This window comes from Hibiscus syriacus, unplaced genomic scaffold, assembly GCF_006381635.1.
Source record: "Hibiscus syriacus cultivar Baekdansim isolate YM2019G1 unplaced genomic scaffold, ASM638163v2 tig00111493_pilon, whole genome shotgun sequence".
Classification (NCBI taxonomy): domain Eukaryota; kingdom Viridiplantae; phylum Streptophyta; class Magnoliopsida; order Malvales; family Malvaceae; genus Hibiscus; species Hibiscus syriacus.
In genome coordinates this window covers 561,021-810,839 of record NW_024063102.1, presented here as the reverse complement: position 1 = coordinate 810,839, position 249,819 = coordinate 561,021, and the positions used below count along the sequence as shown (strand labels likewise).

Genomic DNA, 249,819 nt, shown 5'->3' with positions numbered 1-249,819 from the left:
TGCCAACAAATATAAGAAAATATGTTATAAAGTTATATGAAAACGAGCCACATATATAGGCTTTTTAAAAAAATAAAGATACAATATAAAAAAGAAAAAGAAAAAAATATCGACGATCGACAACTGACATTAAAATTAATGTCGTTACCGATTAATAAAGAAGACGAAAAAATAAACAGTACACCAATAAGAAAAACACTTTTAAGTTTTTTTCCCTGTGTTGGTCTCCTTCAAAACATTATATTACGAATTGATTTTAATGATAATGATTGCATCCCCTTCAATGATTACATTATCCCATTCATTCTCAATTGCGGTTTGATCGAATAACGCCTGTTTGTACAATTTCATATTCTCTTCTTCCTTCAAACAAAGTTACTTTAAATCCCACTCTAAATCATTTTCTTTTACAATCCAGTTAGTTTAATTAATGTCATTATATCAATCTGAATCTCTAATTTTTTACTCATATAGGATTGTGAGAAAAATAATTTTTTCATATATAAAATTCATCATATTATTTTTTAAACTAGGATTTTTATTCGTCTGAAGACGTCATGTACTTCTGAAGTCTTTTTTATTTGCCTGAAGACGTCATAAACTCTTAGGGTCTTCTCCATTTGCCTGAAGACGTTATGCACTCCTAAGATCTTCTCCATTTGCCTGAAGTCGCCATGCAGTCGTGGGTTCTTCTCTATTTGCCTATGCAGTCGTAGGGTCTTCTCTATTTGTCTGAAGACGTTATGCAGTCGTTGAGTTTCATATTTGATTTGAAAACACATGAAACACTTGATGTCTTTATGTTAATACTGTACAATCCATTTTAAATAGAGAAATAATCCCCCGATTAAATTATATTATGAATTTTTATCTCACGTCATTTATTCAACCATTCTGCCCTCTAACAACAGATATGACGAAAGCTAGTTACATTTTCAAGTTTTAGATGTTGTAAGGATTCAATTAATGTAAAAGTTAAAACTTTAAAAACAATATAATTTTTAACATGATTAAATAAAATAAAAAAAAGGGCATTATATACTATTAACATAGTGCTAATGGGCAACAGGGTATAGTCCATTTCATAAATGGCTCCAAAAACAGATAGAGATATGGGGTCCACATGATGATAGAATCAGTCACGCGAGCCTCTTTCTTTTTTTTAAAATATACCATGGACCACATAATTATTCACTCATTTTATTTTTACTATATATCTTTTAATTTTATCAATCAGATCACTTAATTATTTAATTATAGTCAATCAAGCCATTAACCGTTGACGGAAATACTAACGTGGTAGTTACAAATTTTGGTATAACTATACACTGGGTCCTTGTTGTTTACATATTATTTTAATTTAATATTATTTTTAATAAATTAAAATAAATTTAATCATCTAATTAAATAGTTTTATGTATCATCAGATTGATATATTTATTTTTCACCAATCATAGAGTGAAGTGTGTCACCCTATAGTTGTAAGAAAAAAAAACCAATCAAAATGGGATTAATAAAATTTGATTAAGGGTGAAGGAGAGATCAAACAAATTCCTAACCGCTGAACCAAGTTCAATTCTTAAATTAAAGTAGACAATACTATGTATATATTTTATATCTTAGTGTATAAATACTTAAATTAATAATGCTTTATATATCTTTAAAAGTATATTTTATTTTTACCTTAACTTATTAACATATTTTATTTATAACTTAATTTAAGAATACTTTATTAATATTTTAATTTAAAAATATATATTTTATTCTTATATTATTTTTTCTTATTTTAAATTTTAAAAATATATTTTATTCTTATTTTAAATTTTAAAAGTATATATTGTTTTTATTTTATTAAGGGGCAAGATCCAATTATACTATGTAAAACTCTGTCAATTTTATACATTTTTAAGACTATTGGATGAGAGAAATAAGATTGAGACTAATAGTAGAAAATGAGAAGATATTCAATGGAAAAAAAAGAAGTTAATCTTAGCCTTTGATTTTTTTCGATCCAATGGTCCTAAAAAAGTGTAAAAATAAAGCAGTTTTACACAATGTAAGTGGACTCTAACCCTTTTTAAATATATATTTAAAAATATTTTAGTCTTAGTTTAAAATTGTTTTAAAAATATTTTATTCTTATTTTGTATTAATATATATATATATATATATTATTTTATACTATTAAATATACATTTAAGAATATTATATTCTTAATTTAAAAATATTTTTAAAATTTAAAATAATAATAATAAAATATATATTTTAAATTAAAATAATAATAAATTATTTTGAAATTAAGCTAATAATAAAATATATTTAATAAGAAAATAAAAATAAAATATATTGTTAAAGATATATAAAATATTATTAAATTAAGTAATTATACTCTATGATACAAAATACATACAAAGTGGTGTCTACTTTAAACCAAGAATCATACTTAGTTTAGCGATTGGGTATGTGCATGATATCCTTTCACCACTCGATTGATCCCACTAACCCAATTTTTTTTTCTTACAATCAGAGGGTGACACATGTAACCCTTTGATCGGTGGAAAATAAACATATTAAATTAAAATAAAATAAAAAATAATACTAAATTGAAAGAATATATAAACAATAGGAACTATATGTGTAATTATATAAAAATATTTAATTTTCACGTCAACACTTTCATCAACTGTTAACAGTTAGTGACTTGATTAATTATAATTAAATAGTTTGATAGTTTGATTGAGAAAATTGAAAGATCAATAGTAAAAGTAAAATGACTAAATAGTTAAGTGGTCAATGATATAATTTATCATTTTTTATCAACTACGAGCAAACGATATTTGTCGCACAAACCAAACAATCTCAATAGTTAACTGATTTATTGTTACCCCTTAAAATTTTGAGTTTGAATACTATCAAGTCCGTTTTTTAGATTTTAGTGGCCTAAAGCGAATATAGAAATTAAGTTTTTAATAATAAATATTGAAAAAAATAGATTATAAAAACAACAAAATAAATAAATAAATTTGTTTACCAACTGTTTTCTTTATTATGTTTAATAAGTTATTTAATAAATGCATTAAACTTTAAAAAGAAAACATCAAGAAATTTTATCAAACACTCAATTAATCACACAACATGATCCTCTTTTAAAATGGTTCAAGTTCGATTCTAACTTTCTTCATATTATCAAAAAAATAATAAAAGAATAATGAAGTGGAAAGTGGAAAAAAATAATTTAAAATATCATATCACCATCAGCGTTAATTTTTAATGTGAATATACGAATGATCAAAATACCCAAACTCGACAAGTCCCGACCCGACCCTATAGGGGCATTTTTTTAATTTTGAGGCTCGGGATGGGGCGGGTTATAGAGTATATAACTTTGGGATGGGACGGGGTCGAGTTTAAGGTGAAAAACCACTTACCCAATTCGATCTGGTTAATTTTACTTTATATATATATATATTATATTTAATATTTGAAGAATTTTTATTTTTATATTATTTAACTATTAAATATTCAAAAATTATTATAAAATATTTTAATTTAATCATTTAAAATATAATAAATAATTATAATTATATTATTATAAAATATATTATTTTAATTATTTTGAAATATTAATATATTTGAATAAAGTCGGGTCAAGGTCAGGGTTTAGTCCAAAAATCGGGGTGGGTTCGGGCAAAAAAACCTAAAATTAATTGGGACGAGGCAGGATCATGTTTTAGATATATATTTTCGGATCGAAGTCTGAACGATTAAATAATCAGTCGCCATGCCCCGTACCCATCCTTAGGTGTATAACCAAAAAAGAAAGAAAATATAACATTAAGTACGACTTTAAAAAATAATAATTAAAACATAAATAAAATAACATATAAGTAATTAAATAGATAATTTATCCTTTTTTTAATTATATGTTGAGTTTATAATTTTGAGCTCTAGGCATGTGTCTCTCCTACCCGAGCTCAGTTATGGGTATGTAACATATATTAGGATATGAATGTTCATTGTCAAAAAATTAAAGTATTTTAAATATAAATTATTTTATATTTACCTTATACTTATCAATAAATTTTTTTCTCTTTCATTATTTCTACCATATTTTTTATTAATTATTACCATCATTTTAAATAATGTTTTATCTATATAATTAATTACCGCAATAAATATTGTCATATAAAAAATTGATAATTTTAATAGAGTAGCCCTTTTTATTAATTTATTAGGAAAATGACCACATCCAAACTTATTTGAGAAAATAACCTCCAAATCGCTCACATAGAAATACTCACATTCTACAAAATGTGTTGAAGGACCTCACGTTTTGCAGGGCGTGATATCACTCCGACATAGAAGCACTTTTCAGTTAACCTAATTTAATATTTGAATAAAGGACCCCGCATTCTACACATAGTAAGATCCCATAGAAAATTAAACAGACTCAAGAATTTTTGGCAAGATTGAAAAGTCACGTCTGTTCAAAGGACCTCACGTTCTGTATACGAGGACCTAAATTTTAAAAGAATTAATAAATGGAAATTAAAAAATGATATTTTTCAAATATCCTAATTATTAGATTTTACATGTATAAATAAAACTCAAAAATATAATATTCAAATAAATAAAACAGGAAAAAAAATTAAACCTCGCGTTATGCGAATAGAGGTCCTTCTACCACGTTTGAATTGCTTCATATTAAAGTCACATCTTTTCAACATACCTTCTGTTTTGCAGAGCGTGAGGTTCATTGATTTAACACTTCAGAAGGGATGCGAAGACACCTAAAACATGCTCCTTATTATTTTTCTCACACCTCTCTCTCAATTCTCTTTTTTTCCACTTGTCTGTTATATTTTATTTGTTCAAAAGTTTGAATATTTGTCATATTATGATAGAATTACTAAGACTGGATCATAAACATTTTCAACTTTTGGCAGACAAACCAGGAGGAAAAATCTTTTTTTTATTTAGTGAATTAATTTTTATTAATAGTTATTTATTTTAATTTTAATTTTAATTTTAAGGGATATAAATATTCATTGAATTGTTATCTCACGTCAACACTATAGTTGACTGTACCAAGTTGTACCCTCAATTAATAAACACCTTACTATAAAGGTGAAGGCCTTAGACATATACATTTCAACTTCCGAGAGTTACTATTATCCTGTAAGATGTTGCATTTCTTCTTGGTTCGTTGGTTGACAGAAAAATTATAATTGATGTTGTCGATGCAAACTGGTACAACTAATGTGAGGAATTGCTTGAAATTCCTTTAGAATTTTCAGATGATGATAAAATAAAGATCATTTTTTTGGACTTAAATTTTACGGAGCTACCCTCGAATGCTCCTGCAGAAACTAAGTATGTTAATAATATTTTTAGGCTTAATACCAAAATAAGTGCCTACACTATTTTTTGACTCGTCCATGTGTTTGACGTTACAAACGTGACCCATTTAGGTACCCATGTCGTCAACGATGTTGCCCATTCGGATTATGATTATTATTGGTTAATTCAAACTATGATGTGAGGTGTGAGTTTTTGCACTTTAGAAAAACACTAAACTTAATAGTTTACACTCTTCCGGTTTCTCTTTTAGATTCTCGAGTTTAGTTGAACTAGTACTTTTAGATTTATGATATTTTTTAGATATTATTATTATTAATAGTATGAAAATTTTTACTGAGACCTACTCTTTCGGGTTTTGTTAGTACTTTTATTTGGGTATTGTTTATTCATTTATATTTATTTTTGGACATTGGACTTTAACTTTATTTTGAACATCGAACTCTGAACTTCGATTTGATATGTTTTTTATTTAATTTATTAATTGAATTAATTCACTTTATTAAAGCTTTTAAAATCAATAATGGATGGATAAATTCAATGTTTTCTTAAATCACATCTAGGTTAATTTTGGAGAAATAAATTAATGTGAACTCTCTAGATCCGACCTATTTCTTCTTGGTCAGGTTAAAGGGGTTACATCTTATCTGATTGTTTGAGTTTCTTTTACATTGTTATGAGCTTTTAGCCTCACTTCGTTAGCTTTGTGCTTCTTACCTCAAAAGTTTCAGCCTTGTGCTTCTTAAATTTGGTCGTTATCTGACATGTGTCATGCATATAAAATTTTAAAAGAAATATTTAAAAAATATTTAATATTATAATTTGAGAAAAACAAAAAACCTAAAAATTTCATCGTTGATCGGCCACCGTCGATTTATGGTCTTCACAGTTGACACCATCAAAATTATCTCGCCGTCACGATCGAAACTTGATCCCCTATCCATCGTAAAATTGTGTCGATCATAGTGAAAATCATCAAAAAGAGTTGTCAATTTTCTAAGTTTTCCTTCATTGTTTTTCGACTATTTTGACGGCTATAGCTAAATATATGTTATATGATCGCCACCATTGAGTTCCTTGTGTAACATCCTCAATATCAGTTTAGTGACTAAATTGAAAAAAAATCAGAATTTGTTGGTCAAAGTAGATTAATTGAAAAGTTCAGGGACTCATATTGTAAATTTTGTAGAGAATTAAATATCAAAGAAGGAGAAATAGAAGGGCAAAATAATCATTTGACCTAGAAATGAATTAAAAAATGAATAAAGGGGTTATATAAGTTACACGTGGGAGATGAAGGGGAAAATGAAGCTTTCTAGAGTTCTCTCCTTCTTCTTCTTTCTCTTCACCGTGGAACCAAAGGTAAAAGGTGAGTTTCCATGTTTGTTGGTTATTTTTTGAGTTCAAACTTCGTTTATGATCCTTAGGTGATAAGTAAGCTTAAGGAAAGCTTAAATTGTCTTAAAACCATAAGATGAAGGAATTTGGAGAGTTTGAAGATAATGAGTTTTTAAATGAAATTTGGAAGAAGAGTTGATAAGTTAAATTAGAGGCTAAATTTGACTTGTCAAGGGTTAAATTAAGAGATATGAAGTGATCGAATTAAATTTAGAACAAGTTAAAAATTTAGTATGGTTCTTGAATTCCATGTAGAGGATTGTATTTTGAAGTTAGAAAAGTATTGAATGAGTATTAATTGGTTTAAGTAGGTATATGTAAGTTAAAGATATGAAAGAGGTTGAAATATGGCACAATTGAGCTAAAATGAAGTGATTTTCATGCTCAAAATATAATTATGGGCTAGAGTGTATCGATACCCATTCAACAGGTACCAATACATCAAGGGTAAATTTCTAGAAAATATTCAGTGTACTGATACACAGGAAGTGTACCGATACACCTCTTAAAATGAAAACATCGAATGTAATTTGTGTACCGATACATAGGTGGTGTATCGATACACACGTTAAGGGATGTATCGATACCCTGTAGAGTGTACCGATACCTACCTTAAATAAGAGATGAAAATAGCATTTCCTTTAGTTTAAGAAATGAAAGATTAGAGTATATAAAGTGGTATATTGATATGTACCAATGTATAATTATGTAGTTATTGAACGTGACTTTGTCCTATAGCAACAAAGAATTAGAATCAATTGAATTCACACAAGGCTAAGGTGAGTGCGTATTAGTGATGTATGATGAATAGAAATAAGACTCGCGATGAGTCTATTTTCTATAGTAGTATACATGAATCATAAATATGAGCATGTAATTATATATATTTTACATGTTTGTATGAACATAGGTGAATGTATGGAATCTATGTGACATGATACACAATAATAGAGATATAGAGAATTGCATAAATAGAATTATAATCTAAAATATGTAGGATTTTTATATGATATAGAGTAAGATAAGATAAATGACTTAGCTTCAAATTATATCATGAATCAGTGATATAAGAATAAGATATAAATGGTGTCATAAGAACTATGTGTTATATGATAAGAGATAATATATATATATATATATATATATATATATATATATATATATATATATATATATATATATATATATAAGACTTGATATAAGATATTATATGACTAAGTGAATATGAATATGGATTATATGAAAATACTCTATATGGAAATAAACCATGTGTCTCTATGAGTATGGGGAAGTAAGTGATGTGCTTACATGATTTCAAGATATAAAATATGACATAAGATATATGAAGAGAAAGTATATGTGATGTATATGTGAACAAGATATGACATAAGTGGTTACATGAACATATGTGAAATGATAAAAATTATGAGACATGATCTACGTGATTTCCTGTATATGTGATACATGTTATATGATATGAGATAGATGTTTACACATACATATGGTATGTGATAGAAGAGAAGTAACATGTGATTATAAGAGAATGCCCATGTTATATGATATGAGAGCTATAGGTATAGTTGGCATGCCAAGAGTCGAGGGTTACCTATGTCTTTCGAGACATATGGATAGTTTACCTATATCATTCGGGACATATGGACAGGATACCTATGTCCTTAGGGACATATGGACAGTTACATATGTTCTTCGGAACATATGGATAGGTCCTTCGGGACACAGATTTCATATGCCACTTAGTGGATTTTATACGAGCTGTGGTGACAACATATGTGTACACAACCTCATAGTACTCGTATACCTTGAGTTCTCAATAGTGTGCATGGGCTTATAAAAGATCTAAAGAGTGTGTACATGTTGCATGTTAAAATGTTATTATTGTTTATACTGATTCCTATATGACAATGTGGATTTATAATGTAATATGTATAATTGTTATTAGATATTTGATTAGATGTTTATAATTATAGAAATCCTTTATTATATGTTTATGCCTCACTAAGTCTATGACTTAGCGTGTAAGTATTTTACATGTAGCGTGTAAGTGTTTTACACGTAGCGTGTAAGTGTTTTACACATAGCGTGTAAGTGTTTTACACGTAGCGTGTAAGTGTTTTACACGTAGCGTGTAAGTGTTTTACACGTAGGTACTAAGAAGCTCGAGGACCATATTTGAGACCGACAGAACAACATACCTTCATAAGAGATCAGATCAGAAGTAAATCACATAGTAGGTATTTTGTTGTATTAAAAGTGTTGGCATGTAAGCAAACGTAGATTTATGTATGCTCTGATCAACTCTATAATGTTTTGAACTCAATGATCTAAATATGAATTTTGTGTTAATAAAAGTTCAAAATTTCATATAGTTTTTATGAATGTACATGTTTTAAAAAGTCAATGTGACACCTCGGACTCGTATCCGGGTCAGGTACGGGTTGGGGTGTTACACCTTGCCCTTCTCCTTTAACCACCATTTATTTATTGTTTATATAATTATTTTATAAAAATTAAAAAATGTAGCAATCAGGGTTATTAATACCCCAACCAACCAACTTGTACAACCTCACCCCTGCTTTCCCTGAAAAAACTTAAAAAAAATTAAATGTGAGTTTGGCTTCACTTTATGCTTTCTTTCTTTCTTCTTGCTTTAAAAAGCATGATGCATGAGGGGGAGTTTTATGTTCGAAAAATAAGAGGAAAGAGAGGAGAATGGTTTACTTGAGTTGGGTCGGCCTTCACCGGTGAGAGGGTCGTCGTCGGTGGTCATTCGGCCATGTGTTGGGGGTAAAATGTTTATGGGTTTCGGTTTAAGCTTTTAAAAAGAGGGAGGTGGGTTCGGTTTTAATTGTTTTTTAGAGCCATTGGTCACCATAAATGGTGGCCGAAAGGAGTAGCCACCCATGGGTGGCGTCGAGCGGTGGCTGGCAAGGAGTTTGGAAGCTTTGAGAGCTTATTGGCTGGGCTGTGTGTGAAAGGGGAATATGTTTTTTGTTTTAAAAAATGGGTAAATCACGCTAAGGTCCTTGGACGTTTACCATGATTTTACGTTTTGGTCGCCTATTTCGCGGGTTAGTAGCCCTCAGGTCCTCCACTTATGTCGTGTATTTGCATTTTGTCACTAATCATCTGTTGTTGTATTTATTGTGATTCTGACCCCCTATTTTGCTTTATTTTAATTTGGTCACTATTCTACTATGTTATTTATTTCAAGTTAAATACTAACTTGCATTTATTGCATATTAACCACTAACTTTTATTTTATTACACTTTAACCACTGTTATTTATTTATTTATTGTTTCTAATATTAGATACGACCTTGTGGTAACCCGATCTGGGGTACGATCCACATTATTATAGTTCGGACTCTGCTTATGGTTCGGACTCTGCTAATATTTCTAACACTAACCGCTAATTACTAACATCTAACCACTAACCACTAATTTTTATTTATGTATGTATTTTATTTTATGTTCGAATTATCTTATGACCTTGCAACAACCTGCCCCGGGGTACTACTCGCATTATTTACGGTTCGAGTTAAATATTAGAATTAACAATAACATTTTATTTTTATTGTTCTTTTATTTTTATTATTTAATTTTATGCACATTTAATTTTTTTCTCTTTTCTTTTTATTTATTTAATTTTAGTCCTTAAGTTTCATTGTTTTAATTTTCTATTTATTTTTTCGGTCTTTGTTTTTGTCTTGCCATACCATTTTATGTAGGGATGACGAAAAAACCCGAACCCGACGGGGAAAATGGAAAACCGAATTAAACGGGGACGGAGAAAAATCGTTTATGCTAAACGGGGACGGGTTTGGTAATCCCCGCCCTGATTACCCGATTACCCAGCCCGATACCCAGCCCCGATAAATATTAAAAATAATTATTATATATATATAATATTAATAAATTTAATTTAAATTAAAAAATATATATAATATTTATATATTTAATTTAAATATATATACCCAGCCCGATACCCGTTTAAATAACCGTTTATGCTAAATGGGGATACCCGTTTTCTCGCGGTTTTCTCTGATTTCTCGATAGGGATCCCCGTTTAAATCCCCACGGTTTTTTAAGCGGGGACGAGTGCGAATTTTATAAACGGGGACGGGGACCAATACCCGGCCTGAACCCGGCCCGTTGCCATCCCTAATTTTATGCTGTTTTGATTTTAGGAACTTTAATTTCTTTTATTTACATGTGAATACTTTTCATTTATTGCAATTTACTTACAACCCTTTATTATTTAAGTTTTACTATTTTCGCATTTTAATTTTTGTCATGATCATTTTAGTATCTATTTTTCTTTGTTTGTTTATTTAACTTGATATTTATACTTTAAAGTATGCACTTGTTAATTTAGTCAAATTTTATTTCCAGCGTTGAAAAACATTTAATTTTCATATTTGCTTTAATTTCCATTTATTTGTTCCTAATTGGTATTTTTAATTTTTTAGTTTTTTCCATGTAAATTTGTTTGTGCATATAGATCTAGACATTTCGAATATATATGAAAGACTCATAAGCATAACTCAACTGATTTCATAATTGGATTAAAGGTAATATTTATTTTAAAATATTAAGAAATGACTGTCTTAAAGTAACTAAATGTCATATTTTGATATTTTAAAATAAATAAATACCCTAGAATAACCTAAAAAAGCGAGTATGCTTAAATTAATCAAGATTAAAAGGAAAAGGAAATGTTCTTTTATTTTAACTTGTCGAGATAATTCATCTAATTTTTATTATGGATTAAATTAATCAAGATTAAAAGGAAAAGGAAATGTTCTTTTATTTAAACTTGTCGAGATAATTCGTCTAATTTTTATTATGGATTTGGTCTTGATATTTTTTAAATAATTGAGCATTCATTATCTTTTCTAATTAAATATGTAATTTGGATTAATTGGATTCTTTTTTATTTGGTCGAATCAAATTATTTTAATATCAAGTTCTTGGGAAAAATATTATATTATTTTCATTTCAGTTGGAAAGAAAAATATTCATCTTAAAGTATTTTAGGGATTATTTTCTCTTCGATTGGAAATATTGGAATATTTTCTATTTTTTTTAGAATTTTTCGTTAAATAAAAATTGTATGGTCGAATTTAGAATAATAGGATCGTAACTTAAATTTATATTTGAATTCTTAGATTTCCACTATTAAAGACAATTTATAATCGACATGGTACCAATTTTGTGGGGATGCTTATCATTCCCCACATGTAATCGACCCCTGAACCTATTTTTATTACAAAAAATAATGAATTTTTGGTTACACGTAGATTGGTGAATTTTTTAAAAAGATGTTTTCTTAAAAAATCTTTTAAAAGGCAAATTTTAGGTATTCGACTTACCAAACCTAAAAGGTCGATGGCGACTTCAAAACATTTTTTCACAATATATATTTTTTCGCAAATAAGTCGAGACACGTCCGTACAAGTTTTTCCCCGCCCGGGCAAAAATCGGTTACGACAGCTCCGAATAAAATCCAACTAGTGGTGACCCTTTGTCGTTGTCGGAGGAGGGGGATGAGAGAGAGATGGACCACGCGAGGGGAGGGTTTGATTTTTTTTTAATATCTTTTAAAAAATAATATTTTTATTATTGGAAAAAATATAGTGATGGACAACCAAAAGTGTAACGAATAAAACGTTAGATACTTATTTTTAACGAAAAATTATTTGGGCACTAAAAATCAAATTGATGTATAGTTTAGGCATCTAAAAGTGTATTTTATTAAAAAAAATTGAAATTTTATATGTGTGACACATGTCATATAACAATTAAATTTAATGGTCATTACGGTTCTGACACCTAAAAATGTAAAGTTAGAAACATTAAGCATCTATTTTTAGCAAAAAAAATTAGACACCAAAAATCAATTTTAAGTATAGTTAGGCACCTAAAAGTATGTTAAACCTTATACTTATAATACAAGTCATGTTAATATATTCAATAATGATAACATAGCAACTCATCAGGTGACCGTTGTTACTAAATAAAGAGTTGTTCTCTCTACAAGTTAAGGTTACTTGTATGTACATTATAAACAATTAAAAATTCTGAATAAATATTATTTTATAATCATCTTAAGGTTGATAAAAAAATTTACAACATGAACTAAATGTTATAAATTAATATTAAATAAAATTTAAAACAATTTAAGAATTTAAATTTATTAAAATCTTGATCATCTAGTTCAAACATAAAATATGAATTAAGAATTTTTTTTGTATTTTTTATAAGTATTGATATATTAATTAATTAATTAATTTAAATGATATATTATAGAAGTTCAATATGTAACTCTCTTAAGTTAACTTATTTTATTCATAAAAGTGTGATTCAAAACCTCTACTATATTAGTACAAATTAGGTAAGCTCACTGGTTAAAGAGAAAATTGTTATCTTAAGAAATCATAGTTCGAGCATAAGCGATTGCAAGGTATTTAAACTTTTATTGTTAAATGGTTAAGAATGTTTAGAGCATATGATATCACTTATAGTTACCCTATATTTATATATAAAAAATGTTTAATACATTTTTTAGTGCTTAATTTATACCTCAAAATATGATTTAGTGCTTAATTTATACCTCAAAATATAATTTAGTGCTTAATTTTTTTTTTGCTAACAATAGGTGCCTAACGTATTTTCCTTTATATTTATAGTTTTCTTTGTTATACTTTTAAGTGTCTACCGTTATATTTTTAATTTTTTAATAATAAAATCTTATTTTTAAAAAATAAAAAAATAAAAAAAAATCAACCCTTGCGTTATCCCTCTCCCACCCATCCCTCACCACCGACGACTAGAGATGTAAATAAGATAAGACAGATCGCGAGCTACTTGAGATCGACTCGAGCTCGACTCGAGTTCTTAATGAGCCGAAACGAGCTACTTGATATTCGACTCGAAAAGTTCGTGAGCAGCTCGAAAATATAATATATTAAGATTTAAAAAAATTATTAATAATATTAATATTTATGTATTGATTTTTTTAAAAATATAGTAAGATTTTCATATATTTAAGGTTTAGGTTTGAGTTCGAGTTTGAGGCTTCAATCGAGTTAAGTTTAAGATTTTTTTTTTATTTCGAGCCTTTTCGAGCTGCTCACTAGCTTCAGTTAAGGATTTCAAGTTCGATTCGAGTTTGAAAATTTTAAGCTCACGAGTTTTCAAGTCAAGCACCATTTTAGAGTTTTTTAGTCAAGTCGAGCTCAGTAATACTCGAGCTCGTCTCAGCTCGTTTACACCCCTACCGACGACGAAGGGTCACCACCGGTCGAATTTTGTTTGGAGCAGAATGATGAACTCAATGATAATGACCGTATAACATACGGATGATTGTAGCCGTAAAAATTATTAAAAAACAACAACGGAAAAACTAGAAATTCGACTATCATTCGCAGCGTTTTTTTCAAGACGATTGACACAATTTCACAGTGAGTGAGGGATTTGTTTTTTGTCGCGGTGACGAGAAGGTTTTGATGGTGTCAACACTGATGATCATGGACTGACGGTGACTGATCGACAACAAAAGATGTCAAATTTGGGAGGTTTTTTAAATTTTTTAATTTATAATATTAATTTTTTAAATAAAATAATTTTTTAAATTTTATATACATGTAAGATAATGACCAAATTTAATTATCGTTATAATTTAGAAACCTAAAAGTGTAACATTAAAATATTATGTACCTATTGTTAATAAAAAATTAGGCACTAAATCACATTTATGAGATATAATTTACACATTTTTAGTGTATTAAGTAAAAATAAAATAAAAGCTACTCTACCATTGTTGGAAATAAATTTATAGTTGATTTAAAAGGACAAAAATAGGAAGTGGGAGCCAGCAACCATGTGCCGTCCCTCCTGTCTCCACCAGCTGCCGCTCAATGATTAGCACTCTGCTCCCTCCTCCGATTCCATCTCTTTCACTTCCCCTCTAATATCCTCTCTGTAAATACTATCAATTTCCCAATAAATAAAGTTTGCTTCTCTTTTAACATCAATCTTACAACTCCAAGAACCGGACACAATCTTTTCAGCTTCCAGCCAACACTCTAGCAGAGAAAATACTATACAGTTGTCGCATGTCAAATTCAGAGCCTGCTACTACAAACGGAGCAATAATGGAGCCCCAGAGACAACAGGCGCCCACCAACGGTTCCCTCGCCGTCAAGAAGCCTCCTTCAAAAGATCGCCACAGCAAAGTCGACGGTCGTGGCCGAAGAATCAGGATGCCCATCATTTGCGCCGCTCGTGTTTTCCAGTTGACTCGCGAGTTGGGTCACAAGTCCGACGGTCAGACCATTGAGTGGCTGTTGCGCCAAGCTGAACCTTCCATAATTGCCGCCACGGGCACGGGGACGATTCCGGCCAGCCTCTCCACCGTGTCAATTCCCGTCCGCGGAGGGGGTAATTCTACTTCTCTTTCGTCGACGACTTCTTCTTCGTCCTTGGATCATAAACCTTTGCTGGGTCCCACTCCTTTTCTACTCGGGAAACGAGTCAGGTCTGACGATGATAACACTGGGAAGGACGAGCCCGGAGGTGCCACGGTGGGACCGGGCTTCGGGTCTATCGTGGGGTCCGCAGGGGCACACACGGGTGCGTTCTGGGCTGTTCCAGCGAGGCCTGACTTTGGTCAATTATGGACCTTTGCGCCTCAGCATCATCCAGAGATGGTGGTACAGACGGCGGCTCAGCAACCAGCTGCGTTTTTTGTTCAGAAACAGCAAACGATGGGTGAAGCGTCGGCGGCTAGGGTTGGCAATTATCTTCCCGGCCATCTGAATTTGTTAGCCTCCTTCTCCGGTGCACCGGGAGGTTCTGGTCAAAGAGACGTTGATCCTCGTTGAATTTGGGTGAACCATTTTACTCTTGTTGCTGGGAGTAAATACATATTTATATGAATGCATAGATTCTATAAATATCTGTATATCTTGTTGTTTTCATGTGTGCGGATTTGGAAGAGTATTTTTAGTTGGAGTTTTAGGGTTAGGGAATTAGGATTTTGAGTTGACAATTTGGGTGTTTGAAGCGTGGCTGATGAATGGTTCAAATTAGGGTTTTTTCTTAGCACTTCTATTTGATGATTAATTAGGGTTTTAGAGCGTTCACAAATTGTTTAGGATTTTGAAGCTTTATGTTTGAAGAGAAGAGGGAATCAGGAATTGGAGCTTTTATGAGGAGATATTTGGGGGATTTCTTCTGCTATTAATCAGATTTGCTTATTGCCCTTTGACTTTGGACAAGTATTTGCTGATTTTTTCTGCAATGAAGAGATTTCAAGCCTGGATTCGGAGAATTCATACTTTTCCACATTGGCAAGAACTTCCGTAGTTTTGATGTATGAATGATGAAAGAGCAAACCGAATCTTAGCTGTGGATTTTACTTGATTTAGAGATTATTGGGGTATTATTTGGTTAACCTAAATCGGTCGACTCAATGCTGAAAACCCAAGATTTGCTAGGATGATACTATGCTTGGCTTGATGCTGTGGATATATGGTCTCCCTAAATTTGCAGAAGTCCCCTTACTATTAGTTTCTTTGCTGCTACCTGGCGTTTCTTAGCATCCAAAATTATGGTTCTGAAGTGCATAGCTCATGACATTAGCTCGTAATATGCCACGAACGTGGGTTGATCTGGCCCTCTCTCTTCTGCTTTCAGTGTGTGTGTTTGATTGTATGATCTCAAAGGAGACTGCCGTGTGAAAGATTTGGTTCATTTCTGTAGGAATGTTATTTTGGAAAAACTTTTAGATGTATTCTTAGCCATTTCTAAGATTTATCTGTGTGCAAATAATGTGTTCCTCATGTATTGTCTGGGTACATGTGTGAATAAAAAACCCATTATGTTTTTCTCAAATTTAGTTTCTTCTGAACATTATTGTTATTACTACTGTCTTACTTCTCTATGTAAGAATGATCTTTGTTTTGCTACTTATTATTAGTACGATTCAGTGTCTGGTTTGTGTTTTTTTTATAGGAATAGGAAGCCTCGTTAAAAACCTCCCTCATAGTTAACCATTTCCTAACAGAAAGGATCAAGTAGTGGAGGGAGGAAAAGAGTGCCTCATTTTATTACCAAACCGGAATTACATAAGACTTAACAATACAGCAGATGATTTTACATAAGACTTAATAACTTCAGCTACTTCAAAAACCTACAGTCACACAAAAATAAACTATAACTAAAACATACAATCAACCGATCCCCTGCTTTGTTAAACTATCTGCCTCCCCATTACAAGACCTTGGAAATAACCTAATTAAAACCACCTTTTCAGAAAGGATCAACAAAATTTCTTTAACAAGAGGCAACATGAAAACTGGTGCCAAAGACGGGGAATGAATCCACTCCACTGCTGACTTACAATCACTCTCAACAATCAATCTATTGGCAGCAGACCAACTTAAAGCTAAAAAAATTTCGATGCCTCTTTTAATATCTTTTAACTCTGTAACTGGTGGGGGACCTTGACTAATATTCTCTGAAAAAGTCAAAAGAGTGCAACAATTTCAGTCCCTTAAAATGCCTCCAATACCTCCAATTGAGTCATTTAACCTCACAGCTCCATCAACATTCATCTTTAAGAAATCAACAGGTGAAGGTAAAATAAATTGTCATTACAAACTTTGTGAACATTAGAAGCTAGCATTAGTTTCTTTCATTTTGATGATAGCAAGTTTAGAACTTTAAAATTAGCCATGATTCTTGGTTTAGTCCTTGGAAATTAGTTGTTGCTACGTGCAACATAATCGTATTTCTCCGACCTTTGAGCATTTGCATATGCTTGAATGACACATTCATGACTCTTAGTAATCTTCGACATGTGGTAAAACACGCATGCAGTCGTCATCGCAGCTGACCCTCCCAGGCGGAAAAATGTAGTTATTGCAGAAGTTTCATGGTTATGAGAAAATTGTAAAGGCAACGCCTTGGTAGGCAATTGAACTGTTGTGGATCTTTGAACTTGTACTTACATGTCAATTGACTTGTTTATAATTGTCGTAACCGGTTTTCGTCCGGGCACGAATTTTTTTATTTGGCGGGAAAAGTGATGTGAATAAATGGTTTTGAAAATAATTTGGGAGTCGCCATCGGCCTTTTGGGTCAGGTAGGTCGAATACCTAAAAATTATCTTTTAACAGAGTTTTTAAGAAAACATTAGTTAAAAGATGAACTGATCTGTGTTTATAACCAAAAATTCTTTCTTTTTAATAATAAAAAGGGATTCGTGGTCGGTTACGTTTAGGGAAGGATTAGCACCCTTACAACGCCCAAAATTGGTACTTTTTAATTATAAATTGTCTCTATTATTAGAAATTTAAAAATTCAAAATATATTTAATTTATAATCTTATTATTTCGAAATTATAATTATAAAAAAAAATTAATTTATATTTATAAATAAAATATTTATTTATTTAGAAATATCAGAAAAGGACTTCTAGGTGCCTTAAGACAGCTCTTTTTCTTTGATATTAATAAATATTAACAATATAATAATTTAAATTAAATTATAATTTTTATAATATTTAATTTTAAAATATCAGAATATGACATCCAGTTGTATTAAGACTGTCATTTTCTTTAATATTGAAAAATAAATAAATATTAAAATATGATAAAAATAATTTATGTAAAATATAAATTATTATTTATTGTATATATATTTATATGACTATATAATAAAAATAATATTTAAAAATTTAAACAAGTAAAATTAAAACATAAATAAAAAATACAATTAGAACTATATATTTAAAAGCAATAAAACTTTATAATAAATGAAAATATTTAAAAATAGTGACTAAATTATAATCTAATAAAATTAAATACCTAATTCATAATTAATTATTTAAAATTATAGGGATTAAACATATTATTTTCCTTATTTATTAATTTGGTGACTAAAATAAACTTATATAAAATTCGAATATCAAATTAAAATAAATTAAAAATATAAACTCGGGATTAAAATATTAATTATTAAAATTAAAGGACTAAATATGATATTTATCCTAAATATATTATTTTAATATAAAGGACTAAAATAAATAAAACTAAAATTAAAGAACCGAATTAAAAGAATTATAAATTGATTTAGTGACTAAAATGTAAAGTTTACAAATTAGGATGACTGCGGAAAGGATTTAACTTTTATTTAATTACATAAATAGCCCTCCCTGAAACGGCGTCGTTCGGGAAGGGTTATTTAAGCCAAAACCGGCTGGCCCGAAGGGCCAGCATTCATTTCTTTTTTTTGTCATTCTCTCTCTAACTGAGAGAGAATGGAAATGCTCTCCCCTCTCTCTAGCTTCCCTTATCGGAGGGAAGTCGGTCACCGGGCGGCAGCCGTCTGCCGCCGTAGTTCTCACCACCGGCCACCGCATCCGGTGGCCGAAAAATTTTATTTTTACACCACTATGTAGATCGGACCGTCCTAATGACGGTTCCGGTGTTCCTTTCTTTTAAAAAGCTCCCAATCGGAGCAAATCTAAGAAAGTACCTTCGATTTTCGAAGGTTTTGGTGACGTTTGAAGAGGTCCGGTGGTCGTGACTTCCTCGGTAAGCTTCTCTCCTTTCTTTTCTTTTGTTTTTGGTTGCTGGTTGTTGTGAGTTGGTCTCTATTTTTGTATCTTTGCTCTCGGTTTTGTCTCTCTGTGGCCTGTTGGGGTTTTTTTTTCTTTGCAGATTGGGTGATGGCTTTATAGCCATCACCGGTGTGGCCATCGGACCGGGTAAAAGAGTACCATTCGGTGAGTCATCGAACCCATAGTGGCGACTCACCCTAGGGCCATAACGTGGACGGCTGGCGTTGGAACTTCTGGAGCCTTCGTTTGGGGCGTGGCAGCGGCTGGAGCGACGTGGAGCGGCGGCAACTGGCGTAGTCCCTAGGGTATCATAACCCTAGGGTTTCATCTGGCGTATCTGTGGACCGTTGGATCTCATCAGATCCAACGGTGGATGGTTGAGGCGGCTAGGGTTAGATCAAACCCTAATTTGTTAGGGTTTAGTTGGGCCATTTGTAATTGGGCCAGATAATATGGGCCTGTTTGTAATTATTTTTTTAATAATAATATATATATATAATAATTATAATAATAATAATTATAATAATAATTATAATAATAATAAAATGGGTAAAAAAATTAGTATCTTCAGCTGCCCCTCTTTGCTCATTCTTGTATTAACAAGAATAGGGCAAAGACGAAAAGAAATTTTTTTTTATCCATTTGGCTTCACTTGATTATGATGGAGATGTTGAATAAATTCTTCTCTTTCTTCAGATGAGTTCTTCTCATTATGAACTTTTCGCTGGGGATGATGTTGACATATTTCCTTCTGTGATAGAGTCATTCAAAAGGTTGAATAAGCTCTTCTCATTATGAACTTCTTCTTTCTCCTTCAGATGAGTTCTTCTCATTATGAACTTTCTCTGGAAAGGTTGATGCTAATCTATCTGCTTCTGTGATAGAATTATGCAAAAGGTTGAATAAGCTCTTATCATTGTGAACTTTTTCTTCTTCAGATGAGTTCTTCTCATTATGAACTTCTCTGGAAAAACTGATCCATCAAGTGATGGATTTGAGCAAAAAGTTGAACAAATTCTTCTCATTATGAACTTCTTCTTCCTTCTTCAGATGAGTTCTTCTCATTATGAACTTTTTCTGGAAAAGCTGATCCATCAAATGATGGATTTGAGCAAAAGGTTGAACAAATTCTTCTCATTATGAATTTCTTCTTCCTTCTTCAGATGATGAGTTCTTCTCATTATGAACTCTACCTGGCAATGTTAATCCATCAAATGATGAATTTAAACAAAAGGTTGAACAAATTCTTCTCATTATGAACTTCTTCTTCCTTCTTCAGATGAGTTCTTCTCATTATGAACTTTTTCTGGAAAAGTTGATCTTCAAATGATGGATTTGAGTGAAAGGTTGAATAAATTCTTCTCATTATGAATTTCTTCTTCCTTCTTCAGATGATGAGTTCTTCTCATTATGAACTCTACCTTCAATGTTAATCCATCAAATGATGAATTTAAACAAAAGGTTGAACAAATTCTTCTCATTATGAACTTCTTCTTCCTTCTTCAGATGAATTCTTCTCATTATGAACTTTTTCTTGAAAAGCTGATCCATCAAATGATGGATTTGAATCTTTGCTAAAATCTTTGAAATTCCTGTCAAATTTCAACATGGATGAGAATGAATGAAAATGCACCTATTTTTGCAAATGCCTAAATATGATGCATGATTGTTAAGTTATTTGATTTCAGATTGGTGAACTGAGTATTTCTTCAGTTGTAGAAACCCAATAAATCTTTCTTCTTCAAATCAGAGAATCTATCATCTTTGACAAATGTAGATGTAGATATAATGTCACAAAACCTCTTGAGAATAAAACTCAATAGTATAGGCTCTTGAAAAGCTTGCATTCATGCAACATGTTGATTCTGATAACAACTCATCTGATTATGAAGTGATCTTTCAAGATGATTTCGCAGATATCGATAGTTCTTTTAATACCGAGAAAATATTGAATTCTAATTCTGATTAATTCTGATGAGGAGAGTAAACTGTTATACTTGAAAAGAAATGGGATTTTCAGAGGCTGAGGTTTCAATAGCCATAAAGAGATGTGGTTCAGATTCATCAATTACAAAATTGACAGATTTTATATGTGCTGCTCAAATGGCTAAGGCTGCTGATGCACTTCTTCCGGTAAAAGGTAGGAAGCCATTATGCAATGATCCCAATTACAAGAAAAGGCGAAACTTGGGCTATGATTTTTGGGAAAGGAATAAGCGGAAGAAGCTTGAAAAGAAGCTTCTTAATGAAGACGATCGTGCAGTTCATCTTTTAATTCCAATGATTGGTTCTGTGGTTCCTACCGAACCAGATCAGATAACTCAAAGAACACTTCCAGAAGATGCTATTGGGTCTTCTTATTTCTACTATGAGCACATTCATCTTTCAAATTCAATGATTGGTTCTGTGGTTCATACCAAACCAGATCAGATAACTCAAAGAACACTTCTAGAAGATGCTATGAGCATATTCATCTTCCAAATTCAATGATTGGTTCTGTGGTTCATACCAAACCAGATCAGATAACTCAAAGAACACTTCCAGAAGATGCTATGAGCACATTCATCTTCCAAATTCAATGATTGGTTCTGTGGTTCATACCAAACCAGATCAGATAACTCAAAGAACACTTCCAGAAGATGCTATGAGCACATTCATCTTCCAAATTCAATGATTGGTTCTGTGGTTCATACCAAACCAGATCAGATAACTCAAAGAACACTTCCAGAAGATGCTATGATCACATTGCACTTGTTCCAGTTAATGTTTGGACTGGGATATTACAGTACTTATTCGATGTAGAGCCAGAATTTGTAGATTCAAAGCATTTTTATGTTGTTACACTGAGAATAGGCTATATTCATAAACTGCCAATTGAGAACAGATTTCCTCTTATCTTGTTTTCTTCACGCACTATACATGATATTTTTCCATTGACAAATAAATGATGGCCTTCCTGGGATCCAAGAACAAAGTTGAATTGTTTACAAACATGTACAGGAAGTGCCAAATTGACAGAAAGGATATGTAAGGCTCTTGAAGATTATGACGATGAGCCACCTTCGAGTGTCCAGAAGTATGTTCTTGATGAGTGCTGAAAATGGAATCTGGTATGGGTTGGAAGGAATAAAATTACTTCACTTGAACCTGATGAGGTGGAAATGCTTCTATGTTTCCCTAAAAAAAACCACATACAAGGATGTTTATAGAGACATGTTCCATGGTGGTATCAATGTCCTGTCTCTTTTCTCTGGGATCAATGATGCAGAAGTTGCCTTTTACTGTCTTGGCATACTTTTGAAAACAGATGTGCAAGAAATGAATGATGATCGGTTGGAGAAATTGATGAGTAGTTTTAACGGACTCGGCCTTGTTATCAGTGGCATCCAGCGTAACAACCTTACTGGAAGAAATAAACATAATTCATGGGCTTGAAGATTTTTGTTGGTGCATTTACTTGCAATGATTGCTACAACAAACTGCCTCTTCTGCTGCTCCAATATATCCCACTCTTTTCGATTCATGGAACGGTTTAGTTAACAGTAAAACTTGTCATCTTTAACTTTTGGAATACTGTAACCAATGTTCCCTATATAACCAGAGTGTAGATAATGACTTGTTCATGGCTTTATGATGGTGATGATTTGCTTACTTTGTATTTCATGCTTTTAAAAGTATTAACATAAAGTGATATTCAGAAATCTTTAACTTATTTCAAAATTATGTTAATTCATAGAAGAATAAATTGAATTTTTGAAAATAAATTGAATCTCAAATAAATTGAACTTGGAATTTGTTAATAAATAGATAGAATTGTATTCAAAGTTATGGCAAGCATAAGAATGATAAAAATTCAAATGACTCAACAAATTATTAGCATAAGTATTTCTAAATTAATCAAATTGACACAATTTAGAGTACTGATGTAAGCTTTTGTCTGGAAGATCTCAAATGTTGTCAGAATGCTTGTAGATGTGAAGTTTCTCCCAAACTGTCAAAATCTTAAGAGGGTTCAATTTCCAGATGCCTAATATCAATATGCATTTGAGCCGCCCATTCAGGTTTTCAACTCAAATCCTTCCTTTGGTTACAAGATGCCCTTTGCGGGTTTCCATCTTGACCCCCTTTTTCTTTTTTCTTTTTTTTTCTCTCTTTTTTTCTCCCTTTTTTTCTTTTTTTTCTTTTTTTTTCTTCAAGCATAATATTTCTTGACAGAATCCGAGTTTATTGGATTTCTCAGAATTTTTCCATCCATTTCTGCCAAGATCAATGCTCCTCCAGAAAAGGCCTTTTTCACAACGTATGGCCCTTCCCAATTAGGCATCCATTTCCCACGGAAATCTTTATGTATAGGCAAGATTTTTTTTAGTACTATATTACCCTCTTGGAATTCTCTTGGATGTACTTTCTTGTCATGAGACTTCATCATCCGTTTCTGATACATCTGTCCATGGCAAATAGCTTTCAATCTTTTCTCCTCAATAAGGTTCAATTGATCAAAACTAACTTGGATCAATTCGGATTCATCCAATTTTGTTTCTCTCAATATTTGAAGCGATGGAATCTCAACTTCAATTGGTAAGACTGCTTCCATCCCGTAGACTAAAGAAAAATGTGTTGCCCCAGTAGATGTTCGAACAGTAGTTCGGTATGCATATAAAGCAAAAGATAACTTCTCGTGCCAATCTTTGTAAGTTTCAGTGGTCTTTGTAATAATTCTTTTGATGTTCTTATTTGCTGCTTCAACTGCCCCATTCATCTTTGGACGATATGCCACTGAGTTTGCATGTTTGATTTTAAACTGTGCACAAAGTTCAATCATCATTTTGTTGTTCAGGTTCAGAGCATTATCTGTAATGATCCTTTCTGGTAGGCCATACCGGCAAACTATCTATTTCTTTATGAATTTGCAGACTGTGGACCTCTTAATATAGGCATATGAAGCAGCTTCAACCCATTTGGTAAAATAATCAATTGCCACAAGGATGAAGCAATGTCCATTCGATGCTTTTGGTGTGATTGCACCGATGACATCTATTCCCCACATAGAAAATGGCCAGGGTGCTGTCATTACATGTAAAGGAGATGGGGGTACATGAATCTTGTCTGCATATATCTGGCATTTATGACATTTCCTTGCATAATCAATGCAATATGTGTGCATGGTAGCCCAATAGTATCCACATCTCATTATTTTTCTGGCCATGGAAAGACCATTTGCATGTGTTCCACATATTCCACTGTGTACTTCTTCAATGATGCTTCTGGCTTCGCTGGTATTTAAACATCTCAATAGCATTTGATCATTGCTTCTTCTATACATAATCTCGCCATCAAGAAAATATCCAGCAGCCATTCTTCTCAAGGTTCTTTTATCAATTTCAGATGCATTTTGTGGATAACTTTGATTTTTGATATATTGCAGGATATCATGATACCATGGTTTACCATCTACCTCTTCTTCCACACTATAACAATGTGCAGGAATTTTATATACTTGCATTTTGATTGGCATCATATCAACTTTCTTAGTTGCCTGAAACATAGCAGCTAATGTAGCCAAAGCATCTGCCATTTGATTTTCTTCTCGAGGGAGATAATTGAAGGTGACTTTCTCAAATTCTTTCACTAATTTGAGGGTAAAATTTCGGTATTCCAACAATTTGGGATCTTTTGTTTCCCATTCTCCTCGTAATTGATACACCACTAACGATGAATCTCCATATATCTTTAGACATTTGATTTTTCTTTCTATAGCTGCTTTCAATCCCATGACACAAGCTTCGTATTCCGCCATGTTATTGGTGCAAAAGAACTCAAGTCTACTTGTAAAGGGATAATAAATATTTTCTGGAGAAATTAACACTGCCCCGATTCCTCGTCCCAAGGCGTTGGATGCTCCGTCAAAGTAAATCTTCCAAGATGCAGATGCATCATTTGTTCTGACTTCTTCATTAATGGATATGCACAACAAATCTTCATCGGGAAAATTGAAACTCAAAGGCTGATAATCATTTGATACACGACTGGCCAGAAAATCAACTATGACACTTCCTTTTATCGCTTTTTGGTTGACATATACAATATCAAACTCAGATAATAACATTTGTCATCTAGCCATTCTGCCTGTCAAAGCTGGTGATTCATTAAGAATTTCAAAGGATCAAGTTTGGATACCAGCCAAGTAGTATGATATAACATATATTGTCTGAGTCTTCGAGTAGCCCACACCAAAGCACAACATAATTTTTGTATTGGTGGATATCGAATTTCAGAATCAGTAAATTTCTTGCTCAGATAATAAATAGCTTTTTCTTTTCTTCCAGATTCATCATGCTGTCCTAGTACACATCCCATCGAATTTTCAAAGACCGTCAAATAAAGAATTAACGGTTTATCAGGTATTGGTGATACTAAAATGGGGGCATTGGATAAATATTTCTTAATAATATCCAAAGTTTCTTGACATTCATCATTCCAGACTTCAGGATTGTTCTTTCGAAGTAATTTGAACACTGGATCACATTTGTCAGTTAATTGAGAAATGAACCGAGATATATAATTTAATCTTCCCAAAAAGCCTCGAACTTGTTTTTTTGTATTGGGTGGTGGAAGATCTTGAATTGCTTTTACTTTATCTGGATCAATCTCGATTCCTTTTTTGCTGACCACAAATCCCAAAAGTTTCCCAAAAGTTACCCCAAAAGTGCATTTAGCGGGGTTGAGCTTTAATTGATACTTCTTCAATCTCTGGAAAAGCTTTCTCAAATTTTGAATATGTTCTTCTTCGGTTCGGGATTTGGCAATCATGTCATCTACATATACTTCAATCTCTTTGTGCATCATGTCATGAAACAAAGTTACCATGGCTCTTTGATATGTTGCCCCTGCATTTTTCAATCCAAATGGCATCACTTTATAGCAAAATGTGCCCCACATGGTTACAAATGTTGTTTTTTCCATGTCTTCAGGATTCATTTTTATCTGATTATATCCTGAAAAGCCATCCATAAATGAAAACCATGTGTGTCCTGCAGTATTGTCCACCAAGGTGTCTATGTGGGGTAATGGAAAGCTATCTTTCAGACTAGCTTTGTTGAGATCTCTGTAATCCACACACATTCAAACTTTCCCATTTTTCTTTGGTACGGTAACAATGTTGGCTACCCATTCTGGGTATTTGGCTGCCTGTAGGAAACCTGCATTAATCTGTTTCATTACTTCCTCTTTGATTTGCAACAACATTTCTGGCCTTATTCGCCTGAGCTTTTGTTGGACCGGTTTATATTCTGGATTGATTGGAAGCTTGTGCATCACTATATCTGTACTCAAACCAGGCATATCTTGATAAGACCAGGCGAAGATATCTTTGAACTCTTGAAGAAGATTTATCAATTCTTGTTTTATCTGGATTGTCAGAGTAGTACCAATTTTCACCTCTTTCATTTCTTCATCTGTTCCCAGATTCACAGTCTCAATCTCTTCTTTGTGAGGTAGAATTTGTTTATCTTCTTTTTCTACCAGTCTTAATAATTCAGTAGGAACATCACATTCCAGTTCATCCTTACACCCATTGATTTCATCCAGACATATGGGTTGCTCTAAATTTATCTCTTGATTAAATTTAGGAATAAACATGCTATTAACATGGTGACACCTGCAAATTTAAGTCGGACATATTTCCGAAAGAATATAGTAAATTTATGAAATAAATAAATGTAAAAATGTAAGAAAATGTAAAGAATGATTGCCATCTGAAAATTTTAAAGAAAATTTCTTATATTTAATATTAGGTTAACATAATTTCCTTTACAAGATAACAAAAAGTTTTCATACTTTTGAGCTAAATATAAAGATTAGTTCTGAATATTACTCTGTGTTAATATTAAAAACTATAGAAAGGTCTTCAGTGGTCCAATTGTTGAGTGTTTCTCCAGGAAAACATGGGCGAATCTTATCCAAGTATTTGCCAGTTTTGTTGTCATTCATGATCATGTTGATAAATAATCCATTCATAACTTCTTCAACTATGCTTTGATCTTTCGTCAACTTTTCTTCTTTAAAGGCCTCAACAAGTTGTTGTTCTACATTAATTGTTCCCCCTGACCTGAATGTGGTCTTCAATTGTGGGAAAGATATGTGTTCTCAAAGGATTTCTTTCCCTTTCAACCTTGCCTTTCTGTCTTCACATATTCTTTTCATCTCTTTGTTCTTTTGCTGAAAATTGGGCTTAAATCCAAGCCCAAAACGATCTTTCTTCATCTTTATACTTACAGGAACTGAAATCCCTTGAAGATTCTTTCCTAAACTTTTCCCAGCTTTAGCTCCGATGCCTAAAATTTGTCGTACCGTCATCTTGGTGCAATCAGATAATCTGGGATATGGAATTTTGCTTCCTTCTGCAATAAAGGTTGCATTGAAAAAATCAAGAGCTCGGAAAGAGCATCATCATTGGTTTCAATATATGGAACATCACTTGTTATAGACGCAATGATTTCTTCTTCAGCTCCGACGCATATTAGTTGTCCATCAACAACAAATTTCAATTTCTGATGTAATGAAGAAGGAACGGCTCATGCTGAATGAATCCATGGCCTCCCTAATAAACAATTATATGTAGGGTGGATGTCCATCACCACAAAGTCAATATTGTACACGACTGGTCCAATTAACAACGGTATTTCCATTTTCCCAAGCACCTCTTTTTGAGTACCATCAAAGGCTCGTACTACATTCTGATAACTCTTCATGTGTGATTTATCCACAGGCATTCTTTGAAGTGTGACTAGAGGCATCAAGTTGAGAGTGGATCCATTGTCAATCAATACTCCTGGCAAAACATGACCATGACAATGTGTAGTGATATTCAAAGCTTTTACTGACCCCATTCCGCCTTCAGGTATTTCATCATCCGTGAACGTTATGTAATTGTCAGCGGCTATATGTCCCACAATTCTGTCAAGTTTATTGAGGGATATATCTTCAGGGATAAATGTTTGATTAAGCATTCTCATCAAAGCATTTCTATGTGCTTCTGAATTCATCAATAGATCAAGAATAGAAATTCTCGCTTGTTGTTTGTGTAGTTGTTCAACCACACTATACTCACTATGTTTCAGGAATTTCAAAAATTCTTGCGCTTGTTTTTCTGTTACAGGCTCATTGAATGCTGGAGGGGATTCATCATCAAATACCTTTTGGGGTATTACCATGGTTTTTCCTTTTGTTTTCACTTGTTCCGAGGCATTGGATGTTTCGGGAGAGTAACATCTCCCACTTCTTGTAAAGAATCCGACTTCACTCACTGCTTCAGACGTCGAACCCAAACTCTGTATTTTATCTTCCGTTTTTTCTAGAGAAACAGATCCTCCTACCATTGAAACATTGGTAGTATAATTCCAAGGTACCCTACGGGTATCTTTGTATGGAAATGGTAGAGGAGTGGTGATAACTACTTTCGGCTTTATTGGTGCAGGAATCACCGTAGATGATTTCACATTAATGATCACAGGATCATTTTTTCTTTGACTAGGTTTAGAATCCTCTGATGAGCAAACATCATCTTCTTTTTTCTCTGGTTTTTCTTCAAAGAATTCTATCTCTCTGCTATTCATCAATTTTTGTACCAAATCCCTAAACTCAGGACATAGTTGAATTTCATGCCCCTTCTCTTGATGATATTCACAATAATTCTTGCCTTCATTATGCTTTGGCCTGAATTGTTGTGGAATTATACCGGCTAAAGAGAGTTGTTGGAATACCCAAACAAAAGGAGATTTAATTTCAGAAATGTCAGTTTTTGCTTTCTTTCTGTTCTCTTCCTGAATTACATTCACGTTTTTATCTCCATGATTTGGCAATGGATGATTTGATGTAGATGGTGAATTGAATTCCAACTTTCCAGTGTTGATCAAATTTTGAACCACCCTTTTGAATGCCAAACAGTTTTCAATAGAATGACCCGTAACTCCTTCATGGTAAACATAGTGTGCCTTTACATCATACCATGGAGGGAATGGTGGTTGCATGGGAACCAAAGGATAGGGCCGTATGACATCTGCTTTTAACAGTGAATCATAGATCTCAGCATATGGTACTGGTAAAGGTGTAAAAGACAACCTTTCATTTTCCTTCCGAGATCCTCTGGACTCTGCTCGATTAGTGTTTGTTTCCTCTTTCTTAACCCTTGGCTGGGTTATTGTAACACTTTTCGATGAATCCTTGTTGTAAGAGTTTGCATTGTTGACTTCATTCTCTTTTTTCCGGTACATAGGTCTTTTGGAACTAGACCCCTCATTTGATTTAATTTTGCCACTTTTCAAGACATTTTCAATGAGTTCTCCAGAAATGACCAAATCTGCAAAATTTCTGGTTGCATTCCCCATTAGATGATTTAAATAAGGAGCTTTCAATGTATGGACAAATATTATTGTGGCCTCTTTTTCTGACAAAGGTGGTTGAACTTGGGCTGCTGTGTCACGCCATCTCTGAGCATACTGTCTGAACATTTCGTTATTCTTTTTCTCCAAATTTTGGAGAGTCCATCTATCAGGGACCATGTCTGTTACATGGCGATACTGCTCTAAGAATGCTTTAGCCAGATCTTTCCAGGATCTAATGTTGGCTTTGGTCAATTGAGTATACCATTTTAAAGCTGGTCCTGTCAAACTATCTTGAAAGCAGTGAATTAATAATTTCTCGTCTTTCACATATCCTGCCATTCTGCGACAAAACATAGTAATGTGGGATAAAGGGCATGTGGTACCGTCATATCTATCAAATTCGGGAGCTTTGAATTTGATGGGGAGAATTAAGTCTGGAACCAAACTTAACTCACTAGCGTCAAACCCATAGAATGATTCAGTTATTTCCACGGATTTCATTCGTTCTTCTAAGCTCTTGATCTGTCTGGTCAATTCTTCATTTACTTTTTCTTTTTCATTCAGCTCATTCAAATCTGGGATTAAATGCTCAGTATTAAAATCCACTATTTTCACATATGATATAAGTGGATTTTTGCTTGAAGATGTAGGTTCCACTTGTCGATTTTCATGTGGTTTGGCTTCTTGAAATGCTGATGTGCGAGCATTGATTTGTATAGGTATAGTACCAGAGTGATAAATTGGTTCTGGTGGAAAACCTAGAGGATACATAGGTTCTTGGTCGAAAGATACAGGATTTTCATGCATTTTTCCAATGATAGCCTGCCTTTTAAACATGTCTTCTATTTTCTGTATCATGCTGTCTTGTGAATTTGCAATACTTGCTTCAATTTTCTCCAGCTTCATTCTCATTTCTGATTGTTCTTTATTATGCTGTTCCTCAATACGTTGTATTTTATCCTCCATAATTCTCTTAGTAGCTTGTCTAGTACCGTAGTGATGTTGTATTTCTCTTTTGGCCAGAATAACTGCGATTGAAAAATCTTTTGATATTATTTTTTCCAAATTTTAATTAATGAATTTTATCTTAATAATAAAAAAAATTATCCATAAAGAAAATCATGAAATGAATAATGAATGTATGCAAAATGCATGTATGCAAAAAGGTATTGATCCCAAAAAGTTAACTGTCATAGAACAACTTTCATCGGCATACAAAAGTTTCTTTATAATAGTTCATAACTACAGATAAGGCGTAGCTTTCCTATTAAGCTCTATAATTTCTTTCATTAACCATGACACCTTCTTTCCGAACTTAGAAACTGGATCAACGTGATGCTCAATTATTTTAGCTTCAACAGCTAGTTCCCCAACATATCTAGAAACTTCGCTCATTTGTACCATGGCCTCGAACACCATATTACTTCTTTCTTCACTTCTTTCAACATAGAAATCAGTTGACTTTTGCCATTGTTCATTAGTTCCTTCAAGAGTTTGTTCTAACTCAGTGATTCTGACTTGACAATTGTACAGAGTTTTTTCAAGATCTCTAATGCGTCTTCGCAGTGAAGCACTTTCCTCATTACTTTCTTTGAGATCATTAGGTCCTAGACGAACCTTTTCTTGAAATAATAACTCTTCAAGTTGCAAAATGTAAGCATTAAACTCTGAGTTTTTGTTTCTAGACTGATCCAGATCTTCTTCAAGTTTTGTTCGTACTTCTTGCGTTCTTTGATTAAGCTTCTGTATTTGAAGATTCTTGTTTCTGCATCTTTGCATCCAATTGCTAGCCATTTCTTGCTCTACCTCAAGTTTGGTGTTGAAATTCTTTCTTTCCAGCTCCCATTTTTCTTTTTCAATATTGGATTCTTCAATCTTTTGGCCTCTGACTTCAAGTTCGGCAATCAGCTGGTTCATTTCAGATTCAAATCCCTTGAACATGATATTTTTCTCACCTTCAAATTTATAAAAGATGGCATTCTTCATCTCTTCTAAATTTTTGGCTCGGTCCTTTTCTCTTTGCATTTCATTCATGATCTCACGGTGTTCAGCTTTGTGTTTTATAATTCGCTCTCTTCTGTCAACCTCAAAATCTTCCATTTTTTGCTTTCCTTTCTCAAGGCTTTTGAGTAGACGGCTATTCTTTCCTTTCAGATCTTCAACTCGTCTTTTCTCGATGTTCAATTCTCTGGTCATCTGTACTGTTGATTGACTTGGTCCTGATGCTTTCCGGGATTTATATAACTTCTGGTAATTTTTCTTTAATGCTCTGAATTCATCATCAACTTTTTCTTTATCTTCTCTCAACATTGCACATTGTGATGAATGAAAGTCAATGTCAACACCCAACATAGCTTTATAATGTCTCATTTGCTCTAATTCTTTCGACCAGCCTTCTCTTTCTGCTTCAAACTCAGCTCTCAGGATTTCAATCTCTGATGGAACCACCTTAATGAGATATTCCATAGAGATATCCTCATTTTGATCCGGTAGAGGAATATTTTCATTTTTCCTGACATATCTCCATTCCTCATAATCAGGAGTTAGCATTTCTTTTGCTGCTTTAGCTCGGATACAAAAAGTTGTTTTCCAAGCTGTAAAGGCTTCCATGATATTTCTTTTATAATTTTTGCTGTGGAATGCGAACTCAGATGAATGTAATCCAGCGGTGACAGGTACAAATTGACGACCTTCATACTGTCTTATGACCAGAAGTGGTGCATATCCAATTCCTCCCCACAATCCGAGCAGCATTATCCAGTTGTAATCACCACATTTGTAAAAGAATTCTCTTTGGATTTTCCATGGGGCTCGCCAAACAATGTTATTGCTTTGCAGATTTCGAAAGGCATTAATCCACATATCTTTATTAATTTCTTTCGACCATTCTTGCTCCAGAAATTCTTTTAATGGTGAGTAATCCGTATTAAAGCGTCGGTATGAAACCTTTTATGTCCTCCAGAAATGGCTACGGATCCAAACATATAACAACTGGGTACACCCTGAGAATCGTCCACCTCCTAGCTTTCTACAAGCATTTAACGATCTGAAAGTCTCTGCTAGAATTGCAGAAGCAGGATTAATCTTTTTTGGTAGCTGTTCAAACAAATCTACTATTGTAGCTTCAATATATCCCAATACTTTTGGGAAGATGACCATACCATACATACCCAGAGCAAATAGATCGAATCGTACTTTAGTGTCTGGATGACTCTGAATAAGTTCTTTAATGTTGGTCCAAGCAATGCCTTCGCTTTCGCCTTTTTGTTTTGTACGGGATGCCACCCATTCTTCTCGTACTCCGGCAATCTTTGCTAACTTAACTCGAAAGGGTTGAGTTTTAATTGACTTTGAATAAATTCGATTCTCTAAAGCCCCTTCTATATGTAGCAAAGTTGTGTATTCTTCAATAGTAGGGACCAAGTCCTCCTTATTGAGAGTGAAGCAATTGTACCCTGGATTCCAGAATTGAATTAGGGCTCGAAGTAAGTCATCATCAACTTCGACATAGAGCAAATATGGGATGTCTCCATAAGTCTGATAAATTTGCAACTTTTTGTTTGAGTCCCAACTTTCCCAAATGCTTCGCAAATCTTGCATATCATTTCTTTTTAGCGAAACTGGAGCATAACTGGCCAAGTCAGATACATAGTCATCCTGCAGACTGTCTCCTCCTTGTCTTTGTAAGTCCTCAGCCCACTGTCTTACCTCTGAGTTTAGAATTATTTGATTTGAACACTTTTTATCCATGGATTAAGGCTTTCCAATGAGACAATTAACACGAGGATCAATGCCTTTTATCCTGTATGATGCTATGCAAACAAAAGAAATAAAGAACATACAAAAAGAAATGAATTAGTTTATATAATAAAGAAATTTAATAATAATATCTACCTAAATATCTTTATTTGAACATGTTTTTTTATAATTTAAATAATTTAAATTTACATGTAATTTTAATCAGTAAGAAAATAAATAAATAAATTAAAAAGAAAGTTAGAATTCATTTCTCCTGTGTGTACACCTATTTTGGACAAAATTTCGGCATGGCTTCAGATCGGAAGAGTTTCTAAGGTTTATTATATGCAAGGTTTCAGATCTAAGAATAAAAGTTCCCGAATTGTCCTTGTTAGTGCCCCCTTGGGTTGCTAACCCTCAATCCTAGTCCATCACAGACTAAAGTGGATCGAGTTCAATTCAAGGGGATACATTTCTCTATGCCTGACACGAAGAATAAATTCTCACGAAGACATAGAGCATATGAACCCCGAAAGTTACTTGCTAGGTCTGACACGGAGAATATATTCTCACGAATACGTCGCTTTCACTCCCACTTAAAAGGGACAAACTCAATTATAGAGCTTTATGTTATGCAATGCAAGTGTTGTGTATGAGGAGAAATGTTCAAACCTCTGATAGAAAAAAATAAATAATGAAATAAAATACTTGCAAATAAAATGAAATATTAATAAAAAAATATATAAATGATATGAAAATAATAAGTATATAAAAAATTTGAAAAGAAAGAATTATAAATCAAATATATTAATTTTTAATTTATAATTAAATAGAGACAATTTATAATTGATTTTAAAAGTTTGACTTAGTCCCCAGTGGAGTCGCCAAGCTGTCGTAACCGGTTTTTGTCCGGGCACGAATTTTTTTATTTGGCGGGAAAAGTGATGTGAATAAATGGTTTTGAAAATAATTTGGGAGTCGCCATCGACCTTTTGGGTCAGGTAGGTCGAATACCTAAAAATTATCTTTTAACAGAGTTTTTAAGAAAACATTAGTTAAAAGATGAACTGATCTGCGTTTATAACCAAAAATTCTTTCTTTTTAATAATAAAAAGGGATTCGTGGTCGGTTACGTTTAGGGAAGGATTAGCACCCCTACAACGCCCAAAATTAGTACTTTTTAATTATAAATTGTCTCGTTTATTAGAAATTTAAAAATTAAAAATATATTTAATTTATAATCTTATTATTTCGAAATTATAATTATAAAAAAAATATTAATTTATATTTATAAATAAAATATTTATTTATTTAGAAATATCAGAAAAGGACTTCTAGGTGCCTTAAGACAGCTCTTTTTCTTTGATATTAATAAATATTAACAATATAATAATTTAAATTAAATTATAATTTTTATAATATTTAATTTTAAAATACCAGAATAGGACATCCAGTTGTATTAAGACTGCCCTTTTCTTTAATATTGAAAAATAAATAAATATTAAAATATGATAAAAATAATTTATGTAAAATATAAATTATTATTTATTGTATATATATTTATATGACTATATAATAAAAATAATATTTAAAAATGTAAACAAGTAAAATTAAAACTTAAATAAAAAATACAATTAGAACTATATATTTAAAAGCAATAAAACTTTATAATAAATGAAAATATTTAAAAATAGTGACTAAATTATAATCTAATAAAATTAAATACCTAATTCATAATTAATTATTTAAAATTATAGGGATTAAACATATTATTTTCCTTATTTATTAATTTGGTGACTAAAATAAACTTATATAAAATTCGAATATCAAATTAAAATAAATTAAAAATATAAACTCGGGATTAAAATATTAATTATTAAAATTAATGGACTAAATATGATATTTATCCTAAATATATTATTTTAATATAAAGGACTAAAATAAATAAAACTAAAATTAAAGACCCGAATTAAAAGAATTATAAATTGATTTAGTGACTAAAATGTAAAGTTTACAAATTAGGATGACTGCGGAAATGATTTAACTTTTATTTAATTACACAAATAGCCCTCCCCGAAACGGCGTCGTTCGGGAAGGGTTATTTAAGCCGAAACCGGCTGGCCCGAAGGGCCAGCATTCATTTTTTTTTGTCATTCTCTCTCAAACTGAGAGAGAATGGAAATGCTCTCCCCTCTCTCTAGCTTCCCTCATCGGAGGGAAGCCGGTCACCGGGCGGCAGCCGTCTGCCGCCGTAGTTCTCACCGCCGGCCATCGCATCCGGTGGCCGGGAAATTTTATTTTTACACCACTATGTAGATCGGACCGTCCTAATGACGGTTCCGGTGTTCCTTTCTTTTAAAAAGCTCCCAATCGGAGCAAATCTAAGAAAGTACCTTCGATTTTCGAAGGTTTTGGTGACGTTTGAAGAGGTTTGGTGGTCGTGGCTTCCTCGGTAAGCTTCTCTCCTTTCTTTTCTTTTGTTTTTGGTTGCTGGTTGTTGTGAGTTGGTCTCTATTTTTGTATCTTTGCTCTCGGTTTTATCTCTCTGTGGCCTGTTGGGGTTTTTTTTCTTTGCAGATTGGGTGATGGCTTTATAGCCATCACCGGTGTGGCCATCGAACCGGGTAAAAGAGTACCCTTCGGTGAGTCATCGAACCCATAGTGGGGACTCACCCTAGGGCCATAACGTGGACGGCTGGCGTTGGAACTTCTGGAGCCTTCGTTAGGGGCGTGGCAGCGGCTGGAGCGACGTGGAGCGGCGGCAACTGGCGTAGTCCCTAGGGTATCATAACCCTAGGGTTTCATCTGGCGCATCTGTGGACCGTTGGATCTCATCAGATCCAACGGTGGATGGTTGAGGCGGCTAGGGTTAGATCAAACCCTAATCTGTTAGGGTTTAGTTGGGCCATTTGTAATTGGGCCAGATAATATGGGCCTGTTTGTAATTATTTTTTTAATAATAATAATATATATATAATAATTATAATAATAATAATTATAATAATAATTATAATAATAATAAAATGGGTAAAAAAAATTAGTATCTTCAATAATAATATACCAAGAGGAATAAGAATAAGCATAAACTGCTGCAATAGTTGCAGCATTTTCATGGGGTCGATTACCAAGTCATCATATGATTTGAAATTGATTGCTTGCGAAAAAGAGCTAGTAAGATGGTGACTGCATTGTTTGTGAAGGAATTTGCAGTTTCTTTCCAGGAAAAGAAAATGGGGACATGAAGATTGATAGTATAAATTGTTGAATAGGAAGGAAAAAACAATTAGAGAGGGCAGCAATGAACAAAGTAAATATCAGTGAAGAGATAATGAGTACAAAAATATTAATAATTGTACCTTTGTTTCTATATATTAAATAATTGCAGGCAGGTCACAATAATTGATTTTTTTTATTGGGGGGGGGGGGGTTCCCTTCCCATTGGGGATTAAATGTCTAGTTGAAAAAATTGGGGATTGTGTTAAGATGTCATATGACCATCTCAAATCCCTATCCCAATCCCCAGAAACTTAATTAGCCATTTAGATCTTAGACAGGAAATTGGGGCCACCATATCCTTTCATTCAAGGGGTTGGGCCATGGTGGCCTTTGTCTATTGAAGGAATGCACATGCCAATGCCTTTGCAAATCATGGGGGCCCTCAGATGTCAGATTTTGGTGATTATTCCAAATATTTTTCGTATGGTGCTTTTTGCTCCTTTTAGGGGATCATTTTACCCATGTATAATGTAGGAGATGGGAGGTTAGTCTTTATTCTTTATGGTCCCTTCTCAGTTTATTGCCCATAAAATACTTTCTTTTAGTAAGCAAAGGTTAGGTTTCTATGGAGGATTTGTTACCTTTTTGTATAACTAAAAGACCATGTACTTTTAATTTTAACTGTATACAGATTTTCTTAAACCTCTTTCGGTTGAACTGATTTTCTAATAGTACAAATGTTGACATAATGAACGTAGGAGATGAAGGTGAGTTATGGGGACATCAAAGTTTATGTTTCGGGACAATTTTCGACAATTAGGCTAAAATCTTTGCAGTAATATGGGTACAAACTGCTTAAATTCATTCAGGGTGCTGATATTGACATTCGAGTAATGTGCGTCCGGCGTGTCCCTGCCCGTAATGTCTGGAGCAACTTCAAACAGGTTAATTTGTAACATAACTGGTAATTCCTTTTTCCTTAAATCTACCTGCAATGACTCTGCATGAGATTATTTGCTCATTTTCCCTGCATCTTCTTTAATGCGGATTGCCGATGCCGGTTGGTTTGTTGAAGGCGGATAACAATCTTACTCGTCGTCCCGGATTAAAGGAAGTAATTTCTTGTAAACATTGCTTCATGTTGAGTATAACAATATGTTAGTGCATTCTTTACTGCTATTTGCATTTGATTTGTTCCACCTCTATGTTTGTTTATCACAGTTCCTCTGAATATTGTTTTGGTTGAAGAAAATTAAAAAAACACATAATATGTAGCCTGATACATATGTTCAGTTTGCTATGTCATCATAATGAGTCCTTGATGTAATCAAGTTTGAAAGTAACCTTTGTGGTCCATTTACTGTAATCTATTCTGAATGCTAGATGTTCAAGTATTCTCTCTGGCTTTTACATAGCTGTTTGATGAATAATTTGTGATCCTCCATATGAAGTTCGGGCTGGTGACGGAAACCGGTGGTCGAAAATTGCTCAAGGGGATTTTTGGCTCTTACGCTGACCTTGATGACGAAAGGGCGGAGACCATATACTACCAACTGCACCTTATAGCTTAGCCAAGTGTGTGCACGACTTGCTTGACCTTGCTGCTAGGATGCTTGTGATGTGGTGCAGGCTATTGTTTTATCCGGCATTGAGAGAAGACGATTCGGAATATCATTTCCCGGAGCATCCATGTTTTTAGTCCAGCGGAGGTTGTTGTTGAATCAGTTGATTCAAAAGCGAGTAAAGAATCAAAGGCCAAATACAGAGGGAAATATGTGTCCAGCTGCTGTTTTGACTTGTATTGTAGACATTCATGTTTTTATTTGCTACTTAATGCTATATTTCTTGTATTACCACTCTAAAATTAAAATTCAGATTTTTCTCTCAGTATTTTTGTGTTCCTTCCTCTTCTCCTTTGATTTTTGTTTAACTGACGGCAACATCAATTTTAATATTAATTGTCGATTGAATGTGATTATTATTTTTCTTATTCTAAATCACTATATCCTTTGTTTTTCTTTTTTTCTTTTGAGTTTTTTTTTCAATTTAAAAAAAAATCTTTGTCCTTGTGATACATTTTTCTCTATTCTTGTTATACATTTTTTAGGTTCTTGTTATACGCTTTTTTTCTACTCTTGTGGCATGTTCCTTACGATTTTTGGTATTTTTTTGCATATCTCTGCGGTCGTGTTGGTGCTTGCACAAAGATCCTCATTACATTTGTTTTCTAATTGATTTTGTCGATGGTTATGTATTGTTAGATCTTCTCTTTGGTAAAAGGTTATTTTCCGATATAATCATAATTGTATAACGAAGCAGTCTGTCAAATTATCTGGGTCACTCACAACTCCTTTATCACTTCGTAAAGCATCTTGTTTAATAGACAATTTTTTTTAAGGTTATTGAATTCTTTTTATGTTCTCAATGGATAATTTCATTTTTCTATGTAATTTTAGTTTAATATATTTGTTTTATGTATAATTTTTTTTTACTATTATCTTCAATTTTCTCTTTAAATGTGTTGTAATTTAATTTATTATATTATTTTTATTAATGAAATTAAGTTGTTATTATTAAAATAAATAAATTTGATTAATCAATTGATTTATAAAAATTCAAAAATCCAAATTCACTTAACTTGAATTTAAAAATATTTGATTTTAAGATGATTTAAATTCAAATTTAATTTGTATGGTAAATTGTTTTCAAGTTCATTTGAAGTGAATATAAAACAAACTTATATACTTTATATTTGTGGTCAAACTCACATCTCAAAGATAACAATAAAACTACACGTGAGATCAATAAATTATGATAAAAAATAATTTGGTCACTGAAGTTTCAATTGAATCAATCAGACCGCCCAATTATTGAAACATTTCAGTCAAATTATCGGCCATTAATTTTTAACGGAGGTGATGACATGTCCGTTAATAAAATTGACATAATTTTATATTTGGTTCTTAATATTTACATATTCTATCAATTTAGTCACTATTTTAATTCAATTAAATAAATTTAACTATCAAATTAAAATATGACACGTGTTAATACACTAATACCTTAAAAAAAATTCATTCGGGTAATGTATGCGACCATAGTTTAGTGATTTAGTTTACCCTAATTTTAACCACTAAAATTGATTCATTCGTCTCTGTACCATTTATGCTGCAATCCAGTCCAGAAGAACAAAGGTTTACTCATATTTATTAAATATTTCCTGATATTATTATCCAAACAAAGCCACGCATTGAGCGAGAGCGAGAGACAAAGGAAAGAAATGGCTTGTCATCTCCTGGGGACCGACTTCACTCTCCCTCTCAAAAGCTCCAAGTTTTCTCACTTGGTTCGCCGCTTCCCATTTCAAATACCCCTTTTTGTTCTTAACATAAATATATGTTTCGAAAGATTCAATTTGCACTCGATTTCAATATTCTGTTATATCTGTATTTTTCGGTACTTTCGGTAAGTAAATTCTTACTCTTTCTTCCCCATGTTTTATGTACTGTTTCGTTTATGTATTCGGCGGCAGCAGCGAAAAGGAAACTCTAACGGGTTACAGAAAGTTCCTGCAACTGTTGCTTGCTATGGACTAAAGAATCCTCCTTATAACCTTGTCAGTGAGCCCTTTTCCCCCTTTTTAGTTACTTTTTGTTGTTAATTTTTCATATTGTAAACCACTTGGGATGTATAGGAGCGTAAATGAACATAGTATTAGATGAATTTAATGTTCATTTAATAAAATGGCAATAACAAGGTGCCTTAGCTTCGTTAATGTTGACGATCAATCTCGTTTAAAAGTTTATTTATTGGCTCGTTTATCGACATATTTATAAGTTCGTGAACTGTAGAATTCAAATTGTGAATTACAAGGAACTTAAGGACTATAAGTGTAATTTCACCATTTTTCCTAAACATATAAACAAACAAGTTCGCAAATGTTACACGGACATTAAACTAAGTGAACACGAACACCTTAAAAAAAATAAACAAACGAACACAAACAGAGCCTTTTTCGCTCAAGCCCGGTTCATTTACACCCTTAGACTTATGTAGCAATTTGTGGCTCTTTGAATGGTCGCTTCCTAGACTTATCTGCATTCATTACCTTCTTGCAGGATGGTTTAGAACCATGTATGAGTAAGAGGGCATTAGAGGTGCATTGGGGTGTGCATCATCGTGGCTTTGTGGATGACCTGAATAAACAGCTTGGCAAAAGTGATATACTGTATGGCTACACTATGGAAGAACTTGTCAAAGCAACATACAACAATGGGAACCCCATACCTGAATTCAACAACGCAGACAAGGTATAACAATGTCAACCGTTCATCTTTGAATTGTTCGGTTGTATTCGATGTGTCGTTCTCATTCAAATATTATTCGGTTGAAACAAAATCTTGGGTCTCTGCATCCACTGATGATCAAGTTTTAGGAACCCAGCATTTTATCCCTAAAAGTGAATTTACATGGTTTTTGAATTCGTATGGTTCTAACATCCAATGTGTCTTGAATCTTTATCCGTATTTTATCGCTTTGAAGTAAAACTTCTAACCATGTAGTGTTGAAATGCAACTTGTTTTCAACATGTTGAAGTAATATACTTTTGTCCATTGAAGTCGGAAAAGCATCTAATGTAGGATCAACACTTGAGCTTACAATTGCAAGTGTGGAGCCATTACTTGTTTTGGGAGTCTATGCAACCTGGAGGTGGGGGCATGCCCAAACTTGGTTTACTTGAACAGATTGAAAAAGATTTTGGGTCGTTCACAAACTTCAGAGAGAAGTTTATGGAAACAGCTCTCTCACTATTTGGCTCGGGTTGGGTTTGGGTTGTTTGTAAGTCCTTTCTTGAGTTAATTTCTGTTTGATTATCGATGAACTATTCCTCTGCTCGGTGCCTAGTTCTCATTTCCATAGCTTGCATTCTCCCTATATTAGCCCTTGCATATTCTTGGTAGTCGGAGACTCGGAGGCCCATGTGTTCGAGTGATAACTTAATACACATGTTTTCCCTTGTGATTCTTATTCTCTCATTGCTTCTCTTTCATTATTTTGCTTCCTTTTTTTTAATTCGGTATGATTCAATAATGGTTCAATTGCTTCTACTTGACAAAGATATCATATAGTTGGAACATGATTGGTCTCTTAACAAGTTGACTCTGCAATTAATTCTTTCATTTGATTGTTTCAGTGAAGAGGCAGAAAAACGTCTTGCATTGGTGTAATCGTCGAATTTAATCAATCCAATTGTGTGGGATGACTTTGTATGTCAAGTGTCAACCTACACATTTATGTCTATTTATTTCTGTCCATCTTTTATACCTTAAAGTTTAACCATCATCTTCTGGTGCAGCCCATCTTGAATTTGGATATGTGGGAGGTAACCTCTTTTTTTCTCTCGTTCTCTTAACTTACTCTCCCCAACATGCTACTAGGGGGCTGACAGTTTGTTTGTTTGTCTGTATTGTCTCTTAACTTACTCTCCCCAATATACGATTCCAATACGAGTATATTTTCTTGAAATCGTCATTGCCTCTTCTAAGCAGAACGACAAAGCGAAATACGTGAGCACATTTATGAACCACCTTGTGTCTTGGAATGCTGCAATGGTTCGCATGGCACGTGCATAGGCATTTGTGAATTTAGAGCATAAAATCTCCATCGCTTGAAATGCCGAACCTTGAAGCTCAAAGCTCGGGACTAAAATGCAATCGACAACTTTTCCCCTTCGATTGCAGGATTTACTCAAAGCATGCAAATTAACCGCAGACCATGTCTGCTGAACTCCTCAGAGTTTCAAACCGGATATCTGCTTCGTCAGTACATGACTCGAATCCACCCTAGGAAAGCATGTAATTTCCCTTTTGGGGGGGGGGGGGTACAATTCTCCAAATGTTCATGCCAAAACCTTAGGTTAGGATGGGAAGTGAGTGAGTTAGGGATGTTTGGTTTTGTTTTGATAACAGTGTTAGGGTGGAACCCTACCCATAAAAATAAGTTGGAACTCAGCTTAGCTGCCCCATTACCTTTAATTGAACCAACTTTTTAAAGGAAGATGGGGAGAGGGGCAATGAGCATTACCATTAACTGAACCAACTTTTTTTAATGTGGAACGGGGACCCTTCAAGTACGCTTTTGCCTTTGGATGATGGCCAATATCTCCGTAGTTTCTATTCCAAATTAAAAATTTGCATGAAAGGCAGTTTGGCATGTCTTGTTGCATACCAAATGCTCTTCCGGTCAAGATATACTTAAGATCTAATTGAGATTTACATAGAATTTATAAACCTAATTGGGATTTACATAAGAATTTTAGATTGTTCACCAGAAATGACGGTAATGTGATTCGAACTTAGTCTTACGAACTTAAATTTTTAAATCTTAATCACTTATGTCAATACTCGTTAGGTAATTAATATAGATTTTGATTATTTATATCCAATTATTGATATGCACATCCACTATAAACCCGTTATGGACAGTGATTATAGTATTTGGATTTGTAACATTTAAATTTATAAAATAAAATATCAAATATCTAAATTCGTGTTGTGTATTATTATTCCTAATTGTATATAATTATACTATTTTTTATTCAAATTAAGTAAATTCAATATTTTTATACAAATATTATCATATAAACACAATCAATTCAAGGGGTGCGGGTATTTGTCGATGATGCGATTGGCTGATGCATGATCTTGAACCGTTCGTATACAATCCAATGTTTCAGTTGAAACGTCGTCAATGCCCTAAATATGGATCTCTCGACCTGAAAACTTGGTTTTTTCACTCGAAAAATTTTGACTCGAATTAATTGAGTTGTAATTTTATAAATTTGACTTGACTTAAATTTTTTTAAAATTTAAACCAAGTTATAAATAGATTTCGAATACTCAAAACTTTTAATAATTAGTATATTAGTTTTTTGGTTGAATAGAGTCCCCGACTTAGTATAATGTATGTATATTACATATGAAAAGTTATGAAGAAAAATATGTATTGTATATAATTATAAAAAATCGTTTAAATTGAAATCATATAGTATTTTAATATTATAAATATTTACAATTAAATTTAAATATAAACTCGAATAACTTAATTGATCCGACACAATTTTATAAATTCAACTCAATTTTAAAAAAAAACTAAATTGAGGCACTAGGTCCCTTAACAACTAGTTGGTCTAGTAGAATGAGCCACAAGATCCTTGGTTCGAATCCTGGTGTTTTCAAATAGAGCAAACTGGATTGGGAGGGTTGCCCTCGCCTCTGCAGTATCCGATCTGGATTAATCTGTCAATAGATTGATCAGTGATTAATTAAAAAAATAAATTATAAAATAATAATTATCAACTTAAATAATTTAAAATTTATTGACTTTACTCTACTTCTTGATAAAACCTTACTCGTAGCCTAGGATTCCCTCCACGGTTTGTGTGCAGAATTTGTCTGTTCCAACCAATTTGTCTCAAAACGTCTCTATTGACTAACTTGCCCCTTCATTTAACATTTTAACTTTTAATAATATTTTAAAGGCTTAAGCTTAATAAAAAAATAAGTGATTAAATTTTGTTTCGAAAAACGTTTTAGTGTCAAAATAATTTTTTATTAAAAAAAATATCTAATGTTTCTAACGTTATATTTTTAGGTGTCAACCGTTAAAAATATCGTTAAGTGACACGTGTTATATTTTGATAATTTTGAGAATTTATTTAAAAATAAAAATATATTTTTTGTAAAAAAATTAGCAAAAACCCCAACTGTTAGGTATGACTCATAAATATACAGGTAAATAGGACAGAAGATGGAGTGGAGTGAGAGAAGCGAACATCAACTGTCCTTACAAAGAAAGTCTCGTAGTGGGGGTTACATTTATGTAGGTTGGGGGTGCGGGGGCGTAACCCTGCAGTACGGTACAAGATTATATTTGTAAATATGTACAAGAGTTTATTTATTATAAATAGAGATGTAACATAAACCTATGAGACATTGAATAAAACTTATAGCGCCGCCTAGGCACCGAGGATGTAAGCACATTTCTGAACCTCGTTAAATTCTTGTGTTCTTTCGTTTTACTTTACCCGATTCTTCAACACCAACCTTCCCCCTCCCCTACCTTCTCCCCTCTCCCACTTCCCCCTTCTATGCCGAGTCAGCCGGTCGACGGTGATCATCACCGCCACCATCATCGGCACCGATGTCGACCCTCGATAAAACTCTCGTTGACCTTTCGTCGTAACATGCCACCGTTTTCTATGGAGAACCATTCGAAGGTTTGTCGGATTTTAAGCCACCATCGCTGTTTTTCGTCGATTCCGATTGATCCCGACGTCCATAAGTCACGCCTTCACCACCATTCAAACCACCGTATAGTTCCACTCAAAACTCATCCTTGTCGGTGCTCCTCCGGCGTTCCACAATTGGTAACGAGTTGAAATGAGAGATTTTAATTTTTTTTAGAATTTCATTAAATTTTGGGGTTTTTTTGTAAATAAATTATTATTTTTAATTTATTTATTTTTTATTAAAAAAATATTTTTATTATTAAAAATTTAAAAAATATAACGGGCACCTAAAAGTGTAACTGAAAAAACGTTAAACACCATTTTTAGTGAAAAATCCTTTAGATACCAAATCGTTTTTTGAGGTAAAGTTTAAACACTTATTTTTATATTAAGCCTATTTTAAAATTAGACCGTTGTTTGATACTGAACAATCTTAATCTACCTATATATATATATATCATTTATTTAAATAATAACTAACAATATATGAATGTTATATATCTTATTTATTTATTTATTAAATAATAATTAAAAGTATATGAATGTAATCAACGAGGGTTGATTCAAGTGGTAAGCAAATTAATACCGCTTAATCAGATCTCGAGTTTGAATTATTGTACATGTAGAAAATCTCCGCTAAAATATTCATCCACCAACATTAGGTGTGCGAGTGCGACATAGGTCTATCCAAATTAATTAAGATAAAACCCTAAACTGAGAGAACAACAATAAAAAATAGGGTAAAGTATAGTAATGGTCACTGAACATTTCTGAAGCTTGCATTTAGGTCCCCCAACATTTAAAACTTGCAATACAGTCCCCCAACATTTATTCCGTTTGCAATATGGTCCCCTAACTTAAACCACAGTTAGAAAATTAGGATAAATTATATAAATGGTCATTGAACTTTTCAGTCACTTGAATTTAGGTCCCCCAACTTTTAAAACTTGCAAAACAGTCATCAATTTCATTCTAAACCCCAATTTCCAAGTAATTCAATTTTATTCTAAACCCTAAATTCCAAAAATACTTAAATTAAATTCAATTATGTCAAATTTATTATTATTTAATTTCATCTTATTTCATGTGATACGTATTTTTTATATAAATATAATAGTATAATTCTTATCTGTTGAAGAAATTTTTTAATTAAAAAAAGTAGTTAGGATATAGAAGAGGTTGAAAATAATTCGAATTTTAAATTTATAAAATGTTATTTTGACGTATAAATAAAAGTGTAAACTACTCGGTTGACAACTTAACTATCTAGCCCTTTTTACTTTTGTCATCGATCTTTTAAATTTATCAATCATACCACATAATTATTTAACAGTTTCAACTAAGCCACTAGTCGTTACCAATTGATAAAAATGATGATGTGGCAGTTAAAAGGAATTGGTATTATTATACATTCAGTCTTTATTATTTATATAATCAATTTGGTCCTAAATTAAATAAAATTTAATAAATTAATCATTTAATTAGGATCTGACATGTGTTAGCACATGATCATGACACGTGTCATTGGTGACACATGTTACCACCTAATTATTTATATATGCTATCAATTTGGTCCTAAATTAAATAAAATTTAATAAATTAATCATTTAATCAGGATCTGACATGTGTTAACACATGATCATGATATGTGTTATTGGTGACACATGTCACCTCCTAATTAGAAGAAAATTAAGTTACAAAGAAGTAAAATTTGGGTCTTGGGCAAACTCAAACCTGAGTCACGCAAATGAAAGATACAGGGTGGAGCCACTAAGCTAACACCATCGTTTGTGTTAAGAGATATACAATAATACATATACTAATAGTATGATCAATGCCAGAAAAAAAGAATATAATGTAAAATGGAAATAATGAGATTTGAACTTCGGCAAAAAATTTGAAAGCAATAAATGATGGGAAAATATTATATTTTTACAATAAAAAAATATTATATTTGATAAATTGTTTGATAGATTTAATATATTTTTTAAATATTAGTTGATACAATATTTTAAAAGAATAAATTTAAGATTTATATATTTTTAAACTAAATTTAATAATTATATTTTTCATATATATAATTCATGATTATATATATAATCTTAAGTTGAGTATTTCTAATATAATTAATAATTTTAATTTCTTATTAAAAATAAAATATTCAAAAAATATAAATGATTCATACATTAATATATGAATATATTTTTTATTTATACATCTAAATATAAATATACATTTATATAAATATATTTTTATTCGTTGTGTCTGTGCCTTGAACTCTTTCTTCAAGCCTATATTACCTTAAATTGAAGTATTTTAGAATTTAATTGAAGTATTTTAGAATTTAGGGTTTAGAATAAAATTGAATTACTTTGGAAATTGGGGTTTAGAATGAAATTGATGACTGTTTTGCAAGTTTTAAAAGTTGGGGGACATAAATTCAAGTGACTGAAAAGTTTAATGACCGTTTATATAATTTATCCTAATTTTCTAACTGTGGTTTAAGTTGGGGGACCATATTGCAAACGGAATAAATGTTGGGGGACTGTATTGCAAGTTTTAAATGTTGGGGGACCTAAATGCAAGCTTTAGAAATGTTCAGTGACCATTACTATACTTTACCCTAAAAAATATATGTGCAGGTAGTAGATTATCACGTGTGTAAGATAAAAAAAATATATTGCAAGATTAGGGATATGTATGGGTCGACCGGTTGGGTAAGGTTGAGTTTTTAGTTTGCTTAAATCTAATATAAGTAGTATATCTTTCACCCGTTTTCTGATTTAATTTAAGTTTATGAAAGTTTAATTTGTCGTAAAATCTAACTCGTCCTTAGATAAATACTCACATCTAACTCCTTTAATATATATATATATATATATATATATATATATATATATATCTTTTTTATTTAGTAAGAGAAAGTTGTCGAGATACGATCTTCCTTATTATAGAAATGTTTTCTCTAATTCTTTGATCTAAACTCTAAACCTTCTTATAGTAAAAAATAAGTTACAATTTTAAAAAAAATATAGTTATAGAAAATGACAAATTTAATGACTAAAATTATAACTTATGATAGTGCAAGAATTTGGCAATTTTGATCTAGTATATGTATCATAATTTTTTTTATTTCAAAATACATAAGATTTTTAAAAATAGGTAAAATGACTTTTATGGTCTTTTTAGTTTTAAAATTACACAAATTGATCATTAAAAGATTGAAACAAATTAATTGACATTGATTTCGAAAGTCAATAATTAAGAATAGCTAATTATAATTTTAATATTTTTATTAATTGATATAATAATAAATATAGCCCTCACCTTAATTATTTAATTTAATCTTTATTTATATTATATTTGAGGAAATTTATTGCAATGTCATAAAGGAAAAACACATAAATTAAGGTAAAGTATACAAATGATTTCTTGGTGCTTTGTCGAGTACTCCGTTATTAAAAGTTACAAAAAGATCTATTGATTATAGAATATTACTTTGTTAAGTCTCTCATCTATTAAAAATTATAAAATGGTCACCCTAACTATTCATATATTCTAAAATCATCATTGTTTTGTTAAAAATTATTGTAGTTTAAGTTTGACGTTAAATTGTTGATTTTGATATGATAAAATTTGATATCAGAACCTTAAAAGAATATCATATCCTAAACAACAAGTTAACGTTCAACTCATACGACTGTCAATCTTTTAACAGAAAAAGACGAGTTGAAAACATATGAATAGTTGAATGATCATTTTATAACTTTTAATAGTCGATGAACTAAATATAACAATGTCCTATAATTAAAGGACCACTTTATAACTTTTAACTCAACAAATTAATACCCTAAGGTGACGTTTGGTTGGATGAAATCCCTTGGAATTGGGAAGAATTGAAATCCAATTCCACAACTTTCTCATGTTTGGTTCAAGTTTTTCAAGGAAATTGGAATCTCTCATGGCTTCAACTTTCCATCAAATGAGGGAAAGGGAATTCCATCCAAGAATGGATGGAATTCAATTCCCTTGTTAGAGGGAATTGAAATTTGACCATACTACCCTCATCAATCTTTTGGTAACTTATTCATATATTGAATAAAAATATTTTTTTATTATTTCAGGTCTGGTCGATTTCTAATTCATATATTCGGGTTGCGTTGGGTGAAACTTTATTTTGGTCGGGTCGGTTTTTTTAAGTGTGATATTCGACTCGGATCGAGTTCGGGTTTAGGGTGAAAAATACCCGACCTGAATATATATATAATTTTACCTTATATATTTAGGAATAATTACAATAATACCCCTCTATATTTTTTTTTCTAATTAAGTCACTGTTTTTATTGAATAGAAATAAATTTTTATTATTTTAGGTCGGGTCGAGTCGGATTTCTAATTCATATATTTGGGTCGGGTCGGGTGAAACTTTATTTTGTTCGGGTTGGGTCGGGTTTTTTAAGTATGATATTCGGGTCGAGTCGGGTCGACTTTTTTAAATGTGATATTCGGATCGGGTTTTTTTAAGTGTGATATTCGGGTCGGGTTCGGGTTTAGGGTGAAAAAAACCGGACCGACTCGAAAAAAATATATAATTTTACCTTATATATTTAGAAATAATTACAATAATACCCCTCTATATATAATTTTTTTCAATTAAGTCAATGTTTTTATTGAATAAAAATAATTTTTTTATTATTTTGTGTCATGTCGGGTTTCTAATTCATATATTGAATAAAAATAATTTTTGGTATATTTTTTGGTAACTAATTAACATACTTCGATTGGAATGTATCGAAATATTACTCTATTTTTTAGTAACTTATTAACATATTTTGATTGCGATGATTTTAACTTATGATGTTTATTAGCATGATTTTTATAATTTATTGAAATGAATAATTAATCAATAAAATGAAAATTTAATATTTTTTAATTTTTATAATATATTACTACATGTAAGTTATAAAACAAATTAAAATAAAGTAAAAAAATAAGAATGTCAATTCTGTTATTTTATATTACTGAAATCAAATTCATCTAACATGTCTGCGAACCAAACAGAATATGGAATTGGATTCCAATTCCTGACAGATTCCAATTCCTTCACAGATTCCAATTCCTCATAAACATTTCAGCAAATCAAAAGCCATCTAAAACTTAATAATTACAGTTAAAATGATCATAACTGGTAAAAATTTCCCAAAGGTCGGGACCATCCTTATTTCCTTTCCCAAATATTTTTCAAATTAGCATAAATATCAACAAGAGCCCCGCTGGCAATATTTTGAAAATAAGTGGCAAAATAGTCTTTTTCACATTAAATTCGTAAAACGTTAAAATCTCCATGTAATTAAAAAAAAATTCCACATATTTTAAAACAAAAAAAAAATTTAAGAAAAGAAGAGATTTTGCCATTAAGGTCTTAACTGTTAAGCAGAGAGGCAGAAGCAGAGTTGTTTTCTGCCTTCCAATCTTCTATTTTTTTTAATAAAATTTTCTCTTCATTTTCTCAGAAGCCAGACATACCTGTAGACTGTCCTTCTACTCTACTGAAAGAGTATAGACACTGAACTTCCTTTTAAGGCTTTAATTTGAAAGCATAAAACTTGGCTTTTACCGGCATTTTAGCTTGCTTCTTCTTTAGTAATTTTAATTACTTGGAATGTGGAACATTTTCTAGGGTTTTTGAGATCGAAGCTTTGAAGTGCTCACCTGGATTTGAAGTGAACATTTTCACTTCTCTTTTAAGGTAAGTGAAGAAAACTTTGATATTTTTGCTTTTTGATATTTTCGCGCTTGTTTGGATCGCGTTAGATTTGGCATGTCGTTTGGTATTTTTTAAGGCTTAGAACTTGTCTGTTTCTTGAGAAAAATAGACAAATGAAGGGATGTTTCTAATTCTGACAATTGTTTAATACGGCTTTGAAATGATCATTAATTATCTATTTCCTTACTAATTATATTATCAAAATTATTTTTTTATATTTTAAGCAACCGGATGATAGGACCGTTTATGAAACGGAATGGTGAAATTACATGATGCTTGAAGATTTGAAGGAATTTTATGTTGATATTAGATAGGATTTAACTTTGCTGAAGGCTTTTATGAAGTTGCGATGTTTCCAACTGTTTAATTACAGTAAATTCTAGCTGTGATAGTTGATGCTTTAACCGTCCTATAAGCTTTGAGCTTGTTAATGGTGACCGAGGATTGAAGAGCACTAGGGTCTGTATCTTAAACAATGGTCCCCACCATTTGCATTGCCTGGATATGTCTTCAAGTGGGTCTTGTGTTAAAACTAGATAGAACTTTTCCTGGAAACTGAAAAAAAGTTTACCTTTTTAATATCAAGCCCTTTTATTCCTCTTAAAGCTCAACCTTCTGAATTATGCACCACTTAGGAGAAGATGTCTCAGAAAACTGGTGTTCCTCCTTCCCACCGGTTTACTAAATCTTTGCCTGTTGATTTTAGGTTCATGGGTTCTCCGACTTCTGATCGCATTGGATACACTGATATAAATTTGGGAAACAATGGTGTAACCAAGTTGAATTCCCCTGAAAAAAATAGTGATTCAGGGGTCAAGGTTGTTGAGAGAGTTGAAAATGGTGTTGCTGATACTGAACAGGGAAATGATGATTCACCATATAGTGGGAATGTTAAACTGGTTGAAAACATGCCATTTGTAGGCAATGGGGACTTGGACTCCGCAACAGCACCATTGCCTTCAGTATCAGAATCTAACATTGGACACAGGTGGAGTGATATAAATTCTTATGCTGCAAAAAAGGTAACTTATGACTATTAGTTTTATATTAGGTTAGCCCTATTGGCTTCGAAAAGATCTGCACTCTGCTATGCTTATGTTAAAATTCATGCCGAACTGCTGAATTACTTAATCTTGCTGTTTCAGAAGGTTCAGTCTTGGTTTCAACTTCCAAATGGGAATTGGAAGCTGGGCAGAATAATGTCAACTTCAGGAACGGAGTCTGTTATTTCACTTCCTGCTGGGAAAGTAAGCATATATTAAGAAAGCATGGAGTATAAATTCCTACATTAAGTAGATATGAATTTACGTGTATTCCAATTATAGGTTTTAAAGGTGAACTCTGATAGTTTGATACCTGCAAATCCTGACATCCTTGATGGCGTGGATGATCTCATGCAACTTATTTACTTAAATGAGCCATCAGTGTTGTTCAATCTCCAATATAGATACAATCAAGATATGATATATGTAAGAGCTCAAACTTGTTTTATATCAATTTTTAACCTGCACCTAAAGATTAGTGTTCCTCTAACACTGATATTATTATAATCATACTTGATCTAGACAAAAGAAGGACCAGTTTTGGTTGCCATCAATCCTTCTAAGAAAGTTTCGTTATATGGCAATGATTACATTGAAGCATACAAGAATAAATCTATCGAGAGTCCACATCTCTATGCAATTGCAGACACAATCATCCGGGAAATGACTCGGGGTACTTTCCCTTTTTTTTTAAGTTGCTAGATTTGATTTTTTATTTTTATCAACTTTGTTATTATCAGGAGTTTATGTTTTTAATATGGTTCTTTGTTTTTTGGCAGATGAAGTAAATCAATCTATCATTGTAAGGTTGGTATTCTTTCTCCTATTTTCCCCTTCTTTGTTAAAATGTTTTACATGGATCCCACCTGTTTTATTTTATGCGCATCCTTTACATATGCCTTATTTTTTTTTTTTTTTTTGATAATGGAAAACTAGTAACACATTCTGTAGACAATTGTTTAGTAAATATACAAAAGTGTGCCTATAGAAGTAATAAGTTCCTCCTTTGGATTTAAAGATACTTTGTCATTTATCTCTGCTTTCTTCGGTGATAAGGATCAAATACTTGCTCCTCAGATATTGGGACTTTAGGACCTGTTGAAACATGCATGCAATTCTTTTGGTATCAAATACTTTTACTGAGTTATGATACAATCAAGATAAAAATGGAGCATAGTTATTGAAGAATTACCTCTATTGTTGCCACCTATTAAAGTTGATGCTCTGAGTTTTGAGTGATGTGGCACATGCCACGTTAGCAATTGATCACATGTGGAAATATCACGTCAGCAACATGTGTTGACCGTTAGTCAACTAATGGTTTTCATCCGACAGGGTTTGTTTTGACAAAAATTAAAACGTTGTGGGTAAAATGCTCCAAAAAAAAAGAATAAGGGGTAAAGTGACCATTTGTGCAAATGTTGGGGGTAATTGTGTCATTATGCCTTCTATATTTAGCATGCCTAAGTTTGTGAGTGAATTTGTAAAGTCCCTTTTGTACAGTTGCACTTAACCATGGTGGGTAATTTCTGAACTTTCCTCGTTTCCCCCCTTTTGCAAGTTTCAAGGAGATTCTCATTATTTTTCTACTTTAGATTAGTCTAAATTATCTCTGCATAGACTATTTTTTTGTCCGTGCGTGTAATATTTTGTTCTTTGATTTGCATCCCTTTACTCTTTTTTTTTGATAAGATTTGAAGGTCTCTTTAAAAACCTCCTTCTTGATTAATGGAGCTTGTAAAGAAGCTTCTTAATCATCGGAAGGAGGAAAAGAGTGCCTTATAATTTCATTGAAGAAAATAAGAATTACAACCTTGGAAAGAAAAATCCAAGTAGAACCCTTACAACAATTCTTGAGCCTTAAAACCGAACTATAGAAGTCAACAACATAATAATCAAACTATACCAGCCTTTGCTAGAGCATCGGCATCCATATTAGCTGTCCTTGCAATCCATCTAACAATCCCCCGACAGTTTTAAGACACTCAACAATATCTCTAACAATGAAACCATAAACAGCTGGACATGAGACAACCTTATTGATCCAGTCTACTGCAACTCTGCTATCACTCTCTATGATCAACCTATCTTTAACCCTCCCTAGGACAGAGGTAAAGAAAGAGATACCCCTTTGGATAGCTTTAAGTTCCTTCAATGTTGGAGGTCCAGAACCATCCGGTTCCTGAAAAGAACCAAGGATTGCACCAGAATGATCCCTCATAAGACCACCCAGACCTGATTTTTCCCAATCACAACTAATTGCTGCATCCACATTCAACTTGATGAAACCCGTAGGGGGAGGTAACCAAGGGGTTATGGAAGACTTCAAGAAATTGTAGGACGAGTAAGAATCCCCTATAGAAGGATCAGAAATTAAGGAGTCCTTAGGAATAGAAACATCCTTATTCTTTGCTAAATACCAAGAGGCCAGCCTAACTCTTGTTAAGAAGAATAATTCAGTCTGGAATCTGTGCTACTTTAATTCAGTTTGGAAGATACATTATGTGGAATGTAAATTGTAAAGCCTTAAATTTCATAAGATTAAATTACATTTTTAATAATTTGTACTATGAAATATCTGATCATAACCACAGAGCACATTTCAGGATTTTTTTTATAGCTTTTGTTTGTTTTTTTATCACATGTGTACATGCATATAATGGTTATGTTGCTATTTACTTGTAGCGGTAAGAGTGGATCAGGAAAAACTGAGACAGCAAAGATAGCAATGCAATATTTGGCAGTTCTTGGTGGTGGGAGTGGAATAGAGTATGAAATATTGAAGACCAATCCTATCCTAGAAGCATTTGGGAATGCAAAAACATTAAGAAATGACAACTCAAGCCGCTTTGTATGTTCCATTTTCTTTCATGGCTATCAAAGTTTACCTTGGCTTACCAATTTGCATGGCATTCAAATTTCCTGAAATTTGGTTAGATTTCAGCTACTAATAATTTTGGTTAATATTTGTCAGGGAAAGTTGATTGAAATCCATTTTAGTGAAACTAGAAAAATATCTGGAGCCAAGATTCAAACCTGTAAGTACATTTACTACTAGATCCTGAAATGACATTCATTTATTTGACCAAATTTATTTCTCCTTCCTGAAATGAGTGACTAACATCAAATTTGAATTTGTTCTTCACATGGCAGTTCTACTAGAGAAGGTAAATTTTACACCACCTTGTTCCTATGTGCCACTGGATCTATTATTTTTCTGATATATGTGTTTCTGGTTTAATCTATTATATAAACAGTCTACAGTGGTTCAATGTGCAGAGGGAGAAAGGTCTTACCATATATTTTATCAGCTTTGTGCTGGTGCTCCTCGAGCTCTCCGAGGCAAGTTTGTTGATATCTTTATCTTTCTTCAATGTAATGTGCTTCCTCCTGGAAACAATTAGGGACTCAAGTTTGTTGCTTGGTTGCTTATGATTATATTCATCTTTGAGCTTGTCTTCTTAGGTATGCTTTTTTATGTCCAGTAGTAAATTAGTAGTAAACAAGTGCAACTGGGGTGTAAACAAGCCATCGAAGCTTGTCTTCTTAGGGTATGCCTTTTTATGTCCAGTCGTAAATTAGAAGTTTCGACTGTGAAGGCCTGAAAAATGTATATGTTATGGTTTTGACTCTCCTAAATGTGGCATTTGAAAAGTATCCATGAGATAATAACTAGTTTAGTTGTTGTATTCCTTAGTTGAAGAATAACGTTCTATCTTAATATTAAATTATGTTCTTTTCCTTTGTTGATTCAATTATGGCCTGTAGAGAAGCTAAATTTGAAGGATGTGGATGAGCATAAATATTTGAAGCAGAGTAATTGCTATTCTATTACTGGGGTTGATGATGCTGGATAATTTCACATAGTTAAGGTACTTGCTTATTTATCGTGAATATCATCTCTTTGATCCATTTATGTTTTTCATGATTCATACTTTAAAATTGAGAAAGTAATTGGCATATACTATTGTGTATTATTTTAGGAAGCTTTGGATGTTGTCCATGTTAGCAAAGAAGACCAAGAGAGTGTATTCGCAATGCTTGCTGCAGTACTGTGGCTGGGAAATGTGTCATTCACCATGATTGATAATGAAAACCATGTTGAAGCTGTGGAAGATGAGAGTAAGAAATTTCCATAAACCTCAATAAAGGACTGTTACTGCCTGGATTGGTTTCATGTTTCTAAATTCTTCTTTTTTGTTATTATACCTCATGACCCTTCAGCCATATAGCCTTTACCCTATCCTCCTCCCTCAATCTCCTCATCTTTTTGACAATCGACTTTACTTGGAGATGAAAAAATGAAAAGTGGCATTGGAGAAATCCAAACTAAAGTTTAGCCTTCGCTTGGCCTTATATTTAAGTTTTTATTGCCAATTAGTTTTAGGTTGGATGCTTAAAAAATAGTTTGAGTCCAATTTGTTTATTAAACCTAGCGATGTAATTGAGCAGAGGCAAGCTCAAGCTATAAGATGCTTGAGCTTGAGTGTGACTCAAAGAAATTTGAGGCTAAAAATTGAATGCAATCAAGTTTAATTCAGTGTCATATTGAAAGCTTGATTCGTACTTGACTTCTAACTTGATTATTTATGTTTGACCCCAAGTCCGAGTTTGAATTGAGATTTCATAATACTAATAAATATAAGAAAGCTTGATTGGGGTCGTCAGCTACTCAAGTCAATTATTAAAATATTCAAATTTGGTTTGTTTAATTTTTCAAGCTGCTCAAGCTCAAGCCTGACTCTTCAATGAATTAGCCGAACCAAATACCTTCCGAAGATAGATGGCTTGTTTACACCCCATTTGCACTTGTTTGCTGTTTTAGTGATGTTAGATATTTTATTTTTATGGCAATATTTTGTGCCAGGGTCAAGTTTAATGTCCTGTATACTAGATTTCTTTATTTGTTTCTATTTGTATTAGGCAGTTGTGTTTGCCTCTCATCTATTTCCTTTTTAATGCTGCTGATATGCCTTCTTTCATTTCCCATGTATTATCTCACCTGTTTCCGCTTATAATTGGTCTGCATTATTTTATTCATATTGCTTTTGATTGGTCTTCATCTATTCTCTGAATATATTATTAATTTTCAGGTTTAATCAATGTTGGCAAGTTGATTGGATGTGACATTGCAGACCTTAGCCTGGCTTTATCCACTCGTAAAATGCGAGTTGGTAATGATAATATTGTCCAAAAACTAACACAATCACAGGTAATAAACTAAGAATCCTTCTCTATACAAATACTATGCTATAATTTGTCTAATAGGTAATAGAAAGTGTAAGTATTCTATAGAGCATGTAAAAGACGGTTTCTTCAGATCTAGAATTTCTCCATGTTTAAATTTTCAATAACATTTCTGCGTCCTTTCTTTTTCCATCATGGCCTGTTTGTTGGCTGGATGGAAGAAGATTTGAATTGCATTGGTGCCACTGCCAAGTATTGTTCTCTTTCTATTCTACCTTATATCTACATCTCTCTTCATATGAAGGAAATCTCTGAATTGATGCCATGATTATTGAAATTAATTTGGATATGACTGCTCTGTCATGTTTTGAAGTATCAAATTAGAGAACCGAATATGGCTGAACTTGAATGATCAGATTTGCACTAGTTCTGTATATGCTTTGCCTAAATTAGCTTGACATCTATAATTTCAAGATTTTACTCTGTTTCATTCTACTGGCCACGTTAAACGATCTTGTTATTTTGTTTAGGTTTGTGCTTCAGCATGACACTGTAGCTTCAAAAAGTTTCTAAATCCTTGTTTCTGTTTCTTAATTAGGTATCAAAAGTTAAAGATGTTCACTACTATGTCCTCCATTGTTTATGGACCTCTGTGATTGATGATTAACCCAGAATCTAACCTTTTATAGTTGAAGCGATTTTATCTGTATTCTCATAGTAAGACTTGTTGCGATTCATAATAAAATTATTCTTTCATTTTCAGGCAATTGAGACAAGAGATGCCTTGGCTAAATCAATATATTCTTGTTTGTAACCAAACTCTCTTTTCATAATTTTTTTGAATTTCAAACCTAGTGAGAGAAGCTCCCGCTTCTCTCTTGGTTGAAGGTGATTTTATTTTCATCCATCATTTCATCTTTACCATCGCCGTCCGCCAACGTTAATCATCACCGTCCGTCGACCGCCGTCCGCCGCCACACCGTCATCCGTTCGCCGCCGTTTTGCCTCAGGATGTTCGTTTCCTCACTCTGATTCCATTTTCGAGGTTAGTTTTTAGAGAAAGTCAGTCTATCGGCGTAGATCTAAACGCCGGTTTTCACCGATTTTCGCCGCCGTCCGTCGCCAGTTCTCCGGTTTACCATTGGGCTCGCCGTACACGTGAATAAATCCCTTCTATACGAACGTCCAGACCCGTTGCCAATCTCTGTGAATCAGTCTTCGATCGTGTTGTCAAAACAGAACAAGTCATGGGTCTGTCAAGTTGTTCTCCCGATCTAATTCATTTCTGAGGGTTTGGTTGAAAGACAACTACGTAGTTTCATCTTTCCTCAGACCTAAGTTTTTCCGGAAGTTCAAGGACTGTCCCATTCAAAAATTGAAACATTCGAAATTCCAGTTGCCTAAGAGATTTTCCAGAAGGTGCAGAAAAAACAGTTTATATTCTCATGTCGGGTGCTGAACTTTTTCTCCAGCAGAGTCCTTCGGTCCAAGCTCTTCCGCCCTCTGCAGCTGCACCTTCTTCGTCATCTCACCCTCCTCATCATGACGTGGTTCGTACGATCTTCATTATGGGTCTGCCTGAAGATGTCAAAGAGAGAGAGAGCTACAGAATCTATTGAGATGGCTTCCAGGTTTTGAAGCTTCGCAAGTGAGCTACAAGGGAGAAAAGCTTAAGGGTTTCGCTTTATTCTCAAATGCAGAATTTGCAGTTGCTGCCAAGGATGCCCTTCAGAAAATGGTTTTTGATGCTAAGTTGAAGTCTTTTCTGCACATTGAAATGGCAAGGAAGAATCTTGTTGTTAAAAGTGGATTAGTTACAGCTTCTGATGGTTTAGACAAGTATGGATGTGATCTTGTTCCTCCATTACTGTCAATGCCAAATTTAGCTTCTGTAGCATCTCCTAGTTTTCATGTGTCTGGTAAAAATGGGTGTTGCAATGGAAAATCTGCAGTAGATGGTGTCCTCGAGGGAACCAAGGAGTCCATCACAAAGGGCTTCAGTAATGACAAGTATGGATGCTACACGTTATTTGTTGAAAATTTACCAGAAAAGATCCATTGGAAGAGGTTTGGATCTTTATTTTGCTCTCACGGTCGGGTACTTGATGCTTTTATTCCAAATAAAAGAAATTCAAAAGGAGTTCGCTTTGGTTTCATTCGCTTTGCTTCTATCGAAGAAGCAAGGAGAGCGACCTAAAAAATGAATGGCTCTTACATCGACGGTAGCAAAATTGGTTTTTTTTGGCTAAATTCAAACCTCGTCATTCCTATTGGAGAAAGTCTTCGACAGGGGTTCTCCGCAAGTCCGAGATAGAAGATGATTCGAGTAAGAATCATTATAAAGTTGAAGGCGTTATAGATGAAGAAAAACTTCAGGTGTTGAGCAATTGTCTAGTGGGGTGGTGCAAAGACTTTATCAAAATCGGTCATCTCGCTAGACAAATGCATGCGAAGGGCCTCACTGGCTTCTCCTTAATTAGAGCTGCTGGAAATGCGGTATTAATGATTTTCGAAGACTCTGATTCATTGAGAAGTGTGAAGAACGATAAATCAGAGACTCTCGCAGAGTGGTTCTCCATAGTAGAAGCTTGGTCAGAGAGTTTGGTTTTGGAGTGTCGCCGAGTATGGTTAGTCTGCGAGGGTGTTCCGTTTCACGCATGGAATTGGGATACTTTCAAGAACATTGCTGATAGTTGGGGTCAGTTGCTAGTAATCGATGAAAGCTGTCAGTCACCATTATCCTTTGATCGGGCAAAAATTCAAGTCCTCGCAAAGGCTGGAGTGAGAATTGATGCGACGTTGGAATTGAAGGTTGGTGACAACTCCTTCAAGATCATGGTGCATGAGATAGAGCCTTCGTTCAAGCCAAACTCTTGGGCTCCTGAAGAAGACGAATCCCAATAGATCTCGTCTCTCCAATTGTGGTTTGATTTAGTTTATATGGTTGTAGGTGTTGCTTCTCTTTTTATTATGTTCTCTTGCGCTGTTTTAATCCTATTGATGGAGGTGTAATTAGAAATAGGTGATTCAACTGTGATTTTGGAAGAGGTTATATGAGGTTAAGGTGTTTTGTTGTAATGGTGTATATCACCATAGGAGGATAATCCGGTGTTATCTTTTGTATTGGGTATTATTATTAATAAACTTCGAGGTACTCTTTTCTTCCTTCCAATGTTCGTTAACATACTTCTTAGTATGTGAACGAATACGAAGGGAGTTTTTAATGAGACCTCCAACTTCTATCAAAAAAAAAAATATTCTTGTTTGTTTGAGTGGCTGGTAGAGCAAATTAACAAATCACTTGCTGTTGGCAAGAGGCTAACTGGCAGATCTATCAGCATTCTTGATATTTATGGCTTTGAATCATTTGATGTATGTTTTAATAATTCCTTTATTCTTTCTTTATGTCTCCTGGCTCCTTGTACATCCAAATTGAAAAATTCTTTTGTTATTCAACCAACTTTTTTTTTCTCCTCACAGAGAAATAATTTTGAGCAGTTCTGCATTAATTATGCAAATGAAAGATTGCAGCAGCATTTTAATCGCCATTTATTCAAGTTGGAGCAGGAGGTAGATTTTATTTTATGTTTCAGCCGATTGGATTAAGAGTTTAGTTGATTGATCTGACTTGGTATGGCATTTAGAACCTGACTGAAGCTTAATAGATTTCCTCAATGCACTGCTAAATAACGTGGAACAGTGGACAAATATTACAGTTTTGTGTGCACATTCATTGTCAGGGAGGAGTTAGTGTAGTGAACTAGAAATGAAATGTTGAATCTTCAGTGATGATGGTTGAAACTATCTTTTTTCATAATTAATGATGACTGAAGTATGCAGTCAAAGTAAGGGCATGATAAACTTTCTCCACCATGAACTAATGCAGAGAAGAATGCTGAAATATCATCTTGCTTTAGAAACACTCTTGAATTAATCTTTTTATAGAAGATAATACTACATTGCTTTGTTCTTGCACCAGTCAGTTTTATTAGGGTATTAATGAGATTTAAACCAAACAAAACTTGTTAATTTCACAATTACTGATCCTTTTTCCCTTTTAGGAATATATTCAAGTGGAATTGATTGGGCAAAAGTTGATTTTGATGACAACAAAGATTGTCTTCATCTTTTTGAAAAGGTAAGGTGTTCATTTTAATGCTTCAACTTCATGACATGCTTTTCTTGTATGGGCATGGTTTAGGAAATAATGAAGTACTTTTGTACAAATGCCTTACCTTAAGGTCTTGTGGAGGCTGTCTTTCTTTTATTGTCTAATCTTGTTGTTTGTCATCATGTCTGAAATATTGATGCTTGCTTCTAGTACTGATATCTTTTATTCTTTAATGCATCAATTTATAAAATGTGCTTCAAATCTTATGTTTTAAATCTTATGTTTTAAATTTGATGCAGAAACCTTTGAGATTATTGTCTTTGTTAAATGAGGAGTCCACTTTTCCTAATGGCACAGACTACACATTTGCCAACAATCTCAGGCAGCATCTGAATTGGAATCCTTGTTTTAGGGGAGAGCAAGAAAAATCTTTCACTGTCTCTCATTTTGCCGGAGAGGTACTGTTTTTGTCGGTTGTCAATTTCATTATTCCTCTTTTGTGTTTCAAAGGTGTTTACGCGTCTCCTAGTTATTCATTGTTCAACATGTTGGTGGTGGAAGAAAGATGCGTCACTTTTAGTTTTTACTAGATTTTATTTTCCTCTATGTGTTTTAACATAGTGATTATCATAATTATGATAATTAAAATGGTAAAAATGGCCAAATTTGACAATTCATCTTGGTTCCATCGCAGGTTACATATGACACAATTGGATTTTTAGAGAAGAACAGAGACTTACTGCACCTGGATTCAATTCAACTACTGTCCTCGAGTTCGTGCCACCTTCCTCAAGCATTTGCATCAAATATGCTTAACCAATCTGAAAAGCCTGTAGTTGGTACTTTACATAAGGCTGGTGGTGCAGATTCTCAAAAATTGAGTGCTGCAACTAAATTTAAGGTGAAGTTCTTTCCAAATTTCAAGTGCTCACCTCTATCAGTATGATCAATCTTCATGATGTAATAAACAAGAATATGTGAAAGAAGCTTATATTGAATTAGAAGCACAAGTACATATGTGTCAATGATTTGTATTTTTTTCCCATTTATTTGATGTAATGGCAGCAGATAGTTCTGATCTCCTTACCCTTGTGTATACCAATTAATTACTTGACCATCTTATGACATTTTGTTGCTTTTGCGAAAGTTTTTCATTCTTGCTATAGGGTTCATGCACATCTTAAGCCAAAATTGGCCATTGTTGATCTTATCTCGAAGTTTCTTTTGTCCTCTTTTATTTCATGTGTCAACTTTCTTGGCCACATAAAATGAAATCTTGATCAATTTGGGATGGGTTACCATTGTCTCAAATGTGATTCTTGCATCTGTTTTGTTGGTCTAGATTTAAATCTCAAGAACCACCTTTTATTGTGTTGCCTTTAAAACCTTTTCAATTAACACATAAATCTCTTAATTCTCATTTTCTGTCATAGAAAGACTAATTTCATTGCTTATTGGCATATGTACTTTTTCTTCTGCCTATGGTGATTCTTTAATATTAGTAAGAAGTCCACCTGTGCTCAGTGGAGGAATGTCATGAATTGTTTTAGTAGTTATTTCTCTACTAGTAGTTGGATTTGATTTTTTTAACCTTATGTTCCTTAAGAGAGAAAATATCTAGCATCCATGTACAAAAGGGCATGACAATCCCAGTGATTCATGAGGTGTATAAGATTAATAGTTGTGGTGGTTGTGTCATCCATGTTAGATTACCATTTCTCGTATTATTTTCCTGTAAACTTACTTCATTGCCCGATGAAATATTGATGTAGCATGTTTACATGTTTGGGGTATAAATGGTTTCAATCTCTTTGTTTACATTGTCTTTGAGAAGCCAGATATTTTTCCTTCGAAAAGTTTTGTAGTGTATATAGTATTTTAAGTATATTGCTGTTTGAATATTACGGTTAATGGTTAATTTATCCTCTGTTCCTTTTCTCATGCTACTTTCTATAGTACAGGGTCAACTCTTCCAACTAATGCAACGCCTAGAGAGCACTACTCCACATTTCATACGTTGTATAAAGCCCAACAACTTTCAATCTCCTGGATCGTATGAGCAAGGACTTGTTCTGCAGCAATTGAGATGTTGTGGGGTCCTGGAGTTTGTTCGTATATCACGGTCTGGCTTTCCCACCAGGATGTCCCACCAGAAGTTTGCCAGAAGGTATAGAAGAGGAAATCATTTTCTCTTTTTTCAAAGGCAGAAGCATTTACTTTTATTTGTTTCCCTATTTTAGACAGGCTTAAGAGTTAGTACGTAGTTGTTCAGCATCTGGTTCTTTTCCATTTTTTTTCTTATGGGTTTTGGCTGTTTTTGATTGGAGGTGCTGGTTTGTTTTGCACATTTCCTCAGGTATGGTTTTCTTCTAGTGGAAAATGCTGCCTCGCAAGATCCATTTAGTGTTTCAGTTGCAATTCTTCATCAATTTAACATTTTGCCTGAGATGTATCAAGTTGGCTACACAAAATTGTTTTTCCGAACTGGGTAGGTACACAAAATTTTGCCTGGAAACATTGTTATCAATGTTGTATATCTTGATAGTAAAAACATTAAAAATATTTGCAAAATTTATCTTCTTATCTTGATAAATTGATATAACATAATTTATGCAGATTGGGATTCTTGAGGATACAAGAAATAATACTCTTCTTGGCATTTTACGTGTTCAAAGCTGCTTTAGAGGGTACCGAGCTCGCTGCCACTTTAAGGAGCTTCAAAGAGGAATTACCACCCTACAGTCATGTATTCCCATTTTCCATTCTATTGCTTTAAATCATATATGCAAAATAAGAAATTTTCAAAACTTGATTTTCTTAAATCTCTTACTACAGTTGTCAGAGGAGAGAAAACCAGGAAAGAATATGCAGTCTTACTGCAGAGACATAAAGCTGCTGTTATTATACAAAAGCAGATAAAAGGAAAAAAATGCTAAGAGAACATTCAAGAACGTCAGTGATGCATCGATTGTGATTCAATCAGGTATGCATTTTCGTTTTCTTTCTCCACTTGAATATTAAGTGTAAACATGCAAAGCAATATACTGCTTTGTGTTTTCTTCAAACTGGACTTCAGAACTGGAAATAGCCCAGGCTTCTGGTTGCCATGGTAGGATCAATTTGAGGATGAGATGTTTTTGTATTTCAACTACTAGTTTGTTTATGTTAAGTATATATACATCAAAGTGCCCTTCTTCTATAATTCATGAGAAGGTTAAAAAAGAATTGCTGGAAGACATTTAAAGTTGTATGTAATTGAATGGTCCCATAAGTGAATATGATAAATTTGGTTTTGGTTGTTAAAGTTAGAAAGACATGGTAGTAATATACAAAGCATATTTAGGTTAGACATATTTTCTTCTGTACGGCCGGTGTTTAAAAATCATGCCACTGAAATTGAACGTATAATTTAACAATTATATGTCCTCTATACTGCAGCTATTCGTGGCTGCTTGGTCAGAAGATGTTCTGGAGATAATGGATTCAAGTTTGGGGTCTCTAAGGTACATTGACCGTCTTATTGTGCTTTATTCATAAATTTTACTTATGGTCCAATATTTATGTAATTACTTATTACTATTTATCAAATTACCCCGACTTGCATCTTAGATCGTATACTGGTGCTTGGAAATATTAAATGCCAACACTTCCAGAAATTGTCATTGAATCTCAAGCCCCTCCAGTCTTTTTGTTCCCTGCCATTTTTTTTTCAAAATTTTCGTAGTTCATTATGCAGTTCAGTCACTCTGCTCAAGAAAATATTGGCCAATCTAGCAAAAGAACATCATAAATAATGTTCTTCTAAATAGTTCACAGACCAATCTGTCAATATGTTCTACGATCCTATTTTTTTCGTTGATTATTTCTTTTAACTGTTAATACGATCCTATTTTTTTCGTTGATTCTTTCCTTTAACCGTTTCGGCGTCGTTTTGACTTTTGGTTGTTATTCTAATCTGGACCCTACATGTTAGAATTGATTGCTTTTAGTTAATTTCGACTTTTTTTTGAAGACATGTACTTTCATCATTATATTATTTGCATTGGAGAGTTTGAGACACTAATTTTTGACACAGATGAATGAATCAGATGAAGTGCTGGTCAAGTCATCATTTCTTGCTGAACTACAGCTCATAGTTCTTAAATCTGAGGCTGTTCTGAGGTAGAAAGAAGAGGAAAACGACATCCTCCACCAGCGACTCCTACAATATGAGAACCGTTGGTCTGAATATGAGCTAAAAATGAAGTCCATGGAAGAAGTGTGGAAGAAACAAATGAGGTCACTACAATCAAGTCTCTCCATTGCAAAAAATAGCCTAGCAGTTGACGAGTCAGAGAGAAGTTCAGATGCATCAGTTAACACAAGTGACGATAGAGAATACCGCTGGGATGCAGGAAGCAACCTTAAGGTCTCTGAGAGCAACGGATTGAGATCAATGAGTGCAGGTTTGAATGTTATAAGCCGTTTGGCAGAGGAATTTGAGCAGAAGAGTCAAATTTTCGGCGATGATGCAAAGTTCTTGGTGGAAGTAAAATCAGGGCAGGTAGACGCAAGCCTAAACCAGGATCGAGAACTTCAAAGGTTGAAGCAGATGTTCGAAACATGGAAGAAAGATTGTGCTTCGAGATTACGAGAAACAAAGGTGGTATTAAATAAACTTGGAAGTGAAGAAGGTGCACTTGACAAGGTGAAAAAGAAGTTATAGGGCAGGAGGAACAACACCAGGTACAATTAAGCCAACTTATTATAACTACTAGTAGTTGGTCTATACTTGCTGTGTTGCTGTTAGCTGCATATTTCTATCGGTAACCAGGAACGATATCATAGAGAGATTGCGAGAGGTTTGTTTGTTATAGTGAATTATAACATAAAATTCAAATTTGTTGAAAAAGAGAGAGAGAAAGTATGAGTGAGTGAGAGAGAAAATTTGAAAGGAAAAAGGTCCTATAGTGAGGAATGGACAACTTTTGTGGATAATTTTAGGAAGAGAGTCTCTAGGTTTTCCATCATCAAGGTAAGGTTCTGAGGGTTTACATTCCAAATGTGTCCAACAAACCCAAGTACAGGATCCATACATTTGCGTTTGTTTTGTTTAAGAAGGAGGAAGGTTTAAGGAAGGCGATTATGAATATCAATGGAACGTGGATAGATGGCAAGAGAGCTTTTGTTGGGGTTGTAAAATATCAGAATCATCGGTCTAGGTTAGATATTACTTCCAAGTCCAAAAAGGAAGAAAAAAAGGTAAACAAGGGTGAGACCAAAAGAAGAAATGAGGGAACAGAACTTTTGGGCAGTTTGAGGGATGAAAGATCATATAAGGATGTTTTGGTTTATAATGGAAGATCGAGGGATGATCAGGTGCTAAAGGACAATAATGTGGGTCGCGAGGGAAGGGTCTTAGGGATAAGAAATGTATGGGAGATGCATATTCCTTCGGTTGAATTAGATTGGGTTAAAAGGTCTTTAACAGGGATAATTAAACCTCTTTTCGATCTGGAACTGGTTCAAAAGGGGTTGGCAAGCGATGGGATCAACGTTAAGATAGCCAGCTGGGGTTATGCTTGGAATTCCTGCATTGTCACCTTTAGTTTGATAGAAGAACTAGCAGAGATGTGGTCAAAGAAAAAGGAGGAACTGTTATTTTGGTTTAAATGGTTAGAACCTTTGTTGAATGAGGAAGGTATCCCTATGGCAGTCTGTTCGGTTGAAATGATTGGAGTTCTTTTATTATGCTGGAATGTTTCATTCTTGGAAAAGATTACTGGCCGGTGGGGCTGAAGAGCATTCAGGAATCGACGGTAAAAAAAATGGACATGTCAGTAGCAAGGGCACTGTTGAGGGTGGCGAGCCCTTTTGATGTACCAGAAACGATCACGTTGGGATCTTATGGAAGATCATTCAAGGTTAAAATTGAACTGAGATCGGTTTATAGAAGAGAGGAGGTTATGTCGGAAATGTCATCAGAAGCTGCTACAGAGGGTGAGAATAGTGAGACTGCTGCTGTAGACAGTGAGAATAGTGAGACTGCAGCGACAGAGGAGGAGGAAGAAGAAGAAGGTGCAGCAGAGGAAGTTGGTAGACCTGACCTGGCTGTACATCATACTAGGTTAAGGGTGGACACGTGGATGGAAGGGGTGGAGTTTTTGAATTTTCAGGCGGCAGTGGGGACTAGCAATTAATGTGGCAGAAGAGAGAAGGAAAACAAAGCATAGCTGAAGTGTCAGATTCTATTGACTTTGGGAAAAATATTCTGGGGAGTTTCACGGAATATGTTTAAGGAGAAAAAGTCAATTTGGATGGCAGTTGTCAATCCCAATCAGAACACAATTGTGAGACCATTTCCACAGATTTCAGATTGGTTCCGGCTGGGCCTATGTTGAACATAACAAATATGGGCTATAGAGGTATAAATGAGATTCAGGTTGAGAGTCCAGAAGTGGTGAAGAAGTCTGTCCTGATGGGAGGTGATAGAGGGAAATACTCAACTAAAGAGGATGTTTGTCGGGTTGTGACAGGAAATTCTGCAATAAGGAGTCCGTCATCCCCACCTTTGAATCTGAGAAGATCAAGTAGTGCTGGCACTATTTTCTGTGACAGAGTATATAGTCGATCGAATAGGGAAAAAATCGCAGAAGAATCAGGGATGGAATTTTTTGCAATGGATGTTTCGACAGAAAATGAGGAATTAAGGTATACTTGGCAGGTGAGCAGAATGTTAGGTGTCACTTTTCAGGGTGGAAAGAAGTCGTTTGCTCAGAAGTATTTGGATTTGAACCCGGGTGTGGAGAATGAGATTTAATCTCATTTCTTTGTTTTTAGGTGCATAAGCTTTTGACATTATGATTGAATTTTCTTGTGTTACATGGAATATTAGGGGTCTAGGGAGGAAAGAAAAGGTGAGAGTAGCAAGAAGAATGATTGTTAACAGAAAACCACTGGTGTTATTCTTGCAAGAGACGAAAGTTGAAGTGGTGAAACCAGCTTTGTTGAGGAGTTTAGGGGAGAAGACGCTTCGTGGGATCGCAGTTTCTCCTACAGAAGGAACTTCTGGTGGTCTGATGAGCCTTTGGGATGATTTTTTATTTTATTTTCGGGTGTTAGAAATCTCGAAAAAGTTTGTAGTAATAAAAGGGAAATTCAAGGATACACAAGAGAACATTTGTTTTGTTAACGTGTACGGACCAATTATTGAATCAAAGAAGGAGATCTTTTTTAAGGAATTGCTTAGTTTCTTGGCAGAGGTGGACTGTCCATTATGTGTGGGAGGTGATTTTAATTCTTATTTTTCTCAGGAGGAGAAAATTGGAAAATCGCAGAATTTGCATTCGATGAGAGTGTTTCGGGAATTTGTATTTCGGGTAAAATTAGTGGATTTATCGTTGACGGGTGGTTGTTTCACGTGGAGTAATAAATGGATGAACCTTCGTTTGTTAGATTGGATAGGTTTCTAGCGAATACATATTTTTTCCATGTTTTCAGATATTGCTCAAATCCTACTTCCGATGTCTTTATCAGACCATAATGCAGTGGTGTGGGAGAGGAAGGAGGTCAATTGGGGTTCGAAGCCATTTAAATTATTCAATTATCTTATGAATGAAGATGGTTTCCAACAGATGATGGAGTTAAAGATTAAAGAGGTGAAGAAGGTAAAAAATAGAGGAATTGAATATGTTAAAAGAATTGAGGAATTCAATTAAATGTTGGTCCTCTAATAAGCATCTGGAATTGCTGAATTTGATTGTGAAAATGGAAAAATCTATTTCTGAAATGGAGGCAGCAGCGCAATAGGGGTCTTCTCAGGTATCGATGGAGGATATTGTGAAAGCAAAGAAGGAGTTGTGGTATTTGTAAAAATAAGAGGAACAAATTTGGTTTTAGAAATCTCGAGCGAAGTGGATTCAAGACGGTGATCGAAATTCTCGATATTTCCATCAGTGCGCTTCAAATAGGGGAAGAGTTAATGGCCTGAATATTTTGAAAGTGAATGGAATGGTCATTTCGAATCCGGCTGAGATAAAAAAAGTGTTTGTGGATTTTTTAAGAAGAATTATAATTTAAAGCCAACTTTGGAGGTGGTGAAGTTTGATTTGCCATTCAATGTTTTAACCGATGATCAATGCTCATTGTTGGAACGAAAGTTTTCAGATGAGGAAGTTTTGGAGGCTATTAATTCGACATATAGCTTTAAGGTGTCGGGTCCGGATGGTTTGAACATGGGGTTTTTAAAAAAATTCTAGCCAGCACTAAAGGAAGATATTTTGAAGTTCTTTGAGGATTTTTACTTGGGAAAGAAGCTGCGAAACGGTGTGAATCATACGTTTATCACGCTGATTCCGAAGAAGCCAAATCCAGTTGAAATTGAAGACTATAGGGCAATTAGTTTGGTAGGAGGAATGTACAAGATTTTATCGAAAGTGCTATCTATGAGACTAAGGATGTGTTTAGATTCAATAATTGGCCATTCACAGTTCGCATTTATCCCGGGGAGGCAAATCTACGATTGCTCTTTTATTGCGAATGAAGGCATCGACTACTGAAGGAAAAAAGGTAGAAGAGGTATTGCTTTTAAAGTGGATTTCAAGAAAGCTTATGATTTAGTTGATTGGATTGTTTTGATGAAGATTATGAAGTACATGGGTTTTGGCCAAAAATGGTGTTCTTGGATCTTTGAGTGCATTTCATCGACTATTTCCGTTCTAGTTAATGGGTCTCCGACAGAAAGCTTTAAGATTCAAGGGGTTTACGCCAAGGATGCAGTCTATCGCCTATGTTGTTCAATTTAGTAGGTGAGTTGCTTAACCTGATGTTGTCAAAGGCGGTTGAGTTGGGATTGTTTAATGGTTTTAAGATTGGTGGAGAAAGGAATTCGTTTTTGTAATCTCATTTGCAATTCGTTGATGATTTAATTATTTTTTGTGGCGCGTCTGAAGGACAATTGAAGAATGTTAAGATAATTCTGATTATTTTTGAGATGTGCACAAGGCTAAAGTTGAATCTGTCGAAAAGCAAAATTTTTTGTGTAAATTTGGACGACTCGATTGTTAATGATTGAGTTGAATCTATTGGATGTAGGGCTGATGTGTTTCCGACAGAGTATCTCGGGCTCCCTCTTGGATACAAGCGAAATTCGAAAGTCTTATGGGAGTCGATTATCCACAGATTTTATCAGAGATTAGCTGGATGGAAATCTTCAACACTTTCCCTTGCTGGTAGGCTTGTGCTTGTGAAATCGATCCTTTCTACGCTTCCTATATACTATGTCTCTATTTAAAACGCCTCTTCAATTTTATAGATTGTTGAATTCAGTTAATGCAAATTTTTTATGGGGAAGCAATTCACAGAGAACCAGAGTTCATTGGGTAAATTGGTCGCATGTATGCAAACAAAGACAGTATAGGGGACTGGGGGTCAATGATTTAAAGCTTATGAATAAAGCATTATTGGGTAAGTGGGTTTGGAAATTTGGGAGCGAAAAAGAATCTTGGTAGAAAAGGATGGTGTGTTCCAAGTATGATTTTGATAGAAGAGATATAAGGTTGAGTTCTACTATGTCCGCCCAGTCTTGGCTTTGGAAGGGAGTTTACAATAATTTCTGGTCAGATGACATTTTTAGCAAAGAGCTTCGCAATCATTTGTTGCTGCAAGTAGGGAAAGGGAATTCGATACGATTTTGGCAGGATGAATGGATCGATATCCTTCCCCTGAGGTTGAGATTTCCTAGGCTCTTTGCTCTATCTGTTAACAAAGATGGGTTTATAACAGAATTTGTGTCAGTTAATTACGGAAGATGGGTGTGTGATATTCAGATGAGAATAAATCTGTTTGATTGGGAGGTAGATCATTGGATGGAATTAATTTCGTTATTAGACACTGTCAGTATGAGTGCAGGTGATGATGATTGTTGTGTTTGGAGAGGAAATGGGTAATGAGTTTATTTGGTTCAATCGAGTATAAAAGTAGCTTCAAGCTCCTTGGTTTCGGATTTTAGTTGGTCAAAGTTTGTTTGGGTTGGTTTAGCTCCTAAAGTTGAAACATTTCTTTGGCAGATTTTTCACCAAAAGTTGGCAGTTAAGTATGCCTTGATTAGGCGAGGTGTTAGCTGAATTGATGATCCTCTCTGCCCGTTATGTGGGTCGGATGTAGAGTCGGTTTGTCATTTATTCTTCTCTTGTAGATTAGTTTGGGGTGTGTGAGTGCGGTTCTTGAGGATGTGGAATGTATGTACTGTATTGCCAAATAGTCCCATTGAATTCTTTTCTGTGTGGTTTGAATTTTTTCCGTATTATGAGATTTGGAAATTTATTATAGTAGCAGTCATGTGGTCTGTTTGGTTATGTAGAAATAAATTGGTTTTTGAAAATGGAAGGTTGGATTTTACCTACTTGAGTTTTCTGGTTAGATTTAGGGTGACTACTTGGTTCTTGGCAAAAAATTCAAGGTTTCCAGTTGTTTTTTGATCTTCTTGTAGGTGACCTTATGTGGCTGATTTGCACAAGAGTTCATTGAAGGAATTTCTTCTTTTGATAGGTTGGTGTCCTCCCACTTCGGGCTGGTTTAAAGTTAATGTGGATGTTGCAGTGGGTTATGATTGGAGGAGCAGTGGGATTGGTGGGCTGGTTAGGGACTCAGAAGGTAATCACCAGGGGTCTTTCTCAGTCGCGGCTGGACCTGTTCCGCTGGTCCTGGCCAAACTCAAAGCTATTAAAGCTGGACTGAATATGTTTTTGGATTCAAAGTGGAAAGACAAGGGGCATCTCATTTTGGAGAGTGATTCTTTAGTTGCTGTGAATTGGATTAAAAATCCAGAGTGTTGTCTTGCTGTGTTTAGTATTCTAGTAATTAGCTACGACTGTGTTGGTTTCCAATGTGCTACTTAGGTTTGTAAAGAGAAGTAATAATTGTGAAGCATATAGTTTAGCTAAGGCGAGAATTGGGTAATGTTTGATGTGTTTTGTATTCTATTTTTTGGTTTTTGTTGGGAATGTAATTATCCTGTCATGGGATAGGTGTGTTTATGAGTAAGGTTGTAATCTAGGGAGTGTTTACCTAGGTTGTACTCTTTGTTGATGTTAATAAATTTCAGGCACTCTTTTCCTCCTTTCAATGCCCGTTAAGATACTTTTTAGCATAACGGTTAAGAAATGGGTTTTTAACGAAGGCCTATTTCCTTTAAAAAAAGTGAATTCTCAAATTTTAAATGGGAAGATAACTTATGTCCAGAATGTTTGAGCATTTTCTGTCGTTGAAATGCTGAATGTCTATTATGATAAAACCTCAGATTAATTATCGCCGCCTATTTGGTATTAACTATTACGGTTTGTTTCCAATTTCTTCTTTTCATTATTGTTCATGTCTTTTCGTCACAACCTAGAATTTGGCAACCAACAAACAATTATGTTGCCAACCACCGGTCATCAGTCCTCTTTTAGTTTCATGATTTAAGAACAATTGGTTTGGGAAGAAAGGGTCTTGAAAGGGCAGAAAGTCAGGTCATTAAATGGAAGTTGAGAATGGTAGCCATTGTAGTATATTTAAGCTATATCTGTTATACTCTTTTCGCGTATGTATAAGCTAAAGTTGACTGACAATAGGCAACTATGTATTGCACAAATGGATTTCTTCATTAAATGCAGTTATTCAGTGTAGTCATTAATCTTCCTTCATCTAAAGTTTAATTGGAAAAACAAATCGTTTTACAATTGTAAGATACTGTTCTTTGCATTTCATGAACAAGAACAATTTGATGAGACATTTGTAAGCCACCTAGAAAGAGACTTGTAGCAGTGCATCATGTAGTAGTGTTTGGGAGATTGCTTGTTGAAGGTATTTGAAAGCTTTCTGATAATTCAAAAACCCCATAAACCAGAAATCAAAATCGTCTACCATCACGATTTCCATGTACTTTTTGATGGTTTCTTCATGTTTTCACTCTCATTAACTCCCTTTATTTTCTCAAGTGGAATCATAACCTGAATATCAAAATTAACATACAAAAACATGAGGATTGAAGGGTACAAAATTATGCAGTCTGAGAGGGAAACCAAAACAGATGAAATATACAAACCTTGTAATGGACTCTGAGGAATTCACCATCAGGAGCTGGGATTTTGGTTGATCTGTCACTGCAAAAGGCAACCTTTTGAGTTGAGATGAAAAGTAAACCAGTTATGGGGCCTGCTGTTGCTGATAAATGGCAATGGCATGCCTTCATCAGCTTCTTTCCTTCTCTAACGCTAAACAATTGTTTGAATATCTTATTCACACCTCTTACTTGAAGAATTCTTACCCCAAACTCAACTATCCCTTCATTGTTTCACTGACCTTTGGCCCTAGCCTCGCATATTCAAAGATGATCTCAGTTTTCATATACATACATTCATGCATACATGCTTATATATATGTTTAGACTTTAGAGTGTATCTTATCATGTTCACGGATTCCATGTGCGAAAGTATCAACTTTCTTCCGAAGTCTGTTCAACCTTTAAAGTATGAAATTCCCTTTGCCTGAAATTTCAGAACTTTCTAATTGGTATTATAAAACATATTCATCATGAATTTCTTAACCCATCACAGATTAAAAGGGAGCACCTACTTGTTCTAGACGTGTTGGACCCTTTAGCAGATGATGGAATCCGATACTGGCCGACGATCTCCAGTAATTATCGTCTTGGCCTTCTCTCAACTTGACACATCGTCGATTTGATTGTAACTCCGATGACATGATCTAGTATCTGGTTCTTCATTTTGATGAACAAAATAGAAATCTTGTTATCTATCAGCTTCTAAGATAAAGGAAGAGATGTTTTATTTTGCGGTGATTGATGAATCATTGGATTCGAGTAGTGGTATTTAAAGGGATATATGTATGGTGGTTGAATCTAGCTTTTGTGTTTGCATGAGTCATCTATTGCTCATCAAAAAAGAAATGAGATAATATTTAAATAAAAAGATTTTGTGGAAAGATCCTAACAGACATCATGGGTTGTAAGAGAATGTGGATTAGAAGCTTTCTGAATTGGCATTGTAGCTTCCGCTGCTTTAATATTATATATAAATATATAAGAAAGGAAGACAATTGTCAAGTTTCACCATTTGATCACCATTTTTCTATCAGTCAAAGGATGGTGAAGAACTGATAAGCAAACTAAATATGACCAAGCGGGTCCATTTATGATCAGAAGAAACCTCTTTTGAAATGGCAAAGAGGCACAACTTATCTGATGTGGAAATGAGCATGCAGAGCCTCAACTTGTTCTCCAATGCCCCAAATCCAGTCATTGAACTATGGATAATAAAACTTTTACTTAACATAAAAGGAACACATGGCTTATTTTTGTCATACATAAAGGAATATACCAATGGATAAGTTTGGTAGTTCAATATTTGTAGCAAGACCAACAATTGCCGCACGTGATATGATGGCATTAAGTGTCCAAATCCTTAATCTTTCAACAAATTTTAGGTTAATAGGGTGGCGAAAAAAATTGGTAATATGACACGTTTTATTATCATCCTTTGAACTTTTCAAAGTTCACTTCTACAACATTTCAGTCTGTTGGGAAATAACCAAGTAATTTCTCTATAACCAGATTAGTGAGAATGCGAAATAAAAGCGGAAAAATAATACCCGAAATTGATAACGAAGTTGTAACACCCCCAGACCCGTACCCGACCCGACCCGAATACGAGTCTGAGGTGTCACATTGACTTTTCTAACTTTGACTCTTGACAAAATTCAAAGAAAATTTAAAACTTTCATTAAAGTAAAAGCGATTTATTTATATAAATTGACCACAGTAACCAAAATCGATCAGAGCATATTTAACTCAATCAATTAGTGCATGCCAACTATATTCAAAATAACCAAACACATTTAAATCATCTATTTTCTGATCTGAAATTTTGTAAGGGAGATGCTGACCTGTCTTGCTCTTCTTCGCTTCTCTTCTCGCTTCTGTAACCTACGTGCACACACTAAGTCTATGACTTAGTGAGGCATAAACAAACTAACTATAGCATATCATAACTAATTCCTATTATGCACATTTCATGTAATCATTATAAACCATAAAATGCATCCAAACATAAATATATATATATATATATACCATTTCCTTCTTACCTATTATTATTATTACTCTTGTTTAATATATATTATTCTTATTACATTTTGTATATCATATATGTACATATTGTTTCACAAAGAAAATACCCATATCATCATATAATTCTGGTAACATATTTCCTAACACAAAACATATAAAGCGTATGTAATAAATTTCCCATTATCTCTTTAATAGTCTTATTTTCGTTCTTTATCTTTTAGTCATATGTTCTTGTACCTATTCTTCTTAACCAAGCTATATACAGATCACCATCATATCACATATATCATTTCACCATAAAGATTACAAACAAAGCACATAATATCATACAAGGTTCTTTTATATCATCTTCTTTATTAGCCCATGTACACATGTGAGAACTATAGATATGTGAGTATATAGAGGTTGTGTACTAATGTTGTCACCACAGCTCTTATAAATGCACCGAAGTGCCACGTATAATTACACCTAAGTGCCGCGTAGAAATGCACCGAAGTGCCATATAAGATGTGTAACATCCTCAATACCTGGTTAGTGATCAAATTGTAAAGTTTCAGAATTTGGTGACTAGAGTAGAAAAATGAATTAGTTCAATGATTTATTTGGAAATAAATCATAAAGTTGTTAGTAATTATTAAATGAAGTAAAGGCTAAAATGGTCATTTGACAAGGAAGATTTTTATTTTCCCTTATAAGATAAGGAAACCACGTGGGAAGAGAGAAAAAGTTCCAGAGTTCTCTTATCTTCTATTCTTCCTTTTTCATACGTGAAGGCTTGAACAAAAGGTGAGTCTTCTATTTAGATAATTTTTGGATAAATTTAAGGTTGGGTTATGATCATTAGATGATAACTAAGCTTAAGGAAAGCTTAAGTTATCTTAAAATCAAAAGATAAAGGAGTTAAGGAAGATTAAAAATTTACAGTTCTTGAGTGAAATATTGAAATAGAGTTTATAATAAGAATTGGAAGTTGAATTTAACTTGTCATCAATAAGAATAAGAAATTTATGAAGTTAGAAAAGATTAATAACAAAGTTGAAAGTTTAGTAAGATTCTTAAATTTTAAGAATCATAATGATATATGGAAGATAAAGATGGTTTATATGGATATAAGTTGGTTTAAGTAATGGTAGTTGAGTTTAATGACATGATAGGGGCTTAAAATAAAAGAATTGAGTGAAAAGTTGATAGTTTTCGGGGTTAAAATGCAAATTCTGGGCAAGGTGTATCGATGCACATTCAATGTGTATCGATGCACTCTTTAAAGAAGAAACATCGAATGCAATTAGTGCATCGATGCACCCCCTTAAAATGAAAACATCGAAGGTGATTGGTTTATTGATGCATGGTAGTGCATCGATGCACATGTTAAAGGATGCATCGATACACTGTAGAATGTATCGATGCACTTCAATGAGAAATGGAATAAATCTTTCTTTCATTCTAAGAAATGATAGATTAAAGTATATTAATTGGATAATGATAAGTATCAGTACATGATTATGTAGATATCGAGCACGAACAAGTTCTGGAACGATTATCAAGTTAAGATTCGATCGAAAGAAAGGAAATCATAAATGTGGATTGGAACTTAGTGTGGCCCAGGTGAGTGCATATTAGTTAGTCTATGGTGCTAAATGGAAACAAGACTTGCGACAAGTCTATTTCCTATATTAGAATGCATGAATATATGATTATACGTATATGAATGACATGAATTGTATGTATGCATGATTATATGTGTTAACATGCTTTTGAATGTAATGATATGAGAAGTATGTGCTATGTGACTGCATGAGAAAGATATGAGCCATATGACATGATATATGTGAACATGAGAAAACAAGGAATAAGATATGAGCCATATGACATGATATATGTGAACATGAGAAAACAAGGTATAAGATATGAGCTATGTGATTCTATGAGAATATAAAAAGAAGCTATGAGCTTATATGACATGTAATATGAAAGCGTATATGTGAAATGATATAAGTGAAAATGGGCATGTTATATGATACGAGAGCTATAGGTATAGTTGGCATGCCAAGAGTCGAGGGTCTATGCGGTCATTCGGGACATACAACGATCCTTCGGGATATTTCATAGTTGTCATTCGGGACAAATTTCATTGCCCCTAGTGGGACCCCATACAAGCTGTGGTGACAGCATAGTGCACAACCTCAATAGGCTCACATATCTACAATTTTCACAGATGTACATAGGCTAATAAAGAGATAATAGAAATAAATTTGATATGATTGTTATGTAATTGTGTGTTTGAAAATGAGTGTAATGGTTGTATGTATTGCATATGTTATTATCTATGTTAAAAATTATATTAGTTTGATATGTTGGAATATATGAGATTATAATGAACTTATATGATATGTTTCAAGTAATTACATGAGAAATGTTACGAATTCCATAAGTATATGTAATAAAATGATGGATTATAGGATTATATGAATAGAATAGTTATGATTGTATAGTGGGAATACACTTTGTAGATGAACTAGTATAATAAAATTATACTTGGAAATGAGAATTTAGATAAATTAATGGAGATAAATAAATAGTACATCAAATAGGGAATATATATATATAGAATATGTAGCAAGAGTCTATGAGTATATGATAAATAAAAGTAAATGGAAATAAGAAATAAGATAGATCACTATAGTATAGATATTATATGACTAAGAATTATGAAAAAGGGAATGAGTTAAATGATAACAAGTGAATTTGTTATAAGCTGAGTAAGGCAAAATAAATGATTATATGAACATAAAACAGTACACAATACTATATGATACGATGATATAATTGTATGTACATATTTGTTACATGAATGTGTTTATGAGATTTTATGATTTGATTGTATAAATTATGCATTAATTGTTAAGAGTTATAGGTACCTTATACGTTTTATATGCCTCACTAAGTCATCGACTTAACGTGTGAGTGTTTCACACGTAGGTTTCTGGAAGCAAATAGAGAAGCGAAGCAGCGATAATCAAGGCAAGACAGGTCAGCCTCTCATTTCCTATGATCAGATTAGAAAAGAGTTTAGAATTATATACGCTCTGATCAGGTTTGAAGATATTTTTACTTTAATGATATGAATTATGAACTTATATTGAATAAAAGTAGAATTTTTTATATTGGTATATAAATATAAGTTTTGAAAAGTCAATGTGACACCTCGGACTCAGATCCGAGTCGGATACGATTTGGGGGTGTTACATTTAATGCTATCAGAGCTAAGGTTTAGCCGATTATAGGCTTAAACTGAAGTCAAATGAGGTTTACAAATGTGTACATGCCAACTAAAAGTGAAAATTTCTGATCTGATAGTGTAAGGAGTATGATGTCTTGCTAATAGAATAAGATTTGTATGATATAGTATGAATTGATTATAGAAATTGTCAAAGTAAAGTAAATCGATAGTTGACAAATCTGATGGTGATAGCAATTCACCTGCCCTGGCCAGGCAGGATGAAGAGCGGAAACCTCAGAAAGTGTCTTATAAGATTAAAGGTTGATTTCAGAAAGTTGAAATCATATTAGAATAGTGATAGAAGATCTTTATTGTTTTGAATCGGAAAAGCGATATGAATTAGTTTTGTTAGTATGTGGACAAGATAGAATATGGTGAACAAGTGTCACCATAAGAACGTTAAAAAAATCAAATGACGTGGTGAGTACTTATAGAAGAGCTTAAGAATAAGTGCATTAGTGACAAGCGTATAAGATATAGAAAGCCAGAGTTTATGAGTGGAAACAAAGAATAGTGTTGTACATAAGCAAAAGTGTGGATATGAAAAGAGATTGCATTTTAGAAGGAAAAAGTTAGCGTTGGCTAACAAGAATATGTGATGGGAATGTACTGGAAGTATAAGATTATAAGATATTGTCAGGATATGATAACCAAATATGAAATGGATCTGGATACAGTTGTATATTTGGATCATGGTAATGTGGTATAGTAAAGGAAATAAGGATTTGAATATTTGAGTAAAGCTGAGGATTGATGAGAAGAGTTTGAGAATGTGTATAACGATGATCAGTTTATAAGACAAATGAAGTCATAATGTTGAGTTTGAACACCGGAATTTATAGGATGTATGAGAATAGAGGTGAAATTGATAAGTTAAGTAAATTAATTTTGAGATAATTTCGATTGGAAATGATATATATGATTGGTTGACTAGGGCTTGTGCCCTAGATTGAACAGATGTTATTGACTAGCTATCAGAGTAAAAGTGATAGAGTTATGAGATTGGAGGAAAAAAATAAAGTGAAGTTAATCAAGTATGATATGAATCTGGATGTTGTTATGTATTTTGATTATACAGATATGATGTAGGCAAGGAGATAAGTATTAGTATGTTTTAAAAAGGGGGCTTTAAAGAAGGAAATACAAGTATAAGAGATGGTAAAGAATGAAGTTTTGTATAAGTAAATTGGGTTATCAAAGCTACGAAGATGTAATGAAGATTAGTAAACATAAATGAGTATAGGTGATAGGACAAGAGTATATGAATATGAAAGGAAAGATATGATTTATGTATAAGGAGATTTCAATTTGGAATGAATAAAGGAATAATGGAATAAAGAGATAAAAAGGATCGAGTTTAAAGGATCAGATACAATAAAGGTTATATGGAAGTGTAGATGATAATTTTGATATAGAAGTAAGAAAAGTGTGCAAGGTGATGTGAAAAGATTCTTTAAAGTGTATGTTGAATCATATTTAAAGAAGATTTAAGGTCGTGTTCTTGGTTAAATGATGATGGAAAAAGAGTTTGGTTATGGTTATAAGGTAATTAGAGATGGATGTTACTGTTTACGTGATGAGTGACATTATATGGAATTTTAGAAAGGTCAAAGGAAAATACAGAATCGAAAGAGAGAAAATAAATAAATGGATTGAGGTTATGGGTTACTGTGTATATGATAAGTGACATCAGATAAATGTATAAAAATCATAGTTGAAGAAATAAAGGAAGGAAAGATCGAGTAAAAGAGGTAGCATGAGAACATTAGAAGATATGTTCTTATTGATATGTTCAGTGAAAATTCGAGGACGAATTTTCTTTAAAGGAGGGGAGATTTGTAACATCCTCAATACTGGGTTAGTGATCAAATTGTAAAGTTTCAGAATTTGGTGACTAGAGTAGAACAATGGATTAGTTTAATGATTTATTTGGAAATAAATCATAAAGTTATTAGTAATTATTAAATGAAGTAAAGGGTAAAATGGTCATTTGACAAGAAAGATTTTTATTTTCCCTTATAAGATAAGGAAACCACGTGAGAAGAGAGAAAAGGTTCCAGAGTTCTCTTATCTTCTTCATTTTCTCTTCTCTTCTTCCTTCTTCATACGTGAAGGCTTGAACAAAAGGTGAGTCTTCTAATTAGATAATTTTTGGTTAAATTTAAGGTTGGGTTATGATCATTAGATGATAACTAAGCTTAAGGAAAGCTTAAGATATCTTAAAATCAAAAGATAAAGGAGTTAAGGAAGATTAAAGATTTGGAGTTCTTGAGTGAAATATTGAAATATAGTTTATAATAAGAATTGAAAGTTTAATTTGACTTGTCATCAATAAGAATAATAGATTTATGAATTTAGAAAGGATTAATAACAAAGTTGAAATTTTAGTAAGATTCTTAAATTTTAAGAATCATGATGAGATATGGAAGATAAAAATGGTTTATATGGATATAAGTTGGTTTAAGTATTGGTAGTTGAGTTTGATGACATTATAGGGGCTTAAAATAGAAGAATTGAGTGAAAAGTTGATGGTTTTCGGGCTTAAAATGCAAATTATGGGCAAGGTGTATCGATGCACATTCAATGTGTATCGATGCACTCTTTAAAGAAAAAACATCGAATGCAATTAGTGCATCGATGCATAAGGAGTGCATCGATGCACCCCCTTAAAATGAAAACATCGAAGGTGATTGGTGTATCGATGCATGGGTAGTGCATAGATGCACATGTTAAAGGATGCATCGATACACTATAGAATGTATCGATGCACTTCAATGGGAAATGGAATAAATATTTCTTTCATTCTAAGAAATGATAGATTAAAGTATATCAATTGGATAATGATAAGTATCAGTACATGATTATGTAGATATCGAGCACGAACAAGTTTCGGAACGATTATCAAGTTAAGATTCGATCGAAAGAAAGGAAATCATAAAAGTGGATTGGAACTTAGTGAGGCCCAGGTGAGTGCATATTAGTTAGTCTATGGTGCTAAATGGAAACAAGACTTGCGACAAGTCTATTTCCTATATTAGAATGCATGAATATATGATTATACGTATATGAATGACATGAATTGTATGTATGCATGATTATATGTGTTAACATGCTTTTGAATGTAATGATATGAGAAGTATGTACTATGTGACTGTATGAGAAAGATATGAGCCATATGACATGATATATGTGAACATGAGAAAACAAGGTATAAGATATGAGTCATATGACATGATATATGTGAACATGAGAAAACAAGGTATAAGATATGAGTTATGTGATGCTATGAGAATATGAAAAGAAGCTATGAGCTTATATGACATGTAATATGAAAGCGTATATGTGAAATGATATAAGTGAAAATGCCCATGTTATATGATACGAGATCTATAGGTATAGTTGGCATGCCAAGAGCCGAGGGTCTACGCGGTCCTTCGGGACATACAGTGATCCTTCGGGATATTTCATAATAATCATTCGGGACAAATTTTATAGCCTCTAGTGGGACCCCATATGAGTTGTGGTGATAGCACAGTGCACAACCTCAATAGACTCACATATCTACAGTTCTCACAGATATACATGGGCTAATAAAGAGATAATAGAAATAAATTTGATATGATTGTTATGTAATTGTGTGTTTGAAAATGAATGTAATGATTGTATGTATTGGATATATTATTATCTATGTTAAAAATTATGTTAGTTTGATATGTTGGAATATATGAGATTATAATGAACTTATATGATATGTTTCAAGTAATTACATGAGAAATGTTACGAATTCCATAAGTATAGGTATATGTAATAAAATGATGGATTATAGGATTATATGAATAGAATAGTTATGATTGTATAGTGGGAATACACTTTGCAGATGAACTAGTATAATAAAATTATATTTGGAAATGAGAATTTAGATAAATTAATGGAGAAAAATAAATAGTACATCAAATAGGGAATATATATATATAGAATATGTAGCAAGAGTCTATGAGTATATGATAAATAAAAGTAAATGGAAATAAGAAATAAGATAGATGACTATAGTATATATATTATATGACTAAGAATTATGAAAAAGGGAATGAGTTAAATGATAACAAGTGAATGTGTTATAAGCTGAGTAAGGCAAAATAAATGATTATATGAACATGAAACAGTACACAATATTATATGATATGATGATATAATTGTATGTACATATTTGTTACACGAATGTGTATATGAGATTTTATGATTTGATTGTATAAATTATGCATTACTTGTTAAGAGTTATAGTTACCTTATACGTTTTATATGCCTCACTAAGTCATCAACTTAACGTGTGAGTGTTTCACACGTAGGTTTCTTGAAGCAAATAGAGAAGGGAAGCAGCGATAGTCAAGGCAAGACATGTCAGCCTCTCATTTCCTATGATCAGATCAGAAAAGAGTTTAGAATTATTTGTATTTGGTTATTGGAAATAATTGGCATGTAATTAATGTTTTGAATTATATACGCTCTGATCAGTTTTGAAGATATTTTTACTTTAATGATATGAATTATGAACTTATATTGAATAAAAGTGGAATTTTTTTATATTGGTATACAAATATAAGTTTTGAAAAGTCAATGTGACACCTCGGACTCGGATCCGGGTCGGATACGAGTTGGGGTGTTACAAGATGTCCCTAAGGACCACGTAGAAAATTCCTTTAGATCCATATACATATTCCAAGGAACAAGTATGTGTCTTAAAAGACCTCATAGATGTTCCAAAGGATACATATATGTCCCAAATGACCGCGTAGACCCTCGACTCTTGGCATGCCAACTATACCACTAGTTCTCATGACACATATCATGGGTATTATCTTTTATATCCTTTTTCATATTCATGTAAACATATCACATATTCATATAAACTTTTAGCTTCATTCACATATACATTTAATCACGTAGTTCTTGTAAATTCTCATATCATTTCGTATTCATGTATCACATGGCATATAACACTTCTCATGTGTTCCTATAAACATGTCATATCCTATGACTTATATCTTTTCGTATAATTTATGCTTTAATCTCTTATATTCACCTGATTCAATATCATTTAACTTGTTTCACTTTCTCATATCACATATACTTTCTCTTTCATATATCTAATGTCCTGTATAATATCTTGTAATCGTGTAAGCATGTCTCTTTAATGTAATTTACATAGTAATGCCCTATATTTATATCATATAACGATTTAACTTAAGTCGTCCTTTATAAAGTTTATAATACATGTTCAAATAGTCTTATTCTATCCTATAAATAATTTCTACTTATCTTATCTCATTTCCCCTTTCACTTATATAATTCATCTATATATACTAATTTAATCTATTTAATTAGTTCAATTTCCCATTACTTCATACATATACTCTTTCATAAAGCTTTGCAACTTTTCACTTTATAATTCATAAACAATAGTTTCCTTTAACTATATAAATCTTCCCTATATAACTTATGTATCCTTATTTATGCATATGCCCTCGAATTTATACTATCCTCATAGAGTCTTCTAACCTTTCTCGTGTAATCACCTATACCATATAATATGACTTATACTTGATTATCTTATGCTCACTCGTTCATTTCATTTCTTATGTCTCTATCATATAATTTATTTCATGTTCTTCCATGATTACATTTTAGTGTTTTATACAAATCCTATAGCATATACAAAGCACATCAATATCTTTAGTTATGCATGCATACAATTAATGTAAAATATATAATGACGTATAACACATATAATAATAACAACCACATAATCTTATTCATGACTTCATGCATATTATTCTAGGAAATAGACTCATCGCAAGTTCTATTTTCATTAAACAATACATGTCACTATTATGCACTCACCTGTCCTCACTAGTCAATTCAATCTCTTATCTGTCCCCTTGATCGATCTTACTTGTCAATGATTCTGGAACTTGTTTAGGCTTTGAATCTACATAATTATACATTTTAAGGCAATTATCAGATATATACACCTTGTAATCTGATACTAACAACTTAAACGAACTTAATAAACTAATATTCATTTTTTCCTTTAGGGGTGTACCGATGCATAGTGCATCGGTACCCAAAATAGCTTCGAAATATTGATGCATCGATGCACCCCTTACTGCATTGATGCACCTTCAAAATTTGTCTTGGTGCATCGGTGCACACTCATAGTGCATCATTACATTCCTGGCATTCGATATTTATTCTTTAAAGAGTGCATCAGTACACTTTGAATGTGTACTGATACACCTTGCCCAGAAATTACTCTTTAGGCACGATAATTCACTCTTTCATCTTCAAAACTTCATGGTTCATCCTCTTTTATAATCCTAACTTACATATACATGCATAGATTCATTTTTATTCATTTATCTTGTCTTTAACCTTAATATCCTCTCCTCTTGATTAACTTCAAGAATCATACCAAATTTTCAACATGTTTTAAAATTCATTCTATCACTTCACATCTCTTAATTCAACCCTTGACAAGTCAAATTCAACTTCAAAATCTATTAACTCATTCTATTTAAAAAATTCACTTAAAAACTCATTTTTCTTAATTTCTCATAACTTGTTAATCTTTGAGTTTTAAGCCACCTAAAGCTTTTCTTAATCTTTCTTAATATCCCAAGAATCAAAACAAGCTTTAAAACGAAAGAATTAACCAATTGAAGACCCACTTACCTTATACCAGGCTTTACGGTGGAGAGGAGGAAGAAGAAGACTGAAGAATGCTCTGGAGAAATTATCTCCTTCCCACGTGCTTATTAGCTTTTATAAAGGGAAATAAAAATCTTTCCTAAAAAATGACCATAATACCCTTATTACTTTCAAACTTTGTTATTAAATCCAACATCAATACTTTTCATTTAAATCTCTAAACTTTCAATCTTTTCTTAGATTGGTCACTAAATTACCAAAAATTCTATTTTGGTCATTGACCCGACTTTTGGGATGTTACAGGAGTTCAGCCAATTATGCCTACGTCTTCGGACTGCTGCAGATCTTTTACTAAAGAGAGAAAATTTACATGTATTTACAAAACACTCTCAACTCACAAGAAAGCTCTCTAGTATTGGGAGAAAGAAATGATTTGGGATGATTTTGAAGCTAAATGAGTTAGGGTATTTATAGTTGAAGCTTAAGGACCAATCTTTTAAATAGCCTAAAATGTGTAGGGACTAAAATGCAATTATCCCATTACTATTTTCAACAAAAAATCTGTTCGATGCCAACCTTTGAATCATGCACCACCATTATTGACTGAATTTTAACAATCTCCCATTTGAAGACTGATTTTAATATGTCTTCACACCTCGATCAATGCAGCAACATTTCTGGTCTCGTTACTCTAGCATGCCAACTGAAGCTGAACACAACTTCAGTTTGTTCGTAGTCATCGTCTTTGTTGACATATGTGAGTCCATCTCATCTTTCATTGAAGACTCACACTTGACTGAATCCTCCACCTGCACTGCTTCATCATAGCACTCTGGTTCACCATTATCAGTCAGCAACAAGTAGTACAAAGAAGGCAAATAACGCCGGGTTGGTTTAGGAATTCTAGAGGAGCGTCTTAGTTCCGAAGTGCCTGGTTCTTCTTGAACTGTTTCAGGACTAATCTGAACATCATTTCTAGAAATCTCCTCGAACTTAACAAATTCCTTTGTTCCAGCTTTGGTATTGGAGCTACTTGATTCTATGGTTGACCTATCTTTATACATCACATTCTCATTGAAAATGACATCTCTGCTTCTGATGATCTTTCGATTTTCATAGTCCCAAAACCGGTAACCGAACTCATCACTACCATAACCAAAAAAGACAGATTTGTTGGACTTGGCATCAATTTTACTTCTTTCAGCAGAATTTATGTGTACATAAGAAATACAACCAAACACTGTTAAGTGTGAAAGGTTTATTTCTTTCTTGCTCCAAACTTCCTCTGGTATTTCGGCATCCAAGGGAACTGAGAGCCCACGGTTTATCAGGTAAGCTGCAGTGTTGATAACTTCAGCCCATAGCAATTTGGGCAATCCGGCATGTATCCTTATGCTTCTGCCATGTTCATTCAGAGTTCTGTTCATATGCTCTGCTACGCCATTCTGTTACGGTGTCATGAGAACTGTTATCTCCATCTTGATCCCATTGTTTGCGCAGAAATCTATGAATCTACTATTTCTTTACTCTCCTCCATTATTAGACCTTAACCACTTGACTTTCAGATCAGTCTCATTTTCCACCATGGCATTTCATTTTCTGAAGGTATCAAAGACTTCTGATTTCTTTTTCAGAAAATAAACTCACACATTCCTTGTAGAATCATCGATGAAGGTGACATAATATAGTGAGCATGCAAGAGATGGAACTGGAGATGGTCCCCATACATCAGTATGAACCAACTCTAACTTTTCAGCCTTGGGTATCTTGTCAATATTTATAAAACTGACTTTCTTTTGTTTGCTAAAGATGCAATCATCACATAGTCCGACATCTATATTCTTTAGATCCGGAAGCTTCCCTTTTGACAAAAGTGTCTTCATCATTTTCTCGCTTATATGACCAAGCCTTTGGTGCCATAGATTTGATTTTCCATTAGCATATGCTACTGCAATGATATTCTCTAAGTTTGAGGTTACATAGAGAGTACCAGTCTTCTTACCACGAGCAATTACGAGTGCTCCTTTGGTAATCTTCCATTCACAACCTGAAAAGGATGTACAATATCCTTCTCCATCAAGCTGTCCAACAGAAATCAAATTTCTTTTGAGGCCAAGAATATGTCTCACTCCTTTCAGCTTCCAAGTGGTCTGGTTTGACAACTTTAATCGGGTGTCTTCTTTTCCGACGATCTTCAAGGTTTCATCATCAGTTAGATGAACCTTCCCAAAATCTCCACTAACATAATTCTCCATGATTTCTTGGCATGGGGTGGAGTGGAAAGATGCCCTTGAATCCAAGATCAATGATTCAATCGGACTGTTAACGCATAGAATCATGGCATCACCTGTCTTCTCTATCATGTTGGAAAATTCCTGTGTGCCGATATCTTTCTTCGGTGCTCAACAATCTTTTTTAAAGTGACACTTCTTGCCACAATTATAACAGTTAAAATCTTTCTTCCCATTCTTGATTTTCCCATTCTGGATTTCGATCTGCCACGATTTGGATTTCTTTATGAAGTTCTCCCTCTAGACTCCGTGTGTAAGGCTGAGAGCTTGATGCTTCACCCGATTCTCTCTGTCGAATTTCTTCACTTAATACTAGATCCCGAACATCGTCAAATTTTAATTTATTGTTTTTCGACGAGCTGCTGACTACTGTAACAGTAGCATTCCAACTGTCTGGTAGAGATGATAAGAGAATTAAAGCTTGAACTTCATCATCAAATTTAATTTCCACGAAACTCAATTGAGTTGTGATTGTGTTGAGTTCATTTAGGTGTTGAGCCACTGATGCCCCTTCCGCCATCCGCAAATTGAATAATCGCCTCAGCAAGTGAACTTTGTTTGAGGCCGATGACTTCTCATACATACTGGAGTGAGCCGCCATAAAACTTGACGTGATATTTTCCTTTGCTATATTGAAAGCAACATTGCGGGATAACGTCAATCGGATAACTACGAGGGCTTGTCTATCGAGAAGAGCCCAATCTTTATCCTTCAAGCCCTCTGGTTGCTTTCCTGAGAGAGGTTGATATAGATTTTTCTGGGACATAAAATCTTCAATATGCATCTTCTAAAGCCAAAGTCCGCACTGTCGAAGTTCTCAATTTTCACATTCCCTTCGTATGCAGCCATCGTTCCCACTCGAATCTGGCTTTGTTTGGATCGTTTTTGATAATTTATGCGAACCACCATTCATTAGAACACCACCGTCGACAAACTCGTATCGCCGACCAAATTTCACTGTTCATGAAATTCATTATTCATGTGAATAGTAACATCGTAAAAAAATTGACAAAATTCACAACTAAAAGCTCTGATGTCAGTTGTTGGGAAATAAACGAGTAATTTCCCTATAACCAGATTAGTGAAAATGCGAAATAAAAATAGAAAAATAATACCCGAAATTGATAACGGAGTTCAGCCAATTATGCCTACGTCTCCGGACTGCTACAAATCTTTTACTAAAGAGAGAAAATTTATAGGTGTTTACAAAACACTCTCAACTCACAAGAAAACTCTCTAGTATTGGGAGAAAGAAATGATTTGGGATGACTTTGAAGCTAAATGAGTTAGGGTATTTATAGTTGAAGCTTAAGGACTAATCTTATAAATATCATAAAATCTGCAGGGACTAAAATAAAATTATCCCATTACCATTTTCAACAAAAAAATCTTTTCGGTGCCAACCATTGAATTATGCACCACCATTATTGAAATCATGCACCGCCATTATTGACTGACTTTTAACACAGTCTCCAACAATCATTTATACAAAACAACTTGAATGTGATTATACTCTTATTCTATACACAATGCATAATCATTTCTTTTAAAACCGACTAACTTTTAATATATTTGTATATTAGGCATTAAACCTTTAAAATGCTTTAATTTTAGGCATTGGAATTTTGTCTACAGATCTATCTGATTATTACAGTAAGATCGGTTTCAAAACGTTTGCATTTCATTTTTCCAGTACTGAATTTGATTTTCCACAGACGACGAAAATTTATCAAAAGAAAAATGAGAGGAACAAATAAAGATTATTCTTATAAAAAAAGGAATTTCGAGGGTGAGGTAAAAAAACCAATGCCAATGTGAGAGATTTCCAGACCTTGACCACTTCCAACTGGGATTTTATTATCGCCTTTGCGGTCTTTGGCAATATTCAAGGCACCAAATTTGGGAGAAAGAAATGATTTGGGATGACTTTGAAGCTAAATGAGTTAGGGTATTTATAGTTGAAGCTTAAGGACTAATCTTATAAATATCATAAAATCTGCAGGGACTAAAATAAAATTATCCCATTACCATTTTCAAAAAAAAAATCTTTTCGGTGCCAACCTTTGAATCATGCACCACCATTATTGAAATCATGCACCGCCATTATTGACTGACTTTTAACACAGCCTCCAACAATCATTTATACAAAACAACTTGAATGTGATTATACTCTTATTCTATACACAATGCATAATCATTTCTTTTAAAACTGACTGACTTTTAATATATTTGTATATTAGGCATTAAACCTTTAAAATGCTTTAATTTTAGGCATTGGAATTTTGTCTACAGATCTATCTGATTATTACAGTAAGATCGGTTTCAAAACGTTTGCATTTCATTTTTCCAGTACTGAATTTGATTTTCCACAGATGACGAAAATTTATCAAAAGAAAAATGAGAGGAACAAATAAAGATTATTCTTATAAAAAAAGGAATTTCGAGGGTGAGGTAAAAAAACCAATGCCAATGTGAGAGATTTCCAGACCTTGACCACTTCCAACTGGGATTTTATTATCGCCTTTGCGGTCTTTGGCAATATTCAAGGCTGCCAAATTTGGAGTAATATGAGAATTGGTTCCCGCACTAAAATAATCTTCTTGGCAAGTTGAAGAGCGTTGTCGAGGCATTTTCACCATAACAGTGTCGGTTTGGCTCATAACTAGGACGATATTGATTTGCAGTATGAATATTGAACTTGCAAATTTGAAAATGTCCTCGACTGTGAGGCTTAGAGTGATAAAAACTATTTGTAGATTGATAGTGTAAATGGATCTGACTGTCATATAGTATATTTAGCCAACATAATATGGATTTATCAGTGGTTCCTTTCTATTGTATTATATTATATTAAATATTATTTTATATAGTATATATTATATGATATGATATTATATATATTATAGTATTTATACAATATATAGTATTATATATTATTATATATTATTATATTATTTATATAATTATATAGTATATTATATATTATATTTTATAGTATATATATATTTACTATTATATTATTATTATTATATTATTTAATTTTATTTCAGGTCTAAATTAAATCCAAGTCCAGCAAGGGTCCAACAAGGTCCAAATTTAGGTCCAACAAAGGAGCCCCATCCAGGTATCTTGACCCAACAAGCCCGGTGGAGGCCCAACTAAGCTTATTTGCCTGACCCAGCAGAATTAGAGTTATACACACTTAGCAAAGGCTTCACACGGGAAGTAGCAAATGACGCGTGAGGCCGAGAATCCCGGGCCAGTTTCTGGTGACCAACCGACCGGAATCCTCGGAATGAAACGAAGGTAAAATAGGGAAAACTTCCCCCCGATTTTCTCAGCAAACATGGCAACAAAGTCCAACCGAAATATAAATAAAGAATCCCACAAGAATCGAGGTTGCACCATCATCGATTTAGGGGAAACAACCTCGGCGAGGGATTATATATATACATGCAAATACATCGGAAGGGACACATGAAAAAAACCGAGAGCATAAGCAGAGATACAATCACGAAAACCACAAAAAACAATCAATATTTGGCAAAATGGGAAAAATGAAAGCAACCAAACCGTAAACCAAAATCAAAAAGGAAAGCTTTGCTTCATCAAAGGTCGGCGGGAACACGTGGGAGCCTCGTCGGAGAAGAAGAAGTCGTCAGAAGTTAGAAAGCTTGTCGGGAAAGGTAAAATTCGAGAAACTAAAACCTAGATCTACGTTGATTTGAGGGGATTTTGGGAGTTTGGGCTTTGGTTTTGGGTTCACGGGGTTGAGGGCTTTCAAAAGTGGTAAGTCTTTAGGTTTTAGTGGTCGGCGCGACGGCTGGCGACGATGGGGCTCCACCGGTGGGTGGCTAACCATTAGGTCGGTTGGTTTAGTTGGGAGGATTTTGGGAAGACGGGGATAGTGTTTTGTGAAATATAGGTTAAAATAATTTTTTAAGGGAATTTTGGGCTATTTATAGGGTGGAATGGTTTGTAAATACCAAATAATTTAATTATTTTCGTAGTCCCTCTAATTCTGAAGTATAATTCATGTTGATCACCTATTGTAAATTTGCCCTTGAATATTGAATTTATTCAATTTAATCCCTCTTTATATTTTTTATATTTTGTGAATTGACCCCCTAACCTTTTATTTTCTCCTTGCAACTTTTAATTAACATCAATTAGACCTTTAATTTCTAATATTTTCCAATTTAATCCCTATTTAATTTTTATTTTTTTATTTTGTTTTATTTTTTATTATTTAACATTATTCTGGCTTTTTTAGGACAATTTTAATTTATCAAAATTAAGTATATTGGATCGAATTTTAAATTTTAATGTCAATTATAATTTTCGCAATTAAGACAACCGAGAAATTAAATTAGTACCGAAAGGGCAGTACAAGGGTCTAATCCTTCCTTGACTGTAATTGACTCCCGAATCCGATTAATTTCTGGTAAATCACAAATCAGTTAAATGATGAGTTAAGGTGTCCGGTCAACCTTATTTTAAATGATTGGTGGTGGCTCTAACACATCAAAATCAAGTTGAAACCCGATTCCAGGCTCACCTGAAAGAAGGTTACGACAGCTTGGTGACATTACTGGGGACCGGTAAGTCATTTAGGCCAAAATTAATTTTTGGTTGTCTTCTTAAGTGAAAATTGTAAGTTTAAATTATAATTTATCATTTCGATCCTTGTTATTTACCTTTATTTTTTTTTCAAATAAATAGTTGTACTAACTTTTTTTATGATTTCAGCTTTTTCAAAAATTCATTCAATCTCAGGCTTTATTCTTGAACCCCAAACCTTATTTTTAAGTGGAGGTAAAAGTGACACCTTCGTGGAAATTTATTTTTCGTATAGGCCTAGCAAGTAACTTTCGAGATTCATATACCTTATGTCTCCATGTGAATTTATTCTCTGTACATACATAAGGGAATGTATCCTCTCAAGTTTAACTTGGTCCACATGAGCTTGTAATGGGCTTATGACTGAGAGTCTGGTAGGCCCAAGGGGGAACTAGCAAGGAGAACTCGGGTACTTTTTTTAAAACCCAAACTAGGATACTACAAGGAATTAGAGCCCACCCCAAAAACTTCATTTCAAAACCTAGGATGCTTGATTTATTTCCTGCTTTATTTTATGTTCATAGCATGCAAATTAGAAATTTATGCGGTTAGGATTTGTTCGAGAAAATAGCATGCGAGATAGAGATCATGCCCGGGTAGAAATAAAAACATGAGGGTAAATGTCAAGTGGGATAGGAATTTTTATTTTATTTTACTAACTTATTTCCTTTCATCTTTGTTTTCTTTCCATCTTTTATCATTTGCAACATTTAAAGAGGTGCTGACTACAAAATTGTTTGTTTAAACCTGAATAGATGACATTAATGGAAAAATGAATTATAATGCAAGAGGTCAAGAATGCAGAAATACAACTATGATCAGAAAGGACTCAGAAGGAAAAAAAGGACAGTCTACAAGACAACCATGTGTCAGATCTGGCTGACTACACTTAACATAAAAGGAACCCATGTCTTATTTTGGTAAATACCAATGGATGAGTTTTGGTTTGTAGCAAGACCAACAACTACCATTCCCCACGTGGTATGATGGCTTTAAGTGCCCAAATCCCTAATCTTCAAATGAATTCAATAAACTTTAGGTTAATAGGGTGGCGAAAAAAATTGGTAATACGACCCGTTTTATTATTATTCTCAGAACTCTTAAAGTTCACTTCTACAGTAGTTCAGTCTCCTGCAATTATTTATACAAAACAATTTGATTATACTCCTATTCCGTACACATTGCATAAGCATTTATCACGCCGCTCCAATGTATATTTTCCTCTACGACTCTTGTTCTGTACGATTTCTTTTAAAACCCACGGACCTTTAATACATTTATATGGATTATTAGGCATTGAACTTAATTTTAGTTATTGAACTTCAGTTTGCGTATCGATTTGGGTATTGCAGAAAATCAACAAGTCCTCCAACCGTCGTTATCGATTGTCATTCATAGTAAGATTAGTTTTAAAATGTTCACATTCCAATTTTCCTCATACTGAATTTGGTTTTCCACAAATGACGAACATTTATCTAAAGAAAAATGAGAGGAACATGTAAAAGATTATTCAATCAAAAAGGAACTTCGATGGTGAGGTAAAAGGCCAATACCAATGTGAGAAAATTTCAAACCATGACCACTTCCAACTCGGATTTTATAATCACTTTTGCGGTCATCAGCAATACTCAAGGCTGCCAAGTTTGGAGTAACATTATAATTGGTTCCCGAGTGAAGTAGCCAACCACCAAACTGATCTTGCTGGCATGCAGAAGGGCGTTGTTGAGGCATTTGCACCTAATTTTCTTGAGCATCATAGTTGTCTTGTTGGCATGCAGATTCAACAATGTCCTCGACTGCATCTAAGCTAGCAATTCTGTGTTGAAATCGAGTTGCTTATTGATCGCGTGTAAATATGTGTTGTGGCCCGCAAATATGTGCAAGTAATATAATAGTAAGTGAGTTATTGTCTCTACAGGGATTGATGGAAATTTTTTATGTTTTCTACAAGTAAAAATAAGTGTAACTAATTAGTCCTAAGATTCTTATCCAAAAGGAAAAGCAAACAATAACAAATGATATGAACATATGAAAAAGTATTGTCGAGGCGAGAAAAATTATAAAGTGAAGTGAACAGATAAGTTTGGTTGAGGCAATAAAAATATGCAAAGGTAAACTATAAAAGTTGTCAAGGCAAATAAAAATGTTGAGATTAATATATTCTAAAAAACCTCACACAATCAGACTTCTAACGGAGTACTTAGGTTGGCTTTGCTATGGCAAGAAATTATTCTATGTCTAGGATGATTTAGTATGTTATGCCTATGTTGTCTGACAGGATTTACTAGACTGTTCCTAGAACTTTTGCTACGACAGTACTACTCAGCGTGAACTACAACCCTTGGTTTGTCAAACTTTTGTTGCGGTAATACCCTCAGCGTAAACTGTAGCTTTTAGCCTATCTTACTCAAACATTCACCCTTTTTAGCCGAATGAAACCCTCTCCTTATCTCTAAGGCAGATTAGAACCTCACCATCCCGAATTTGTTCCCTTGTTCATATAGATCAAACCTAACTCTCTTGATATTAGGTATCGACTCTTAGAAAAAAATGCAATCTCTCAAAAGCTCTTACAAAGACTAGGAATGTTTTGCCTTGGCACAAGACAGTCTCTCAAAAGCTCTTACAGTGTCGAGATAAAAGTTTAAAACAGTGAACAAAACAACACTTAGCATAAACAAACTTCATCATTTATTAACAATCAAATAAAGTATCATCCAACACCAAATAAATATTTATGGTGTGGTAAATATCATCCCAAAAATTAATATTTAAGTACAAGCCCGTAAATGATGTGAAAACGAAGAACAAAAGGAAGAAACACTCTCAAAATAGAGCTTTGCCGTGACATCCAGACCACCACCATGACTGCTCCATCGACCAGCCTCTCTCGATGGTCTGGCCGCCGGTCCGGAAAAGCCCGGCTATGAAGAGCACCAAGGACGGTCGAGTGGCAATAGTAGAAAAAGTGATATGCGGCAACCGGTTATTCCAAGCCTCCTTTTTTAGGTCTCCTCCCTCTTTTATGAAGAGATATAATGGGGGTATTTATAGTGGGAATTTTTAGGGTTTAGTGCCCTTGAAAATTTCCTAAATACCATCGGTTTCAAACTCATTGTGTGAATAAAATAACAGCTGACAGTGGTATCAAATTCCTTGATGAGGGCATGATTGAACGTGAGGTAGATTGGACAGCTGGCCAAGTGATGTTAGCAATTTTGTCTTGTGCTGTTTCAGACTTGCAAGATAAAACTCACCTTGGCAAGAAAATTTGTTCCTCATTGTCGTCTTCTTATGTTCCACAGGCCCTAGCAAATTAATTTGTCTCAGAAAATAAATTCTTCCTTAGTCATTTACTGCATCATCACAACCAACAAACAACCTTTCTCCTTAACAACATCAGATTATTCAAATAAAATTTGCCTTGGCAAAATTTATCCACAACATGAAAATATGTCCTAAATGCAGCTAAAATGTTAAATCAATGTCTTTTAGACACTCAATAACTTAAGTAAAAATACACAAAACACAGTCTCTTTACGGAGTTATCACCTATTGTGTGAAATAAACCAAAAACTATGCGTTAAAGAAGTTCCTATGAAGATGCCATGCCAAAGAGACATGGATAAACTTGCTCGGATAGGAAACAAAAAAGCCAGCAAAGGAGCATGCGATTTTCACAAATAATTTTGGGTTGCAATGGTTTGGATGGTATTGAGAAGTGGCTAGAATTGTGTTTTACATTCTACAAGGTTATTCTTTGCGAACATAATTGAAAACTGTTGATGGAAAAATGTGGTTGTTTTGGATATGTTGCTTCGTTCTTTTTAATTTCGACGGAGAGTCGTATGATTATTTTATGGAAGAGAAAGAGAGAATAGAAAGACTGAGGGAGATGATGAACAGTAGTCTATAAGATAGATTGAGAGAGTCTCATTCTCCAACGATTTATATACAGATCCTTAGCGTTGAAGTTAAATTTAGGGTGATGATAACTATTAGGTTGACAATGCAAATAGATCCGAATGTCAGATAATAGATTTAACTAATAGATTATGGGGACCTATCAATGATAGCCCATAAACTGTAGTTGGCCGGAGGATATTTGAAAGAGGTATAACAAAAACGTATGATGAACCTTTGGGTGGCTCGTGATATGTAGACATTAATGAGAGATATTTCACATATTTGATGTGGCCATTAGCCAATAATATATACAGAGAAAATACAAAGAGCTAGCAGCTATAGATATAGTTAATCTTAATTAAATGTAATCCTAACAAACTATAACAATACTACACAATTTAAACAAAGAATTGTTTATCCTCTACTCTCCGTAAGCCATATGTACCCGGAGTATAGATTGCCCTATCGTTGGTTTACCTTCAACTATCCATTGCTGGCACGAAGCTAGATTACCTCCCTCCTATCTTTGTTTGTGCACTTCACTTCAATGAAACTGATGATTTTCTCCATATTTCATCAACTAAAACAATCTGATGAAACAAAGGATAACACATTTGTATGTCACCTAGAAAGTGATTGTAGCTGTACATCATGTAGTAGTCTTTGGGAGATTACTTGCTGAATGTATTTGAAAGCTTTCTGGTGATTCAAGAACCCCATAAACCAGAACTCAAAATCGTCTACCGTCACGATTTCCATGTACTTTTGTGACAGTTTCTTCATGTTTTCACTCTCATTAACTCCCTTTATTTTCTCAACTGGAATCATAACCTGCATCAAATTAACACACAACATGAGGATTGAATGGTGCAAAATTATACAGTATGAGAGGGAAAACAAAGCAAATAAATATACAAACCTTGTAATGGACTCTGAGGAATTCTCCATTGGGAGATGGGATTTTGATTGACCTGTCACTGCAAAAGGCCACCTTTTTTGATGAGATGAAAAGTAAACCAGCTATGGGACCTGCTGTTGTTGATAAATAGCATTGCCATGCCTTCATCAGCTTCTCTCCTTCCCCAACACTAAACAATTGTTTGAATATCTTATCCACTCCTACTTGAAGAATTCTTACCCCCAAACTCAACTTTCTCTGTACTGTCTCACTGATCTTTGGCCCTAGCCTCGCTGCATATTCAAAGATAACCTCAATTTTCATATACATACATTCATGCATACATATATATGTTTAGACTGTATCATACCATGTTCACGGACTCCATGTGCAAAAGTATCAACCTTCTTTCCAAGCTTGCTCATCCTCTTAAGAACAAAATTTCCTTTGGCTGCAATTCAGAAACTTTCTCATTAGTACTAAAGAAACATCATCATTATGAATTTCTAAACCCTCTACAGATTAAAAGAGATCGTCCATACTTTTTCTCATTGCGTTATCCCCTTCCACAGATGGAATGTAATACTGGCCGGCAGTGTTCGGTAAATATCGTCTCTGTGTAAGCTCGACTCCATATATTGTTGATTTCATGGGAACTCCAATAACTTGTTCAAGTATCTGGTTCTTCATTTTTTTTGGGATGAATGAAATGAATTTTTTCTCTCTTTCAGCTTCTATGATCAAGGAAGAGATGGTTTTTGGGTGATGATTGATGAATCTTTGGATTAGGGAACTGGTATTTAAAGGGGTATAGATATGGTTGTGGAATCTAACTATTTAGTTTTCATGACTCACCTCTTGCTCATAAAAGAAGATTAAAGGTAGAGAGCATAGGCTTGTGAAAGATAATTTTTAAAGAAAGGATGATTACTAGATTTCAAGCTTTTCTGAGTTGGAGTTGTACCTTGTTGATGTCTGCCACTGCTTTAGTGCTAATAAAAGAAAGATGAGATTTGGTAAGCAAATTGCAGTGACAATGTTCATTTTCTTTACTTTGTTATGCCTTTCCCCCCTCTTGTATCAGTCAAAAGATCATGAAGAAACTGATAAGCAGACTTCAGAACTTGTAAAAATGAGCAAGAAAAGGCAATGAAGTATAGGTTATCTGAGATGGAAATGAAGGGGTAGTTGGGCATGCAAGTAAAAGATTGCCCCAAAATCAGGCACTAAACTATATGGATAATAAATCTTTTACTATGCATAAAAGGAATCCATGGATTGTTTTTGTCAAAGCTTAAAGAAATATATACCAATGGGATGAATTTGATGTTTGTTGTAAAACCAGCAACTGCCGCATCATTACCACGTCAGTACCATTCCCCCACATGGCATCCTGCTCCTCAATCTTTAATGAATTCTACCAAGTTTTTGGCTCATAGGGTGGCAGCAAAAAAGCTGATAACTTGACATTTTTGGGTCAAGTAGCATGAATAGTTATTTTATGCTTTACACATAGGAGTGTTCAAACGGTCGTTTAGGCCATCAAACCGACCAAATTCCCCAAAACCAAACTTAAATATATTATGATCTAAGTCATTAAGCCTATGAAACCTTAAGTATCAATACGTAACTTGGCATGAAAGTAAACTTAAATATGATATCAAGTTTCCCTTGGACAATATGTAGAGCGTCGTGTGACATGTCATACAGTCCATTTGAGTTTAGGTATGGGATTATGTATGACTTCAATCATTTTGACGATGTTAGAGATATGTGTGTAATTGCTCTTTGGTGATGTTGAGAATATAATAATTTATATTTTGATTTGACGTTGTTACAGGGATTCGTGTATTTGTAGTCATTTATATTCTATTGGGTTAAATGTTAATATGAATTTATAATTTCAATTGCTTGCAAGACAAGAAAGATTATATGTTCCATTGAGCTAAATGTTAATATGAGATTTCCAAACGTTTACTTCCAACTCAGATTTTATCATCACCTTTGCCGTCGTTGGCAATACTCAAGGCTGCCAAATTTGTAGTAACATTATAATTGGTTCCCAAATCAACTAGCCAAGCACCAAACTAATCTTGCTGGCATGCAAAAGGGCGTTGTTGAGGCATTTGCACCAAAGCTACGACCATATTGATTTGCAGTATGGTTTTTAAAATTGCAAATTTGACATGATAACTCGTACAAATGATATAGTTCAAAGGCATTTAAGCCTTAAAGAAAAGATGGTGGCATGATAAGGATCATAACTGTGCAAGTTATTAGAAACTGTTAAACTACCTTAAAGATTAAATTAAAAGCAAAAAAGGGTTACCTTTTAAAATGAGAGTTACTTTTTTTTTTCTATTGTTGGGAGTGTAAGAGGATGTGGGTTTGAAGCTTTCTGAGTTGGCATTGTAGCTTTCTAATGTCTGTCACTGCTTTTATGCTAATACTTGAAGAAAGAAAAGGAAAACCTCAACAGCCAAACAAATTGCATGGTGAAAAGATATGATAACGCAGTGAGTGAAGTTGGAACATTTTGAGGAATGTCAACCATTTGAAATCTACTGTCATATGCACTATCATCTTTCTTTCTCTAAAAAGAGAGGTAATAGGAAGCTCCAGTTGTAGTTCTCTCCAATGTTCTAGGGAATTATTTCCTAGTTTGATTCAATCTAAAGGAGTAAATCTTGGAGTTCCAAATCATTTTACGGTTAAAGGTTTAAAAAAAACAAAAGAAATTGCAGTTTGGAGATAAAGAAAGGAATGCAAATTCTAAGCTTCAAATTCTGGACCTGTAAGTGCATTTTAAGACTGCTTGTATGAACAGAATGGACCTGTAATAGTTCTGTAATTTGATTGTAAACAGATAAAAATGGTTTAAAGCTTCTAAATTCATTAGGTACTCAAAATTCCCTGATTTTATCCATTTAATCTCTTTGCCTTCTCCTTTCCTTTTTACCAAAAGTCAAGAATTGCAGTGATTATCTTTTCTTTACCTTTTTTGTGTCCCTTTTTCCTCCTTCCATCAGTCAAAAGAAGCCTCCTTTATGACTAAGAGGGTCCGTTATGACTGTAAGAAGCCTCCTTTGAAAAGGCAATGAACCATATCTGAGGTGGAAATGACCATGCAGATTAAAGATTGCCTCAACTTGCTTTCAACTTCCCCAAAATCAGTCATTAAACTATGGATAATAAAGCTTTACTTAACAAAAAAGGAATCCATGATTTGCTTTTGGTCAAAGCTTAATGGACTATACCAATGGGATGAGTTTGGTACTTCAATGCTTGTTGCAAAAACCAGCAACAGTCATGGCCACATCATTACAATTCCCCGCGTGGCATGATAGCATTAAGTGCCCAGATCCTGAATCTTCTAATGAATTCAACAAAGTTTTGGTTCATAGAAAAAGTTGGTAAGGTAACCTTTATATAGATTATTATTTCTCTCATCCGTAACAGTTATAATAAATTTGTATTTATAAGTGTTTCATGTATTATCACGTTCTTAGATGTGCTGCTCATGACAGTAAAATATGCTAGTTTTATTTTTTTATTTACACTTCCCATAAATCTTCCATATTTAACATTTCATCAACAAAAACAATCTGATGAAACAAAGGACAAGGCAATAGCAAAGCCACCTAGAAAATGACTAGTACATCATGCAGTAGTCTTTGGGAGATTGCTTGCTGAAGGTATTTGAAAGTTTTCTGGTAATTGAAGAACCCCATAAACCAGGACTCAAAATCGTCTACGGTCACGATTTCCATGTACTTTTGTGATGGCTTCTTCATGTTTTCACTCTCATTAACACCCTTTATTTTCTCAAGAGGGATCAAAACCTGCATCAAAATTGACATACAACATGAGAATTGAAGTGTAAAAAATTACAGTCAGAGAAGGAGAAAAACTGATATAATACACGCGAACATTGTAATGGACTCTGAGGAATTCACCATTTGGAGATGGGATTTTGATTGATCTGTCGCTGCAAAATGAAACCTTTTGAGATGAGATGAAAAGCAATCTCGCTAAGGGACCTGCTGTTGTTGATAAATAACATTGGCATGCCTTCAACAGCTTCTCCCCTTCTCCGACACAAAACAATTGTTTGAATATCATATCCACACCTCCTACTTGAAGAATTCTTGCCCTCCAAACTCAACTTTCCATTCACTGTTTCACTGATCTTTGGTCCCAGCCTCACTGCATTTTCAAAGGTAACTTTAGTTTTCGTATATATACATACATAAATGATATGTTTAGACTTTAGAGTATATCATACCATGTTCTCGGATTCCATGTGCGAAAGTATCAGCCTTCTTCCCAAGCTTGTTCATCCTTTTAACCACAAAATTTCCTTTGCCTGAAATTCCAAAACTTTCTCATTAGCACTACAAAACATCTTCATTATGAGTTTCAAAACCCTTCACGGATTAAATGAGAGAACCTACTTTTTCTAAATGTGTTAGACCGTTCAGCAGGTGATGGAATTTGATACTGGCCTGCAGAATCCGGTAAGTAGCATCTCGATGCTCCCTCAATTCGGTATGTTGACGATTTTATCAGAACTCCAATGACCTGATCAGGCATCTGGATCATTATTTTTCTGATGGATGAAATGGAAAAGGAAGAGTTGTTTTATTTTGTGATGATTGATGAAACTTTGGATTTGGGTAATGGTATTTAAAGGGATGGCTGAACATAACTTTTTTTGTTTGCATGAGTCACCTGTTGCTCATCAAAAAGGATAAAGATAATATTTAAAAGCAAAAAATGAAAAGGTTGGTTAGTTGAGACAACCTTTTAAAATCAGAAAAGATCCTAACAGACATCATGGATTCGAAGCTTTTATGAGTTGGAATTGCAGCTTTCTGATGTCTGCCTCTGCTTTAATACTGATATAAGAAAGAAAAGAAGGGGAACAAAGGTAGAGATTTGAGGAACAAATTGCATGGTTAAAAGATACGATGATGCAGTGAGTGAAGGTGGAACATTTTTGAGATATGTCATGCCAGCCATGTATGTGAGATCAGCTGTCATATCCAGGAATTTAAATTATGAGTATGGTTGTGTTTTCAGTCGCGTTGTATTTATCACGGTTACGGACATAATAAATGGTTCATGACATTACCCGGTCTAAACAAGCTGTATGTGAGATCAGCTGTCATTACCCAGTCGCTTTTTGAATCCCCGGTCATATCCACCAGCATCTTCAAATGATAGTGATGGCATTATGTTTCCAGGTCCTGAATCTTCGAATGAATTCAACAAAGTTTTGGTTCATAGGGTGGCAAGAAAGTTGGTAACACGACACTTTTCTGTTCAAATTGTATAAATGGTTCATATACTTTAAGCAGGTTGTGGAATTGGTCCTCTAATACGATTAATTTATGTTCTCTACTTTTTGGGTTGGGAAATCTCAATCCAAGAATCTTACCAAATGAACCAATAGAATAGTAAGTAAAAAAAATTAAAAAAATGGATAACGCCAAAATAATGGAAAATGCAAATAGCAGATAATAGTAGGATTGGAAATTTAGAATTTCTGAACTTGTTAAGTAGAGGGATCAAAATAATGAAATTAAAGTACAAGAACTAATTCAGCAATCTGCATAAAGTACAGGTACTGTTCATAAAGTTTGACTTATTTTTTAGTAACTTTCAGGACTTTAAAGTTCTCCACTCTCCAACAAATACTTGGGCGAAAAATATCATTTGCTGAAAACCTTCTTTACATTTGTAAAACTGAAGGGTATCTTTTTTCTCCATCTCTGGAATTGGTGATATCGTGGATGCTAGATCGGCTCCTATATTTGTGTCGGAACGGTCGATGCGGGTAACCTTATTCGATCTGGAGTGTCACATTAAGGTCATCGAAGCGACTCACCGTATAAATTACAGGAAAAATTAAATTTTTTTATTAAAACATGTAAAATCATAAAAACAATTTATAAATACAAAAGTAAAATTTACCAATATTAGGAAATAAAAAGATTTCAGACTCATATACAAAATAAAATACAATCTACATGCCCCTAATCACATGCACCATACTACGCAAGCAATGCCGGTGGAACTCCTTTACTGATGTCAATAGTTGCACTGGTTTGATCCTTTTAACCTAAAATGGAAGTAAAAAATTAACTTTGGGAAGCTCAGTATTACAGAACTACCAGATGATGCTGAAGAACATACAGATAAATGGAAAGCCATAAAATTTTCTTATTGACTTAGACGTATACAGTTTTTCAGAATGAGTTGCGGTTCCACTGGTAGTTCATCGAGTAAAAGTCATGAAGATCTCAGTTCATACGAAACATTAAGAGAACCATGTTTCCAAGAGATTGGAATATGATGTCTAGTGTGTTCGAACCAAAACCAATGAAAAGATATAGATCTTTTTAAAACAGTAACTTTTTAAAACATGTTTTCAAAACCATAGTGGAACCCTCCAACCGAACACCGTTATGCAGTTCTCCAGAATTGCATCCATAAGGTCTTACCCTAAGCACACATCAAAGTGAGTCACCCTAAAGGAATGCCTTGGGGGCCGAGAGCCTACCTAAAAAAGTTACTCGGGGCCACGGGGCCTACCCAAGAAGGATCTCGGGGCCGCAAGGCCTACCCAAGAAAGATCTCGGGGCCTCAGAGCCTACCCAAGGATCGTCTTAGGTCCGTAAGGATTTCCCAACTTGATCAGAGCTGAACGTCTACTCTCCAGCCTTCCCAAAGAAAATGTTTCATTAAAACAGTTCTCATAATGAACAGTAACTTCCATAATTCGTATTCTGCAAACTTATATTTTCTAGTGAAAACAAATATTCCAATATCATGTATCATTCAATCGTAGTCCATAAACCATCAACCAGTAAACCAATAAATCAATAAAATAATAAATCATGAATTTCGATGAACCTCTTTTCAAAACAAATAAAACAATCATGTAGGACATAAGGAACACACTAGAGGATCCAAGTATTTTTCAAAGACACTTGGTAATTTTCAGGAATGGAAAACATGAAACTTATGTAATTTGATCGAGTTCCAGGATCAAGGTCATACTAAAAGGGATCAATTACTAAAGGATCTATCAGACATATAAAGTTGATACTTTAGGACCCCTTTATGGTTCACGTGCATTAGGATAGTGTTCAGGAACCTTTACATCAGAATAATTCAAGATTCAAATTCACTGAGAGTGATTATATTATTCAGGCCAACAAGGCATTTTAGACATTATGATTTCTAGTGGATTCTTAGTAACTTAATCTAATAAGGATGAATCGATGATTCATGGTATTCAAGATTCATGGTATTCAAGATTCATGTAAATTTATTAGGATATCGGGTCAACTCTAATTGATTAAATCCCAACACTGCAATATTGGTCAATCATTTAGATTGTGATACTTCATTGTTATTCACTTCTTATTACAAATTGCACCAGTTGATCTGATCAATATTAAAATCATCCTTGATCAGTTCTTGAGGAGACGAAAAGGTATTCCAGTGGTATTTATTTCTTTTATGTATTGCAACGATATTAATAAATGTCAATGTACTTGATTCGGGGATTAAAACCCTTGAGGGCAATACAACCTATAAGTTCATCAACGTTTCCAGACTTGTTTGATTCATTCACTTAATTATATGTCTTTGAAGGTACATAGGTCATTTAGTAGATAAGTCTATCCCGATCACTTCATAGATTCGATAGTAATTCAATCATTTCCAAAATTCAGATACATACATTTCTTCCATTCCGTTCGACTTGGTCATATAATTTAGTCATTTCATGAAATTCAGTCGTGTAAAGTACCTTCGATAATTCAGTCTCTGGTGTTATCTCGGAAAATAGAAATTCTAGGTCATTTGGTATTCGATGTTCATTTATTCATTTCAGAGCTGGAGGGTATTTAGTTATTACAGTGCTTAGACGTTCTTTGGGTCATTTTACACTTCATGAGCATTCCAATATAGGTCTGGAATTTAAATCGATGATTCCAAGGTTCAAGATATGAATTCTCAGGTCGTCTCTATTATCATAGTCATTCATTGTGCTTTTTACACTTTAAGCGTATCATCGTCATTTCATTCAAATCTGTCAGTGACATTACTTCTAATATATTAGGCTTCAAGTATTCTAGTTTCTTTGATCAATGGAGGTTATTATAATTATTACGAAGTTCGAGGACATTTCAGTAATTCATTTCAATTCAATCATATGTAGTATTTCTGATAATTGGTCAATTATGTCTTTTATGGGTTATCTTTCACCATCCGGGGAAGTCTTGGTCTTTTACAGTACAAAGGCATTTTCGTAATTTTACCCTATAGGGTTATTTTTGGAAATTTCTTAACCAAATAATCACAGTGTTTAACCTTTAAAGAGATTTATTAAAATTTACGGATCTTGAAACCAATTCATTTATTATTGAATCACTGAACTTATAATTATTTCCAATTTATCTTCCAAATTCTCTTTTTCGAGCCGTTTGAGTCTTATTTAATGTTATGTCTTTATTCCAATTTATGTCTGAGTATAGTTAAATACATCTAATGGACCAATAATTTCCATTCACACATTTACCATCTGTCTATGAGTTCTGAAAGCATACAAAAGGTAGTAGAGTATTATCTCGTTTTTTGTGTCATATCAATCGACCATTTAAACTCCATTCGATCGCCCTCGAACTTTAATTCAATGTCCAATAATTCCTCGGATACATAACAAACAATTTTACGTTGGAAATTGAACTTACTTGAGAAACCATATAGAATCCGAAGGTAAATCACTGAAAAATAGCTTACTGGGTGCGAATTTGGCAAAACGGACTTCGAATTCAGACTCAGGACGTTGAAAAACATAAAATAGGACATTTTCGAAAAAGTTAACTTTTTGGTCAAAGTCAACGGGTTAACTCGGAGAGTTGACTCAGACAAGTTGACTCAGTCTGTGTAACATCCCAAAATACGAGTTAGTGACTAAATTGTAAAACTTCAGAATTTGGTGATTAAAGTAGAATAATTGGATAATTCAATGATTTATCTGAAAGGATTGTTAGTAATTATTAAAAGAATTAAAGGGCAAAATGGTCATTTAACCATTAAATGATTAAATTGTATTATGTTGAGGATATATAAGGAGGAAAGGGATAAGAAGAATATATCTTCTTCTCCTCTTTGTTCTTCCATACGAGAGAAAGCCACAGCAAAGGTGAGTTTTCTATTTTCTTGGTTATTTGTTGTTTTAAAAGTTGGGTTATGATCACTAGATGATAATTAAGCTTAAGGAAAGCTTAATTTGTTCTAAAACAAAAAGATGAAAAAGTTATAAGAGATTTAAGAAAATGAGTTTTTATATGAAATAATGGAACAGAGTTGATAAGTTGAATTTGAAGTTAAATTTGACTTGTCATTATGCTAATTAAGGAATATGAAGTGTTAGAATGGTATTTAGAACATATTGAAATTTGAGTATGATTCTTGAATTACATATGAAGGATAGGATTTTCAAGTTATAGATGATTTTCATGGACATAAGTTGGTTTAAGTAATGGTAGTTAAGTTTAATGACATGATAGGGGTTTAAAATAGAAGAATTAAGTGAAGAATTGATGATTTTCGGGGTTAAAATACAATTTATGGGTAGAGGGAACCGATACCCTATGAAGGGAATCGATTCCCCCTCTTGGACGAAAATTCCAGTATGTGCAGGGGGAACAGATTCCCCCCTGGGGGGTATCAATTCCCCCCTAAATGAAAAAATGGAATTTGATTCATTAAACCGGTTTAAGTTATTAACATCAAGTTTAAAGTTTAGGCTTCTGATAGTTGTTTTGAAATGATATATTTATGTAGATATTGAGCCTAAACAAGTTCCGGAATAATCAATGGATTATAATCGAATCAAAACAAAGCTAAGGTGAGTGCAATTTTAATTGTACTTATATTATTGAAAGAACATTGGCTTGCGATGAGCCAATGATGGAGTTACTATGGTAAGAAGTGACTCCTAAAATGTTATTTGATATGTGATTCTTATATGTACATGAATACATGATATGCATAAACATAAGAGTATGAAACATAAGATATATGATATGATATACATGATTATATACATATGTGATATATGTTATGAGATATGACCAATGTGAAATGAAATAAGCTATGTGAATATATGAAATGACATATGAATATGCAATATGTGATATGATATGAAATATATGGTTACCCATACATGTGGTATGTCATAGAAGAGAAAGAACAAGTGATGATAAATATATTCATAATAAATACCCATAGTATATGATACGAGAGCTATAGGTATAGTTGGCATGCCAAGAGTCGAGGGTATTGTAGTCCTTCGGGATGTAGTGGTCCTACGGGACATATATAGCAGTCCTTCGGGATGAATACTGAACAAATGTTCGGTGCCCAATGAGGAAATTTATACGAGCTGCAGTGACAGCATTGGTGCACAACCTCAATGTACTCACATACCTCTATTCTCAATAATATACATGGGTAACAACAACAACAATTGAAATATAAATTAAAGTGAAAGTGATGCAAAAAGGTAAGTTTCATGTGTGCATGACTTGATTATATAGGTCATAGGAAATATATCCATGCATATTGAAATATCATGATCAAATGGTAAGAATGCATTTTCATGAATCTATTGTTACATGTTTATTTATTGCCTCACTAAGTCTATGACTTAGCGTGTAAGTGATTTACACGTAGGTACCAAGAAACGTGAAGAGCAAGAATAGAAGTGGCAATGACAGTATTATTACTAGAAGATCAGATCAGAAGTAATCGACAAAGTATGTATTTTGTTGTGTATAGAGTGTTGGCATGTAATAAGTCGTTAATTATGAGTACTCTGATCAAGTTTGTATTTTGTGGTCTCTTTTATGTAAATTAAAGTATTTTGTTTTAAACAAGTTTTAAATTCCCCGAGGTTTTTCTTTAAGTGTCAAGGTTTGAAAAGTCAATGTGACACCTCAGACTCGTATTCGGGTCGGGTACGGGTTGGAGTGTTACAGTTTGGTTGACTCAGTCGGGTCAAACAGACCCGGTTCGGACCAGGTTGGATCGATTCTAGAATATTTCCAAGGCAGGGAGGCGCGTGGCGGTGGCGACAACCTCGGGGTGGTCTGCCGATTCTTCCTGGAGCATCAACACAACATATCAAGCCAATATAATCTCAAAATTAGCCACAATCCATCTAAAATAAAATAAAATAACTGAAATGCCTACCCACATCAGTGGTCATCAAAAACGGAGACGACAACCTCACCCACGAAAAATCGAACGACGAGGTGGGGTTTTCGATGAGGATTTGAGATTCAATTCACGGCGAATGGAGGCGTTTCACGGCATGATAATGTTCGGGCTTTGGTCGCTGGCTGATAGGGAGTCGAAAGGGGGTAGCGGCACAGGATGTGGCGGTCAGACGGTGGGGAATCGGGTCGGTGAAGGGGTTTTTCAAATGGGGAAATTTTAGGTTTTAGGGATTTCATCGGGGAAGGGGGTTTATTTTTCATTAACTAACAAAAATGGGTAAATTCAGGACTGGGACCCTGAATTTCCAATACTTTCTAAATCTATCTTTAAGTTTCGAAAACTTATAATTTGACCCCTAAATTGGGGTGTGACACAATCTAATTTTAAAAGACTAAGTGAAATTTGAGTTTGGAAAAACAAATAAATTTATAGTCGCAATCGACTTTTGAGATAGATTGAATACCTAAAGACGTCCTTTAAACGAATTTTAAGGAAAAATAATTTTAAAAGACAAAATAACCTACGTTTAACAAGAAATTCATTTTGAAAAAAAGGTTAATTAAGCGCAGAAAATGATTAACACCCCACAACGCCCGAAATCAATACTTAAGCGATCATACGCCATCTAAATATTGAAACTTGGAAATTTGAATATATATATTTAAATTATGATTCTTTTAATTTAAATAATTAACATAGATAGCTATTATGTTATTCAAAACGCTATCTTATCAATTCCTCCAATTGTAACAACATTGCCTTGAGATTTACTAAATTAAAAAAAATGATGACAAATTAAATAAATGTTATGAATGCATCATGAATGCATATAATACTTTTACCACTCATATCACAAAGTGAAATCATTTAAAAAAATAAAAAGCCATTCTTTCGAATGAACAATCCTCTAAAACAAATTCTTGTTAGTTAAGAGGTGTTTTAATAGATTTCTCTTAAAAAAGAACATTGTCTTGATTTTAAAAAAATAAAATATATTTAATATATTTCTCTTACAAATTATGTAGGTTTAATATATTAAAAATATTTTATTATATATTTATAAGAAAATATCATTTTGTACTGACAATCTTCGAAAATGCAGTTCTTATAAGTTAAGAGGCATTCCTATAGACCCCTTTAAAAAATATTATTTTAATTCTTTAATAAGTATATATCTTAAAGTTAATATTTATTGGGTAAATTGGTCGCAAGTGTGCAAACAAAGACAATATAGGGGAATGGGGATCAATGATTTAAAGCTTATGAATAAAGTTATATTGGGTAAATGGGTTTGGAAATTTGGGAGCGAAAAAGAATCTTGGTAGAAAAGGATGGTGTGTTCCAAGTATGATTTTGATAGAAGAGATATAAGGTTGAGTTCTACTCTGTCCGCCCAGTCTTCTTGGCTTTGGAAGGGAGTTTACAATAATTTCTGGTCAGATGACATTTTTAGCAAAGAGCTTCGCAATCATTTGTTGCTGCAAGTAGGGAAAGGGAATTCGATACGATTTTGGCAGGATGAATGGATTGATATCCTTCCCCTGAGGTTGAGATTTCCTAGGCTCTTTGCTCTATCTGTTAACAAAGATGTTTATAACAAAATTTGGGCCATTTAATTATGGAAGATGGGTGTGTGATATTCAGATGAGAAGAAATTTGTTTGATTGGGAGGTGGATCGTTGGATGGAATTGATTTCGTTATTAGACACTATCAGTATGGGTGCAGGTGATGATGGCTGTTGTGTTTGGAGAGGAAATGGGGAATGAGTTTATTTGGTTCAATCGGGTATAAAAGTAGCTTCAAGTTCCTTGGTTTCGGATTTTAGTTGGTCAAAGTTTGTTTAGGCTGGTTTAGCTCCTAAAGTTGAAACATTTATTTGGCAGATTTTTCACCAAAAGTTGGCAGTTAAGTCTGCCTTGATTAGGCGAGGTATTAGTTGAATTGATGATCCTCTCTGCCCGTTATGTGGGTCGGGTGTGGAGTCGGTTTGTCATTTATTCTTCTCTTGCAGATTAGTTTGGGGTGTGTGGGTGCGGTTCTTGAGGATGTGGAATGTATGTACTGTATTTCCAAATAGTCCCGTTGAATTCTTTTCTGTGTGGTTTGAATTTTTTTCGTATTATGAGATTTGGAAATTTATTCTAGGAGCAGTCATGTGGTATGTTTGGTTATGTAGGAATAAATTGGTTTTTGAAAATGGAAGGTTGGATCTTACCTACTTGATTTTTCTGGTTAGATTTAGGGTGGCTACTTGGTTCTTGGCAAAAAATTCAAGGTTTCCAGTTGTTTTTTGATCTTCTTGTAGGTGACCTTACGTTGGCTGATTTGCACAAGAGTTCATTGAAGGAATTTATTCTTTTGACAGGTTGGTGTCCTCCCCCTTCGGGATGGTTTAAAGTTAATGTGGATGGTGCAGTGGGTTGTGATTGGAGGAGCAGTGGGATTGGTGGGATGGTTAGGGACTCAGAAGGTAAGCACCAGGGTCTTTCTCAGTCGCGGCTGGACGTGTTCCGCCGGTCCTGGCTGAACTCAAAGCTATTAAAGCTGGACTGAATATGTTTTTGGATTCGAAGTGGAAAGACAAAGGGCATCTCATTTTGGAGAGTGATTCTTTAGTTACTGTGGATTGGATTAAAAATCCAGAGTGTTGTCCTGTTGTGTTTAGTATTCTGGTAAAAGAATTAGCTACGACTGTGTTGGTTTCCAATGTGCTACTTAGGTTTGTAAAGAGAAGTAATAATTGTGAAGCTAATAGTTTAGCTAAGGCAAGAATTGGGTAATGTTTGATGTGTTTTGTATTATGTTTTTTGGTTTTTGTTGGGAATGTAATTATCCTGTCATGGGATAGGTGTGTTTATGAGTAAGGTTGTAATCTAGGGAGTGTTTACTTAGGTTGCACTCTTTGTTGATGTTAATAAATTTCGGGCACTCTTTTCCTCCTTCTAATGCCCGTTAAGATACTTTGTAGCTTAACGGTTAAGAAGGAGGTTGTTAACGAGGCCTATTTCCTATAAAAAAAATGAATTCTCAAATTTTAAATGGGAAGATAACTTATGTCCACAATGTTTGAGCATTTTCTGTCGTTGAAATGCTGAATGTCTATTATGATAAAACCTCATATTAATTATCGCCGCCTATTTGGTATTAACTATTATGATTTGTTTGCAATTTCTTTTTTTCATTATTGTTCATGTCTTTTCGTCACAGCCTAGAATTTGGCAACCAACAAACAATTATGTTGCCAACCACCGGTCATCAGTCCTCTTTTAGTTTCAAGATTTAAGAACAATTGGTTTGGAATAAAGGGTCTTGAAAGGGCAAAAAGTCAGGTCATTAAATGGAAGTTGAGAATGGTAGCCATTGTAGTTTATTTAAGCTATATTTGTTATACTCTTTTCGCGTATGTATAAGCTAAAGTTGATTGACAATAGGCAACTATGTATTGCACAATTGGATTTCTTCATTAAATGCAGTTATTGAGTGTAGTCATTAATCTTCCTTCATCTAAAGTTTAATTGGAAAAAAAATCTTTTTACAATTGTAAGATCGACTGTTCTTTGAATTTCATGAACAAGAACAATTTCATGAGACATTTGTAAGCCACCTAGAAAGTGATTTGTAGCAGTGCATCATGTAGTAGTCTTTAGAAGATTGCTTGCTGAAGGAATTTGAAAGCTTTCTGATGATTCAAGAACCCCATAAACCAGAAATTAAAATCGTCTACCGTCATGATTTCCATGTACTTTTGTGATGCTTTCTTCATGTTTTCACTCTCATTAACTCCCTTTATTTTCTCAAGTGGAATCATAACCTGAATATCAAAATTAACATACAAAAACATGAGGATTGAAGGGTACAAAATTATGCAATCTGAGAGGGAAATCAAAACAGATGAAATATACAAACCTTGTAATGGATTCTGAGGAATTCACCATCAGGAGATGGGATTTTGATTGATTTGTCATTGCAAACGGCAACCTTTTGAGTTGAGGTGAAAAGTAAACCAGCTATGGGGCTTGTTGTTGTTGACAAATAGCAATGGCATGCCTTCATCAGCTTCTTTCCTTCTCTAACACTAAACAATTGTTTGAATATCTTATTCACACCTCCTACTTGAAGAATTCTTACCCCCAAACTCAGCTTTCCCTTCACTATTTCACTGACCTTTGGTCCTAGCCTCGCAGCATATTCAATGATGATCTCAGTTTTCATATACATACATTCATGCATACATGCTATATATATATATATATGTTTAGACTTTAGAGTGTATCTTACCATGTTCACGGATTCCATGTGCGAAAATATCAGCTTTCTTCCGAAGTCTATTCAACCTTTTAAGTATGAAATTCCCTTTGCCTGAAATTTCAGAACTTTCTAATTGGTATTATAAAACATATTCATCATGAATTTCTTAACCCATCACAGATTAAAAGGGAGCACCTACTTGTTCTAGACGTGTTGGACCCTTTAGCAGATGATGGAATCCGATATTGGCCGATGATCTCCAGTAAGTATCGTCTTGGCCTTCTCTCAACTTGACACATCGTCGATTTGATTGTAACTCCGATTACCTGATTTAGTATCTGGTTCTTCATTCTGATGAACGAAATAGAAATCTTGTTATCTATCAGCTTCTAAGATCAAGGAAGAGATGTTTTATTTTGCGGTGATTGATGAATCATTGGATTCGAGTAGTGGTATTTAAAGGGATATAGGTATGGTGGTTGAATCTAGCTTTTGTGTTTGCATGAGTCATCTATTGCTCATCAAAAAAGAAATGAGATAATATTTAAATAAAAAGATGTTAGGTATGGCTCATAAATATACCAGTAAAGAGGACTGGGATATAGGTACAGGGTTAATTTTGTAATTATGTACCAGGGTTTTCTATTATAAATAGAGATGTAACCTAGACCTAAAATATCATTGAATAAAAACTTCTAGCGCCGCCTAGGCACCGAGGACGTAAGCACATTGCCGAAACTCGTAAAATTCTCGTGTTCTTTTGTTTTCTTTACCCGTTTTCGTCAACAAAAGATTTTGTGGAAAGATCCTAACAGACATCATGGGTTGTAAGAGAATGTAGATTAGAAGCTTTCTGAATTAGCATTGTAGCTTTTACTGCTTTGATATTATATATAAATATATAAGAAAGGAAGACAAATGTCAAGTTTCACCATTTGATCACCATTTTTCTATTAGTCAAAGGATGGTGAAGAACTGATAAGCAAACTAAATATGACCAAGCGGGTCCATTTATGATCAGAAGAAACCTCTTTTGAAATGGAAAAGAGGCACAACTTATCTGATGTGGAAATGAGCATGCAGAGCCTCAACTTGTTCTCCAATTCCCCAAATCCAGTCATTGAACTATGGATAATAAAACTTTTACTTAACATAAAAGGAACACATGGCTTATTTTTGTCATACATAAAGGAATATACCAATGGATAAGTTTGGTAGTTCAATATTTGTAGCAAGACCAACAATTGCCCCACGTGATATGATGGCATTAAGGGTCCAAATCCTTAATCTTTCAACAAATTTTAGGTTAATAGGGTGGCAGAAAAAATTGGTAATATGACACGTTTTATTATCATCCTTGGAACTTTTCAAAGTTCACTTATACAGCATTTCAGTCTGTTAGGAAATAACCGAGTAATTTCTCTATAACCAGATTAGTGAGAATTCGAAATAAAAGCGGAAAAATAATACCCGAAATTGATAACGGAGTTTAGCCAATTATGCCTACGTCTCCGGACTGCCGCATATCTTTTACTAAAGAAAGAAAATTTACAAGTGTTTACAAAACACTCTCAACTCACAAGAAAGCTCTCTAGTATTGGGAGAAAGAAATGATTTGGGATGATTTTAAAGCTAAATGGGTTAGGGTATTTATAGTTGAAGCTTAAGGACTAATCTTGTAAATACCTTAAAATGTGTAGGGACTAAAATGCAATTATCCCATTACCATTTTCAACAAAAAATCTGTTCGGTGCCAACCTTTGAATCAAGCACCGCCATTATTGAAATCATGCACTGCCATTATTGACTGACTTTTAACAATCTCCCACTTGAAGACTGATTTTAATCGTTCTTTACACCTCGATCAATGCAGTAGCATTTCTGGTCTCGTTACTCTAGCATGCCAATTGAAGCTGAACACAACTTCAGTTTATCCATAGTCACCGCCTTTGTTGACATAAGTGAGTCCATGTCATCTTTCATTGAAGACTCCCACTTGACTGAATCCTCCACATGCACTGCTTCATCATAGCACTCTGGTTCACCATTATCAGTCAGCAACAAGTAGTACAAAAAAGGCGAATAATGTTGGGTTGGTTTAGGAATTCTGGAGGAGCGTCTTAGTTCCGGAGTGCCTAGTTCTTATTGAACTTTTTCAGGACTGATCTGAACATCATTTCCAGAAATCTCAACTCAATAAATTCCTTTGTTTCAGCTTCATTATTTGAGCTACTTGATTCTATGGTTGACCTATCTGTATACATCACATTCTCATTGAAAATGACATCTCTACTTCTGATGATCTTTCGATTTTCATAGTCCCAAAACCGGTAACCGAACTCATCACTACCATAACCAACAAAGACACATTTGTTTGACTTGGCATCAAGTTTACTTCTTTCAGCAGAATTTATGTGTACACAAGAAATACAACCAAACACTCTTAAGTGTGAAAGGTTTATTTCTTTCTTGCTCCAAACTTCCTCTGGTATTTCGACATCTAAGGGAACTGAGGGCCCACAGTTTATCAGGTAAGCTGCAGTGTTGATAACTTCAGCCCATAGCAATTTGGGCAATCCAACATGTATCTTCATGCTTCTGGCATGTTCATTCAAAGTTCTATTCATGCGCTCTGCTACGCCATTCTGTTGCGGTGTCATGATAACTGTTGTATCCATCTTGATCCCATTGTTTGCGCAGAAATCTCTGAATCTACTATTTCTGTACTCTCTTCCATTATCAGACCTCAACAACTTGACTTTCAAACCAGTCTCATTTTCCACCATGGCCTTCCATTTTTTGAAGGTATCAAAGACTTCTGATTTCTTCTTCAGAAAATAAACCCACACCTTCCTTGTAGAATCATTGATGAAGGTGACATAATATAGTGAACATACAAGAGATGGAACTGGAGATGGTCCCCATACATCAGTATGAACCAACTCTAACTTTTCAGCCTTGTGTATCTTGTCAATCTTTGCAAAACTGACTTTCTTTTGTTTGCTAAAGATACAATCGTCACATAGTTTGACATCTATATTCTTTATATTCGAAAGCTTCCCTTTTGACAAAAGTGTCTTCATCATTTTCTCGCTTATATGACCAAGCCTTTGGTGCCATAGATTTGATTTTCCATCAACATCTGCTACTGCAATGATATTCTCCAAGTTTGAGGTTACATAGAGAGTACCAGTCTTCTTACCACGAGCAATGGTGAGTGCTCCTTTGGTAATCTTCAATTCACAGCCTGAAAAGGATGTACAATATCTTTCTCCATCAAGCTGTCTAACAGAAATCAAATTTCTTTTGAGGCCAGGAATATATCTCACTCCTTTCAGCTTCCAGGTGGTCTGGTTTGGCAACTTTAATCGGATGTCTTCTTTTCCGACAATCTTCAAGGTTTCATCATTAGCTACATGAACCTTCCCAAAATCACCATTGATATAGTTCTCCATGATTTCTTGGCATGGGGTGGAGTGGAAAGATGCCCCTGAATCGAAGATCAATGATTCAATCGGACTGTTAACGCTTCGAATCATGGCATCACATGTCTCATCTATCATGTTGGCAGATTCCTATGCACCGATATATTTCTTCGGTGCTCGGCAATCTTTTTGAAAGTGGATCTTCTTGCCACAATTATAACAGTTAAAATCTTTCTTTCCAGTTCTTGATTTTTCCCTTCTGGATTTCGATCTGCCACGATTTGGATTTCTTTCTGAAGTTCTCCCTCTAGACTCCGTGTGCAAGGTTGAGGAGCTTGATACTTCACCCGATTCTCTCCGTCGAATTTCTTCACTCAATACTAGATCTCGAACATCGTCGAATTTTAATTTGTTGTTTTCCGAGGAGTTGCTGACTACTATAACAATAGCATTCCAACTATCTGGTAGAGATGATAAGAGAATTAAAGTTCGAACTTCATCATCGAATTCAATTTCCACGGAACTCAACTGGGTTGTGATTGTGTTGAGTTCATTTAGGTGTTGAGCCATTGATGCCCCTTCCGCCATCCGCAAATTGAATAATCGTCTCATCAAGTGAATTTTGTTTGAGGCCGATGACTTCTCATACATACTGGAGAGAGCCCTCATAAGACCCACTGTGATATTTTCTTTTGCTATGTTGAAAGCAACATTGCGGGATAACGTCAATCGGATAACTCCGAGGGCTTTTCTGTCAAGAAGAGCACAGTCTTCATCCTTCATGCCCTCTGGTTGCTTTCCTGAGAGAGGTTGATATAGATTTTTCTGGTACATAAAATCTTAAATCTGCATCTTCTAAAAGCCAAAGTCCACACCATCGAAGTTCTCAATTTTCATATTCTCTTCGTCCACAATCATCACTCCCACTCGAATCTGGCTTTGTTTGGATCTTTTCTGACAATTGTCAATTTCTGACAATCACTCCCACACCAGCTGTTGGAAAATAAACGAGTAATTTCCCTATAACCAGATTAGTGAGAATGCGAAATAAAAAAGGAAAAATAATACCCGAAATTGATAACGGAGTTCAGCCAATTATGTCTACCTCTCTGGACTGCTACAGATCTTTTACTAAAGAGGGAAAATTTACAGGTATTTACAAAATACTCTCAACTCACAAGAAAACTCTCTAGTATTGGGAGAAAGAAATGATTTGGGATGATTTTGAAGCTAAATGGGTTAGGATATTTATAGTTAAAAAAGGACTAATCTTGTAAATATCCTAAAATATATAGGGACTAAAATGCAATTATCACAATACCATTTTCAACAAAAAAACTGTTCGGTGCCAACCTTTGAATCATGCACCGCCATTATTGAAATCATGCACCGCCATTATTGACTGACTTTTAACACAGTCTCCAACAATTATTTATACAAAACAACGTGAATGTGATTATACTCTTATTCTATACACAATGCATAATCATTTCTTTTAAAACTGACTGACTTTTAATATATTTGTATATTAGGCATTAAACCTTTAAAATGCTTTAATTTTAGGCATTGGAATTTAGTCTACAGATCTATCTGATTATTATAGTAAGATCGGTTTCAAAACGTTTGCATTTCATTTTTCCAGTACTGAATTTGATTTTCCACAGTTGAAAAAAATTTATCAAAAGAAAAATGAGAGGAAGAAATAAAGATTATTCTTATAAAAAAAAGAATTTTGAGGGTCAGGTAAAAAACCAATACCAATGTGAGAGATTTCCAGACATTGACCACTTCCAACTGGGATTTTATTATCACCTTTGCGGTCCTTGGCAATACTCAAGGCTGCTAAATTTGGAGTAATATGAGAATTGGTTCCCGCACCAAAATAATCTTCTTGGCAGGCAGAAGAGCGTTATCGAGGCATTTGCACCATAATAGTGTCGGTTTGCCTCATAACTAGGACGATATTGATTTGCAATATGAATATTGAACTTGCAAATTTGAAAATGTCCTCGACTGTGAGGCTTAGAGTGATCAAAACTATTTGTAGATTGATAGTGTAAATGGATCTGACTGTCAGATAGTAGATTTAGCCAACATAATATGGATTTATTAGTGGTTCCTTTTTATTGTATCATATCATATTATATGTTATTTATATAGTATATTATATGATATGATATTATATATATTATAGTATTTATACAATATATAATATTATATATTATATATTATTTATATAATTATATAGTATATTATATATTATATATTATAGTATATATATTTACTATTATATTATTATTATTATAATATTTATTTATTATTTAATTGTTATTTCAAGTCTAAATTAAATCCAAGTCCAGAAAGAGTCCAACAAGGTCCAAATTTAGGTCTAACAAGGGAGCCCCAACCAAGTATCTTGACCCAACAAGCTCGGTGGAGGCCCAACTAAGCCCATCTGCCTGACCCAATAGAATTAGAGTTATACACACTTAGCAAAGCCGGTGCACGGGAAGTAGCAAAGGACGTGTGAGGCCGAGAATCCCGAGCCAGTTTCTGGTAACCAATCGGCCGGAATCCTCGAAATGAAACGAACGTAAAATAGGGGAAAACTTCCCCCCGATTTTCTCAGCAAACATGGCAACATAGCCCAACCAAAATATAAATAAAGAATCCCATAAGAATTGAGGTTGTATCATCATCGATTTAGGGGAAAACAACCTCGGCGAGGGATTATATATATATGCAAATCCATCAGAAAGGAAACAGGAAAAAACCGAGAGCACAAGCAGAGATACAATCACGAAAACCATAAAAAACAATCAATATTTGGCAAAAAGGGAAAATGAAAGAAACCAAACAACAAACCAAGCCAAAAACATAAAAAAAAAACCAAGGCCACAAGCGTTTCAAACCAAAATCGAAAAGCAAATCTTTGCTTCATCAAAGGTCGGCGGGAACACGTGGGAGCCTCGTCAGAGAAGAAGAAGCCGTCGGAAGTTAGAAAGCTTGCCGGGAAAGGTAAAATTTGAGAAACTAAAACCTAGATCTACGTCGAATTTGAGGGGATTTTGGGAGTTTGGGCTTTGGTTTCGGGTTCACGGGGTTGAGGGCTTTCAAAAGTGGTAAGTCTTTAGGTTTCCAGCGGCTGGCGACGGTGGAGATCGGTAAGTCAGTCAGGCCAAAATTAATTTTTGGTTGTCTTCTTAAGTGAAAATTGTAAGTTTAAATTATAATTTATCATTTCGATCCTTGTTATTTACCTTTAATTTTTTTTCAAATAAATAGTTGTACTAACGTTTTTTTTATGATTTCAACTTTTTTTAAAAATTCATTCAATCTCAGGCTATATTCTCAAACCCCAAACCTTATTTTTAAGTAGAGGTAAAAGCGACACCTTCATGAGAATTTATTTTCCGTATAGGCCTAGCAAGTAACTTTCGGGATTCATATACCTTATGTCTTCATGTGAATTTATTCTCTGTACATATATAAGAGAATGTATCCTCTCAAGTTTAACTTGGTCCACATGAGCTTGTAATGGCTTATGACTGAGGGTCTGACAGGCCCAAGGGGGCACCAGCAAGGAGAACTTGGGTACCTTTTTTAAAACCCAAACCAGGATACTACAAGGAATTAGAGCCCACCCCAAAAACTTCATTTCAAAACCTAGGATGCTTGATTTATTTCCTGCTTTATTTTATGTTCAAAGCATGCAAATTAGAAATTTATGCGGTTAGGATTTGTTCGAGAAAATAGCATGCGACATAGAGATCGAGCTCGGGTAGAAATAAAAAACATGTGGGTAAATGTCAAGTGGGATAGGAATTTTTATTTTATTTTCATTATTATTTTGATTTTTATTTCTATTCTACTAACTTATTTCATTTCATCTTTGTTTTCTTTCCATCTTTTATCATTTGCAACATTTAAAGAGGTGCTGACTACAAAATTGTTTGTTTAAACCTGAATAGATGAAATTAATGGGAAAATGAATTATAATGCAAGAGGTCAAGAATGCAGAAATACAACTATGATCAGAAAGGACTCAGAAGGAAAAAAAGGGACAGTCTACAAGACAACCATGTGTCAGATATGGCTGACTACACTTAACATAAAAGGAACACATGTCTTATTTTGGTCAATACCAATGGATGAGTTTTGGTTTGTAGCAAGACCAACAACTACCATTCCCCACGTGGTATGATGGCTTTAAGTGCCTAAATCCCTAATCTTCAAATGAATTCAATAAACTTTAGGTTAATAGGGTGGCGGAAAAAATTGGTAATACGACCCATTTTATTATCATTCTCAAAACTCTTAAAGTTCACTTCTACAGTAGTTCAGTCTCCTGCAATTATTTATACAAAACAATTTGATTATACTCCTATTCCGTAAACATTGCATAAGCATTTATCACGCCGCTCCAATGTATATTTTCCTCTACGACTCTTGTTCTGTACGATTTCTTTTAAAACCCACGGACCTTTAATACATTTATATGTATTATTAGGCATTAAACTTAATTTTAGTTATTGAACTTCAGTTTGCGTATCGATTTGGGTATTACAGAAAATCAACAAGTCCTCCAACCGTCGTTATCGATTGTCATTCATAGTAAGATTAGTTTTAAAATGTTCACATTTCAATTTTCCTCATACTGAATTTGGTTTTCCACAAATGACGAACATTTATCTAAAGAAAAAATGAGAGGAACATGTAAAAGATTATTCAATCAAAAAGGAACTTCGATGGTGAGGTAAAAGGCCAATACCAATGTGAGAAAATTTCAAACCATGACCACTTCCAACTCGGATTTTATAATCACTTTTGCGGTCATCGGCAATACTCAAGGCTGCCAAGTTTGGAGTAACATTATAATTGTTTCCCGAGTGAAGTAGCCAACCACCAAACTAATCTTGCTGGCATGCAGAAGGGCATTGTTGAGGCATATGCACCTAGTTGTCTTGAGCACCATAGTTGTCTTGTTGGCATGCAGATTCGACAATGTCCTCGACTGCGTCTAAGCGAGCAGTTCTTTGTTGAAATCGAGTTGCCTATTGATCGCGTGTAAATGTGTGTGTTGTGGCTAGTAAATCTGTGCAAATATACACAATCGATGCAAATAATATAATAGTGAGTGATTTATTGTCTAGGATGTTTGCTACAACCAGAACTAAGTGTCACTAATTAGTCCTAAGATTCTTGTCCAAAAGGAAAAGCAAACAATAACAATTGATATAAACATATGGAAAGGTATTGTCGAGGCGACAAAAATTATAAAGTGAAGTGAGCAGATAAGTTTGGTTGAGGCAATAAAAATATGCAAAGGTAAACTAATAAAAGTTGTCAAGGAAAATAAAAATGTTGAGTTTAATATATTCTGAAAAACCTCACACAATCAGACTTCTAACGGAGCACTTGGGTTGACTTTGCTATGGCGAGAAATTATTCTATGTTTAGGATGATTTAGTATGTTATGCCTATGCTGCCCGACAGGATTTATTAGAGTGTTCCTAGAAATTTTGCTACGATAATACTACTTAGCGTGAACTACAACCCTTGGTTTGTAAAACTGTTGCTGCGACAATACCCCTCAGCTTAAACTGTAGCTTTTTAGCCTATCTTACTCAAGCATTCACCCTTTTTAGCCGAATGAAACCCTCTCCTTATCTCTAAGGCAGATTAGAACCTCAACATCCAGTATTAGTTCAATTATTCACATAGACTAGGAATGTTTTGCCGTTGCACAAGACAATATCTCAAAAGCTCTTACAGTGTCAAGGTAATAGTTTAAAACAGTGAACAAAACAACACTTAACATAAACAAACTTCATCATTCATTAACAATCAAGTACAATATCATCCAACACCAAATAAATAGTTTATGGTGTCGTAAAATATCATCTCAAAAATTAATCTTTAAGTACAAGCTCTTAAATAATGTGAAAATGAATAACAAAAGGAAGAAAAACTCCCAAAATAGAGCTCTTCCGTGACATTAAGACCACCACCATGACTGCTCCAATGACAAGCCTCTCTCAAGGGCCTGGCCGCCGCTCCGACGAAGCCCGGCTATAGAGGGTACCAAGGACGATCGAGTGGAACGATAGAAAAAGTGAACTGTGGGAGATAATGAACAATAGTCTATAAGATAGATTAAGAGAGATTCTCATTCTCCAACGATTTATATACAGATCCTTAGTGTTGAAGTTAAATTTAGGGTGATGATGATGTCACGGGGTTAAAATTTCAAGATGCTTTCTCGTGTTGAAGTGGCACCTAAGTCAGCCTTAACCACATATAAGTGAGAAATCAACTCACTAAGCGATGATCAAACCCACCAAGGGTTAACAAAGATGCAGAAGCTAACACACTTGAGGCTCTTCAAAGCTAACAAGATTAAACAACTCTTGTGGAAAGTAAACACCATCGGGGCTATCTAGCCACAGAGAGAGGCAATAAAGCAAAAAGGCTTTACGGACAAAAGAGAAACACTGCTTGAAAAAGCTAAGTGTCGGAAACAAAGCTAATAAAGCTAAGTCTCTCGGAAGTAAGCTAAGAAGCTTTGGAAATAAAGGAAACAAAGTGACTAAGTCATAAGAAACAAAACAACAAGAGAGATACTTAGAGTAAATGCATGAGTTGTATTACTCTGAAGAGAATGAATGAATTGAATGTGATTACAAATGAGGAGGGGATATTCTTATTTATAGTTGAGCTCCCTCAGATCTAATAGTCTAGATTGAATTACATCAACGACCCAGATTGAAATGAAATCCTATCAGAATCTTATCTAAAGATTCAAATTCAGTTCAAACATTATCTCTCTCAATTTAAGTATTTATCTCCTTAAATGATGAGATAATTATTCCTTCTGGAAGCTTCCAAGGAATGGGCCAGTTCTGATGGTCTTGAGCAGGCCCAATACTTGGAACGACTCTTTTACTAATATCCGCGTACACATGTCTCGGTTTGAACTCCACGAGCCTCGAAAATTTCCCCCATCGAACCTTGTAACGTCCTCGTCACTTTTGTATCGGACGCTCTCGGACTTAATCCTTCACGGAACTAGCATTCTTCAAGAATTGGGTCAAATTAGATTGCCCTGTCAAGCACAAGTCTACGCAAAGAACCTCTTCTGCGGGCTTATGCGCACAAGTCACGGACCCAAATTCGTGGACCGTGACAATAACTATTAGGTTGACAATACAAATAGATCCGAATGTCAGATAATAGATTTAACTAATAGATTATGGGGACCTATCAATGATAGCCATAAACTGTAGTTGGCCGGAGGATATTCGAAAGAGGTATAACAAAAACGTATGATGAAGCTTTGGGTGGTTCATGATATGTAGAAATTAATGAGAGATATTTCACATATTTGATGTGGCCATTAGCCAATAATATATACAGAGAAAATACAAAGAGCTATAGATAGAGCTAATCTTAATTAAATGTAATCCTAACAAACTATAACAATACTACACAATTTAAACGAAGAATTGTTTATCCTCTACTCTCCGTAAGCCATATGTACCCGGAGTATAGATTGCCCTATCGTTGGTTCACCTTCAACTATCCATTGCTGGCACGAAGCTAGATTGCCTCCCTCCTATCTTTGTTTATGCAGTTCACTCAAATGAAAAGGGTTTTCTCCATATTTCATCAACTAAAACAATCTGATGAAACGAAGGATAACACATTTGTAAGTCACCTAGAAAGTGACTTGTAGCTGTACATGATGTAGTAGTCTTTGGGAGATTACTTGCTGAAGGTATTTGAAAACTTTCTGGTGATTCAAGAACCCCATAAACCAGAACTCAAAATCGTCTACCGTCACGATTTCCATGTACTTTTGTGATGGTTTCTTCATGCTTTCACTCTCATTAACTCCCTTTATTTTCTCAACTGGAATCATAACCTGCATCAAATTAACACACAACATGAGGATTGAGTGGTGCAAAATTATACAGTGAGAGGGAAAACAAAGCAAATAAATATACAAACCTTGTAATGGACTCCGAGGAATTCTCCATTAGGAGATGGGATTTTGATTGACCTGTCACTGCAAAAGGCCACCTTTTTTGATGAGATGAAAAGTAAACCAGCTATGGGACCTGCTGTTGTTGACAAATAGCATTGCCATGCCTTCATCAGCTTCTCTCCTTCCCCAACACAAAACAATTGTTTGAATATTTTATCCACTCCTCCTACTTGAAGAATTCTTACCGCCAAACTCAACTTTTTCTGTACTGTCTCACTGATCTTTGGCCCTAGCCTCGCTGCATATTCAAAGATAACCTCAATTTTCATATACATACATTCATGCTTACATATATATGTTTAGGCTGTATCATACCATGTTCACGGACTCCATGTGCAAAAGTATCAGCCTTCTTCCCAAGCTTTTTCATCCTCTTAAGAACAAAATTTCCTTTGGCTGCAATTCAGAAACTTTCTCATTAGTACTAAAGAAACATCATCATTATGAATTTCTAAACCCTCCACAGATTAAAAGAGATCGTACATACTTTTTATCAATGCGTTAGCCCCTTCCACAGATGGAATGTAATACTGGCCGGCAGTGTTCGGTAAATATCGTTTCTGTGTAAGCTCGACTCCATATATTGTTGATTTCATGGGAACTCCAATAACTTGTTCAAGTATCTGATTCTTCATTTTTTTTGGGATGAATGAAATGGATTTTTTTTCTCTTTCAGCTTCTATGATCAAGGAAGAGATGGTTTTTGGGTGATGATTGATGAATATTTGGATTAGGGAACTGGTATTTAAAGGGGTACAGATATTGTTGTGGAATCTAACTTTTTTGTTTTCATGACTCACCTCTTGCTCATAAAAGAAGATTAAAGGTAGAGAGCATAGGCTTTTGAAAGATAATTTTTAAAGAAAGGATGATGACTAGATTTCAAGCTTTTCTGAGTTGTACCTTGTTGATGTCTGCCACTGCTTTAGTGCTAATAAAAGAAAGAAAATAAAAAGAAAGATGAGATTTGGTAAGCAAATTGCAGTGACGATGTTCATTTTCTTTACTTTGTTATGCCTTTCCCCCCTCTTGTATCAGTCAAAAGATCATGAAGAAACTGATAAGCTTGTAAAAATGAGCAAGAAAAGGCAATGAAGTATAGGTTATCTGAGATGGAAATGAAGGGGCAGTTGGCAATACTCAAGGCTGCCAAAAAGGGCGTTGTTGGCAATACTCAAGGCTTGTAAAAACCTTTGCCGTCGTTGGCAATACTCAAGGCTGCCAAATTTGGAGTAACATTATAATTGTTTCCCAAGTCAACTAGCCAAGCACCAAACTAATCTTGTTGGCATGCAAAAAGGGCGTTGTTGAGGCATTTGCACTAAAGTTTCTTGAGCACCATATTGCCGTCGTTGGCAATACTCAAGGCTGCCAAATTTGGAGTAACATTATAATTGGTTCCCAAGTCAACTAGCCAAGAACCAAACTAATCTTGTTGGCATGCAAAAGGGCGTTGTTGAGGCATTTGCACTTAAGTTTCTTGAGCACCATATTTATCTGGGTTTATCTAATAGCTACGATCATATTGATTTGCAGTATGGTTTTTAAAATTGCAAATTTGACAATGTCCTCGACTGCATCTAGTGAGCAGATCTATGTTGAATTCGACTTGCCTATTGAGAGAATTAAGGCCAAAACTATTGGTTAAAGCAGTTCATATGAAGATGCCATGCCAACGAGGCAGGGATAAACCTCCTCGGATAGGGAAAAAAAACCAGCAAAGGACCATGTGATAACTCGGTACAAATGATATAGTTCAAAGGCATTTAAGCCTTAAAGAAAAGATGGTGGCCTGATAAGGATCATAACTGTGCAAGTTATTAGAAACTGTTAAACTACCTTAAAGATTAAATTAAAAGAAAAAAAGGGTTACCTTTTTAGATGAGAGAAGATCCTAACAAGCATAGTGGGTTACTTTTTTTTTCTATTGTTGGGAGTGTAAGAGGATGTGGATTTGAATCTTTTTGAGTTGGCATTGTAGCTTTCTAATGTCTCTCACTGCTTTTATGCTAATACTTTAAGAAAGAAAAGGAAAACCTCAATAGCCAAACAAATTGCATGGTGAAAAGATATGTTAACGCAGTGAGTGAAGTTGGAACATTTTGAGGAATGTCAACCATGTGAAATCTACTGTCATATGCACTGGCATCTTTCTTTCTCTAAAAAGAGAGGTAATAGGAAGCTCCAGTTGTAGTTCTCTCCAATGTTCTAGGGAATTATTTCCTAGTTTGATTCAATCTAAAGGAGTAAATCTTGGAGTTCCAAATCATTTTACGGTTAAAGGTTTAAAAAAAACAAAAGAAATTGCAGTTTGGAGATAAAGAAAGGAATGCAAATTCTAAGCTTCAAATTCTGGACCTGTAAGTGCATTTTAAGACTGCTTGTATGAACAGAATGGACCTGTAATAGTTCTGTAATTTGATTGTAAACAGATAAAAATGGTTTAAAGCTTCTAAATTCATTAGGTACTCAAAATTCCCTGATTTTATCCATTTAATCTCTTTGCCTTCTCCTTTCCTTTTTACCAAAAGTCAAGAATTGCAGTGATTATCTTTTCTTTACCTTTTTTGTGTCCCTTTTTCCTCCTTCCATCAGTCAAAAGAAGCCTCCTTTATGACTAAGAGGGTCCGTTATGACTGTAAGAAGCCTCCTTTGAAAAGGCAATGAACCATATCTGAGGTGGAAATGACCATGCAGATTAAAGATTGCCTCAACTTGCTTTCAACTTCCCCAAAATCAGTCATTAAACTATGGATAATAAAGCTTTACTTAACAAAAAAGGAATCCATGATTTGCTTTTGGTCAAAGCTTAATGGACTATACCAATGGGATGAGTTTGGTACTTCAATGCTTGTTGCAAAAACCAGCAACAGTCATGGCCACATCATTACAATTCCCCGCGTGGCATGATAGCATTAAGTGCCCAGATCCTGAATCTTCTAATGAATTCAACAAAGTTTTGGTTCATAGAAAAAGTTGGTAAGGTAACCTTTATATAGATTATTATTTCTCTCATCCGTAACAGTTATAATAAATTTGTATTTATAAGTGTTTCATGTATTATCACGTTCTTAGATGTGCTGCTCATGACAGTAAAATATGCTAGTTTTATTTTTTTATTTACACTTCCCATAAATCTTCCATATTTAACATTTCATCAACAAAAACAATCTGATGAAACAAAGGACAAGGCAATAGCAAAGCCACCTAGAAAATGACTAGTACATCATGCAGTAGTCTTTGGGAGATTGCTTGCTGAAGGTATTTGAAAGTTTTCTGGTAATTGAAGAACCCCATAAACCAGAACTCAAAATCGTCTACGGTCACGATTTCCATGTACTTTTGTGATGGCTTCTTCATGTTTTCACTCTCATTAACACCCTTTATTTTCTCAAGAGGGATCAAAACCTGCATCAAAATTGACATACAACATGAGAATTGAAGTGTAAAAAATTACAGTCAGAGAAGGAGAAAAACTGATATAATACACGCGAACATTGTAATGGACTCTGAGGAATTCACCATTTGGAGATGGGATTTTGATTGATCTGTCGCTGCAAAATGAAACCTTTTGAGATGAGATGAAAAGCAATCTCGCTAAGGGACCTGCTGTTGTTGATAAATAACATTGGCATGCCTTCAACAGCTTCTCCCCTTCTCCGACACAAAACAATTGTTTGAATATCATATCCACACCTCCTACTTGAAGAATTCTTGCCCTCCAAACTCAACTTTCCATTCACTGTTTCACTGATCTTTGGTCCCAGCCTCACTGCATTTTCAAAGGTAACTTTAGTTTTCGTATATATACATACATAAATGATATGTTTAGACTTTAGAGTATCATACCATGTTCTCGGATTCCATGTGCGAAAGTATCAGCCTTCTTCCCAAGCTTGTTCATCCTTTTAACCACAAAATTTCCTTTGCCTGAAATTCCAAAACTTTCTCATTAGCACTACAAAACATCTTCATTATGAGTTTCAAAACCCTTCACGGATTAAATGAGAGAACCTACCTTTTCTAAATGTGTTAGACCCTTCAGCAGGTGATGGAATTTGATACTGGCCAGCAGAATCCGGTAAGTAGCATCTCGATGCTCCCTCAATTCGGTATGTTGACGATTTTATCGGAACTCCAATGACCTGATCAGGCATCTGGATCATTATTTTTCTGATGGATGAAATGGAAAAGGAAGAGTTGTTTTATTTTGTGATGATTGATGAAACTTTGGATTTGGGTAATGGTAATTAAAGGGATGGCTGAACATAACTTTTTTTGTTTGCATGAGTCACCTGTTGCTCATCAAAAAGGATAAAGATAATATTTAAAAGCAAAAAATGAAAAGGTTGGTTAGTTGAGACAACCTTTTAAAATCAGAAAAGATCCTAACAGACATCATGGATTCGAAGCTTTTATGAGTTGGAATTGCAGCTTTCTGATGTCTGCCTCTGCTTTAATACTGATATAAGAAAGAAAAGAAGGGGAACAAAGGTAGAGATTTGAGGAACAAATTGCATGGTTAAAAGATACGATGATGCAGTGAGTGAAGGTGGAACATTTTTGAGATATGTCATGCCAGCCATGTATGTGAGATCAGCTGTCATATCCAGGAATTTAAATTATGATTATGGTTGTGTTTTCAGTCGCGTTGTATTTATCACGGTTACGGACATAATAAATGGTTCATGACATTACCCGGTCTAAACAAGCTGTATGTGAGATCAGCTGTCATTACCCAGTCGCTTTTTGAATCCCCGGTCATATCCACCAGCATCTTCAAATGATAGTGATGGCATTATGTTTCCAGGTCCTGAATCTTCGAATGAATTCAACAAAGTTTTGGTTCATAGGGTGGCAAGAAAGTTGGTAACACGACACTTTTCTGTTCAAATTGTATAAATGGTTCATATACTTTAAGCAGGTTGTGGAATTGGTCCTCTAATACGATTAATTTATGTTCTCTACTTTTGGGTTGGGAAATCTCAATCCAAGAATCTTACCAAATGAACCAATAGAATAGTAAGTAAAAAAAATTAAAAAAATGGATAACGCCAAAATAATGGAAAATGCAAATAGCAGATAATAGTAGGATTGGAAATTTAGAATTTCTGAACTTGTTAAGTAGAGGGATCAAAATAATGAAATTAAAGTACAAGAACTAATTCAGCAATCTGCATAAAGTACAGGTACTGTTCATAAAGTTTGACTTATTTTTTAGTAACTTTCAGGACTTTAAAGTTCTCCACTCTCCAACAAATACTTGGGCGAAAAATATCATTTGCTGAAAACCTTCTTTACATTTGTAAAACTGAAGGGTATCTTTTTCTCCATCTCTGGAATTGGTGATATCGTGGATGCTAGATCGGCTCCTATATTTGTGTCGGAACGGTCGATGCGGGTAACCTTATTCGATCTGGAGTGTCACATTAAGGTCATCGAAGCGACTCACCGTATAAATTACAGGAAAAATTAAATTTTTTTATTAAAACATGTAAAATCATAAAAACAATTTATAAATACAAAAGTAAAATTTACCAATATTAGGAAATAAAAAGATTTCAGACTCATATACAAATAAAATACAATCTACATGCCCCTAATCACATGCACCATACTACGCAAGCAATGCCGGTGGAACTCCTTTACTGATGTCAATAGTTGCACTGGTTTGATCCTTTTAACCTAAAATGGAAGTAAAAAATTAACTTTGGGAAGCTCAGTATTACAGAACTACCAGATGATGCTGAAGAACATACAGATAAATGGAAAGCCATAAAATTTTCTTATTGACTTAGACGTATACAGTTTTTCAGAATGAGTTGCGGTTCCACTGGTAGTTCATCGAGTAAAAGTCATGAAGATCTCAGTTCATACGAAACATTAAGAGAACCATGTTTCCAAGAGATTGGAATATGATGTCTAGTGTGTTCGAACCAAAACCAATGAAAAGATATAGATCTTTTTAAAACAGTAACTTTTTAAAACATGTTTTCAAAACCATAGTGGAACCCTCCAACCGAACACCGTTATGCAGTTCTCCAGAATTGCATCCATAAGGTCTTACCCTAAGCACACATCAAAGTGAGTCACCCTAAAGGAATGCCTTGGGGGCCGAGAGCCTACCTAAAAAAGTTACTCGGGGCCACGGGGCCTACCCAAGAAGGATCTCGGGGCCGCAAGGCCTACCCAAGAAAGATCTCGGGGCCTCAGAGCCTACCCAAGGATCGTCTTAGGTCCGTAAGGATTTCCCAACTTGATCAGAGCTGAACGTCTACTCTCCAGCCTTCCCAAAGAAAATGTTTCATTAAAACAGTTCTCATAATGAACAGTAACTTCCATAATTCGTATTCTGCAAACTTATATTTTCTAGTGAAAACAAATATTCCAATATCATGTATCATTCAATCGTAGTCCATAAACCATCAACCAGTAAACCAATAAATCAATAAAATAATAAATCATGAATTTCGATGAACCTCTTTTCAAAACAAATAAAACAATCATGTAGGACATAAGGAACACACTAGAGGATCCAAGTATTTTTCAAAGACACTTGGTAATTTTCAGGAATGGAAAACATGAAACTTATGTAATTTGATCGAGTTCCAGGATCAAGGTCATACTAAAAGGGATCAATTACTAAAGGATCTATCAGACATATAAAGTTGATACTTTAGGACCCCTTTATGGTTCACGTGCATTAGGATAGTGTTCAGGAACCTTTACATCAGAATAATTCAAGATTCAAATTCACTGAGAGTGATTATATTATTCAGGCCAACAAGGCATTTTAGACATTATGATTTCTAGTGGATTCTTAGTAACTTAATCTAATAAGGATGAATCGATGATTCATGGTATTCAAGATTCATGGTATTCAAGATTCATGTAAATTTATTAGGATATCGGGTCAACTCTAATTGATTAAATCCCAACACTGCAATATTGGTCAATCATTTAGATTGTGATACTTCATTGTTATTCACTTCTTATTACAAATTGCACCAGTTGATCTGATCAATATTAAAATCATCCTTGATCAGTTCTTGAGGAGACGAAAAGGTATTCCAGTGGTATTTATTTCTTTTATGTATTGCAACGATATTAATAAATGTCAATGTACTTGATTCGGGGATTAAAACCCTTGAGGGCAATACAACCTATAAGTTCATCAACGTTTCCAGACTTGTTTGATTCATTCACTTAATTATATGTCTTTGAAGGTACATAGGTCATTTAGTAGATAAGTCTATCCCGATCACTTCATAGATTCGATAGTAATTCAATCATTTCCAAAATTCAGATACATACATTTCTTCCATTCCGTTCGACTTGGTCATATAATTTAGTCATTTCATGAAATTCAGTCGTGTAAAGTACCTTCGATAATTCAGTCTCTGGTGTTATCTCGGAAAATAGAAATTCTAGGTCATTTGGTATTCGATGTTCATTTATTCATTTCAGAGCTGGAGGGTATTTAGTTATTACAGTGCTTAGACGTTCTTTGGGTCATTTTACACTTCATGAGCATTCCAATATAGGTCTGGAATTTAAATCGATGATTCCAAGGTTCAAGATATGAATTCTCAGGTCGTCTCTATTATCATAGTCATTCATTGTGCTTTTTACACTTTAAGCGTATCATCGTCATTTCATTCAAATCTGTCAGTGACATTACTTCTAATATATTAGGCTTCAAGTATTCTAGTTTCTTTGATCAATGGAGGTTATTATAATTATTACGAAGTTCGAGGACATTTCAGTAATTCATTTCAATTCAATCATATGTAGTATTTCTGATAATTGGTCAATTATGTCTTTTATGGGTTATCTTTCACCATCCGGGGAAGTCTTGGTCTTTTACAGTACAAAGGCATTTTCGTAATTTTACCCTATAGGGTTATTTTTGGAAATTTCTTAACCAAATAATCACAGTGTTTAACCTTTAAAGAGATTTATTAAAATTTACGGATCTTGAAACCAATTCATTTATTATTGAATCACTGAACTTATAATTATTTCCAATTTATCTTCCAAATTCTCTTTTTCGAGCCGTTTGAGTCTTATTTAATGTTATGTCTTTATTCCAATTTATGTCTGAGTATAGTTAAATACATCTAATGGACCAATAATTTCCATTCACACATTTACCATCTGTCTATGAGTTCTGAAAGCATACAAAAGGTAGTAGAGTATTATCTCGTTTTTGTGTCATATCAATCGACCATTTAAACTCCATTCGATCGCCCTCGAACTTTAATTCAATGTCCAATAATTCCTCGGATACATAACAAACAATTTTACGTTGGAAATTGAACTTACTTGAGAAACCATATAGAATCCGAAGGTAAATCACTGAAAAATAGCTTACTGGGTGCGAATTTGGCAAAACGGACTTCGAATTCAGACTCAGGACGTCGAAAAACATAAAATAGGACATTTTCGAAAAAGTTAACTTTTTGGTCAAAGTCAACGGGTTAACTCGGAGAGTTGACTCAGACAAGTTGACTCAGTCTGTGTAACATCCCAAAATACGAGTTAGTGACTAAATTGTAAAACTTCAGAATTTGGTGATTAAAGTAGAATAATTGGATAATTCAATGATTTATCTGAAAGGATTGTTAGTAATTATTAAAAGAATTAAAGGGCAAAATGGTCATTTAACCATTAAATGATTAAATTGTATTATGTTGAGGATATATAAGGAGGAAAGGGATAAGAAGAATATATCTTCTTCTCCTCTTTGTTCTTCCATACGAGAGAAAGCCACAGCAAAGGTGAGTTTTCTATTTTCTTGGTTATTTGTTGTTTTAAAAGTTGGGTTATGATCACTAGATGATAATTAAGCTTAAGGAAAGCTTAATTTGTTCTAAAACAAAAAGATGAAGAAGTTATAAGAGATTTAAGAAAATGAGTTTTTATATGAAATAATGGAACAGAGTTGATAAGTTGAATTTGAAGTTAAATTTGACTTGTCATTATGCTAATTAAGGAATATGAAGTGTTAGAATGGTATTTAGAACATATTGAAATTTGAGTATGATTCTTGAATTACATATGAAGGATAGGATTTTCAAGTTATAGATGATTTTCATGGACATAAGTTGGTTTAAGTAATGGTAGTTGAGTTTAATGACATGATAGGGGTTTAAAATAGAAGAATTAAGTGAAGAATTGATGATTTTCGGGGTTAAAATACAATTTATGGGTAGAGGGAACCGATACCCTATGAAGGGAATCGATTCCCCCTCTTGGACGAAAATTCCAGTATGTGCAGGGGGAACAGATTCCCCCCTGGGGGGTATCAATTCCCCCCTAAATGAAAAAATGGAATTTGATTCATTAAACCGGTTTAAGTTATTAACATCAAGTTTAAAGTTTAGGCTTCTGATAGTTGTTTTGAAATGATATATTTATGTAGATATTGAGCCTAAACAAGTTCCGGAATAATCAATGGATTATAATCGAATCAAAACAAAGCTAAGGTGAGTGCAATTTTAATTGTACTTATATTATTGAAAGAACATTGGCTTGCGATGAGCCAATGATGGAGTTACTATGGTAAGAAGTGACTCCTAAAATGTTATTTGATATGTGATTCTTATATGTACATGAATACATGATATGCATAAACATAAGAGCATGAAACATAAGATATATGATATGATATACATGATTATATACATATGTGATATATGTTATGAGATATGACCAATGTGAAATGAAATAAGCTATGTGAATATATGAAATGACATATGAATATGCAATATGTGATATGATATGAAATATATGGTTACCCATACATGTGGTATGTCATAGAAGAGAAAGAACAAGTGATGATAAATATATTCATAATAAATACCCATAGTATATGATACGAGAGCTATAGGTATAGTTGGCATGCCAAGAGTCGAGGGTATTGTAGTCCTTCGGGATGTAGTGGTCCTACGGGACATATATAGCAGTCCTTCGGGACGAATACTGAACAAATGTTCGGTGCCCAATGAGGAAATTTATACGAGCTGCAGTGACAGCATTGGTGCACAACCTCAATGTACTCACATACCTCTATTCTCAATAATATACATGGGTAACAACAACAACAATTGAAATATAAATTAAAGTGAAAGTGATGCAAAAAGGTAAGTTTCATGTGTGCATGACTTGATTATATAGGTCATAGGAAATATATCCATGCATATTGAAATATCATGATCAAATGGTAAGAATGCATTTTCATGAATCTATTGTTACATGTTTATTTATTGCATCACTAAGTCTATGACTTAGCGTGTAAGTGATTTACACGTAGGTACCAAGAAACGTGAAGAGCAAGAATAGAAGTGGCAATGACAGTATTATTACTAGAAGATCAGATCAGAAGTAATCGACAAAGTATGTATTTTGTTGTGTATAGAGTGTTGGCATGTAATAAGTCGTTAATTATGAGTACTCTGATCAAGTTTGTATTTTGTGGTCTCTTTTATGTAAATTAAAGTATTTTGTTTTAAACAAGTTTTAAATTCCCCGAGGTTTTTCTTTAAGTGTCAAGGTTTGAAAAGTCAATGTGACACCTCAGACTCGTATTCGGGTTGGGTACGGGTTGGAGTGTTACAGTTTGGTTGACTCAGTCGGGTCAAACAGACCCGGTTCGGACCAGGTTGGATCGATTCTAGAATATTTCCAAGGCAGGGAGGCGCGTGGCGGTGGCGACAACCTCGGGGTGGTCTGCCGATTCTTCCTGGAGCATCAACACAACATATCAAGCCAATATAATCTCAAAATTAGCCACAATCCATCTAAAATAAAATAAAATAACTGAAATGCCTACCCACATCAGTGGTCATCAAAAACGGAGACGACAACCTCACCCACGAAAAATCGAACGACGAGGTGGGGTTTTCGATGAGGATTTGAGATTCAATTCACGGCGAATGGAGGCGTTTCACGGCATGATAATGTTCGGGCTTTGGTCGCTGGCTGATAGGGAGTCGAAAGGGGGTAGCGGCTCAGGATGTGGCGGTCAGACGGTGGGGAATCGGGTCGGTGAAGGGGTTTCTCAAATGGGGAAATTTTAGGTTTTAGGGATTTCATCGGGGAAGGGGGTTTATTTTTCATTAACTAACAAAAATGGGTAAATTCAGGATTGGGACCCTGAATTTCCAATACTTTCTAAATCTATCTTTAAGTTTCAAAAACTTATAATTTGACCCCTAAATTGGGGTGTGACACAATCTAATTTTAAAAGACTAAGTGAAATTTGAGTTTGGAAAAACAAATAAATTTATAGTCGCAATCGACTTTTGAGATAGATTGAATACCTAAAGACGTCCTTTAAACGAATTTTAAGGAAAAATAATTTTAAAAGACAAAATAACCTACGTTTAACAAGAAATTCATTTTGAAAAAAAGGTTAATTAAGCGCAGAAAATGATTAACACCCCACAACGCCCGAAATCAATACTTAAGCGATCATACGCCATCTAAATATTGAAACTTGGAAATTTGAATATATATATTTAAATTATGATTCTTTTAATTTAAATAATTAACATAGATAGCTATTATGTTATTCAAAACGCTATCTTATCAATTCCTCCAATTGTAACAACATTGCCTTGAGATTTACTAAATTAAAAAAAATGATGACAAATTAAATAAATGTTATGAATGCATCATGAATGCATATAATACTTTTACCACTCATATCACAAAGTGAAATCATTTAAAAAAATAAAAAGCCATTCTTTCGAACGAACAATCCTCTAAAACAAATTCTTGTTAGTTAAGAGGTGTTTTAATAGATTTCTCTTAAAAAAGAACATTGTCTTGATTTTAAAAAAATAAAATATATTTAATATATTTCTCTTACAAATTATGTAGGTTTAATATATTAAAAATATTTTATTATATATTTATAAGAAAATATCATTTTGTACTGACAATCTTCGAAAATGCAGTTCTTATAAGTTAAGAGGCATTCCTATAGACCCCTTTAAAAAATATTATTTTAATTCTTTAATAAGTATATATCTTAAAGTTAATATTTATTGGGTAAATTGGTCGCAAGTGTGCAAACAAAGACAATATAGGGGAATGGGGATCAATGATTTAAAGCTTATGAATAAAGTTATATTGGGTAAATGGGTTTGGAAATTTGGGAGCGAAAAAGAATCTTGGTAGAAAAGGATGGTGTGTTCCAAGTATGATTTTGATAGAAGAGATATAAGGTTGAGTTCTACTCTGTCCGCCCAGTCTTCTTGGCTTTGGAAGGGAGTTTACAATAATTTCTGGTCAGATGACATTTTTAGCAAAGAGCTTCGCAATCATTTGTTGCTGCAAGTAGGGAAAGGGAATTCGATATGATTTTGGCAGGATGAATGGATTGATATCCTTCCCCTGAGGTTGAGATTTCCTAGGCTCTTTGCTCTATCTGTTAACAAAGATGTTTATAACAAAATTTGGGCCATTTAATTATGGAAGATGGGTGTGTGATATTCAGATGAGAAGAAATTTGTTTGATTGGGAGGTGGATCGTTGGATGGAATTGATTTCGTTATTAGACACTATCAGTATGGGTGCAGGTGATGATGGCTGTTGTGTTTGGAGAGGAAATGGGGAATGAGTTTATTTGGTTCAATCGGGTATAAAAGTAGCTTCAAGTTCCTTGGTTTCGGATTTTAGTTGGTCAAAGTTTGTTTAGGCTGGTTTAGCTCCTAAAGTTGAAACATTTATTTGGCAGATTTTTCACCAAAAGTTGGCAGTTAAGTCTGCCTTGATTAGGCGAGGTATTAGTTGAATTGATGATCCTCTATGCCCGTTATGTGGGTCGGGTGTGGAGTCGGTTTGTCATTTATTCTTCTCTTGCAGATTAGTTTGGGGTGTGTGGGTGCGGTTCTTGAGGATGTGGAATGTATGTACTGTATTTCCAAATAGTCCCGTTGAATTCTTTTCTGTGTGGTTTGAATTTTTTTCGTATTATGAGATTTGGAAATTTATTCTAGGAGCAGTCATGTGGTATGTTTGGTTATGTAGGAATAAATTGGTTTTTGAAAATGGAAGGTTGGATCTTACCTACTTGATTTTTCTGGTTAGATTTAGGGTGGCTACTTGGTTCTTGGCAAAAAATTCAAGGTTTCCAGTTGTTTTTTGATCTTCTTGTAGGTGACCTTACGTTGGCTGATTTGCACAAGAGTTCATTGAAGGAATTTATTCTTTTGACAGGTTGGTGTCCTCCCCCTTCGGGATGGTTTAAAGTTAATGTGGATGGTGCAGTGGGTTGTGATTGGAGGAGCAGTGGGATTGGTGGGATGGTTAGGGACTCAGAAGGTAAGCACCAGGGTCTTTCTCAGTCGCGGCTGGACGTGTTCCGCCGGTCCTGGCTGAACTCAAAGCTATTAAAGCTGGACTGAATATGTTTTTGGATTCGAAGTGGAAAAACAAAGGGCATCTCATTTTGGAGAGTGATTCTTTAGTTACTGTGGATTGGATTAAAAATCCAGAGTGTTGTCCTGTTGTGTTTAGTATTCTGGTAAAAGAATTAGCTACGACTGTGTTGGTTTCCAATGTGCTACTTAGGTTTGTAAAGAGAAGTAATAATTGTGAAGCTGATAGTTTAGCTAAGGCAAGAATTGGGTAATGTTTGATGTGTTTTGTATTATGTTTTTTGGTTTTTGTTGGGAATGTAATTATCCTGTCATGGGATAGGTGTGTTTATGAGTAAGGTTGTAATCTAGGGAGTGTTTACTTAGGTTGCACTCTTTGTTGATGTTAATAAATTTCGGGCACTCTTTTCCTCCTTCTAATGCCCGTTAAGATACTTTGTAGCTTAACGGTTAAGAAGGAGGTTGTTAACGAGGCCTATTTCCTATAAAAAAATGAATTCTCAAATTTTAAATGGGAAGATAACTTATGTCCACAATGTTTGAGCATTTTCTGTCGTTGAAATGCTGAATGTCTATTATGATAAAACCTCATATTAATTATCGCCGCCTATTTGTTATTAACTATTATGATTTGTTTGCAATTTCTTTTTTTCATTATTGTTCATGTCTTTTCGTCACAGCCTAGAATTTGGCAACCAACAAACAATTATGTTGCCAACCACCGGTCATCAGTCCTCTTTTAGTTTCAAGATTTAAGAACAATTGGTTTGGAATAAAGGGTCTTGAAAGGGCAAAAAGTCAGGTCATTAAATGGAAGTTGAGAATGGTAGCCATTGTAGTTTATTTAAGCTATATTTGTTATACTCTTTTCGCGTATGTATAAGCTAAAGTTGATTGACAATAGGCAACTATGTATTGCACAATTGGATTTCTTCATTAAATGCAGTTATTGAGTGTAGTCATTAATCTTCCTTCATCTAAAGTTTAATTGGAAAAAAAAATCTTTTTACAATTGTAAGATCGACTGTTCTTTGAATTTCATGAACAAGAACAATTTCATGAGACATTTGTAAGCCACCTAGAAAGTGATTTGTAGCAGTGCATCATGTAGTAGTCTTTAGAAGATTGCTTGCTGAAGGAATTTGAAAGCTTTCTGATGATTCAAGAACCCCATAAACCAGAAATTAAAATCGTCTACCGTCATGATTTCCATGTACTTTTGTGATGCTTTCTTCATGTTTTCACTCTCATTAACTCCCTTTATTTTCTCAAGTGGAATCATAACCTGAATATCAAAATTAACATACAAAAACATGAGGATTGAAGGGTACAAAATTATGCAATCTGAGAGGGAAATCAAAACAGATGAAATATACAAACCTTGTAATGGATTCTGAGGAATTCACCATCAGGAGATGGGATTTTGATTGATTTGTCATTGCAAACGGCAACCTTTTGAGTTGAGGTGAAAAGTAAACCAGCTATGGGGCTTGTTGTTGTTGACAAATAGCAATGGCATGCCTTCATCAGCTTCTTTCCTTCTCTAACACTAAACAATTGTTTGAATATCTTATTCACACCTCCTACTTGAAGAATTCTTACCCCCAAACTCAGCTTTCCCTTCACTATTTCACTGACCTTTGGTCCTAGCCTCGCAGCATATTCAATGATGATCTCAGTTTTCATATACATACATTCATGCATACATGCTTATATATATATATATATATGTTTAGACTTTAGAGTGTATCTTACCATGTTCACGGATTCCATGTGCGAAAATATCAGCTTTCTTCCGAAGTCTATTCAACCTTTTAAGTATGAAATTCCCTTTGCCTGAAATTTCAGAACTTTCTAATTGGTATTATAAAACATATTCATCATGAATTTCTTAACCCATCACAGATTAAAAGGGAGCACCTACTTGTTCTAGACGTGTTGGACCCTTTAGCAGATGATGGAATCCGATATTGGCCGATGATCTCCAGTAAGTATCGTCTTGGCCTTCTCTCAACTTGACACATCGTCGATTTGATTGTAACTCCGATTACCTGATTTAGTATCTGGTTCTTCATTCTGATGAACGAAATAGAAATCTTGTTATCTATCAGCTTCTAAGATCAAGGAAGAGATGTTTTATTTTGCGGTGATTGATGAATCATTGGATTCGAGTAGTGGTATTTAAAGGGATATAGGTATGGTGGTTGAATCTAGCTTTTGTGTTTGCATGAGTCATCTATTGCTCATCAAAAAAGAAATGAGATAATATTTAAATAAAAAGATGTTAGGTATGGCTCATAAATATACCAGTAAAGAGGACTGGGATATAGGTACAGGGTTAATTTTGTAATTATGTACCAGGGTTTTCTATTATAAATAGAGATGTAACCTAGACCTAAAATATCATTGAATAAAAACTTCTAGCGCCGCCTAGGCACCGAGGACGTAAGCACATTGCCGAAACTCGTAAAATTCTCGTGTTCTTTTGTTTTCTTTACCCGTTTTCGTCAACAAAAGATTTTGTGGAAAGATCCTAACAGACATCATGGGTTGTAAGAGAATGTAGATTAGAAGCTTTCTGAATTAGCATTGTAGCTTTTACTGCTTTGATATTATATATAATATATAAGAAAGGAAGACAAATGTCAAGTTTCACCATTTGATCACCATTTTTCTATTAGTCAAAGGATGGTGAAGAACTGATAAGCAAACTAAATATGACCAAGCGGGTCCATTTATGATCAGAAGAAACCTCTTTTGAAATGGAAAAGAGGCACAACTTATCTGATGTGGAAATGAGCATGCAGAGCCTCAACTTGTTCTCCAATTCCCCAAATCCAGTCATTGAACTATGGATAATAAAACTTTTACTTAACATAAAAGGAACACATGGCTTATTTTTGTCATACATAAAGGAATATACCAATGGATAAGTTTGGTAGTTCAATATTTGTAGCAAGACCAACAATTGCCCCACGTGATATGATGGCATTAAGGGTCCAAATCCTTAATCTTTCAACAAATTTTAGGTTAATAGGGTGGCAGAAAAAATTGGTAATATGACACGTTTTATTATCATCCTTGGAACTTTTCAAAGTTCACTTATACAGCATTTCAGTCTGTTAGGAAATAACCGAGTAATTTCTCTATAACCAGATTAGTGAGAATTCGAAATAAAAGCGGAAAAATAATACCCGAAATTGATAACGGAGTTTAGCCAATTATGCCTACGTCTCCGGACTGCCGCATATCTTTTACTAAAGAAAGAAAATTTACAAGTGTTTACAAAACACTCTCAACTCACAAGAAAGCTCTCTAGTATTGGGAGAAAGAAATGATTTGGGATGATTTTAAAGCTAAATGGGTTAGGGTATTTATAGTTGAAGCTTAAGGACTAATCTTGTAAATACCTTAAAATGTGTAGGGACTAAAATGCAATTATCCCATTACCATTTTCAACAAAAAATCTGTTCGGTGCCAACCTTTGAATCAAGCACCGCCATTATTGAAATCATGCACTGCCATTATTGACTGACTTTTAACAATCTCCCACTTGAAGACTGATTTTAATCGTTCTTTACACCTCGATCAATGCAGTAGCATTTCTGGTCTCGTTACTCTAGCATGCCAATTGAAGCTGAACACAACTTCAGTTTATCCATAGTCACCGCCTTTGTTGACATAAGTGAGTCCATGTCATCTTTCATTGAAGACTCCCACTTGACTGAATCCTCCACATGCACTGCTTCATCATAGCACTCTGGTTCACCATTATCAGTCAGCAACAAGTAGTACAAAAAAGGCGAATAATGTTGGGTTGGTTTAGGAATTCTGGAGGAGCGTCTTAGTTCCGGAGTGCCTAGTTCTTATTGAACTTTTTCAGGACTGATCTGAACATCATTTCCAGAAATCTCAACTCAATAAATTCCTTTGTTTCAGCTTCAGTATTTGAGCTACTTGATTCTATGGTTGACCTATCTTTATACATCACATTCTCATTGAAAATGACATCTCTACTTCTGATGATCTTTCGATTTTCATAGTCCCAAAACCGGTAACCGAACTCATCACTACCATAACCAACAAAGACACATTTGTTTGACTTGGCATCAAGTTTACTTCTTTCAGCAGAATTTATGTGTACACAAGAAATACAACCAAACACTCTTAAGTGTGAAAGGTTTATTTCTTTCTTGCTCCAAACTTCCTCTGGTATTTCGACATCTAAGGGAACTGAGGGCCCACAGTTTATCAGGTAAGCTGCAGTGTTGATAACTTCAGCCCATAGCAATTTGGGCAATCCAACATGTATCTTCATGCTTCTGGCATGTTCATTCAAAGTTCTATTCATGCGCTCTGCTACGCCATTCTGTTGCGGTGTCATGATAACTGTTGTATCCATCTTGATCCCATTGTTTGCGCAGAAATCTCTGAATCTACTATTTCTGTACTCTCTTCCATTATCAGACCTCAACCACTTGACTTTCAAACCAGTCTCATTTTCCACCATGGCCTTCCATTTTTTGAAGGTATCAAAGACTTCTGATTTCTTCTTCAGAAAATAAACCCACACCTTCCTTGTAGAATCATTGATGAAGGTGACATAATATAGTGAACATACAAGAGATGGAACTGGAGATGGTCCCCATACATCAGTATGAACCAACTCTAACTTTTCAGCCTTGTGTATCTTGTCAATCTTTGCAAAACTGACTTTCTTTTGTTTGCTAAAGATACAATCGTCACATAGTTTGACATCTATATTCTTTATATTCGAAAGCTTCCCTTTTGACAAAAGTGTCTTCATCATTTTCTCGCTTATATGACCAAGCCTTTGGTGCCATAGATTTGATTTTCCATCAACATCTGCTACTGCAATGATATTCTCCAAGTTTGAGGTTACATAGAGAGTACCAGTCTTCTTACCACGAGCAATGGTGAGTGCTCCTTTGGTAATCTTCAATTCACAGCCTGAAAAGGATGTACAATATCTTTCTCCATCAAGCTGTCTAACAGAAATCAAATTTCTTTTGAGGCCAGGAATATATCTCACTCCTTTCAGCTTCCAGGTGGTCTGGTTTGGCAACTTTAATCGGATGTCTTCTTTTCCGACAATCTTCAAGGTTTTTATCATTAGCTACATGAACCTTCCCAAAATCACCATTGATATAGTTCTCCATGATTTCTTGGCATGGGGTGGAGTGGAAAGATGCCCCTGAATCGAAGATCAATGATTCAATCGGACTGTTAACGCTTCGAATCATGGCATCACATGTCTTATCTATCATGTTGGCAGATTCCTATGCACCGATATATTTCTTCGGTGCTCGGCAATCTTTTTGAAAGTGGATCTTCTTGCCACAATTATAACAGTTAAAATCTTTCTTTCCAGTTCTTGATTTTCCCCCTTCTGGATTTCGATCTGCCACGATTTGGATTTCTTTCTGAAGTTCTCCCTCTAGACTCCGTGTGCAAGGTTGAGGAGCTTGATACTTCACCCGATTCTCTCCGTCGAATTTCTTCACTCAATACTAGATCTCGAACATCGTCGAATTTTAATTTGTTGTTTTCCGAGGAGTTGCTGACTACTATAACAATAGCATTCCAACTATCTGGTAGAGATGATAAGAGAATTAAAGTTCGAACTTCATCATCGAATTCAATTTCCACGGAACTCAACTGGGTTGTGATTGTGTTGAGTTCATTTAGGTGTTGAGCCATTGATGCCCCTTCCGCCATCCGCAAATTGAATAATCGTCTCATCAAGTGAATTTTGTTTGAGGCCGATGACTTCTCATACATACTGGAGAGAGCCCTCATAAGACCCACTGTGATATTTTCTTTTGCTATGTTGAAAGCAACATTGCGGGATAACGTCAATCGGATAACTCCGAGGGCTTGTCTGTCAAGAAGAGCACAGTCTTCATCCTTCATGCCCTCTGGTTGCTTTCCTGAGAGAGGTTGATATAGATTTTTATGGTACATAAAATCTTAAATCTGCATCTTCTAAAAGCCAAAGTCCACACCATCGAAGTTCTCAATTTTCATATTCTCTTCGTCCACAATAATCACTCCCACTCGAATCTGGCTTTGTTTGGATCTTTTCTGAAAATTGTCAATTTCTGACAATCACTCCCACACCAGCTGTTGGAAAATAAACGAGTAATTTCCCTATAACCAGATTAGTGAGAATGCGAAATAAAAAAGGAAAAATAATACCCGAAATTGATAACGGAGTTCAGCCAATTATGTCTACCTCTCTGGACTGCTACAGATCTTTTACTAAAGAGGGAAAATTTACAGGTATTTACAAAATACTCTCAACTCACAAGAAAACTCTCTAGTATTGGGAGAAAGAAATGATTTGGGATGATTTTGAAGCTAAATGGGTTAGGATATTTATAGTTAAAAAAGGAATAATCTTGTAAATATCCTAAAATATATAGGGACTAAAATGCAATTATCACAATACCATTTTCAACAAAAAAACTGTTCGGTGCCAACCTTTGAATCATGCACCGCCATTATTGAAATCATGCACCGCCATTATTGACTGACTTTTAACACAGTCTCCAACAATTATTTATACAAAACAACGTGAATGTGATTATACTCTTATTCTATACACAATGCATAATCATTTCTTTTAAAACTGACTGACTTTTAATATATTTGTATATTAGGCATTAAACCTTTAAAATGCTTTAATTTTAGGCATTGGAATTTAGTCTACAGATCTATCTGATTATTATAGTAAGATCGGTTTCAAAACGTTTGCATTTCATTTTTCCAGTACTGAATTTGATTTTCCACAGTTGAAAAAAATTTATCAAAAGAAAAATGAGAGGAAGAAATAAAGATTATTCTTATAAAAAAAAGAATTTTGAGGGTCAGGTAAAAAACCAATACCAATGTGAGAGATTTCCAGACATTGACCACTTCCAACTGGGATTTTATTATCACCTTTGCGGTCCTTGGCAATACTCAAGGCTGCTAAATTTGGAGTAATATGAGAATTGGTTCCCGCACCAAAATAATCTTCTTGGCAGGCAGAAGAGCGTTATCGAGGCATTTGCACCATAATAGTGTCGGTTTGCCTCATAACTAGGACGATATTGATTTGCAATATGAATATTGAACTTGCAAATTTGAAAATGTCCTCGACTGTGAGGCTTAGAGTGATCAAAACTATTTGTAGATTGATAGTGTAAATGGATCTGACTGTCAGATAGTAGATTTAGCCAACATAATATGGATTTATTAGTGGTTCCTTTTTATTGTATCATATCATATTATATGTTATTTTATATAGTATATATTATATGATATGATATTATATATATTATAGTATTTATACAATATATAATATTATATATTATATATTATTTATATAATTATATAGTATATTATATATTATATATTATAGTATATATATTTACTATTATATTATTATTATTATTATAATATTTATTTATTATTTAATTGTTATTTCAAGTCTAAATTAAATCCAAGTCCAGAAAGAGTCCAACAAGGTCCAAATTTAGGTCTAACAAGGGAGCCCCAACCAAGTATCTTGACCCAACAAGCTCGGTGGAGGCCCAACTAAGCCCATCTGCCTGACCCAATAGAATTAGAGTTATACACACTTAGCAAAGCCGTTGCACGGGAAGTAGCAAAGGACGTGTGAGGCCGAGAATCCCGAGCCAGTTTCTGGTAACCAATCGGCCGGAATCCTCGAAATGAAACGAACGTAAAATAGGGGAAAACTTCCCCCCGATTTTCTCAGCAAACATGGCAACATAGCCCAACCAAAATATAAATAAAGAATCCCATAAGAATTGAGGTTGTATCATCATCGATTTAGGGGAAAACAACCTCGGCGAGGGATTATATATATATGCAAATCCATCAGAAAGGAAACAGGAAAAACCGAGAGCACAAGCAGAGATACAATCACGAAAACCATAAAAAACAATCAATATTTGGCAAAAAGGGAAAATGAAAGAAACCAAACAACAAACCAAGCCAAAAACATAAAAAAAAACCAAGGCCACAAGCGTTTCAAACCAAAATCGAAAAGCAAATCTTTGCTTCATCAAAGGTCGGCGGGAACACGTGGGAGCCTCGTCAGAGAAGAAGAAGCCGTCGGAAGTTAGAAAGCTTGCCGGGAAAGGTAAAATTTGAGAAACTAAAACCTAGATCTACGTCGAATTTGAGGGGATTTTGGGAGTTTGGGCTTTGGTTTCGGGTTCACGGGGTTGAGGGCTTTCAAAAGTGGTAAGTCTTTAGGTTTCCAGCGGCTGGCGACGGTGGGGCCCCATCGGTGGGTGGCCGACCATTAGGTCGATTGGTTTAGTTGGGAGGATTTTGGGAAGAAGGGGATAGTGTTTTGTGAAATATAGGTTAAAATGATTTTTTAAGGGAATTTTGGGCTATTTATAGGGTGGAATGGTTTGTAAATACCAAATAATTTAATTATTTTCGTAAGTGTAATTCATGTTGATCACCTATTGTAAATTTTCCCTTGAATATTGAATTTATTCAATTTAATTCATCTTTATATTTTTTATATTTTGTTAATTGACCCCCTAACTTTTTATTTTCTCCTTGCAACTTTTAATTAACATTAATTAGACCTTTAATTTCTAACATTTTCCAATTTAATCCCTCTTTAATTTTAATTTTTTATTATTTCACATTAATTTGGCTTTTTTAGGAAAATTTTAATTTGTCAAAGTTAAGTATATTGGATCGAATTTTAAATTTTAATGTCAATTATAATTTTCGCAATTAAGACAACCGAAAAATTAAATTGGTACCGAAAGGGCAGTACAAGGATCTAATCCTTCATTGACTGTAATTGACTCTCGAATCTGATTAATTTCTGGTAAATCACATATCAGTTAAATGATAAGTTAAGGTGTCCGGTCAACCTTATTTTAAATGATCGGTGGTGGCTCTAACACATCAAAATCAAGTCGAAGCTCGATTTCAGGCCCACCCGAAAGAAGGTTATGACAACTTGGCGACTCCACTGGAGATCGGTAAGTCAGTCAGGCCAAAATTAATTTTTGGTTGTCTTCTTAAGTGAAAATTGTAAGTTTAAATTATAATTTATCATTTCGATCCTTGTTATTTACCTTTAATTTTTTTTCAAATAAATAGTTGTACTAACGTTTTTTTTATGATTTCAACTTTTTTAAAAATTCATTCAATCTCAAGCTATATTCTCAAACCCCAAACCTTATTTTTAAGTAGAGGTAAAAGCGACACCTTCATGAGAATTTATTTTCCGTATAGGCCTAGCAAGTAACTTTCGGGATTCATATACCTTATGTCTTCATGTGAATTTATTCTCTGTACATATATAAGAGAATGTATCCTCTCAAGTTTAACTTGGTCCACATGAGCTTGTAATGGCTTATGACTGAGGGTCTGACAGGCCCAAGGGGGCACCAGCAAGGAGAACTTGGGTACCTTTTTTAAAACCCAAACCAGGATACTACAAGGAATTAGAGCCCACCCCAAAAACTTCATTTCAAAACCTAGGATGCTTGATTTATTTCCTGCTTTATTTTATGTTCAAAGCATGCAAATTAGAAATTTATGCGGTTAGGATTTGTTCGAGAAAATAGCATGCGACATAGAGATCATGCCCGGGTAGAAATAAAAACATGTGGGTAAATGTCAAGTGGGATAGGAATTTTTATTTTATTTTCATTATTATTTTGATTTTTATTTCTATTCTACTAACTTATTTCATTTCATCTTTGTTTTCTTTCCATCTTTTATCATTTGCAACATTTAAAGAGGTGCTGACTACAAAATTGTTTGTTTAAACCTGAATAGATGAAATTAATGGGAAAATGAATTATAATGCAAGAGGTCAAGAATGCAGAAATACAACTATGATCAGAAAGGACTCAGAAGGAAAAAAGGGACAGTCTACAAGACAACCATGTGTCAGATCTGGCTGACTACACTTAACATAAAAGGAACACATGTCTTATTTTGGTCAATACCAATGGATGAGTTTGGTTTGTAGCAAGACAACAACTACCATTCCCCACGTGGTATGATGGCTTTAAGTGCCTAAATCCCTAATCTTCAAATGAATTCAATAAACTTTAGGTTAATAGGGTGGCGGAAAAAATTGGTAATACGACCCATTTTATTATCATTCTCAAAACTCTTAAAGTTCACTTCTACAGTAGTTCAGTCTCCTGCAATTATTTATACAAAACAATTTGATTATACTCCTATTCCGTACACATTGCATAAGCATTTATCACGCCGCTCCAATGTATATTTTCCTCTACGACTCTTGTTCTGTACGATTTCTTTTAAAACCCACGGACCTTTAATACATTTATATGTATTATTAGGCATTAAACTTAATTTTAGTTATTGAACTTCAGTTTGCGTATCGATTTGGGTATTACAGAAAATCAACAAGTCCTCCAACCGTCGTTATCGATTGTCATTCATAGTAAGATTAGTTTTAAAATGTTCACATTTCAATTTTCCTCATACTGAATTTGGTTTTCCACAAATGACGAACATTTATCTAAAGAAAAATGAGAGGAACATGTAAAAGATTATTCAATCAAAAAGGAACTTCGATGGTGAGGTAAAAGGCCAATACCAATGTGAGAAAATTTCAAACCATGACCACTTCCAACTCGGATTTTATAATCACTTTTGCGGTCATCGGCAATACTCAAGGCTGCCAAGTTGGAGTAACATTAATTGTTTCCCGAGTGAAGTAGCCAACCACCAAACTAATCTTGCTGGCATGCAGAAGGGCATTGTTGAGGCATATGCACCTAGTTGTCTTGAGCACCATAGTTGTCTTGTTGGCATGCAGATTCGACAATGTCCTCGACTGCGTCTAAGCGAGCAGTTCTTTGTTGAAATCGAGTTGCCTATTGATCGCGTGTAAATGTGTGTTGTGGCTAGTAAATCTGTGCAAATACACAATCGATGCAAATAATATAATAGTGAGTGATTTATTGTCTAGGATGTTTGCTACAACCAGAACTAAGTGTCACTAATTAGTCCTAAGATTCTTGTCCAAAAGGAAAAGCAAACAATAACAATTGATATAAACATATGGAAAGGTATTGTCGAGGCGACAAAAATTATAAAGTGAAGTGAGCAGATAAGTTTGGTTGAGGCAATAAAATATGCAAAGGTAAACTAATAAAAGTTGTCAAGGAAAATAAAAATGTTGAGTTTAATATATTCTGAAAAACCTCACACAATCAGACTTCTAACGGAGCACTTGGGTTGACTTTGCTATGGCGAGAAATTATTCTATGTTTAGGATGATTTAGTATGTTATGCCTATGCTGCTCGACAGGATTTATTAGAGTGTTCCTAGAAATTTTGCTACGATAATACTACTTAGCGTGAACTACAACCCTTGGTTTGTAAAACTGTTGCTGCGACAATACCCCTCAGCTTAAACTGTAGCTTTTAGCCTATCTTACTCAAGCATTCACCCTTTTAGCCGAATGAAACCCTCTCCTTATCTCTAAGGCAGATTAGAACCTCAACATCCAGTATTAGTTCAATTATTCACATAGACTAGGAATGTTTGCCGTTGCACAAGACAATATCAAAAGCTCTTACAGTGTCAAGGTAATAGTTTAAAACAGTGAACAAAACAACACTTAACATAAACAAACTTCATCATTCATTAACAATCAAATACAATATCATCCAACACCAAATAAATAGTTTATGGTGTCGTAAATATCATCTCAAAAATTAATCTTTAAGTACAAGCCCTTAAATAATGTGAAAATGAATAACAAAAGGAAGAAAAACTCCCAAAATAGAGCTCTTCCGTGACATTAAGACCACCACCATGACTGCTCCAATGACAAGCCTCTCTCAAGGGCCTGGCCGCCGCTCCGACGAAGCCCGGCTATAGAGGGTACCAAGGACGATCGAGTGGAACGATAGAAAAAGTGAACTGTGGGAGATAATGAACAATAGTCTATAAGATAGATTAAGAGAGATTCTCATTCTCCAACGATTTATATACAGATCCTTAGTGTTGAAGTTAAATTTAGGGTGATGATGATGTCACGGGGTTAAAATTTCAAGATGCTTTCTCGTGTTGAAGTGGCACCTAAGTCAGCCTTAACCACATAAGTGAGAAATCAACTCACTAAGCGATGATCAAACCCACCAAGGGTTAACAAAGATGCAGAAGCTAACACACTTGAGGCTCTTCAAAGCTAACAAGATTAAACAACTCTTGTGGAAAGTAAACACCATCGGGGCTATCTAGCCACAGAGAGAGGCAATAAAGCACAAAGGCTTTACGGACAAAAGAGAAACACTGCTTGAAAAAGCTAAGTGTCGGAAACAAAGCTAATAAAGCTAAGTCTCTCGGAAGTAAGCTAAGAAGCTTTGGAAATAAAGGAAACAAAGTGACTAAGTCATAAGAAACAAAACAACAAGAGAGATACTTAGAGTAAATGCATGAGTTGTATTACTCTGAAGAGAATGAATGAATTGAATGTGATTACAAATGAGGAGGGGATATTCTTATTTATAGTTGAGCTCCCTCAGATCTAATAGTCTAGATTGAATTACATCAACGACCCAGATTGAAATGAAATCCTATCAGAATCTTATCTAAAGATTCAAATTCAGATCAAACATTATCTCTCTCAATTTAAGTATTTATCTCCTTAAATGATGAGATAATTATTCCTTCTGGAAGCTTCCAAGGAATGGGCCAGTTCTGATGGTCTTGAGCAGGCCCAATACTTGGAACGACTCTTTTACTAATATCCGCGTACACATGTCTCGGTTTGAACTCCACGAGCCTCGAAAATTTCCCCCATCGAACCTTGTAACGTCCTCGTCACTTTTGTATCGGACGCTCTCGGACTTAATCCTTCACGGAACTAGCATTCTTCAAGAATTGGGTCAAATTAGATTGCCCTGTCAAGCACAAGTCTACGCAAAGAACCTCTTCTGCGGGCTTATGCGCACAAGTCACGGACCCAAATTCGTGGACCGTGACAATAACTATTAGGTTGACAATACAAATAGATCCGAATGTCAGATAATAGATTTAACTAATAGATTATGGGGACCTATCAATGATAGCCATAAACTGTAGTTGGCCGGAGGATATTCGAAAGAGGTATAACAAAAAACGTATGATGAAGCTTTGGGTGGTTCATGATATGTAGAAATTAATGAGAGATATTTCACATATTTGATGTGGCCATTAGCCAATAATATATACAGAGAAAATACAAAGAGCTATAGATAGAGCTAATCTTAATTAAATGTAATCCTAACAAACTATAACAATACTACACAATTTAAACGAAGAATTGTTTATCCTCTACTCTCCGTAAGCCATATGTACCCGGAGTATAGATTGCCCTATCGTTGGTTCACCTTCAACTATCCATTGCTGGCACGAAGCTAGATTGCCTCCCTCCTATCTTTGTTTATGCAGTTCACTCAAATGAAAAGGGTTTTCTCCATATTTCATCAACTAAAACAATCTGATGAAACGAAGGATAACACATTTGTAAGTCACCTAGAAAGTGACTTGTAGCTGTACATGATGTAGTAGTCTTTGGGAGATTACTTGCTGAAGGTATTTGAAAACTTTCTGGTGATTCAAGAACCCCATAAACCAGAACTCAAAATCGTCTACCGTCACGATTTCCATGTACTTTTGTGATGGTTTCTTCATGCTTTCACTCTCATTAACTCCCTTTATTTTCTCAACTGGAATCATAACCTGCATCAAATTAACACACAACATGAGGATTGAGTGGTGCAAAATTATACAGTGAGAGGGAAAACAAAGCAAATAAATATACAAACCTTGTAATGGACTCCGAGGAATTCTCCATTAGGAGATGGGATTTTGATTGACCTGTCACTGCAAAAGGCCACCTTTTTTTGATGAGATGAAAAGTAAACCAGCTATGGGACCTGCTGTTGTTGACAAATAGCATTGCCATGCCTTCATCAGCTTCTCTCCTTCCCCAACACAAAACAATTGTTTGAATATTTTATCCACTCCTCCTACTTGAAGAATTCTTACCGCCAAACTCAACTTTTTCTGTACTGTCTCACTGATCTTTGGCCCTAGCCTCGCTGCATATTCAAAGATAACCTCAATTTTCATATACATACATTCATGCTTACATATATGTTTAGGCTGTATCATACCATGTTCACGGACTCCATGTGCAAAAGTATCAGCCTTCTTCCCAAGCTTTTTCATCCTCTTAAGAACAAAATTTCCTTTGGCTGCAATTCAGAAACTTTCTCATTAGTACTAAAGAAACATCATCATTATGAATTTCTAAACCCTCCACAGATTAAAAGAGATCGTACATACTTTTTATCAATGCGTTAGCCCCTTCCACAGATGGAATGTAATACTGGCCGGCAGTGTTCGGTAAATATCGTTTCTGTGTAAGCTCGACTCCATATATTGTTGATTTCATGGGAACTCCAATAACTTGTTCAAGTATCTGATTCTTCATTTTTTTTGGGATGAATGAAATGGATTTTTTTTCTCTTTCAGCTTCTATGATCAAGGAAGAGATGGTTTTTGGGTGATGATTGATGAATATTTGGATTAGGGAACTGGTATTTAAAGGGGTACAGATATTGTTGTGGAATCTAACTTTTTTGTTTTCATGACTCACCTCTTGCTCATAAAAGAAGATTAAAGGTAGAGAGCATAGGCTTTTGAAAGATAATTTTTAAAGAAAGGATGATGACTAGATTTCAAGCTTTTCTGAGTTGTACCTTGTTGATGTCTGCCACTGCTTTAGTGCTAATAAAAGAAAGAAAATAAAAAGAAAGATGAGATTTGGTAAGCAAATTGCAGTGACGATGTTCATTTTCTTTACTTTGTTATGCCTTTCCCCCCTCTTGTATCAGTCAAAAGATCATGAAGAAACTGATAAGCTTGTAAAAATGAGCAAGAAAAGGCAATGAAGTATAGGTTATCTGAGATGGAAATGAAGGGGCAGTTGGCAATACTCAAGGCTGCCAAAAAGGGCGTTGTTGGCAATACTCAAGGCTTGTAAAAACCTTTGCCGTCGTTGGCAATACTCAAGGCTGCCAAATTTGGAGTAACATTATAATTGTTTCCCAAGTCAACTAGCCAAGCACCAAACTAATCTTGTTGGCATGCAAAAAGGGCGTTGTTGAGGCATTTGCACTAAAGTTTCTTGAGCACCATATTGCCGTCGTTGGCAATACTCAAGGCTGCCAAATTTGGAGTAACATTATAATTGGTTCCCAAGTCAACTAGCCAAGAACCAAACTAATCTTGTTGGCATGCAAAAGGGCGTTGTTGAGGCATTTGCACTTAAGTTTCTTGAGCACCATATTTATCTGGGTTTATCTAATAGCTACGATCATATTGATTTGCAGTATGGTTTTTAAAATTGCAAATTTGACAATGTCCTCGACTGCATCTAGTGAGCAGATCTATGTTGAATTCGACTTGCCTATTGAGAGAATTAAGGCCAAAACTATTGGTTAAAGCAGTTCATATGAAGATGCCATGCCAACGAGGCAGGGATAAACCTCCTCGGATAGGGAAAAAAAACCAGCAAAGGACCATGTGATAACTCGGTACAAATGATATAGTTCAAAGGCATTTAAGCCTTAAAGAAAAGATGGTGGCCTGATAAGGATCATAACTGTGCAAGTTATTAGAAACTGTTAAACTACCTTAAAGATTAAATTAAAAGAAAAAAAGGGTTACCTTTTTAGATGAGAGAAGATCCTAACAAGCATAGTGGGTTACTTTTTTTTTCTATTGTTGGGAGTGTAAGAGGATGTGGATTTGAATCTTTTTGAGTTGGCATTGTAGCTTTCTAATGTCTCTCACTGCTTTTATGCTAATACTTTAAGAAGAAAAGGAAACCTCAATAGCCAAACAAATTGCATGGTGAAAAGATATGTTAACGCAGTGAGTGAAGTTGGAACATTTTGAGGAATGTCAACCATGTGAAATCTACTGTCATATGCACTGGCATCTTTCTTTCTCTAAAAAGAGAGGTAATAGGAAGCTCCAGTTGTAGTTCTCTCCAATGTTCTAGGGAATTATTTCCTAGTTTGATTCAATCTAAAGGAGTAAATCTTGGAGTTCCAAATCATTTTACGGTTAAAGGTTTAAAAAAAACAAAAGAAATTGCAGTTTGGAGATAAAGAAAGGAATGCAAATTCTAAGCTTCAAATTCTGGACCTGTAAGTGCATTTTAAGACTGCTTGTATGAACAGAATGGACCTGTAATAGTTCTGTAATTTGATTGTAAACAGATAAAAATGGTTTAAAGCTTCTAAATTCATTAGGTACTCAAAATTCCCTGATTTTATCCATTTAATCTCTTTGCCTTCTCCTTTCCTTTTTACCAAAAGTCAAGAATTGCAGTGATTATTTTTTTTTTTTTTTTGTGTCCCTTTTTCCTCCTTCCATCAGTCAAAAGAAGCCTCCTTTATGACTAAGAGGGTCCGTATGACTGTAAGAAGCCTCCTTTGAAAAGGCAATGAACCATATCTGAGGTGGAAATGACCATGCAGATTAAAGATTGCCTCAACTTGCTTCAACTTCCCCAAAATCAGTCATTAAACTATGGATAATAAAGCTTTACTTAACAAAAAAGGAATCCATGATTTGCTTTTGGTCAAAGCTTAATGGACTATACCAAGGGATGAGTTTGGTACTTCAATGCTTGTTGCAAAAACCAGCAACAGTCATGGCCACATCATTACAATTCCCCGCGTGGCATGATAGCATTAAGTGCCCAGATCCTGAATCTTCTAATGAATTCAACAAAGTGGTTCATGAAAAAGTTGGTAAGGTAACCTTTATATAGATTATTATTTCTCTCATCCGTAACAGTTATAAAATTTGTATTTATAAGTGTTTCATATCACGTTCTTAGATGTGCTGCTCATGACAGTAAAATATGCTAGTTTTATTTTTTTATTTACACTTCCCATAAATCTTCCATATTTAACATTTCATCACAAACAATCTGATGAAACAAAGGACAAGGCAATAGCAAAGCCACCTAGAAAATGACTAGTACATCATGCAGTAGTCTTTGGAGATTGCTTGCTGAAGGTATTTGAAAGTTTTCTGGTAATTGAAGAACCCCATAAACCAGAACTCAAAATCGTCTACGGTCACGATTTTCCATGTACTTTTGTGATGGCTTCTTCATGTTTTCACTCTCATTAACACCCTTTATTTCTCAAGAGGGATCAAAACCTGCATCAAAATTGACATACAACATGAAATTGAAGTGTAAAAAATTACAGTCAGAGAAGGAGAAAAACTGATATAATACACGCGAACATTGTAATGGACTCTGAGGAATTCACCATTTGGAGATGGGATTTTGATTGATCTGTCGCTGCAAATGAACCTTTTGAGATGAGATGAAAAGCAATCTCGCTAAGGGACCTGCTGTTGTTGATAATAACATTGTCATGCCTTCAACAGCTTCTCCCCTTCTCCGACACAAAACATTGTTTGAATATCTTATCCACACCTCCTACTTGAAGAATTCTTGCCCCCAAACTCACTTCCCTTCACTGTTTCACTGATCTTTGGTCCCAGATTCCTGCATTTTCAAAGGTAACTTTAGTTTTCGTATATACATACATAAATGATATGTTTAGACTTTAGAGTATATCATACCATGTTCTCGGATTCCATGTGCGAAAGTATCAGCCTTCTTCCCAAGCTTGTTCATCCTTTTAACCACAAAATTTCCTTTGCCTGAAATTCCAAAACTTTCTCATTAGCACTAAACTCTTCATTATGATTTCAAAACCCTTCACGGATTAATGAGAGAACCTACCTTTTCTAAATGTGTTAGAACCCTTCAGCAGGTGATGGAATTTGATACTGGCCAGCAGAATCCGGTAAGTAGCATCTCGATGCTCCCTCAATTCGGTATGTTGACGATTTTATCGGAACTCCAATGACCTGATCAGGCATCTGGATCATTATTTTCTGATGGATGAAATGGAAAAGGAAGAGTTGTTTTATTTTGTGATTATTAACTTTGGATTTGGTAATGGTATTAAAGGGATGGCTGAACATACTTTTTTGTTTGCATGAGTCACCTGTTGCTCATCAAAAAGATAAAGATAATATTTAAAAGCAAAAAATGAAAGGTTGGTTAGTTGAGACACCTTTTAAAATCAGAAAAGATCCTAACAGACATCATGGATTCGAAGCTTTTATGAGTTGGAATTGCAGCTTTCTGATGTCTGCCTCTGCTTTAATACTGATAAAAAGAAAAGAAGGGGAACAAAGGTAGAGATTTTGAGGAACAAATTGCATGGTTAAAAGATACGATGATGCAGTGATGAAGGTGGAACATTTTTGAGATATGTCATGCCACCATGTATGTGAGATCAGCTGTCATATCCAGGAATTTAAATTATGATTATGGTTGTGTTTTTCAGTCGCGTTGTATTTATCACGGTTTACGGACATAATAAATGGTTCATGACATTACCCGGTCTAAACAAGCTGTATGTGAGATCAGCTGTCATTACCCTGTCGCTTTTTGAATCCCCGGTCATATCCACCAGCATCTTCAAATGATAGTGATGGCATTATGTTTCCAGGTCCTGAATCTTCGAATGAATTCAACAAAGTTTTGGTTCATAGGGTGGCAAGAAAGTTGGTAACATGACACTTTTCTGTTCAAATTGTATAAATGGTTCATATACTTTAAGCAGGTTGTGGAATTAGTCCTCTACTTTAATACGAGTAATTTTTGTTCTCTACTTTGTGGGCTGGGAAATCTCAATCCAAGAATCTTACCAAATGAACCAATAGAATAGTAAGTAAAAAAAAATGGATAACGCCAAAATAATGGAAAATGCAAATAGAAGATAATAGTAGGATTGGAAATTTAGAATTTCTAAACTTGTTAAGTAGAGGGATCAAAATAATGAAATTAAAGTATAAGGACTAATTCAGCAATCTGCATAAAGTACAGGTACTATCCATAAAGTTTGACTTATTTTTTAGTAACTTTCAGGACTTTAAAGTTCTCCAGTCTCCAACAAATACTTGGGCGAAAAATCATTTGCAGAAAACCTTCTTTACATTTGTAAAACTGATGGGTTTCTTTTTTCTCCATCTCCGGAATTGGTGATATCGTGGATGCTAGATCGGCTCCTATCTTTGTGTCGGAACGGTTTTTAAGTTTTTTTTGTTAGACGGTGACGATCCAATTTAATTTTAAAAGACTAAGTGAAATTTGAGTTTGGAAAAACAAATAAATTTATAGTCGCAATCGACTTTTGAGATAGATAGATTGAATACCTAAATACGTTATTTTAAAAATAATTAAGGAAAATTATTTTAAAAGACAAAAATAGCCTACTTTTAACAATAAATTCATTTTGAAAAAAAGGTCAATTATGTGCATGAAAGTATGAACACCCCACAATGCCCGAAATCAATACCTAAGCAATCATACGTCATCTAATTATTTAAACTTACAAATTTGAATATATAGATATATATAGATATATATTATGATCCTTTTAATTTAAAGAATTAACATAGATCGCTATTCTGTTAGTGAGAACACTGTCTTATCAATTCCTCAAATTATATCTACATTGCCTTGAGATTTACAAAATTAAAAAATGATGATAAATTAAATAAACGTTGTGAATGCATCGTGAATGCATATAATACTTTTATCACTCATATCACAAAATAAAATCATTTAAAAAAAACTAAAAAGACATTCTTTCGAACGAACAATCCTCGAAAACATATTCTTGTTAGTTAAGAGGTGTTTTAACATATTTCTCTTACAAAAGAACATTTTCTTGATTTTAAGAAAAAATATATTTAATATATTTAAAAATCATTCGAATATAAAAATATTATTTTATACGAACAATTCTCATAAACACGCTTCTTATTAGTCAAGTGGCATCCCCATAGATTCTTCTTATAAATTAATATTACCTTAATTTTTAACAAATTATATGTTTAATATATTGAAAAAACATTTGAATATATATATATATATATATATATATTATATATATATATATATAAAAGAAAAAAATCGGTTTATACGGATAATCTTTGAAAATTTAATGAATTAAGAGGCATTATTATATATCTTTTTTAAAAAATATTATTTTAATTCTTTAATAAGTAACATATTTACATATATCTTAAATTTAATATTTAATATACAAAATATAACTATGGAAAGTATACATTATATGTGCATAAATAATATAAAAAATACATGTAAAGTGCGAAACATGCTATATATATACATACATACAGTTAGGGATGGGTCGGGTTTGGTCGGATTTTTGATCCACCCAATCCGACCCGAAAACAATGACTCCTCCACCCGAAATCCGACCCGCATAATATATACTCTCCACCCGACTTGAACCCGACCCAAAATAATAAAAAATATTATTTTTATTCAATAAAAACAGTGATTTAATTCAAAAATAATATATATAGGGTATTATTATAATTATTCCTAAATATATAAGGTAAACAAATTTCAGGTCAGGTCGGGTATTTTTCACCGTAAACACGAATTCAACCCGACCCGAACCAAACCCGATTTTTTTTAAAGAAACCCGACCCGATCGGGTCGGGTCGGATTAGAACCCGTCGGGTTCCGGTCGCATGCCCATCCCTACATACAGTATAGTACTTGGAGAAACATAATCCTTTATATAGTGCGAAATCTGCGGCATAACATAATCCAGTTCAACTTCTTAGCATATCAACCTGATATAATGTTATATTGCGGTGTTCCTTTATAATATATATATTGTTTGATTGATCCTTTATGATACAACTTCTTAGCATAGTCTTGTAAAGATAACATTTAAAGAAAAAGATGATGTCACGATGGAAAGATCCAATTTCTTCTTTGGGGCATTCTCCAACATGTTCAGCAAACAAAGTTGAGTGCAACTTTCATTATTCCCGGGGTCTCGAACTGACATATAACCTAGTTGACTCGTGTGTTAAAATGGATAAACTATACCTTTAGTACCTAAGCCATTACTTTTGCGCTGTTTTGGTACCCAAATTTTTTATAGCTTTAAAAATATTCCTAACGACAAACAAACCCTCTAGAGAAGCAACGTGTGGAAACATAAACACTATCGGTACTAATCTATAAGTTATATCTTGAGAGAACAAAACATAAAAGAGCCTGAGAAACTAGAAACAACAAAGTAACAAGAGACTCAAAACGTTTGAGAATGAAATTACTTTGTAGTCTCCGATGCTCGAATTTGGGACCTCTAGGAATATTATCATTTCTTCAATCACTGAGGTAACTTGGTTCGTGCCCTACACTATTCTTTGTTTTAAGCAATTATCTTCTTCAATTAAGCAATCAAATAGAATATGTATTATCCTTTAAGTATAAGGCCAAGTCCGGTGATCTAGGCAAGTCCAATATTGAGCATAAACCCCTTTTTGCTCACACTTATGCACAAGTCTCAAACCCAAATTCGTAGTCCGTGACACTATACAAGTCATTCAAAACTCTCAAACTGCATGCCTTAAAAAACTTAGTTAAGACAACCTTTTTCTCTTGCTCTGATCGTAAGGTGTGGATTTAAAACTTTCTGAGTAGACGACGTAGCTTTCTTATGCCTGCCACTACTTTAACACTAATATAAGAAAGAGGTAAGATTAGAGCAAACACGACCGGTCGGTCAAGCTGCTCATCTTGATTCCCTCATATTTCTATAGGTCATGGGTTCTAAACCCACTAGGAGTACTTTCCTCCTTTCCTTAAAATCCCCTTCCTCATCCCTCTGGATAAAATTACGATTAGATTTAGAATTTATAATAAAAAAAAGCGAGATTCCGGAACGAAATTGAAAAGTTGCGAAAATGCCAGTGAGTAAAGGTCGAACATTTTTAAGAAATGTCAGCCATGTGAGGTCAACCGTCATTACCCACTGTCATTTCTCACTTTAAAATGACAGTTTACAGAGAACACCACAAGTAGCTCTCTCCAATGTTAATGGGAATTCCTTCAAGCTTGATTTCAATCTGAAGGAGTAATTCTTGGTATTCCATGTCATCTTACAATAAAAGGATATTTAAAAAAGAAAAGCTCTTTTGAAAAAGAAATGAACCATAGCTTATATTAGGTGGAAATGACCACGCAGATTAAAGCTATTATTTAACATAAAAGGAAGCCATGACTTGTTTGTGTCAAAGCTTAAAGAAATATAACAATGGGGTTGGGTGAGTTTGGTACTTTAATGTTGGCTGCAAAAACAACTGCTTCCACATCAGTAGCCCTCCGCACATGACATTAAGCGAACGGAAATTGTGTGGAAACATATATGAGATCAGTCACCTTCAAAATCTGCAGCATAACATTATTCACCTAAAATCCTAAGCATGTCAACCTCATATAGTGATATTTACTCAAGGAAACCAACAACTGACTCGAGTGCAAGAGCGCCTAGGCTACCAACGAACATATCCGTCACAGGTGCATCGTCAGGCCACTGCCTAGGCTACCTACTAAGGAACCAACTGATTCGAAATGTTCTTAGGTATGCTGCTCGTAAAAGCAAAATATGTTTTGGGGGGGGGGGGGTTCTTCCATGAAACTTATAAGCATAGACTAATTCTACTGAGCACGCATGCATCAGAGGATGTGGAAACAAAAAGGTGCGGAAATGATGTTTCTAAATTCTGCCATATTTATTTTCCTTCTCCACAGTTGCCTATACACATACATGTAAACACTATCCCAATGGCTTATTTAGATTAAAGAAATGAAGGACACAAACTTGTTTGTGCTTGCAAATAAACAAATATTATTCAGGCTAAATTGGAAAACCCCGTAACCCAATATCTGCACAAGCTAGTCGACTTCTGTCCTTTGTACATTTGGCAGCTAAACAGCACATTACCTATGAGAAGATGCATGAGGCAATGGGTATGTCGCAGGACCCATGTTCACCAGAGCTCTGGGAAACACTGTTACTGGTACAGGAGCTCTCACTCCGTAAGCCAGATGTGGTGGGGCCAGGAAGATTCACTGGCATGCCAACCGCTGAGACTAGGGGCCCTCCTATCGGTTGCCCTATAGTTGGAGCACCGTACACACCAACACCAGCTGGTGCAACAGGATGTTGAGGGGGCTGTTGCACTGAATTTCCAGACAAACCTCCAGCTGCAGCACCAGTTGATTGACCAGTGATCGGCCCTTGGGGTGCTGAAATATCTCCATTGCCGACACTGGTGATGTCGTGGATGCTAGATCGCCTCCTATCTTTGTTCATGGAATTCAACCGAATGAAATACTTTTGTGCATGACTTGCCACTTGTGTTGGTGTTCTTGAGACCACATAATTTCGGGATATGCTTCGCCAGTCACCTTTCCCATATTTCTCCAAACCGAGAAGAAATAACCTGTTTTTCAAGATTAAATCATTACTACCATAATATGAAAAGCCTATTGCTCAAATGAAATATCAAAATACATCTCAAAACTCATAGAATAACAATAAAGACCATTCATAAAACAATAAGCAATTTCTTAAGGACAAGTTATCCCAGTTTATGAATATTTCCTATGCGCTAGGAGAAGACATCATAGACCAACTAAAGCTAAATAATATGTTCGGTAACGACCAAATTCAGGCATAAAAAACTCATCAAGAGAATGGAAACTAAAACATCAAGAAGCTAAGCTGCGTAACACCCTGTTTTAAACAGGTGCATTCTGGGCAGAACATACATTGTGATATTTACTTGAACACGGTCAATTCTAAATGAGACTAAAATTCAATCCATCATGCTTCTAAAAGAAAATATATAACAAAGGAAACACATTCAATATATATGCATTTACAATTCACAAGCTCTAAGAAACCAGAATATCAAGTTTATATTATCATCACAGTAATCTCCACCTGTTGTGGGCCAAAAAGAAACCACACCTCTTCAATGATATCAGATAACGATGTTTTATAGCAAATGAAGTTATTTTTAGTGCATACAAAATTAACCACCAGTAAATTACAAGAAAGCACAGGATTAAAGCTTAAGCAGAGACACAGCACCAATAACTCACAAAGAAACCATCAAATGAAATCATCGCAGTAGAATGCAGGTATATAATATATCATATATAGTGCATACTCAGAAAGGCATGGTTTTCCACCATAATGTAAGTGATACATGAATCAAATTGCCCGGCAGAGCGTACATGGCTATATAACCTAAGCACCATTTCATGAGACTAGATTGATGAAATAAATCACATATGATTTTTCATAAATTCTTTTCCTATACGGTAGCCTGATGAAAGGTTAATTTTCTACCATAAACCTTCTCAAAATGTCCCTTCCCTTCCATATTATAACCAAATTTTGGCAAGCACTTCAATCATGGAACCATAAACTGCTATACCAAAAAAGCATGTTGAACACGATAGACATATGCCAGCAGAAAGCAACAAGAACCTAAAATACTGATTTTAAGTAAAACAAATATGGCTACATGGTGATGTGTCATGTGTGTCAGACACAGTTAGATGGTTAATCTGCATATAACATCCACAAATGTCACACAGGTAACACATGACGATAACATAATTATTCTCTCTAGGATAGAAAATTATACGTCTTCCACGTGGAAACATCGAGATCGGTTTTGACTTCAATTATTTCACATATTCAGGACATATTATCATCTACTGACTGACAGGCATCAAAAGATTAAGAGTAACGCACAGCAGCAATAAAGTCGTAGAAGATCTAATCTTCCAAACAACGAACAAAGGATAATCAACAAATAGAATTTTCGAAATGTGTAAAGCAATTTCTGCAAATGTTTTTTCAGATAAAGATTCAAAATACGGATAGGATACGTAAAACCAAAATATAATAAGTTTAAGTCGTTACTAAATATTAAGCATGAAGAATACTAAGTATTGAAGTTCCAAAGCGCAAAACAAAAGGAGCATATATCATTCAAGATAAAAACAGAAAATAAAGAAGTCTAAACCGTAAGAACTAATTCACCTGTGCTCCTCCTCTGTCCAAGCAGTCCCCTTGCGACGTTCCTGGTCAGACCTCGAATTCTTACCCCTATGATTTGACTCACTGCTATTATGCCCTAAATTGCTATTTCCTTTCTTACCAGTTCCTTCGCCACTGCCATGGCCTGCTGAACCATCAGAATCATAAGGAGGGAGAGGCACACAACCCGATTCAATCCGGTTAACATCTTCCACTAGAATCTCATAGTGTTCTTTAATCTCTTCCAAACTTTTCCCAGGTACAGCAGCTGCAATTTTCTCCCAGCGATCAGAACAGTCCTCGGGATAAGTTGCAATGGCATTCTCAAATGCCTTATCTTGGTCTCTACTCCACTTGGAGCTATTGCCAGGTTCATTCGCAGACATCTAGAATATCACCTGCGGGAAGAATGAACTGAAATCACTAAAAGTTTGTAATGCATATCCAAAATCATGGATTTTCAAGAATAGTCCAGGATTATTTCAGTTGTGGATTTCACTAAATACAGTTCTGATGTAATAACTAAACAATGGAGAAGAAATTTCAAGCAAAAGAGGGTATTGATGAAAGAGAAGGAAACAGAGATTTTTTTTTTTGAAAAGTCATAAAATCAAAGATGATAAATGGCATTCAAAACATTAAAAACTAGAGACTAGTGCATATTGAATTCAATGGTAAGGGAATCAGGGTTTCTAACTGAGAAATACATTTATTAAAGAGTTAATACCAAAAAAATGTAAACCCAGAAATCTATGGAGAATTCAGGTTACTAAGTCTGATTCAAGCAAAGTTCAATAAATCCAAAACGCTTAAAAAGTTGCAGCAAATTCTTCAGCTTCTCATTCTTTGTTTTCTTCAGCTAATTAATCAGTTATAAGGCTCACCAGAACTTAGCAGCAAATTCAAATGATCTCCCTATCATGTTTAAATCAAAACAAAAACAGAAAAGATCAATTAAAGCACTCAAAAGTACAAGTTGCATTCACGAGGTCACTTTAAGTCTCACTTCACTATTTTATATTAAAAGAGTCAAACTGTAAACAAAAAGCAAAAGAAGTTTTAGGAATACCAAAAAAAAGTTCAATTTAAAGGGTTACTTCAGAAGAAATATATGATTTTTCTTTTACAATTCTCATTGAAGATTCCTACCCAGTAATGAATGATTTGATAATTTCAAGATTTTTCTAGGCTAGAAAAATAGGACAGACTAAACGAGTAATAAAGCTAACCTCGTATTCCTTCAAACCTAAAACGAAGCTCACATTTACTGTGCAAATCGCCATAAATTGAAACACCACCTCCAATTAATATCGAGATTCTGACACTTTAACGGATAAGCTTTTTTTCTTCCAAATTATACAAGCACGCAAAAATCCAACCTTCGATGATGCCAAAACTTTTTTTTCCCCAAAACGTAAAATCCTTGGTAAACATTTCTATTGTAAAGTTTACATACTCGAAGTACATGTAAAAGAAGAAAACAACAAACAGCTAGCGTGTATAAAATTGAAAATGAAAGAAGAAAAAGAAAATCCAAAAGGAAAAAATCTCACAAAATTGTTGACAATTTTATCTAAACATACGAATTACAACAGATGTTGATGGTTTATCTTGAAAAATTCAGCAAAGGAAGTTGCAGTATGGGTCAAGTGTCCCACCTGTAACAACAACTTTGCCTACAAATGGGTCATTCCAAGCTGCTCACACACCATTACAATGGAATCCGCCATTAGTAACGAAGAGAAACTAAACCATTTTATATAAAAAAAATTATTAAAAAAACAATTTTTTCAGAGGAAAAAGAGAAGCAAACAAAGAATATATCTATGAGTAGAAGAAGATGGGATACTAATACTATAGCCATCCGTAATGATTGACTATCAATCATTACCTTTCTCTTCTTTTTTCCTTTCTAAGTGGTGCTTGGTGTTGCAAATATGGAAAAAGAAATGAAAAAGAAAAAATCAAAGCATAGTTGTTTTTTATCAAAGCAAAGAAAAGTTTCATCATTTAACTTTATACACATGGTTGCTCTTTTGTCGTCTTCTTCTTTTACATGGGGTTTTCACCTCATTTCAGCTTTTAATCTCAATTATATATATTCAAAGGATTTTTTTTCATTTTAATATTAAGACCGAAGTGGACCTTTTGGAAGCTTAATTTGGAAATCTACGGGTATTTTTGGTTTTTGCCTTAATAAAACAAGGAAATAAAATAAAATCCACTCTATTTTTTAAAAAATTTGATTCTTGAATTTAAATTCCGCCATATATTATCTCAAAGATCATAGTAATATTGAAAAAAAAAATTAATTTTCTTTAGTTGGTGTGTCATTCATTTTTTTTTTCTATAAAATAAAGGTAGAACACATTTTAATGTTGGTTGTCGATCGTCGATATTGTTTGTTGTCTTTTTCTTTTTTATATTGTATCTATGTTTTATTTTTTTCCAATAAATTTATCTGTGTAACACGTTTTTATCTACTTTATGACATATTTTCTTATGTTTTCTGACATGTTTTTTATTGTTTTGTATTTTTTTCATTTATCTTTTTTTAAGAGTTGATTTGACATCGCTAAGATTGATAAAGATGACGATTATATGATATCTTATTGATTTTCCCTTCTTTAGACCATCGGATTAGATTTGGATAGCCGATTTGATTATGTGGATAACTTTTGACGGAACTCGAATTTGATTTGCGGTTTGTCAGTGGTCTTTCAATAGTTTGATCACCTTTTGTAGTTCGTCTGTCAATGCGATTAGATTTGATTGTATCTATATTTGTCGAGTTTCTTAGTTAGATTTTTAATTTTTCGTATGGTCCTTATTTGATCTTAAATTGCTAGTTTTGTTTCAAAGATTATTAGAATTTTTCTAATCATGTGCTTAATTTATTATTGTGGTTAAATCTTTATTGTAATTTGAGATATTTTTAATTTAGAATAAAATTAGTTGTTTTCATCAAAAAAAAATTCTATCGTATATTTTAATTTTTAATTGAATTAAAGAAAGTAAAAAAAATATAGACTTTTAGAATTAATGGGAATAAAAAATGATTAATTTTTAAAAAATGACAATTTTAACGGGTTATGAGGACCCAAAAACCTTTTATGGACTAAATTGAAAAATTATCAAATTAGTGACTAGATTTTAGTTTATCCCATGAGTGTCGAGATTCAATGGCAACTTGTCCTGTAATAATGAAATTGTGAACCTACCATTTATGGCCACGTAAGCAAGAGATCAAAGTTCACGAGTCTAACAAACCACATGCTACGTGGCCCATGGTTTTATCACGCAATTTATTCCCAGTTTTATTTAGGGTAAAATATATATATAGTCAACCAATTATCATTTTTATTTTTTTTCGGTCACCTAATTATTATTTTCTAAAAAAATCAAACTTAAAGTTACGTTCTTATCACTCATCATTAAAAAATTAACGATGATACCAAATTGTTATCATAAGATAGTATAATTTCATCATTAAAAAAATTCAAAAATTATCACATCAACATTTTTGTTTATTTTTAATGATGGGTGATCAAAACGGAACTAAAACATAACGCTAGATATGATTTAAAAAGAATGACTGAGATCAAAACAAAAATCAAAATTATAGTTAAGTGACTAAATATGTAGTTTACCCTTTTATTTAATAATATTTTAATTATTTTTTTTCACTTTGGTTAAGTTTATTTTATAACTAGAGAAAGGGTAGAATTCAAATTTTTTTATTAATCTGGGATAAGTACAAGATATTATATGTTCAAAGATAACTCTCCACCGTTTGATATTGAATGTTCACACCCCTGATTTCCTGATGCTCGAACTCGAGATCTCAATAAATAGCAACAATTCATTTACCACTAAGGTCGCTCGGTTCGTACCAAAATTCAAATCTTGAATAGTTATAAGATGGTTAAATAATTATGGAATGATATCTAGTTCAAATTTATAATTTATCTATGAAGGATTTAAAATATCGTAAGCATTTGGAATTTCTTTAGAAATTTGTATTGTTTGCTTAAGCATTTAGATTGAATGGTTTAATTTGAGTGTGTACGGTATATCCGACTCGATGATTATTTGCTGAAAATTATAAATATGATCCAATTTGTTCATGTGTATTTATAAATATTAATAATTTATATATCATTGGAATTCATGAAGATATGTTAATTATAACTCATGAAGAGCTTTAAAAACATGTTGATATTTAAAGACCATATTTAAGATAAAGAATCTTAAAATTAAGTTTTATCTCGTTTTATAGATCTAGTAGTTAGATATTAGGGTTGTTCATAGACAGTTAATCATACCGTTTAGTCTAAATGGTAGTTTAACCGTTATAACGATTATGAGATTTTTCTAACCGTAACTTAACCATTAAAAAACAGATAATTACTAACGGTTAACCATTATTAACTGTTCGGTTATAGGTTAACCTATTACATTTATCTGTCAATTTTTTTCCATAATTCATATTACAAAAAAATGTAACACTTAACATATACTTATATCAGTGTAAGTGAATAAAATAAACAAGTGTAGCATTTAATACATAATTACACCGGTATGAGTGAATAAAAAAAAGTGTAGCATTTAATTTATACTCACACCGGTGTAAGTGAATAAAATAAAAAAATGTAGTACTTAACACATAATTATATTGGTGTAAGTATATTTCTATATTTAAAAATAATAATAAATAGTAAATAATATATATATATATTAAATTATTTGTATACAAATTTTATTAAATTTATATAAATTATAAATAATAGAAATTTATTAAGTTATTTGTGTAAAAATATAATAAATTAGAAATATAATTATAAATATAATTTATTAAATGTTAATCATTGTTAACCATTTATCAAAATTCATAATCGTAACATTAACTGTTAACCATCATTTTTAGCGGTTCGGTTAACTGAAATCGTTTAGTATTAACGGTCCGGTTAATTAACCTGCTAAATGCAACGGTTATACCAGTTAATGTTTACGGTTAACGGTTTCGTATTTTTTTGAACACCCTTATTAAATATAATTTTTTTTAATGAATGGAAACATACTAAAAGGATCTTAAATAAATTCAAAAGAGATAAAGTATGTCTATTGAGTACCTCAATGATTTTAAGATTATAAAATGTGAATAAAGATAATTTTTATCTTCAAATAGGAGAAAATAAATTATTAGTCTAGAAGCACTATATCGTAATTGGTTCATAGGCTTCATATCTTAGTTGGTTCAAAAGTATTTATCTAAATGCTACAATATCATTATCTTTAGATCTTCAATTGTTTGATACAAAATATGTAAAAATAATTGTTATGCACAAGACAAGACAAAAATATATTTAACTAGGACTATTATTAACCAAATACATCCAGGAGATACATGATTTGCTTTCACATGACAATGTGTCATTCATCTTGTACGAAGATAATAATAGAATGTACGTTCAATTGAAAAGATGATACATCAAAGGAAACATATTTTTCTTAAGCTTACTCCCTCATGATCTTTAAAAGAACAGTAATACAAATATTTGATGAATCTATTTTTATGATAATTTGAAAGATTTATTGACCAATGCATTATTTATTTCAAAATTTGAAGATTTTATTCAATATTAAATTGTAAAAAGTCAAATATATCATATAATATTACCAAGACAAGAGTAAATACATGTTACATTATTTTTTCTTAACCAAAGTTTTGTCTTACAGAATTTTCCTAGTAAGATTTTTAATGAGGTTATTAGAGTATTAATCAATTTTGTTTAGTCTGTTGTAACCATCTTGATATTCTGGTAGGTTATGCAGTTAGTATTGAATAGTGTATATATAATAGGAATGTCCATTATTTCAAAATATATACTTTTGTAACTCATTTCTTGCGAAAAGAATGCTAGAATGATGTTTAATCTTTCACGTATTCTTTGTTGACTTTTGTCAAAATTCTTATCGTCTTCCCTTTTCTTCTTAGGTTAGACTGAATACTATTCTTTTGTGCTCATTATTCAGGATCTCTATTGCTATTCTTTTTTTCTCAGTTTTTACAATTCTATTCTTGGTGTCAAAGTTATTTCGATTGTTTTCTTGAAGAGTTTTTCAACATCTTTCAACGATCTTCTCATTTGTAATACTTCGTCCTTGATTGATTCTTTTTTACTTTCAGTTGTAGATTGATTCAGAATTGATTAATGAGGTGATCTTGTTTTTGTTCTACATTAAGGATGATCACTAATGTTCAATCAGACTTATTCGTTGCATTTCTTTTGTTCTTCGAATGATCTACGATTTTAGATTGGGTTGTTGTGTTCCTTTTTCTTTGTCTAATTTTACTCTTGCATTGTTTGCCTGGTTTATAGGTTATTCTTCTGTGTTGTTCGATCTGTGTTTTGTGCTTTGCTCTATGTGTTTGTTGTTTTCAGTAAGACTAATTCTGTGAATGAAAGTATTTTAAATGCTACTGATAGTTCAACTTCTGTTGTTTCTAATAGGTTGTTATCTACTAAGAAAATAAATGTGACTTTAGATGATCATAATTATCTGTTATGGTATCAACAAGCTTTTCTTACAATCAAAATTCATAGGTTGCAGAAATATATTGACTCTAATATTTCTTGACCTACACAATATATAACAAGAGACGACATAGTTAGTTTAAATCTTGAATATGATATGTATGAGGAACAAGATAGAGAAGCTCTTGCTTCGTAGTTGCTCCCACTCTTAATGGCTAAACCACTTCTAGGTTAATGTCTTGTAGAAGAATGTTTCAGTCTCAAAGAAAGAGAGATCAGAGTATGAGAGAATATTTTATGAAAATTAAATTTGTCTATGACAATCTAGTTAAATGTACTGAGATAATTTCAGAACATGAACATGTCACTGCTATATTGAATGTTTTGTCGCCTAAATTTGAATATGTTGTTATTTTCATAATTGCTACCTCCACTTCTTTAAGCTTAAGATCTGTTAGCATTATACTTCTTGATGCAGACACGAGGCAGTCTCATATTCTTAGTCATGTGACAAATGAACACGTGTCTTCTCATAATAGTTCTCAATCTGAATATCAAAACAAGGGTGAATATGTTGAGAATACTGCTCAAAACTTTAGTAACGGTAACAACAACAGTAAGAGTAGAGGTCGAGGATGATATTCATCATTTAAACCTCAGTATCAATTGTGTGGTAAGATGAGACATCTTGTTGAAAGATGTTACTATATATTTGATATGAACTATAAGAATGAGTCATCTTGTCCTATACAGAACAATAACAATATGGTCTATTCTAGTGTTCAAGCCGATGCTAACACTTGCACTTATAATTACTACAGCAATAACAACTTTACCCCTTATAATTTGATATATTATGTGTCTACCCTATTGATGACAATTCCTCAAGTCTCTTTTTTCGTCCACAAATTTATTATATTGTTCATATCAGGCCTAATTAAATACTCCCAATATTTCTTCATTCCCTGCTGGAAATGTTGCTCATTTCACTATTGTTGTTCAACTACATGTCTACTTTCAAGCTTACATAGCTACACCTAAAGTAGTGATGATAATTGTAACACCCCAATTTAGGTTCTAAAATTTAGAAATTATAAAGTGGTGGATTTAATTGGTAATTTGAAAGAAACAGTGGGTTAAATTGTAAAATTTTAAAGTTGGCAGACCTTTTTATAAAGTGTAGAAAGTTCAGTGGCTAAACTCTTGGTTTAACCATTTTTAAATATGAGATGTTATAAACCCAATCCCCGTATGTTTTCTGGAAATTTTCCAGTTTTCCCTCTCCCTCAACCCAACTTCCAACTCCGATCTACTCGCCGTCCAACCTCCGATCGATGAGCCAAAACCACCATCGTGTTCGTTGTCAACCGAGGAACAAAACCCCTCAAACCTTTCGTCGTGAATCATCACCGTTCGTCGTGAATTTCAGTCGGAAGTATCGTCGGTAATAACTCGGTTTTAGTTGGTTTTTCATCGATTCACGACGATCGGGTCATCCGTTTACGACACCTCCCGCACCATCGTGTTCGTTGCATCGTTCCGAGTTTGCCGGTGTCATCCTTGGTCTCCGTCCACGGCGGCGCGTGAGGAGGTGAAGCGGTCAAAGTTTCCGATTCGTTGAAATCGAGCTCTCCGCCATTCAAAATGGTGAACCAAGCTTTGTAAGTATCTCGAAATCGCTCAAAATAATTTTTAGAAATTTTTCCGGGATTTTATCACTGTTCACACGCCCCCACGCGCCATCACTGCGCGTGGGGAAGAAAAAATGATCGGTTTGACCGGTTTTGGTGCATAGTTGACCGGTTTGACCGGTCACAACCCGACCCGACCCGTTTACCCGACCCGACCTGTTTACCCGACCCGTTGACCCGACTCGACCCGTTGACCCGACCCGTTGACCGTTGACCCGTTGACCGTTGACCGGCGTTGACCACTGTTGACCAAAACTTTGACTGGCTTTGACCGGGCATTAAACGACCTTTGACTTTGACCGAGTATACCTATCCTGACATTTTTCGACGTTCCAAATCCGATTCCGCAGTCCATTTCTCGAAATTCGGACCCGAAGGCCTCGAAATTACCGGTCAAACCCGATGACTTTGATTTTGACCAAAAATTCCAAATTTCCGAAAAGTCATATTTTATGCTTTCGACGTCCTGAATCCGAATCCGAAGTCCGTTTCACCAAATTCGAACCCGGTAAGCCGTCTTTCACTAATTTATCACCCTATTCGATCCGTTTATCGTAATTAAGCTCCTTTTCTGATATAATTTATGTTGATATGTATCTGAGGAATTATTGAAAGTTGAATTGAAGATCAAAGACGTTCGAATGGAATTTTTATGGTCGATCAATTGTGCACGGAAATTGAGGTAATACTTTACTACCTCTTTATGCTTTATGGAACATGTTGGTATTGATAAATGCATGAATGGAAATGTTTGGTCTCATATGTGTAATTAATGAAGATCTACACTAGGTACGAATACGGTAGAAAGTAGATAACTGAATATGGCTCAGATGACTATTATAAGAAATTGGAGGACGGTTTGAATTAAATTACAAGTTCTGGAATTAAGTAATAAAAGAATTAACCATGGATTGTAGATTATAATTTATCTCATTAAAGGTACTTAGATGATAAATTAAGAGAATATTTCGATTAGGGAAAATTACGAAATTACCCTTATGTTGGAAAATGATAAGAATTGTCTCTGGAAGTGGATTAATAAATCTGAAAAGAATTATTGATCTGCTAAAACTATTGATGTGCATAAGAAATGTTAGTTTTACTTGGAAATTATGGAGAACCGGTTTTTAACCCCAAGAAGGTTTATGCAAGATACTAGAAGTGTTAAGGGAATTATTTCAAGATCAGAGATTGTTCAAGAAAGCAATTAATCATAGGATCTCTAAATTATATTATTTTCGTTAAGAGCTAATATCGAACTTATCTGGTTAAGAAATTACAGAAATGCCTTAAGAGGTAGAATAGTCTGAGATGACTCTGAATGAGAAAATACTTAGAGGATTCGTACTTAACTCGATTAAGTACGGATTTAATTGTTAAGATCCCGACTTAGTGCAGGAAAATTTATGATATTCCGTTTGTAAAGTCTGAGAAGACACTTGACCTGAAAATATTCGAATAATGAGTAAATACTGGAAGAGTAATTTATCGGGGGTATTCTGCTGTTAGAATTGTTCGAAAGGACTGAAGTAAATGATAAGATTGAATTAAATAATAATACCGGATGGAAGGAAAAGATTGAAATACCGTAGATCTGTAAAATGACCAAAATACCCCTGTAATGGAAATGACCCAAGAATATCACCAAGCTCAGGCATGATTGGATATCCTCGAGCTTTAAAATGAATGGAATAAAATTGGACATCAAGATTACCAAAATACCCTTTTGGCCTAAATTAAGTAAATGTCTTGGATTAATTAAGGAATCCAAGTAAGCATAAGTATTGGACTACCTTTAAAGGTAATGGAAAACAATTTAAGTGAATAGATCAACCTTAAAGCTATGTCAATACCTGAATGACATAGATATTTCTAGAACATGTGTTCGTCTTCTCAAGTTTGGCTCGATGACGAATCTTGGAAGTATTCAGTTCAGCTCAGATCTAGATCGTATTCAGTACTAAGAATTGGACGTTTGTTCAACAATCAACCACGAAGACCAAATTGAATGGGATGGAAGTACAACATGTATATGAAATTCAGGAACGTTTGAATTACTCTGGAAAATTCTGAAGTAACTGGAATGGAGATGATTGCTAAATGAAATAGGTAACCTCAATGACTGAGGATTTAGTAAGTGATTTGGAAAAGTCTGGAAACTCTGATGAGTTTACGTAGTGTACAATTACAATGGGTTATGAACAAATTAATCAAGTACGTCAACATTTCATGATATTGTGGAAGCGTGGAAATGAAATAAAGTCATTGGAAGATTTATTCAGCGATAATTCCGAAAATGGTCTACGGACAAGAATTTGTGGTATTAAAGAGTAAATACCCTAGAAGGAAAATGAATTGACCAGTCGACATAGATTGTTAAGGTTCTGAATCTTCGTTCTCAAGTTGTTCGATTATCCGATCAATCGACATGGATGTAAAGGATTCTGAATACCCTTCTGATTACGTACAGCTTCTGAAAACTGTCCGAATAAGATAATATCCTGATAATTCACAGTCTAAATAACTGATGATTCTGTCAGTTAATGAACTCTTTCAAATAGTGATTCTAAATTCTGATATCCTATCGGTATACTGAATATTCATGTTTCTCTACCTGTTAAGATTATCCAATACCTCTGAATAATATCTGTAAACTCTGGTGTGTTCCCTAATCATATAAATATTTTATCTGATTTCCGACTTGAATTCTGTTATGATCCTGACCTGGATTCTGATCTGATATTGACATGGATTCTGATATGATACATGACCTGGATTCTGATATGATACTTGACTTGAATTATGTTTTGATTTTTGATATATCCGTTTACGGACGGAACATGTTTTATTGGGGGGGGGTATTGTTGGAGGAAGATTACTTGGAGGTTCCTCGGCTGTGTGCTCAGGGCCTTACTTACCGGTTCCTCGGCTGTGTGCTCAGGGCCTTACTGTTAGTGACGGGGTTGTATGGTTCTGGGGAACCTACACATTTTGTTCGTGACGGATGGGGGTATATATATATATATTTTAAAAAGATCTGAAAAGTTACATGGTTTTTTGGGAACACACTAGAAAACCTATTCTGATCTCCTGAACTCAGTCATCCTAAATATTTCTCTGAACTGAAAGCTCATTGTTCGTTACCACCTGAAATATCAGTAGGATCTTTGCTCAGCATAAAAATCTGTACATGTTCGGAAACAATAAGGAAATATATATTTATCTGTGTCTGCACGTTCATCAGTATCATCTGGTAGTTCTGTATTACTGAGCTTTTCGAAGCTCATTCTATTACTCATATTTTCAGGTTAAAAGAATTGTACCAGTGCATCTATCGACTTCAGTAAGGGAGTTCTTCCGGTGTTGTTGCAGAGTATGGTACATGTGATTAGGGGGCATGTAATTGTATTTTGATTTATATACGAGTCTGGAAATCTGTTTTATTTTTAAATAGTGACAACTAATTTTATAAGTTACATGTTTCAATAAAAGTTTTAAAATTTCCGCTATTTTTACAGTGGGTCGCTCCGGTGGCCCTAATGTGACACCCCGGATCGGATAGGGCTACCCGCATCGGTCTGTGGGGGTTACATTTAGTGGTATCAGAGCTATGGTTTGAGTCAAGATTTTTCAAGTTAGACCGGCCGGTCGAATGTCAAAATATGTCTGATCAATACATGCCTCTAGATTGCAGTCGTACCTCTCTAAGCCGGAACTCCATGGCTGAGTCCCTATCTGTAACGAATAAACCGAAGTTTCTATCCGTTAAGGCTATACTTGTACAAAAAGGAATACCAGTAACATCTGTCTAAACGTTGTAAAGTACCTCACGAGCTATGTGAGAGTTATTCATCTGAGAAATTCTGACCCGACTCCAAAAATGAAATTGGGATATGCTGCTGCTCTATGAGCCTATTCACGTAACCAAGGCTGAATTGATTTCACAAGGATAAAGTTGTTTTGATTATTTACTTAGACTGAGGGAGAATTCTGATGAGATTGATTACTCGAGGAAATTTTCGTTCGGATTCTTTTATTGAAATGAGAGAGAGTTTTGATAAGAATGTATACTCAACTGGTTAAGGATTAGTGGAGAATCCGTATTTCTATAAAAGCTACTCGAAGATATGGAAGAGTTGATGGAAGTTTCATTTATTCAATTATGTGACATGAATGAATTTCGAGGACGAAATTCTTTTAAGGAGGGGAGAATTGTAACACCCCAATTTAGGGTCTAAAATTTAGAAATTATAAAGTAGTGGATTTAATTGGTAATTTGAAAGAAATAGTGGGTTAAATTGTAAAATTTTAAAGTTGGCAGACCGTTTTATGAAGTGTAGGAAGTTCAGTGGCTAAACTCTTGGTTTAACCATTTTTAAATATGAGATGTTATAAACCCAATCCCCCGTATGTTTTCTGGAAATTTTCCAGTTTTCCCTCTCCCTCAACCCAACTTCCAACTCCGATCTACTCGCCGTCCGACCTCCAATCGATGAGCCAAAACCACCATCGTGTTCGTTGTCAACCGAGGAACAAAACCCCTCAAACCTTTCATCGTGAATCATCACCGTTCGTCGTGAATTTCAGTCGGAAGTATCGTCGGTAATAACTCGGTTTTAGTTGGTTTTTCATCGATTCACGACGATCGGGTCATCCGTTTACAACACCTCCCGCACCATCGTGTTCGTTGCATCGTTCTGAGTTTGCCGATGTCATCCTTGGTCTCCGTCCACGGCGGCGCGTGAGGAGGTGAAGCGGTAAAAGTTTCCGATTCGTTGAAATCGAGCTCTCCGCCGTTCAAAATTATGAACCGAGCTTTGTAAGTATCTCGAAATCGCTCAAAATAATTTTTAGAAATTTTTCCGGGATTTTAGCACTGTTCACGCGCCCCCACGCGCCATCACTGCGCGTGGGGAAGAAAAAATGACCGGTTTGACCGGTTTTGGTGCATAGTTGACCGGTTTGACCGGTCACAACCCGACCCGACCCGTTTACCCGACCCGACCTGTTTACCCGACCCGTTGACCCGACTCGACCCGTTGACCCGACCCGTTGACCGTTGACCCGTTGACCGTTGACCGGCGTTGACCACTGTTGACCAAAACTTTGACTGGCTTTGACCGGGCATTAAACGACCTTTGACTTTGACCGAGTATACCTATCCTGACATTTTTCGACGTTCCAAATCCGATTCCACAGTCCATTTCTCGAAATTCGGACCCGAAGGCCTCGAAATTACCGGTCAAACCCGATGACTTTGATTTTGACCAAAAATTCCAAATTTCCGAAAAGTCATATTTTATGCTTTCGACGTCCTGAATCCGAATCCGAAGTCCGTTTCACCAAATTCGAACCCGGTAAGCCGTCTTTCACTAATTTATCACCCTATTCGATCCGTTTATCGTAATTAAGCTCCTTTTCTGATATAATTTATGTTGATATGTATCTGAGGAATTATTGAAAGTTGAATTGAAGATCAAAGACGTTCGAATGGAATTTTTATGGTCGATCAATTGTGCACGGAAATTGAGGTAATACTTTACTACCTCTTTATGCTTTATGGAACATGTTGGTATTGATAAATGCATGAATGGAAATGTTTGGTCTCATATGTGTAATTAATGAAGATCTACACTAGGTACGAATACGGTAGAAAGTAGATAACTGAATATGGCTCAGATGACTATTATAAGAAATTGGAGGACGGTTTGAATTAAATTACAAGTTCTGGAATTAAGTAATAAAAGAATTAACCATGGATTGTAGATTATAATTTATCTCATTAAAGGTACTTAGATGATAAATTAAGAGAATATTTCGATTAGGGAAAATTACGAAATTACCCTTATGTTGGAAAATGATAAGAATTGTCTCTGGAAGTGGATTAATAAATCTGAAAAGAATTATTGATCTGCTAAAACTATTGATGTGCATAAGAAATGTTAGTTTTACTTGGAAATTATGGAGAACCGGTTTTTAACCCCAAGAAGGTTTATGCAAGATACTAGAAGTGTGTTAAGGGAATTATTTCAAGATCAGAGATTGTTCAAGAAAGCAATTAATCATAGGATCTCTAAATTATATTATTTTCGTTAAGAGCTAATATCGAACTTATCTGGTTAAGAAATTACGGAAATGCCTTAAGAGGTAGAATAGTCTGAGATGACTCTGAATGAGAAAATACTTAGAGGATTCGTACTTAACTCGATTAAGTACGGATTTAATTGTTAAGATCCCGACTTAGTGCAGGAAAATTTATGATATTCCGTTTGTAAAGTCTGAGAAGACACTTGACCTGAAAATATTCGAATAATGAGTAAATACTAGAAGAGTAATTTATCGGGGGTATTCTGCTGTCAGAATTGTTCGAAAGGACTGAAGTAAATGGTAAGATTGAATTAAATAATAAGACCGGATGGAAGGAAAAGATTGAAATACCGTAGATCTATAAAATGACCAAAATACCCCTGTAATGGAAATGACCCAAGAATATCACCAAGCTCAGGCATGATTGGATATCCTCGAGCTTTAAAATGAATGGAATAAAACTAGACATCAAGATTACCAAAATACCCTTTTGGCCTAAATTAAGTAAATGTCTTGGATTAATTAAGGAATCCAAGTAAGCATAAGTATTGGACTACCTTTAAAGGTAATGGAAAACAATTTAAGTGAATAGATAAACCTTAAAGCTATGTCAATACCTGAATGACATAGATATTTCTAGAACATGTGTTCGTCTTCTCAAGTTTGGCTCGATGACGAATCTTGGAAGTATTCAGTTCAGCTCAGATCTAGATCGTATTCAGTACTAAGAATTGGACGTTTGTTCAACAATCAACCACGAAGACCAAATTGAATGGGATGGAAGTACAACATGTATCTGAAATTCAGGAACGTTTGAATTACTCTGGAAAATTCTGAAGTAACTGGAATGGAGATGATTGCTAAATGAAATAGGTAACCTCAATGACTGAGGATTTAGTAAGTGATTTGGATAAGTCTGGAAACTCTGATGAGTTTACGTAGTGTACAATTACAATGGGTTATGAACAAATTAATCAAGTACGTCAACATTTCATGATATTGTGGAAGCGTGGAAATGAAATAAAGTCATTGGAAGATTTATTCAACGATAATTCCGAAAATGGTCTACGGACAAGAATTTGTGGTATTAAAGAGTAAATACCCTAGAAGGAAAATGAATTGACCAGTCGATATAGATTGTTAAGGTTCTGAATCTTCGTTCTCAAGTTGTTCGATTATCCGATCAATCGACATGGATGTAAAGGATTCTGAATACCCTTCTGATTACGTACATCTTCTGAAAATTGTCCGAATAAGATAATATCCTGATAATTCACAGTCTAAATAACTGATGATTCTGTCAGTTAATGAACTCTTTCAAATAGTGATTCTAAATTCCGATATCCTATCGGTATACTGAATATTCATGTTTTTCTACCTGTTAAGATTATCCAATACCTCTGAATAATATCTGTAAACTCTGGTGTGTTCCCTAATCATATAAATATTTTATCTGATTTCCGACTTGAATTCTGTTATGATCCTGACCTGGATTCTGATCTGATATTGACATGGATTCTGATCTGATACATGACCTGGATTCTGATATGATACTTGACTTGAATTATGTTTTGATTTTTGATATATCCGTTTACGGACGGAACATGTTTTATTGGGGGGGTATTGTTGGAGGAAGATTACTTGGAGGTTCCTCGGCTGTGTGCTCAGGGCCTTACTTACCGGTTCCTCGGCTGTGTGCTCAGGGCCTTACTGTTAGTGACGGGGTTGTATGGTTCTGGGGAACCTACACATTTTGTTCGTGACGGATGGGGGTATATATATATATGTTTTAAAAAGATCTGAAAAGTTACATGGTTTTTTGGGAACACACTAGAAAACCTATCCTGATCTCCTGAACTCAGTCATCCTAAATATTTCTCTGAACTGAAAGCTCATTGTTCGTTACCACCTGAAATATCAGTAGGATCTTTGCTCAGCATAAAAATCTGTACATGTTCGGAAACAATAAGGAAATATATATTTATCTGTGTCTGCACGTTCATCAGTATCATCTGGTAGTTCTGTATTACTGAGCTTTTCGAAGCTCATTCTATTACTCATATTTTCAGGTTAAAAGAATTGTACCAGTGCATCTATCGACTTCAGTAAGGGAGTTCTTCCGGTGTTGTTGCAGAGTATGGTACATGTGATTAGGGGGCATGTAATTGTATTTTGATTTATATACGAGTCTGGAAATCTGTTTTATTTTTAAATAGTGACAACTGATTTTATAAGTTACATGTTTCAATAAAAGTTTTAAAATTTCCGCTATTTTTACAGTGGGTCGCTCCGGTGGCCCTAATGTGACACCCCGGATCGGATAGGGCTACCCGCATCGGTCTGTGGGGGTTACAATAATCCCTAGTATCTAGATTCTGAAACAACTCATCATATTACCAAAGATCTCAGCAATATGCAAATTGGAGATAATTATCCTAAAACATGTATTGTAGTAGTTGGTAATGATAGTTCTTTGCCAATAAAATACACTGTCAGTCTTATTTTTTTGCTAATTCCAATAAGTATCGCTCAAACAAATTACTGTTTATTCCTAATATTACTAAAAAAAATTTGTCTGTTTTAAAATTCACTCATAACAATCAAGTTCTGCTTGAATTTTACCCTAAATTTTGTAAAGTTTGTGATCTGTATACTAAAAAACTATTGTTAAGAGGAAGTGAAGTTGGAAGGTTGTACAAGCCCAATGTTGCTATTAATAATTTTATTAATAATAAATACTACAAGAATGCTTATGGTAGGTTTATTGTTAATAATTTTATTGATAATTAATGTTGCAAGAATATTAGTGAAAGGTTTATTGTTAATAATTCTTTGTCTTCAATAAGTTGTCATTTTATAAATACTAGTATAGATATACGACACAAAATATTTGGCCATCTTTCTAAACAAGTTTTACTTTCTGCACTAAAACATTGTAATATAACCCCTTCTAATATAAATAGAGAACAAAGGTTATGCAGAGCATGTCAACTTGCTAAGTTACACTACATGTCCTTTTATGACTCACACATTGTCTATACACTACCTCTAGAACTTATAATAGATGATGTGTGGGGTTCTACTCTCATAGATTATAATGGTGTTAGTTTTTATGTTGCTTTCACTGATGCTCAGAACATATATACTTGGATTTACTTTCTAAAGAAACAATCTGAGGTTAAAAGTGTTTTTTTTTAATTTCAAAGACAAGTGGAAAAGTAATTTGGTGTTAAACTCAAGGTGTTTCAGTTGGATGGATGAAGTGAATTTGGTGCTCTTCAATCTTACATGAAAGAACAAGGGTAATTCACATATTGTCAAATCCACATACATATGAGTAAAACGGTTCGGTGAAAATGAAGCATCGACAGATAGTTGAGGTAGGTCTTTCCATGCTAGCTCTGGCTTCAATTACTTTAAATTTTAGAATAATGCTTTTGTTAGTGTAGTGTTTCTTATTATTTGTCTTCCTACACATGCTTTATATGGTGTAACACCATATGAATTCTTTTTAATAAAACACCATGTTATAGTTTTTTAAGAGTGTTTGATTGTGTTTATTACCATTTTTAAGGCCTTATAACCAACATAAATTTTAGTTTTGTTCATCTATTTGTGTCTTCTTGGGTTATTCGTCTGCTCATAAGGGATATAAGTGCTTAAATTCTAATGGTCATGTGTATGTGTCAAAGCATGTTTGGTTTGAAGAGAATGAGTTTCATTACCATTTGTATCAAAATCCTCCAAGCACATCTGCACAATCAAGGTAAAAGAGTCTTACTAGAGCTGGTTAATAACTCTTAAGTATAAACAAATTTTATCTTCAAAATGAATTATTTCATAATTCTTTTCTTCCTTCTATTGTCACACACCGTCAAAGTTTATCTCACTTATCAAAACTACCATCTCATCATCATTCAGAATTATCATCTTTCATGTCACCAGATCACTCATCAAAGCTAACATCTCTTTGTTATCTGCTTCATCATCATCTCTATCTCTACCATCTTTGTTATCTTTTACATTGTCATCAATATCATCATTATCATCATCATCTCTCTTTGTTCAGAATAATCATTCTATTGTGACTTATAGGAAAGCTGACATTTTTAAACTGAAAGTGTTACATGTTGAGACAAGTCATCAAGAGTCAGTTAATGTCTATGATGCACTGCAACATCTTGCTTGGAGTGAAGTTGTTCATAACAAATACCCTGCTCGTATGAAAAATGGTACGTGAGAGTTAAAGCCATTGTCACCAACTTGCAAGAAAGTAGGTTTCAAGTGGTTATTTAAAATGAAGAAGAAACTTGATGGGACAATCGATAGATTTAAGGCCCGTCTAGCAGCCAAGGACTATTCGCAAATGGTGGATAGAGACTTCTTAGAAAAGTTTAGCCCAGTGGCTCGAGCAAGTACAATAAAAACTATCATTGCTATTGCTGTCATGAAAGATTGGCCCTTGATACCAATAATATTTTTCTAAACAAAAAGCTAGCTGAAGAAATATATATGTGTCAGCCTCCAGGTTTTGAGCAGAGAAGTAAATATGAGAAAGAGTTAATGTGTTGTTTAAAAAAAATACTCTTTATGTGCTTAGACAATCACCTAGAGCATGGTTTGAAACTTTGAGAACTTTTTTTTAAAAAAATTTAGATTTTACCGTTTCAAAAGCTTATTCTTATTTGTTCATCATAAATTCAACATGCTCCCAAGTGCTTCTAATGGCCTATGTTGATGACATTGTCATTACTGGAAATCAGGAAATAGATCTGGATATCGTAATGTAAGAAATCAATAATGAGTTTTCGCTTAAAGACTTGGGACAGTTGGTTCCTTGTAATTCAAGTTTAACATACTTCAGGAGGATTGATTTTAAACTAGAAGAAATATATTGTTGATTTATTAAAAATATCAAACTTGGATGAGTCAACACCTACATCTACACCCATGGTTCTTGTTCTTGAACTCAAGGTAAACGATGAACAATTGTTCAATGATGTTAATCTCTATCGCAACATTGTGGGAGGTCTATAATATATGTGTTTAACAAGGTCTAACATAGTTTACACGATTAACAAGATTAGCCAATACAATACATGAATAACTCATGTGATACACATCGGAGGACTGTGAAATACATATTAAGGTATCTTAGTGGGACACTTTAGCATGAGTTGTTTTTCACTTGAGTTTGGAGTTTTAGTTTGGTCTGCTACATTGATATATTGGGCAACCTCGGTGGATGATCGTTGATCCACGATAGGCTATTTCATACACCTTTGAGGTAACCTAGTTGTATGGTGTTCTAAAGAACAAATTATTGTCTTAAGGTTTACATCATAAGTAAATATATAAGTCTTACTAACTCTATTTTTAAGTTAATTTGGGTTGAACAGTTACTTGATGAAATTAGAATTGTTGTAATTGAAAAACCAATTGTGCGATGCTATGACACCTCTATAATTTCTATGACTACAAATCCAACACATCATGCTCGCATAAAGCATGTTGAAATTGATATTCATTTCGTGAGAGAAAGAGTTTAGCAGAACAACTCATTGTGAACTTTGTTCCTTCAGTAGAATAAGTGGTTGACATACTCACTAAATCATTGTCACCTACAGTGTTTAGTGAAACACGTTTTCATCTTAGAATGAAGTCTTGGGTATAAATTCAGGATATGAGTCAAGAAGTAGGCCTGAAGAAACCATGACAATGTTGAAGTTCATATTGTAATCAGTTTTGGTTAATCTGTTATCATCGTCTTGATATTCTATTGGGCTATGTAGTTAATCTTGAATTGATGTATATATAATAGGCATGCCCACTATTTCAAAAATACAATTTTTATAATAGGCAACGTGTTATGCGTGTCAAAAATATTTGTATTCTTTTTTTTCATTAAGATTTTTTCTCATAGTTTTTATCTTTTGTAACGAGACATATTATCTTCATAGATATCCAAGAAGATGTGTTATGGATATTTATTTATGTGGATGTCTTCTATAATTAAAATTTTATATATTAAATAATACTTTGATGTAATTTATTATTAAGACTTTTTCTGAAGCAAATAAAAGTTGTTAGTTTTATTAAAATAGAAAAATCCAAAATTACAATAACAATTTACAATCATAAATGTAAACTAAACATATAATTAGGACATTTCCTATAATCTTATACACAAAACTACCCACTAAAGATCATATAAGGACCATGCAAAGGAAAAGTTAAAACTTCATTAAAAAAACTCGAACAAAATAAAGATGTGAATAGATTTGATTGCCTCAACAAATGAACTACAACATGGGATCAAGATACCGAAAGGCCATCGAAAATCGCATATCAGAGTCGAGCGTTGTGAGAAAACTATCTCTGAACGCAAACCGCATATCCAAATTCATCCAATGGTCCAATGCAGGGCATATCAACAGGATAATAAATAAACACCATCTTGATAAGCCTAGAATATTGTTGAAAACATTTTGATGTTTCGATATAACAAATTAAGTTAAATGAATTTTAAGATTTTACAAAAGATTTTCTAAGTATATTTGATGTAATTATTCGAATATCAAAATATTACTCCAAGTATTTCAAAGTTCATTTTAATCCTTATTAAAGTGTAAAATTGTGCTTTATACTTAAACTATTTTAAAACAATTTTACAAAGTATTTCGAGTCTTAATCGAGCCAAAAATATTTTCTTTTTAAAGGGTTTCAAGAAAAATCAGATTGTCCAGGGGGTACAGATTCCCCCCCAGGGGAACAGATTCCCCTCCAGGGGTACTGATTTCCCCCCAGGGGGAACAGATTCCCCCCTAGGGGGTATCGATTCCCCCTTGTCTAATGGTCAAAAACAAATTGCACTTAGGGAACCGATTCCCCATGAGTGGGTACCGATTCCCCCCACGCTCCAAGCTATTTTATTAATTGTTTCTCATCCACAAACGACTCCAAAACATCCCCAACGACTATTTACGACTTCAAACACATTTCAAGCTATAAATACAAGATAAGGACACTTGAAGAAGCAAGAGAACAACTATCCAAGCAATCAAACACAAGAGAATAGTTTTTCATTCGTATTTCATCTTTCTCTTGTAAATATTTTGTTCTTGTGAGCTCAATCTTGTAAACACCTACCTTAGAGAGGTTTTCTTGTTTACATCTTTTATCCTTTAGTAAAGGGGAAAGGTTCTAGCTTAGCCCGTGTAAAAACTAGGGAAAGGTTCTAGTTTATCCCGGAAAAACTAGGGAGTTTGTAAGGTTACTCTTTATCCTCAAAAGAAAGAACAAATTAGTGAATTTGTTGGAAAATCCTTGGTGAGGAGCTAAGGTAGTGGACGTAGACTTTGGTTGAGAAAGTCGAACCACTATAAATCGCTGTGCAATTCTCTATCTTTCAATCTCCTTACTCCCTAAACACAAAACCATTCTGACCTCTCTTTACAAACTATTCCGGTTATCTATTCGAGCTTCCGAAAATCCCAAAAATTGGCATCAGAGCCTTACTCGTTAGAAGGTTTAACCACCTTGAGACGATCCTCAAAGAAGCTCTACCAATTCTCGACACAACCGAGAAGATGGCTTCCACCTCCGGCTCGTTCCACATGGAAGACACCCTACCAACGGACAAGCCTCCATACTTCAATAGAGCCAACTATCGTCATTGGAAGAAATTAATGAAGGTATTCATCCAATCCAATGATCTTGATGTATGGGAGATAATCGAGAACGGATACTCTTCTCCAAAGAAGAATGAGAAGAAGTGGAGTGACAAAGAACGGAAGAAGCTCAACTTAATGCCAAGGCCATGCACATGGTGTTGTGTGCATTTGGTCCTTAAATCTATGAAGGAGTTTCTTCATGTTCAAGTGCCAAGGAGCTTTGGAATAAGCTCGAGGAAATCCATGGAAGCAAGAAAGAAGAACCAACAAGGGTGGTGTCTCTAATGGCTTGTGAAGAGCCCGAGGTATCTTCTAACTCAATTGAATTTAATTCATATACGTTTGATGAGTTACAAGATGCTTTTAATAGGTTATATTTAGAGTTTTAGACCATGAACTCCAAATATAAGAAAATGATTTCAAAATTTAAAATCGAAAATGATTTTCTTTTGAAAACAAAAATAGATTTTGAAAGCCAAAATGAAATTTTGAAAAAGGATTTACAGCTTTCAAATATAAAAATTGAAAGTTTTGAAAAAGAAAATTTTGATTTAAAAGTTAAGCTTGAATGCTTAACAAAAGAAAAAAAAATCATTTTAAATAATTCATTTAGTTCAATAATGACAATATGCTCATATTTTCATTATCATGGTCACAAGGAACATACTTGTCCTTTGAAGAAAGGAAAACGTTTTAAAATTAGGCAAGTATGGGTTCCAAAAGGAACAAGGGGCATTGTAACTAACGTTCAAGGATCCAAAGCAATTTGGATACTAAAATCTACTTAAATGTCTCTTGTAGGTGTGTGGAAGCAATTGTGATGAAAATGATGATATTCAAGATACTCTAGCCACACATGAAAAAGGAATGGGTAACCTCTAAGCTTAATACTTTTAATTTTGGATTATTTGGTTGCTCATTTGATTTTAAGCATGCATGAGTTTTGGTTTTAAATGATTATGCATCATTGTTTTAATCTCATGTATGTTGAAAAGATGATTGTGATGAACATTTTAAAGTTGTAATGATTTTTCAGAATTTTTAGTTCATCATAATAAAATTTTGGTCAAAATTTGTTTTAATGCAAATGATATCGCTCTAACAATTGATATCAACTTTTCAAATACTTTGATTTTATAAATCTTTAAAATTTTTTGACCTAAATTTGAATGTTTATGCATGTGGTTTAAATAAAAATGATATCTCTCTAATAATTGATATCAAAAATTTTCAAATGCATAACATTTTTAGAAAACTTTATGCATATGATCTTAAATTCAACAATTGATATTGCATAAAATATTTTAGTCTTGGATATATTGAATTTTATATGCTACTAACATGTTTGTTATTCTTTGTTGAAATTCAATTTTGTTTAAGTGTCAAGATCCTAAAAGCAAAATTTTACTTGGAATGCATTTATTGAGGGGGAGCTTTGATTTTTTCAAATGATTTTTAAAATGTAAAATTTACTACTTACTCTCCAAAGTTATTTTGAACTTCAAAGATTAGAGTCTTTTTGATTTAACAAAAAGGGGGAGAAGTGTTAAAGTAAGGGGGAGTAATTTCAAACTTTATTTCAAAATCTTAAAATTACTCAAATGTTTTGTTATATCAAAAAGGGGGAGATTGTTGAAAACATTTTGATGTTTCGATATAACAAATTAAGTTAAATGAATTTTAAGATTTTACAAAAGATTTTCTAAGTATATTCGATGTAATTATTTGAATATCAAAATATTACTCAAAATCTTTCAAAGTTCATTTGAATCCTTACTAAAGTGTAAAATTGTGTTTTATACTTAAACTATTTTAAAACAATTTTACAAAGTATTTCGAGCCTTAATCGAGCCAAAAATATTTTTTTTTTAAAGGGTTTCAAGAAAAATCAGATTGTCCAAGGGGTACAGATTCCCCCCAGGGGTACAGATTCCCCCCCGGGGGTACCGATTCCCCCTATCTAACGGTCAAAAACATATTGCACTTAGGGAACCGATTCCCCATGAGTGGGTACCGATTCCCCCCACGCTCCAAGTTGTTTTATTAATTGTTTCTCATCCCCAAACGACTCCAAAACATCCCCCAACGACTATATACGACTTCAAACACATTCCAAGCTATAAATACAAGCTAAGGACACTTGAAGAAGCAAGATAATAACTATCCAATCAATCAAACACAAGAGAAGAGTTTTTCATTCTTATTTCATCTTTCTCTTGTAAATATTTTGTTCTTGTGAGCTCAATCTTGTAAACACCTACCTTAGAGAGGTTTTCTTGTTTACATCTTTTATCCTTTTGTAAAGGGGAAATGTTCTAGCTTAACCCGTGTAAAAACTAGGGAAAGGCTCTAGTTTATCCCGGAAAAACTAGGGAGTTTGTAAGGTTACTCTTTATCCTCAAAAGAAAGAACAAATTAGTGAATTTGTTGAAAAATCCTTAGTGAGGAGCTAAGGTAGTGGACGTAGACTTTGGTTGAGAAAGTCGAACCACTATAAATCGCTGTGCAATTCTCTATCTTTCAATCTCCTTACTCCCTAAAGACAAAACCATTCCGACCCCTCTTTACAAACCATTCCGATTGTCGATTCGAGCTTCCGAAAATCCCAACAAATATGTCATATCTAATCCTAGAAAATTAAACGATTTGATCGGTCAAAGAAACGATAAAAGAGACTGAAACGTGCCAAAATACATAATTATTAAGAACTAAAAAGAAGATTTGATACAAAAAAATAAAAAAAAATTATAAATACTGACTATCAATGACCAACACTAAAGTTGGTGATGTCGCCAACCAACCAAATTTAGAAACGAAGACATGCGACGCAAGCCTAAAAAAATGAAAAACTAGAACAAAGTTAACAACACCAAAGTTTTTTGATTTTATTATTAAGACTTTAATATCCATTAGAATTAGAGTTCTATATAATAACTACTTCTTATGTCTATAATTATAGAGTTTTTAAAAAACAGTATTATATACAATTTAAATTAATATAATAAATTATATCTTCTCCTTCACAGTCCTCAATATCAACTTTTGTTTACTCCCCAGACAATGGGAAAAGATTCAGTCATCGTATACGTTACATTGGCTGTTCTAATCCTCTATCTCATCTCTTATTCCATTAAGAAACACTCCACCCGCAACCACCACCACCACCGCCGCCTCAAGCTCCGCTATTCCTCCACCCATCACGACCCCGTTTCTTTTGATCCCCTCGTCGCCGAGATCGAGCGCCGTCGTGAAGACAACCAATAGGAGAAGCAGTACTTGAAGCATTCCCATCCAGAGTTCTTGCAGCACCCCGCGCCTGCTGAAGAATCGCAACCCGAGTTGGATGATTTCTTGAATGCAGAAGATTACTTGAATGATGGGGACAAGTTTAACGTTACTAATAGGTTGGTGGTATTGCATTTAATTTTAAATTCTTGTTACTAGTTTTATTGGTTACTAAGGGTTTAAATTTTGAAGCTTTAGTTAGTATGTTAAGTGTCAATTCTAGTGAAAATATTCTACTTAGATTATCAATGATACTAATTATGTGCTAGGTGAACCCATGGAGTGGATGACTCGGGTTTGTGTACGCATCGTGAATGACCAAAGAAGATTCTGATAGATACTATCTTATAATCACACATACTATTAAAAAATTGTGTTAGGTGTCTTCATTACTTAGATTATCAATTTTAGTTAAGGGTTTATATGCTTTACAGAAAGCATGCTAGGTTGCTTCATTATTGCAAGTTTATGTGAGTATGCTTAATTCTTTCTAATTGCCTAATAGAATGAGTATCACTGCTAGGCGTCTTCATTCTTGAAAATTGTTGAGATGTTAGTTTGCTTAATTCCTTTGTGAATGTCGTCTAGAATGAATATACTTTGTGATGATTTGTTGGAAATATAAGCATAATGGGCATTAGCATTTTGGACGATGTTGATTGAATGAAGGTTTAATGTAATGAACAGGTTGGTATTGCTGTTTCCCAAGATTGACGTAGACCCAGCAGATGGTTTCGTGACTGAGAATGAATTGATTGAGTGGAATCTGCAGCAGGCTACGAAGGAAGTCTTGTTCAGGAGTTTGAGGGAGAGGGAATTCATGACAGGAACAACGATGGGTTAATTTCATATGCCGAGTATGAGGCTCCCAGTTGGGTGAAGAATGGTCTGTTGTCTACGCCATTTTGTTTCTAAATTATAGATATTATGTTGTGGAACTAATCCTTCGCACTTGCTTTTTTTTCTTTTCTTATGAGATCTTGGTATTTTGTGTTTTTTAAACCTAAATTCTTAGCTGGATGGAGTTGATTGATAGATGGTTCACTTTAGTAGATTCTTTCGACGAATCTGATTAATGACATTAAAACAAAACAACAAACATGCATGACCTATTCATTGGACTTCTAGTTCAAAACTTGGATATGTTAATTGATTTCTGTTTAATTTGCCTACTACTGATACTTAGAGGTGTTACCTTATTTTTGCTTCTTTCTATAGACAACCCTTCTTTAGGCCACAATATGGGCTGGTGGAAAGAGGATCATTTTAATGCCTCAGATGCCGATGGTGATCGTTTATTAAATTTAATCGAATTCAATGAGTAAATTTCAACTAATATTCTCCCAAGTGTTTATTTTCAATTGCTGCTATTACTCTCCCCTAAATTTTCCGCTGCATATTTTCCTAGCTTTATGCACCCGGCTGACAGCAAAAACCCAAAGCTGCTTCAATGGTTAAGCCGGGAGGAAGTAAGGTGACCTGAGTTTTATTCCTTTCCCCCATGAAAATTATATTTATATCTGTCCCTATAAAAAGAACCAAGTCATGCTTAAATTATATATTCTACGGGATAGTTGCAAGCTCGAGCTCGATTCAAAACTCGGGGATCGATACTCGGCTTAAGCTCAGTCAAACATCAATTTCTAAACTTGGCTCAGTTTGAAAAATAAAAATGCTACTTGAACTCGAGCTCGATTAAACTTGTTTAACAATTTTTGTACTAAAGCTCGAGCTCGACTAAGCTTGTTCATATTTAATAATATATATTGTAAGGGTAGAAATGCAGTTTAATAATATAAGAATATATATTAAGATTGAAAAGTTTGATTACGCTGGCGAGCCGCTCAAACCGGGTATTATTATTATGGTGCTTGAATTGGGCTCGGCCTATAACTAGAGCTGTTCAAGCTTGGCTTGATAATTCCCAAATCAAATTCGAGTTTTTCTCGAGCCGAACTTGAATAGCTCGTGAACATATGTATCTCATTTACAAAGTGGCAGATTCATTGAGGGCTGAGGGTGTGTATGTGTCCACCCTGAAAACCGAATTTTCTTCGATTAGTTATCTGTTTTATTGATAGTGCACCTCCTAAAATTTTATTTCTACCCACCCTATTTAAAAATTTTGTATTGTTAACATATACATGTTCACTCTAAAAAATATTTTTGGATCCGTCTTTGAATTTACGCCCATAATTTTGAGTTCAAGAAATAAGAAAAACAGTTTCTTGTTTTTGGATATTTTATCCCATTTTCATTTGATCTGTTTTTCTATTATTGCGTTTAAATTTTCCTTTTTCCCCCTCCCTTACGGAAAGAGACGAAGACAAAGATGGGAAGGTTAACTTTAATGAATTTTTTCATGGCATTTTTGACTTGGAAATAAGCAATGATGAAGAAGGTCATGATTCAATGGAGACAGAGACAGGTGCTTGTATGAACTTATAGTTTTCTGTATCATGTTTGAATTGGGAACTTGTAAATAAATTTCCAGTGGTTTAACAGATTCTTGACAGATGAAGAGCTATTGCCAATAATTGGGAAACTTCATCCATCTGAACGGTACTATGCAAAACTACAAGCAGATTACATCATATCACAGGATGACACTAGATAATTTAGAGTTACTTGTATGCATGACTTCTCTAATGTTCCATTTTATTATTATTTTGTTGCATTTGTACTTACAAAGTAATGCAACAGGGAAATTGATGGGTATGTTTTAAAACAGGCCAAAGTAATACCATAGCCAAAGAAACCATTATGGACGTAGAGTGGACGTAGCCTAGGCCTCTTTGGAGAAGTTGTAGAACGCTTATAATAAACCAAGTTTTACGACTCTTACAATAGTTGACTCTATTTACTTTGACATACTTTATTTAATTATCGCAATCTCTGCTTAAAGAGATGTATGGGATAATAAAAGCCAACCAGAACGTTTATCAAAACCCTAAAAGGAGATCTGGGTCTCTCTCTAAAGAATTCTAATGGTTTTAGGCTCCCCGTTATGAACTCGATAATAATGCATATGAAAGTAAAGGGGGTGGCCAAAACCCATTTTCCAAGGAATCTCGTTACATACTGTCGCAATCGTCTTTCGGTTGGGCCCCGGAATTTGGCTTCGACTTGAAAAATGTGGGTTGGAGTCGCCACCGATCATTTATTTAAAACAAATGGGTTGATTGGATACCTTATTTCTTACCTGATCTGCGTCTTTCCAAAGATGTGTCGGGTTCGGGAGTCGGTTACGGTCAAGGAAGGATTAGCACCATTGAACCGCTCTTTCGGTACTACGTAATTTCCAGTTGTCTTTGATTAAGAAAATTGCAAGTTAAATTAAAAGGTAAAATTTGATCCGTATTACTTACTCTTAATGAGTTTATGGAAATACCCTTAAAAATAAGATGTTAAAAGAAAATAATAATAATAAAAGAAAGTAACAAAACTAAAGAGTAAATCAAGGAAATAAATGAAACAAATAATAATAAACATAAAATAATTGGATGAAACAAAAAAAATGAAAATGAATAAAATAAAATAAAATAAATGAAGATAAAATATATATACAAAAAGAATAAAAAAGATAAAGTGTTTTTTTAAAAAAGAAAAATAATAATAAGAGTAAAAAAACTAAAAATATAATGAAAATAAATAAATAGTATAAATAAAATAATAAAAAATATACATATATAAAAATATAAAAATGTATGTATAATATAATAAAATACTAAATAGTAATAATAATAATAAATAAATGAAAAATAAATATAAATATAATATTAACTAAAAAATAGTAATCATAGAAATATAAAATAAAATGAAGTAATAATATATATATATAACGTTAAGAAAATATAGTAAAAAAATAGTAAATAAGTAAACATAGATAAAATAATAATTATATATATATATATATATATATAATAGGAAAATAATATAATATAACGCAAAAAAAATGAAAAAAAAGAGAATTATAATAAATAAATAAAATATAATTATATATATATATATACATATAAATAATAAGGGTTAAATTAAAACAAAAATGAATTAGGGTTCGAAATTAAAATCCAATTGAAGAAAAAACGAATCTGCGTGTATTTAAAATCAGGGGGACCGAAATGGGCATTAACCCATTGTAGAGGCAAAACACACGGATCCACACGACCCGTTTATAAAAATCCGAATAGTTTTTCAAAAAAACACAAGCCTCGGGGGCTAGATCTACAAAATTAGATCTCGAAAACGCCTCCGTTCATTGGCCAAAAACACTTCTCTCGGTTTTCTTTCGAATCAAAACACAACAAGGGTAAGGAAAAATAACATGCGAAAGTATGAACTTTACCTTTCAAAATATAAATGCTTCGAAAAATGGCTACGAGTTGCTTGTAATATTTTGCTTGGTATTTCGTATATCTCTTCCGAATGTGTTACAATAGTGAGTTACAATGACTATTTATAATGCTTGTGGATCCTATCTTTAGGAGTTTAAATAATAGTAAAACTCTATCTTATTTTTAGGAGTTTGAATCCTAGCAAAATTCTATCCTATTTTTAGGAGTTTGAATCCTAGTAGGACGAAAAGGTGTGTTGACAGCTGCCCCTCTTTGCCCAAAGTCGTGTAACGGGGATAGGGCAAAGATTAAAAGACACACTTTTTGTTGAGTGGAGTTGAAAATTGACTCTGATGTTTCAATAACTCCCTGTCGAATTGAGTTACGGATGACTCCTCCATCGTGAAGTCGAGTTCATCTTGAAATGATATGAAATTGAAGCCGTATTTCGGAATTTGAATCAGCACGTGGCTTCCCGTTGCCCTTCGGTCTTCTTCTCGGTTTAAAGACCTTGGATCGGAATCGAACTCAAAACTCTTCATTGACAGATAGCTTTTTCTTGACTTAAGCTATGCTGCTTGAAAATGGTTGCTTGTCACTCAGGCACGGCTAACCCAGGTCCTATTCTCGACTTGAAAACCTCGACTGCAACCGGAAAGTAGTGCGATTGATGTGTCATCGAGCTGAATGGAATCGAACTCGACAATTTTGATGGCAGATAACCCTTCTAGTCTTGAGTTATATTGTAAATGATGTGCCTTGGAGCTGAGCGTAGTCGAACTCGAAGGTCTTTGTTGACAGATAATCCTTCTTTGAGTTGGATATCCCTCGTCGTGAAGTTGAAATCTAATCTAAAGATGGATGATGCTTGTGTGCACGATTCCCTTCGTCGTGAAGTTGAAACCGCGGGTGGCCCCTTCGTCGTGAAGTTGAGCCTGGAATTGGATATCCTTCGTCGTGAAGTTGAAATCCAAGTAAGTAGCATTGTTCCGAGTCCAATATCCTCCGTCGTGAAGTTGAAATTGACTCTGGAATCGGGAAATTGTTTGTTCACAACCAGCCGTCCCTTCGTTGTGAAGTTGAACTTGTGTTGTCTCGAGTCCAATATCCTTTGTTGTGAAATTGAAATTGGCTCTGAAATTGGGAAATTGTTTATTGACAACCAGCGGTCCCTTCATCGTGAAGTTGAACTTGCGTTGTCTCGAGTCCAATATCCTTCGCTGTGCAGTTGAAATTGGCTCTGAAATTGGGAAGTTGTTTGTTGACAACCAGCAGTCCCTTCCTCGTAAAGTTGAACTTGCGTTGACTGGAGTCCAATATCCTTCGTTGTGAAGTTGAAATTGGCTCTGAAATTGAGAAGTTGTTTATTGACAACCAGCGGTCCCTTCGTCGTGAAGTTGAACTTGCATTGTCTGGAGTCCAATATCATTCGCTGTGAAGTTGAAATTGGCTCCGAAATTGGGAAATTGTTTGTTGACAACTAGCGGTCCCTTCGTCGTGAAGTTGAACTTACGTTGTCTCGAGTCCAATATCCTTCGCTGTGAAGTTGAAATTGGCTCTGAAATTGGGAAGTTGTTTGTTGACAACCAGCGGTCCCTTCGTCGTGAAGTTGAACCTGTGTTGTCTGGAGTCCAATATCCTTCGTTGTGAAGTTGAAATTGGCTCTAAAATTGAGAAGTTGTTTGTTGACAACCAGCGGTCCCTTCGTCGTGAAGTTGAACTTGCGTTGTCTGGAGTCCAATATCCTTCGCTGTGAAGTTGAAATTGGCTCTGAAATTGGGAAGTTGTTTATTGACAACCAGCGGTCCCTTCGTTATGAAGTTGAACTTGCGTTGTCTTGAGTCCAATATCCTTCGTTGTGAAGTTGAAATTGGCTCTGAAATTGGGAAATTGTTTATTGACAACCAGCGGTCCCTTCGTCGTGAAGTTGAACTTGCGTTGTCTGAAGTCCAATATCCTTCGTTGTGAAGTTGAAATTGGCTATGAAATTGAGAAGTTATTTGTTGACAACCAGCGGTCCCTTCGTCGTGAAGTTGAACTTGCGTTGTCTGGAGTCTAATATCCTTCGCTGTGAAGTTGAAATTGGCTCTGAATTTGGGAAGTTGTTTGTTGACAACCAGCCGTCCCTTCGTTGTGAAGTTGAACTTGTGTTATCTTGAGTGGCACGATATCCTCCGTCGTGGAGTTGAAATCGCGGATAGCCACTTCGTTGTGAAGTTGAGCCTTGACTTGAATATCCTTCGTCGTGAAGTTGAAATCCAAGTATTGTATGTTGCGGGTGGACACAATTCCCTTTGCCGTGAAGTTGAAACCGTGGAGACCCCTTTATTGTAAAGTTTGACTTCGAGCTAGATATCCTTCGTCGTGAAGTTGAAATCCACTCTCAAGCAAATTGTGTTCTTTCAAGAGAAACTTTCAATCTGTCGAGTTGGTTGAAGTATAGCTTCTTGCTGCTGAGTTAAGCAACCAACATGAATCTTTAAAGGTGCTTTTAAATCGAGTATCCTTCGTCTAGAAGTTGAAACTTGACTCTAAAAGCTGCAAAAAATTATGTATGTGGAAAATGATAAATATGATGCTCTAAAATGTATGCATAAGATGCATGTAACATGAATTGGTTATATTTTATCTCCTGAAAAAGGTCTGATAATTTGCATTAGGATGTTGAATCCCCAAATGATGCCCCAATATCAAAAAATGCCTTAATATTTGATGTTGAATCTCCAAAGATGCCCCAAATGTTCCTCATTTCTTGCTTCAACATTGATTTTGAGCATGAGTTTTGTGTCTAAGAGTCACATGTCATTTACCAAGATACACTCTAGAGAGACTGTCTTGTTTGAAAAAAATGTTTTTCTTTCTCTTTTATTTTCAAAGTTCTGAAAATATCAATAAAGAGTTTTGAAATATGTTTAATCAAAAGTTTTGAAAATATTGTCTCTTTCACAGTTTTACAATTGAGACGAATCATAAAACTAGAGTTCATTGGATATCAAATGTTTAATTACAATGTTAATCCTTCAATAAATTATAGTTATTTGACACGTGCCAAGATCAAAGCTATCTTTGGGAAATGGTTAAGTAAAGAAATGATAAAAAGGTCTCAGGTTATTGTGTTTGGTCAAAGGTTTGGCATTTGATGCTCAAAGGTTTGATGGGGTAGCTTGCATGCTCCTCTACTGGAAGTGTTCTCTGACTCCCAGCTTTCATAGTCACATTTGGATTGTGCGATGCCTTATCAAGGAATTTGTGTGATCACCTCAGTTGCACAATTTTTATATTCGAGCCGCCTTTTCAGGTTTTCTACTCGAATCCTCCTTTAGTTTCAAGACGTTATTCATGATTTACGTCTTGAACCCCCCTTTTTTATTTTTCTCTACCATGCATTAATTACATTGTTTTTTGCAAACAAAGATTAATCCTGATGGGCAGGATGAAATCTGAAGATATTCTCTTTTGTTTAGAAATCCATGTATGATTAGAAGGGACTTTTAAGGCACGTAATGTAGGTTAGGGTTCATGGTTATGAAAGAAAAGGATAAATAGGCCCAAACAAGTGTTTCAGGGTGTTGAACCAAGGATCAATTCATTATGATGCCTTCAATCTTGCTCAAAATGTTTCTCTCTCTTGATGCTCTATGATCTTCGAGTGAAGTGATTCAGTGATTCAGGAATGATTGTGCTTGATCAATCTCATAGTTTGAAGCTTGATATACCATTTGTATTTAGGGAATCTTTGCATGTGCTTTTTTGTCCCTTTTTCTTTTTGATTTTTGTTCTTTCTTTTTTTTCTTCTTTTTTGCTTCTTTTCTTTTTTGTTTTTTCCCTTTTTGTTCTGATTGAATCTTCGCACTTGGCATTTGGTTCACCTTTTGGTATCTCATCTGAATCAATGTCTTCGCTCATGTGAGCATACTTCTTCCACCTTGCCCCCCAGTGTGGAGGGTGATACTTGGTTAGGGTTGAATCAGAAGAAAAATACTACAGGCTCAAAAGGGGACACAAGGGATATTTTTTTTCCTGTTGTGAAGGGATAAAGAAAGAAAGCCGTTCATCATTTCATACATGTAAATCTTCACATAAGAGGTATCCCCAGGGGGATAGATTTTTAAGATTAGTTCTATTCACATGAAAACAATGTAATTAATGTATGATAGAATTATTTCGAATGAATTCTTCTTCTTTTTTCCCAGATGTCTCAATGTTCAGGCTCCCCGCGAGATGCCCCAAGTTGGTTCTTTAGAAGAATGCTCATGTTAAAATGAACAACTCAATGCCTTGGGTTTTAATGGTAAGAAAGGTTATTTTTGAGTCTAAAAAAGACAGTGGTGTGATCTTATTGACTCAAAGAAAGGTATGAGTGTATCAAAAAGATAAAGGCAATGTTCAAGAATTTCAAAAAGAGGTAATGTCAAAATTTCGTCTTTTGGTAATGACCACGAGTTGTTTTGGGCAAAGAATCAAGGTATTTTATTCTGGGGTTTGAGACAGGGTAAGAAAGGTCTAATCTTCCCATATGTCAAAAATCTATAATTCTTGAAGAATTAAAAGAATCATTAATTCATTTGATATTCGAAGAACTAAAGATTAAAATTGTTCAATTGCTCCACCTTAGAAAGCAGCATAAATTCAATCATTTAAAAGATTAAGCAAACATGAAAGATCAAAGACGTGTTCAAACAAAATAATCCTCTAAGTGCAAATGGTATATGCCATGCCCCCTTCTTCGGCAAGCGCCTTACAGTTTTCAGAGGAATGTTTGGGGCTTCTTATGTGGTAACAGCTAACAGCTTCAACATCGTAGCTCTTAGGATATGGGGATTCTTTTCTTAGATCATCCTGTCAGGCTTTGTCCTACAATCAGCTGATCAGACTCCCACTGTATTGTTTTCAATTTTTTCTTTTGATGTTACAATCTTGCTTCCATGTGGTTAAAACCACTTCATCGAATCCTCCATGAAGAAATTTCATGTTTATGAAAATGCTTAAAAATGAAATGTAGATGCACAACGCAAAATGAAAAAATGCATGAAATGTTCGAGGCATTGATCCAGAAAAGTGCCCATTATTATAAATAATCCTTATTTCGACAAAAATGTTTTATCTTGTAAGAGACATAAAAATAATCTAAGGTACATTCGGACTAAATCCTCTAGACCCCGAACAGCTTCCAGCAGGTTGACAAGTCTTCTGTTTTCATCTGTCACTGGTTGTATGCCTTGTTGGACCACTTCAGATGGCGAGCTGCCTTCTGTACTTGATCCAGGAAATCTTGGATGACTGCGTCTCTGCCTTTCACCCTTTGTTGTGCTTGCTCCCAACAGAAACGCCACTGCAAACCCCCGTCGAAGGGCACTATCTGAAGCTCACTCGCTTGCTTTTTGAAACTATTGTTTTACCATCTTTCTCATGTTGTTTCTCCAGATCAGCCATTTGGATTCTCAGGCGTTGGATTCTCAAGAGTTATCATTGACTTTATCTTTGTACCCCTTTCTCAAGTCTTAAAGCTCAAAATAGACTCTTTTCTGCTCCCTTTCCAGTTTATCTGTTCTATCTTTCTAAGAATCGGCATCTAGTTTCCATTGATAACGTTCAGCTTCAAGTTCTTTAACTCTCTGTTTCAGCTCATTATTCACAGCTTCAAACTCTGCCTTGACTATTTCAAGTTCAAAAGGGATATGTCTGAGATGTTCCTCCATGGTCCTGGTGTCTTCACAGTCTGGCATCGGGATGCTATCATTCTTTCTCAATCTTCGCCACTCCATATAATCCGGAGTAAGCATATCTCTGGCAGCCACGACATCCATCCGGGATACTTTCTTCCATGACTCGGCTGCCTCTTTGATCCTCTTCTTATAACTGTCACTGTGATACACAAAATCTGATGTAGATAATCTGTATGTTGCTGCCCCATACTGTCTAAGTGCCAATAACATAGCATACCCAACTGCACCCCAAAGTTCAAGTAAGGTCATAGTGTCAGAATCCCCAAATCGGAAAAGAACGTCACTGAGGAACAACCAGGGGCTCTCCAAGTAATATCCCGGTCCTGAAGATGAGTGAAGACCTTCATCCATTCTTCCTTCAAAGTGCCTTCATGCCATTTCATAGTGATGAACTTTCCCAATGGTGAATAGGTAGTGTTGAATCGGCGGTAGGCAACCCCGTTAGTCTTCCAAAAGTGTCTGTGAATCCAGACTTGAAGGAGCTGAACACATCCAATGAACCTTCCTCCACCAGTTCTTCTGCAATGATTAAGAGACCGAAAGGTCTCGGCTAAGATGGTCGGCGTTGGGTTGACTCGCCTTGGAAGTTGTTCAAATAGTTCTACTACGGCTGCGTCGATACACCCCAAGGTCTTCGGAAAGATAATCAAACCGTACAGACCCAGTGCAAAAAGATCTATAGTCTTCCATTCATCAGGGTGGTTCTTCATTAGTTGCTTTATATGGATCCACTCGATTCCTTCCCCGTTACCTTTGTGTCGAAGTCGATCAGTCACCAATTTTTCATCAACCCCTGCAATCTTAGCTAGTCCGTTCTTGAAAGGCTGACTCTTGATGTGTTTGATATATGCCCTCTCTAGTCTGATGTTTTTGCAGTGCAGTAGGGTAGTATACTCTTCAATTGTGGGCATCATGTCCTCCCGATTAAAGGTGAAACAACTATATCTCGGGTTTCAGAATTGAATTAATGCTCGGAGCAGGGGCTCATCAGTCTTGACATGGAGTAAGAGGGCGATATCACCATATCGTTGGCTGAACTTATGCTTTCTGTCATTCCCCCAACTGTCCCAAATATTTTGCAGTTCTTGGACATCATTTTGTTTCAGGCTGACAGATGCGTAACTAACAAGCTTTGACACATAATTTCCCTGAAGATTGTCTCCCTTCTCTTTCTGAGTCTTCTCAGACCATAGTCATGCCTCAGCGTTTTTAATCTCTTGTACTACAACACCTTTTTCCATTAATTCGGATTTATTTTGTGTTTAACAAATGTTTTTTAAGGATCAATAACCTCTTGTTATGATGCAAATGCTAGAAAACAAACACAAAGGCAAAAGGATTAGTAAAATAAAAATAAAAATAAAATGACGAAAGAAAAAAAACACAAAAAAGAAAATGGTTAGGGTAAAAATATCTTAAGTTTTGGAATATGGTTTCGGGGTAGGCTCTAATTCTCCATGGTTTCCCGATTTAGGTTCTAAAAACGGTACTCGAGTTCTCCTTGCTGGTGCCCCCTTGGGCTTGCCAGACCCTTAGTCCTAAACCCATCACAGGCTTGTGTGGACTAAGTTAAACTCGAGAGGACATATTCCCTTATGCCCGCATGGTAAATAAATTCACACGAAGACATAAGGTATATGAATCCCGAATGCTACTTGCTAGGCCCGCACGGTGAATAAATTCACACGAAGGTATCGCTTTTACCCCCACTTAGGACAGGGTTTAGAGCTCGAGTATAGAGCCTTAAATGAAAAAAATTTGAAGGCTGAAATCACGAGAAAACGATTAGTACAACTATTTACCCGAAAATATAATCAAACGTAAATAAAAAAGGATCGAAATGTTACCTTAAAATTTAAACTTACCATTTTCGTTAAAAAGACAACTGAAATTACCTTAGCCTGACTCACTTACCTATCCCCAGCGGAGTCGCCAAGCTGTCGCAACCGTTTTTCGGTTGGGCCCCAGAATTGGGCTTCGACTTGAAAAATATGGGTTGGAGTCGCCACCGATAATTTATTTAAAACAAATGGGTTGATCGGATACCCTATTTCTTACCTGAACTGCGTCTTTCCAAAGATGTGTCGGGTTCGGGAGTCGGTTACGGTCAAAGAAGGATTAGCACCCTTGAACCGCCCTTTCGGTACTACGTAATTTCCAGTTGTCTTTGATTAAGAAAATTGCAAGTTAAATTAAAAGGTAAAATTTGATCCGAATTACTTACCCTTAATGAGTTTATGGAAATACCCTTAAAAATAAGATGTTAAAAGAAAATAATAATAATAAAAGAAAGTAACAAAACTAAAGAGTAAACCAAGAAAATAAATGAAACAAATAATAATAAACATAAAATAATTGGATGAAACAAAAAAAAATAAAATGAAATTGAATAAAATAAAATAAATGAAGATAAAATATATATACAAAAAGAATAAAAAAGGTAAAGTGTTTTTTTTAAAAAGAAAAATAATAATAAGAGCAAAAAAACTAAAAATATAATGAAAATAAATAAATAATATAAATAAAATAATAAAAAATATACATATATAAAAATATAAAAATGTATGTATAATATAATAAAATACTAAATAGTAATAATAATAAATAAATGAAAATAAATATACATATAATATTAACTAAAAAAATAGTAATCATAGAAATATAAAATAAAATGAAGTAAGAATATATATATATAACGTTAAGAAAATATAGTAAAAAAATAGTAAATAAGTAAACATAGATAAAAAATAATATAATATATATATATAATAGGAATATAATATAACGCAAAAAAATGAAAAAAAAAGAGAACTATAATAAATAAATAAAATATAATTAAATATATATATATATATATATATATATATATATATATATATATATATATATATAATAAGGGTTAAATTAAAACAAAAAATGAATTAGAGGTCGAAATTAAAATCCAATTGAAGAAAAAACGAATCTGCGTGTATTTAAAATCAGGGGGACCGAAATGGGCATTAACCCACTATAAAGGCAAAACACACAGATCCACACGATCCGTTTATAAAAATCCGAATAGTTTTTCAAAAAAACACAAGCCTCGGGGGCTAGATCTACAAAAATAGATCTCGAAAACGCCCCCGTTCATTGGCCAAAAACACTTCTCTCGGTTTTCTTTCGAATCAAAAAACAGCAAGGGTAAGGAAAAATAACATGCGAAAGTATGAACTTTACCTTTCAAAATATAAATGCTTCGAAAAATGGCTACGAGTTGCTTGTAATTTTTTGCTTGGTATTTCGTATATCTCTTCCGAATGTGTTACAATAGTGAGTTACAATGACTATTTATAATGCTTGTGGATCCTATCTTTAGGAGTTTAAATAATAGTAAAACTCTATCCTATTTTTAGAAGTTTGAATCCTAGCAAAATTCTATCCTATATTTAGGAATTTGAATCCTAGTAGGACGAAAAGGTGCGTTGACACATACTATGCCAATGTCTTGCAGATGATAACTCGGTTACTACCATTATTGACTTCTTCCTCTTATTGTTATTGGTTTTATGATTTATTTCTACATATATTATGGTTTCCTGTATTAGATTAAATATTCTTGCGTAGGAAATTATTTTCTTGCAAGTCATAGTTTCTTTTTTGAATAGTCTATTGTGATTAAAGGTATTACCTGTTAATAACTTTTTTTAGCCTATGACAATGTACACACACTGCAATGTTTTTGACAACTATTGAATGAAAATTCTAAGTTCGACATTATTCTCAACCAAGGCTTGACCTAGTAGTTTTTACCCCTCTCAAGTCCATGGAATAAATTAGCTCTATCATTGAAGATTTTGTTAATTTTAATCACATGCAGATTCGGATAAAGATGGCCGCTTAAGCTTAGTCGAGATGATTGAAAATCCATATGTATTTTATATTGCCGTCTTCAATGATAGTGAAGATTACTATAGGCACCGTGATGAGTTCCGCTAAATGCCTGATTTCTCGATAGGTAAGAGGAACCATCCATAATTTGCTTGCATCAACTCTATGCGGTCTGTATCTGCATAAACCGAGCTCTTTTTGCAGGATGAAAAGGCAGCAATAGAACTCTAGTTCTTTTTCCTAGCAATAGTATATGCTATTTCAATCAAGATCATGGTAATCCATGTTCATATCCATGGTGAGTTCTTGTACTCTAATTGTTTATTTCCGAGTTCCGACTTTTTTTTCCCGGGTTTTATTCCATCTATCAGCTACTCCAGATTACTATCATTTGTTCATTGCAGATACAGTAGCTGGTCCTTAGAATTTCATCTTTCATGGTCCATATAAAAGCAACATATATGCCATTTCCTGTGAAAACTGAGAATCTGATCTGGAACTCTCAGAATTGGCAGATTCAAAGTTGTAAATAATTCCATTCCATTGATTTGTTTATTCAACCACATGAAAACATCCACGGTATTTTATAGTTATTTATTGTTCTGGCCATCAACACGTAACGGTGTACCATAGAATTCTGTTGTGGAATTCAGGTTAATTTCCACCAATAATAACAAATTCACCTTGAAAATTATTATCTAGGTGACTAGTGTGAAAACGATTGTACTAAAAATCACCCTAAGGTAGATTCCCATGAAAGAGTGGAGGCGTCACAATGGTTCCTCTTAAAACCCACTCTCCTTAGACAGAACTACCAAGACAAGTAATTTTAATAGGACAATAATTAACAACAATTATACCCGACAATAGCTATTAAATAGACATAAAAGAGAACACCAAAATTTAACGAGGTTATACCAAAATTATGCCTACGTCCTCGAACACTACTAAAATAATATTTCACTAATAGAGGAAATATTACAAAGAGAGAGAAAGAGTACAAATAGCCTTTAATATAGAAGAAGGCTTATATTTGTGGGATGTTGAACTAAGGAGGAGGAGGGCTCTATTTATAACAAAAGAATTTCCCCTCCTCCTTATACAAAACCAATGTGGGATTAAAAATTTGCCAAAAACCCAACAAATCTCCACCTTGGCAAATTCCACACACATCTCTCAAAAATCCAATCTTCAATAGTGTTTGCAAATTCATCTTTCAATTTGTAACAATATTGACCAAGTCTAAACAATGTTTAAACTTGACCGCAGTTACCACTTTTGTCAACATATCAGCAGGATTCTCAATGTTCTGAATCTTCTGGATTATGACTCCACATTCTTCTAGAATCTCTCGTACAAAGTGATATCGAACATCGATGTGTTTCTGTCAAAGGTTCTTTCCAGGATCATGCATATACCTACTCACAACCCCAGCTGCCTGTGAAATTTCGGGTCTCGTACACACCATTGCATACATCAAGCTACCAACAACACTTGTATATGGAACCTTTGACATGTATTCTCGTTCTGCATCATCCTTAGGTAACATGGATGCACCGAGCTTGAAATAGGGAGCAAGAGGTGTACTAACTTGTTTCGACTTCTCATTCATGCCAAAACATTTTAGTACCTTCCTCATATATTCTTTCTGAGACAAACAATGCCTCCCCAATTTCTTATCCCTTGATATCTTTATGCCTAGAATCTTCTTCACTTCACCAAGATCCTTCATTTCAAACTCCTTGTTCAATTGAGTCTTTAGTTTCACAATTTATGTCTGACTCCTGGAAGCTATCAAAATATCATCAACATAAAGAATAAGATATATATAGGATATGTCTTGTAGCTTGCGTAAATACACACAATGATCATATTTGCTTCTTGTGTACTTCAGCCCTATCATAAACTTGTCAAATCGCTTGTACCACTGCCTTGGAGATTGCTTCAATCCGTACAGCGATTTTTCTTATTTGCACACTATCTTTTCTTTTTCAGCAACCTTGAATCCATCTGGCTGAGTCATGTAGATTTCCTAATCCAAGTCTCCATGCAATTTTTACATCCATCTGAACTAGTTCCAAATCCAACTGCGCTACCAAAACCAACAAAATTCTGATGGAGGAATGTTTTACAACTGGAGAAAATACTTCATTATAATCAACTCCCTCAGTTTGAGCTTAGCCTTTAGCCACCAATCTTGGTTTATAGAGGATGTTATTCTTGTCAGGAAATCCATCTTTCTTTGCATATACCCACTTGCACCCAATTGCTTTCTTTCCCTTCGGAAGACTAGCTAGTTTCCACCTCTGATTCTTTTGAAGGGATTGCATTTATTCATTCATGGCAATCCTCCACTTTTTATGTTCTGAACTTTGGACTGCTTCATTAAAAGTGGAAGGAACGTCTCAATTCCAATTAGTGATGCAAAAGAGACCATATTAGCATAACGAGCATGTTGTCTAATGGTCCTTTTTCCCTTTCTGAGTGTAATTAATTCATGTTGTTGTGGAGGTTCTTAGACCTCTTCTTCATCTGATTTTTCTTCTACCATAGGAGAGTCAACATCAATTTCTTTACGAGCTGGGACAATTCTGCTTTCTTCAAACTCCACCTGTTTGGGAGTTCCATCGGTCTGCTCCAATTTTTCTGAAGTCACCTTTCTCAACATGGTAGATTCATCAAAGATAACATCCCTGCTGAAGATTATTTTCTTTGTTTCTGGACACCAAAGATGATAGCCTTTCACACCAGAGGTGATCCCCATAAAGATTGCCTTCTTTGCTCTTGGATCCAGCTTTGACTCCTTAACATGGTAGTATGCAGTGGAACCAAACACATGTAAGGAATCATAATCTGTAGCAGGTTCTCCAAACCATTTCTCTAATGGTGTTTTACCACCAATATCAGTCGATGGTAAGCGGCTGACAAGGTGACAAGCATAGACCAAAGTCTCAGCCCAAAATTCTTTGCCTAACCCAACATTAGACAACATACACCGAACCTTCTCCACTAATGTCCAGTTCATACGCTCTGCCACCCCATTCTGTTGTGGTGTATATCTGACAGTGAAGTGCCTGACAATACCTTATTCTTCACAGACTTTCAGAAATTGATCATTTTTGTACTCTCCATCATTGTCTGTACAGAGACGTTTGATTTTTCTGCCTGTTTGAGTCTCCACCATCTTTTTCCATTTAAGGAAAAATCCTAGCACCTCATCCTTTGTCTTCATTGTATACACTCAAACTCTCTAGGAAAAATCATCAACAAAGGTGACATAATAGTGTATTCCTCCCAATGAAGTTGTCTTGGAAGGCCCCCATACATCTAAATGAACATAATCCAAAATACCTTTAGTATCATGGATTGATGTTCCAAATTTCACCCTCGTCTTCTTCCCTTTGATGCAATGCTCAAAAAAAACTAATTTGCAAGCCTGAGCACCCTTCAATAATCCTTGATCTATCAGCAATTTCAAGGATTTTTCACCAACATGCCCCAAGCGCATATTCCATAACCTGGTTGCTTCTGACTCCTGTTTATTAGTAGAAGCTGCCACTGTTGCTGTCCCAACAATTGTACTACCCAGAAAGTAATACACATTGTTTCTTTTCCAGATTCTCTTCATTATCACCAGTACACCAGAAATAATCCTTATAATCCCATATTTTGCCATCATTTCTAAACCTTTTGACTCTAAGGTTCCCACAAAGATGAGATTTCTCATTAAATCTGGTACATAATGGACACCTGTTAAGGTTTTGATTGATCCATCCTGATTCCTCAAGTGAATTGAACCAATCCCAAGTGTGTCAAGAGTGGAATTATTTGCTGTGTAGACAATTCCACCTTTTAGTTCTCTAAAATCAAAGAACCATTCTCTATTGGGGGTCATATGGTGGCTACAAGTTGAATCTAACAGCCATGAACTGGAACAGCTGGTTGATGGCGTAGCAGCGAATGTGAAATCTGAATATGCATCATCATACTCGACCACATTTGATTCTGAGATAACCATTCCCCTTTCAGGTTTGCCTTTATTCTTTAGCCTGGGACATTATTTCTTCCAGTGCCTTTTTTCTCGACAAAAGGCACATTCATCTTTGCTCAATCTGGACTTTGACTTCGATCTCCCTCTCCATCCTTTATTCTGACTCTTCGAACGGCCTCTAACAACAAGAGCTTCTGCTTCAACACTTGTGTTTTCTTGTTTGTCTTTCTTTCTCAATTCATAACTATACAAGGCAGTTGTTACTTCACTGAGAGACACATTAACCTTCCCATAACCTTCCCATAAAGTAAAGTAGTTTCAAGATACTCAAACTCATCAGGAAGTGATCCCATCAACATCAGAGCCAGATCTTCGTCTTCAAAAGTCACATCCATATTCATCAGATCAGTCACCAGCTAATTAAAGCTAGTAATGTGATCATTCATAGTGGTACCTGGTACATAGCTGAAGCATAACAATCTCTTTTTCATGTAGAGCTTGTTCTGACCGCTTTTCTTCAAAAAAATTATCCTTCAGTGCCTTCCACAATTTACTTGCAAAAGTTTCCTTAGAAAATGCATACTTCTGCTCTCTAGAAAGACACGATCGAATAGTACCACATGTCAATCTATTGATATTCTTCCATTCTTTCTCCTCAACATCATCTGGTTTCTCTCCTTTAATAGAAATGTCTAGACCCTGCTGAAATAGGGCATCTAGAACCTCACTTTGCCACATGCCGAAATGAACGGTGCCATAAAAAATCTCCACTGCAAATCTAACATTTATCACAGCATTTCTTGCCAAAATTGAAGATGAAGAAGCTGTTGACGACGATGTGGATGTTTTTGTGTCGTCTGCCATTTCTACTACAAATTCTATTTAATGGATGTTAATGCAGAATGTCAATTTGCCCAAGGAAATTTTTTTCTGATGTGGAAGATCAGCCTAAGCCGCAACCACAGAGCATACTAAAATAAACCAAGAGCTCTGATGCCAATTGTTGTGGAATTCGGGTTAATTTCCACCAATAATAACAAATTTACCTTGAAAACTATTATCTAGGTGACTAGTGTGAAAACGATTGTACTAAAAATCATCCCAAGGTAGATTTCCAGGAAAGAGTGAAGGGGTCACAATGGTCCCTCTCAAAACTCACTCTCCTTAGACAGAACTACCAATACAAGTAATTTTAATACGACAATAATTAACAATAACTATACCCGACAATAGCTATTAAATAGACATAAAAAACACCAAAATTTAACGAGGTTAGACCAAAATTATACCTACGTCCTCGAACACTACTAAAATAATATTTCACTAATAGAGGAAATATTACAAAGAGAGAGAAAGAGTACAAATAGCCTTTAATATAGAAGAAGGCTTATATTTGTGGGATGTTAAACAAAGGAGGATGAGGGCTCTATTTATAACAAAAGAATTTCTCCTCCTCCTTATACAAAACCAATGTGGGATTCAAAATTTGCCAAAAAACCAACAAATTCAACTTGGTGTTATAAAAGACTATTGCCATAGAAATGGGAATGGTTTTTCTAAACAAAACAATCAATGGGAAGAACTATACCCATCACCCCAAAATAATCCAAGCATAACAACAAAATTAGTCCATATAATGTTTGCATAAATGATCACTTTACCTCTATTCTTCTTCTTAAACGTTTTAACGCAACGTTTTAATTTTTTGTCAAAACAGTTCATATTGGATGAAAATAGAAAGTTGACTAATGATTTAATACATGTTGTTGACATAATATTTTTACATATGCTTAATTAGTGACGTGACATATATTATCTCACTTTAGATGATATATATGTCACATCATTATTTTAGTGATATGTCACATTTTAAGTGACGTGATCAATTATGTAACACCCCAATTTAGGTGCTAAATTTTAGAAATTATAAAGTATTGGATTTAATTGGTATTTTGAAAGAAACGGTGGATTAAATTATAAAATTTCAAAGTTAGTAGACCGTTTTAAGAAGTGCAGGAAGTTCAGTGACTAAACTCATGATTTGACCATTTTTTTATATGATGAAATATAAACTCCCCCCGTGCGCAGGTTTAGCAGAAATTTTCCCAGTTTTCCTCCTCCATCAACCCTCCTTTCAACTCCGATCTACACGACGTCCGACCTCCGATCGACGAACCAAAACCACCATCGTGTTCATTTTCGACCAATGAATAAAACCCCTTAAATTCTCGTTGTGAATCGGCATCGTTCGTCGTTAATTTCAGTCGGAAGTATCGTCGGTTTTAACTCGATTTCTGTTAGTTTTTCATCGATTCACGATGATCCGGCCATCCGTTTTCGACACCTCTCGCACCATCATGTTCCTTGTGCCATTTCGAGTCTGCCGGTGTCCTCATTGTCTCCGTCGGCGGCGACGCTTGGGGAGGTAAAGCGGTCAAAGTTTTGGATTTGTTGAAAACGAGCTCTCCGCCATTCAACATTGTGAACCGAGCTTTGTAAGTGCCTCAAAGTCGCTTAAAATAATTTTTAGGAATTTTCTGACACTGCATCACTGTTCACGAGCCCCACGCGCCACCCTCTGAGAGTGGGCATCGTCTAGCCGCAGGGTGTTAATTTTGTAATTAATTTCTGTTTGGGTACTATTTGTGTAAAATTCGGGTGTTAGTTTTGTAAATAATTGTAGAAGATAGATATTTTTGTAATTAATTTCTGTTAGGGTGATATTAGTGTAAAATTGTCGACTGTTGACCGTTGACCTGCGATGACTGTTGACCGGCGTTGACCACTGTTGACCAGAACTTTGACTGGCGTTTACCGGGCATTAAACGACCTTTGACTTTGATCAGGTATACCTATTCTGACGTTTTTCGATGTCCTGAATTCGTTTTTGGGGTCTGTTTAGACAAATTCAAACCCGGTAAGTTGGATTTCACTAATTGGTCACCTGATTCGATCCATTTTTTAGAATTAAGCCTCGTTTTTGATGAAATGTTTATTGTTATGTATATGAGGAATTATTGGAAGATGATTTCAAGATCGAGAGCGTTTGAATGAATTTAATGGTCGATCAGTGTGGCACAAAAATCGAGGTAATATATTACTACCTCTTTATGCTTTATAGAATATGTTGGTATTAGTAAATGCATGAATGGAAATGTTTGGTCTCATATCTGTAATTAATGAAGTTCTACACTCGATACGAATGCGGTAGAACGTAGGTAACTGAATATGGCTCAGATGATTATTATAAGAAATTGGAGGATAGTTGGAATTAAATTACAAGTTCTGGAATTAAGGGATAAATGAATCAGCTATGGATATGTAGATTATAATTTATCTCATTAAAGGTACTTAAATGATAAATTATGAGAATATTTCAATTAAATAAAATTACAAAATTACCCTTATATTGTAAAATGACAACAATTGTCCCTGGAAGTGGATTAATAAATCTGAAAAGACATATTGATCTGATAAAACTATTGATGTGCATAAGAAATGTTAGTTTTACTTGGAAATTATGGATAACCGGTTTTTAAACCCAAGAGGGTTTATGCAAGATACTAGAAGTCTGTTAAAGAATCATTTCAAGATCAGAGAATATTTGAGGAAGCAATTAACCATAGGATCTCTAAATTATAAATATGCTCGTTAAGAGTTAATACCGAAATTATATGATTAAGAAATTAAGAAAATTCCCTTGAAAAGTAAAAATAGCTCGAGTTGACCCTGAATGAGAAAGTACTTTGAGGATTTGTACTTAACTCAATGAATTACGGATTTAATTGTTAAGATCCTGACTTTGTACAGAAAATTTCTGATAACCTGTAGGTAACTTCTGATAAGACAATTGACCTGAAAATCTCTAAGTTAAGAATAAATTATCGAGGGTGCTCTTTTGTTAAAATTATTTGAAAGGTCTGGAATAGATGATAAGTTGGAATTAAATAATAAGACATAATGGAAGGAAATGATTGAAATACACCTGATCTGTAAAATGACCAGAATACCCCTGTAATGAAAATGACTCAAGAATATCACCAAGCTCAGGAATGATTGAATATCCTCGAGCTCTGAAAAGAATGGAAGGAAACTGAGCATCAGAATGACCAAAATATCCTTATGACCTAAACTTAGTAGAAGTGTTGGTTTAATTAAGGAATCCAAATAAACATGGATGTGGTACTGCTCTTAAAAGTTATGGATCACATATTAAGCCGAGCAATCAATGCTAGTGTTATATCAGTACCTAAACGACATAAATATTACTTGAATGTGTGTTCGTCTTCTCAAGTGTGGCTCGATGATAATTTTGGAAGTATTCAACTTAGCTCAACTCTATATCGTATTCAGTATTATTAATTGGATATTTGTTCGACAAATCAAACACGAAGACCAAATTGAATTGAACAAAATTACAATATGTATATGAGATTCAGAAACGTCTGGATTACCCTGAAAAATCCGAAGTAATTGTAAAGGACTTGACTGCTAAATGAATTAAGTAACCTCAATGACTAAGGATTAAGTAAGTGATTTGGATGAGTCTAAAACCGTTAATGAACATACATAATGTAATTGAATTTTGTTTTATATACGAGTCTGAAAAAAAAATCTGTTTTATTTCTACATAATGATAAATCATTTTATAAGTTACATGTTTTAATAAAAGTTTTAAATTTTCTACTATTTTTATGGTAGGTCGCTCCGGTGGCCCTAATGTGACACTTCATATCGAATCGGGTTACCTGCATCGATCTGAGGGGGTTACATTTAGTGGTATCAGAGCTATGGTTTGAGTCAAAATTTTTATGATAGACCGACCGGTCGAATGTCAAAAGATGTATGATCAGTACATGTCCCTAGATTGCAATCGTACCTCTCTGAGTTGGAACTCTAAGGTTTAATCTCTATCTGTAATGAGCAAACTTAAGCTTTAATCCGTTAGGACTCTATCGTTTTATAAAGGAATACCAGTAACGTCTGTCTAAACGCTGTAAAGTACCTCTCGAGCCATGTGAGAGTTATTCATCTGAGAAATTCTAACTCGACTCCGAAAATGAAATTGGGATATGCTACTGCTCTATGAGCCTATTCTCATGACCAAGAATGAATTGATTACTCAAGGAAATTTTTGTTTGGATTCTTGTATAGAAATGAGGGAGAGTTCTGATAAGAATGTATACTCAACTGGTTAAGGATTAGTGGAGAATCCGTGTTTCAATAAGAGCTACATGAAAGATATGAAAGAACTTATGGAAGTTTCATTTCTGTAATTATGTGACATGAATGAATTTCGAGGACGAAATTCTTTTAAGGAGTGGAGAATTGTAACACCCCAATTTAGGTGCTAAATTTTAGAAATTATAAAGTATTGGATTTAATTGGTATTTTGAAAGAAACGGTGGATTAAATTATAAAATTTCAAAGTTGGAAGACCCTTTTAAGAAGTACAGGAAGTTCAGTGACTAAACTCATGATTTGGCCATTTTTTATATGATGAAATATAAACTCCCCCCGTGCGTAGGTTCAGCAGAAATTTTCCCAGTTTTCCTCCTCTATCAACCCTCCTTTTAACTCCAATCTACTCGTCGTCCGACCTCCGATCGACGAACCAAAACCACCATCATGTTCGTTTTCGATCGATGAACAAAACCCCTCAAACCTCTCGTTGTGAATCGATGTCGTTCGTCGTTAATTTCAGTCGGAAGTATCATCGATTTTAACTTGATTTCTGTTGGTTTTTCGTCGATTCACGACAATCCGGCCATCTATTTTCGACACATCCTGCACCATCGTGTTCCTTTTGCCGTTTTGAGTCTGCCGGTGTCCTCCTTGTCTCCGTCGGCGGCGGCGCTTGAGGAGGTGAAGCGGTCAAAGTTTCAGATTTGTTGAAAACGAGCTCTCCATCGTTCAACATTGTGAACTGAGCTTTGTTAGTGCCTCAAAATCGCTTAAAATAATTTTTAGGAATTTTTCGACACCGTATCACTGTTCACGCGCTACCCCCCAAGAGTGGGCATCGTCTGGCAGCAGGGTGTTAATTTTATAATTAATTTCTCTTTGAATGCTATTTGTGTAAAATTCAGGTGTTTGTTTTGTAAATAATTATAGAAGGTGGATAATTTTGTAATTAATTTCTCCTAGTGTGATATTTGTGTAAAATGGTCGATTGTTGACCGTTGACCTGCGTTGACCGACGTTGACCACTATTGACCAGAACTTTGACCGGGAATTAAACGACCTTTGACTTTGACCGGGTATACCTATTCTGACATTTTTCGACGTCCTGAATCTGTTTTTGGGGTCTATTTAGCCAAATTCGAACCCGGTAAGTTGGTTTTTACTGATTAGTCACCCGATTCGATCTGTTTTTCGAAATTAAGCCTCGTTTTTTATGAAATATTTATTGTTATGTATATGAGGAATTATTGAAAGATTATTTCAAGATCGAGAGCGTTTGAATGGAATTTAAAGGTCGATCAGTATGGCACAAAAATCGAGGTAATACATTACTACCTCTTTATGTTTTATAGAACATGTTGGTATTGGTAAATGCATGAATGGAAATGTTTGGTCTCATATGTGTAATTAATGAAATTCTACACTCGATACGAATATGGTAGGACGTAGGTAACTGAATATGGCTCAGATGACTATTATAAGAAATTAAAGGACAGTTGGTATTAAATTACAAGTTCTGGAATTAAAGGATAAATGAATCAGCTATGGATATGTATATTATAATTTATCTCATTAAAGGTACTTAGATGATAAATTATGAGAATATTTTGATTAGGTAAAATTACGAAATTAACCTTATGTTGTAAAATGACAACAATTGTCCCTGGAAGTGGATTAATAAATCTGAAAAGACATATTGATCTGATAAAACTATTGATGTGCATAAGAAATGTTAGTTTTACTTGGAAATTATGGATAACTGATTTTTAAACCCAAGAGGGTTTATGCAAGATACTAGAAGTATGTTAAGGAATCATTTCAAGATCAGAGAATGTTCAAGGAAGCAATTAACCATAGGATCTCTAAATTATAAGTATGCTCGTTAAGAGTTAATACCGAAATTATCTGGTTAAGAAATTACGAAAATTCCCTTGAAAGGTAAAAATAGCCCGAGTTGACCCTGAATGAGAAAGTACTTTGAGGATTTATACTTAACTAAATGAATTACGGATTTAATTATTAAGATCCTGTCTTTGTACAGAAAAATTCTGATAACCTGTTGGTAACTGGTAACTTCTGAGAAGACAATTGACCTGAAAATCTCAGAGTTAAGAATAAATTATCGAGGGTGCTCTTTTGTTAGAATTGTTTGAAAGGTCTGAAATAGATGATAAGTTGGAATTAAATAATAAGACAGAATGGAAGGAAATGATTGAAATACACCGGATCTGTAAAATGATCAGAATACCCTTGTAATGAAAATGACTCAAGAATATCACCAAGCTCAGGAATGATTGAATATCCTCGAGCTCTGAAAAAAATGGAAGGAAACTGAGCATCAAAATGACTAAAATACCCTTATGACGTAAACTTAGTAGAAGTGTTGGATTAATTAAGGAATCCAAATAAATATGGATGTGGTACTGCTCTTAAAAGTTATGGATCACATATTAAGCCGAGCAATCAATGCTAGTGTTATATCAGTACCTGAACGGCATAGATATTACTTGAATGTGTGTTCGTCTTCTCAAGTGTGGCTCGATGATAATTTTGGAAGTATTCAAATTAGCTCAACTCTATATCGTATTCAGTATTATGAACTGGATATTTGTTCGACAAATCAACAACGAAGACCAAATTGAATTGAACGAAATTACAATATGTATATGAAATTCAGAAACGTCTGGATTATCCTGAAAAATCCCAAAGTGACTGTAATGGACTTAACTGCTAAATGAATTAAGTAACCTCAAGGACTAAGGATTAAGTAAGTGATTTGGATGAGTCTAGAAACGTTAATGAACATACATAATGTAATTGTATTTTGTTTTATATACGAGTCTGGAAAAAAATCTGTTTTATTTCTACATAATGATAAATCATTTTATAAGTTACATGTTTTAATAAAAGTTTTAAATTTTCCGCTATTTTTATAATAGGTCGCTCTGGTGGCCCTAATGTGACACTCCAGATCGAATCGGGTTACCCGCATCGGTCTGAGGGGGTTACAAATTAAACACGTGTAAAAATGTCACATAAGTAATATGTTTATTATTAGTTTTCTATCTAACATGAATTATTTTAACCAAGAATCGGAACGTATGCAAAGTTTAAACCTAACGTGTTAGTTATTTCAAGGCTCATCCAATAGTTGTTGCACCTAATACCAAAGAAATAAATCTAAAATTTAAAGCATTCGATTATGTCTAAACTTGGTTCGAGCCTTGGGTATATATACTATGATCAACAAACGATAAAAAACAAGTTTCACTTTAAGTTGTATACGAGGGATCCATGAAGCTTCTTCATAAACCGACAACAACCTCCGACACTTACATATATTCCACAGAGAAAATTAAATTATCCACTTTCAAGTTCCAGTCATTCTACTGATTTAATATTATACTCGTCTTCTAGAAACCTTCATTATTGAGGAAAGAAACTGTTGGTTTCAAACTACAATACCATTGGATAGGTTTTATCTTCACCGAAACCTGTCTTGTTCTGCTCATTAACCCAACAATTATACGGCCATACCTATCTCCGCATATATATCCTTATCTTGGGATTGAGATGGGTCGAGGACGGATGAAAAAATCATAAAATTCTAAATTATCATAAATTATAAATATTTTTATATTTTATTTATATTTCTTAAAATTTGTAAAATTCTATCTTTCTAGAATTTTAAAAAATCACTCATAATCAAAGATTCAAATAGTGGTTGTGTTTGCATTTTCAGTTACGATAGCGGATATAACGAGTGTTATTGTGGGATTTGCGAGTATAACGGTCATATAATAATGGTCGTGGAGGACACCACTATCGCTATAACGGGACGCTATCGCTGTCGCATACCATTATTTAAATCCATCCTCATAATACAAAATTCAACTCTATGTTCATGTTCCTGCTGCCGATATTTAAATCCATGCTCATAATTGTCGTAACCGTCTTTTGGTTGGGCCCCGGAATTGGGCGTCGATTTGAAAAATGTGGATTGGAGTCGCCACCGACCATTTTAAAATGAATTTAGGTGGGTCGGACACCATCTTACCTGATCTGCGATTTTACCAGAAATGTGTCGCGTTCGGGAGTCTGTTACAGTCAAGGAAGGATTAGCACCCTTGAACCACCCTTTCAGTACCAATTAATTTGCCGATTGTCTTATTTGCGAAAATTTGAAATTAAAATTAAAATTTAACAAACTCGATTCAAATTACTTACAATTGATTGATTTGAATACCCTTAAAAGATAAAAACGCTTGACTCGTAGTGGAGTATAAAATCGAATTAGGATAGCAAGTGTGCAAACGTGAGAATAATAAATAAAACAAGAAAAAATGGAAAATAACAAAACACGTAAAAAATAATAAAAAAATAAAAATAAACAAAATGAATAAAATGTTAAAAAACAAAGACACAGATAAAGAGAAAATATTAATGGAGTAAAAAAATAAAAAGGTAAAAGAAATTAAAAAAGAATAAAAATAATGTGTACATATAAAGTAGTATTTACTAAAACAAATAAAAAGAATAAATATATAATACTAAGTAAAACAAATAAAAAATAAAGATATACAAGATATTAAGAAAAAAATAAAATAAAGTAAAAATATAATATATATATATAAATAAATAAAAACAAAAATAGAATATTAAGAAAAAATATATATAATAACGTATAAAATATAATATTAAGAAAAAATATATATACATAGTAAATGGAGAAAAATTATTACATCTATATATATATATAATGATATAAGATATATATAATAAAAATAATATAATATAAATAAAAAAGGAATATAGTAAATAAATAAATAAATAAATAATTAAAAAAATATATATAGGGGACAAAATTAATATAAAAGTAAAATTAAAGGGTAAATTTCAAGGTAAATTAAAGATTAAGATTGACTTAGGGGGAATATTAAATACTTTAAAAAATGAACATGCCTCGGGTGTAGATCTAGGTTTGAAATGTCATCGGCGCAACCCACGCTTTGGGTTATTCAAACCAAATCTCGAGAAAAATAACATGCACATGTGAGAAATGAACGAATCAATGTAAAAAAAAGATGCTACCTTTTATTTCCTTTTCGAATCGTTTACAATAGCTTTGCCTTTGTATTTTTTCGTGCTTTCCTCTGTATCTTGTATGTAAATCCCCTTTGTCCATTAATGCGAATTATTTATGTTTTAAAAAACACGTTTTTTGTGGATCAATACCTCTTTTAAATGATGCAAATGATGAAAACAAAATAAAAGAGGACAAAAATGAAAAAGGTTAGTGAGGTGAAAAAAACAATCATGAAAATAAAAGCCCTACCCCACATGATATCTACCCCACATGCTTATTATTCCTACCCGGACATGATCTCTATCTCGCATGTTAATTTCAAACAAATCATAATCGCATATTTGTTTAGTTCGCATGCTTTGAACAGAAAGTAAAGTAATAAATAAAAACAACCTAGAGTTTGAAATGAGGTTATGGGGTGGGTTCTAATTCCCTGTATTCTCCCGGTTTAGGTTTTACATAAGGTACTCGAGTTCTCCTTTCTGGTGCCCCCTTGGGATTGCCATACCCTTAGTCCTAAGCCCATTACAAGCTTATGTGGACTAAGTTAAACTCGAGAGGAAACATTCTCTTGTGCCCGCACGGTGAATAAATTCACACGAAGACATAAGGTATATGAATCCCGAAGGCTACTTGCTAGGCCCACACGGTGAATAAATTCACACGAAGGCGTCGCTTTCACCCCCACTTAAAAGGGTTCGGAGCTCGGGTATAGTGCTAGAGATGGAAACTTTTTCAAAAATCTGAAATCATTGAAAAAACGTCAGTACAACTATTTACTTGAAAAAAAATAATCAAAGATAAATAATTGAAATCGAATAAATAAATTAAAATTTAAACTTGTAATTTTCGCTAAAAAAAAGACAACCGAAAATTAATTTTGGCCTGACTCACTTACCTGTCCCCAGCGGAGTCGCCAAGCTGTCGTAACCATCTTTCGGTCGAGCCCCGAAATTGGGCTTCCACTTGAAAAATGTGGATTGGAGTTGCCACCGACCATTTTAAAATGAATTTAGGTGGGTCAGACACCATCTTACCTGATCTTCGTTTTTACCAGAAATGTATCGGGTTCGGGAGTCGGTTACGGTCAAGAAAGGATTAGCACTCTTGAACCTCCCTTTCAGTACCAATTAATTTGTCGGTTGTCTTAGTTGCGAAAATTCGAAATTAAAATTAAAATTTAACAGACCCGATTCAAATTACTTACAATTGATTGATTTGAATACCCTTAAAAGATAAGAACGTTAGATTCGTAGCGGAGTATAAAATTGAATTAGGATAGCAAGTGTGCAAACGTGAGAATAATAAATAAAACAAGAAAAATGGAAAATAACAAAATATGTAAAAAAATAATAAACAAAATAAACAAAAAGAATAAAATGTTAAAAAAAAGACAGAGATAAAGGGAAAAAATAATGGAGTAAAAAAAGGTAAAAGAAATTAAAAATGAATAAAAATAATGTGTACTATAAAGTAGTATTTACTAAAACAAATAAAAATAATAAATATATAATACTAAGTAAAACAAGTAAAAATAAAGATATACATGATATTAAGAAAAAAATAGAAAAAAATAAAATAAAGTAAAAATATAATATATATAAATAAATAAAAACAAAAATATAATATTAAGAAAAAATATATATACATAGCAAATGGAGAAAAATTAATACATCTATATATATATATATATATATATATATATATAATGATATATATATAATAAAAAATATAATATAATATATAAATAAATATATATAATTAAATATATATATATATATAGGAGACGAAATTAATATAAAAGTAAAATTAAAGGGTAAATTTCAAGGTAAATTAAAGATTAAGATTGACTTAGGAGGAAATATTAAATACTTTTAAAAAAATGAACATGCCTCGGGAGTATATATAGGTTTGAAACTTCGAAACCCCACACCCCTTTTTGGTCATCGGCGCAACCCACGCTTTAGGTTATTCGAACCAAATCTCAAGAAAAATAATATGCACATGCGAGAAATGAACGATTCAATGTAAAAAAAAATACTACCTTTTATTTCATTTTCGAATCGTTTACAATAGTTTTGCCTTTGTATTTTTTCGTGCTTTCCTCTGCATCTTGTATGTAAATCCGTTTTTACAAATGGGGAGGATTACATGTATTTATAGTGAAAAAAACTAATTATTTTTAGAATCCTATTAACAATAGAATCCTAATGCAACTAGACTCCTTGCTCGGTTGTTGCACGTTTGTTGGTGTGGTTATTGCTTTAAAAGATATGGTAGTGGAAGAGTTTCTTAAGAGATGAACTCTTGCTAGTTCTATCTTTTAAGAAAATGGGTGTCTACAATAATATAAAAATTTCACTCTATGTTGATATTCCCATGAGAATTATTTCAGGATTTCCACGTACTTTTCTTCTACTCTTAACTATACATACACATACATATATATTCTTCATTTCACTTGGTGTTCGTTTAGCATGATTCAATGACATGGAAGGATGAAATAATTGTTGTATTTATATCTTGATATATATAAAGCAAAAATGATTTCAAAAGCCTAAAATTTCAATTTCTTGAACGTTCCACGTGCATGGTTTACAACGACATCTAGAAAGAGAAAGGTTATATAATCACATATATTTCAGTGCCCATAATTTAAAATTAGGGCAACTCTTAGGTGGTAATAATGACTCAATTATTGGGAGAACTTGGGTAGTAGTGCCTATCCTTTGTATTCCCATCTTCACCATTTTCTATTCAATTCTCCCCACTTTTGTTCTCTTTCATATTTTTCTAACATATCAGTTTTGGTTTCTCCTTTGTCGTCTTTTCCCACCATTAACACACAATTGAATAATGCCTTTGTTGCTTTCCAACGTTTCGGTTGATACCTCTTAAAAATCACGAGTTTAAATGTAAAAAATTAAATATAATTATTTTTTATTTAAAAAAATTTAAACTATACGATAAATTAAAATTTCCAGAGGTACAACTATATTCCAATATCTCTTCGGTCTGTCCTTAACAAAGAAAGGATTGAAATCCGAAAGGATGAATGCATAAACCAAATAAGTAAAATTTGGAATCCTTTGGTTAATAATTTTGAGTGTAGGTTAGAGTACCCCAAAGGGTGGATTAGTTGAGATAATATTATAAACCAAGTCAGTTGATCGTTGGTACTGAAAATGAAAATAAAAAGGGTAGGATTCAGCCAAAAAGAATGAGATCAGCCGCCATGATTGGGATTAAAATATAAGATTACGAGCAATCTTTGCTTTTAAACTAACCTCCCACTCAAATAAGGGGAAGCAAGGTACATATATTACTGTTGTTTTATTTATTTATAAACTAAAATTATTGCCATTAGTTGTTTATGATTTGACAACAAAAGAAGCTCAACTTTATGCACTAATGTCTACTGATTATGTTTGCGGTAAGAAGAAAAAAGAAAAAGCATAAAAACCCTGCATTCTAAAGCTCTTTTTTAAACAAAATCTGTAAGTTCACCACTAAGGTCTTCTCAATGGACAAAGTTTTCAAATTAAAAATAAAAAAATGACTAAAATATATGAGAAATTAAAATTTTTAGAAACACTCCTCCAATACTTCGGTCCATGCTGGACATATATTATTGAAGAACCGTAGTGTCCCATTGTTGGGGGTGGACTTGAATACGCAGGAAATAATGGGCAATAGCATAGGTATGAGAGTCGCATGTCGTGCAATGATTATGCATTTCCATTTCTATAGCCAACCCTTCTGTGTCTTCTCTTTCAGTTTCTTGCATGGCCTGCCAACAGCATCATGCGTGAACAGCTAAAGAGGCACATAGTTCATCATCGTCATCATCACCATGGTCCATTACCCATGGGGGAGGTAGTCAGATCACTATCCTGATAAATCCTATTTTCGTCTACCCATTTCCATCCACTCATTCACCAAAACATTTATATACTGATATACAGGGATGGAGTGAGGGAGCGGTTGAGAGCAATCACTCTTTAAAAATTTTAAATTACTATATATTTGAGATATTTTTTATACTTTTTATTAATAATATATTTTCGTCCCTATAACTTTATAAATTCGCCTCTCTAAAAATTTTAGAAATCCACCCCTAAGGTAAGATTTTGCATTCGTTCCTACCAATAAAGCCTTGGGGTTACCAAAACGAGAGATAGTTTAGAGAATTTTGAGAGAACGTGAAAATTTTATCCGAATAAATTAATTAGTTTATGAGTTTGATTGTTCAATTAGTCCTCAGTAATTAGTATACATGGTGAAGTTTAAGAGGTTCGGCAAGTGAGGATGATAATGTCTGATGATCTGGTCCACGGATTTACATGCTTTGGAAGAACCTCTCATATTATAATGAAAGGAGAAAGGGGGGAAAAAGTGGAAAGATTGATTGATGAAAGAGGGAAAGAGAGGGTTGCTATTAGAGACTTGTGGAAATTGAGCTACATTGAACTTGATAGTGATGTTAATTAAATAAAGTAATTATCACTAGCAACCATAATAATTTATGTTTCAAGCAATTAATTAAAAATATAACAATAGACAGTTGATATTAACCTTTTTTTTATTTTTTTAATAAATATTTTTTTATTTTATACTGTTAATTTTAATTATCTATTTTTAATCATATGACGATTCTAAATTTATGTAAAATCAAAAAAAATTTACATTATATATATATATAGATAAAGGTAATGGTACTTTAGGTTTCCATCAATTAATTTAAAGGAAAAGAGAAGACAGCCTTTTCTAATTAACATTTTCATCGTGGGTGGATTGATATTGATGTATGGTTCATTTCTAATTTTTTAATGCTATATATTTTATAATATGAATATGCTTTTTATTAATATTTATATATAATTTTATTGTTAATAACGATATTAATTTTAGATTAATTGTTGATCATTGATTTTTTTTCATTTTATGTTAAGTTATATTAATTTTTGAATTAGTTTTTTTACGAAAGTGATGAATGATTTTGTCTCTTTTTGTAGTACTTTTTTTTCTTATTTATTCTCAAGATTGAATTTAACGTCATATCTCTAAATTCAGATGGCGTTTGTTTGATTATCCTATTGACCTATATTCACTTTAGACCCTTAAATTAGATATTGATAAATACTCACAATCATCGAAGATAAGTTGTGATTGAGTTGCAATAATTTTCAACGAATCATCATTATTGTATAAATTTTTTATTTTGGTATTAATGTTATTTATCCTTCACTACTGATAATGATGTTTATTTGTTCTTATAATTCATTCATTAAATTTATATATATATATGAATCTTTTTATTCTAAGTAGTTAGTTTGTTCACTTCAACTATTTTTAAAAAAAAATAATTCATGTTATTAATTTATTCTGAACTTTTAGACTTTTATTAACTTATAATGTTTTTGTTTAATAAAATTGAAAGATATTAAATACTGATAAGATAAATATGCTTTTAAAGGTTGACATAAAAAGGCTCATGTTAAAAGATTCGGGGCTAGTTTGGTATAATTTTTTAGAAGTAACTTTGAAAAGTGTTGTATAAAAGTGCAGTTTAGAATTTAATTGTTTGTGATTGCTCTTAAAAAACTGGTTTAAAAAAATAAAATGTTCATTATAGACATTATGTTGTAAATTATAAAATATAACATTTAAATTATATTTAAACTTCTATATAAATCATACAAATTTAAACCATAATAAATTTAAAAAATATTATTATATATGAATTATATCAATTTAAACTATAATAAAAATATAAATAAATATAAATAAAAAATATAATTATAATAAAAATATATTTTATATAAATATAAATACATAATTGAGTGGGGCCTATGCATTAGTAAGGGTAAAATTATAATATGCTTCCAAACGCGAAGTTAAAAATGAAAATACTAGAAATCCTAGCTTTTGCGATTAGTTTGAAACCGCTGTAATCTTTTTTTCATTTTTTAGTCATTTGACGTTGATTTTACCAACCGTCAAAACAAGCTTTTTAGTTAAAAGTGTTTTTAGAAAACAACACCAAACGAATCCTCAATATCTTTTGCTCTCATTGTGGTTAAAAATATCGTATATTAATAGTGTAGTTGTATATTTATGAAGATGATTTTCAAGATCTTCCAAATTTGTGATAGTTTTTTTGTTGGTATGTATCTTTTGAACATAAATTTCTAGTAAATTATAATATGTAAATAAGTCCTTAGATAGACATATATATAATCCGTCAGAATAAAAATTCAAATTCTATCTAATGGTTTTGACTTGTATACTGACTTATAAATAGTCATAATAATCTTGTAAGTGACAGAAGCATTAAAAGTCACTATAAATATCTCCAACTAAAACTAAATATAGATTGAAATTCTCGTAACTTTTATATTATCTTCTTCATTCTTCATCTTCCATCTTCCATCTTCCATCTTCCATCTTCCATCTTCCATCATCTATTTATGATCGATTCTCTTTAAAATAAAAATATCAATCAATGATTGTTTTTTCAGCAATCGTGATTTTTTACTCAAAATAAAAAGAAATGAATCGTCAACAAAAAAAACAAATAAAAGTTATTATCATCAATAAGAATTTATAAAATTTATACTTGTAGATCTAATTATTCCCTTTAGAAAATTTCGCTTCCACAATTTCAATAGTGTGTGGACAAACTATAGTATACACAAAAATGTATATATACACTATACAGTAATCAATTACTCGGGTGTCAACATAACACCTACTCATTAAAGCAGAAGAAAAAAAAAAGTTGGAAAACAAGACACAGTTTCCCCCCTCAAACAGTGATGATGATCAATCAGTCCAAAAACCAAAACAGAAACCGCTTTAAGCCTTTAACCTCAGTCTCCAAACCCCACATGTCCTTTTCCTTGTACGCATCCCCATGCCGCAAATAAATTCCCCACTACCCTCTCCTCCTTTCTCCATTAACATCCTCGACACCGAAAAGCCCCACCTCCATCATGTCACCAGCTTCACCCGCAATCTTAACGGTCCTGGCGGCGGTGCAACAATTAACTCTATGTAGCATCGGCGTCGCTGCCGCTACCTCTTACCTCGATTTTCATCTTTTGAACGTCAATCAAACTCTTATGGGGACCAAAACGTTTAAGTTTAAGCCTCTCGAAACATCTGAATTTCATCATCTTTCCAACGTTAGCGGAAGTGATGATCATCGGGGGGAATGGGAACTGAAACTTGTCCATCGAGACAAGTTATCTTCCGGCGTTAACTCTACTTTTCATCACGACCATGGCCGTCGTTTTGATGCACGTATGAAAAGAGACGTGAAAAGGGTGGCGAGCCTCCTCCGCCGTCTCCCAGGCGGCGGAACACACGACGGTGACGATGCTTACGAGTTGAACGATTTTGGGTCGGATGTCATTTCGGGAATGGCTCAAGGAAGTGGTGAGTATTTCGTCAGGATAGGGGTTGGCAGTCCACCGAGGAGTCAGTACATGGTTATTGATTCGGGTAGTGATATCGTTTGGGTTCAGTGTCAGCCTTGTAACCAATGCTATCGACAATCCGACCCGGTTTTCAACCCGGCTGATTCCGCTTCTTTCGCTGGAGTCTCTTGTAGCTCCTCCGTTTGTGACCGGCTTCAGAATTCGGGTTGCAATGCGGGTCGGTCCTGCCGGTATGAAGTTTCGTATGGTGATGGATCTTATACAAAAGGGACCCTGGCGCTTGAAACGCTCACTTTTGGTCGAACCGTGGTTAAAAACGTGGCTATCGGATGCGGTCATATTAACCGGGGCATGTTCATCGGGGCAGCCGGATTGTTGGGCCTTGGAGGTGGATCCATGTCACTCGTGGGTCAATTGGGTGGTCAAACGGGTGGTGCATTTAGCTACTGTTTAGTGAGTCGGGGCACCGATGCATCCGGGTCATTGGTATTCGGTCGTGGAGCGATGCCCGTCGGGGCTTCATGGGTCCCTTTACTACGTAACTCACGGGCCCCGAGTTTTTACTATGTCGGGCTTTCGGGTGTTGGAGTAGGAGGTATTCGAGTTCCCATACCTGAACAAATTTTTCGACTTAACGAATTAGGGTACGGTGGAGTTGTTATGGACACCGGTACCGCGGTGACAAGATTCCCCGCTTCGGCTTACAATGCCTTCCGTAATGCTTTTATCTCACAAACGTCTAACCTTCCCCGTGCCACGGGAGTGTCCATATTCGATACATGTTATAACCTATCAGGTTTTGTCTCGGTTCGAGTTCCGACAATATCATTCTATTTCTCAAGCGGACCAACCTTAACCCTACCCGCAAGGAACTTTCTTATCCCCGTTGACGATATGGGAACATTCTGTTTTGCATTTGCCTCCTCCGATTCAGGAATTTCAATAATAGGTAACATCCAGCAAGAGGGGATCCAAATTTCGTTTGATGGAGCCAATGGGTTCGTAGGGTTTGGCCCCAATGTTTGTTGAGTCAAATGTCATGAAATTTGCTACATATATATACATATATAGCTTTTAGTTTCTTCAACTATATTATATAATTATAAATATGAGTATGATGTTACTAATAATCGCATGTTCTACTTGTCTTTGTAGTCTACGATCTTGATTGAAGTTTTGGCTTTTTTTCTCCTAGTGTAAATAAAGTTATATATTTGCCTAAAAGAATCTATATGTAATTTTGTGCAAAGAGGACGCTAAGGGCATGCAAGATAAGAGCATGGGTCAAATGTACCCCCAAGGCGGTCAAAATGAACCATACGAAAAGTTATGTTTTATTTTGATGTTAGAGAATTCTTTTACATGAGATGAGAGCACCCTTCCACTTTTACAGTGTGCATATCAATTTCTCATTCTAGTTAATGCTATTAAAAATTTATATTAACATTGAATCTTGAGTGATTTCAATCGTAAAAAAAAATATTATTCTTTTTAAAGATCATGAATTCAAGTAATTGTATTTATAAGATATATATATTATCAATGATTAAAATGTATTCCGAACAAATATTACATTAAGAGACCACTAAAAAAATAAACTGGAGCTTACTAATTGACATGTTAAGAGAGTGGAGAGTGGAGCTAAGGTGGCACTTTTTATAGCAGAAGGGCGATGGAGGTTTGGGTGGAAAAAGACATTGATTGACCGCCACCCACCACCTTAACTTTATATTTTTTTCACTATCAATGTCAGATTCATTTGCCTGTCTTCTTCACAAACACCTCTAGGCTGTGTTTGGTACAGCTGAATATTCGAAGGAGGGAGAGGAAGAAAGCAAAGTGATTCTTGGAAGAGGAAAAAGTGTTTTACTTGTAATCTTTATCTGTAGACGAAAGCAAATTTTGGAGGGCCACAAAGGGTGAAAGACGAAGGGAATCAACTAAAGCGAAGTCGGTAGTATCTTCCACCGCACAAAGACTAAACAATGCTTTCTTTCCATTACCCGGACCAATAATTTGAGCCTCCAGAACCCAAATTTATGGCCCAAAGTTTACTTCTCATAATTGTACTGTGGATGTTGAAGCCAACTCGTGAATCCAAATGAAAAAAAGTTCACCCGTTTAAGATTTTGGCTTTCTGTTATACTAAAATTTGAGATTTATGAGTGATTTTAATAATTAAATTAAAAAAATTAAATTTTAATGAATAAAATAGGAGTGAGAATATAATTTAATAATGAACGGTCTAAATATTTAAAATATAAAATAATCACATTTTCTTAAATGTTCCATGTATAAAAAAAGGAAAAATTACACCGTTCCTCACCGAACTATACTCTCTCTCCTATTTTTCTCAAGCAATTTTCAATTTTTATATTTTGCTCATTAAACTTTACAAATGGAATCATTTTGCTCACTCCCCCGTTTCCTCTCTAACGACTGATGACGTGGTCTTTTTTATTTTTTAATATAAAATAATTGAGAAAATAATAAAAAAACATAAGGTGGTTGGATGCCACCGTCAGCCGCCGTAGATTGTGGTTGTTCAATCCCAAATTTCATAGGTCGTTTTGCCTCTACTCCTTGATTTCGAATCCGACCTCCATTTTATCGGAAGTTGCTCCAAAGTCCACGAATTTGAGATTGAAAGTGATGGAGCCGAAACGTTTTAATCGAGATTCACGAGTTTTGGGGTATTTTTCGGTGAAACAATCACCATATTCGGACTCAGTGGGTCAAGATGCAAACGACCACCATCAGTGACGGTGGACTATGGACGGTGACCGAAATGAAAATGACATGGTGTCCGGCGGAGAGAAAATGAAGAAGAAAAGGAAAAAGGGTAAATTACACAATTCATCATTGAGCTTTACTCCCTCTCTTATTTTACTCACCAAACTTTCAATATAAGATTCAAAACGACGTCGTTTTGGTGTATATTTGAGTTTTTCAAAACGATATCGTTTTGATGTTTGTGTCACGTCATAACACCATTAAATAGCTAACGACAGTGAATAAAATGATTCAATTTGTAAAGTTTAGTGAGTAGAATAGAAAAATTGAAAGTTGGGTGAGAAAAATAGGGAAGAGAGTATAATTTAATGAGAAACAGTATAATTTATCCTATAAAAAATGGTTACGACTATTATATCAATAACGGTTATGCAAAGCTGATAAGTAGCATAAAGATTGTAACTTGTCTATTGAGATGCGTTCTTATTTATATTTCATCTTTTGTTTAAGTTTTTTTATATTATTTTTTAATTTTTTTATTTTATGATTTCAAGTGGTTAATTTCTTGAATCAATGATTATAAAAGAAATCATAATTATGTGTTTAATTTACGACTACTATAACAAAAATTCATTGTAATTTTAAATATTTATTTTTTAATAAAACTAGTTGATTCTATTTTCATAAAAAAAATTACCCAGAAATAATGTTTCTTCCCATAATAATTATTAGTTAAATTGTACTTGAAATTACAAATGGAAAAGGTAAAAAAAAAATGTGGCCAGTACAGTAAAAACATGAATATTTCTATTTTGGGCAGATTAGAGTCAGCATTTCACTGACTTATCTCTTGTTTGTTTCCCTGCAAGGTGGCATTGGTTTCCCACATAGGCAGAGATTATGAGCATAAGCTGAAGCAGGGAAGATGTTGTAAGGCCGACCTTGTGGGATCTCTCCGCATAGTCTGTTTGCCCTGAAGCTTGAATGTCTCATACCCTTAATGCCCAACAAGCTTGCTGGGATCTTTCCAGTGAGCCTGTTGATGGAAACATCGAGCCAATGAAGCTCCACCAATTGTCCTAAACTTATCGGTATGGTTCCAGTTATCAGGTTCCTCGAAACATCCAGCCTTTCGAGTTCGACCAGATTCGAGATTGAACTTGGTATCTTCCCTGCAATCTGGTTGCTCCCTATATTCAACACTTTTAAAATTCAACCCTTTGGTGAATTCTGGTATTGTACCAGAAATGAGATTGTTGGACACATCTATAACCTCCAAGAAGCTGCTTGTTCGGTTATTTAGGATGACCGAGAGAGAGCCGATTACGCTGTTCGAATGAAGATCGATAGAGGAAATCCCATCTGGGACTTTGAGCTCTGAAAGATCAAACTTCAGCTGGTTATTTGAAAGCTTCAGCTTCTGCAGACTTGTCATGCTTGATAAAAATGATGAAATGCCTCCTGTGAAGAAATTGTTGGACAAGTCTATGGAGTTCAATGAATCTGGTCTTGTAAACTTTGGGAGGCTTCCTTTCAGTTTACAACCAGCTAGGTTTACATCTGAAAGCTGTCTGTCTGTGATCCAGTTAGGGACTGTCCCCAAACTGAGGTTGTTGAAGGACAGGTCTATTGACAAAAGTGAAGGGATTCCCCCGCTAGAGACATCTGGTAAAGGGCCAGTGAACCCATTTCTGGATAAATTAAGGTGCCAGAGGTTCTGCAATCTTGAAATAGACGCTGGAATGTGACCTATAAACTTGTTGCTACTCAATGAAATACTAGTGAGAGACTTAAGGTTCCCTATCTGGTCTGGGATGGTTCCAGTGAGCTGATTGTGGCTCAATGACAGATATGACAGGCTGACCAAGTTGAACATGGAGATGGGTAGGTGATCCGAGACTCGGTTATTCGATATGTCGATGAACGTAATGTTTCGAAACTGTCCTATAAATTCAGGGATGGAACCAGAAAATGAGTTGAAGCTGAGATCAAAAGACTGCAAACGAAGAAGAGTTTTGAAACTAGAAGGGATAGGACCTGACAACAAGTTTCTTCCTAAATTCATCATCACAAGGTTTCTCAAATTCCCTAAGCCTGGTGGAACTGTCCCCTTTAGACGGTTACCAGCCAATGAGAGTGTTTGGAGATAGGACAACCGACCTAAACTTAAGGGAATGTACCCTTGAAGCGAATTGTCTTCAAGGACCAACTGTGTAAGTCTGGTTAGCTTGGAAAAGCTATCAGGGATTGGACCTGAAATAAGCTTCATCCCGCTTATGACCAACACCTCTAGGAAAGGCAAACTACCCAGAGAAGAAGACAGGGTACCCTTCATGTAGAGGGCACCATCCCTTGCAGGACTTTGAAGAGCCAATGTAGTGACCCTTCCTGCTGGATTACATTCAACACCTTCCCAATCTCCACCACAGCAATCTGTTCCAGTCCATGAAGAGAGACTCTCCGTTGTGTCCTTCACGATTTTGGCTTTGAAAGCGAGCAGAGCAGCTCTGTCAGCCCCTGAACAAACAGGTGGAGCTTGTGAGATTGTTTGAGCTAGTGACAATGGTGGAAAGGGAAAAACTGAACAAACGAGTGCAACTTCAAAAACCCAGATCAGAATCTGCATTTTGGGAGGTGGGTCTTGATCTAAACACAGAAATTTGTTGAAAATATATAGGGTTTTCCACTGATGCATTCACAAAGAGGGATTGTGACCGTTTGATGAATCACGCGAATCCTAATTTCAATTTGAACGTTGGAGCGCGACTCATTCAAAAATCTCCTCCACCTTTTTGGTAAACCAGTTTGGCTTAAAGTCCATGCTTCATACTGTGTATATAATATGTTTTCTTCGTCCACCATTAATACTCGTGAATAAGGACTCGGCTCTTGCCTCCTGCCCTTCATGTTTTCACAAGTATTGAAACTTGTCACATGTTTAAGTATTGTTTTAGTCCTTCTGCTTTGCTGAAATTTAAAATTTAATATCTATTTTAATAATGGCATTAATAGATCCAAAGTAATAATATTAGTTGTTGTCATCGTCAAGGTGATAACAGAAAAAGTAGTCACAACGACTTGTAATGCTATCAATATGGAACTCCTACTAGCATTATAAAAATAGATGTCCAAATTATGTAAAATTAAAATATTAGTATACAAGAGGGACTAAAACTATAATTACACCATTAAAGCAATCATGGTAAAATTTGAAAATGTGTCACTGCTCCTGGTGAACTACTCGCAATCAAACTATTATTGATTGCTCACTCAAGAAATTATCAACGTTTCAAAAGTTTGACAAAGGTAATTATTGTTATATCAATAACTAGGGGTGTATAAATTCGGATATTTGATCGGATCAGATTCAAAAATTCGGATATTTAAAATAGTGATATGTATCCGATTTGAGAAAATCGGATATATGAATTTTGGGATCGGATATCCAAATCTGAATTTAAAATTTAATTTGATAAAAAAAATAATTTTAAATTTTATGATTTAATATAAATTATTCGATACTTCTATATTTTTATATATATTTAAGTACTCCCACATATAATAAATAATTAAATATCTTAATTTTTATTGAGTTAGAGTTTTAATGGGTTAGTGAGTTACTCATTTATTGGGTTAAAGGGTATCTATAATTTAAAAGCCAATTTTTTGGATTTTCAGATAATCCGAAATTGAAATTTATCCGATCCGATTATCAGAATTTTTTTCAGATATCATATCTGAATTATCCAAAAATCAAAAAACGAATCGAATATCTAAATTTTTGGATCGGATACCGGATTAGATCGATCGGATAGGACCTTTTTACACACTCCTATAAATAACCACTAATACGTCTATAGGCTTTTAAGTAAAGCCATAATTTAAATTTTAACATTGTGAATGAAATATATTAAATTAAAAAAATTATTTTTGCAGTAGATCTATATAATATTAAATTTAAATTAATCGATTAATAAATTAGATTCGTAAGGGTAAAAATGATAAATGTAATTATGGTTAAGGAGGCTGGTTTTCAACTTTTTACATCATTCCCTATCAGCTTTCGGTAGAAAAGAAGCAAATGCAAGCTGGGGACCCAACACACGGAATTAAGTTTGATATTTTAGAATTTTACTAAATCTATTTGTATTAATAAAAGATTAAGATTTGCCAACAATTAGTTGATTAAATGAAACGATATATTAAATTTCTCAAGTAAAGTTTGAGATTTAAGTCTTAACCTTTGTGAATAATGCAAACTAAATTTGATAGAGTTGTTTTGTATTGAACATTTATAATATTCGATCTAAATTAATTGATTAATAAATCAGATATCGATTTTCGTATGTTAGTTAGAAATGTTGAAATTGTTAGAGAAATTTGTCAGCCAAATCCAATCATTCTTGAAATCTGATGCCTTGTGTTTTCCTCGAGTCACATCACTCATTAATCGCCTCTATCTTTTCCAGGTTAAACTACTGTAATCCCCTAACGGAAGATATTCAACCTCACGACAATTAAGGGTATGGTTAAGCAAAATAAATTTGGAAATATATGTTTACGCGTTTATGATTTATAAGTTTGAAATTTACGATTTAAATTAGGGTTAATTACACGAATGATCACTTATATTTATATTTCGTCTACTTTTGATCATTGATTTCAAAACACACAAGATACGGTCACCTTTATTCTTATTTAATTAAGGGAATGGAGCAAACAAAGCTATTGCCACACAAATTAGGAAAAATTATAAATGCCTCCTCTTATTGTTGTCGTTAGCGGACCAAATTCAAAGGTTCAGTAAAAGCTAACTCTCATTTTTCTGGTCATTCATCAAAAATGTTAACGTTCAAAATAACGTCATCGGTCTCGTATCATTTCTCCAAGAAGATCATACATTAAAATTTTATATCAAAATTAAGCTAAAATCTATATACAATTATATTGAATTAATGTTCATATATTATATTAACCAACAAACAGTTGGTTTAGTGGAATGAGACACCAATTAAGTAATATCAAGTGAAGACACTAGTTTTTTTATTTCATTTGTTTTATTTATTATTATTATTATTTTGTTTTAATATTATTATTACTATTATATTATATTATTATTATTAAATAAATAATTAATATTATTACAAACAGGCCAAGTCCGACCCAACCCAGACAAGCCCAGTTACAAGAGACCAAGCCCAAACCCATTGGATCTGAGAGATCCAACGGCCCACACGCATCCAACACAAACCCTAGGGTGATGATACCCTAGGGACCACGCGGTGCCGTTTCTACTTCCAGCCGCTCCGCCGCTGCCACGATGCCCCGTCAAAGTTTCCAGAAGATCCATTACAGCCGCACACGACGCTTGTTTTTGTGAGTCACCACCATAGGTTTGGTGACTCACTAGCCTTCACTCTTGTGACCGGTCCGAGGCGCATCTCGTCGAGGCTATAAAAGCCTCGACCCACCTACAAAGGAGGAGAAGACAGAGAGACGGCAACCAACAGAGAGCAACAAAAAAAACAAAAACAGAAAACAAAGAAAAAAGAAAGAAACTTACCCTTGGAGCCTTGACCATCGCCGGAAGCACTAAACATCGCCGGAGAACAGAAAATACCGAAGGTATTTTCATAGATCTACTCCGATTATGAGTCTTTTTGGGGAAACAAAGGTCGGAATCGACCTTGGGAAAATTAGGGTTGTATTTTAGTGTAAACAAAAATTCTCGGCCACCGAAGGCGGTGGCCGGCGGTAGAGTTGACGACGGTTCAAGGCTGCCGGCCGGTGACCGGCTTCCCTCTGATGAGGGAAGCTAGAGAGAGGCGAGAGAGAGTTTAAACTCTCTCAGTTTAGAGAGAGGAAAGAAAGTGAGAAATGAGAGAGCTGGCCCGAGGCTTAAATAGCCCTCCCCGAATGACGCCGTTTTGGGGAGGGGTATGTGTGTAATTTTTAAACGTTAAACCCTGTCGTAGTCCCTCTATTTTATATGTTTTACATTTTAGTCACTGAATCAAAATTATGATCCTTTTAATTTGGTCTCTAAATTTTATTTATTTATATTTTAGGCCTTAACCGTAATTATAAATATTTTAGATAAAATACGTAGTTAGTCATTTAATTTTAATAATTAATATTTTAATCCCGAGTACATATTTTTAATTTATTTTAATCTGATATTCGAATTTAATATAATTTTATTTTAGTCACCAAATTAATAAATGAGTAAAATAACATGTTTAATCCCTATAATTTTAAATAATTAATTATGAATTAGGTATTTAATTCTATTAGGTTCTAATTTAGTCACTAATTTCAATTTTTATTTTTATTTTACAAGTTTTATATATAGTTTTAATTTTATATGTTAATATGTTTACTTTTAATTATTATTACTATTATTATTATCATTATTATTTAGCCATAAAATATATATATATTTATATAATAAATAATATTTATTTTATTTATTAAAATCTTATTTAATTATTTTTAACTTATTTTAATCTTGTTTTAATATTTATTTATTTTTCAATATTAAGAAAGAGCAGTCTTAAAAAAATTGGATGTCCATTTTCTAATATTTTTAAATAAATAAGTAACCTATTTTATAAATTATATATTATTATTTTTTATATCGAAGAAAAGAGCTGTCTTAAGGCACCTAGAAGTTCTTTTCTGATATTTCTAAATAAATAAATATTTTATTTATAAATATATTAAATTATAATAATAATAGGATTATAAATTAAATATATTTTGAATTTCTAATTTCTAATAATAGAGACAATTTATAATTAAAAAGTATCAATTTTGGGCGTTGTAGGGGTGCTAATCCTTCCCTAAACGTAACCGACCACGAATCCCTTTTTATTATTAAAAAGAATGAATTTTTGGTTAAAACGCAGATCAATTTATCTTTTAATCAATGTTTTCTTAAAAACTCTTTTAAAAGATGATTTTTTAGGTATTCGACCTACCTAACCCAAAAGGCCGATGGCGACTCCCAAAATATTTTTAAAAAAAAAATCAAAATCATTAATTTATTCACGTCACTTTTCCCGCCAAGTAAAAATTCGTGCCCGGACGAAAACCGGTTACGACAGCTTGGCGACTCCGTTGGGGACCCTGTCAAACTTTAAAATTAATTATAAATTGTCTCTATCAATTAGAAATTTAAAAATTCATATTTATTTAATTTTTAATTCTTTTATTTCAAAATTTTTATTACTTATTATTTTCATAATATTTTTTATTATTTTATTTTCAAATATTAAATTTCATTATTTATTTGTATGTTAGAGGTTTGAACATTTCTCCTCACACACAACACTTGCATTGCATAACATAAGCTTTTTAATTAAGCTTGTCCCTTTTAAGTGGGAGTGAAAGCGACGTCTTCGTGAGAATTTATTCTCCGTGTCATACCTAGCAAGTAACTTTCGGGGTTCATATGCTCTATGTCTTCGTGGGAATTTATTCTCCGTGTCAGGCATAGAGAAATGTGTCCCCTCGAATTGAACTCGATCCATTTTAGTCTGTGATGGACTAGGATTGAGGGTTTGACAGCCCAAGGGGCATCAACAAGGACAGTTCGAGTACCTTTACACCTAGAACTGAAAACCTGCATATAATAAACCCTAGAAACTCTCTCGATCTGAAACCATGCTGAAATTTTGTCAGTAGGTATACACAAAGGAGAAATAAGCTCTAGCTTTTAATTTATTTTATTTCCTTTTCCTGAATAAATGCATGCGAACTAGAAATCATGCGGTTAGGTTAAATTTTCCAAACAAAGCATAGAACTAGAAAGCATGAGATTAAGATTTATACCTTGATAGATAGATTTTTTTCCATTAGTTGGTACTAACTATTCTATTTTTTCTTATTTTTTCATGCATGTTACATTGCTCTAATTTGTTTATATTTGATTTCTTTTGTTTGCATTGCATGATCATGGCATAACCAAAAGGTGTTTACTGGAAAGACTGTTCATCATATTGGAAAGAAATCGTAAATGGACAAAAAGTTTTATGATCAAACAAAATATGATGCGGCCGAGGAAAGACATCCTGAAGAAACTATGAGGATCGAGGGAAGTTCTGTACATAGAGAACCGGTTATACTAATACCAAAAGTATTACACAAAGATCCTACCAGATTGATACCAAAAGCAGTCTACGGTAAGAACAACAATCAGGGCATTCAGAGTAGTGGAGGTTTTTATGAAGCTTAAGCATGTTATTTGAAGGACTTGAACGACCAAAACAAGAAATTAAGCACAGAAATGAAAACCATGCATGAAGATTTTCAGAAGATCAGTCAAACCTTTCAAAATGCTGGCCTAGGAAGTACCCCAGAAGAGTGGATAATAGGGGTCACCAAGCTGAAAAAGAGCTGCAACATATATGAGGATCTTGTTCAAGAACTTCTTGGACAGAAAGGTTCTCTTACAAGGGAAAATGAGCAACTCCGAGAAATGACACAGAAAATGAAAGAGAATGTCATGGAAGAAGTTGCAGTCCAGACAAACAATATGGTTCTTAAATGATAAATTTAGCTGATTTTACAAAGAGATGAAGCAGACTAAAGACTCAACCTTTTGAGCATGAATGGAAACTAACTGGTCTTTGGAAAAGTTAGGAGTGAAAGATATCCTTATATGTAAAGTTTTGTTTGATGTACCGAAACTTTTTGTGTTCAATGAAATCTGTTCTAAGATGATCACTCTTGAGTAAACACCTTTTCATACATGCATTTGCATTTTGCATCTTTGCATTTTTCATTGTGCATTTATACTTTTATATCTGTTTTTGTACTATACAATTTGCATTTTTATTGTTACATTCACATATTTACATTTGCATTTGCATTTTGCATATTTTCATTTTTACGTTTTTATTTACATTTTCATGTTTGCATTTGCATCTTTGCATAATTACATTTTATTTCAAACTATTTTACATGCATTTAATCATGACAACGGGGAATAATTCGTGTAGAATTCCATGACAGAATCAAAGTGGAGTTAACTTGGTCTTCCTAAAGAAGGATAATAGCCATGAATGAGATTTTAGCAAGGGTTGGTAGAATTGAGAAATTACAAGAGCAACTTATCAAGACTCAACAAGAAATGACTGATCATGCAAAAAAAGTTTCAGGATGATTCAAAAGAGCAAATGACCAAGCTGGTGAACCTGCTAAATGTTGTGATACATGGAGAGAAACCCTTAGAGGATCCTGTTGTGAAAGATTTGAATAGGATTATGAATAATGTAGATGATACAATGGAAACAAATGACTAGAACTTCGTCAAGAGATGTGGAAATCCAATAAAGCTCCCAGAAAAGGCAACAAAGATCAAGCTAAAGCGAAGCATAGAAGAGGTTCAAAAGCCATTAAAGAAAGCTAAGAAAGATTGGCAAGGTGTCAAGAATTCATGCAATTATCATTCTGGAGAGTTTAGCCACTCTACGGAGAATTGTAGGATTGTGAATTTAAAGGTCCAAGATCTTGTAACAGAAGGATTGCTATATTTTGAAGATGGGAAACCTAAGATCCTAAAAAGCTCAAAACTGGCCGAGAAAGAGAAATTTTTGAATTATTATCCGTCTCATGATGTTCAAGAGTCAAACGTTCAAAGCAAACATTTTGGTCATCATTCACATGGTCTTCAAGAAAGAAAAGTAAGCAATTGTAAGGAGACAATGATGTCAAGGGAAATTCTACCCAAGTTTCCTTCAATTCCATGCAGCAAGTTATATCTTGAGTTACTCAAAGCCCAGATTATTACTCCATGTCAAGCTAAGCCTTTGTGGCTTCCATACCCGAGTTGGTATAATGAGAAACTCTCTTGTGATTATCATGCTGGAGCCCGAGGACACTCCATTGAGAATTATGGTCGCTTCAAACGACGAGTTCAAGACCTTTTGGTTCAGAGAATCATAGAAGTGGATGATCAGTCTATTTTGGTTAAACAATCGAGAATCAAACCCTAAAGTAGAGTTGATAGTATCAAAACAAGTGAAGTACATGCTGCAGAGGAAGAAGAAAATAAAGTACTTGAGCCAAAGATAAAACATTCAACTTTCAATACTCCTCTGATTATAAATGATAAAAAAGTAAAAGGAGAGGTAATTCGAGACTGGCCCATAGGTTTAAGAATGAATGGGAAAGATGAAACTCTGAAGAAACCTCAAACGCCTTTATCAGATTTTCTAAAGACTAGTGAAAAGAGTCTGGATACAAAGAGTCTGGTGAATATTACTCCAATTACAGCCACAATATGTGTTCAGAATCAGGACAAGGCTGTCATCCTTAGTAAAAGTTGTTCTGAATCCAAAAATGAGCTCAATTACCAGCCAGAGAAGAAAAAGATGATGATGGAGACTGCTCAGAATAAAGTAAAGAGTTATGTATCTGAAGGCTTACCTAAAGAAGTTGACACAAAAGATAATCAAGAAATGGGGGGCAAATAAGGAAAATCTTAGGCCAATTACACACCCAACATTATTGGAATGATGGGGTAGGCTAAATAAACAAGTGAAAGTTGTTATCTACCATTGTAGTACTTTTCTATTTTCAGCATCCTGTTTAAACTTGTTTTTTGTTCCTTTCTCTGCCTTTTGTGCAATAAATAAATTTGTGTTGCTTATTAAGGTTATGAGCATTCAGTCAATTTTGCAATCTTGCAGTTCTTTGAATATCAACTGGATTAAAAAGCTCTTCATGATTAGAGTTATAATCTTTGACAGAATATTAGGATTGAAAACTAGCAAAACAAGGACCATTGACCTTACCTCAGATGAAATATACCCAAACACTATCCTATTACAAATATGAGATAACCTTATCCTATTGAAAGGAATTACAAAAAGGCTTGGTATTTATATATAGGAGCGTACAACATGGGGCATCGTTGGTGTATTACATTACAAAACCAACTAGAGTATTTTTCTATTGATGACGTTCAATGATGAACGTAATCTTCACAAATAGGTAAATCTAGTTTAAGTCAGTTGCTTGGGAATTGAACTCTAACGAAGAGATTTTCTGAATTCCACCAAAACACCTAGACTATAACAGGTTCTTCTTAACAAGCTTAAGAAATTGGATTCGGATACCCATGTTATATTATTATATACAATAAAGCTTGAGTTGTCCCACTAGAGCAAATGGTTAATCACCCTGGCTTTATGGATAATATTCAGCCAACCCATTATATTATTATATGTAATAAAGTTATCCCTCTAGAGCAATTGGTTAATAGCCCCGGCTTTATGGATAAGTTTCAATTAACCTGATAAAGGTGATTATATTATTATATACAATAAAGCTGAATTCAGCTAGCCAAAATGGCAAATGTGTTAACAAATAGACTAAGGGAGTTACGAAACACCTGTTATAGTCAACTTCACACAATCACTCAGAAATTTCATTTTTAGACCGATATTTTTGCACTACTTTGATTAGATGAGTCTAAATGAAAAATTCCAGAGAATTGAAATGGAAGGACTCTAGAAGGTCTAGTGATTGGCAATCCTAGTTGCGTCATTTTGTATGCATCCAGTTAAAATACCAAATCCTCAAAGTGAGACATGTGACAAAGTTCACAAAGAGCGAGAGATGAGTGACATCTTAAATAGATGTAACCATAGAAAATAGGAAGGCCATCCTGAAACCAAACCAAATCTTGATACTTGTCAAAGAATTATAATTCTCAAACATTACAGAGTTGTTGATTCTTTTGATATTCTTTGAATTCATGCTTATGATTTGATTTTATTGTAAACCAGAGAAGGGTAATACTTTACAAAATTCTTTCATTTTTCAATAAAGAAAGGAGAAAAAACATTTTCAAACAGGACAGTCCCAAATGAGGAAGGTCTTTGAAGCAATTGTTGTTTATTCTACCTCTGCTGTAAAAAAGAATGAATGAGGCCAGAATAATGAAACACGTCACATTTTTGAAGGCAAGTGGTCCAAGAAGTCAGAAAGTCTGGAGAATTGAACTTGTGACACTCTCCTATAACATTACTAGCAGCTCATCAAGAAAGATTATCGTTTATCCCATGCTGAGGACGATAAGCATCACCAGACAGATTATTTTCCCCAACCATCAATTCATGTTCTCTAAAAGATTACATCATAGAGCCATGAACAAGTCACTACCTGCACTCTGGTTATACCATGATGCTGGCTCAAGTCTTGATACATCATTGCTACTTCTTCCATGCTGATCAATTTCCTTGATAAGATTATATCCATTATGTCCTTCATAAGATTGCTGAACTTGAATTTGAGGACTTATGTCACAGAATAAGACATTGGAACAGAATCTACCCTTATAGGCCTTTTATATAGGGTAACATTGGTTACAGGATTCCAAAAGTTGAAGATGACCAGTTTTACTGTTAACTAAACTGTTCCATGATTCGAAAAGAGTGGGATATATTGAAACAGCAGAAGAGACAATCACTGTAGTAATCATTGCAAGGAAATGCACCAATAAAAATCGTCTAGCTCATCTTGATGATGTTTATTTCTTCCAGTAAGGTTGTTACGCTGGATACCACTGACAACAAGGTCGAATCTACCAAATCTACTCATCAATTGCTCCAATCGATCATCATTCAGTTCTTGCACATCTGTTTTCAAAGATATGCCAAGACAGTAGAAGGCGACCTCTGCATCACTGATTCCAGGGAAAAGAGACAGGACATTGATATCATTGGGGAACTTGTCTCTAGCAGCTCCTCATGTATAGTTTTTAGGGAAACCTAGAAGCATTTCCACCTCATCAGGTTCAAGTGGAGCAACTTTATTCCTACCAACCCATACTAGATTCCATTTTCGGCATTCATCAAGAATATACTTATGGACACTCGAAGGTGGCTCATCGTCATAAGCTTCAAGAGCCTTACAGATCTTTTCTGTCAATTTGGCACTTCCTGTACATGTTTGTAAACAGTTCAACTTTGTTCTTGGATCCCAGAAAGGCCATCATTTCTTTGTCAATGGAAAAATATCATGTATAGTGCGTGGAGAAAACAAGATAAGAGAAAATCTGTTCTCAAATGGCAGATTATGAATATAGCCCCTTTTCAGTGTAGCAGTATGAAAATGCTTCGAATCTACAAATTCTGGCTCTACATCGAATAAGTATTGTGATATTTCAGTCCAAACCAACTGGAGAAAGTGCCACGTTCTCATAGTAGAAATAAGGAGACCCAATAGCATCTTCTGGAAGTGTTCTTTGAGTTATCTGATCTGGTTTGGTATGAACCCCAAAACCAATCATTAGATTTGAAAGATGAATTTGTTTATTGTAGAAATAAGGAGACCCAATAGCATCTTCTGGAAGTGTTCTTTGAGTTATCTAATCTGGTTCGGTAGGAATCCCAGAACCAATCATTGGAATTGAAAGATGAACTGCATGATCGTCTTCATTAAGAAGTTTCTTTTCAAGCTTCCTCTGCTTCTTCCTTTTCAAAAATCATAGCCCAAGTTTTGCCTTTGCTTGTAATTGGGATCATTGTATAATGGCTTCCTATCTTCTACCATAAGAAGTGTGTCAGTAGCCTTAGCCATTTGAGCAGCACATATAAAATCTGTCAACTCTGCAATTGATGAATCCATACCATATCTCTCCATGGTTATTGAAGCCTCAACTTCTGAGTACCCCATTTTCGTCAAGAATAACAGTTTATTCTCCTCATCAGAATCAGAATTTAGGATTTCCTCGGTATCAGAAAGAACTATCAATATCTGTGAAATCATCCTGAAATATCACTTCATAATCAGATAAGTTGTTATCAGAATCAACATGTTGTATGTGTGTAGATTTTTTAAAAGCATGTACCACTTTATATGTAGTCTTGCTGTTGCATCAGATTACTGTTCACATAAATTGGTTTCTCGCCCACAGAAAAGTATATTCCAGAAATAGCCTTCACTAAAACAAGGTTCACTATGTCAGCCTGGAATGAATTACCAAGCAATTTATACTACTCTGTCTGACTAAACCCCTCCATATACAGAAAATGGTCACCTCATTCAGAAGACACATATTTCAGGCGTTTCTGTCAGAATGATTGAGTACTTCTTAAATTTGTAACAACATGAAGAGAATTTCTCTAGTTACTTGACAATACTACTGTTTAGTGACACCAGAATGAGAGTATTCAAGAGAAACAAATTTGGGGCACGAATAAAGCTACAAGTACCTACAACAGTTCATTGTCAAAATTGGACCTCGTGGGGATCATGACATTTCAGTCAAACAGACATTGAGAGTGAATCGGACAAATTTAGAGGGACATCTTGAGGGCCCATTTCAATCAAAAATAGAATATTGGGGCATTTTGAAGTCTCGCAACAATATGAATATTTGGGCATTCTTGAAGGCTCATCTCAACAAGAAGTAATGTTGAGCACACTTTTAACATCTGCATCAGCTATTGTTGGGGCATTTTAAAGGTTCCTTCAGACAGATCCATGTGGGGCATTTTGAAGGCTCAGATTAACAAGAAGTAAATTTTGGGGCATGCTGAAAACCCCTTTCAAAATGAGGAATGTTGATATATTTTGAATATTCGAATCATCAGTTGTTGGGGCATGCTGAAGGCCCACATCATCATGTGTCAAGATCATTGACTTGAACAAATATTTCCAATGAGACATAAAGATATGAAGAATAAAAATGGTGAAACAGTAACAGTCGAGCTAACCATATATAATTGCTTCGTTCATCAGGCAGTTGCATTAGGGTCTTGTTGTTGAACAAATATCTACTCAGCAAGTATGGTTTCAAATACCAAATCTTTTTAACCATGTGTCACATAACAGTGTTTTCTTTATTAAGCTACATCATGATTGCATGGATAAAGATGGTCCCCAGACAGACTACTCGATCCAGAGTTCAGTGCCTCAAAATCTCGGCTTTGAATTTTACATTCTGTGTGTCGGTGATGATTGGAAATATTTTTTTTCTAGATTCCTAACAGTTAGTTTCAACCATAATTTTGAGATTATAAATCTGTTTTTCACATCAGGTTTGCCTACTTTACGACATTGAAGAAAGAGGCTCAGCTTACATATATTACCCATTCCCGTTGTTATTGGGATCATCATTGCTAGCCAGGGTGAACTGAGTTTTCATCTATTTTGGTTTTATCATGGATGTTTCATCCCCAGCGGCAAGAATTCCATGAACCTCTTTCTGTACATGGCCCCTATAGCTGATGTGTTTCTAATTCCTACAACGCTCATTACAGAAGAAAACGTGATCAATATCACACTTTCCCTTGCCCGAGATGATATCGAGATCAGTTGGTATCTTTTATTCAACTCGACACTAGCATATATCGTGAATTTGACCAACTCTTTTGGTCATACCAACATTACACTTGAATTCCTATTAAGTTTTGTTCTCAAGTGGTCTTGTGACGTCATTCAAAAACTTTGAACAATAGGTAAAGAGCTTCAATAATTGAGAAATTTGAGCAGAAGCCACAGAAAAGGATAAATGTATTGTCAAATTCTTTACGAACATCTGAGCAGAAGCCACAGAAAAGGATGAATGTGTTGTCAAGTGTTTTACATCCCACAGAAAAGGATGAATGTGTTGTCAAGTGTTTTACATCTGAGCTAAAACCACATGAGATGAAGAATATGTTGTCAAATGTTTTACAAACCAGTTATTCTGATGTTGAACCAATGTTGTGATCATATGGTTTCCATTTTTGATCCAAGATGAAGTTTGTCTTTTTCAACTTCAAGATTATAAGATGAGATATGATGAAGATTTATTTCCGCAGATGGAGAGCTGAAATTTTAACCTCAAGAAACTAGTTAAACGACAGGTTGTGGTTAATCGTCTCAACATGATATGGTCCAAGTTACTTTGTTCTAGAACCAATTAAATATGGAGACATGAAAGGAATTGAGATAAATCCTCCTTGTGATATGTTTCAAGATTCAAATCAAAACAGACTCTACTCCCCTAATTAATCCCTGCTGAGTCAGGCATATCTACATCTACACTCTTCAAAGATAATAGATTCCCTTTTTAAAGATGACAGATTCTCTTTTCAAATATGAAAGCTTTATCGGATTTCTGCACAACTCCAAGCAAAGAAAGTTGGTTTTATCCAAGACAAAATGGGGCATCAAGGTCATAGTTCTGACTACGACAAGAGTTCCACAAATGAAACAATTCTTCTGAGACTTTCATGAAGCAAAGAAGACATAAAGATACAAGTTGATTAGATGGTTCTTCAGAAATGCAAGCTTGATAGCATAAGTTGCTACACTGATATCCAGAGGTGACCCTGGCAATAAATGATGAAGTGGAGGAAAACCGAGTTCACCATTTTGAAGTCAAATGAAGATTGCATCAATATTCATGCATCATATTTAGACATTTGCAAAATAGGAGCATTTTCATTCATTTTATCCATGTTGAATATTTAACAGGAATTTCAAAGATTTTAGCAAAGTTCAAATCCATCATTCAATGGATCAACATTTCTGAAAGAGTTCATAATGAGAAGAACTCATCTGAAGAAGGAAGAAGAAGTTCATAATGAGAAGAACTTGTTCAACTTTTCGCTTGAATTCATCATTCGATGGATCAGCATTACCAGTGGAAGAGTTCATAATGAGAAGAACTCATCTGAAGAGGGAAGAAGAAGTTCATAATGAGAAGAACTTGTTCAACTTTTCGCTTGAATTCATCATTCGATGGATCAGCATTACCAGTGAACGAGTTCATAATGAGAAGAACTCATCTGAAGAAGGAAGAAGAATTTGTTCAACTTTTCGCTTGAATTCATCATTCGATGGATCAGCATTACCAGGTCGGGTTCGTAATGAGAAGAACTCATCTGAAGAATGAAGAAGAAGTTCATAATGAGAAGAACTTGTTCAACTTTTCGCTTGAATTCATCATTCGATAGATCAGCATTACCAGGTCGAGTTCATAATGAGAAGAACTCATCTGAAGAAGGAAGAAGAAGTTCATAATGAGAACAACTTGTTCAACTTTTCGCTTGAATTCATCATTCGATGGATCAGCATTGCCAGGTCGAGTTCATAATGAGAAGAACTCATCTGAAGAATGAAGAAGAAGTTCATAATGAGAAGAACTTATTCAATCTTTTGCATGATTCTATCACAGAAGGAGATAGATCAGCATCAACATTTCCAGATTACATCACAGAAGGAGATGAATTGTCATCCCCAGTGAAAGAGTTCATAATGAGAAGAACTTGTTAAACTTTTTGCTAAATTACATTACAAAAGGAGACAAATTATCATCCCCAGTGGAAAAGTTCATAATGAGAAGAACTAACCCCAAAGAAGATTTTGTTCAACATTGCCATCTTAATCAAGTGAAGTCAAATGAAAAAAAAAACTTATTGTCCTTTAGTCTTTGTCCTATTCTCGTTAACACAAGAATGAACAAAGAGGGGCAGCTGAAGACACTAGTTTTTTTATTTCATTTGTTTTATTTATTATTATTATTTTGTTTTAATATTATTATTATTATATTATATTATTATTATTAAATAAATAATTAATATTATTACAAACAGGCCAAGTCCAGCCCAACCCAGACCCAGTTACAAGAGACCAAGCCCAAACCCATCAGGAAACCCTAAAACCAATTTAGGGTTTCCATATCATCATCCAGCTGCCTCAGCATCACAGCCGTTGGATCTGAGAGATCCAACGACCCACACGCATTCAACACAAACCCTAGGGTAATGATACCCTAGGGACCACGCGGCGTCGTTTCTACTTTCAGCCGCTCCACTTTGCTCAGCCGTTGCCACGATGCCCCGTCAAAGTTTCCAGAAGATCCATTACAGCCGCACACGTCGCTTGTTTTTGTGAGTCACCACCATAGGTTTGGTGACTCACTGGCCTTCACTCTTGTGACCGGTCTGAGGCGCATCTCGTCGAGGCTATAAAAGCCTCGACCCACCTACAAAGGAGGAGAAGACAGAGAGACGGCAACCAACAGAGAGCAACAAAAAAAAAACAGAAAACAAAGAAAGAAGAAAGAAACTTACCCTTGGAGCCTTGACCATCGCCGGAAGCACTAAACATCGCCGGAGAACAGAAAATACCGAAGGTATTTTCATAGATCTACTCCGATTATGAGTCTTTTTGGGGAAACAAAGGTCGGAATCGACCTTGGGGAAATTAGGGTTGTATTTTAGTGTAAAAAAAATTTCCCGGCCACCGAAGGTGGTGGCCGGCGGCAGAGTTGGCGACGGTTCAAGGTTGTCGGCCGGTGACCGGCTTCCCTCCGATGAGGGAAGCTAGAGAGAGGCGAGAGAGAGTTTAAACTCTCTCAGTTTAGAGAGAGGAAAGAAAGAGAAATGAGAGAGTTGGCCCTTCGGGCCAGCCGTTCCGGGCTTAAATAGCCCTCCCCGAACGACGCCGTTTTGGGGAGGGGTATGTGTGTAATTTTTAAACGTTAAACCCTGTCTGTAGTCCCTCTGTTTTATATGTTTTACATTTTAGTCACTGAATCAAATTTATGATCCTTTTAATTTGGTCTCTAAATTTTATTTATTTATATTTTAGCCCTTAACCGTAATTATAAATGTTTTAGATAAAATACATATTTAGTCCTTTAATTTTAATAATTAATATTTTAATCCCGAGTACATATTCTTAATTTATTTTAATCTGATATTCGAATTTAATATAATTTTATTTTAGTCACCAAATTAATAAATGAGTAAAATAACATGTTTAATCCCTGTAATTTTAAATAATTAATTATGAATTAGGTATTTATTTCTAGTAGGTTCTAATTTAGTCATTAATTTCAATTTTTATTTATTTTTTACAAGTTTTATATATAGTTTTAATTTTATATGTTAATATGTTTACTTTTAATTATTATTACTATTATTATTATAATTATTATTTATCCATAAATATATATATATATATATATATATATATTTATATAATAAATAATATTTATTTTATTTATTAAAATCTTATTTAATTATTTTTAACTTATTTTAATCATGTTTTAATATTTATTTATTTTTCAATATTAAGAAAGGGCAGTCTTAAAAAAACTGGATGTCTATTTTCTAATATTTTTAAATAAATAAGTATCCTATTTTATAAATTATAAATTTTTTATTTTTTTTATATCGAAGAAAAGAGCTGTCTTAAGGCACCTAGAAGTCATTTTCTGATATTTCTAAATAAATAAATATTTTATTTATAAATATATAAATTAATATTTTTTATAATTATAATTTTGAAATAATAGGATTATAAATTAAATATATTTTGAATTTTTAATTTCTAATAATAGAGACAATTTATAATTAAAAAGTATCAATTTTGGGCGTTGTAGGGGTGCTAATCCTTCCCTAAAAGTAACCGACCACGAATCCCTTTTTATTATTAAAAAAGAATGAATTTTTGGTTAAAACGCAGATCAGTTTATCTTTTAATCGATGTTTTCTTAAAAACTCTTTTAAAAGATGATTTTTTAGGTATTCGACCTACCTAACCCAAAAGGCCGATGACGACTCCCAAAATATTTTTTTAAAAAAAAATCAAAATCATTAATTTATTCACATCACTTTTCCCGCCAAGTAAAAATTCGTGCCCGGACGAAAACCGGTTACGACATCAAGTGTTCGAATCTTGACGTATGCGAATCAAGTAAATCGAGTTAAAAAGATCATCCTTGCTTCTACAATATCCAATTCGGATTAATCGATTAATAGATCTGATATTGGTAATTATATCATAAAAATTCATTTATTACATTACATGTTTAATCAGAATTCATGTATATATAATATTTTTATATTTACAATCTTAACGGCTTTTAAGGGAAATTCTAATTAACGCCAAAAGCCGAAAGACTTGAAGGACCTTCAGTGGACCAAGGACTCCACTCCTTCACATTCATTCACCATTTTGATATTTTTGAAAATTAATTAAAAGATGGAAAATATGGATATTAGTTGTCACGAGTTGCTTTAAGCATAATCAATGGAAGAAAGAAAGCAACACAAGACGAAATAAAACTAATGGATGAATTTCTTTAAATTACTTGTCATCTTTTTACTTTCTTAATTTGTAACATTGTCGATAATTAATATATGAATATAATTATTTATTTATTACAAGGAAATCAATCTCCATCATAGTATTTTTCAAGTATTAAATATTTATATATGTAAATTAAGATGATGTAATAATCTATATTTTAATTCAACTTAAATATTGTAGTAATTCATTATTAAATGCTATTTTTTTCACTTGGATTTTCTATTTATAATGTTAAAATTTGAATATAGATGTCATTAAAAGGGAATGATATTCTCCCGAGAGGTTTTGAGTTCAAGCAGTTGTATTTGCGGGTGTGTACATTACCAATTGATCATAAGAATTTTAAACAAATACCAACTTATAATCACCACAAACTTGTAATCGAGAAGATCAACTCCGGAATTAACGTTTTAAGTAACCAACGGATCCTTGGGTTTCTAGAGTTAAAATTGATGGAACAAAACATCATGGCCGTGGCTAGGTTTTCGGGGGCCATGTACAAATTCTTATAAAGGGACCCCAATTTTGTAGATATATTCGATTTCGGGGCAACAATAGTGACGTTTTTTTGACAAACGCCGTGATAGATCCATCTATAATGACGTTTTTTTTTAAGTTAATTGGTTTTTATGCTTGATGTAAAGTATGTGACTGTCATGCCCAAATATTCTGGCTTTGTGTAGGAATTTGACTTACCATTGATCTCATTTCACTTCATACATGAACCCTTTCATTCTCCCATTATAAGTGCCATAAACATTACTTGTTTCTTGGGAAAACCATATTGCCCAGATTTCGAAGAAGCAAAATGTAGTGTCAAGATCGTCAGCAGAAGCAGAGTTCACAAGTACAACAAATGCAATATGTGAAATTACATGAGTCCAGACTCTTGTTACTGAACTTGGAACAAATCTCAGTGTCACCGATAATCTGGTTTGATAACACCGGTGCAATTGCAAATCATGTTCTTAATGCTAAATGAAACATGTTGAGTTAGATACATGCTTTGTCCGATAGAAAGTTGTTGATTGGACAATTCAAGTAGGTTATATTCCAGCCTTAAATCAAATAACAAATATTTTTTTATCAAACCCTTGTCCGCTGCCTTCTTTGTTCAATCTTACAACATAAATTAAGTGTGTTATCTTATGATGAGGTGAAATATTAATTGTAACGTATGTTCACCTGTCAAATATTATTATTTAAATAATTAATTGAATTACAAAATTAAAAGATTCACAAGCTATCGTAACCGTCCTTCAGATGGGCCTAGAATCGGGTTTCGACTCAATTTCGATGTGTTAGAGCCGTCACCAATCCTTTAAAATTAGGTTGATCGGATACCTTAATTTACCATATTACATGATATGTGTTTTACCAGAAATAAATCGGATTCGGGAGTCAATTACTGTCAAGGAATGATTAGCATTCTTATACTGCCATTTCGGTACCAATTAGATTTCTGGCTGTCTTGATTGCGAAAATAAAATGTCAAATTAAAATTTAAAAGTTCGATCTGAATTACTTACCTTTGACAAATTTAAAATTGTCTTAAAAAATAAATCAAATAAATGCTAGATTGTAAAATAAGATAAATGAATATTAAATAAATAAAAGAAAATTAAAAAGATTAAATTAGAAACTATTAAAAATTAGGGGTTCAATTGAAATTAATTGAAAACTATAAGGAGAAAAATAGAAGTTTAGGGATCAAATTGCAAAAATATAAAAGATATAAATAAGGATTATATTGAAATAATTCAAAATTCAAGGGCAAATCTACAACAGGTGACCAAAATGAATTATACATCAAGACAACAGGGACTACGGAAATCCATACTATATATTTTCAAAAACTATATATATTATATATTTTTGAAATTATTATATATATTATCATAAAGACCCTTGAAGTCCCCAACGAAAATAAGTGTCTACACAATCAAAATAAAATCTCTCAATAGTTAAGTGGTCATGAATATAGTTTACCCTTATTTTTTAGCATAATGCTACAAAATATCTCTAAAGTTAGACTAAATAACCCTATTCTTTTTCTTATAACACTTTCATCCCTTAACATTTCCTTTTGGGCAACAAGGTCCCTCAGTGAATGTAAATCATTAGTCAACAAACAATTAATGCTCTAAAATAGTAGACGTTGAAAATTTGCCATGTACTCAAATACCCGAACCGATTTACCCGATTCGAGACCCGAATATGATGACCAAAAATTGATTTGAAAATTGAAATAAATTGAATCAAACCAAAACTGACTCAAATTTTAGTTGAATTGAAAGCAACTCAAATCGAAAGTAACCTGAATCGAAATCTCAACTCGAACCGAAATCAACCTAAACCGAAAACAAGTCCAAATAAAACAATCTGAACTGAGAACAATCGAAACCGAAAGCAACCCAAATTAATTTATCCATATCCGATCCAAACCAAACTTCGACCCGATTTTACTTGGTAATTGACTCCAAGTGAATGAATAATTTATCATTACTATTATTTTCTATTTTTAATAATTTGATAAATAGCAAAATGATGCATGGTTTATTTAAATGATTTAATATAACATTTCCTCTTTTAAAATATCATCTCTGTATCTGATCCAATAACTTTTAAATTATTTAAAAATTATTTGATATGAAAATGTAACACCCCCAACCCATACCCGACCCGGATATGAGTCAGAGATACTACATTGACTTTAAAACACAACTCTTAATAAATAATAGTAAAATATTTGTACTTGTATTAAGAAAATACAATAATATACATACTGTAATATAAGTTTATCAAAATATTCAGAGCATACACAACTTAACCCTTTAATTACATGCCAACTGCTATTTACATCACAAAATGACCTACTGATTAAGTTGCTTCTGATCTGATGGTTGCAGGAGTAATACTGTCAAGCTGCTTCACCTGTCTCTTCTAATTTCCCCGATCCTACGTGTGAAACACTCACACGCTAAGTCATCGACTTAGTGAGGCAATAATAATAAGGCAATGTAATGTAATGAAAATGTCAGGATCATATGAGATGAGATGCAAACATGTACTTAATCAATATAGTATACTTCATCAATATCCATACCTGTAAGCGTATGACTGTAACATTCATTATTCTGTATTAATAAGTTTATTGGCCCATGATAGCATATTGAGAACCTAAGGTATTTGAGTAATGTGAGGTTGTGCACTATGCTGTCACCACAGCTCGTATAAATGCACCGAAGTGCCCCGTAGAATTGCACCGAAGTGCCCGTAGAATTGCACCGAAGTGCCCGTAGAATTATGTCCATAAGGACCACGTAGAATTCCTTAAGAATCATATACATATACTATGGATCAAGTATGTGTCTTTCAAGACTTCACACAGGTTCCAAAGGATATACATATGTCCTAAAGAACCGAGTATACCCTCTACCCTTGGCATGCCAACTATACCTATAGTTCTCATCTACATAACATGGGCTTATACATTTCCCGTAGTTCATATCGCGTAGACATAGTATTTACATACCTTTAACACATAGACATATCATTTACATACCTTTATCACATAGTTCATATAACTTTTTCTGCATATTCAAGTCATGTAAT

At 34.1% G+C, this 249,819-nt stretch overlaps 9 protein-coding genes and 6 pseudogenes across 10 annotated transcripts; 5 read left to right on the top strand and 10 right to left on the bottom strand.

Moving 5' to 3' along the window:
* The first annotated feature begins 14,650 nt into the window (after window positions 1-14,650).
* Window positions 14,651-16,653, top strand: LOC120163720 (transcription factor TCP21-like). The gene is made up of 2 exons (XM_039173571.1): window positions 14,651-15,690; window positions 16,503-16,653. Exon 1 carries the CDS (start codon window positions 14,895-14,897, stop codon window positions 15,660-15,662), a length of 768 nt encoding a protein of 255 aa, XP_039029502.1. The 5' UTR covers window positions 14,651-14,894; the 3' UTR covers window positions 15,663-15,690; window positions 16,503-16,653.
* Window positions 16,654-39,967: 23,314 nt separating this feature from the next.
* Window positions 39,968-41,627, top strand: LOC120163689 (superoxide dismutase [Fe] 3, chloroplastic-like). Of its 2 annotated transcripts, none has more exons than XM_039173553.1 (4): window positions 39,968-40,087; window positions 40,277-40,357; window positions 40,860-41,051; window positions 41,382-41,627. In XM_039173553.1, the coding sequence occupies exons 1-4, from the start codon at window positions 40,022-40,024 to the stop codon at window positions 41,610-41,612; spliced, it is 570 nt and encodes a 189-aa protein (XP_039029484.1). In that variant the 5' UTR covers window positions 39,968-40,021; the 3' UTR covers window positions 41,613-41,627. The 2 variants fall into 2 exon arrangements, with proteins under 2 accessions (XP_039029484.1, XP_039029483.1); XM_039173552.1 differs by having other exon boundaries at window positions 40,274-40,357.
* Window positions 41,628-51,424: 9,797 nt separating this feature from the next.
* Window positions 51,425-65,874, top strand: LOC120163693 (annotated as a pseudogene).
* Window positions 65,875-72,857: 6,983 nt separating this feature from the next.
* LOC120163710 (putative GEM-like protein 8) lies at window positions 72,858-113,045 on the bottom strand. The gene is made up of 7 exons (XM_039173562.1): window positions 112,849-113,045; window positions 110,407-110,414; window positions 97,489-97,640; window positions 97,317-97,397; window positions 96,968-97,239; window positions 96,702-96,879; window positions 72,858-72,916 (listed from the first exon to the last, which is right to left on the bottom strand). Exons 3-7 carry the CDS (start codon window positions 97,634-97,636, stop codon window positions 72,903-72,905), a joined length of 693 nt encoding a protein of 230 aa, XP_039029493.1. The 5' UTR covers window positions 97,637-97,640; window positions 110,407-110,414; window positions 112,849-113,045; the 3' UTR covers window positions 72,858-72,902.
* On the bottom strand, window positions 72,921-90,182 carry LOC120163740 (annotated as a pseudogene).
* LOC120163708 (putative GEM-like protein 8) lies at window positions 100,531-124,669 on the bottom strand. The gene is made up of 5 exons (XM_039173561.1): window positions 124,456-124,669; window positions 124,284-124,364; window positions 123,932-124,206; window positions 123,627-123,845; window positions 100,531-100,562 (listed from the first exon to the last, which is right to left on the bottom strand). The coding sequence occupies exons 1-4, from the start codon at window positions 124,601-124,603 to the stop codon at window positions 123,639-123,641; spliced, it is 711 nt and encodes a 236-aa protein (XP_039029492.1). The 5' UTR covers window positions 124,604-124,669; the 3' UTR covers window positions 100,531-100,562; window positions 123,627-123,638.
* On the bottom strand, window positions 100,588-101,539 carry LOC120163670 (GEM-like protein 6). Its single transcript, XM_039173546.1, has 5 exons — window positions 101,401-101,539; window positions 101,232-101,312; window positions 100,987-101,152; window positions 100,877-100,934; window positions 100,588-100,788 (listed from the first exon to the last, which is right to left on the bottom strand). The coding sequence occupies exons 1-5, from the start codon at window positions 101,537-101,539 to the stop codon at window positions 100,588-100,590; spliced, it is 645 nt and encodes a 214-aa protein (XP_039029477.1).
* Window positions 111,892-112,846, bottom strand: LOC120163711 (putative GEM-like protein 8). Its single transcript, XM_039173563.1, has 4 exons — window positions 112,696-112,846; window positions 112,529-112,607; window positions 112,155-112,431; window positions 111,892-112,059 (listed from the first exon to the last, which is right to left on the bottom strand). The coding sequence occupies exons 1-4, from the start codon at window positions 112,844-112,846 to the stop codon at window positions 111,892-111,894; spliced, it is 675 nt and encodes a 224-aa protein (XP_039029494.1).
* A 2,449-nt stretch (window positions 124,670-127,118) lies between the features above and the next one.
* LOC120163723 lies at window positions 127,119-151,962 on the bottom strand (annotated as a pseudogene).
* LOC120163668 (GEM-like protein 6) lies at window positions 127,176-128,125 on the bottom strand. The gene is made up of 5 exons (XM_039173545.1): window positions 127,987-128,125; window positions 127,818-127,898; window positions 127,575-127,740; window positions 127,465-127,522; window positions 127,176-127,376 (listed from the first exon to the last, which is right to left on the bottom strand). The coding sequence occupies exons 1-5, from the start codon at window positions 128,123-128,125 to the stop codon at window positions 127,176-127,178; spliced, it is 645 nt and encodes a 214-aa protein (XP_039029476.1).
* Window positions 138,474-139,438, bottom strand: LOC120163724 (putative GEM-like protein 8). The gene is made up of 4 exons (XM_039173572.1): window positions 139,281-139,438; window positions 139,114-139,192; window positions 138,737-139,013; window positions 138,474-138,641 (listed from the first exon to the last, which is right to left on the bottom strand). Exons 1-4 carry the CDS (start codon window positions 139,429-139,431, stop codon window positions 138,474-138,476), a joined length of 675 nt encoding a protein of 224 aa, XP_039029503.1. The 5' UTR covers window positions 139,432-139,438.
* An 8,270-nt stretch (window positions 151,963-160,232) lies between the features above and the next one.
* LOC120163651 lies at window positions 160,233-163,881 on the bottom strand (annotated as a pseudogene).
* A 5,660-nt stretch (window positions 163,882-169,541) lies between these two features.
* On the top strand, window positions 169,542-201,773 carry LOC120163702 (annotated as a pseudogene).
* Window positions 201,774-222,903: 21,130 nt separating this feature from the next.
* LOC120163732 (protein ASPARTIC PROTEASE IN GUARD CELL 2-like) lies at window positions 222,904-224,401 on the top strand. Its single transcript, XM_039173580.1, has one exon. It carries the CDS (start codon window positions 222,922-222,924, stop codon window positions 224,395-224,397), a length of 1,476 nt encoding a protein of 491 aa, XP_039029511.1. The 5' UTR covers window positions 222,904-222,921; the 3' UTR covers window positions 224,398-224,401.
* A 2,424-nt stretch (window positions 224,402-226,825) lies between these two features.
* On the bottom strand, window positions 226,826-228,851 carry LOC120163688 (annotated as a pseudogene).
* Between the last annotated feature and the right edge of the window lie 20,968 nt (window positions 228,852-249,819).

Bases quoted from the DNA above. Each gene is read 5' to 3' on its own strand.
- LOC120163670 (XM_039173546.1), bottom strand. From the start codon at position 101,539: ATGCCTGATCAGGTCATTGGAGTTCTGATAAAATCGTCAACATACCGA. The intron at 101,153-101,231 runs GTATGATATACT...TTGAAAATGCAG, and splicing joins ACATGGAATCCGAGAACATG to TGAGGCTGGGACCAAAGATC. The intron at 100,789-100,876 runs GTTCGCGTGTAT...ATTTTGATGCAG, and splicing joins TCCTCAGAGTCCATTACAAT to GTTTTGATCCCTCTTGAGAA.
- LOC120163668 (XM_039173545.1), bottom strand. From the start codon at position 128,125: ATGCCTGATCAGGTCATTGGAGTTCCGATAAAATCGTCAACATACCGA. The intron at 127,899-127,986 runs GTAGGTTCTCTC...TTGGAATTTCAG, and splicing joins GTCTAACACATTTAGAAAAG to GCAAAGGAAATTTTGTGGTT. The intron at 127,741-127,817 runs GTATGATACTCT...TTGAAAATGCAG, and splicing joins ACATGGAATCCGAGAACATG to TGAGGCTGGGACCAAAGATC.
- LOC120163708 (XM_039173561.1), bottom strand. From the start codon at position 124,603: ATGAAGAATCAGATACTTGAACAAGTTATTGGAGTTCCCATGAAATCA. The intron at 124,207-124,283 runs GTATGATACAGC...TTGAATATGCAG, and splicing joins ACATGGAGTCCGTGAACATG to CGAGGCTAGGGCCAAAGATC. The intron at 123,846-123,931 runs GTTTGTATATTT...AATTTGATGCAG, and splicing joins TCCTCGGAGTCCATTACAAG to GTTATGATTCCAGTTGAGAA.
- LOC120163732 (XM_039173580.1), top strand. From the start codon at position 222,922: ATGTCACCAGCTTCACCCGCAATCTTAACGGTCCTGGCGGCGGTGCAA.
- LOC120163711 (XM_039173563.1), bottom strand. From the start codon at position 112,846: ATGAAGAACCAGATACTAAATCAGGTAATCGGAGTTACAATCAAATCG. The intron at 112,432-112,528 runs TGGTAAGATACA...CATTGAATATGC, and splicing joins GCACATGGAATCCGTGAACA to TGCGAGGCTAGGACCAAAGG. The intron at 112,060-112,154 runs GTTTGTATATTT...TTTGATATTCAG, and splicing joins TCCTCAGAATCCATTACAAG to GTTATGATTCCACTTGAGAA.
- LOC120163710 (XM_039173562.1), bottom strand. From the start codon at position 97,636: ATGAAGAACCAGATACTTGAACAAGTTATTGGAGTTCCCATGAAATCA. The intron at 97,398-97,488 runs GTATGGACGATC...TCTGAATTGCAG, and splicing joins GGATAACGCAATGAGAAAAA to CCAAAGGAAATTTTGTTCTT. The intron at 96,880-96,967 runs GTTTGTATATTT...AATTTGATGCAG, and splicing joins TCCTCAGAGTCCATTACAAG to GTTATGATTCCAGTTGAGAA.
- LOC120163724 (XM_039173572.1), bottom strand. From the start codon at position 139,431: ATGAAGAACCAGATACTAAATCAGGTAATCGGAGTTACAATCAAATCG. The intron at 139,193-139,280 runs GTAGGTGCTCCC...CTGAAATTTCAG, and splicing joins GTCCAACACGTCTAGAACAA to GCAAAGGGAATTTCATACTT. The intron at 139,014-139,113 runs TGGTAAGATACA...CATTGAATATGC, and splicing joins GCACATGGAATCCGTGAACA to TGCGAGGCTAGGACCAAAGG.
- LOC120163720 (XM_039173571.1), top strand. From the start codon at position 14,895: ATGTCAAATTCAGAGCCTGCTACTACAAACGGAGCAATAATGGAGCCC.
- LOC120163689 (XM_039173552.1), top strand. From the start codon at position 40,022: ATGGCTTGTCATCTCCTGGGGACCGACTTCACTCTCCCTCTCAAAAGC. The intron at 40,358-40,859 runs GTCAGTGAGCCC...ACCTTCTTGCAG, and splicing joins AGAATCCTCCTTATAACCTT to GATGGTTTAGAACCATGTAT. The intron at 41,052-41,381 runs GTATAACAATGT...CATCTAATGTAG, and splicing joins AATTCAACAACGCAGACAAG to GATCAACACTTGAGCTTACA.